Source organism: Molossus molossus, unplaced genomic scaffold (genome assembly GCF_014108415.1).
Source record: "Molossus molossus isolate mMolMol1 unplaced genomic scaffold, mMolMol1.p scaffold_m16_p_4, whole genome shotgun sequence".
Classification (NCBI taxonomy): Eukaryota; Metazoa; Chordata; class Mammalia; order Chiroptera; family Molossidae; genus Molossus; species Molossus molossus.
In genome coordinates, this window is record NW_023425377.1 from 95,124,717 (window position 1) to 95,413,074 (window position 288,358).

General features: G+C 37.3%; 1 protein-coding gene across 2 annotated transcripts; it reads right to left on the reverse strand.

The window, feature by feature from the left end:
- Positions 1-30,117: 30,117 nt before the first annotated feature.
- PDGFC (platelet derived growth factor C) lies at positions 30,118-214,450 on the reverse strand. Of its 2 annotated transcripts, XM_036240300.1 has the most exons (7): positions 213,428-214,450; positions 123,833-123,893; positions 114,473-114,668; positions 84,008-84,188; positions 42,620-42,827; positions 37,717-37,934; positions 30,120-31,721 (listed from the first exon to the last, which is right to left on the reverse strand). In XM_036240300.1, exons 3-7 carry the CDS (start codon positions 114,574-114,576, stop codon positions 31,605-31,607), a joined length of 828 nt encoding a protein of 275 aa, XP_036096193.1. In that variant the 5' UTR covers positions 114,577-114,668; positions 123,833-123,893; positions 213,428-214,450; the 3' UTR covers positions 30,120-31,604. The 2 variants fall into 2 exon arrangements, with proteins under 2 accessions (XP_036096192.1, XP_036096193.1); XM_036240299.1 differs by lacking the exon at positions 123,833-123,893 and having other exon boundaries at positions 30,118-31,721.
- Positions 214,451-288,358: the final 73,908 nt, after the last annotated feature.

Sequence of the window (288,358 nt, forward strand, 5' to 3'; positions counted from 1 at the left end):
TAGACGTGAAAGGGACACATCGAGTGGCTGCCACCCGCACGACCAACCAGGGCCAAGGACAAACTGCAACCGAGGTACGTGCCCTCAGCAGGAACCGAACCCTGGTCTCTCTGGACCGCAGGCCGACGCTCTAACCGCTGAGCAAACCGGCCAGGGCTCGACATTTTTTAATGATACTAATTCTTTATAGTGGACATCAGGATAGGGATACCCAGCTCTCTCTCCCCAAGGTGTGAAGGACCTATTCCCCAGCTCTAGGAGGGAAGCGGGTTTCAGTCCACAGCTGTCAGCCCTCTCTGGAAATTGTCCTCTGCAGCAGCAAACCACACCTACTTCCTGAGGCAGACCACATCCTGTGATCGTGCGATGCAGAAGAATATTAGCCTGGCCCCTCCAGTACCCGGCTTTAAAACTGTTCTCTGAAGAACCACCCTAACTCCAGAGCTCCACCCCGAGCTGTCTGAGGCCTCCGTTGAGATTGCATTGAAGTCCACCATCTCCCTCTGCCCAGTCCCTTCCCCGAAGATGTTGAACCCAAGTACGCTCCTGATAAACCTTCTGCTAGCCTCTATCTCGAAGTCTGCCCTCCAGGAAATCAGACCTACAGAACTATTTCAAACTAAAATAGCAGTAAATGAAGAAATGTGTTGGTAACCTTATCCTGGCTGGAAAAGGTAATATCATTTACAAAAATAGTCACAAAGCCTGTGAAAAGGAAGCGATTTAATCAGAAAAGCAGGCTTATTTACTTTTCCTTATGTAATCAATAGAGTCATAGATTTGACAAATGTAAGAAACTGCTGATCAAAGAGATAATTTAGTTTGTATTACCTCACGTTAAAATTTAAAAATGCCTACAAAAATCTTAATTTTTACATAATATTTTTTTTGGAAAGAATAAACTAGGTTGGTATTTGACAACAAAACCTTGATATTAAACTATTCTTTAAAATAGGATTGTAAAAGAAAGAGATGCCAAATCAATTTTTAAATAAATCCATACTTGGATTCTGTGCTTCAGGGAGAAGCAGGATATGAAATATTACCATGCAAAATGCCAATTTTGTCTTGGATGGTAACTGATTTGTTATCACTGAGGAATAAGATGTGTTCCATGCTTCAGTTTAAACCTGATGCATCTGCAGAATCACAGAAGCAGCATGACCGGGAAGTCTAGTTATGGATGGGAACCAAGTGTGAGCTCACGCATCAAATACATCATTACATGGTTCTCGGTAATGACCAAATCCTTTCTGTTTTCATTTGTCTTGATTGCAGAACACTGCCCTAAGATACAAAGGGGTAAATCAATTTGGAGTTTTGGGGTTTTTTTGCAACAAACACTTTATAGAATTCTTTATTTCTTAAATTTAACTCCCACAAGAGAAATTAATGATAAAGATATGCAGTTCAGTTTTTAAATTCTGATGCAATAGTCTGCAGAATCTTTACTGTTTTCACTGAGATTTCTAAATAGTTGTTCTCAGCACCCATGTAGTCACCTAAGTAAATAAACTCCTATAAAATATTTAGGTCCAGGGAGAGTCCCCTTTTCACTTAACTTTATTTATATATTTTTAAATTCAGTCCAAAATCTATATAGAAAAGCATTTTGCAGTCCCAAAGTAAAAAAGGAAGTTCTTCAGTATTTTCCATCTTACATACACAATTATAAATTAAAATAAGTGTGTGTCAATGAATTAATACTATAAAATGATATTAAGCTCAAAACAATTACTAATTTTAGCAAATATTTCTTCCTTACAAATAATCTTTGTTTTTTTTTTTGTTTTGGTTTTTGTTTATATATATATATATATATATATATATATATATATATCAATTCAAAACCAAGAGAACACCAAGCAAATTGATAAATCATTCTCTGTTTGGATCTTCCCCTTTAAAAAGATAATTTCCCAAAGCATTCAATCACCTTATCATAGATGCAACGACAGGTCTAGGTTTCTGTGAGCATGCTCTCCAGAAACCAAACCAGGGATGACAAAGGAAATGACAGGGTTATTCCTACTCTGTAATGAGACACAACCCAACAAGTACTGTGTGATTTTAGGAGAGTGTAGAAATGGTTTGAAACTAAATATATCATTAAGTATTCCTTTAACTAGTTGAGATTAACTAGAAAAAGTTTCAAAACTCCAATTCCAAATGTAGGACCGAACAGGATCGAATTGCACAAAGGCATAAAGGTGTTCATTTATGTGATGTTATTGGAGGAGCAGAAAAGCTGTCTTTCTCCCCTAAGCTTTAGGTCCCTTATTCGAATGTAAATGTTGTCTGTGTAGATAATAACTCTCATACGAGCTCTGAGGACAAAGAAAAACAAGTTGGCTGATATAGCTGCATTTTCTATGTACTATTTCAAGCAGAAAATTTCATGAACTCATCTTCACCTCCAAATGAAATATCTGGATGAACAATATCATTTGTTAGGTTGCAATGTACCAAATATTGGGCTAATGTTTTGTATCATTTATCTTATTTATTTATTCCTTACCCATCTAAATATGTAGTATTATCATGTACAGATTTGGGAAACTCTGAAATTTAGAAAAGTAAGTATTTTGCTTACGGTCACAGAACCAGTAGAAAAGCAAATAAACTCAACTCCCAAGCCGGTGACAATGTGCTTTACACAAACTGCCTTTCAACATCTTCTCCTGTCTCAGAGGGAAAGAAGTTGACTGTTACCTTTCCCATGGCTATCTCTGCAACCCATTCCACCCATTCTACCCACACCAGGATATTAAAAGAATCTCTTGATTTTTCTCCTCCTTGCCCCATAATGTCTATTTAATACCTCCAGCGAATCATATCGAATACGTTTCTCCTACTTCTTTCCTTTGACAATTTCTCAAATAAGCATTCTCAAATTGCAATCTCCATTTTACCATCTAACAATTTAAGCCATTTACAAATTGGTTTCCAACAGTGATAACAAATGAGGCTTAGAGTCCTTGTTGTTGACTGTTCCTGACCCCTGGCCATTCCTCTTCCTCTCACCTTTCCCACGCGCAGCATTCAGGGAGTACTGTGGCCATCTCCTTCATGATCACTTTTACCCTGTACTTACACTGTCATTAGTAGTCTTGATGGGTTCAACCCGATTTTGCCGTGTTAATCTTTAAGGTATGTGTGTGGCTAGTCTTTTGTTTTCCCAATAGATAGAATAATACGTCTGCAGAATGGAACCTCCTAAAAGAACACTTTGATCTTATGTCTGCATTTCCTCTAAACTCCTCACGCATTCTTGTGGTCTTGGGATTATGTGAAAATTCCTCCACTGAATTCTCAAAGCTGTCAAAGTATGAAATCTGACTCCAAGTCACTTCTCACTTCCTTCCACCATTCTCTTCTTGGAGCATCCTGCCTTCTTAATTTCTATTATCCAGTAGAATCCTTCGCTCTTCTTGGTCTAGTGTTTGCACCCGCGTGTGCTTTGTGCTTTATTGTTTCTTCGGCATGGCTCACACTGCTTCTGTTGCTTCCGTGTCCTCTGCCACCCTCACTTCCTGCTCAGTTCAGTTTCCTCTGAGAAGTTTTACCTGCTTCATCCAGCATGTCTTCCAACATTTGGCAACTGCAATTCATTTTACTTTTTTTAAAAAAAATTTTTGTTATTGATTTTAGAGAGAGAGGAAGGGAGAGGGAGAGACAGATAGAAACATCAATGAGAGAGGACACCGATTGGCTGCCTCCCGCATGCCCCCCACTGGGGATCGGGCCCACAACCTGGGCATGTGCCCTGACTGGGAATCAAACTGGCGACCTCTTGGTTCATGGGTTGATGCTCAACCACTGAGCCATGCCGGCTGGGCTCATTTGACATTTGAAAAATGTACTTTTGTCATCTTTGTCATGAGTGTATATCTTGCCTCTAGATCCAGATTTGTCATTTCTTTGAGAGCAGTGTAGGAAGTTTGGGTCACTTTTTTTTTTATCTCTGCCTTTACCCCACACAGTGTATAATACATTGCTTTGCCTATCATAAGTCTTCATTATGTATTTGTTGAATAAGTGGTAGGTAATATTTTGTTAGAATTTAATACTAATTCACTAAAGAATTGGCAGTTATATTTTAGAGAAACCTGTAGAAAGTAAAATACATTTTTATTACAATACTTTTTAGGATAAAAATTGTTGAGCTGCTCCTACCTTCATGACTCTCACCAAACGTGGTGCATTTCTTCCTCTTCCCACGTATGCACTTTATCAGGAGATCTTCTGGGAACTCATTCTCTGGTAAATAGCTCACTGTTACATTAATAAAAGAAAACATTCAGACTGCTAGAAAATTAAAAGTCTAACTTACCTCAAAGTGGACGCCACTTTGGTAATAAAAATAAAATAAAATGCAAAAATATAAAGTCATTCCATGAAAGCTTATACAAGTACTAGAAAAAATATCCTGAAATGAAGGATGAAGCCAGTTTCTTCAAAAACAGGTTAATACAATTATAAGTCTTTTCCATTTGTTTCTTAAATAATTTTCCATTTCATGCGTCTGGTTGTCCAAGTGCTAACATCACGCTTATCATATCAGTGCCAACTTACTCTTGGAATGGTTACAGCTTAGTTTTTGAAAGACTGCATTTTACATGATCCATTTGTAAGGCAGAATTAGGATACTAAATAAGCACAATATATAATATCTGAAGAAGAATAAGGAGAGGTCTGTTCATTCAAGTGTTGTAATCAATCCATGAGCATCACTTCTCAACTGAATTAAACTGTACCAATGGGTATAATTATGGATGGAGCTCTAGATAAAAAATTAGGAGTTATTTAATTATTTATTTTTGTCCTCACCTGAGGATAGGTTTATTGATTTGAGAGAGAGGGAGGAAGGGAGAGAGAGAGAGAAAGACTGACTGGTTGCTTCCCATCTATGTCCCAACTAGGGATCAAACTCGAAACCTAGGTATGTGCCCTGACTGCTAATGGAACACACAACCTTTTGGTGTACAGGACTACACTCCAACCAACTCTGCCACCCGGCCGGGACAGGAGCGATTTTTTAGATCATCAGCTCGTGGTGAGATGGTATGATGCTAGTTAGATTCCTTGTAAATCACTCTTAGGAGAACTTAAAATAGAGCCAAACATTACCAGAAATAAAGATATGTCAAATGAGACTATTAATTTTTTTTAACCAAGTACATTAAAATTAAATATTAAAGACCAATGGGACCATTGGTTTCTTTGACTGAATGATATATATTGATTATGCAAATTATAACAAATATATTAGATAATATTTATACTGTAATAATTATTGGCATAAAATAAGAAAAATATTAAAGTAATTATGATTAAATAGTTAAGATAGATTATAATTTTAAAAATTTTTTTTCTTTATTGATTTTAAAGAGAGAGGAAGGAAGACAGAAAGAGAGAGAGATGTCAATGAGAATATCGATTGGCTGCCTCCGGCTTGCCACCCACTGGGGATCTGGCCCATAAAATGGGCATGTGCCCTGACTGCGAATCAAACCAGTGACCTCTTGTTGCATGGGTCAATGCTCAACCCCTGAGCCACACTAGCCGAACAATTATAATTTTTATTTACAATTTTTTTCTAGACTTCTTCTGGGAAGATGGAGTACATATAATTTTTCTATTCCTCCCAGCAAGTACAGCCAAGGATCATGGATGTGATATGTAAAACTATTACATATAAAACAAATATACGAATACTCAGAAGGGTGGAGAAAAGAAAGCAAAGTAGATAGGAAGCTTGGGATCTGAAACATGACATAGTAGTGGCTATCCTGGGATTTTTGTTTATTTGTTTGAGGGGATTTGGGGGTGTTTTGGGTTGTTTGATTGCCTAGCATGCCTACACTGGATATATGAGGTCCTGGGGAAGCAGACAACATGAAAATGCCAGAGGGCTGAGAAACCCAGAGAGCTTGCAGAACGTAACCGTCTGTCCAGCCGGTCACCACAGAAAGCACTGTTCCATGCCCATTCCTGTGTCAGGGGGCATTTCGCCATCCACACTCACCAGGATCTCACAAGACATCCTTCCCTTCTTGAGTGGTGTCAGACTAAGCCCGGACTTCCAGCCGACCCCGCAGAGTAACGAAGCACCCTTCCTCACCATCGCTAGGGTGGCTGGTGCACAGGAGGCCTAATGGGGAATGGGGACTTCAGCCACAATGCGGCAGTAATGGAAACGCCCTTCCCAGTGCCAGGGAAGACCAAGTGAAGGGCAGTCATGAGTCATCTTCTGCCTCCCAGACAGGGTGTTCTAAATGGAGGTCTATTGGGAAGCTCCATCCCCACCTCCACCCAGAAGTAACAAGGCACCCTGCTTTCTCGGCTGTCCGTGGAGTCCCAGTGGAGAGCGGAGACTCTCGCTCCCCCAGCAGTGTTGAAGCAGTACTCTCTTACCTCGACAAAGAGGGGTGGATGGAAACCTGCTGAAGCATAAGATTTAAATATGATCCAGAGTCTTATAAAGCCAAAAACGTCAATATTTAAAAAGTACTCTTCATCCCAAGAACCACAGAGATTTCTGTCATAATGAGAAAAGACAATCACTCGGCACCAACACCAAGGGACACGGCTGTGAGAAGTGCCTGACGAGATGTCAAGCACCATCCTAAAAACACCACAAGCAATTCTAAACATGCTCGGAACAAATTCAAAAAATAGAAAATTTGAGCAAAGAAATGGGAGATACAAGGAAGAACCAACCAAACTGAAATTTTAGAATTGGAAAATACAAAAACTGAAATAAAAACCTTCAACAGAACAATAGAAATCACCCAATCTGGGTAACAGAGATCAAATAGGGGGAAAAAAATGTACAGGGACATGTGGGACTATAACAAAAGTCTAACTTTTATATTCTGGAAACAAAAGAAAGAATGTGGGATGAAAAGTATTTAATTGAATAATGGCTGAAATCTTCTCAAATTTGACCTGAGACATATAGCTACAGAATCGAGAATGTGAGCAAATCCTAAATAAGACAAACTAAAAAAAATCCATGCCTAGTCAAAGACAGTGCATAGTCAAACTTTTGAAATCTAAAGAAAAATCTTAAAAATAGTTAGAGAGAAATGATACATTAACTGTAAGGCAAAAGCAATTTGAATGATACAGATTTGTCATCTGAAAACATGGAAACCAGACATACTACGGCATTTTTCAAGTGCTGTAAGAATTGTCCATAGACTATTCAATATCCAGTGACAATATCCTTCAGAAATGAAGAATAAATCAAGACATTCTTGGATGAAGGAAAAATAAGAACTAAAACAATATCTTCAACCCATCATCCTAAAAGAATATCTAAAGAAAATTTTGTAACCATGCCCTGGCCAGTATGGCTCATATTGGAATGTTGTCCCATGCACCAAAGGGTCATAGTTTTGATTTTTGGTCAGGGTACATACCCAGGTTATGGGTTCAATCCCTGGTCAGGTGCCTGTAAGAAATAACCAATTGATGTTTCTCTCTCACTCTCTCTCTTTCTTTCTCTCCCCCTTCCTTTTGCTCTAAAATCAATTTAAAATGGAAAGAAATATTCTAACTAGAAATAAAATAATAAAAGAAATCTTGGAACAGCAAAAAAGGGAAAGAACACCAAAAAGACTGAAAATATGTGTAAATACTATAGATTTTTATTCTTTTGAGTTTTTTAAAATGATATTTGATGGCTACAAAAATTGCAACATTGTTAATGTGGTTCTTAATGGATGTAGAAGAAATATTTAAGATAATTATGATGGAATAAAGAGATATAAAGACAAGTAAGTTGAACTAGTAAAATGTTGATATCAATAGACTATGATAAGTTATGTATACATGATAACCTAGATCAACATAGAACAGAAAAATCAGAACAAGCACACATACACACAAACTATACAAAGAAATGTATTCAGAAACACAGTAGACTTCAAAATGTCAAAATTCTAGAGATGGAGAAGAAATTGTTAGTTGTTACCAGGGTTTGGAGAGATGATGGAGGAGAAGTGATGTGGTTACTATAAAAAGATAACATGAGGGAGATCTTGAAGTGATAGAACAGTCTCTATCTTGATTGTTATAGTGGTTATATGAATCTCCACATGCAATTAAAATGACATCAAACTATTATATACACACATTGTATCAATGCTGGGGGGGGGGTTGAGATAAAAGGAAGAGGAAAAAATGACAATGACTCATAATTGAATTCTATACTTTTATTTTTTAAAATGTTTCTTTATTGTTGAAAGTATTCATTTTTATTTTTCCACTTTTTAAAAATTTCATGTCTAATTTTATAAAACAAAAGAACATTAAACCAATGTTAGTAGAACACAGAATATGTAACAAGAAATACAATATGTTGAAAATATTCATCTGAAATGAATCCACTGAAACAAAAATGTTCCATTTACATAACATGTTTAAGGTTGCAATGATCAGGATACTATTTATCTGAAAAAATATGTGGACAAAACAAATAAATAAAACAGAGCATCATGTTTGCACAGGGGAATATTACATATACTATTGACCTTGGACTTTACATGAAATAGTTGCTCTAACATCACAAATTCAATTAAAAGAACTATCATAGTTAATAACTCAAAATCAGTTAAAAAATAATTTGGTGATCCCCACTGCAGGCTAACTGCAGAGGAAAGACTACAAGAGCAAGCAGCGAAGGCTAGAACAGAGGGCCAATGAACAACCTAATATGTTTTCATTCTACTCTTTTCTACTTAAACTAGTCAAAAAGGACTCTGTGGTTTGCAAGGAAGGCCCTTGACTGACACAGCACCTCTGTGAGATCTCAGACTCCGTGGAGGCCTGACCACTCAATGTGCACGTGGACCACCTTGGATATGTGTGTGGAAGTGTCTCGTACGCTTGTTTCTCTTCCTTTCCTCCTGGGTCAGGAGAATGCAGAAGGCCAGCGCATTGAAAGTGTACCTTCCCAGACATCATTCAAGGGAATCCTTTTGTGTTTACAATCAGTTAAACCTCAGCTACCACATTTAAGACAGGACCCAAACTGCGGCACGATGATTGAGTGTTGTTTTTATAGCTGTGATATGGTAATGCTAGAGCCATAGAGCAAAATATTTATACAATGAGTCTTGTTCATGGCTTTCGTACCAGAAGGAATGCTGCACTTACCTCTTTAAGTGCTATCTTAAAATGATGGTAAAGGGAATTAAAATGTACTTCAAACAAACATTTTGCTTAACATTTTCATAGGGGCAAGCGTATGCATTAGTGTGTTTTAAAGGGGCAAGCAGCAAAGGAATATTTTAAATTAAAGGTCCTTTTCATCTTGGATCAGTAAAGCATGCTTTGACTTACGTGGATTTAACTCAAGTGTGCTGTGACTGTATGATCAGTGTATAAGCTGACTTTGCTCATTATTCCTATTACCTTCATCCTCTAAATTTGCTGAACTTCAGTTAAAGCTCCCTCTGTTATATGCATATAATGACTCCTAAAGTATTTTACAAAATGTCATATGTATTTCCCAAACTACTTTCTGAATTTCCATCAGACCTAATTTCATGGGCCATAGTTTCGCCCTCATTCAAAGAAAGCTCACTTAGACTCGGCTTCTCAGAGATCACCAGTCCACATCCCCTGCTCAGTGTTCTGGTCGTCGTATGTGGGGGGCACCTCAGCGGCCAAGACAAACCTCTAAATGTGGCAGGTGCTTGCCTTTCGCAGCAACATGGAAGCTGCGGACAAAGGTGCACACGACTAGGACAGAGATCTGAGGGGTTCTGAGAGGGACATCAAGAGTGATACTATTTTCCTACTGAAACAAAATACTAGACAGGGTTCTCGGAACTAGAATGCCCACTCTGTTGGTTTAACACACACACACACACACACACACACACACACACACACACACAATGGCCATAAGGTTGCCATTCCTTTGTTGAAAAAAAACTGGAGCTTACTCCCTCCCCTAGGAGCTTGGGCAGGAATTGGGACTTCATTCTAACAAATACAATAAGGCAGAAGGGATGGTTTGCGACATGGGGAATAGTCATAAAAGACAATAAAAGGATTCTCTCTTTCATTCTCTCTCTCTCTCATGGAGAGAGGGCCACCTGGTGAGGCTCAGCGGGCTCCGGGCAGCAGGCATGGGGATGTGCTTGGAAGTGAATCGCCCGAGTCCACTCCCACCTGCAGATGATGCAGCCCCAGCCTCTAGCCTGACTAACCCCCATGAAGACCCTAAGCCCTGGAGCTAAGCCACCCCTGCATTCCGGACCCCCAGCAACATTTTCGCAGTAACAGATGCTGCTTGTTCTAAGGTGCTAAGTTTGGGGGATAATTTGTTATCCAGGAAGAGATAATCAATACAGCTCCATCTCTTGTCGGCTGGCCTGGCTCTCTTTCAGGTGGCAAGGCAATTGCTGGGTCGTTTATTTCCAAATAGGATGCAGCAGAGCCGTGAGAATCCTCAAAACTGCAAAACACTCTGGCTCTACTGAGAGTAGCTGGCGGTCAAGTGGCAACTCCTCCCCCACCTACAGAACCTGTACTAGGTGCCATCGGGATTCAAGTCCTTCCAGGAAGCAGATGGGAAGTACAAGGCAGCAGAGTTACTTCACATGGACAGGAAAACGAGAAGGAACAAGTGAAGTGGATTCTGAGGTAAGGGGCTGTAGGGGACAAAGACAGCTGGAGGAGAAGTGACCACGCCTGTGGTAGGCAGAGGCCCGCCTTGCCACTCAATAAAAATAGTTCGTCTTCTAACTTTCTCCCTCATAAGTAATTACCTCATCTACAAATGAGAGCAAGGAGATAAGTTTACTGGGAGGTTGTGATTATTAGATGGGTCATTGGTTCTCTCGGGAGGCTGAGGGCATTTGGCAAATGTGTGGGGGCAGTTCTGTTTGTTTGTTTGTTTGTTGTAATTTATTTTTGTTACAGATGTTTCTCTCTTCCCCACCCCCTTGCCCCACAGACACCCTCCTCCCTATCCTACTCCCCGCCCAAGTATTGTTGTCTATATCCATTGGTTACTCATACATTTGTTTTCTTTGTTTGTTTGTTTTGTTTTTGTTAATCCTCGCCCAAGGATATTTTTCCATTGATTTTTCAGACAGAGTGGAAGGGAGGGAGGGAAAGAGAGAGAAGCATGGCTATAAAAGAGACGGAAGGGCCGGGGATCAAACCTGCAACCCAGGTTCGTGCCCTTGACCGGAATCAACCTGTGACCCTTTAGTTCGTGGGCCGGTGCTCTAACCACTGAACCAAACCAGCCAGGGCGGTGGTGGCAGTTTTTATTGTCAACATGATTAGGGGAGCCCTGGTGACAATTATGGAAAGATCCAAGAATGAGAGCTGTTCAGGGTTGGGATGAAGAACTGCTCAAGTCCCACGCACTCGCCAACATCTTGTCACTCACCCACCGACAGGAAAAGCCAGCTTGTATTTATCTGACCTTAGAACATTTAACTTTTACATACAATTGCAAAGTTTTTAAAAACTGATTATGAAATACTTAATGTTTCAGGAAAACAGCTATTACAAATATATGTACTTTTTTGAAAGGAATTTTACCAAGAGTTGTTTAGCATTTTGGAAATCATGCCCTTGGGAACACTCCTTAGATATAAGCATAGCCAAGAAAACATACTTATCTGTTTACATTTGTAGCTGGCCCAATCATAGCAGTTCTAACCATAGTGCAAATATTGGATTGCTTCATTGTATCTTCTCGTGGGGTAGAATCTGAATAGTTACATGCTGTTACATGTATTAATTTATTATACATCTCAACTTATTTCTGCTTTATATATTAGGGCATTGCATTGATTGTTGTTTTTTGTTTGTTTGTTTGTTTTTTAATTATTCCTGCAAATAGATTGTTTACCTCTGCTTTATTTAAGGTGTAAAAAGAGAACATTATGAATTATTTATGTGAGAGAAACTGTACTGGTTCTACTGTAATTGAGAAACACTGATTTGGGAGGTGGGGGAAGATTTTTAAACAAAGAGCTATACAAAGAAGCTCTTATAAGTCTATAATCCCTTATCTACAATTTCTAAATTAAAAACAAAACAAAACAAAAAAACAAAAAAACTGAAACCCAGAAGCCTTTTTAAGTTCATTTGACCATAAACCTTGACTTGAACTTAGTTTAGTAGAAACACATAACATGAGCTTACATGACGGTATTTATAGAATTTATGTATTGCATACTTATTGAAACATTTTTGCTACAGAAATTTTAAAATGCTTGAGTCTGGGTGCTGCCCCTGATGCTAATGGGGATGGTATGCAATATCCAGACTATCTCCCACGATTTTGCCTTCCAAAAATCTAAAATATTCTGAATTCCAAGACATATTGAGCTCCTTGTATTTTAGAAAAGAGATTGTAGACTTGCACCGTTATAAGTTCCTAAGCTGCTGCTATTGGAGCCCCAGACTTCTTATGGAGGTTTCCTGCAATGTGATTCTTGGGCCTGGCCGGTTTGGCTCAGCGGTTAGTGTCGGCCTGCGGACAAGAGAGTCCTGGGTTCGGTTCCCGCTAAGGACATGTACCTCAGTTGCAGTTTGTCCCCGGCCCCGGTTGGGGTAGTGTGGGTGGCAACCAGTCAATGTGTCTCTCTCACATCGATGTTTCTCTCTCTCTCTTCTTCCTCCCTCTCTCCCTCTCACTCTATCTGAAGATAAATGCAAAAATGTCCTCTGGTGAGGATTAAAAACAACAACAAAAAAAGATGTGATTCTGGACTTCACTCTATGATTTTTGTCAGAGAATATTTGGAGTATCTTGAACATAGCTCTTCAGCAGCTTCAGGCATGGAACATTTTCAAAAGATACAAAGATAGAAATGACTCAATCGTTAGATATGTTAAGATCATAAATTTAGAAGAGATAGTTTCCGTAATTTAATGAGTAAACCTCAAAGTGTGATCTCAGGATTACTATTATTTTTTTTTTTTTAATATTTCTCACTGTCTATCATGTGCCAGGCCCTGGGGACCAGGCTTTGGGTCTAAGACCCAGAAATTCATTTCAAGAAACTCTGCCTAGACTAAGGGATGCATCATGAGAACAAATAGGTGCCACAGAATGTTCTAGAGGGGAAAATGGGGTCATGTAGATCATGTACTGTTTGAAGAGTGAAAGATCAGGTAAGTTAAAACACATGATTCTCATCTTAAAAAAAAAAAAAAAAATAGACTGCTTTTTCCAATTTGAATCCTTCTTATTTTTGGAAATAAGCCTTTTTGACATTTTCTTTTATGTATCCTAGTTAAAGAAAGTCCCTGTTCCAGAAACCATCTATGTTTCAATACTAGAAAAGTAATAAGATGTAATGTTAAAAGCAGCGATGTTTCAAATGGGTTCTGAGAACACGAATGTTCCCTGGGAAGCCAACCATCGCGTGCCTGGTAATATTACCAGTCCCTGCGTTTCGTAGCCTCTCACATTTCCCCTCCTCCGCGCCCACAGCCAGACACCCTCTCCCCATCCGTTGTCTTGAAACAACTCCCTAAAGCTCTCCAGGGTTCATCTACCCTCTACCTTCCGCCCTCTCAACAAATATGCTGTACCAATAATGTATGCCCCACCGGGCCTCGTTTCTCTCTTCAAATCGCTGCCTTTCTTGTCTTCCTCCAACGTGACCAAACATCTCTGTGGCTACTCGAAACACAAAGCCTCGGAAAATCCTAAAATGAAAATTCAGTTATGTTGAAATTGCGACACCTTTTCTGATCCTGCAGAGATGGGTAAATAGCCTGTGCTAGTCGCTTATCACTTGCAATCAGAAGAAATCCGTTCTAAGGATGCAGAGCAAAGTGGCATCAGCGTTATGGACACCAGGGCCCTAAATCTCGATGAGAATACTCTGCAGTTCACAGTGAGGAGAGCAAGCAATTAAGCAGTCGTGGGAACCTACAGTTCTAAGGGTAAACACCCTAAGGAGATACAACATTAGGTTATCAGGATAAAGACAACAATTTTATTTCATTTAACAATAAAAATAATAAGTAGCTGATATTTAGTGTGTGTATTCAGTGTTCTAAGCACTAGGCTGTTTCTTGTGGATTTTCTCATTGAGTCTTTAAAACATTTGAAAAGGTAGGTGGTGGTGCTCTCTAAACATTTTCATTTTTTAGTTGACGCCTCTGAGACTTAAGTTAAGAAACTTTCCCAAAGTAACATGGATGATAACTGGTGTCCCTGAGATTTAAAGCATTTTTTTTTTTTTTTTTTTTTTACCCTAAAGCCCTTAACTACAAACCACTATGCTTTATTGCCTTTCATAATGCCTCTAAATACTGTCCCAGATCTACCTTCTTGGGTGCAGAAATTACTACAATAAACATATTCTCAGAAATACAATAATGAGATAGTAGTATAGACAGATGCTGTAAGTCAGTTTTATGGCAACCATTAGCCATTAGACGGAAGTAAGCAAGACAGTGAGCTTACTTTATTCATGAAAGTACATTGAGAAGGTAGCTTAATATATGAAATCTAAATTTCAGAGTTGAAAACTATTTAGCAGAGGCTCTTTTTGGCTTCCAAACTTTTGTCAAGGGAAATGAAGCAATCCCACTTCTTGTTTGGGTACAAAGGATAAAAAGTAATGCTTGTAGAAATAAAGTATTAGTAATTTCACTCTCTTCAGTAATGTATAATAATGAACTGCTATAATGGAAAAATATATACATCAGGGTTTCTTAATTAGAAAAGGTCTCTCCACACTAAAAGCACTAAGAAACAAGAATAAGAAAACATGGGTACAAAACTTGATACATTGCTTTTTTAGGTCTTAGAATGAGAACGTGCTTGCAGGATTTAATACAGGATATAAACATATTACAGGAAAGAATGTTCAGTGAAGCGGGAGACAACATGAACAATGCCAAATACATGCATCTGAGATGCAAAGTGTATCTTAATACTTGATCTAATCTGTGTATTTGGTCCAAGGCAAAATTGAGTAATTCCAGATTAAACCAGATTCTAGAGGATTTTGTCAAGGACACATTCAACACGAATGTATTACAGCATTACATTTATTTACTTTAAGTATTTTAAATGTTTTACTTTGTAAACAGTCTTTTTGTAAGTGATATACAAAACTGCACATATTTAATATATACACTAGGAGGGGCTTGGACATATAATTGTATCAGTGATACCATCACCACAATTAAAGTAATAATCATATCCATTAACTCAGGTAGCTTGCTCCTGTCTCTCCACTTTTTTTTTTTTCTTTATTGATTTGAGAGAGAGAGGAAGGGAGAGAGAGAGAGAGAAATAGAAACATCGATGAGAGAGAACATCGACCAGCCGCCTCCTGCATGCCCCCCACTGGGGATTGGCCCACAACCCAGCTATGTGCTGTGCGGGAATTGAACCGGCAACCTCTTGGTGCATGGGAGAGGGTTGGCGCTCAACCACTGAGCCACACTGGCTGGGCAACTTCTCCTCTTTTTAAAAATGGGAATGTTTTAGAGCATTTAATTTATTTTCTTGGTTATTTAAAATTTTAAACTCTCATAATATTTTTGGTGTATGTTAATATTTGATTTACTCAAATGTTTATTCAACCTACCACCAACACATATTCACTGAGTGTTCAGGTGTCAGACACAGTTCGAAAATGTATTTAGTATTTTTAGAAACAATATTCTATATTAAATCCCTTTGTGTACTTCACACTGTGCACATTTTGATGTGGTGTGCACGTGTATGCATGCATGTGTATGTGTGAGAGGGTACACGTTTGTGCATGCATGCTCATGTACGTGTGTGCCTGGTCAGTTTCTATAAGTGGAATGTTAGTAAATCCACAAAGTCATAAAACAGTTTTTCTTCTTCACTGCTGCCTGTGCAAAATACTGAGATTTCCTTGGCATTCAAAACACAACAACTTATGAATCCAAAATTGCCAAGATTTAGAAGAGAATTTTTCACAGCCAGCATCTGTTTCTCATTGTGGTTTAAACCATCATTTTCCTCATTCTCTTTGAGGTTTTACAATTCTTTTCTGTTCAGTTATGATAGCCCCTTTAAGTTTATGTTGAGTCTTCAGTATTACTGGTTATATTAGGTCTATCCGTTGCTACAAAAGCTATATGATCACAGAATTAATTCCTTACATGACATAGAAGAAGAAGAAAGCATCTTCAATAAATTTTAGGGAAAATACAGGTAGTTTTGCTCCTATATTAATGATAAGTATGTAATTACAACTACAGTAGTCCTTCTTATCCATGGTTTTGCTTTCCACGGTTTCAGTTATCCACGGTCAACTACTATCCAAAAATACTAAATGAAAAATTCCAGAAATAAAAAATGCACACGTTTTAAATTGCACGTGATTCTGAGTAGTGTGATAAAACCTTGCACCGCCTTCTCCATTCTGCCTGGCACATGAACACACCCTTTGCCCAGCGTCTTCACACTGTATAACTTTCTGTCTTTAGTAATTTAGCTCAACTGTTGTGTCATCACGGTGCTTGTGGGCCAGTAACCCTTATTTTACTAACTCCATAGTCACCTAACTTTTATTACAGGATATTGTTATGACTGTTCTATTTTACTATTGTCATTGCTGTTAATTTCTCAGTGCCTAATTTATAAATTGAATTTATCCTTAGTATGTATGTATAGGAAAAAATATATATATAGTGTTTGGTATTATCTGTGATTTCAGGCACCAGCGGGGGTCTTGGAACATATCCCCTGTGGATAAAGGGAGCTACTGTGTGTGACAACAATGATATATATCATCAGGCAATTTAATTAACACAATTTTATCCAAGTAGTAATAAAAACATCAAGTTAAAATCCAGCAAAATAAACCTAAAGCTTCATAGGCACCATACTTGAATTAGAGCATTATTATGAGACAAAACAATCATTTATCTGAGCTAACATTCTGCATATGAGAAACATGTGGATTATTCACTTACTAGAACTTTATTTAAAAAATTTACTTTTGATATAGATGGAATCTTTCTCTAATGAAGGCCCTCAAAGAGATCAAACAACTTTTATTGCCTCCCTAATATTGTGTACAATTCAAGCTGTAGGAAAAGGATTTCTGCCCGTAAAGAACATAACCTGAACTGATAAAATATTCAGTAAAATAAGAAACACCTTTTCCTTAAAAAAAAAGTAAACTACCTGCATTATTTGTATTATTATTATTATTACCAACAAATAACGCACATATATTTTACTATAATTTATTTATAACGGACTTAAAATATTATCCAACCACCATTATATTTGTAATGGGAATCAATTAATTCATCAATAAATTCAAAGATGTTCACTTAATAACAAAAAATTGTACATAAAATTTAAATAGAAGACATAACTAAATCATGGTATATCTATTCTTTGGAATATGATAAAACCAATTAAATTATGAAAATTTAGTGACATGGGGAAAATGATCATCATACAACATTAATAACAAAAAGTAAGGTGAAAGTTTTAACTTTATTACACCAAATTTATAAGAGGTATGGGAAATAATTATGTGAAGAATTGATATTGAGGAAGATATTTTATAAAATAAAGTCTAATCAAAACTCTTCTGAAATTTGCACCTCATGATACACTTTATCAAGGGAGATTCTTCTGGCTGTTATAACAAATGCTTCAGATATTGGAAAGTGATGTACCTCATGGAAATTTTGTGTTTGAATGGTTTGAAGGATGTGTGTGTTGTTTGGGGACACATATGAGACCAAATTCTAAGTTAACAAACATAACATCAGGGACACGAGTTACTAAGCAGTTAGAAAACTCTGGAGGTCATGTTCCAGGCAAGAATTCCTTTTCTATTTTATCCTATTTCAAATCTGGACTATGTTGCCAGAGCCATATGGTTTTTCTCTGAGCACATGGTGAGGGTTACTTTCTTAAGGTTTGGAGAGGCTGGAAGGAAAGAGAATCAACATGTAAAAATTAGGTGGTCGCAATGTTGGAGGTGAGTCCAAAATTGACCAGAGGTTAATGTGCTTAAGCTTTTGTTGCTCTCTCTGTCATCTCTCCTATAATTTCATCAAAGCAGGTTCTGTTTTCTTTCTTAGTAATTATCACTGACATACATCTGGCAACTTAATCCATGAGAATCTTCCTGTAGTTCTGTGAGTCAAATTCACCTTCCACCGAAGCATTCTTGAACTTTACGTTTTAAATGGAGTGAGGCTGCTAGCCTGGTTCCCACGGGCTCTGATTTGTAGGGACTGCTTTCACTGGAACTAAAAGTACAAGCTAACAACTGCAGTGCTGATAAAAGAGATGATCTCTAAGGAAAACATCCCGCTTCCCACTGTGTGGCCTTTTCCGAAGTATCGAGTTGACTGTATGCTTTAACCACCGGTCGAGGCTGATTCCTATCGCTGTTCTTCAGAAATTTAGAGTTTTAGTACTTAGAACTCTTGCTCCAAGTGCTCATATCTGTCAACAGATTTCTGTAGTGGAATTTTAGAATAGGGACCCATTTTAATTGAGGGTTATGCTGATTTTCTGAGAACATTCTATAATTGAACTCTGTTTTGCCATTTACAGTGCAGTTTCAGAGATGCCTATCTAACTAGTTTTATGGAAAGATAAAATATAATGATACTCAGACATAAGTATCCCTGAGACTGTAACTTTCCAATATCACATTGTCAATAAACAATAAACCCTGAGACACTAAAAAACCTGTTGAGATACAGGATGGAAAATGTATCTCAGTGGAGAAATTCTCTATGGATTAAAAAAAAAAGATTTTGTTCATTCTTCACCTTGATAGTTCTTAGGAAATCTATCTCAAAATACATCTGGATTTAGATACCTTTTACACGTATTAGAAGGGATCTTGGCAGGTGATTTGCAACACTCTTGAATAGCTGCAATGCGAGAGAGCAGGAGATTTCGTGGAACACTTTGAAAGTATAGGTATGGCCTAGAAAAAACTTCAGTGGAGCAAGTGCCCGGGAACACAATAGCTTTATGGCCAAAATAACTATACATGAATACACAGAATATGCCCAGCAAATAAAACAAGGATTGAAATAGTGAAGGATTGAGAAACAATGTAATGACCATGAACACAGTGAGTACAATAATAATGATGAGGATGCATGGAAATGCAAAGGTACATTTTGTTTAAAGAAGCAAAAAAGAAGGAGAGTACTTGGATAAAGAAGAAAAAGAAGATAAAGATGAAGATAGAGGTGAAGAAGAAGGAGAAGGAGAAGAAGGAGAAGGAGAAGAGGAAGAAGACGATGACAGAGGAGGAGGGGAAGAAGAAAAAGGAGAAGAAGGAGGAGGAGGAGGAGGAAGAGGAGGAGAAGGAGAAGGAGAAGGAGAAGGAGAAGGAGAAGAAGAAGAAGAAGAAGAAGAAGAAGAAGAAGAAGAAGAAGAAGAAGAAGAAAACAGAGGAGGAGGAGAAGACAAAGACAGAGGAGGAGAAGAAAGAGGAGGAGGAGGAGAAGGAGAAAGAGGAGAAGGAGAAGGAGAAGAAGAAGAAGAAGAAGAAAACGGAGGAGGAGGAGAAGACAAAGACAGAGGAGGAGGAGGAGGAGGAGGAGGAGGAGGAGGAGGAGGAGGAAAAGATATCAAGAGGATATCACTGCTGGACCATGCTATAGATGACTGTGCTATCTAAGGGGTCAGGAAATAGTTTCCTTATGTAAATTATAAAGAGGCACTGAGGCAGGATCTGAATTTAACATACATTTACTTAGTGCCTAATCTATGGTAGGATCATTACTACCTGCACATGTTATAGATCCATAAAGCAATACCGGTGCCTCCTTGAGGTTGGCCACAACCTGCTCAGGGGACAATAAGTCTAACGAAATAATTGCAGATACCTACGAGGCACAAATGATTAGTAACCCCTATTGTGTACCAGTCACTTCACTTCACACTTCACTTACATAATCTAACCTCGGTAGTGGTCCTCTGATCTCTGCATTACACTTGAGCAAAGTGGGGAATCAAAATGAATAATAATTAGTGCCAGAACGGAGAGTTGACTCCAAAGTCCTGCAGAACAGCACAACTCTAAGGCCACGGAGGAAGTATATACTTTACAGAAGCATTAAAAATCTATGAAGGCATTACAGAAGTGACATTTGAGCCAGGTCTAGAAGGATAAATGGGTTTTTGCATGAAAAGAAAAGGGGAGATGCAGTATAAGCTGAGGCAATGCATGGTGGAAAAGCACCTGAAGGGGTATGTTCTGTAGAGGGTCAGGACCGGGATCAGTGTAAAACAGTGTGAACTGCATTGCATGATGTGACACGGGAGAGTTCTGAGGAAGGGAGCGATATGTATTTTAGATGCCTCCCTATAGAAATAAGAAGTCTTTTGTTGTTTGGTAGGAGGAGGGGCAATGGTAATGCAGAGAGAGTAGTAATGGGCAATAGGAAAGAACAATGAAGAAACAGATCATTAAGCTTGAGAGGCAATGCTGGTCTGAACAGAGACAGTGAGAGTGAGTGCAGAAAGGGTCAATTCAATAATGAAATTGACAGTGATAAATTGTACAATGGGGTGGGAGACGGAGATTTAGAATCATTCCCAAGTTACTAACTTGGTAGATATCATTAACTAACAGAAGGTGTGAGAGAGGGTGTAGGTAAGGTAAATTCCACTTAACTAGTACTTATAAAACATTCAGGTAGATATTCAGTTGAACTGAGCTGGAACTCAAAAAGAAGAGCAAGCCCTGGCCGGTTTGGCTCAGCGGTTGGAGCGTCGGCCTGTGGACCAGAGAGTCCTGGTTTGGTTCCCACTAGGGGCATGTACCAAAAAGAGAGAGAGAGAGAGAGCAGGCTTGGAGTTGTGGGGTGTAGAACAATCAACATAGGAGTAGTAGTCGAGGTCATGGAGGAACAGTGGTTGAGTCAGGAAAAGCACATTAAGAACCAAGAGTAGGTAGACAGCCCGGCTGGTGTGACTCAGTGGTTGAGCATCAACCCATGAACCAGGAGGTCTCTGGTTTGATTCCCGGTCAGGGCACATGCCCAGGTTGTGGGCCCAATCCCCATTGGGGGGCATGCGGGAGGTGGCCAATTGATGTTCTCTCTCATCAATGTTTCTATATCTCTCTCTAAAATCAATAAAGAAAAAAAAAAGAGTAGGTAGACAGAAGTCAGCACAGGAGACTGACATGCAATGCTCAGATCACGGAAAAGAATTGAAAATCAAGGCACACTTGGTAACAAAAAAAATGAAAGATCTTCGGGAAAGGGTGGCCCGTAGCAGCACACCTGTTTATTGACAGCCATGCAGTGTAATATTGCACATTTCTTTTGCTGTCAGTTTTATCAGCAAGGAACTTTGGTGTTCTGACATGTAAAAGAGTTAGTGGTTGTAACTGACTATAACCTCAATGTACACCAACACTGGTGGCACTCTATTATATCAGCATTTCTCACACTTTAATGTGGACATAACCCATTAGGAGGCGTGATAAATACAGATTCCAATCCAGCTGGTCTGAAATGGGGCCTCAAGTTCTGCACATCTAACAAACTCAGGGGGTGCCATTACTAGTGCGTGAACCTCACTTTGATTATAAGGTGCTAGACCAGCTAATGCAAACATGGGCTGCTTTAATAGGAGCAGCTCACGCAGATCAAAGGAGGCTCTAGTCTCAGGGCTGTCTGTGATGTGCGATACAATTTTAAAAGACGTGGTAGACACAGAATACAATACTCAAGCCCTGGCATACAAGGTTTGGGGTGTGCGCTGGTGAGCTTTGTGTGCAAGAGGCAACACATAAGAGGAACGTTCAGTTGTCTTTTAATATTTATTTATTTATTTTAATTGTTTTTTTTCTTTATTGATTTTAGAGAGAGAGGAAGGGAGGAGAGAGAGACAGAAACATCGATGAGAGGGAACATTGATTGGCCACCTCCTGCATGCCCCCCCTGGTGATCCAGCCCACAACCTGGGCATGTGCCCTGACTGGGAATCAAACCTGCAACCTCTTGGTGCATGGGTTGACGCTCAACCATTGAGCCACACTGGCTGGGCCTGTCTTTTAATATTTAAAGGAGATAATCCTAACTGTTGCACAGGAGAGAACCTGGACTGTTGAATGAAAGTCCTGGGAAGGCAGATTTGTTTTTAGGCTGTTCAACAGAATCCCGACTCAATGAGCAGTGTCTTCCTGCTTTGTGAATGACTTCAAAGCTTTAAAAGTAAGTGCGGAGAGAAACCTCAGGGATCACCTTCACTGGTGTAACAGATGAAGAAAAGAGCTAGCAGCTTCTATGTAGCACACGGGTTATACTGTGAAACTGGTCATTGCATTGAAGACTTGATGACTGCCATTTTTACCTCCAAACATCCTTCACATTCCTAAACCGGAGAAATTACATACAAATCTTAATTCCAGGGGTTAATTTTATGGTCAACTTGTTAAGCAAACAAAAAGGAAATGTAGTGCCTCCCCGCCCCGGGTTGGGGGGAGGGGGTTGTTTCTGGGACATATCAGGAATATGCATCTGTAATAATATCAGGACGTGATCCAGGTAGGTACTGAACCACAGGTTGCAGATGGTTAAATAGCTTCAAATCATTTCACTGGCCAACTGACATCTTCGGACACCTTAGAAAAGCAATTTGGATATTGGCTTAATATTTATTTATTTATGCAAAACTCATTGAGCAACTACTCCATGTGCGATCTTAAGCTGGTTATTGATGGATTTACTTCTATGGGACAACCGTCAAACTGAGACAACCTGCAAAGCTTGAGAGGGAGGGAACCGGGCGGCAAGGTGTAAGCCATTCCTTGTCAGAGTATTTAAGTATCTTTGAAGCTAAAGTTGATCAGTTATAACTGCAAGGTGACAAGTTGACACATTTTCCTCATCGTGCCTGATGGAAATGATGATATTGGGATGGAGGGCAGAGAGTTTCATGACCTATTTTGATTTCAGGATTTGGCTGGGTAACCATGGTCTAGGTTTTCCAAAATAGATATTGAGAAACACCTTTGATACAGTCCAAGATGAAAAATGAGGCCTGCTTTATAGAAAGAACATAGGCTTTGTTTATTCATAGGCTAGTCTTAAAAGTAGTTGCCTGTGCATGAAAAATAATATGCCTTCTCCCTTGAAAAGAAACCAAATATGAACCTCATGATTTTCTTCAAATGTGTGTGATGTTGAGCAATTATTCAGTCATGTCACATTCCCACGTCCTGACTCAGTCTCCATCTGCAAAAATTAAGATTAAAAACTTCCCACAAAAGTAATCATTACAAAGTATTTAAATATCTTTGGGAAAAAAGACAGTTTAAAAACAAATCACTATGATTTATTACCATACCAGTTAAGACTGCAACAAGACTTAAGTCTTGTTAACAACAATTTGTATGCCTTTATTCTACAATGATGACACAATAAGCAGATAAGTCTTATGAAACAGTAAGATTTTGTTTTAGCAAATCATTCACATTAAACCATCAGTAATAGATAACAGTAATCAAAATGCATTCGTTGAATTATTGTGTCTTCCAGAAGAGTTCTAAAGATATTCAACATAAAATTGATCAATTTAAGCCTCTTCATTTTATACTTTTTGCTTAGGATTAGTTTCTTCTCGCAGTGTTCAAGTGCAATAGTCCCTTAGGCTCCAGGGCTTTGATGAGTGAAGCTGAAAGATGTACACTCAGCCCCCCTCCCTGATGCTTGTGTTCAAATTCCGGCAAATCAAGTTTTTAGATCACAGCTTTAGCAGAGAAAACAAAGTAAATCAAACTCTAGGCAATACATTATTCATGTAATTCCTACTCTCTTTTTCACAGATACATATAACATGTAGTTGCTGAGCTGTGAATAATCATTTGAAATTAGGATGCCAGTCTGGAAATTTAGAAAATAACCATTAACACAGGTACTATCTTAAAAAAAAAGAATCTAGATGAGCTGGATAAGGAGATACTGATTTTATTTCTTGTTCAATTTAAATATAAAACAGTAGGAATACATCTTACTATTTTAGAAGTTTGGAAGGGATTGCTTCTCAAAATCTCCTTATTCCTTATTATTAAACATATAGACATTTAGTTCTGTCAGAAGCTAGGTTATTTCAGACAAATGCTATTTTATATACATCTGTCTATCTAAAAATGTCATTGGAGTTGGTTGTCAATCAGTAAGTCCATCAGGAGCTACTTTGAATACCTGTATTGAGCTGCTTGTTTTTTCCATGATCTCTTTTGATGAACAGGAAACTCAAACAGTGTTTCGTGGGCTGTGGTGAAGTGGACTTCTATGGGAGGTATCACTTACAGGAGTGATACTAAGCTCCTTAAACAGAGTTAAATGTTGCACTTCTTAGTAAACTATTTACTTATTAAATGAATTTAAGACCATTAAAAATTTATAATAATTCTGTTTTGTTTTTTTAAACAGGAGATTAAAAAAAAACCCACTCATACAGACTTGTTTTAAATTTAGCTTAAACATTATTGTTCTTTCTACCTGAGTTCTGCGAAAGACCTTATCTCACAAAAAATGAGAACATGGTGAGAGCTAAGCTTTCTCTATAAATGGGCAGAATATCAGCAACCCACTTAGGACTGGATAGTGTTAATAACTTTTTACATTACATCCGTAACAGGATTTAACAAAAGCTTTTATAGGACTGTATAATATTTAGTTTGTAAGTATAAAAATGGAAATAGCTTATTTCAGTAGCAAAAAAATAAAAACGTAAGCAAAATTTAAATTGTCGTTAGAATCATAACAACTTATAATATTGAAATAGTTTTTAATATCAGGATAAAACAGTGAAGGGGAGCTGGATCACAGAAACAAAATTCCAATACGTTGTTCATTTGCCAATAGCATCTAATGGAAGGGACATACTTTACCCTATAAACTATGGAGGATGAGTTTAGGAACACAAGAGTAGTTCAGGGTGAGGCTTAGGGTAATTTCCATACCCCCCTCTCTTTCCAGATATAATACTGGAAGAAAATTCTAAGCCTCCTCACTAATATGGCTGTCAGAAGAGAAGCTGTCAGAAGAGATAACATTATCTTTTCTCTGTTGTGAGCAGAGGGAAAGGGGAAAATGGTTTCTGGGGAAATTCCACTAAAACATGGAAATTGAAAAGTGGGGACTGATGTCCTCAAATGTAAGGATAGCCTCAAGGTCTCACACTGAGCTCTGCGTCAGAGCTGAAATCTATTTTATCTGTCCCCTTTCCCCATTTCATGAAGAGATGCATGCTTCTACCAGAGTGAATCCCAGCAAAAGACAGTTTGCAAGAGAGATGAGCAGAATTCTTTCATCAAAGGTTGAACATTCCTGCAAGTGCTCTCAATCTCCTTCCTCCAAAGAAACAGAAAAACAAACAATATAATGTCTAATCCTTACACCGTAGTTCCCTTTGGCAAACAAGTCTTAGAAACATAAAAAGGGACTCAAGAATTCACCCTTCCCACATCAGAGAAAGCAGTATTCTGGACACAAACCATGCATTATGAAAATGATCAGAGAATAATTAAAGGCATGGAAATTATGCAAATAATCTTATGTTACAAAAAAGAAAAAGGAAGGAAGGGAAGAGGGAAGAGAGAAGAGAGAGACAGAGACAGCCAGAACAAAGTTTGGAAAGAAAAATAACCCAAAGGGCAGAAGAAAATTACCCAATGTACTTCATGTTAAAAAAGAGTTCACTAAAATATAAACAAATTATGTTTATCAAATGTTTATAATGTTTTGTAGTAATTAAATGTTTATTCAAACACAAAAGAAATACTATAATAAACTACATCAAGGATGGTTATTGAAAAGATGGGCTAGATTCAAAGCATATTTCTTCTTTCCTAAAAGTAAATCAATGATGTATAAGTTTCAAGTAAAGTGAAAAGTTTTACTAAGAATAACATGTATGATAGAACCTCACGTTAAATTAAATAATATCTATTAGTACGCCATAGCCAATGATGCTGCTGCATAACAAACACCCTCGAAATCACAGCAGCATACAAGGGGAATCATTCATTTCTCACCCAAGCATCTGTGGGTTGCTTGGACTCAGCAGGACTTGACTCCCTGCCATTATCATGTTCACATTTGTCTACTGGGGCCAGTGAGCATTCTGAAGCATATTCTTCTCATGGTGTTGGCTGGAGGCAAAGAGAGCAAACCCCTCTATGCAAGCACTTTGGAAGCCTTAGCTCATTTTTCAGTTGAGTTAATTACCATTTTATTGCTGAGTTGTAAGAGTTCCTTATATATTCTATATACAAGACCCTAAACAGATAACATGAATTGCGAGTATTTTCTCATTATGTGACTTATCTTTATCATTTTATTGCTAGTGTCCTTGAAGCGCCAAAGTTTTTAATTTTGAGACCGTCCAGTTTATTTTTTTCTTTTGATGTCATATCTGAGAAAAAATTGCCTAAAGTAAGATTCTCAGAATTTTCTTCTACATGTCTTTTAACAGTTCATAGTTTATCTTTTACATTGAAATCTTTGATTTGAGTTAATTGTTGGATATTGTGTGAGGAGGAAAGAGTCCAAATGTATTCTTTTGAATATCCAGGTGTCCTAGCAACATTTGTTGAAAAGAACACTCTTTCCCCATGAGCAAAAATGGAAGGTCTATTTCTGGACGCTTTGTTCCATTTCTCTGTATGTTTAAACTTATTAACCTTACCATGCTATTTCTATAATTTTGTAATAAATTTTGACATTGAGAAGTATAACTCCTCCAGTACTGTAGTTCTTTTTCAAGACGTTTGGGTTATTTTTGGCCCCTTGAATTTCCATATGGATGTTAACATTAGCTTTGCAATTTCTTCATTAAAAGGGCCAACTGGAATCGCACATATAATTTAAATAATAAAAGTTATTGATTGTATGAGATAGACTTCCTCCCGAAATACTGAATCTCTTCCTTACATTTTATATAGATTTATACTGAGTAGATTTACTATCATGGCTCAGAAGTTATGAAGGAGACTGGATTTGGTACAGGTGTCTGTGCCAAGGCTGAGGCGGACTAACAATGCAACAGCCAGGAAAGGAAGTGAAACAGATCAGCGTGGGAACAGTGCCCCATAAAGAGAACACAGCGTGTGCAGACACGGGAGGTGCTGAATGCTCATTGTGTTTTCAGGAAACTAGGAGTATGCACCAGGATTCTCCGTTAGGTTCGATGATGCAAAATGAGTCAGATGAAGAGTTTGTGAATCATCAGTTCCTGATATGTCTGTATGTTTACATTTTTTAAATTTAATTTTTTTTGCACTTATCTTCAGATAGAGTAGGAGGGAGAGAGGGAGGAAGAGAGAAAGAGAGAGAAATATCGATGTGAGAGAGACACATTGAGTGGTTGCCACCCACACGACCCCAACCGGAGCCAAGGACAACCTGCAACTGAGGTACATGCCCTTAGCAGGAACCGAACCCAGGACTCTCTGGTCTGCGGGCCAATGCTCTAACCACTTAACAAACTGGCCAGGGCTGTATGTTTATGTTTGAAAGACTTTTAAATTCTGCCTCAAAAATTGTAATCATACTATGAAATAAGTATCCAAAATGTGAATAATACCTCGACAAATTAATAAATCCCATTGACTTTAAAAAGAAGATACATGTGATAGGGTTGGTAGGAAAATCATTAACTAGAAAACCAAACATTGAGTTTCAAAGCATTGTGAAAGAGGGAAAAATGGCATCACGTCACAAGGAATAGATATTTTTGTCATGTTGGCAGCTGCCCTGACGTAACCAGTAGACTGAACTGATTAGAACTAAAACATGACCAGCTCATGGACTGATTCCTTCATTTCACAGCTCGGTAGCTGAAGTTTAGAGATATGTTGGAACTCCAGGCTTCCTGATGTCATATTCAGTGCTATATTTTTTTTTAAAAAATCATTTATTTCATTAGACTCTAAGTCTATCGAGAAATCAAAATGAGGGCTGGTAATTACACTGCCACATGACAAAGTTTATAGTGAAATATACTTCTGGGAGCATTGGAGAAAGGGGCCCAAGGCTGCTGGTGGGAAGTAAGGAAGAAAAGCTTCACTGAGGAGTGGCCTTTGAGCTGAGGCTTTAGAGGAATTACGGCGTAGGCAGGTGTGGGAACAGGCCCCAAAGAGAACACAGCACACGCTAGACCAGAGACGCTGGTACTTTGAGGAAACACTAAGTATCACCAGAGCCGTATCTTAGGCTTCACGGTGCAAAATAAGCAGAAGAGACATTACAATGGATCTTGAGTTCCACAAAATAACTACATTTTCATCTTGCAGACTTCCATTGTAAAATGTCCACCCAACTGATGTAATTGGATTTGAATGACCTTTTCTGTTAGTAGTGTGGAGCGTGGATCAGAGGGAAGGGAGACTCAGAGGCAGGAAGTCTGGGAAGATTGTTGCAGTAAAATGGGGGTGAGACATGAGGGTCTAAATCAGGACAGCCACAGAAATGGAGAGGTAGACACCCACACAACAGAGACTGAAAAGGCAAATTCAATGGGGCTTGCTGATCAATTACATATGCAGCATGAAAGGAAAACAATGTCGAGCAAATGAGCTATTATATTTTCAATTTTTTTACTCCTTCCTGTGACTGTAAAGGATCGTGATACTTATGAATTTTTAATGTAGTCATAATAAATAATTAAAATGGTTTCCCGTATCACAATGCTTTTGGAGATAAGGGCGTTACATAATATTAGGTGTATGATATGACATGATATTAAGACTTGCATTTTCTGCCATTCCTCCAACTATGTCACAGCATAAAGAAGCGGAGTCATGCCTTCCAGTGGAGACTCTCCTGACTGTGATTTGTACCTTTCCAGAGTGCAGATGATTATCAGACAAGGAAGGGGATAAGATGCAGAAATGAGAAATGTAGACATGAAAGCCTGCCTTATGTCAATTACGCTTCTTTCATTTTATAAAATCACTGGGCAAAACAGTCCATCCCTCGGGGATGAAGGCACACACCACAGATACAAAACTCTTTGGGCTAAATATTGTCAATACTTTCTTGGAATTTTGAGAAATTATGGTCACATGTGCCATCAGTGGGTTGACTTTTTTTTTTTTTTTTTTCACTCAAATGCACTGCAAGAGCTCTGAGTAAGTGCAGTTAGGCCTCACACTCTTCCTACTCACTAGACAATACTGTGCGGGACAGCTACCTTTATAGAGTAATTTTTTCTGACTTTCAACATTGTATAAGTAAACACAAAATTATATATTAAATGAAAGAGAGGAAGATGTTCCATTCCAGGGTTGGAAATACTGGTTTAAACAGTCAAGGGTCATTTACTATGAGGTTTAATGGAGTTTTTACCATGCTAATGAGAGTTGTAATTGCCAAGAGGGAGACACAGGGCATGGTATTTTCAATGGAGCACAGTTAAGGCGTATCCAGTAGGCTTCACAAGGCTGGGGCAAATCTATGAAAAGATACGTCAATAACACAGAACATGGATGTTCATTTTACTCATTTGTTTTTTGTGTGGTTGGGTGCAGGGTAAGACTGTCAGATGGAAAAGTACCCAAAAAAGAGTACCGCTTAGAAGTGGATGAAGATGGCATGGCCCTGGGCCCTCCTGTCCTAGGCAGGTTGGGAGGTGGAGCTAAGACACCAGCTGTGAATAGAAATCTACAGTTGAAGTTGGGGATTCACACCTTGAAGTGTTCTACATAAAATACGTGAATCCTTATGCCAGTCAATTCAGTCTCACCCCATTTAGGATTTGCCATTGAAAACGAAGACACGAGTGGAAAGTTACAAGGTGGTGGTTGTTGTTTTTTTCACTTTTATACTGACATATAATCTATCACTAAGCATTTCCTAAACCACATAACAACTTTCAAGTTATTTGCAATTTCACTGACCAGACATCAGTATCCAGACCAGTGAGAAAAAGAAAACGACTGCTCAGAAGCTTTGGAGACGAGGCAGGAAAGTCTCCACAGAAGCGTTCAGTTTTCTGCTTGTCTTTCAAGCTGACATCCACTTTTGCATAAAGAAAATTCATGGCATCAGGAAACGTGATCGCTTTTCATTTCCGGGGAGTTTCAGAGACAGACCTTGCACACACACACTCTCAGTTTCTCCCCAAAATAGCCACATTCTTTTATTTGGTGATTCAATACATTTTTAATTCAAATAGCCACCACATAACCTAGGCACAATATTTAGCATTTTACAAGCCAAGTATTTTACTGATTTTCTTTTCAATTGCCAAAGAGTACAATAAATGAATCGGTTAAAGGATATACTTCTGTACATTAAAATATCCATGTATTTATACAAGTGTGTAGAACAGAGTTTAAAGATAATAAAACCAGAACATCGCAATAAATAGGATGTGTTCCTACAGGACAGCAGAGCACACTTTAAGGAAGCTGTCAAGTGTTTTTTTTTCAAGGTGCTTTATGTTCTTCTGAGCTAGGCTCACATTGCCCACAGTAAGGGTTAGGGGTAATTATGATGGATCTGAAAGCATATTTCCACATGTCACTTTTTATTTGCATCTCCGATAATAGCAGTGGAGGACATGATAGCTTCCTCACTTTCAAAGGTCTTTGCAACGTACCAAATTCTATTTATTTCCCACCTCAATATTTTGAAATGCAGATTAATCTAAGCTCTAGCACCGCACAAGAATGAAATACATGTATTTTTGTCAGAGCAACAATATTTTATATCATCTTTGTTCCTCCGGCTATAACAAATCTGCTTAGAAAAAATTTACCAAGCTAAAAAATAGTTGATCTAGGTTGTCATAAAAAAAAAAAAAAAAAGAATATTAAATACCTTTGGTAAAAATAGATATATTTAACAAGATTAGAAAAGCAAACAGTTATAATGTCAAAAGGAGAATATAAAAATGTACACAATAAAACAAATAAACCAACTTATAAAGTGAAGATAAAGCCGCTCTCCTTTTCAGGTTTGTGTCTTTCAAACCATGACTGTAGTTCGTGTCTTCTAAATGGTGGACGCTTTTCTAAGAAATATGCAAAATCCAGTCTTTCCTATCAGCATGACACCAGTTTGATTTATAGCAACATCGTTCCTTTTTTGTTAAAAACAAAACAAGTTTGTAGACCAGAGTACACTCTTGTGTATATATATATGTGACTATAAGGAAAACAATTCCAGATTTCTGTGATTTTAGGCCCAGAACATGGAGCTTGAGAGTTAATAAGCAAGGCAATAGAACCAGGTGCTCACCTGCACACACTTCTTTCCTGTCCTGACATTAACCTAAGTCCTATCAAGACAACTGACACAGAGAACACAGCCAGCCAGGAAGTACACGGACTAGCTAGTGATCTACAACATGTGATATTTTTTCCTCGCCCCGGAGACCTTTGCTCCTGGCATCGGGGCCTCCTCTCAAGAGAGCCGTTGCACAAGCTCCCCGTTCCGACGGTGTCTCCTCTTCTAGAACACACTCTAAATCCTGGAGGATGAAAGGTCCCTGAAGCAAACAACTGAGATTATGGATGGCGACAAGGCATCAGTTCGGTAGGTAACAGTCAGCGCGGAGCTGCCCTGCTCCGGGAGAAGGCTGCGTGGGTGATGCGTTATCCGCCCGTGTTCCCTCTGCACACACAGTCACACTCCTCGTGGTGCTCCAGGGCCACGTCAGTGAGAGATTTATGCAATCCTCGGACCCCGATCTTTGGTCTCAACTGAAGGACCTGGAGGGAGCAATGTAAACCGCCATGAAAATCAACCCATGTTCGTAATTGACGATGTCACAGACGAGTCAAGTTTCAGAAAGCACGTGTGGGGCCTCACAAAGTCCTGCAACTTTTCATTGCTTTCTAGTGAAGGCACTACAAACACAATCCCCCACCCTCAACAAAAGGAAAAAAAATGATTGCTTTTTTTCATGAAAGAAAGGATATTTCCATACTGACAATTTGGAAAGACGCTGCCCCGGAATCAAGAACTGTCCTTAAATGGAAAGAGTCCCTTTGCACTCATTTTCCTCTTTGACAATACTAGAGAGAATTTCACCTTGGTGCAGTATTTTGGAGCCACTAGTGAACTATTAACTTTTCTGTTTGTTAGTTTCTTTCACTCATTCATTTATTCACACATGTAACAAACATCTAGGCTGGAAGCAGTACACACGCAAGTGCTGCGGTACTGTGAAGAGAAACATGATCACTCTGCAGCTGAGTTAGCTCAATTATGCCACTCATTAATTTTCTTGGCTCTACTTCAAGTCCTCTATAAACCTGATGAGATGGATTAGATGTACTTCATAGACATCAGCCTCCGTCACAGCTAACTTTCTGTAGCTGGGTCCTACCACGCAGTATACAGAGGTTTGGTGATAACAATAATGGCTCTATTTAACGACGTTACTTGCAGTTTGGACTGCTGAGATTTTTAATAAAATATATAGCAGAACAGACACTGATGCTAGACATACTGCCTTTCAACACCGTGACAGAAAGACATAGCTATGTATTCTCTAAAAGGTGATCTGATATACTTGAAAAGGACTACCTATTCAGTGTGTATTGCATTTTATTCCTTATGATAGACATGATACATTTTTGGAAATTATGTTTGTTTGGATTATAAACAAACTGTAGAGCACATAATAACATGAAGTCGTCTGGTTCCTCTCTGGGTATGGCACAGATAACTTCACAGAGAGCAACTTCTAAAAGTTCCTGGAAATTTTCATTAATCCACAAAGGCACAAGCCAAGTCTTATGACTGTTCTTCTTGAAGATTTAAAAAATAAAGAATGCATACCTCATTTGGAGAATGTGGTCAGACCAAAGGTTAATTAGCTAACATATTTTGAATGCTTATGAGTATAGCCACCATAATAAGGGTTTGACATACTTGAACTCACAAGAATTCTATGAAGTAATTTACAACTATTCCCCCTATTTTACACCATGAGTGAATAGAAGCTTAGAGAGAAAACTGGCATAGACAGTATTTGTACTTTGGCCAAATACAAATTATTAGAGTGATAGATAATAATTATATGAAAACTCAGAATATTACTAGCCATGCATTCTATTTATTCAGTAACTTTCTCTGCAGAAAGATAAACTGCAATATCTTGTAATAACTGTAAGAGATAGTCAACTTTTAAATTAGAATTTCTATTACATTTCATTACGCTAGAATAAAAATTACTAAAAAATGTATTGCTTTGATGTATGTGGGTAGGTAGATAGATAAGTCACAATATTGGCATAGCCAACGTCTTTAATTCCTATCTCCACCTGTGTACATTTTCCCAGTTGGCAGGGAAAAAATTACTATGAAATGTAAAGGTGAGAGAGGCTACTATATGCATTCCTAACAGCCAGTGATGCTCTGCTACAATCCTACAACCCTTCCTTCCTCTCACAGTGCTTATGTCAAGATACACTCACCAAACAAAAGCCCCTTCTCACCCCCCAAGTCTTTGTCCACTGATGTTTGTGGAGATTTATATATAGCAGAAGAATCCCTTAATGCTCTAGTCGTGTATTAGAAATTCTAATACATGGTGGTGGGACCACAATTATTGTTTTTCTTCTTAGCTCTGTTGGAAGGTTCTAACTTGAGAAGAGAAAGATAGACTTGGAATGTGACCAGTAGGTCCCAGATGATATTAAAGGTGCCAATTTGGTTTTTGGGATGTAGTTCATGACACCAGCAAAGAAACCAGGAAGAAGCACATCTCACAAAATTTCAAGGGAGAGGTTCAAATTAAAACTAAAAGCTCATGAAAAAAATAATCCAGGGAAAAGCTAAAACCAGTAGCAAGGAATAGATTAGGTACAAAAGAAACCATCAAGGGATAAATGCACAAGTACCATGGCCCAAAGTGTGCAGAGTACCCTTAAATTTGGGGGTGCCATAGAACCTAGGAGGATGGGACTCATTACTAGAATAAATGAATTGAATGGTATATTTTCTCCCCAAACAAACAAATCTATGTAAAAAATGTAAGACTATACTTTATGTTAAACAGAATAAAATTAAATATATTACTATATAGACAATGTAATCATTAAGTTGATTAAGAGTGACAAAAAGGACTGGCCGGTGTGGCTCAGTGGTTGAGCATCAACCCACGCACCAAGAGGTCGCCAGTTTGATTCCTGGTCAGGGCACATCCCCAGTGGGGACATGCAGGAGGTGGCCAGTCGATGTTCTCTCTCATTGATGTTTCTATATTTTTCTCCCTCTCCCTTCCTCTCTCTCTAAAATCAATAAAGAAAAACATTTTTTAAAAAAAGTGAAAAAAGGATACAAAAAGGTTTATTGTCAGAGTATCCTATAGATCTTTAAACCACAAAGAGAATATCCTTTCTACCTCTGGGCAAAATTTATTAAATCTGCATTGATCATTGACCATAATCAAAGAATAACACTGGGCACAGAGGGAAAAATAAAGATGAGTGAGAAAAAAGCTAGTATATATTAAGGGCTTGAAATGTGCTAGACCTTGTTCTGTGTTTTGTAAATATCACTCCTTGAATCCTCACAAGGAGGATTGAGGATTGGAAGCTCATTTTACAGGAGAGCAAACTGAGGCACAGGGGATTCAGCAATTTGCTCAAAGTCACATTGCTAACAAATGTCATATTGAAACGCTGGAAGTCTGGCTTTTGTATCTATGCTCTTAAGCACTACTCCGTAATGTGATTTTTGTTCTTGCCTAGTTTTCAGTTTGGTAGAAACAAATAAATTGAACAATAATGATGAAATAGTAAATGTTCTCTAACAAAGACATTTTTAAAATCCCACACACGCATAAAGAAGGATGGATTATGTAAACTGGGATTGGCAGGAAACTAAAAAATATTTTAGGAAGAGGTAGTATCTAATTTTATGCAAACACAAAGTTCCTGTCTGGCTTTCCTGAAAAACCCTAATTGCGAGATAGCAAAATTGTTAAGGAAATATATATACATGCTAAAAGATCTGTCAATAAAAAGTATCTAGTGGTTGATACAAAAGCAGTAAAAATCTTATTAATGATAATATTCTGTTCCAACATTGCATTAAAACTTTATAACTAATATCCTCATATTTTAGGAGATTTTTAATTCTACACTTATTTTTAATACAATGGTTGAAAAAGAACAATGGACATGCTAGGGGAAACCAAAAGAGGGAATCATTCCGATATATTTGTACAAACATAACAAATATTTTCAGCTTAGTATTTCGGGAAGCTGGTACGGTAGGGATGGTTGAAGGAGAGAATACTTAGAACTTTTAAGCTCTGTCTTTGCTCTGCCCTCTCCATGAGGTGGAATAATCTTCCAAGTGAAAATGAGAACAATGCTCATCAAAAAGAATGAAAACCCAAGGTGAGCTTTACTTTAAATACCTTAAATCTCTTGATCCAGATTAACGGTATTCAATGACTTAATGCCTTTAGTAATATTTTGTTATGTTAAAATATTTTCATTTATTCAGGAGTAGTGTTAGCACTAAGAACTTACTTCTAAAATATAAGGCTGAGAACAATTCAGGCTTCAAAAATTAGGAATTACACCAAGTTAAAAAAAAACAACAACACTTTTTTATAGGGTGATTTGATCATTAACAAAAAGATGAACACAGAAGAATTAATGATAAAATTTGAGCCATGGTTATTACTGAAGCTACTGGTGATAAATGTGAAGTAACTGTGTAATTATATTTCTACACACACATTAGAGATGTGGGAATCTTATACTAGATGGTCATATAATTACACATGAAAAGGTATATATGTGTGCATGTATATAATACATCTGTAATTGACCCACCCAAAGACTGGAGAGTCATGGATTAAAGTCATTCTGCAAGAATGCCAGTGAAATATAAGCAGTACCCACAGCCTTTAAGTAGATACTACAAAGTCTGTGGCAACTTCCTGCATAACCCTGTAACGAATGTTATTTGAAGAGAAATTTACAAATAGAGGATGGAGGAGGATATGCTTCACCTGAGGATGGGTGTATCTCACCAAAAGCATGGTATGGAATCAGCATGAGAAGCTGGTTTAAGAAAGCTAATACAGCTGTCTGGATTTTATAGCTCTTAGAATGGTGCTTATAAACCCAAGACTTACTGGCTAAATCAGGTCCCCAAATAAACTTTGTTTAGTAAGGACCTGCTTTAGAAAGTTCAAAATTGAATGAGTTGAGGTGGGAAAAGATCACTCAAGTTGGATTCCTATTCTCGTGACATCCTTTTATGTTAGGCTATTCAACTCGAATATTAGCCTAGCTTTAAGGCATGTTAAGTTTAATCTGCTTTAGAACTACTATATTAAGGGTTTCTTCTTGACTAGGTATCTCAGTTCATGGAGTAGCAATGAGGCAGGTCTGTGGGCATCGCCCGGCTGGGGCTCATGGGGCCGCCAAGCTCATGATTGTCTACTTCCTGTAACTGGAGTGGAGACTTTCCCATAACAGGCTCTTTAGAAGAATGCAGAGTAGAAATGAAAGTAGAACATGAGTAATGGCAGTAAACGGTCCCATTTCTAATCCCGGGCTTCTCGTTTTGGATGTTACCTTCTAAAAACTGCAATCTAGTCATTGCTATGGAATAAAATAGCTAGGAAAAAAAGAGAATTCTATTTTACGCTATTTTATTGAGGTTAAGTATCCTGCTGTTGGTTACAAGCTAATGGTAGGTCTAGAATGGAGACGCGGTCCGCTGTCTTCTGGAACCCAATGCTTTTCCCCACTTTATCAGCTGCTGACACAATATTGTCGAAGGGCAGGACAACCATGTAATATGCTGTACCGTTTATGATACTGTCCATGTTTAGATTACCCAACAGATAAAGGTTTCACTGATGTCTTTATGCAAGTGGAAAAAATAATTATTTATTTATTAAGCAAATATTTATTTTTTATTATTCTGTTAGTAGAAAAAAATAAAAATGAATGAAATAAAGCTATATTGAAATTAAGTCAGAAAAGCTGATTTTGGCTTGGTTTAATGTAAAGGTTTGGTAAAAAATCAAAGCTGGCTACAAGATGCTCTTGGAGAGAGTGTGGGATAGAATTCGGAATATTCTAGCGCTAAGGAAAATTTGGAGTGTGTATGATCCAAGGTTTCCAAGGCTCTGAAAAACAATTACTAAGATTTAATATTGGATTTTTCTTGATTCTACAAAGAGATAAAAGGGTGAGGAATCTATAAAAAGCTTAACAGGCAATTTGGGGCAAGATGAAGACTAGGAAGGTGGGTATAATTATGAATATGTCTTCTTGGGATTTATGTGCCCACACTGCCTCAAATGGAAAAGTAAATATCAGAGATCTTCTTTCTCCTAAATAGACAATAATTTATCTCCAAGTTTCTCTTTAAAATATTTCCCTTCAGATTTTGAAAAGTTGAAAGGTTTCACTCATATTTTACCCTGTAAAAGAACACATTTTGTTTTTTGTACAAGAGATAAAAACTTCGCTGACCACCCATGGTTTTCTATCAGAGGATAAGCTTTCAAAATCCTCAATGTCTGTTTTTTTGTTTGTTTGTTTGTTTGTTTAGTTAAAAGTCCTAATTTTAAAAAGAGAACATAAAGTGTTATTTTTGTTTTGTTTTGTTTTTTATGAGTGCTACATCTTACCGAACAAAAATTCATTTCAGATACACTGTTTTGTTATTTTGAAAGCAACAAAATACCCAAAGGAACTGAAAAGAAAATGCTATACCTACCTCATGATATTTTTTAGTAACTTTGCTTGGGACACATTGACATTCATTGCAGTTGTGAAGACAACAGGCACAGTTTCCACCACAGCGTTTAACCAGGAGACAACCTGGCCAGAAAATAGTATCGGTTCTCTTTAGTTCTTCCCTTATGGACACCGAGAAGTTACGAGGTGTGCAGCTGTACAACCTTACCTCCTCTTTCAGAAGGTTCAGATCCCCCACTGCACAGTATAAAAGAAAGAAAAGAAATAGATGTTCATGCTCTGAGCCTGAATGTATTTTATTAAACTCTTTTCAGAAAGAAATCAAACTATTTCATGAACGATCCTCCTAACATTACTTCTTATTTTAGCTAGGTTTGGCGGCTATGCAGCTTGCAAGTTGGACTTTCTGTTTTATAGTAAACAAAGCTTCATTATGACTTCGTGACCAATAAAGAGATGTCATTGTGCGATATTAAGAACAGAGCCAACAAAGCAGTTGAGAGCTATAAATAGGAAACTACCTTTTAACCTTAGTAAAAAAGTAAACAAGGAGACTATTGGAGGGAAGAACGAGTGTAAAATAATGAATACTTTGATTAAAAAATAAATGCAATTCTTAAAAGGATTACAAATGTATGCAATTAATGAACAACTTACAGAAACTTGTCAACAGAAATTCCTATAATCTTTCTGGCAATAAGAAAGGAAATGAAGAAAGTGAAATTCTGAAGACAGCTGAGTGAACCGTGAAATGAAAAAAACGAACAAAGATACATCTTAAAAAAGCAGAGGTTGTCAGAAAGCTCTGGTGCATCGAGAATTTCTGGTCTTTGAAACGGAATTTAACTCCGATTTCCATTCGTCTTCTAAAGGATGGAAGAAATGTCTAATTTATAACCATTGTCTCTATTCTTTGAACAAGTTGGTTAACTATGTTGTGCTTTATTCTTTAAAAGAATACCTATTTGTCAAGACCAAACAAAATATCCTTTCATCATATTGTTGCTGTACATTCTCAAAGAACCACTGTTTTATACTACACCACGATACTGCCTCAGTTAAATTATATAGCATGTCATGTTTAATATTAGTTTATAATGTAACATATCAAGAGTAGTTTATTGTTAGGATAAGTATCTCTAATGTAATTTTAACTTCTGCTTTATAGCTTTGCCTTTTTTTACCCTTAAAAATATTTAAATAAAAACAATTCCAATAAAATTGAAGCGTTTTGGATAATTCATCTAAACATTTTTAATCAAAAATAAAAAGTTTATTAAAATTTAGGAAAATGCTCTAAAACATAATAAATCTAGTTAAATACCTTTGCTAATATCGGAAACATTATAAACAAGAATTAAGAGAAAAAATATATATATTTTCTGGTTAAAGATTGCTTCAAATAATAATCATCAGTATGTAATCCAGTTTTAAAAATTAAGTGCCAATATTTTAAAATAATTTTTAAATGACAAGGTAATTATGAATCAAATGCTTATTATATATGTGATCAAGTTTTTCTAAAATGTCTGAAGGAACTAACAATGTATTTTCAAAAAATGTATTATAAATTATGCATATGCAATCATACATTATAAATACATATAAACTACATGGTTGACCAAAACCTTGGTCAAGTTTAGGAAAACAAGAAGTGTTCATTCAATAGGTTCATTTCAACATCTTATTCAGTTAAGAATTATCTTTTGCAACTCAATAGAAAAATCACTTTTATTTGAGCATTTAAAGATTTCCTTTTCACCTGAAAAAATGGTCTTGTGAAAGTAAAGCTTTTGAATATTTAAGGGGAAATGAGTTCTTTCTTTTGAGTGTTATAAAAAGCCAGTTTACCTCTAATAAAATTAATGAGATAATCAGGTTAAACGATGTCACATATTTTACCTGATTTCATTCTGCTGAACTAATCGTATATGTACATACTGCCTTTCATTGGTAAAGCTATTTATGAGCTTATTTGAATATTTTCTTTAGAAGTTACTATCTGGGTAAAAAGGGAGAAAACCTAAAACATGCACACACATACAAAAGCCGGTTGCCAACATTTGCAACGCTTATTTAAGATTTATACTTCTTTAGAATGTGAATGAAGCTCTTAGCTTTGAAAGGATATTCATCTACCTCAAATAGTTTTAAACACACTATTTCATGAAACTAGAAAATGAGACTGTATATGTTCACTTTAAAATGTTTACTTAACCACAATAAAAGGTTAGATAGATTTCCCAAGTGAACTAAGTTATGATACCTGCTACAATGTGAAAATTTAAACACACTTTCAACTTAGCTTCCACTCATTTATCATGTTTGACACAAAAGTCAAAAGCCCTTTTTAAGTACTAGTTAAGCCCGACTTAGAAAATATGCATTTTTTTTTTTTTTTTTTTCTGTAGTAGCATGGTATGAATGAAAATCCTGAACCAGAGGAAAAAAGGGAAAACAGTGAAACAGAAAATCATTAGTGTTGTCCACTCTGGGCTAAAAATACAATAAAGATTTTAAATTTGGTAATCTTATATGAAAGTTATGCTTCCTATTTCTAAGGCTTGAAATCCATCCAGGCTTCATTAAAATAAGTCCTGTCATTATAAATTGGGACCACAAATTCACTGAACATTGTGCAGAATTTCTAGGCAAAATAATAATAATAATAGGAATAGTAATAATATTAATAACAATGAAAAAAAAGAAATAGGGAGAGAAATGCTCCAAGACATACTATTTTTTAAAATTTAGCTATAATATTATGGAAGTTTTCCTCTACAAAATATTTGTAAAGTAAAACTCAGCCTTCAGATTTCTTATTTCCTTTTCAAAACTACCTCCAAAGACAACACATGCATTGATTTGTCTTTTGAAGAATTAAGATTTTGAGCATGACACCAATGAATGTTATTTCTAATACAAATTTTCTTGTTTAGATTCATCCATATGACAAGTTTTACTAAAAAAGGTAATACTGACAGAAAAAAAAAATTATGCTCACATTTTATATTGTTGGTTGTTCATTCTTTTGAGATATTCAGCCCAAGAATATTCTATTACTGTAATGCAATCTGAGGGTGGTCTTTCTAAGATGAATGTGGTACCATTGTGATATGTTTATTCTGTGGAAAATCTATTTCGATGTCTAATTAGAAGCTTTTAAACGTTTTATTCCTCACTCCTTTGTAGAAAAACTCTTGGGAGGGAAGCGGGTTTTGTCTATATAGATGTTATCCCACACCTGCATTTTAGTTTATGTAAAGTTCCAAAAATATACACTGCTTTTCTCACACGTACTGCATGCTTAAAAAGTTAATAGTTTGGGCCAACTGCAAAGAGCTTCAATTTGGAAAGTGCTAAATGAATATTTGAAAGATCTGGTTCAGTGCTGGATGCTTTTAAATATATGCTAGCCGCTGGCCAAACCCTCATTGATCACCCTGTGGAGAGATACAGGCACAAAGGGAGATTTTACACTAGAATCCTGAGATCAGTCAAAAAAACTAGATCTGAGCTTAGAACCTGGTTTACTCCCTCTGCTTTTCACAGATCAACATGATCATCGACTTCAAATTTGCTAACAAAGGCTCCATTCATGGACGGTTCAGCTAGTCTTGCAGATCTTAATTTTCCTGTTCCGAAGTGGGAGGGAAGGGAAGTATTGTTCATAAGTTATTCATCAAGTTATTCATCAAGATCAAATCTTATAAATATGTAACAGCTTTCAGCATCTGGACAAGATTCGGCTGCCCATGGACTTGAACACCGCTTTCAAATACTGCTGAAAGGAAACCAGGTCTGTTGGCATAGCAAAATACCATGGTTGGGCAAGTCTGAACATGACCTGCTGAGATCAAAGCTGGTCGTTCAGAGGGGCCGCAACTCTTAGCAAGAAAGGGCAGGAAGTGGGCTTCTTTCTGACAAAATTTAGAAGAACAAGTCTGGTGCCATCTGCCCCTGTGAATTGCTCAAATTAACTAAACATTGCTACTTCTGTTTACATTTGCCAAACTGTCATTTCATTTCATTCTCCAAAGTGACGCTGGGTGGATGTCAATGATTCTGACAGACTGCAACGGATTGTTTTTTTTTGAGTGCATTATAATTACTCAGTTATTTCTATTACATTTTCACTTGTGTCTGATATGGATGCTTTCCAGTTCCAATGTGACTAGGAAATTAGCTAACCTCAGAGCAAATTCAGTTAACACGGTTTCCAATTTCTTGGCCCCATGGAATGAAGTTGAATGCTCAACGTTTTTACTCTTGAAGAGAGATAAGCTATGAGGGTGAAAAAATGATCGTTTCAGAAGCAAATTTATTTTATACAGAGAAAAATTATCATGGTGTGGGTTCCTTCTTACTATGCATTCTATCTTGGAAACTACTAGTTCTGTTTTATGGTGAGCCAGTGTTATTTTTCATATTATTTGGAAAAGTTTCTCAGCTTTCGAAACAAAAATGGATACATTCCTGAACCTTGGGGTCAGGGTAGATAATAAACTTGATAAAGCTACTCCTTTTCTAGCTCCAAACCACGTTTCTTAGCAGCTAAAACAATCTCTCTTGAATCTCTAAATCAATATACTCCAAATATTAGGTTTGCATAAGCAATGGTTCTTGTAAAATATAATAGAAGACTTCATCAAAATGATATTTAAAAAACTTTTTAAATGACAAGAATTTTCAGCAAAAGTATCCCTTTTAACCTTCCAAATTCACTGAGCTATAATCAAGCACCTTCTTTTGTAGGTATTTTTATTTAATATGGAAATATGCTCAAATATTATCACAATGGATTATTTAAATATATCATTGATGAATTTTAACCTCGGCTCATTAGAAGCGATGACAGAAGAATCCAAAACACTAGCTGCTAAGAAAATTAAATGAGATTCTAATCTGAAGAGAGAGCTTACCTCTGGATTTTCTTCCAAAAACAAAAGCCTTGCCAAGAAGTTGCCAACTTGGCCTATAGAGATCTTCTAAGTCCAGCTGCCATCTGTCTGGTTCAAGATACCGAATAAGATCTTCCAAGGTACTAAAGGCAGTGACCGCGTTATTAAGCTGGTCCAGTGGCAAAGCTGAAGGGGGTAACACTGAAGGACTCACAGCTTCTGTCAATTGCTGAAAGTAAAAGGAATCCTATGTTAACTGTTTTAAAAGGACAATGTATTCCTTCTGGACTTCTGCAAGAAGTTAGGTAGGCTAAGGTTGCAAACACATGGAAAGTCAAATTGTATCCAACTCCAGGCAGAAGTAATTATTTTGCAAGACTTCATGTAGATGAACTTTGATGGGTTTTTCCCTGGAGTCGGTGAAAAAGACATTAACTTCATTACCATGAACTATGGTGGATGTGCCTACCTGTTGTTGAAATAAAAACAAAAACATCTCCATGGTTCAATTACACTTTCAATGGAAATCATAATTTAATTTACTAAATTTTTGTTTGTTTTTCTCTTTTCTATTTCCTCAGTCTGGAAAATCACTACATAATTATGCAAACGAGTGTCAGATGAATTAAAAATGTCACATAAAATAATTAATTCATAAAGAATTACAATTAAAAAGACTTTGACTTGGAGAACTTCTCAATCAAGATACAAAACACCGAAACTATAAAAGATAACTTTGATGAATTTCCCTAAAATTGTTTTTAATAAACAGGTTTAAAAGATAGATTGTGGGAGAACACCTCGGCAAACTATAGAACTCCCACAGTGTCTAGAGTGTGCAAAAAAAAGACAAACGACTAAATAGAAAATGGGCAAATTCCAGACAAGAAGCCTGAATGGCCAACAGACATAAAAAACATGCTAACCTTCATTAGTTATCAGAGAAAAGCAAAACAAAATGAGATACTATTTCGCATCCATGAGATTAGCAAGTATTTAAAAGGAAGGCTTGCCAAGGATGTGAATTGGAATGTCTCTGCTCTGCTTGCAGAAGTGAGTGTAAATTGCTTTAGTATACATAAGATACTAGATTGGAGATTTATGTTCCAAATCCCTGAAATTCACTTTTAAGGTCTGTATCCTTTCATTTGTGCACATAAAAATATTTGCAATGATATTCATCACCATATTGTTTGAAATAGATAAAAACTGAAAACAACCTAACTGTCTATATATAGAACAATGGATTAAAATATATCATTTTAAATGACAAGCAATAAAATAAGACAATATTTTCAATACATCTTTAATAAGTACCCTTCCTCCCACCTCGAATTCTTAACTCATACTAAGTCTAGGAAGTGATAGATCAGAACTGAAATCAAAAAAGAAAAAATAAATAAATGAACAAATGCTCAACGTAGTTTTTTAATTGATTTATTTTTTTGTGGAGGAGGGGAGGGGAGGAGTATGGAATAAAGCATTGATGTTGATTGATGTTCATTAGAGTAGTATTAATAGTAACAAAAAGTTGGGAAAATTCTAAATTTACAATAGTTAGAATAGTTCATTACACTACTTATGAACTGAAATAGTGTATAGCTATTAAAAATCAAGTCCTCTGGGAATTTTTATTAACAAAAGAAATGCCTACTATGTAGTAAATGCCAAAGATAACAAGCTATATAAACAATGTTAATATACCATAATGTCAACATATGTAAACTGAAATAAAATAAAAAATCATCAGTGCCTAAAATGCCGAGTGTTCATCTATGATTTAAACAAAAATGGGTGATTTTAATCTTCTTATTCATATTTTCAACACCTTCTATAATAAATATGGATTCCTTTTGGAGATCAGGTAAAAATAATAACATTTGTTATAATTAAAAAAAAAAAAAACACAATGAAATGAGTTTTTCCTTTTCATCCCCATTAGATGCTAGGCTAGATATGGAAAACCATGTATTAAATATAACATCCTCTAACTTTGTCTCCTTGCCTTTAATCTTTCCATATTCCTTGTGTTTTATGCTGCATAAACCTGAGTTAATCTACCTAAAATAAGTTATCACTGATCATGTGATGAATTTGGACAAATGCCTAGAGTGGTTTCTCATCTGGAGGATGAAATCGAAATTCCTTACACCGTACTCAGGATCCTTACAATCTGACTTTTGCTGACCTTTCCCATCTAATCCTCTACTGATCAAAGACATGCACACTTTGTTCCAATCAATCTAGTCTCTTCACTAACTACTGCCCGTCTTATTCATCTCAGACTCTGTACTTCTACCCATGCTAAACACTGCTCCCCTTCACCCATACGCAAAACTCTCCCTCCTGTGATCCACATAATAAATCTTTACCATTTATAAAGGCCTTCCTTGAAACCCAATTCATCCATGAAAACTTACTCAATAACAGGGCCATCATTGTCCCATATGTCTCAATTGTGTCAATTTGAAACACATTCCCTCTCTCTCCGTGCTATCCTGTGGGCACATGGCTTGAAAAGCAGAAGCTGATCTTGAAATTAGAAAAAGGAGAATGGTTCTCTTGGGCAGGCGCAGCTCCTGTGGGGGCTCACAGCTTTGTGGGTTTAGGGTCCCATTTGCACACAGAGAGTGGAAGGGTGGATTTTTTTATAAAGAATAATCGGTGGGAATGAATGTGGCAGCCTTGGGATAAGAATGATTTCATTCCTATTTTAAAGATCTAATATCAATAATGTCGAGATTCTTGCTAAAATATTAATACTAAGATGTTTCCAATTAATCTACCTAACTTCTGAGAGTAGAATCCAAATTTAATACATTCCCATTTCCTCCTGGTATTAAATTGTTCAAGAAATTTAAAATTGCTTTAACAGAAAGTATTAAGATCAATAACTATATTATGGGCAGAAATAAACAATTATCTAATAATTTCCATTGTTCATTTAACCAATTTGATTGAATTTAGAGTGTAAAAAGGTTAATGCAAAAGTTTTTCAAATTAAAAATATAAGCCAAGCTTACTTGTTGAACATCAACCCATGCACCAAGAGGTCGTCTGTTCAATTCCCAGTCAGGGTGTATGCCCAGGTTGTGGGCCAAATCCTCAGTGAGGGGCATGCAAAAGGAAGCCAATCAATGTTCTCTCTCATTGATGTTTCTATCTCTCCCTCTCCCTTCCTCTCTGTCTCTAAAATCAATAAAGAAAAATATTTTAAAAAAATAAGCCAAGATATATATGTTTATGTAAAGTGCAAATTAAAGGTCAGTGATACCCAAATAATAATTGAGTATTACTCATGACTATGACAATATAAGACAAACTGAATGTGTCATAATCTGTACACAGAGAGTAAATGTATAGAAAACTAATACAGAAAGTATATGTTATTCACCGAAGTGTCAGAATGCACAGTTATTTGGATACGAAGTTGTTATTTAAGCTATTTTCAAGTCAACCATAATCCATGAATGAGTTGGCTCATTTTGCTTTCCATGTCGGTTGGAGACTCTGCACAGGGCATTCCTTTGGAAGCAATAAAAAGTTGCCACTGAAATCAATATTGCTGGAATAAAGGTTAAACTATTTATACAAAAGAAACCAAAACAATATCAACCTGCAATATTGGACGAACAAAATATGCACACCTTGGGTGCAATGAAGTATCAGAATAGCCTCATGACAAAAGTTGGGAAGAAGCAACTGGGCAGATGTTACTGCATTCATATATTTGTTGGCGGTATAAACCTACAAGCTTTTAAATATTTAAATTAAAAGAAGATAAATTTCAAAAGTAAACACACATGCATAGCAGTTCACGCCCACCCAAAAACAGGAGGGGGAAATCAACTCACTTCCCCTAGATTCAAAGAATCAGCTCGAGGACAGGACAGAGGACGCCTGCTTCAAAGTCAGGGCTTTCTCACAACTGCCACCCCACCCACATTTTCAAGGAACAGCCAGGTCCTCACTTTCAAAGTTCTGCTTTCCTAAGATATCTAAACGGATTTGCAGAGAAAAGGGGAGCAATGGAAAAAAGAAGTCAGAGGGGGAAAAAAAGTCTTTTAAGAACAGATAACTTATTACTAAGTTATGATTTGTTTTAAGACTATTTAGTGGGTGACAATGGTCAGTAATGAAAAGCAGAGTTTCGGGGGTTTTTTAAGAAGTTTTTTTATTTTTATTTATTTTGTTTTGTTGATTTTAGAGAGAGGAATGGAGAGAGAGAGAAACATCAATCTGTTGCCTCCCGCACGGGATCCAACCAGCCACCTGGGTATGTGCCCTGTGCATACTGCCACCACCTTTTGGTGTACGGGACCACACTCCAACCAACTGAGCCACAGTGGCCAGAGTGAAAACCAGAATTTCTTGATGTTCTATAATGCAAACAACTAAATCAACACCCCCATTTTAGTAAACCAGAAAAAAAGCTTTTCTGCTATTACTTGCAGGGTTGCAACGATGACTTGGATGGATCACCTAGTTCTAGACTACGTAGACCCTTTCAGGTACATTACTTTGGAAGGATAGATTGTGAAAGAATAGAAAAGGAATCCGAAATCTCAGTGCAAGAAGTGTCCTGTCAAGCCACGCAATTCTAACTTGTCAGTACCATGTGTTAAAGATATTATACAAAACGAGGTCTTTTAAATTCTTGGGTGAAATGCATTATGAATGACAGCATGATATGAGGAATGAACCCTGATCAGGAGTCAAGGAGCCTGGATTGTGATCCTGGAGCTGCTGGCATTTAGGAAAGAGAATTTGGGCAAACACTGCAACTGATCAGAGCCACAGTTTCCTCCTCTGTTAATCTTGGCTGCTGATGGTTAAGTTTTTTCTAGATTTTAATAACTACGTAATTTTATATAAATTCCAAAGGGTCCATTTTCACCACACCCTCCCCAACACTTGCTAGCTCATTCTCCATGACAGCCACTCCGACAGGTGTGAGGTGGTATCTCACTGTGGTTCTGATTTGCATTTCCCTGATGATTAGTGATGTTGAGCATCCTTTCATCTATTGTTGGCCATTTGGGTGTCTCCTTTGGAAAAATTTCTATTCAGTTCCTCTGGCCATTTGGTAATTATTATTATTATTTTGGTTATTGAGTTGTATGAGTTCTGTATGTGTTTGGACAATTAACTCCTTATCTAATATGCAGTTTGCACTTATTTTTGTCCCATTCCACAGGTTGCCCTTTCATGATGATGATGATTGCTTCTTTTGATGTACAGAAGACTTGTAGTTTGCTTGGGGGGGAGGGAAGCAGGGGGGGCTGTGCTTTTGGTGTCATTTCTGAAAAATGCTTATGCACTGCTGGTGGAAATGTAAATTTGTTCAGCCCCTATAGAAAACAGTATGGGAGTTCTGCAAGAATTTAAAATTAGAACTACCATATGATCCAGCAATCCCGCTCCTGGATATCCATCCAAAGGAAGTGAAAACAGGATATTGAAAAGATATCTGCACGCCCATGTTTAATGAAGCATTATTAACAATAGCCCAAATATGAAAACAACCTAAGTATCCACCACCAGATGAATAAATAAAGAAGATGTGGTCTACTGTACATTATTCAGCCATGAGAACAGGAAAAGACCTTGAGGGCACTATGCTGTGATATAAGTCAGATAGAGAAGACAAGTACCATATGATCTCACTGACATATTGAATCAAAAAAAGCCAAACTCATGAATCAAAAAACGAATGGGGGCACCAAGGCCTGGGTGTGGGAGAATTGGGCAGATGTTGGTCAAGTGATACAAACTTTCCGTCAGAAGGTAAGTTCTGGAGATCTAATACACAGCATTGTGATTATAGTCCACAATACTGTATTCTCTACTTCAGAGTTGCAACAAGAGACTAAATCTCAAATGTTCCCACCACAAAATAGAATTGATCATTAAGTTACAATTATGTGACTTGATAGAGGTGTTAACTGGGGTGGTAATCATAGTGCGATATATAAATGCACATCACGTGTGTACACCTTAATTTTACCTGTTATATATCAATTACATCTTAATTAATAAAAAGGGTCCAAAATGGCTTCAGCAAAATTATCTAGAAAGTTTCAAAAACAAATGTACTACTTAGCAAGACGGTGGGGGGGGGGCCGAGGTCTCTCTTTGTTTCCCCTTTTAAATCTTCCTTGTTGCTTTCGATTATTAGTACATTTGGGGAAACACTGTCCTCTGGTAAAACTAACATAATCCAACACTAACTTTTTTTCCGTCCTAAGAGTGCATGCAAGTTTACCCTGTCATTTCAGAATACCAACATCCCTAGAAACACATATCTAGCTCATGAATGAAAGCTGTGTGGTCTAAAAATCAGTAGAAAATAGGTTCATGCTTAGAGGTGGATTTCAATGTTTCAAATACATATAGATACGTGCCGTGTTTGGGCTGAATTGTGTCCCACTAAAGCTCTATGTTGAAATCCTACCCCCCAAGTATGGCTGAATAAGACTGTATTTGGAGACAGGACCTTTAACGAGGCAATTCTGTTTAAATGAGGTCATAGGATGAGCCCCAATCCAGTCTGACTGGTCCTTATAAGAAGAGGAAATTTGGACACAAAGGAAAGGCCACATAAAGACACAGGGAGAAGACAGGCTTCTACAAGCCATGGAGAAGGGTCTCAGAATAACACCTTGCTGCCTGACTTCTAACCTCCAGCTCTGTGAGCAAATACATTTCTGTTGCTTAAACTACCCAGTCTGTGGTGTGTCTTTTGTAACAACAGCCCTGGCAAACGAATACACGCTGTCGTGGACTTCTCAATTTAAAATCTATGAGAGCAGCGAAGAAAGGTTAATATTACACTACGTCCGTTAAATCATTTAACAAACATTTATTAAAAAGCCTATGCAGTGCACAGAACAGAGGAAAATTACCGCCTCGTGAAGCTAAGCCTCTATAAACCAAGCATTCTGTATCAAAGGAGAGATTATTTCCCTTGCCAAAGCAGAGCTAGACGGAGAGGTTGCTATTATGAATCACATAAGCACCCCAACAAGTATCACACAAATCCCGAGGAGTGTGGACTACAAAATGGGAACATAATATAAAAGAATAACCAAAAGACAAATATACCTCTCTTATTATGGAAACATTAAGTGGCAGCCCATGAGCTCTGACAAAGGAATAAGCATATGAATCAGGGTTACAATCCCCAGGCAGCCAGGGTGGCTGGTAGGAGTCTGTTCCTTGCTGACTTCTGCAGTGTTATTTTGGAAAAATCAACATCTGAGTGTTTTTGTCTGTTCTTATGGGTATTTTAAATGTTTTGCACTTATTACCATCTTTTCCTTTTTTAGAAAAAGACAAGCCAGCTTTCTGCTTGGAATAGTACTCTCTGAACTGCTTGAAATTTGACAATAAATAGTTATCTCTCAAAAACCCACAGCTTGTCTTTTTTTATTAGAATTTTTGTGGTGAGTGCAATTTTAAAAATACAACATTTACAATGAATCTTCCTTGGACAAATACACACATACAAATGTTTACCTTGAGTAGCATAGCAACTGTTACAAAACTTCTCGGGCCTACAGTGATTTATGCTGGAGCTTTGGTGGCCAACTGCATACAGTACATTTCGAACTGATAAGGAGCCTTTCACTCCATTCATACCTAACGGAAGGTTCAGGAATGCAGACTAGGTTTTACTGGTGGAGTTGTTACAAACAAAAGAACACCCCGATAATAATATAGGTGTTGTAAGGAAAGGGACAACAAAAAGGTTTGGGGTTGTGTTGCATCACTTCTTAAAGGTGTCTCCAGTTTCATGTATAGAATGTCAAGCTGATATACTGTCCATAGTTCTGACTTCTAAAGAGCTGAAGCAGCAGACAGGGCATGCAGACAGAAATGCCTGCCAGGAACAACTGACGGGAGGTTCTGTAAAGACACAAGAATGCCCTGGAACAATTCATTTAAACACGCTTCTTTGTCCTTCCCCCTATTCTTATCTGAATTCATCCAAAAAGTTATCTGGGTTATGTTTTTAAATTATGTTTAAGCCAGCAAAGAAAAGCAAATGCTTGCATTCCTACTCAAGAACAGATGTTTTAATACTGTGTGGGTAGTGCGGATTATATATTTAAGTGAGAAATCTTAGGGGAGGTGGCCAGTTGTATTCATATTGAGTCTTACTATTGAGAGGTTCTTGCTGAAAGAGCATAATAATGGAATAAAACTTGATCTCTCTAGACGACCAATCACCGTGACAGCCCAGTAGAAAAAGTGAATGTGTTGATGAAGAAGCCCTTAAAAACAGTAACGCTAAGGCTCAAACCTGAAACTGAACTTCAAATGTCATATGCTTCATGGTGTCAGGCAAAATCCTGAGTAACGGCAGTAGTGTAGCTGGGCCCAAATACCGAAACAGATGACCAGCTTTGCCAGAAATGTCTTCTTAAGAAAAAGTGATCTTGATGTTCACGAGCACAGCTTCTTCCTAGATCAGTGGTGAAGCAGTTGCTACTGGTTCAGTTCTCCTATCAGCAGAGCACCTGAGAACTACTGTAATCTGACCGCATTGATAAATTGTGATATTGCTACACTCACATCCTCCGCACCCAAAGCGTTTAGGGTCTACAATCGTCCCAGGCTGGAAGATCTCAGAGGAAGCCAACCCTTCACCAGGGTGCAGGCTGACTGTGGGCTGCTGAACCAGTCATCACAGACGGTTCCACTTCCCAGGTCAAATTGTGGACTAGAAGTAATAGCTGACGTTGAAACTAAAATTCCATGAGATGACTAAATATCACAGTCTCAAGCACAATTTCCACAATGGCCTCTGTGGGAAGCCAAAATTAAAGGTTTTTGTTTCTACCAAGATTTTTAAAAGTATTCCTCTGGATCCAAAAAAAAAAAAAAAAAAAAATGGCATCATTAAATACCGGAAACAACATCTAGCAGCTGCAAGTAATGACACAAAAGCATCACAAGACTTTTCTCCTAATTTTGTTATATTGAATGCTTGTGGATTTGCTTGGTTACAAGAAATGAGCGATAGTGATGAACTTCACGTGAAGGTCAGTGTAAACTGACTGAAGGAAAACACACCTTCATGTAACACTTCAGTGAATGGGCACCTCAAACCAGAAACCCTAGAGACACTTACAGAAATTTCTTTTATGTAGTTCAATTCAACAGCCATTAATAGAAATCTGTGTAGGGTTTTGTGGGGTTCTAGCTGACCAATGGTGCCTTGATTGATAGGTATTTTTCTATGATGTGTTCAAAAAGTTTAATAACCAGGTAAGACCCTCAACTTCATTTAAATTTTGTTTGTATCAAGGACTTTATTTTGGTAAAGAAACAATGGTTTAGAGTTATTCGAATGGCTTGACAATATACAAAGGGTGGGGGCAAGTAGCTGAAACTGTGGAGAGTAATAAAATTCCCTCAGGAGATTGCCTTGAGGGGAAAAATGAGATAGTCTAATGGAAGTAAGTAGCATGCATGTAAAGTATAAAGGTCACCAATGACCTCCCCACCCCATGGCTGAATGTAATAGTCCATTTTCTCAGTCTGTCTTCTAACTGGTAAGTGGTCTGCAAGTTTTCTCCCAACCTCCATAGGTGCTTCTCCTTAACTCTGCTTTTTGGTTCCTCTTGATCCTCATGCTTCTAGAGGCTGGAATGATCCAAGGTCCATTGCTTGGACCTCTTCCATTTTCTGTCTACAGTCTTTCCTTTGGTGATCTCATCTAGTATCAAAGCATTACATGTAATTTGCATGCTGACTACCATCAAGTTCCTATTTATAACTGAGGCCTTTTGCTATCTTAGTACAGGGCGACACCGTTAGCTGGAATCATCCTTTGTTCATCTCCTTTGCTTGCACCCCACATCCCACATGAAATTATCTTGAGTCTACCTTCAGATGTCAGAATCTGTGATTTTTGTGATTTATATTAAGAAATATGTTTGGTCTTGTCTCCAGGTATTTCCTGAGTGGTGAGGGCAATAAGGCTGTCTTTTGTTTACGAAGTGGCTTTCGGACCCCACCTAAAGATAGTGGTTGGCAGAGAACCAAGCATGTAATTAAAGGTTTACACTCTCAGAGTTCCTCAACCTCCTGGGAGGAGAGAGGAGCAGGAGGATGAATCAACTCCAGAGGTTAATGATGAAGTCAATCATACCTATGTAATGAAGATGCCACACAACCCGCAAAGGACTAGGTCCAGAGAGCTTCCATCAGTGAACAAGTAGAGATTCGGGGAAAACGATGTCCCTGAAGAGGGTATGGAAGCTCTGAGCCCTTTCCCCATGCCTGGCCCTATGCATCCCTTCCATCTGACTGTTCCTGAGTTTTGTCCTCTTACAATAAGTTGGTAATCTAGTAAGTAAAATGTTTCTCTGAGTTCTGTGAGCTGCTCTAGCAAATTAAACCCGGGAGGAGGTTCTGGGGACCTCTGATGTATGGTCAGTCAGTCAGAAGTGCTGGTAATCAGCTGGACTTATGTGTAGCATCCTGAGTTGTGGGGTCATTGGAACCAATTTGTTTCCGGTTAGTCAGACGCCCAGGTAAAAAGTCTGGGCTTGCAACTGGTGTCTGAAGGGGTCATGGAAGGGGCAGTGTCGTGGGGCTGAGCCCTTCGCCTGTGGAATTTGACGCTCTCTCTAAGCAGAAAGTGTCAGAATTGAGTTGAATTATAGGATACCCAGCTGGTGTCCAGAGAACGGCTTATTGTTGGTATGGGAACAGTGCCCCACCCAACTATTGAAGTTGGTTTAAGAACACTGAAAAGAGAACCTGACACCTTTCCACCACCTGCACTGATACTGTACTATAGGCCAAGCCACCATCTGCAACAGTCTTCTAATGGCCTCCCTGTGTTTGCTTTGCCGAATGAATGAAATAATAGAGCTTCACACATTCTATGACAAAGAGTAGAGAGGGTATAATACAAACACCCTTTTTATTTTTCTAGAAATGTGTGTCTGCCTTTAAACATTACACTTTCTTAAAAGGACCTTTATCTTAAACATTCTATAGATTACTCACAGAGGAACCCAGCAGAAGAGGTTTGTGTAGATTTCATACCTCTGTGAAGCCACACACCTGCTGAAATGCACTATTGGTCCTCCCCCGGGGCCCATTGTAGTGGCCAGAAGGCTCTCACTTGCCCCCCTCCAGACTGCAGATGACACAGTGGTGTTCTCTTCAGGGTGGGAGAGCTACGGCCACCAACCAATATAAATTAAGCATTTCTGTAAATTACATGACACACACCTCACTGATGTGTGTGTCTGTAAGAACATACATTTCAAGTAGGAATGACAGCTCCTCCCTTAGAAAATTCATTGAAGGTCTAGTAAAACAGTATACTTGATTCTTTTAATAAACAATTCAGCATTATAAGTACTTAGAAATTTTACACATATTTCATTATCCCCATCATATCAATTTTAGTCAAAGTAAACAATTGGATTTTAAAATTTAGTTCCTGATTTCCGGTGGTTTGTGTAGTCTGGACTGACATTACCTACTTAGTCAGTGTTCACGGATCTCCCCACCCAACATTCTTATAACCCTGGTGTGCAAATCAGAGCTTGTCCTGCCCCATAGGGAAAATCCTTGTTCAAACTTCTCTCTCCGCTAAAACAGATTTATATTCAGGAGCCCTTCTGGGGGGGAGAAGGGAGCATTTCACAGCAAGAAGTTCAGTAAATACAAGTCTAGGTATGTTTATGCCATGAAAGCTCCATGCCGACGAACTTTTAAAAAAAGTATAATAGTATCCTTAGTTCACATCTCTAATTTCAGTTTTCTGAATTCTTATTCTTTGCCTATAGAGTCTTTCTATGAACGGAAACCAATAGAAACCCCACTAGTCCTGCAGGATGGCACCAGCCAGCCTCGTGTGCAACTGTTACGTTAATTATAGTGTATGGAATTGTGTTAAAATAAATTTCTGTAAAGTAACTAGTAAGCACGCGGTGCTCATTTCAATGATGGAGGAAAAGATGAATGACAATTATTTTATCAAGAGCTCAGTCATTTTCTTATCCATTTTCAATCACTTTGTGATATTCCTACGACGCTATAGTATAGGTATTCAGTGCTCGTCAACAAATGTGAATACCTCAAAAGTGTAGACAGTTATATGTCCTTTCATCATGCTTTTTCATGTTGGCTGCGACACTAAAAACGGTGTTAAATGATCAGAATTCTGGGCAGGTCAGAAAAATAACCCAAGGCAAAAAGGAACAGAATTTTTTTGTGAAGATTTGTGGCTGCCATCCACAAACACACCTGAGACGTCCTTTCCTTTTGTTGATATAAGCAAGATATGGCTTGGAAATTGGGGGCAGATAAAAGTAAAATCATTTCATAAGATGCATTATGCTCACGTTCCACGCTCACACTGAGGTGGTGACTGTGAAAAACAGCCACTGTGAGGTTCTTATCTTTTGGTGGACAAACCTGTGTCCCTTGGGTAAGGACGTAACAGTGGTTAAAAATGCAGTGCTCCATCCGGCCAGTGTGGCTCAGTGGTTGAGCATTGACCTATGCACCAAGAGGTCATCGGTTCGATTCCCTGTCAGGGTACATGCCCAGGTTGTGGGCCTGATCTCCAGTAGGGGGCGTGCAGGAGGCGGCCAATCGATGTTTTCTCTCATCAGTGTTTCTATCTGTCTCCCTCTCTCTTCCTCTCTCTCTAACATCAATAAAGAAAAAAAAAATGCAGTGCCAGGATAGCAATAGATTTTGCTAGAAGAATTGGGGGACTTTACAAAGAAGGAGTGAAAAATAATCTAGAATTGAAAAAATACAAAAACACTTACAGAGATTAGAAGAGAGAATCACTTCAGAAACTTCTAAAGAACCTAAATTGGGAACAAGAATGGGCTGGGAGTAGGAGAAGACAGGAGGGGAGGCTGCAGAGACCAATGGGGTCTGCCCAGGAAGCCCTGGTGTGTGCCAGACTATGGAATTTGGACTTCATCACAAAGCAGCAGGAGAGTCAAAAGACATTTTAAGATAGGTGGGATGCAATCAAGTTGTATTTCCTTTTTTGGAGCTTCTTACTTCTCGTTTATATGAGGCGATCTAGATTAGGGGAAAGGGTATGAAAACTCTAGTGGGAGCCATAAATAAGGATTTAGAATGTGAACCTTTGCCTGTGCTCTTTCCTTTTGTCGGCAATTACCTGTACCGCACCTCTTTGTTTAGCTAATCCCTGCTCTTCAGTAAAGATTCAACTTCTCCAGGAGTATTCCACTAACCAGGCTGCTCGCCCCTCTCCATGTGACTATCACTAAGCGAACTGATATTTTCTGAGTCTGTATCACTCTGGTTCAATATCGCGAGCACTACCCTGAGTTGAAATCACTGCACATCTCTCTCCCACTTGCTTATAGGTTCTCTCAAGGCAGAGGATAAGTCTTATGTCCCCTCAATCATTTTTATCACTAGTGGAATTTAGGATCTGGCTGAAAAATATTAAATTAAAAAAAAAAAAAAAGGATTCTTTTTTTATTCTCACCCAAGAACATTTTTGCATTTATCTTTAGATAGCGTGGAAGGCAGAGAGGGAGGAAGAGAGAGAGAAAAATATCGATGTGAGAGAGACACATCAACTGGTTGCCACCCACACGACCCCAACCAGAGCCGGGGGCAAACTGCAACCGAGGTACGTGCCCAAACCTGGGTCTCTCTGGTCCACAGGTGCCCTTAGTGGGAACCGAACCCGGGTTTCTCTGACTGCGGGCCGACACTCTAACCACTGAGCCAAACCAGCCAGGGCTAATAAAGGTATTCTTTATGGTCACCACGATTGAGGAAAACAAAGAATGGTGAGGGTGTCACAGTACTTCACCGTGGGCAGAATCAACAGAAACTGCTGGCTGGTGGAATAGAGAGGAAGGGAGAGAAGAATCCAGCATCACAGTAAATGAGAGAACAAATGGACAGGGACACAGTTATCCAACAAAACAGGTAAGTATGCAAGAAGGAAAAAGTTCAGGTTGGAGTATTTACATAGATGTGTCCAATGGACAAATGCAAATACTTCCCTGGCATTAAATATTGAGGATTAGCTACGGAGAGAGATTGATCATCATTAACATATACGGGGATGGGAAAATGTAGGTTTACAGTTGTGCATATGAAAAAAGATATGCAGGTTATGATTCTTACAGTAGCTTTATTAACTCAAAAGGATGTTACAATGCAACTGTAAACCTGCTTTTGCCCATCCCTGTGTATGTTTTTGGTGCCATAGACCAAGAGCATAAATAACATGAGGAGATGATCAAGCAGAGGAAATTCAGGTTTCCCAATATTTAGACACTTGGCCAAGGCAAAGGACCAGCCCTGATGCCTGAACACAGATCAGTCAAAGTGGCGAGAGGAGGCCCTGCAGGTCCCGGAGGCATTCGTGATTTTTGCTGTCGAAGGAGAGGCGAGTTGAGACATGGAGTGAGACAGGAACATCAAAGTGATGAAAAGGTCAGGAAGAAAGAGGGATACAAACAGGCCACTGTAACCCCTAAAGAGGTGGTCTTCTGTGTCCTTAGATATATACGTTTCACTGAAGTTGATAAGAAAGAGGGCCTTTTAGAAGAGGAAGAATAAATGAAGAAAGTGAGTAGACTTATTTCATTAAGTGTGACAGGGAGAAAAAAAGAAGAGAAAAGACAACTGGGTTAATGAGATGGAAGGTGAGAAGGAGGCTTAATATAAGGAGATGAATCTGTGTATATTTGCAATCAGAAAAGAAGAAGACTAATGAAGAAGAGGAATGTGGAAACAGAGGGAGTGAATAAGCACTGGAGCAAAGATAGAGCAAGAACAGCCTGCTCATCAACTGCGTGGAAGAGAAAATGTTACAGCGTTTTAGATGGATGATTGGACAGTGTTTCCCACAAACATTAAAATGTCCCATTTTCAAAGCTCTTTTAATTTCATATTCAGAATTGTATTCTAAGGAAATAATCAGAGATACAACCCAAGAATATCCATTGTAGCAATATGAATAGAGAAGTGTAAAGTTAAAACAAAAATTTAAATGTTCATAAAAGAAAGATGATTTAAAAAATGATCCAATTGCCCTGGCCAGTTTGGCTCAGCGGTTAGAGCGTTGGCCTGCGGTCCGGAGAGACCCGGGTTCGGTTCCCGCTAAGGGCACGTACTTCGGTTGCAGTTTGTCCCCGGCCCTGGTTGGTCGTGCGGGTGGCAGCCACTCGATGTGTCCCTTCACGTCGATGTTTCTCTCTCTCTCTCCCTTCCTCTCTCTCTCTCCCACTCTATCTGAACAAAAAATGGAAAAATATATCCTCGGGTGAGGATAAATTAAAAAAAAAAAAAAATGATCCAATTGTATGTCTGGACAATGGTTCATTATACTGTCAATAGTTTTCACTCTACATGGGAATAATGTATAAATGAGCCGTAGCAGCTTACAGATATTAAGGCCCCTGAAGCTAAATTATAAAGCAAATAAGATATTTACATTGTGCATAAGAGACTAAAGAACAAGCAGCCTGTAATCTTGTTTGTTGTTCCCTGATTTAAAGTTAATAAACATCTAAAAATATACCCTACAGTCTTCTCTTTGACATTCAGGGTACCTAATGGACTCACAGTCTTGAAAGGGAGCAGCTAGCATTGAGTAAAGGGATGACCGGGCACCTTTCTCAAAACAAGCGAGAGGAACTGGGAGTGTCTAAAAAGTGTAACACTTGCATATTTACAGAAGGTAAAATTCTCCCAACCAGAATCAACAAATTGGATTAGTGGAGCGGTCAGTATTTTCTGCAGGTAGAATCTGAAGTATGGATCAAGGAGGGCTAAAATATTCAGAAGATGCAAAGTCACAATCACGTTTAATAAAGTTCAAGTTTAATTTATAGGGGTCTTCTCACATTTCTTTTTCTCCTCGCTCTTTTTCCTGCCCCTCTACTCTGTCATTCTTTGTTCCAAGAGCCAACCCTCTTTAGTCCTCACTCCTGCCTTGCTCTCTAAAGCTCCTTATGGCTTCATCTGACTTCAGAGAGGGTACCAAGGAGGGGAAAATGTGAAACTGTTACCTTATAGATAGGTAAGTACATCCACACCTAATAGGCTCTTAATTATCCAGAGTCATTTATGTGACATATATTCGTACTGAGAATCTAATATAGGCCAGGCACAGCAGAGAACAGAAACACATATGTCTGCCTTTATGGAATATATATTCTACCAGAGAGAAAAAGACCGTAAACAATATAAGATACACAGAATGTATTCTAGAAGAAAGTAAAGCAGGGAGGGAATAAAAGACACAGAGACCTCAGCAAGAGGTGATAGTCAAGCAAAACCTGCAGAATGTGAGAATGTAAGTCATGGAGTTATCTGAGGAAGATTATCCTAGGTATGCAGAAGAGCAGGGAAAATAATTGGAGGCAAAACGTATGTCTGATACATTCAAGGAACAGCAAGGAAGGATGACTGTGGCAGGATTGGAGGTCGAGCGGGAGGCCAGATAACGTGAGACCTTTCAGGGTCACTGTAAGAATTGGAAACTTACTCTGGGTGTGTTGGGAGCAGAGCTACTAGATAAAATACAGGCTGCCCAGTGACATTTGAATTTTGGATAAACAACAAAAATTTTAGTATAAGTATGGCCCAAAAGATACAAAAACACAAACTGTTTATCTGATGTTAAAATTTAACTGGGCATACTGTCTTTTTATTTGTTCATTCTGGTAACCCTAGTGCGGGACCATTGGAGAGTTTTAAACAAAGACGTGATATCATCTCAGTTAAATTTGAGAAGGGTCATTCTAACTGCCTTGCTGGAAATTGACTGCAGGGAGTCAAAAGTGGGAACAGGGAGGCACTTAGGAGGTACTTGCAATAATACAAATGGAAGGGTTGACGAGCAGTTCTTCGAGTGAAGATTTCAGGTTAGCTGTAGGAGCTGGGTATCTAAATTCAGGAGCCAGTGGCTTATGGATAGCACAAAAAGCCATGAGATCGAGTGAGATCACCAAATGAGTGAATGCTAATTAGGTAGAGGTCAGTACCATGGTTTCCAAGTCTAGATAAAGTGGTCTTGCTTCAAAAAGAGAATGATCCTAGGGATACTCCCATGAATCCAGGTCAGAGGAAGGAAGAAGAACTCAGTAAAGGGGTCTGAGAGGGAGCAGTCAGTGAGGTAGGAGGAAAATGGAGAAATGTGATGATCTGAAAACAAGGAGAAAAAGTGTTCAGGGGGAGGAAATAAAAGATTGATTGTGTCAAATACTATGACAGGTCTGATAGGAAGACTGAGAATTCTTCACTGCATTTAGCAATATGTATTCATGGGACACCACAACAGGAGCAGATTTGGTGAAGGGATGGGGGCTAAAAGCTGGATGAGTATGAATTTAGGAGAGAATAAAAAGAGACCAACTGCACACAGGGGACACAGAAAACTCTTCTGAGGAGTTGCTGCAAAGGAAAGCAGAGAACAGGACTGGTGGTCGGAGGGGGATGTGGGATCAAGGGAAGGATATCTTTTTCTTAAGATGGGAGGAATAACAGCATATTTGTATGTTGAAGGGATCAGACCAATAGAAAGTTAAAAAAAAAAAAGTTATGATGGTGTAGGAGAGAGACAAGAGTATGGAGGCACCAGGTGAGTAGAAATAGACAAGAAGAGGTAGAAGAGATGAAATTCAGCAGGGACTCTAATTCCCCAAGGTTGACTCGAGGTCTCAGGAAGGAAAGTCAAGTGTTCAGGTCAAGATGAAATAGCTGGATAAAGAGCACGGATAAAGAGAATTTATAGATGTCCTTTTCTGATTGCTTGTACTCTTGAAAAACAAGAAGCAAAACGATCCCCCGAGAGTGCAGATGGGAGAAATGATAGTAGAGGTTTGCAGAGAGACAAGAAATTGTAAAATGATAGTCTCAGAGAGTTGGAGAGAAAATGGATAAAGAAACTATAGAATGACTGTCCAGCAGCACCACAGAACATCTGAGTCTAAAATCAATGCAATTTCAGTTAGAATAACAATAGGATTTCATTCGTGGACACCATTCATGGTATGGGGTGTGGTTTTATGGTTGAGTATGTCCAGAATTTTCTCAATTCTGGTGTCCTTGCCAATAATCTCAAGTGGAAAGCCCCATAAAGAAGGGTTCTAAGTAGGCAAACGCTGTGGTGATAGGGGCAAAGAAAACCCCTTTGCAAACCTGGAGCACAGAGGAAGACCAAATGGTCAGCTCAGGGAAAACTATCACTGGATCTATAGTCACGAGGATCTCCAAAGTGTTGAGATCAGGGAGACTTTCAGAATGTTGTTGCTGAGGCCCTTTAAGAACCCAACTATGGGAGGTACAGCAGGAGTCTTTACACATTTATTTTAGAGATTCTGAAAGACAAAGTGATATGCGAAATTTCAAAATCAGAAATTCAGCTAGGCCAAAAATCTTTACTTAAATTGAGCATGTAGCTCATTTAGTCTTCACAGTACATTCAATATGTCTTTTTTTACTCCATAAAAAAAAAAAAGGCTGAAATTAAAACTCTAATTTTAATCATTTTTCTCACTCGCCTCAAAGAAGAATATTTGGTGAAAAGGATTAAGTTCATGAGAAACTTGAAATTTGGAGCATAAGCAGCATAGTTTTAGACAAACGGTAACTTTTTGCTTTTTTTAAAACCCTCACAAGGATATATTTATTGATTTCTTTAGAGAGAGAAGACAGAAGAGAGAGAGAAAAGCATCAATCGGTTGCCTCCCATAGAGCCCCAACTGGAGATAGAACCCAAAACCCAGGTATCTGCCCTGACCAGCGATGAAACTTGCAACCTTTTTGGTGTATGGGACAATACAGACAAATCACAGTTTTAAAGAAGAATATTTAAGTCTGATAATATGAATATTCATGAAATTAATCTGATGCTACTTTTTAAAACTGTTTTTCAGAAATGGTTACTTTAAATTAATTTATCTTCGTCAATGTCTTTGCTATTCACTGCTATGGAAATACTTTCTGGCTTCTGATAATTTTATGCAGAATATATGGAAATAATTATATACTAGTACCAGCACAACTGTGGTTTCATATGCTCTGATCAACTGTGGTTTCAGCTTGTGTTACTGCTTTTTACAGTCTAGGAAGTGGTTGGTGTTGTTTTGGGGTTTAAAGTGCGGAATTATATCGCTGTTGATTCTGGGCTAACCTCTTTCTTTGATATTCAGCACATGTTATAACCCTGTGTCAAAACTGGGTAAAGCAGCTTCTCAGTGAACTTTGCAAATACTTTGGTTTTCCTGAGTCCACAGCTACAACCTGAAAGCATTATTGGTTTTCCCTTTAACCAAATATGGAGTGCACACAGAAAAACTTTTGTTCAACAGTCTTCAACAGCTGCCCAGAAAATAAGTTTTTCTGATTTCACTAAACAGTAATGTGCAAAATAAGGATGAGTCTCACAATTCTTCACTTGGAAAGCATGTACCCTGAAATGGTAAATGATATACACATTTGTTTTTTTAAAATATGTAAATTTTTACATAAGGGAAGATGAAGATAAACCAAAAGTATTTGTTGGAAAGGGTGCAAAGACTGGCTATAATTACAAAATACTCTGTGAATGTAGCCACCAGAGGTTATGAACCATTTCTAAGCTCTGCATGGGCTTATATGAACATGTACACACACACACACACACACACACACACACACCATCTATTACCACTGAAGTTTCTCTTACTGATAATTAGGTCACTTGAGGAATGGTTGACAAAACAAACTGAGGGTATATTATCAAAAACAGTGAAGAATTTCAAGTGGAAAAGGATATATATATATATTTTTTTATCCTCACCCGAGGATATTTTTCCTTTTTTTTTTTTTGTACAGATAGAGTGGGAGGGGGAGAGAGGAAGGGAGAGAGAGAGAGAAACATCGACGTGAAGGGACACATCGAGTGGCTGCCACCCGCACGACCAACCAGGGCCGGGGACAAACTGCAACCGAAGTACGTGCCCTTAGCGGGAACCGAACCCGGGTCTCTCCGGACCGCAGGCCGACGCTCTAATCGCTGAACCAAACTGGTCAGGGCGGAAGAGGATATTTTGAGGCAACATGGTACCACAAAAAGAAAATAAAACTTTGAATCAGAAGATCTGGGTAGGGCCCCTGGATCCTCCAATCATTATTTATATGTGTGATCACTCTCTCTGTTTTAGAGTATTTATCTATAAGACAAAGAAAATAATATATGAGCTACCTAATTTTCAGGGTTGTTTTGAAGTTCAAATCAGATGATGTGTATAAATACATTTTATTTGGTACTGAGTGATTAGTAATGGAAAACAGTCATAAAATTATTGCATGTGGTTTTAAAAGAAGGTCATAAAATGACTGCATGCAGTTTCAAAGGAAAGATTAAGACCAGTAAGAAGGAGTTAAGAGAAGAAAGATTTTTGCATAATAGAAGAAATAAATTTCTAAAAACAATACTGGCTAAATATGAGTTGCCTCAATAGCTAAAAGACAATGAGTTCATAAGTTTTATGCCAAAGTCACAAAGTCATTTTGTCTGAAAAGCATAGGGATTATGAATCAGATGGAAGATATGCAAAACCAATTTAAAGGTTTCTTCCAATTTTGAAATTCTATGAATTCAAATAGAGTAAAACTATTCAATTATTAATAACACAAAGTGAATCTTTGCCCTAAATTGGCCCCCAGGATTCACTGCTTTGTATATTGCAAATTTTACCCACCCCCAATTTTCTACATAAAAATAGTAACTTCAGGAGGTAAACATACATGCCCTGACCGGTGTGACCCAGTGGTTGGAGCACCGACCCACACACAGAAGGGTGAAGGTTGAATTCCCAGTCTTAGGCAAGAACTTGGATTGCAGATTTGAACCCTGGCCTGTGGGGTGCCTGTGGCCGTGTCGGAGGCAACCAGTTGGTGTGTCTCTTTTGAATTGATGTTTCTCTTTCTCTCTCCCCTTCCCTTTTCCTTCCCTTTCACTCTCTCTAAAAATCAATGAAAAAAATATCCTCCGATGAGGATTAACCAAAATAAAATAAAATAAAATAAAAAAAGGTAAATATTGGAATTTGTACCAATTATTTATTGAGTTTTTGTATTTTGTACCATAATTACCAATTAAAATAAACACGATAATGCATGCAAAAGTACGTGTAATTTGAAAAGTATACTACAAATTTAGGCATAGATATTATGGTGTGATACGAAGAAATGGGTGATTAAATTAATTAGTAGGGTAGGAACTTGGATATTTTTTTATTACTTCATATAGCCTGGATTCTTTTTGCCCCTTTTAAACTCTCTAGTTCGTAGGTAAGCATCAATTTCACATTGTGAAGGTGGCGATGATTTCTCAGGCAAACCACCAAGGGTTTTCCCAGGATCACCATTCATGTGGGCACAGGGCTGCTGCTCCCTGGCTTCAGGAACTAGGCCTTCAGTTAACCACACAGAACGCAGAGGCTGGCAATTGTCCAGCCAGTGCTGTTAATGACTGTGCTGCTGGCCGTCGCAGGAGCATCTGTCTGCCACCAGAGCATCCATGAGAGTTATTAGGAGTGTTTACTATGTGCCAGGTACTCCGCGAGGAGGTAAGACTACAACAGTGAATAAGACAGTCTTAACAGCGCAGGGCAGGTAGATGAACTGTAACCATCCCAGCAAAAGACGTATAATCACTATTGTGTGTTCGTGTTCATCAGAAAGGGTAATTTAAAATAAGGCTTGAATTCTGAAGAAGTGATTCACTGGGAAAATTGTTCATGGGGGAAATCAGCTAAATACAAAGCAGGACAAATAAAAGTGTTCTACTAGTTCTACCAGGCTTTCAAAGGAAGTTCTACATATCAGTTATTTAGTGTTATGTATACTCCAACAAAATCATTCTCAAAGTAATAAAATATGTTAGAGCTGCAATACAGAGGCAAGTCTTATAAAATATGAAAACCGTACTCGGCACATGACATATGTCGTAGCAACAATGGAACATTCTGGCTAGAAGGCCTGAAAGCCCAACCTCCATTTGGCCATTAACTTTTCAAATTTATTTTGAGAAGGTCTAGAAACTTTGATATACCTAACGAAAGCCCCCCGTTTATTATTCATGGAGATCAAAAGGGAAATATCAAAAGTAGTTTCACCATGGTTAACATCTGTAAATATTTCCTCTCAATCCCAAGGGTCAAGAAGAAAGCCTAGCACCTTTGTCTATGCTTAAATATGACGACAGACAGACGTTCCTAATGCTCTCAAAAAGAGAGCACTGAAGGTGGGTGGGTGGGGAGAAAATGATTAAATCAATGTTAATATCTCTTAATAAATCTTGACAATGCTTTATAATTTGGAAAAAAGATTTAAAAAGACAGATTTCAGCCCTGGCCAGTTTTTGCTCAGTGGTTAGAGCATCGGCCCATGGACCAATAGATAAGTCGTGGGTTCGATCCTGGTCAAGGGCATGTTCCTCGGTTGTGGTCCATCCCTGGCCCTGGTTGGGTCATGAGGAAGGCAACCAGTTGATGTGGCTCTATCACATCGATGTTTCTCTCTCTCTCTCTGTCTCCCTCCCTCCCACTCTACCTGATGATAAAGAGAAAAATATCTTTGGGTGAGGAAAAAAAAAAAAAGACAAACTGCATTAGAGCCATATCCAAATATTGAAGAAAAATACAATTGTATTAATACAATGTATCCATAATATGAATAAGATGGCAGTGTCTTTGTGGGCCACCCACACTCAATAAAAAATGTTTAGCTTTAATAATTTAGCATTACGTACACCCCAATTTAAGTGCTCTGAAAGTAACAGAACACGTTCGCAGCAGTCACTGTACACAGATGCCCTACAAAGGTGAAATTCACACAGCAGATGTTTAAAAACACAAGCGAACATGACAAGGCCGGCAAACGGGAAGTGCAGGGGAACAGGTGAGCATGCAGGAGTAGAGACATGTTTTGAAACGACAGCATATCCCCAGCAAAATGTCTCAATTGAGTGACAAGTTATTTTTACCAAAAATGTTTTATCTTCAGGCAGAAATGCCATTAATACACAGAGAGCAAATACCACTAAAGGCCCCAGTTCATGTCGTGTGCATAGTTCAGGAAGCCCAGAGACCTGTTCAAACAATGAGAAATTGTGCTTTCCAAAACCTTTAATCTGTGTTTCCATTGATACCGCGGAGAGCACAGAGAACGAATTTGTCACTCCGGCATTTGATAAGCACCACCATGAGACAGCTCTCCATAAACTGTCTAGCCTCTTCTTTGGTTTCACTAAAAACAAAAAGAGAGCTGGAGGGCAGGCAGGAAGCGATCTCCTTCACCTTTGCTTATGGCCATTGGCACCGAACAGTTATGGGGGCAGGTGGAGTCTAGCTGTTGATTCAAATACCTCTAATTGAACCCTAAATTCCTGCACTAAAAGATTGATGAGTTCTTAACGAGATCAGTGGAAAAAGCAAACTGAACCAGTAGCCTTTCATGGCAAACAAGTGGTTCATTTTAACATCCTCGAGTATAGGTAAGCATTCAGTAAATGGTTCTTATGACCATTAATCTGTGTTTCCATTGATACCGCGGAGAGCACAGAGAACAAATTTGTCACTCCGGCATTTGATAAAGCACCAGTACAACTGAGAAAAGGGATCATCAAGGACAAGATCCTAAAAGGAATGAGCTTTGAATAGGCCAATGTAGATAGAAGGTCTTCAATCCAGATTTTCTAAAATCCATTTTAGATTATACAGGTAATAATGAAAAAAATGTGTTTAAATATCAATTTGAGAGATTATTAAGAATAAATTTTTACATATTTTAGTATAATATGATATTTTTCCTCCAGAAAAGCAAGTGAAATGGCCAAAAGGTGCACTCATTCGTTAACAAATGATATAGCTTTCACAATCTAGGTCAGATTTTTACAAACTCAAGTTATAGCATATTTAATGGATTGGGAAATCAATTTAATACATTGTAACTAGCATTCTTTGAAAAAAAAAAAGAAGTGAAAAGGAAATATAACACTGATTTCATATATTAAGTATTATCTCATAATACATACATATGCATATATATCATTTTAAAATGTGATCGTGTGTATGTGCATGTGTGTGTGCACATGCATTAATAATCACACTGTAAAATTTTTCTTATGGTGGGGTTTTGGTCCGAAAGTTTTAAAAATACCAATTTAGGGAGAGAGCACGTTTGGAATCAGAACATGCCAGTAAATCAGACCTTAAAAAAAAAAAAAAAAAAAAAGGTAACATTTTTTTCACCACTGCCTGCCAAGCACTGAGCTAAGCATTTGGGATTTAATCCTCCCAACAGTGTTGTAAGGCAGAAACTTTTGTCATTCACATTCTGTGGTTAGGAAAACTTGCCCAGGGTTGTACAGGTAGATTAGTGGAAGAGTAAAAATTCAGGTCAGATCTATAGCACTCAAGGCCACAAGAACACAAATGAGGCCTCAGTCAAGAATCTTGGTCAAGGTCAATAATCAAAGAGCAGGGGACACCTCAGTAGAGACCAAGATCTTAGAGGAGCAAACACTATTGCTAACATAGAAGGGAGAATTTATATCATAAAACACTGTTATATTCATACCTTCATGACTGTGTGTTAGGTGTGGGTTGTGATAGCTTGTATAGAAAATAACCCAGAGCTCACTTGAAACTATTTCTTCAGTTTGATCAGTTCGCATCATGGGAGGTCGAGGTGGGGGCTGATGCACTGGGGAGGCTCAAGCTGTGTAGCTGGTTATGGCTTACACACTCAACCACCCCTTTTCCTTAGTGCAAGAAGATGGTCAAATCAGAGCATGCCCGATGTTAGAACAGGATGCTGTATATTAGTAGAATACTAACTAGTCATTTTACCTTAAAGAAGAGTTGAAAAACAAAAAAGCAAGGCATTTTCCTAAGTAAACATGGGGTGGTAAAGTATAGACAAAATTCTGAAAATAATACAAATCAGAAAGTAGATTAAGATAAAGGAGCATTTTTTTAAAAAAGAACGAAGAAGGAGGAAGAAGGAAAGGAGGGAGGGAGGGAGGAAGAAAGGAAGGATGGAGGGGGGGGAAAGAGAAGAAAACCCTGTTCCTCCATTACTTAGGTGAATACTAAATATTTTGTATAATCCATTTTGCTCTTTCAATAAGATAAAAATATCTTGTCATACATCTTCATCTGGAGTTCTGTATAAAACTAGGAGTAGAAAACTCACTCTCCCCCAACTCCAAACACCTTAGGTAGCCATGCTTTAGTCTGGAGGGTAGGCAGGAAGCAATTACATAGGAAGAGAACAAAAATGTATTAAATGTTTACACTGCACCAGACACATTGATAGCTACTTTGATACACATATCAAGGCAATTACCAATTACCTTTCTATTGGCCACACACTTATAATTTCCAATTTCCAAAGACACACTATCAGTCAGTATCAATATGAACACTGATCAAAAGGCAACAGTGACTATCTTAACTGACCTTCACTTGACTGAACTCCTGGTTTAGTGACTTTGCTGTAGATGCAAAGCATGCTGACTGATGACACCCACAACTCCCTTCCACCAGTTGAATTTAATATTTAATCAAAAGATAGTTGCGTTTTGCTCCCCAAACTATTTTTATCAGTAGTACTTGTTACTGTAATTTTCCTTATTTAAATATAATGTGATCAAATCGAATATGAGTTGTTGTCGCTTTGAAAACTTAGATGAAGGCCTTGGAAGGACTCCGTACAAAACGAGTTTCTATTATAAAAAACAAAAACAAAAACAAACTGCTGTTCAATAAGGTACGGGAGACAATTAGAAAATATAGGAGAAAAACCCTCATAAAATCCTAGAGGAATTCTGTGCTTAGATTGCTTTGAAATGTATCTTTGAGTTCTCATTTGTACTTAAAGAAACCCAAACCAAGCCCTGACTGGTCTGGCTCAGGGATTGGAGCGTCGGCCTGCAGACCAGAGAGTTCTGGGTTCAGTTCCCGCTAAGGGCACGTACCAAAAATAAATAAATAAATAAAAAGTTGGTTGGATACCTTTAAAAGGATCCCTCACTATTAAAAAAAAGAAGAAGAAGAAAAAAAGAAACCCAAACTAAAAGTCATAGTTTTGGGAAGAAATACAACAGAACTCAGCATATCCCTACTAAAAGTGAAGGTCTTGGCCCTTACTGATAAGCACTGAAATTAACTAAATACTTATAAATTATGTGTATTATTTATGATATTTTTCCACCTGAACTTGTCAACAAATGAACCAGCTATCAGCGCCCAGTGTATTCATGAAGCTGGCGTCCAATGAACTCTTAAAGTAAAAAAAAAACAAAACACACACTTGAAAAAAATCACACATTTACTAACTTTTGCTTTTGAAATAGTTTAACTTTTTCATATTATACAGTTACACTTAATATGTAAATACTCCCACATACCATACCTGTTGGAACCAAATTATATACATTTTGAATGAGGAGATTTAGTAGCACTAAAGTCATCAATCTATTCTGGAGAAACAAAGGGCTTTTTAAGCAATCAGTTCTGAATCTTGACATTGGTTTAAAGCTATAGATTATATCTTGAGCTCTTAGCATCCTAAAACGTCATTAATCTCTGTCTCAGAAGCTGCAAAGCTTTATTCACGGATTTATTTATAGTGACTATTTATGTTTCACACATGCACTATGAATTCCACATCAAGAAAAATGATTTGTTGTATTATTTTTTTTTTATTTTGTAATCTTTAATCTATGATAAATGTTCTATTCTTAGTTGCAAAGATGGTTCTGCACCACACTATGAAAATAATAGATGAAGAAGCTTATGAGGTCACCTAGTTCAGAATAAAAATTTCCATCCTAACCTACATTGATATTCTAAAGTCAAAAGGTCTTTTCATGTAACCCTTTTATTGAATACCGTCTATGATGTTGTGCATTTTTGTTTCTTTAAAAATTTCTTTTTGAGGTTGTTAGATTGTATCAATGTCACTTTCTATGTTGTGATATTGTACTGCATATAGTCATGTAAGATGTCACCACTGGGAATAATAAGGTGAAGGGTATACCGGATATTTCTTACAAATGAATGTCAATGTACTATTATCTCAAAATAAAACATTAAAAAAGTTCTTTTTGAGCCAAAGTTGATTAGTAGATAATGTATATGCTGCTTGAACATGGTTTGACTCTAATTTTTCCTATTTATTTGCTGTGCACCTCAGGCAAGTCCCACTTTTTTCTGAGCATACTTCTTCCTAGGTAAAGTGGGGATAGTTTCTCATAGAGTTATTGTAAAGAACAAACGAGATGACATATATCAAGAACTAAATACAGTAGTAGGTGTTCAAGGAATGGTGTGTACTATTATTATTGATGTAGGTGGGCTGATTTTTTCATCAACTTACAGTTAAAATACAAAATTACATATTATCTCCAAGTCAAATAACTGAATACTTACGAAAGCTAAATTGCATCTTGCCACAATCTTGCAATAATAATCACAAAGTAAAAACCAGATACAAAGGTCACCACAGCAGAAGGTCTAAGATCTTATCGAAAGACTAAATGTCCTTCTAATGATTTAGTTTCCTTAAATTGCTCAGTGACATGGGATTGTGCCAGGCCATTCATGCCAAATAAAGACTATGGCAAGCCAGAGGAAACAGCCAAGCCCTTTTCTGTAGTCAGGAATTCTACTGGAAGAGAAAGCACAACCTTCAGATAAATGAAAAGCATGACCTCAAGATTCGGGAAAATGGACTTAGAAATGCAGGCGGAATGCACACCTTCGAATCAGTACTGTTACAATTACACACTTTAGTCAAATGTGCCCCTTTTGGCATGTAGGCATCAAATACTAAACTTTTGGGAGTTCCAAAAGGTGACTAAGCAACGTGTAAAACGTGAAATTCAGAGAGGTCAGTGCCCGGCTGAAGACCCAGTCTGAAAGGGATCCTGAGCTTAAAACAAAACACTGCATGCCTGGGTTCGGGGCATTCGTTTTATTATTATTACTTTTATCAGTAATGGGATTAGAATGCCTCGAAGCGTCTATCACCATATTCCAAAAAGACAGAAACATATTTGTGTCAGGTTATTTGAAATGACAGCTAACGAATCTCCTCCAAAGGATGTGTCATGATTTAAAAGCTGCTTCGCTCAGGTATTGGAAGTCAAGTTTGGGCATGCATGTCCTTGTCTCTCCCACAAGCCAGTGTCTTCCACATGTCTTTGCCTAGAACAACTAATTACATTTAATGCTATTTCATCAACTTATACCCAGCAGGGAAGTGCCTTTACTCATTTTTTTTTTTACTCTATCAGAATGCTATTCTTCTGGGAAAAGGCATTTCCTCTTTAGCAATGCTATAAAAGTTTAAGAAGCCAAATTTCAGAGCGGGGATTAGACACTGCACAGGCTGACTCGAAGCTACCCACACCTATTTCCATTTCCTATCTCAGATTTTATTTTAGAGTCTTCGATAACTGCCACTTCAATGCTTTCTTATTATTCTTCCAAAGGGGGAAAAAAAAAAAAGAAGTTTTAATATAAACCTTGGCTTTCTTAAGCAAACCTGCTTTGGAAGTACTTAAGATAATTCATATAGTCTTTAAAGGCAAAGACGACAGCTTTAATCCCTCTTCTGAATAACTACTTGCAAGGAAAGGTACTAGGCAGGTATTTCCATAATGGCTGTTATTCACATTTCGACAAAAGCTGACTTTACTTAGCCGGAGTGGAAACACCTAGGCAGATTCAGGACCTTTGCCCTGGAGCCATGACACAAGGACAACCTGGTGCAGGAGGTGCAGCTTTGGTGGCCCACAGGCAGTCTCTCTGCAGACAGCTGTGAAAGGCAGGCCCGGTGCATGTCAGTCCTTAGATTTGTGTTTCCCCTTTCATTCACTTGCAACAGTATCGAGTGCTTACTATGTTTCTGATACTGTGCACAAACGGCATAATTTCAAACTAAAGATGCTAAAGGGACTTTTGTATTTCACAGTGATACATTAGGTATGTGCTTCACAGACTTCCCATATAGTCTTGTTTCCATTTTATTTTCCTATTTCATTGTATACGTTTCTTCAAAGTTTCCTGACACAATCTGAAAAATTCTTTGAAGTTGAAACGATTGCTAGGATACACAAGTAACAGGGTGATTTTTCAATACTGATGGCCTTTGACTGATAAGTGAAATATTGACTCCATGCGAATTCTTACCATTTTAACATTGTGTTTATTTTTATTACAAAAAATTTTCTTGCCCTGGCCAGTTTGGCTCAGCAGTTGAGCGTCAGCCTATGGACCAGAGAGTCCCGGGTTCGGTTCCTGCTAGGGACATGTACCACAAAAAAAAAGAAAAAAAATTTCTTTATTGATTTTAGAGAGAGAGGAAGGGAGAGAAAGATAGAAACATCGATGAGAGAGAACATCGATTTGGCCGCCTCCTGCATGCCCCCCACTGGGGATCAGGCCCACGACCTGTGCATGTGCCCTGACCAGGAATTAAACTGGCGACCTCTTGGTGTATGGGTCGATGCTCAACCACTGAGCCACACAGGCCAGGCAACACTGTTTATTTTGAAAGTGACTTTTGGAGGAACTTATTTCTTGTTTGCATTTTTAAAGTAATTGTGTGAAGGAATTACAATTTAACCGTCAGGATTTATTACCACTATTACTTACTAAAAAAAAAAAAAAAAAAAAAGGCAAATCCTAATTTTGTTCAACAACTTCTCAAAGTTTCTCAAGTATCTATAATATCACAATCAACAGAAATAATACTTAAGTGTTTTAAAAGGGTAAATAAAGATGGTGAGAGACAGTCTTCTATTTGCTTTTCCTTCCCCAATAATCTTTCTGTTATAGTATATGTTGTCTCAAACCAGTCCAGAAGAATCCTGGCTTTGAATAGAATCAGAAAAACACTAATTAATATCCTCACTTCTAATTAGGTGACCTTCTCTGAATTTTAATCTGTAAAATGGTGAGAATGTTTTATTATGGGGGATTAAATGACATAAAAGCACCCACCAGATTAGCATTTCTTTTAATTTATGTTCCTCCTTGTCTACCTGATTCAACCGTTTCCAAATTGATATCATTAACTTTCAAAAATGTTTAGAATATACTCAACTTTCAAAAATTAACCTCTGTGGAAGTACCTAACACTAATTGCACTTACCATTTCCTTTTGTTCTAAGGTTGTCAGAAGATAGAAAAATTGATGGTTATAGATAACATCAGATTCATCGGATTTCAAAGTGATCTTAAATAAACGACAGTGCGAGTATGTCATCTTAGTTAAATGGACTGGCAAAATTTTGAAAACTTTAGTTTTAATGTTCAAAGCATTCAAATAAACTAATAGCATTACTCAATAGATGAATATTTGAAGACTATGTATGAGGATATCATTTTCTCAGATGTGACATGATGGTTGTTTGGTTACAACTAATGTGTGGAATGAATGAATCATGGCTGGTGTCCTAGAGGATACTTCCAGATATGATACCAACACAGAATTCAGGATATGTTCAACAATAATCAATATCCAGTTCTATCTATCTATCTATCTATCTATCTATCTATCTATCTATAAAGAAAACACAGTATTAGCATAATAATGCAAAGCAGCGTCTCTAGGGGCTTATTTTTTCTGGCATAGAAGGATAAGGGAGAATCGTTCCTGAGAGCCCGTCAGACCATAGACAGCAGTTCCCACTTATCAGCAGTTTTCCTTCACGTGGTTTCTGTTACTTTCAATAAACCACCATCCAAAAAACATGAAATGGAAAATTCTAGAGATACACAATTCATAAGTTTTACATTGTGTGCTGTTTTGCCTGGGATGATCTATGCTGTATGTACAATGCAATATTACAAGAAGTGTTATAATTGTTCTGTTTTACTATTAGTTGGTGTTGCTCATCTCTTCTGTGACTAATTTATAAAATTAAACTTTATCACAGATATGTGTGTATCAAAAAATACACAGTATATGATGCTCGGCACTATCTTCGGTTTCAGGCACCCACCGGGAGTCTTGGGAAGTATCTCATGTGGATAAGGGGGACAACTGTACTATGTCCTCAATTACTGTGCAAATTACCTGCATATTTTTTAAACCAATATAAACTCAGTCTTTAATAAGGACACCACTATATGAATAAAGGGGGGGAAAAAATGAAAAGATGGTCATTTGAACTCTGTTCTCTCCCAAAATGATCGATTCTAAATATATATATTTTGAAATGCATCGTCCTTGAAGGCCCAAGAAAATGGGAAGGGAGACAATAGCAATAAAATTTTGGAAAATGAAAAGCAGGTGGATATATAGTCATTGAATCGGTGGCCCTGACAAAGTTCAGCAGAGGGCAAAGCCAAGAAGCAACCTGATTTACATGAAAGAGCAACCCAAAGACTCTAGGATCTGCCTATGCAAATGGCAATGACAATGGGGTTCCCACAGGAAGACTGGTCAACATTATGAAGCGGTCAGACACCCCAAATCTATTTCCCAATGTGGCAAAAGACTGACTTATTCCCTATACAGATTTCTTCCCTGAGCTGAATAAAACTGAGGATTTAAGGACTGGGAACCCCAAGTGAGTGGGGGTGCTGATATTATTCTGAATATGGGTGTATGGAGGAGGTGGAGTCGTATGCTTAGTGCTGAGACTCTCAGTCTTAATCCACTCAGCTCTCATTTTAGAGAACTGGCAGCCAGGACTATACCCTTAGAAAAGAGATTAAGGAAATCGGGTTTGTTTTTTTTTTAAGGAATTGACCCGGTCAGCTCACAATGGAGTAAGACAATGGTCAGCAAGACCCATCTGCATGCACAGAAGGTCCAGTCGCCTTTTAAGTAGCCAGATCAAATTCTAGACTTTGCTAGTATTCATGGATGTTTCAGGGTTAAATACAAGTATTTTTATTTATATAAGGTCACAAAATTGTTTTATCTCTGATGCTCCTTTGTCTCACTCAGTGAGTTTATGGGGATTTTACTCTCTCTCTCCAAACAAGGTAGCAAATGAAGGGAGAGGAAGACTACAAACCCTGCCAACATGGATTGAATGAAAGGGAACTGCACGGGGAATAAAGACTCTGACACTCAGGAAGACAGAGAGGCGTGGATGACAGCGGTGCCTCGGGGCTAAGGGGCAGCCAGTCCACACAAAGTTCACCAGATTGTTTCACCAGAAATTTCTTCCGGAAGGTGAAATTATTAGAAACCCTAATGAGTCTGGCTGTATTGAGAAGCAATTCTCACAACCCTAGGAATGGGGATGAATCAGTGATAAACACATAAAGCAAAGCCAACAACAACAACAACAAAACAGCTCTAGGGAAAACAAATAAAAAAAATAAAAGTCAAGAAAGGAAATGCAGTCACAGTACACGTCATGGCTCAGCTGTGAAAAGTGATCACACGGCCACCATCATGTACACCATAAACTTGGGTCTTAACATAACTGAGGTCTAATAGAGGAGGGGGTGGTGGGCAGTGTCTACCGGTGTGATAGAGACAGGAGGAAGAGAGACAGTGAAAACCTCTCCTTCCAGAGTGTGTGGTGAGTGAAGTTCAGCATTTTAAAACCTAAGAATCGAGAAGTAGCAACAGAAGCACGTTATCGGAAGGTACAGAGGTCAAGTTTGAAAGACTCCGTGAACAGAACGGGAATGGCTTGCCTCCAAGGAGCAGGAAAATAGTTTGGGGAGGGAACAGTAGAGGCAAATGCTATTTCTGTAGGCCTAAGGAATAATGGCCTTTTAAACCACGTGCAATTATAACTCTGAAAAAATTATAATTACAGGTAATAAAAAAGAGTGTGAGGAGCATGAAAGGAGATTTCCTGATGGTTGGAGCTGTCTGGTTTTGCTGACAGTGTCTCATCACAGGGCAGAATGAACGGATACCGAGTCTAGAACTGTGCCTTAGTGCTGGAGCCGCGCCATCTGTGAATTTTCAGACAAGCTGGGCGCTCAGCTAGAAAAGAAGGCAGATTGTCGTTTCCCAGTTCCCTGGGTAACAGACACTGACAGTTGACAAAATTCATAGGCTTTAATATATAGCTCAGAAAAGTCGGTACAATAAATGCAAGTACTAAAAATTGAAATCTATCCATCTGATTCTATGAGAAAGTCCCTCTTTTTGCAATCCTGAAAAATAGAGAACACATGGGCATGTGAGCTGTTAAATATGCACGCAGAGTCTCCAATCTGTTCCATAAAATATTCATGTTTGTTTGAATATGAAAAATATTTCCCCAACATCTTGTAGTAAAACTCTCTGCATTTTGCTCAGTTTATAGTTTAGAGCAAATTCTAATTCAATGTAGGAACGTTCTGTATCAACATCTCCAGGAACGTTTGATGAAGTGCAGATAACTGGGCACTACTCCAGACCCAGAGAATCATAATCTCTGACATCTGATAATATGCATTTTTAATAAGCTCTTGAGAGATTTTTATAATATATTTGATATCAAATGTATACTAGGTAACTCCCATGGCTTTTGTTTGTTTGATTGCTTGTTTTTTCTTTAATCTAAGAGTTATGCTCTCCTCCTGCTCTCGACAATTGCACCGCTTCCTTCTCAAAATCTTTTCAAACCACTTATAAGACACTTACTCAGAGATGGTATTTATATATGCGTTTGTATTTTTTTTTCTCCAAAACAAGGTAAGTTATTAGAGACTCCGCAACACCAAATATGTCTTGGAAGTTTTTCACAACAAACTGGCTCGTTAAATATTCTTCAATAAATGTTAAAAGAATTAACAACAACAAAAATGGATGGGGATATTGAAGAAAAGTTTGATTTTATCATTTCAAATGGCAACAAACTTACTTCTGGAGAACAATTCTCTGCCTTGGTTTTAGGTTGCCATATTACCTCTAAGGTTTTGAATCTTTGTGGATTTAGATAGAAAATATAAATAAATCAAACGTCAAGCTTTCAATTCATTTAAATTCTTATTTACAACGTAGGTGTATATCAACTAAAAATGGTCTGTCTACCTTTTACCATTTCTGTAGTAATACCAACTGCTTTTTTCTCTCTAATAACAAATCATGACATGGGAAATTCTTTGTTAGATAGCCAGGGATTAACTGGAACAAAAAGAATCAAGAGAAATGGGAGGGAGACCATGAACTTTACGTGAAAGAGAGTAATGTGTCCATAGGTTAGAAGTTAGTCGGAAAAATATATTAAACAGCTCTTAGCCAAGTAAGAGTTTTGTTTCTGCAGCAAGTGAATAATTTCTTTGGTGCAATCAAATAATGTCAACTCAAGACTCACTGCATAAATATACAAGTACATTGTATATTTTAATAAAAATCTGATCATTTGAAAAGTGTTTCAGACTATAGTATTGACATATAGTACTTGAAATATTTCTTCTATTCTCTAAATACTACAAAAACTTTCCTAAGAACTAATTTTTGTCTTAATTCTCTTTTAAGGTAAATAAAGAGTTATTTTTAAAGGTTTACACCTGAATTTTCATTAGCTAATATCAGATTAGTATACTAATATAGCAATGCAGTGTAATTTGTTATGAAGATTTACAATACTTTTTAAAACCTTGAGTACATTTTGACACTGATCCCCCCCCCACCCCCCCCACCACGGGAGTAGTGTTTTAATATTGCTCTTGGTATTTTTATTTCAGACATGCCACATTTTTTTCCCTCTAAGAAAATAAACCAATAAATTTGATGCCTTGTGTGAGCATTAGTGGGAATTTTTTTTAAGCTGAACATAAAAGCAAATTTGGCCTTTAGTTAAGAGTTTTCTTCACGTGATATTAACAGTAAAATAATCTGGCAAACGCTAGAAGGGATGGAAAAAATATGTCCCTCCTCCTTTCTCCCCCCAACTTCTGTATTCACTGAGCTGCTTTGTTCTCTGTATCCTGCATAATTAATAACTACTTTGGCAATCAGTCATGCATTCCTTAATGACACCTCAGGCATCCAGTGTCCCTGTCAGCTCCCCCACAGAAACCATACACCTCTCTACAGGGCACAAGGCCTGGGCACTGACTGAACTCTGAACAAGTCATTTACAAAGTCACAATTAAGGAAAACACATACTTGGGGTTATAAAGTAGCTATGATACTTACATAGCATTCTCTAGTATCATTTCATCTCTTTTCAGATTAATATAGAAATAATTTTACTAACAAGAATTAAAAATATGTGATACCCAATCAAATGTCATGGATGATAACATATTTTTAAAAAAATGAGTAAAATTATAAAAACAATAGAACAAATTTGGAAACAATTTTTTAAAAATGAATTTCAATGGATTGTTGTTAGTCTTCAGTTCACTCATTACCCTACTGTCCCCTTTTCGGGTAATAAAGAAAAGATAAAAATATATAGAGTCAATTGGTATAGTAGCTATAACATCTATTGCACTTAATCTAAACCGATCCATTCACTAAATGGAAAATAATAGTAAATAAATTGTTAAAAATATTATGTATTACTTTCGATCAGAGGACTTAGATTAAATCTCTTTCAAATATAATAGTCAATAAATGCATTTTAAAAGAAATTGGTGGTAGTTTAATCATCCTTGGAAAGTTAACCAAGTTGGGAGGAGAAACAGGAAATCCTCAAATTGTATAACCATTTAAAAAGATATATAATTACAAGTAATATTATACTTAAGAATAGTTCTATATACAAATAATAAAACTACTAAAATATTCAGAATTAGATATGTACATTTTATTTTAAAAATAGGCATCACTTTTTGAATTAACTTTTTGACAAAATATATGCAATATTTTTTATATTAAGGCTGAGACTTTTTGAAAAAAATAAAACTTTTAATAAGGTGTTTTGATATTAGAAGAAAAAAAAATATTACTTTTGCAGCCTTTGTAGGTTTCTTAACATTCTTAAATAATGGTGCTTACACTACAGTACACAGAGTAAAACATACATAATCTATTATAAATTACTCCAAAATTAAACAAGAAATTTTCTTTTCTTTCTAAGCAATCTGCTGGGCTCTCACTGTGTGTGGCCTGCAAACAGAAACAAGCTTGCACTGTTTTATTTCAGTTTTGCTTCATTTCTTCCCAAACAATCTCTTACTGCTAATCTACCAGGCCTTTTTCCCCCCTCCCTCTTTCTCTTTTAGCATGAAGAAAAAAAAAATCAAAGACATTTTTAACTCCTTATGCACAATCATAAAAGCTTAGTATATATCATTTGGTACCAATTTACATGGATTTCTTTTTCATTAATGGGGCATGACTGGAGAATATAGATATCTATTTCAATAAGTAATTCTTGAAAATATCATTAAAATGCTAAAATGTTTCATGTATGTAGTAAATCTAGCACTATTTTTTAAGCTACAGAAAACTAGCTATAATTTCATGTAGCCATCTTATGTTAAAGTTTCTTCTAAAATAAAACTTAGCCTATAATATCCAACTAAAATAGTAAAATTGAAGGATACTTTTTATTTATGTCCTATTCAAAGGTACAAGGAAATGATCCTGAAATTATGACATTACAGAGGAAGGTATATCTATACATAAAGTGTATAATCAATATAAGATCAGCAGCACTTTTTTCAAAATAATAAGTAATCCTGTATCTATATGTTATCTCTCATTCATTAGTAAAGGGAAAAAAAGTGAGTAAATCATTTTAAGAAGGTGAACATAATTTTTAGTGGCAACATATGTGGCAAAAACTGTTTCTGAGAATTTTAACTCATGTATGGTAATCAGAACCACAGAGCCTTAAAGGTTGACTAGAATCAAATATCCATTTATGCTCCCCAAGAAGGCTACAAAGTTATCTTCCTTACTTGTAAAATACAAGAAATATCAAAATCAATTTTCTCCATAATTATCCCAGAAAAAAAAAAAAGTGACTAAACTCAAAAGTTTTTTTCTGTGGATGAATACATGTAAAATATTCACTGAGTTAATTATTTAAAGCAGGTAAAGATGATGATGCACATTAATAGTTATAATGTCATCAGTATGCACTAATTTCTTTAAGTAGCCTGATATCTGGATGTTCCATTCCTCATCAAAACAAAACAAAACAAATAAACAAACAACAACAACAACAAAAACAGTTTAGTTCTTTAAGTTAGGGTAAGATTGTGTTCTTAGTAACCCTGCCTAATGCATCAGGACAAGGAGTGATTCTTCGTTTTCTAGTTTATGCATCATCACGATTGCGCAACAGCAACACACCTAACACAGTAAATGAGAAGTTAGTGCAGCTCCGCTTGGGTTTAGACAACGCCAAGAAAAAACAGCTGAATGTCTGTGAGATTATGAGCAGCTGCAACGTCCGGCAACGTACTAGGCATTCGATGACAAACCTAAAAGTAGGAAATTAATGGTCCACTAAAGACTTGTGGTTAATATCATTTTTATCATTACAAAGATAAGAAACTTTGTGGCCAGTGGCCCCTAAGGTCCTATTTTGCCATGGCGGGTTTGCATTGATACCATTGTCTCCAGGGAACTGGGTGTGCTAAGTATTAAGTTCAGCCTTGGCAAAAAAAAAAGATGAGGGATGATGGGTGGAGGGAATGGGCTTGGAGGGGCACGTGCCCCTGAGCAAATGACACAAGAACTTTCAAGTCTCTTCCCCAAAAGGCAAACTTTCATTCATTGATACATAGATAAGACTGATGGATTGCTGCCCTGCTAGTAATAAGGTTGTGGGGGGCGGGGGGCGGATAGGTGGAGAGAAGGATGTCATTTAGCAGTATACAGTGATAACTGAAAACACTGCAAGGCTTAAAGGCAAAATCACTTTTCAAATTTTTGCTTAAGTTATCTTCCTCTTTCTGTGGGCAGTTATTGAGTGTAGAATGACTGTAGCTGTGTAGGAGGAGAGACGGATTTATGCAATCAAGACAAAGGATAGGTGAAAAAATGGCAGATAAATTGCAAAGTGAATTTAAACCCCAAAGAGTGAAAGCTTGTGAGATTGTAAATTTTATGTATCAAAAGCTTTCTGGCAAATTAAAACCACCAAATCACACTTACTAGGCAATGTAGGATCCTACTATCATGTTCTCTGGTTTCTTCCAGTCTAAAGCCTATTGTTTTCTTAAGCATAAGGCCCATTAATATAAAGTCTCCTATGTTTTTCTCCACATATCTCCATGTTGTCTAGCCCATCACAGGTCAACTTAGTTGCCGGGCAAAATAGGGTTCCATAGTTGCTAAGAAAATGTCAATTCTCAGCCTACCAAAGTCCATATTTACAATTTATCTAACTATTTCAGTAACTATTTACAAATGTACTAATTTTCATTTTAATGATGTCATCAGTGATACACGTTCCACCTGAAGTCTCTCAGAGGTAGGCAGTTTCTGGTGTTAATCACAGTAAAATAAATCTCTAGTAACAGGTCAAAGCCAGGTTGCAGGGTTCTTCTTACTCAAAGGATGGGTGGTACTTACCGCAGAGCCTTATGGTTCTTTATCACAACTCACGGCTCATGAATCTGATATACACTTACAGACAAAAGCAGTGTCAGTCATGAATCTTCTGTTAGTTAAGCTGGGGTGAGTGAGCGGTATGATCAACTTAGCATTCCAGCATTTATTGAGAACCTATGTTGTGCCTCGAACTGATCTAGGAACTATAAAATGACTGTTTTTATCTTTAAATATCTACTTAATTCACAAAACTCCTTGGGTTACATACCAGATAACCCATGTGGACATAAAATCAGGAAAGAACCACCTTTAGTGTCAACATATATACATTTTAGTTTTCATGTCTTATTCTGTAACATGCTAATAGATTATTACTGATACATATTTAAATGAATATATTAAGAGGAGAATAGTTCATTTAAAATACAAAAATCTTAATTTCAAGTTTATTTTTGTCACATTTTTGGGATAAATTAAACGTGTTTTGTGTTACAAGACCTACCATTATGTTTTATAGTAAAATTTAATTGTTTTGTATTTAAATATTTAAGGACATTAGATGTACTAAAACCCAAACTGAAAATGTGAACTCTACAACCACAGCGATGGCTCCCAAGGCCATCGCAGATTTTAATAAATCTTCACATAAATTCTGTGAAGCAGGATACTGTGAAAATATTTTAAACATATTATTAGTGGCTTTATTCAAACAAACAATTACATTATTAAAATGTTACCTACAAATATTGTCTTTGTTAAAAAAACTCTTGTCTACTATGACCACTTTTCTAATTGAAATTATTACATTTAAATAAAATATATTTTTAAAAGTTTTGAAAATTAACAAGGCTATGGTAGAAAAATCTATAGGTACTGGAAAAGTATTTCCTAATGGCATAGAAATATGAATATTTTAAATGATCTATATAAGGATATTGATCAAGATTCACAATATAATTATAGCATATGTTTTAGAGATATCTCCCTCAACTAATTGCACACAATAAATGATTCTACTGTTAGTAAATGAATAAATGACCATTTTCAAACTTTAGTTTGAATTTTATTGTTGCTTTTTTTGGCTGTATCTTAAGCAATACCTAAATTTCTTAATCAGTTGCTTAAATAATATTCCAAAAACCTGAGTTTGGGCAATCAAAAGGGGAAATCTCTGCTAACATTTCAATATGAATACAATATATGAAGCTAAACACTGAATCCATATTTTCTGATTTGACTCAGTTTTCATAAACTGGTACCTGGCTGCATGCATAGGTTTTTTTTTTGTTGTTTTTTTTCTTTATTGATTTTTTAGAGAGAGGAAGGGAGAGGGAGAGATAGAAACATCAATAAGAGAGAACATCAATTGGCTGCCTCCTGCATGCCCGGCCCCAATGGGAATCCAGCCCACCTGGGCATGTGTCTTGACCAGGAATCAAACCAGCAACCTCTTGGTGCACAGGTTGATGCTCAACCACCGAGCCACACTGGCCGGACTTTATGCATAGTTTTCATATCCAAGAGTCTACATGTTAATGCCTGTAGCCCATACCATCTTGTGTTCCCCATGCACCTACTAATTTGCTAAAATCATTAAAGATATCAATTTTTATATTATTTCATCACTATTTATCCCCTCTATGCCCTCCCTTGCACCTCCACTCACCCCCTCACCCTCACCTCCATAATCACCACACTATAATTGTCATATTTAAAAATTATACTAGATGATATCATTATGTTTGTTTGTATAAGTACTTCTGTATTACTATTATATGAAAAATGTGATAAAAATACAAAAGGGTTTTCAATATTTCTGTTGCAGTCCACCAAATAGATACACATATTTGAATACATACAATAATGGGTACAAACAATCACGATACAACTAAAAATGCAACAATTATAATCAGAAGAATAAATACATTTCTTAAATTACAGTGAGAATTTTTTGGTGGGGGATACAAAAACCGTAGAAATTATTCAATCAGGATAAATAGAAAAATTGAGCTAAATACTTTTAAAAATCAATTTTACTAAAACACTGATTTGAAAAAAATATATATATAATAAGTTTACCTTGTTCCAGAAAAAATAAAAGAAGTATGTGATGAATATATTTGTAAACAACACAACTAAAATATAAATTTTGGTGGATGTAGAACAGTATCATGCCACCTCAGTGGGAGGAAAAAAGTAAAACATCACATAAGAGATGGACTTTTAGACAATACAGACACAAATTTTATTAAAATGGCATTAATGTGATATAATGCTGGCTTTCTAGCTTTGCTAGAAATACATATATAAATTTACATACATATAATTTGTATTTACACACAAATTTCTATACATATATAAATTTATATATGTATAAATTTAAAAATAAGAACCATCAGAAACTGTAAACTTGAAATCTTACATGTTTAAAGTAAGTAACATTTAGCAAATGCAAAAGATTATATAACAAAGGGTCACAAAAATGCTAGAAAACTGAAATCAAATTTTATTATTTAACAGGACTATATTTAAAAATTCAGGAAGACCTTCTATAATCCAAATTTTGATGGTGATCCCTAAGTGATAAGAGTAATAAATACACAAATTTTCTCTCTTTTTTCCGAGATAAAATTCTGTCTACCCTATGTAATTTCCCATCAACACCGAAATACCACAGTGAGTTGGATGGTAACGGGTTTGTTAAAATCTTCTAAAAGCTGTACAAAACATTTTATTTTATTGATAAGCTATTTAACATGGTTAATGATCTATTGTGATGAAATTCAAGTCGTGATAACTAGAGTGACATTTATGAAAAAAAAAAAATCAAGCTAGAGAAAGGTTTTTGTTTTGCCTGATTGTCCTGCTTAAAGGGGAGAAAAGTAAACACATACCTGACCTAATGAAAGAAGTAGATCTCTAGGTGGTACTTACTGGCATGACAATGTTGTAGTGGATGCAGAACCCCGGTTCAGAAGGGAAATATTCATCTGATACAAATCTTATCCTGATTTGATTTCCTTTAGAAATCTGTTTTCCTGGCACAGTCCCAGAACCACACCAGCGCCCTAATATAGTTCCATCACTGGGGTCCTCAACTTCTACAAAATCATACCTGCAGAGAGAAGAGAAGACAAGAGGAACACAGAGTCACGATCTGTCATTTTGGCAGTGTATGTCTGGGGTGCCGGAAATCTATGAGCCACAGCTATGAGCTCATCCCAGATTTAACTGGGTAAATATAATCAAAGATTCCAAAAAAAACACACCAAACACTGAAAATGTATGCCAACTAAAGAAATATGACTCTTTTATTCTAAGCCCTCTCATTTTATTATTAATGAACTCCAAACTCACTCAATAGCCATCTCAAACCTTAAATGTTTTGTATGGAGCAACCATCTCTGACATCCAATTCATGAATTATTCAATTTAATTTCCATTTGGACATGGCAGCCTTACTCCAATCTTAATTCCTGTTATTACTGCCCATTACTTTCTGACAGCAGGTCTATGCCGGTCAGGATCCTTGGCTCCCCGACTCGCCCGTGATGCAAGTTCCTCCAGAGCCTTCATTATAAACGAGCGATTTCAACCTTCTCCAACTCATGGCACACATAAACGCATTCCTAAAATTCTGCTGCATGCCAAAAAATATATTATTTTGCCAATCTGACAAAAAAAAATAGGTATAATTTTGATTCGTTCACACCAGACAGCTATTGTTATTTTGGCTGTCATCTTTTTTTTAATCCAAGGGAAAGGAGGTCAGTGCCCTGCCTAAATAGTCAGGTGCTACATGTTGTAAAAATGCTTGTGGCACACCGGTTGAAAATCGCTGTTATAAACACATCTTTCAAAGCTCACTTTGTACTGGACTTTCCCTGTGAGACCTTTCTGGGTGTTCTCAGCTCATCACCATCTTTGATAAAAACGTAGTTTCAATATTAGATATATATATATATATATATGCAAGTAATCCATCTCCTTTCTTAGGCTGTTAAATCCTTGAAGAAAGAAATCAGTCCTTACATACGTTTCTCGTATATTGCTCTGCACACAGAATCTTAAACATGAGAAATGAATTATCAATTTCTTTCTGATAGATCTCAGAGGGATGGGGAATGAGAAGAAATAAACCGAAGAACTTATATACTTATATGCACAGCCCAGGTACATAGATCACAGTGTGATGAAGGTCTGGGGGTGGGGGGCAGAGTAGGGCAGAGTGGGGCAAAGCAGGGAAATGTGGGACATCTGTAATACTGTCAACAATTTTATATATATATAAAATAAAAGAAAGATATAATCAATTTTTTAAACAAAGGCTAACCGGTTTGGAAGGTTTAGAGCAGCGGTAATCATCCAGAGCAGTATTGCCCTTTTAGAGAATGTTTCAGAAATGTGTATGAGCATTTTAGGGTGTCTCAGTGATTGGAGGTGAGGAGGGCACATGAAATGCAGTGGGCAAGGTCCACTGATGTTCAACAATGGAAAGTCCTGAAAATCAGCATTTGCCCCACGTCCTCCGTGCTTTTGAAGGAGTTCACTGGACATTCACGTAGATGATGCTTCTGTTATTGTTGCTCTGAGTCTGGAACCTTATATTATCTTACATATAAACACAAATATGTTTTGCGGTTTTAGTTTAAGCCAAATTTCCAGAGATTCAACTATCAAATAAAAAGAAAGTTTCAATACTTTGGAACTTTACCAAGAGTTACTATATTCCAAAAACATCAGTAACAGGTACACTGCTTATACTATTTGCATTACAATTAAAACCATTAAACATATCCATACTAGTCTCTCTCTATATATATTTTATTCTGCAACTGAAGGCTTTTTAAGATTGATTCTAGAAAGAGAAAGGAAGGGAGAGAGAATGAAAGAGAGAAACATCAATGTGAAAGAGAAACATTGATCAGTTGTCTTCTGCATGCCCTACAACCTGGGTATGTGCCCTACCTGGAATCGAACCCACAACCTTTTGGTGTACAGGATGACACTCCAACCAATGGAGTCACCCAGCCAAGGCCATATTGGTCTATATTAATAGTTGTCATTATCACAATGATTCTTCTTAAAAGATGCAGCAATGTGACTACTTCCTTTTGTTGTTTTAGTGTAATTGTGCATGTGTATTTATGTATTTAAATACATTATTTTGATATTATTACTTTGTTGTTATATCAGTTTCTATAGCCTGTAGGCCATTATATATGTATACATATATATAATTTTATTTTATTTTTGTTAAGCCTCATTCAAGGTTATTTTTCATTGATGTTTTAAAAAAATATGTTTTTAGCCCTGGCTGGTTTTGCTCAGTGGTTATAGGGTCAGCCTGCGGTCCTGAGAGACCCAGGTTCTGTTCCCGCTAAGGGCGTGTACCTTGGTTGCAGTTTGTCCCCGGCCCTGGTTGGGTCGTGCGGGAGGCAGCCACTCGATGTGTCCCTTTCACGTCGATGTTTCTCTCTCTCTATCTCTTCCTCTCCCTCCCACTCTATCTGAATATGGAAAAATGTCCTCGGGTGAGAAAAAAAATAAAATAATAAAATAAATAAATAAATAAATAAATAAATAAAATATGTTTTTATTGACTTTTTTTGTTTTTTAGAGAGAGGAAGAAAGAGAGAGATAGAAACATTGATATGAGAGAAACATTGATCAGCTGCCTCCTGCATGCCCCCCACTGGAGATTGAGCCTGCAACCCGGGCATGTGCCCTGACCAGGAATTGAACCAGGACCTCTCAGTCCATGGGATGATGCTCAATTCACTGAGCCACACCGATGGGCTTTCCATGGATTTTTATTGATTTTTTTGAGAGTGGAAGAGAGGGAGGGGTTGGGCAGGGAAGAGAGAGAGAGAAAAAAACATCAATGTGAGAGAAACACATTGATTGGTTGGCTCTTGCATGCACTCCAACTGGGCCAGGGTATCGAACCTGCAACCCAGGTATGTACCCTTTACCAGGAATCAAACCTACAACCCTTCAGTGCATGGGCCAATGCTTTAACCACTGGCCAGGGACATTATATTTATTTTTAAAACCATTGCATACATAAATAGATGATTGCTTACATGAATTGTACTTCAGAATACTAAACAAGACATTGCAAAACTTTTGGTAAAATAGAAGTCTGAAATAATAGAAAACCATTGGTAGATTTTTAAAAAAAAAAAAAAACTAAATTCAGCAGTTACCATACAACTAAAAATAATATATTTTGTGCAGTATTGAATTTACAGAAGACAAATTGTTGAAAAAGAGCAACATATATAATGAACCAATTATACTTAGATCTTTTTCCTACAGAAGTATCCAGAATTATCTTATTGCATGTAAATTCACGTGTTTCAGCCTCATTTTAAATTGAGGACAATGCTACTTAAGTCACAGGGGTGTTTTAAGAAAGGATAAATGGACAATACATGTGTAGTGCCTAAAACATTGCTGACATGCAGTTGCCACTCAATAAAGTCTGCCCTTCATCTCTATCCTACGCTGCCCACACACCACACCAACTTTTAAATATAACCCTGGGAGTCTGAAAGCAATAAATAAGAAAACTCAAATACAAAGAGGAGAGGTTATTTCTGCTATATCGTGTGTCAAGTCTGCAGTTATAAATTGCAAATGCATTAGCCAACAAATATAAGCATTCCTGGAGTTTTGGTATATGTGTGTGGTGGGATCAGGAAGGGGTGGGGCCAGGGGTAAGAGGGGTTTGGTAGAATAGACCTACGTCATTATTTCAGATATACCTGGTACAGAAGTTGACAACTACCAAGATTGTTTACTTGTGAAACAAAGCTTCTATTTGTCAAGAATCTGTTGGTTGAGTGCCTATGTAATGCAGGTTACTACCCCTGCTGGTTTGCAGGAGCCAGATTTCAGGCCTGGTCAATCATTCGACAAGTATTTATGAAGCACTGACTTGGTAAAGTGCTATGCTAGATTCTTAGGATACAAAGATGAAATTATAGCTTCTTTGAGCTCAAGGTCCATAAAACATTTTGGTGAGTGCTCTAATGAGAGAACGTAGGAAATACTGTGGAATATTGGCAGAGTAAGAGAAATTCTATACAGTGAGATTAGGGTCAGTTTACAAAGAAACATTTGGACTGTCAGTAAGTACTGATTGACCAGGGGTGGAGGGGAGGGAAATAGAAATGCCTTCTAGCGAGAAGTACAATACATAAGATGTAACAGAAGAAAGAAGGGGCCAGGCACGGTCAGTTGTGAATAGAAGATGGGAAACAAAGAAGTAGATCAAGCTGGAAAATAGGTGTAGGTAAGAAGGTATTTCAGAGTCAGATTTTCAAATATTATTTTGTAGGTTAATGTTGCAAGCAGGTAAGCACCGTTGAAATAGGAAGCACGTTTCTTTAAAAAACTTAAGTCAACATTTAAAATAGTAAAATTTCACTAAAAAATAAAAATCAGGATTTCTGGCTTATGTTTAAATTTGAAAATCTGGTAATGGTAAATATCATTGGCCCTGGTGTGACCACGAGGGCTCAGATCTCCAGAACTGGAGTCAGCTCCAGGAAAGGAAGTATCTTTGTTTAATTTACTGTCTTATCCCTAGCACCTAGATGCCAGGCACATAATAAACACTGTATCAATGTTTGGTTAATGAAGGAATGAACACTGAGCTGTCATTCTTTCACACCAACTGAGGCTGGGAGCAAGGGGAAATAGCTTTAGATGGGACATGTTCTTTCTAGTTTTTAAAAATCCCCATCTAGCCCAGCCGGTGTGGCACAGTGGACTGGGCATCATCCTGTGGACTGAGAGGTCCTGGCTGGACTCCAGGTCAGGGCACATGCCCAGGTTGTGGCTCGATCCCCAGTAGGGGGCGTGTAGGAGGCAGCCAATCAATGTTTCTCTCTCACGTTAGATGTGTTTCTATCTCTCTCTTTCTAAAACATAAATGAAAGCATAAAAAAAAAAAAAAAAAAAATCCCCATCTATTTTCTATGCTGTTTTTAAAGAAATACTTAGATCTTCATTTATTAGATCTTCATTTATTTACATTAATTGTCCAAATAGGCATCTGCATTTGTCACCCCTGCAGCATGCAAGGGGCAGCCATGAGGTTTCAACAAGGAAGGAGCATAGACAGAATCATCACATGTTTGAGGACTGCCAGCAAACATTTCAAGTGTGGGTGGAAAGCAAAGATCCTTTAATAAAAACATCCTAAACATGAGCAGCCGGGAAACAAGAGAAAAAACACTGTGAGCAATGGCACAGAACTAAGGGAGACTGCTCACCCTAGCAGAGCTGGTCAGTGAAGAAAGATCGCAGATTCGACAAGTATGAAGTCATGTGCAATAAACTGGATGGGCAAGACACATAGCACCAAAAATTATCTCCATACCATTTACAAAGTAATTACTACAATCTTCCTCATAGAAGCATTTAAAGAGAAAAGAATATCATTATGGGGCAAACCTAAATCTAACACTTCACATAACTATTTTACTGGAATAAGTTTAAAAGGAGTTTTTAACCATACATGAAAATATCTGGATTATAAATGTTAAGAATTTATTAAGGAACAAATAAGTCTTAAAGTTGGACTTATCTAACTTATATCCTGATATAAAAATCACTGTTCCATAAATAAGAGGAGAGTGATAGGTACAGTGTTATTTATTCATGGAGATTTTCTCCTGAATTTGATGCCATTAACACACACACATACACACACACTAATCTTTATAACAATTTCTGCATTTGCAGGTAGACAACTGGCAATTAATTCTTACATGCTCATACAAGTCTGGCACATACATTTATCATAGTGCTTTAAAAATCTACATAGTTTTCCATTCCATGAGGTTAAATGAAATGAACATCTAAAAAAGTCCTGTGTAAAAAAATTAAAAATTAAAAAGTCCTGTGTTCTTTGCAGATAAAGCCACAGAATTTAACATACTATTAATTGTTTTATAGTAAATGAGGCATTTAATTTTTTTTTCCAGAAGTGTTATCACATAACAATCACCCAATTATTCAACTATTAATGTTTATGGTTGAATCCAATAATTGTTTAGATGTTATGGAACTGAAAATTATTAATATCATTATTTACAAAGGTTTAGTTTTCCCTCTTAATCAAAACAGCAAATCCTCTTGCGAAAGGATACAGTTCCAAAAATAGCATTTTTTTAACTTCAATCTTATTCAAGAGCGTGTAAAATGGATCAAGTGAAGATCTACCTGGAAAGTATTTGCAAGTCTCATTGTTGCTATCGAGACTTCAAAATAAAAATGAACAAAACAAATACCATTGCCCCTTGATATTATATTTCTTTTTAACGTGTTTGAGAATATATTGTGGTTGGCAAAAGACGAATGCATTAAATTCAGTCTCCTTCCCTAACAATTTGAAGTTTTTCTTTTTTTTCTGACAGAATGCCATTTGCAGAATGTGGGATTCAGTGCAGAAGTCGGGTGGTTGATATGCTATAACACAGTCCAAAACATCAAGAAGGAAACGGAGACAGAAAACAATGACTAAAGATTATCCTATAGGTCTTAGCCAAATGAAAGGAAGATGATAAAACCATTTGACACAAAAAAGTGAAATCACAAAACATAATCATCCTTAAATGCAGAAATCTGCACATGCCCAGATGACTGTACTGGAGACACGGTAATCTTATAAGACACTTTTAAGTATTAATTTCCAACATGCACAATTGCTCACATCAGTATTTAAAGGATTTACTAAACCTATTTTATGAGCCAATCAAACATCACTTTCTCACGGCAACATGATACACAGCACACAGTGCTAAGTGGTTTATAATGATCACTCCCTTTCTCTAACATATCCCTGGGGACCCAGGAGGATTTATGTTCTTTTATGTTTAACAAACAAGTCTGGTATTGTAGACAAAATTTTCATTCTCATGTGGGAATTTAAAAACTGTGAGGCCAGGAGGACTGCTTTCTTACTCCTAAGAATTGTAAGGAGTATACCAAAGAAATAAATTCACTGGTAAACATAATTGTCAGACACCCAGCTCCTTTCAACAAAAATAAACCAACCCTGAAAAACAGGCTGTTTCTAGTTCATACTAAGTAAAAACTCTGTCAATTAAATCTATCCCATGAATTATGGAAGCTGACGGTGGTGTGAAACCCTGCCAACAAGTAGATGGGGATCTCCAAAGGCCTAGCCCTGAAAATGTCAGCTGGAGTCTGCGCTTGTTGGGAAAAGTAACGACATTAATTAGATGACAGTTACTCTACAGCCTGATTGGTGTAGACTTCAGCTTATCAGGAGACCCCTCATATATAGGACAGAAATTTTAGATCTCCTTTTGGACACCAGGGTGTTCACTATGCTTTAACCGACATTGAAAATAAATTTTAAAAAAAAGAACTATATTATTAATCGCTTTTTATACATTAACTCGTTTAATCCCGACAAAATCATAACAAACTGATATTGTGATTGTGCCCATTTTATATTTTATAAAATATAGGAAAGCTAAGTATTTGGCCAAGGTCATAGCAACTAAATGTATAGCCAAGGTTTCCCTTGTGGCAGCTAACTAACTCTAGAGCCCATTTCTTAAGTGCTATTTGATACTGTGTATTACATTTAAAATATGCCTACATGATTATATTCGCTTTATTTTAAGGCCTAACTGCAGAAGGTGTGTGTGTTTTTGCTCAAATTGACCAAATAATCATGCTCAGTGGCTGCAAAAACATTAAGAGCCATTCAAATAAAGACAATCAATAAACTTGGTAATCTGGGCATAGAAATTTCACAGGTATTTATTTTAATTAATTTGGTACTACTGACTTTTAGGCATTCTAAATTCTTTATGGAGAGTTGTAAACCTATGTCGGAAATGTGTAAGTCAAACCAACAAGCACGCTTCACAGGACCGAATGATGACACGATACCGTTATGGGATAAAATACCTCAAATTTATAACCCATAATTCAATCTATAGAGCTATAAAAATTAAACAAAACAAAGGTGAAAATTAACAAAGACAAAACTATGAGATATATTCAAAAACAAAATTAGAATTTAGAATTAAAACCAGAAGCTGGTTCTCTGAAAGGAGCGACAGAGACTATGAATCAAGAATTTACATATAAGGACTGAGAAAGAAGATATAGTCACAGATGAAATGCATTTAAAATTTGTGTTTTATATAACTTATGCCAATAAATCTGAAAAGTATATGAAATGGATGTTACTATAAAAGTAAATTATCGAAGTTGACTAAAAAAGTAGAAAAAGTGAACTAACAACTCTACAAGAAATGGAAAAGACTGTCCAACATTGACAAATAAAAAAGATTCAGTGGTATGGGATTTATAGGAGGGTTCTATTTGACTTTAAGGAACATTTAATTCCAAATTTTATATAAGCAATTTTTAAAAACTTAAAAATGAGAGATATCTACCTAATTAAAAATAAAATAAGCTGGCCTAAATCTTGTGAATGCAGTTAACAATACTGTATTATAGCCTTCAAAGTTGCTAAGAGAGTAGATCTTAAATGTTCTTACCACTCCAAATAAATTGAATCAAATATCACTCATCATTAGATTAAAAGATATAATAATTCATTCTAGAGTATGAACTTAGTTCATGAACGTGAGAATGTAAAAATGACCTTCTAAAATATTAAAAGAAGAAAAACTATATGATCATATTAATAAATGATAATACGACATGATAAAATCAACTAGTTAGATAAAAATTGAGTGAACTGAATAGCAGAAAACAAATCGTGGTAAAAAATTACTTAATAGAAAGTAACTGCAGGTTTTATTTTCAAGTCATTTTCAATAAAATTAGAACAAAGATTGGGTTGGTCATTCTGACCATTATTTTTAAAATGTTTTTTTTTGGGGGGGGTGTTGGGGGGGCTGTAGCTATTTGAATAAAACATGAATAGAGATAAATGTTATAACAGATATAGAAGAGAAAAATGACTCTTATTGATAATAGACTCCCTTGAGAACAGACTGCAGTGGGGTAAGCACAGAGACTGCAAAAGCTTGGAAACAATCATATATGGGAAGGAGTAGCTTGCAGTTTGGTAGGGCAGGTAATGGTTACATGCTGTATGTATATATTTTGAAAGTAGGTCTGAGACAAGTTAATGTGGGGTATGAACAAAAAATGACTCCAAAGTTTTAGACTTTAAAAACCATCTGGAATAAAAAAGAATTGAGTAAAGTGACTAAATATAGGACCAATGTACAAATATCAATTGTTTTTATCACAGCAAAAACAGAAACTAAATAAGGAAAAACGTCTTTTATAGTGGAATTATAAAAATGCACAGTAGTAAATTTTACCAATAAAGTATAAACAGTATATGCGGAAATGCATACAATATTACTGAATGACAAAAGAAGTGTGAATTTACCATAATTTTAAAAGTAAAAATCCCAACAAAGCTGCTGAAATATTTATATAAAATAATTATCATAGTAATAGAGCAAATATTATGAGTGCATACTATATACCAGATACTTTCTAAATATTAACTAATTTAATCTTCAAACACAATTGTCTCCATAGCTACTATTTTTATACATATATTATAGATGGGGAAACTGAGGTACAAGGAAGTGATGTAACAAGGCAAATGTCTTTACAGCTAAGAGTAATAGAGCTGAGGCAGAAATCTTGCTTTAGGATTTAGAGCTCATATTCTTAACCATTACACCATACTGTTAAACAGGACACAACAAAGACTCATTCAACTCAATATGTCACTATTTATAATCCACCATTGAGAATTCTGATTTAAACTCTCCATAGTTTCTTCTTAAAAATGGGAAAAATTTAATTTAACTCACAGAGTTGTTGTGAGGATTAAATGAGAGAATGTATGTAAAGTGTTTAGAATAGTCCTTAACAAGTAAGCTGCACAATACGTGGATGTTTCATTTGCTTTTGAATAATTGCTATCACTGCAACCATCTGTGTAACCCATGGAAGACCCCACCCTCTAAAACAGTGGACCTCAGAGCCCCTCATACAGTGATACATCGCATAGATCACTACTTTTGGCTCATGGCAGACCCCAGCCTTCTTGGTGATTCATCCCTGTGGGAGTATCTCATCTGAATCTAAACTGCCTAGATCAATATAAGCATATACATGATCCTTTCACTGTAGTAGAAGACAGATTCATCAATAGATTGTGAAAATAATAAATACTTAATTCTGTGTCAGTATTTTATATCCTATTAAAAAAGCACAATAACAATATCAACTACAATTTAGTAATTGTTGTGGGGATTATTGAGTTAATATATAGAAACCATTCCCTTATTTTCTCAGCATTTGTTTCCAAGACTGATTAGTCACTGAAATGCAGACCTATTCTCAGTCATTACTGGCTGTGTGTAGATATGCATTTTTATAGAACCACCACCTCATGTCATTGTGCTATTAATGAAGTAAAGCCAAGATTTAGGCAACTAATCTAAGTCAATTCAGAGATTTGAATAGTATTCATGTTCCTCTCTACTCTAAGGACCACTTTTAGTATGCTTCATAGCTGTCTTGTAATTAGTTTTACAAAAAATTCTCATTAACATTTAGGCCTGTCTAGTGTGATGCTTTGTGACATGTGGGTGTTTATTAATGGCATATTATGAGTCACTATTCAATTAGGAATAATTCAGTATCAGTTCATATGAATGATTGACAGTACAGGGGTTGGCAAAAGTAGGTTTACAGTTGCAAAGCAGAATTTATTCCTGAATTATTTATTTATTATTTATTGTTATCATTAAATTCCTTTTGCTCATCCCTGTATACCTTTATTACAAGTGTCAATACCTGAACCACAGTAGCGTTGAAAGAAAGTTGAGGAACTAATTTAAAAAATGAAATTAACATTCTACTAAAGTAAAATTTTTCTCTTGAATTATCTTGTTATTTTCCCTTCTACTTTAAACACATATGGTAAGAATAAAGGGAGAGTGTACCAGGAGAGGTAGGTGGATATAGGGAAAAGCTAAGACCCCTCCCATGCATCCCGACCACTGAACTTAGGATATCTAAGAATACTAAAATGGGAACGTACATATCAAGGTTTACTCTAAGAGCATCAAAACTTAAGAAGAAAGGGTTATGGATATACTCTCTCATCTACCCACCCCCAAAACTCTTCAGGCACAGGAAACCCACAATTAACCACTACCGAAAGGCACCCCACAGGCTGCTCCGATTGTATGATCTTTGAATAGCTGAATGTCATTGCCTAAATATATTTATCAGAGGTCATGGTATCATTCATCAAGACATATTTGAAGGGTTTTGCTACAGGTTAGCTTCTTTTCATTTTTATCTGTGCTATATTCTTGCTACACTTGTAAATACCAAGGTACTCTAGATATGGGTTTGTCTCAGGCTAAGAGAAACATTTAAGAAGTGTGATAATAAAATTTGGACAGGATTCATAAATCATTATCATAACTTCAGGCTTGATTTTCAAAGAAAATATTTAAATAGTTGATCATCAGCATAAGATATTTTATTTAATTTTTAAAAAATTCTCACCCGAGGATACTTTTTTTCCATTTATCTTCAGATAGAGTGGGAGAGACAGAGAGAAACATCAACGTGACAGAGGCACATCGATTAGTTGCCCCCACATGATCCTGACCAGGGCAAGGATGGAACTGCAATCGAGGTCTGTACCCTTGACCGGAATCGAACCTGTGACTCTTTGGTCCACGGGCTGACACTCTAACCCCTAAACCAAACCGGCCAGGGCAGCATAAGACATTTTAAAGAGCTCAAATTTACCTTTTGGTGAGCATGTCTGAGAAAATGATGTAATGAATTTCTTTTAGAACATACCAAAGTGAAATGAAATATTAATCCCTTCAGGATATCAGAGAATTTCAAGTACAGTTCTTGGATATGGGTGTTGAAAACTCTAAGTATTTATTTTTAGCATTTATATTTACTGAATATTTATTTTATAACAGAATAGTTTCTCCTGGATGCATTCTGAAAAAAATTCCTCTCAGATTAAAAAAAAAAATACTAAGAAAACTTTTAGGCAGTCCAGTATAATTCATTATTTAATATTTCGACATCAGTAAGAACAGATTCCAACACCTGTACTTCAACAAACGCAAATAGGTGGACCGAGCATTTCCATCCCAACTGATGACCTGATCATTTTAAGGAAACAGGTGTTCAATATGAAATGGTTCTAGGCTTCGAGTTCCTCTTTGACAACATAAGGGAATGAACTCGTAGTGCAGAAGGTCATTTTCAAAAACTCCTAGCTTTTTTTTTCTGGTTTGAGAACCAAAAGCATTTCCTTTGGTGTGTGTAACTATGTCAAAAAATATGCAGCTTACACACAGAGCATGCTATTAGAACTTGACCCACACCAATATGTCCTAGAAACGTTTATTATTTTCCAAGGTCTATATAGCACTGTTATCACAAAATTATCCTAACTGACTACAGGCAATATCCGTGGAGACCAACTTATAAATTTCAATGTATTATGAAGTGACAGAAACACATATACTAATGAAAGTGTTGAGTGGCTAAGCAAATGCAATACACAGTGCATTGTGCAAGGCTCACCCTCTGACAGGCAGGTCCAAGATTAGGAGAAGCTCAAATCTCATCAAGGGAAGTGACTCCGCTTCTACCTGCAATGTTATAACACCTCCCTCCTAAGTCACTTTCACGAAACTCTTCCAAAGTACCAGCTGGTAGCTGGGGGAGATCTAGAGCTGCCATAGACTCAAGTGCTGTCTTGCAGTACAAAATCCCTTTTATTCACTATGTGGTACAAGGTAAAAGTCTCACCTTCCAAAATCAGCCTTTAGAACACGAAAGCACAATTCAGAATCCATTTGACATAAGTTCCATCTGACTTTTTGGATAAGAAGAGTTAGATATAATACCAATTAGACTGGTTCCAAAAAGTAATAATGGAATGAGATCTGGCATAAAGAAGATGCTTAATAAATGGAAGAAGTTTTTATTATTTAATGAAAATTCTTAGATTTCTAAACTTTCTAGTTTTTTATTCACCTATACTATCTAATTTAAATTATAAGAATGTTTCCAAAAATTAACAGGGATTTTTACTTCTATTTTGTATGCTTTTCTTACTTTTTCTTCAGTGATCACCATACAGAAAATGTGTATTTATATTTACATATATATGGGATACATATTCATGTACATATATACATATACATACATATCTATGTGTGTGTATTTAGGGTATAAATATTAGGAGTATAGGACAGGTATAATAGGTAAAATTATACCAAAATTACTTTCATTTTTTATTACTCCTTAGGTGAGTATATATTTACTTTAAGGATGTTCATTATCAATCTATGCAATTAATCTCTTAGAATACTTCAAAAACATAAAAAAAGTATGCAGACTCCAGAGACAGAATTAGGTAAAGCTGGTATTAATATCTGTATAAAAGAGATTAAATTAAAAATTTAAAAACCTCATAGACACATACAACAGTATGGTGGTTACCGGAGGGTGGGGGGTGGGGTAGAAGAGGGTAAAGGGGGAAATTAATGGTAACAAAAGGAGGCTTGATTTGGGGTGATGAACACACAATACAATGTACAGATGATGTCTTGAAGAACTGTATGCCTGAAACCTATATAATTTTATCAACCAATGTCACCCCAATAAATTAAATTTAAAAAAATGTGTACTTAACATTTTTGAAACAATCACTCTTCGCTAGAGAACCAGAACATTTGGAGACTAAAATAAGCCATTTAATGAAAATTTAGAGAAGTATAGACATTAATAACATCTCTGAGATTTCAAATCTTGACAAAAGAAAAATAATTTAACCTTTTCCGTGGGAATTTTAGAATATCGGAAATTGGAGAAACAAGTCATCCTATTCATACCACATGTTAAAAGTATGAAAACAACTTTTTGACTCTTGTGTTCACTTTTATTTCCTATGACAAAAGATTTATGGGATATATGGGATTCTATTTTCCAGAGAACCTGATTATAGAGTGAAGCAAAAAAAAAGAGAGAGAGAAAAGACTAATTTCTCAAGAAACAAAACAAAAAAACAAAAATCTTCATGTGAAAGGAAACATTTCAGATTGTTAGGTGATTTGATCACTGTAATAAGTCCTGCTAAGGCGATTACTTCATATTTTGCAGCATGAAAAGGGAAATAAGAAATACTAGGCTTAATGCCCACTTGGCTAAATCCACCTTCCTGGGCAATATCCCTAGGCAGGGTTTTTTGGCCTTGGGATTGTTTTATTTTCCTCTTCTCACTTTTAAAATTTTCCTCTTGCTCTGTATTTATTTCTTTCCCTATCCTGTTAAAATTGCCCCTTCAAGGTGCTTTAATAGCCAGGATTCCTACCATAGCTTTTAATAGGTTCCTGCGCTACCAGAAAATGTAGCCGTTTTTAACAGTTTCAAATGTATCACTCACTTCACTTCCTCTTCTGCTCCAGATGTTTTCTCTTAGATTTCTCACTCCTTGACAGAAATAGGATAGCTTTTTTATATGATCTCCTGACTTCTATTCACATATTCGGAAATTTTGATCTACCTACGTATTACCTCAATCTCCCTCTCTGAAAAATGCCAAGAATCAATCCTGCATTTGGCTTCTTAATTGTATTAGTCTTATAGATAAACAAGAATATAATAAAAAGAAAGATAAGCATACCAAATCATTTGGTAATGTGAGAACCGCTGATTAATATTATCAGCAATTTGATAGACCCAAACAGAAACCGACCTCAGTTCAGAAAAGCTGTGTTAATTATCACACAGATAGGCAAATTCGAGGTCCAACAAATAACCACTTGTAGTGATGTATGTATTCTTGTTTACAAAGCTGTTCATATTTTCAACTTAAACTAGAGTTTAAAACATGAAAATACACATTCACGTGGTTTTTAAAATATTGTATATATAGCATAGGGCAATTCTAAAAATAAACTTAGAATATAAGCTCTTTAAAGGCAGGAAGTGTATTTTTTTTTCAATCTGCATGTGTCCAGACTTTATCTCTATGGGCCACTACTACCCATTTTATTTGGTTGATATAAGAACTGAAGTATTTCAAATGATGAAGGAAAATAAAAGGTAAAGCAATTGACCTCTCTCTATGCCTGGGCCCCAAACTCCAGTTCAGAGATCTGATGAAACACAGACAACTTCCCATTCCACTTGTGGGCCTTTGGCAACTGAGTAATTGTGGGCTACTTGGGGCTTTAGTCATTTGCGAACCTCAACCTGGGCGAGACAGCATATTTCACCAGATGGCAAATATGATCACATGTTTTAGTACTGCAACTCCAGCAATAATATTCCTGTCATAGGTCAAGAACGCACTTTATATCACCAAGTTATGACTAATGGGTTCCAAGCACATACCAGTGGTGCATTTCGTTGGATATACTTAGAAATTGCATAATGGCAACTTTTTAAAATATTGAGCATGGGATCCTCTAGAACAAAGGATTCCATGCTCCATATTTAAAACGTTGATTGATTTAAACCTCCTCTTACTATCGATGATATTACTTCCAACAGTCCACTTGGCAGGTCTTCACTTAATCTTCAGATTTGAGCTAAGTGTGACCTCCTCTGAGAAGCTGCTCGCCTCAGTCCCCCAGGCAAAGGCTGCGGCATTCCCCAGCATGGTCCACACCACACCCAGGACGATTTTGAATTATACGTTTCAAATGCTTGTCCCCTTACTCGTCAATGCTCTCCGGGGGCCAGGGGCCCAGCTAATCATCTGTTTAGTCCCCACATTTAGCACAGTTTTTGGTGCACACATAGCAGAGACTAAATGCCTATGTGATGGATGGAGGTTGGGTTGAGTGACTTTACACATATGTAATATGCTAACATGCACACATATATACAAATATAGGTAGACAGAACATGATAGCAAATAGTCATGATTATAAACATGGTGGTGAAGTATTCTTGTATGACTAATATTTATACTCTTGAACAGTTTTTTTGTGTTTTTTTTTTCTCCAATGCTGGCTATTCAAAAACAATCCTGACTAGTTTTTTTTTTTTTTTTTTTTTTTTTTAATGCAAATGGCTTTTTCAGAAGGACATTAGAATGCGTTCAATGTAATAAATTGGACACTATATTTTGAAATTCATTAGAATGTTGTCATCCTTCATCGCTTCACATACTAGCCATTACTACAGTGCACACTTAGACTTTGCTGTGTATACTTGGCAAACTAGCTTAATACTTGTTATGCAATTCGCTGTATTTTAATTATACGGCTTAGGTATCTTACTGGTTCTTTTTCAGATCTGTCTTCTCTAACTAGGGATATTTTCAGATCCCACAGGGAGCTCAGCTAACTGAGGACACAGACCACACCTCATGCACTGAATAAAGGTTAGAAAAGTAGGATTCATTACATAATCTCTAAGAAACTCAAACCTTATTTTTATTAACAATCATTCTCTTTGACTAAACATTGTACCTTCTCCAAGGATGTAACAAGCAGGACTGAAGATGAGTTCTTCTTTCTAATTCTTCCCACCTGTTTTCTTAAACAGGAGGTTAATGACTTACAGAGTGTCCCATGATTAATCCTGCTCCTTGGTCACACAGAGTCCATCCCACACATTGGTAGCCCACCTATCTTTGTTCATTTCAAAATACTTTTGTTTATTTCTTCTTTTCGTACAGAAATCCAGATTATGTCAATAGCCTCCCCTAAAGCCTCTCTTACCACACCTCCCGTCCACTGTCCATGTACCATTTCTCTATACCACCAAAGGCTTCTTACTTTACAAACAGGCCTATTTTTTTTTCTTTATTGATTTTTAGAGAGAGAGGAAGGGAGAGGGAGAGATAGAAATTTTGATGAGAGAGAACATCAACTGGCCACCTCCTGCATGTCCACCACTGGGGATCGGGCCCACAACCTGGGCATGTGTCCTGACTGGGAATCAAACCGGCGACCTCTTGGTGCATGGGTCAATGCTCAACCACTGAGCCACACCAGCCGGACACAAACAGGCCTATTTTAGCATGCCATTTTCATAGAACATACACTGACGCACAGGTCCCATACAAAACCATCAACAGTAATTTGTCAGCTCAGAACCTTGGACATTCTATTTTTCATTTAAATTTAATACTGGGTTATAGGTTGGTATTTTGAGAGTTGGGTTCATATAAGCCTGTTATTGAAAAACAGATCATTGTTCAATGTGCCATTCAAATTAGATTTTGAGTTATCTCAGCTAAAGGCCACATTCCAGTGATGAATTCACGAAGGTAAATATTAACTTTTGATGTTTTTTGGCAGCCATCCTGCTGATGACTTCCCACCCAGCCATTCATTTCTGTTCTGATGTCTATACTTTGCAGATACATTCTAGTCTTCACAATTTAGCATTTAATTTCGAATTACCTTGTTTCCTTCCAGCATAGGCATCTCTGGCTAGTTTAGATGTTCCCTGAGGGCTAGGGTTATGGTAATGCTTCTGCTCAATCGCTCAGGCCTCATTACCCTTGGTGGGTGTTCAATAAGCACATATTAAAAATCTCATTACAGGAGAGTAAAATCACATCACCTAACCATAGAGCAGTAAACGAGAGCATAATTAAACTTGAACTTTGTTCCAATTGTAAAAGTGTTGATGACCACAAATCCCTATTATTAGCAAGCAGTTTGGGGATGGAATTATGTGTTGTAAACCTGTGGTGACTTTATGATCAAAATCATCAAATACGAAGTAAACTGTTCAAGTGATCATGACTTTATTACTTAATGATTTAAACTCTTTTACAAGGTGTTATTTTTATGTAGTTTTATGATGAACAAGGAAGACAGATAATGATGTTTTTCTTGCCTAGCAAATAACCTCACAGCTAATAGAGAGACTGAGAATTCTACTCTTATATAGCCCTACACCTTAGAGCAGAGAGGTGAATGCCATCTCTACCATTTACTACTTTGCATATTTGGATAAATGTATGTCCCCCCTTAGCCTTTATCCTCCTTTGTAAAATAGGGATAATGCCTTCTGTGAAGGATTGCTAGAAGATCAGCGTTCATCTGGGTAACTAACTAGCTCAGGGCTTGGCAGAGAAAAGATGTTCCATAAATAGGAGTCTTTATTACATGGCACCCATCTGCTTGGGTTCTCCACCCAGGCCCTGAGCATCTTGGGAGCATCGGAAAAGGAATGCAGTCTGCAAGTAGCCTGTAACCCTCGGAGGTCATCTTCCCACCCTTCTTCCCTTTCTTCCTCCCTCCCTCCCTCTGTTCTTTCTTTATTCCCTTTTTTCCCTTTTTTTGCATGTTACCTGGAAAACTATCTTCCAAGAAATTCTTCAAACTAAAATGCTTGAGCTATATAAACAAGTAACTGAATTGTGCTAAGCTCAGAAGAGGAGTGTCACAATTTGCAGCATGATGCCTTACTATGAACAGTCACTTATTTGGGAGTTCTTAAACTAGATAAAGAATAGGTAAACTGCCCTGGCCGGTTTGGCTCAGCGGTTGGAGTGTCTGCCTGCGGACAAGAGAGTCCCGGGTTCGGTTCCCGCTAAGGGCACGTATCAAAAAAAGAACAGGTAAACTGATCAGAGACTGTTTTCCCCTCAAAATACCCTTGGATAATATATAGTGCAGGCCTCATTTCCATCAAGTTTAACCCCAATGCCTCAGCAAAAACAGTGCCTACCACAATCCCATGAAATCCTTTTAGAAGCAATAAATTACAACTGGTTCCATTTACACAAATATTTTGATATCGTGAACTAGCTTGCTTGTTCAGACTGAGGGACTGAGATGGGGAGCTGAAGATAGAAAGGTCAAGAAGTAGGTGATGTTTTAAGTTCGTGCATGGGGTTTCTGGGGAGGAGGGCGTAAGGGGTTAAATCAGCTGCCATACTGGTAAAGGTCTGTGTCTCTCGGCAGATGGGAGCAGAGTGTACCTGAGATTTGAAAATGTGATCAAACACTTTCCAAGTGCTTGAAACAGCTATGAGGAATGACTTTTTTTTTTTTTGCTGAACAACAACAACAAAAAAACTCTAGGCAATGAAGTTTCAAAATGTATGTCCTTTACTACATCATAACTATCAGCAGCATATTGAATAAAAAAGGCCTTGTTCCATTACATTTAGGAATTCTTCATGGTCAGTGAAGAGTTTGAAAATGAAAAAAGAAAGAGGTGAGCATCTGATGGATGTCCAAGCAGTGAAAATTTTGTCATATTAAACTTAATTTAAAGGAAGACGCTTCTTGAAGCTTAAAGACACGGGGCTAGGTAAGACACAGGTAACGTCACATTTCTCAGAAGATGTGCTGGACGAGGAAAGAACGAACTGGAAGGACTATGGTATAATAGTGGCATTTCCAGAAAATTGCTTTTATTGCATTGATTGCAATACATAGTGAAGTGATTTTCCCCCCCACAGAAACAGAGAAGTTATACTATCTTACACTTTAATATTTTCAAAGAACCTTTATAAATATATTACCTCCTTAGGTGAAGGCAAAACAAATGTGAGTGTCTCCATGTATTTGTGGATATTCTAGGGAAACACAAACAGTTCAGTGTTGGAAGAGACTTAAATCTTTATGTGGAACCCAACCCCCTGGGTTAAATGACATTTTAAGCATATAATGAGAAAGCAGGCTAAATAATCACACCGAGACCATAGAGCTCGTAGTGAACAACAGCAGTGAGTCTGAAACAGGTTAGGCATTCCAAACCAGCGTTCTTCCTAGTCAATTAAACTTCCTCACATAAGTAAGTTGCCAATTCATCCTACCAAAAAATCTAAGTGACCAGTATGGGACGCGGAACACAGCACAACTGAAAATCCTCATGTCCCAAATTAGCACTGGTTCTCCTCACTGTCCGAAACCTATGGAACCTGTGAAACCTTATGCAAGCTGAAACTGCATAAAGCGAAGACACAACGACCATTAATTCATATGGAAAATTTTTTGAGTGTTCCCAGACCCAAAATTCAATATACACACACAGACTTTATCTTGTTCACCAGGACAGAAACTCTTAATAAGCATAACACCCTTAGGAGTTCTCTTAGGCTTTTTTTGATACCTCAGGACACATCTTGCTAATGGATGCACAAGATAAATCGAGATAAAGCACAGATGCTCACAATCACAGTTCAAAGCTATAGCGGTCTGATGCTAAGATGCTGATGAGGTAGTTTCCAGGGAAGGAGCTTGGAGGTTTGCCACAGCTGCTCAGTTTGCCTGCTGTGTCTGTGACACTTGCTGCAAAACAGACGCTGAGTGCTCTTTTTGGTTTTCCATGAAAGCAAAAATCCTCTTTGGATGAAATGTTAAGTTGAAGAGAGGTTTTTTTCTTAGCGATTTTTAAAAAAATATTTTAAGCCAATGAAATTACTTTCCTTGTTTCTATGAGATCGTCTCTATAGCAGGAGAAAAACCTTTATTCTTTGCTTTGTTTCTATAAGTTTTACTGAATGATAGGAGTTGCTTCTACTTTCACAGAATCAGTCTACTGGGACTCATAGTTATGCTACTTTACCTGTAGTAAGCAGGGAACAGGAGATGATGTTCATATCATTCCTTTTGCTGAAAATGGAGGTAAGGATGAACATCACTGCCAAGAAGCAGACAAGGTGGTCCTTACCTGCCATTCTGTATCCTGACATGTGAATCAGATAAAATGAAATTTTTAAGCTTAACTTGGAAGAGTTTTGTTAAATATATTAACTTAACCTTTGTTTATTACAGAGCAAAACAATAATCCTTTTGTAAAATTTAGATTTTTTGAGTCACTATGGCAAAAACGTTAGAAGAAACATCAAATAATAATTAGAAACAATTTCATCAATCACTGAGAAATAATCCCCAAGTCAGCATCTGCCTGTATCAGAACCACCAGAGGAGGTAGCCTATTTAAAGATCAACTTTTTTAGAAGGTAGGCTGTTCCATAAAGACAGCTGGGATCTGAACAGTCTACCTCTCCAAGATTCAGTGCCAGGTGAATTGAAGAAAGTATATTACTTGAAAGCTCATATAGCAAAATATTATTAACATAATGTAGGAGACATAACCACATAAAACATTGAAGAAGCTGAGAAAAGAAAGACCAATCAGAGATCTAACAGTATATCTAAAATGTGTACAGCCCTGACCGGTTTGGCTCAGCGGTTAGAGCGTCGGCCTGTGGTCCAGAGAGACCTGGGTTCGGTTCCCGCTAAGGGCATGTACCTCGGTTACATTTTGTCCCCGGGTCATGCGGGAGGCAGCCACTCGATGTGTCCCTTTCACGAAGATGCTTCTCTCTCTCTCTTCCTCTCTCTCCCTCCCACTCTATCTGAACAAAAAATGGAAAAATGTCCTTGGGTGAGGATAAAGAAAATAAATAAATAAAATGTGTACATTTATAAGTCCTTTATCATTGATCAGTACTCTGTTGCTCTTGTTTGGTTTTTCTTCTTTTGGTAAAATGATATAAATAGACAACTAGCTAGCTAGTTATATGGATATTTCTTTGGTCCTAGAATTTGTCCATGCTTCAACCATTGTGCCAACTGCACAACCCAGAGAAGAGAGCTCGTCGTGACCCTAGTGAGAACAGGGCAGCCACTCAGAGGAAAGGCCTGACACTGAAAGGCACCACAATATTCCCAAGTTCCTCAAAGAGTGCAAACTGCAAAACTCTTTTTGCATCAACGAGGGAAAGTGATCTCTGGGCAGTAACCAAACAGGGAAGGTAGGAAAAGAAAGGCAAAGAGTAGAGAGCAATATTGGAGGTAGAAGAGGAGAGAAGATGATGCAAGAAAAAAGGTAAAGTCTTCGTGAGAGACAGACCCAGACATGAGTTTTGGGAGTTACAGGATACATTCTTTCTCTACTTGGAATGTTGATTTTGAACATTTCAAAACATAAAACCAAAACATCTCATTAGCCAAGGGCAGAGTCTCTTGATCTCAGACTTGGTCAGATCCCCACCCTTCATTTTAAGCCCTCTTGGGAAGATTTTTTTTTTTTAATTCTATTTTTTTTACATTACAAAGTAATTGCTACAGAGGTCAAAGGATAACAAAACTATAAATTATGTCATTGAGCAAACTACACTAAGAGCTGCTGAAAAGAGTACTGGCAAAATCTTCACTCTAAGAAAACTTTATCTGTGGCCAAAGTGCAGGTAGAAAAATCAGGAAGTGTGAATTTGAAAGCTATACTTCAACTCCTTTTGCTCCTTATCACCAATAGTGGAGATTGTTTTTGGTTTTTTTGTTTTGTTTTGTTGTTTTTTTTTGTTTTTTATCACCAGCACATCTTCTGCATTCTGATGAAAAAAAAAAAACAAAAAACTATAGTAATTTTTTTTTCAGGGACAATTTCTCCACCAATCACAGTCCATTTCTTGGCTTAGGGATGGGCCCATGACCCAAATCTTGATGAGCACAGTAACACATGACCCTGGCCCCCACTACGGTAACTGGTTCGGGAATGGATACTTAGTTCAAAATAGACCAATCAAAACTCTTCCAAGAACTTTTATAGGAACAGTTTCTGTTTCCTTCAAAGATTGCAAGTGCTAAAATTTGGCATTTCTGTGGCTCTCTCTGCCATTTTATGAAGACAGTCTGATTGAGAATGGAGTCAACCGGAGGGAAGGAAGCAAGTCTTTAGAGGCAGAGAAAAGTGACAGAGTTGATAGCTTCATTCAGAACATGGATAAAGACTAATCCTAAAATTTTTAGTAACATAATCCACACATTTTCCTTTTAAGGTTGTTACAGTCACTCGCTAATTATTTTGTGGTCCCTTGAAATGAAGAGTCTTAAAATTATACTTCCTTGTGTAAATCTCACAGTCTTTCAATTTATGCCACTATCTATTAGGGAAATATTTTGTTAAAGCACAGCTGTGGCAGGATTGTAATATTCCTAGACATGTAGACATGACGTAATATTGGTCTGTATCATCTGCTCTTCTCAAAGCTCATGTAAACCTGCACTAACCCTCAGGGAAAAGAGGAAAGCCATCTCTTCTCTATAAAATAATAATCACTTAACATTCCAAGCTATTCCTCGGGTTGTCTAATAGAAATATTTCTAATATTAGAAATATGGAAACTGGTCAATTTGTTTTTTCCATAACTTGTGCCTTGGGGCAAAAAAAGAATGTGGCTTTGAAATGTGTATGTGTGTGTGTGTGTGTATGATTATCTGTACATTTTCTTTGTGCCCACCCATCCACCCTCACCACACACAAAGAGTGTTAAAAACAAAGGGATACTAGATTAATCACAAAAGAATTAGTTAGGCAAGGTGTGAGTCTAAAGGAATATTTACTTGTAAAATTTTATGTTTGAGAAAAATTACAATTCCTTCAACTATTCCAATTGCCTTGAAACTCTCCTCCAATCTATTCTGAATACTTCTATCAGAATTCTCTTCCTAAAATATAGACCATTCTATGACCATGTTTTTAGCTTTTTTTTTTTCTTTCTTTTAACTGTTAGCTACTGACAGAGTAAGAAAGGAAGTCCAAATCCATCAGTTTAGTATTCAAAGTTTTTCCCAATTTGATCCATCCACAGCTTTACCCCTTACCACACTTCCAAGGGGTCTCATGTTCCAGAGAAACTCATCATTTGCAAATTATTTCCTGCTTTTCCACCTCTAGTCTAACTCTGTCTTGAGGACGTATTTCTCTTCAGTCCACCTGTTATTTTATTTTAACTAGCTTATACTGAGAATCCATTAGGTGCCAGACAGGTACTAAACTCTTACCTATTCTTTGAAGCCTAACACACATTGCATTTCCATACGTCCTGAATTATAACCAATCTTTCTCTGCTTCAATACTTACATTGTTTACCTACACAGATACAATGTGCCCTCCCCTTCTTCCTTAAAAGAAGTGGTTTGTTTAGATAACCAACCTTCATGTGCTCCGATACAGATGGGCCCTTAAAAATTTTAGGAGATGCCCTGGCCGGTTTGGCTCAGCGGTTAGAGCATCGGCCTGTAGCCCGGAGAGACCCGGGTTTGATTCCCGCTAAGGGCACGTACCTCGGTTGCAGTTTGTCCCCGGCCCTGGTTGGTCGTGTGGGTGGCAGCCACTCGATGTGTCCCTTTCATGTGGATGTTTCTCTCTCTCTCTCTCTCTCTCTCTCTCTTCCTCTCTCTCCCTCCCACTCTATCTGAACAAAAAATGGAAAAATGTCCTCGGATGAGGATAAAAAAAAAAATTTTAGGGGATGAAAATTAATTCTCTAAGCCAATCTGGTTCCCCTGCCCCTTACCAGTGGTTGAGGTGAGCATATCACCATCCATAACACCAGGCACACCTTCTTGTCTGGTCGTACAACAAGGTTCACAGTGTACTACGAAAAGGTTCCAATGTTTTTTACTTAACCTATCTTTTTCCTGCAATCGTGAACAGGATTAAAATTCTGAATTAAAATCCAATATCCAGCTGCTTATTCTCAGGCCCAGTTTTGCAGATTCAGGCCGGGAACTAATGTGTAAGTAAAGGGCTTCATGGGATATCTTTGGATCTCTCAGGGCTAGAATTTGAGATCACTGATCACTCAGGCCAAACAGTGACTAGTGCTACCTTTTCTTTCCTTTAGTTCTTATAAGGGGCTCATGAAAATATTTTTCTTGGAAAATAAATTCTTATGATGCACTTACGGGTCTCCAAGATCATTATCAGCTAAGTAAACAATATTGTCTTCCTTTATTTCACTTGTATGGTCATGTAACCAAGGAATATTTTTATATAGTTTTCATAAAACAGTTGTTTTTATCACCCATAGCCTAAACTGGCATTGTAAAATTGATGTAAGAAACCTATATTATCCTTGGAAGCTATATATACTCGAGTAAAACACAGGCAATGAATATTTGAATTTCTGAGGTCTGCTTGGCAGGGTAATTCATCCACACACAATTCTCCATAATAAATTAATAACAATTATTTATAGACTGCTACTGGTAAGACACACAGTTATGATATGAGCTAGAAAATGGTCAACAAAGCTGTCTAAATATAATCAGTTACAGTAATAACTGTACTCCATATTTACCATATCCTGGGATTGGTGACATTTTATTTTATTTGCCTGTTTACTTGTGTGTCTGTCTCTTTACCCGGACTGAGCTACACAAGAACATGAGCCATTTCCTACTCATTGCTGGCACCCTAGTACCTACCACAGTGCTCATGCTCAAGAAGTGCTTGTTGAATGTAAGAGTAAATAAATGAGCAAAGACCGATGCCACATTAATTCTGTTATAAACAAAGAAAAACAATTATAAGCAAGAAAAGAGAAAAGTGTCCAAGTTAATTTTAATTTTTAAAAAAACTAAAATTTTTGATTACCTTAAGTTCTGAAGAGTAAAATATCTGTTGATTTCATTTAGTGTATTTAGCACTTAGCATTTCTGTAAATCTTTTTTTTTATTTTAATTGGACTGGTTATAGTATTTTCTTCAACAGAAACGCAGTTTTGGTAAAGAAGAGGCATGATTTTAAACTGGACAGATTGATTAATCCATCCTTTTCAAGTGCTACCACCTATTATCTTTCTTTCTGTAAAATTTTAATATAATATGTAGATTATTTACTTTGAGACCAAAAAAAACAGTCTTTTACCAAAAATGTGCAATCCTAAGACACCATATGTCACTGCCATCAGAATCCTTGGAGAAGACACAATCAGTAAATAACAAGATATATTTGTGTCAAGTGGAGGGCTAGAACACTAATTATACACTCATGCTTGACTTTTTCTCTATTTATTCATCTATTTACATACACACAAAAAACCCAAATAATATCCACTCCTCAGCAATTCCACCAGAGACCAGAGACCTTCCTGAACACGCATGATTCCCACTCATCTTTCCCCATCTAGTTTCACACCACATTGCTTACATATGCTATCATGCGTAGTTCTTTGTAATATCAATTTTTAATAGCATAAACGCACAACTCATTTTATTATTTTCATTATAAAAGACAATTTGAGAAGGCTTTGGAGGAAAAAGTCAAACATGCCCAGCTGATGTGGCTCAGTGGATGAGCATCAATCCATGCACCAAGAGGTTGCCAGTTCGATTCCCGGTCAGGGCACATGCCCAGGTTGTGGGTCTAATCCCCAGTGGGGGCATGCAGGAGGTGGTCAATTGAAGTTCTCTCTCATTGATGTTCTCTCTCATCGATGTTTCTATCTCTCTCCCTCTCTCTTCCTAATCAAAAGAAAAAGAAAGAAAAAGTTAAACATCTTATCTGGGTCTGTGTTTTTCTAAACCTACAACTAAAATAGTGGTTCAGGATTTTTAGTTTCCTATGGTTCAGACTTGAGAAAATATTTTAAATGGGGCAGATTATATTATTCAAATAATTTAAGGAAGAGGAGGAAATACTGGCCTTTTATTTTCATAGCACTCTTTCATAGAAGAGTCAATTTTACCATTTTTTTTTTTTAAAATGTTTTTATTGATTTTTAGAGAGAGAGGAAGGGAGAGTGAAAGAAAGAGAAACTTCTATGTGAGAGCAAAACAGTGATCCACTGCCTCCTGAACACCCCCTACTGAGGACTGAGCCCACAACACAAGCCTGTGCCCATGATCAGGAATTGAACTGGCAACCTTTTGGTGCATGGGACGACATGCAACCAACTGAGCCACACCAGCCAGAGCAATTTTAACACTTTTTAAAAAACAATTTTAAGCTTGAACTTAAGACTACAGGGCTTTGTAAGGAAAACAAACAAACAAACAAACAAAAAAGCTTTATCTTGTTTTACAATGGTCTATATTCCAGCCACATGGTGAACAAAGTTAGGCAGAAAACTCCTCTTGGTACATTGCAACTAAAATTGCTGGATAAGCGATTAAAAGAAAAGCACTGTTTTTAATGCCATTAAATTGTCATGGAAATAAAAGGAATTCTTTGGAGGGCAAATAAGTGCAATAAATCAAGATTTCAGAAGGGGTAAACTTGCTCTGGAGTCTCGGGGGTATCTGCTGAACCTTTGTGCATAAAAGTTGTGGTTTAATGGGCCATACGTGATACAGAAGAAGCCTGGGGCTGGATCTAACCCTGTTCATTCGCTCTTACCCCTGCTACCCACATGTCTCCCTCTGTGAAATGTACCGTTCAGTGGGAAACTACACAGCATGTCAACAATTACTCTGATGACTGACTTCTCAATAAACGTAAGACATGTGAGATGGTATCATCATGGTATTGAGAAAAAAATAAACACAACCTAAAATTTTATATCCAGATTCACTAACTTCTTTTTGAGAATGAAGGTAAAATAAAGCACTTTTCAAATCAATAAGAACTGAGTATTTGTTACCAATAGGCTTTTGTCTGAGAGACTTTTAAAATCTATACGTCAAGAAGAAATGATTAACACAAAAAGTAGACACATAGGTATGTATAGCCATTGATTACACAAAAAATAATAAAAACGTCTTGTATGTGAAGTTAAAAAATACAAAACTAAAACTCAGAGTAATTATCACATACATACTCATGAGAAATGGAGTTTACTATAGTGAGAACCAAACAAGTTTGGACAGTAGGACAAAACCATCTACCAGTGAACTCTTTGCAGTAACATGACATTACTATTGCATTGTCGTTATTATTGCCAAGGCAAATCACCTCCCTCAAAAAACCATTAACTCCTTCAACTGAAAGTATCAACAGTTCACTATCTAACACTGATGAAACTCTTCCCTGAAATTCCTTGCCTTGTTTCCACCAATTTTAAACTATTAAACCCTGATCCTTACCCATCTTACTCAACAATTTTCCACACTGAAAGATCCAAGTTTTGTTTTGTGTTTCCTACCCAGACTCTACTAAACCTGTCAAGGTGGTCTTCTCTGTGACCACCTGTCTTATCAACATAGTGTGGTAGTATCAGGGGAGTTAGCATTCCACAGTAGTTAAAATGTTCTCAGGTAATTTTATATTTTGAGAAGAGGGTAAACATCGACTGGTTTTAGATATTAAATATGCATTTCTAAGGTAGCCATTAGAAACAGACTATTTAATCAATGGTACACTATACATCCAGGTAAACAATTGATCTAAGCTAATCATATAAGCATTAGCTAACTTTGAAAACATCATATTGTTTAGGTTTTCTTGTTTTGAAATGGATATCAAGTCACAAAAGTAAACACTCAGTATTATTCCATTGATATGTATTTCAAAAAAGGGAAAAATTACTTTTTATAGAAGAGTATAAAAAATTACTTTTTATAGGACAGTACATAGGGAAATATGTGCATGTGGTAAAATTATAGAGAAAATTAGGACATAAAACAAAAAAACAAACAAACTTAAGACAATGATTACATTTGCAAGGATAAGAGGGTGTCATCAGGGAAGAATAAAGGGAAGTGACTTCAAAACTATTGGAAGAGTCACTTTTCTTTTTTGTTGTTGTTGGTTTTTTGGTTTTGGTTGTTAATCTTTACCCAAGGATATTTTTCCATTGATTTTTTTCAGATAGACTGAAAGTGAGAGAGGGAGGGGGAAAGAGAGAGAGAGAGAGACATCGACGTGAGAGAGTCACATCTATTGACTGCCTCCCGCATGACCCCAACCAGGGCCAGGGATAGAACAAGCAACCCAGGTACGTGCCCTTTACCAGGAATTGACCCATTACCCTTTGGTCCACGTGCTGATGCTCCAACTGCTGAGCCTAACTGGCCAAGACAAGAGTCACTTTTCTTAAGCTGAGTCTCATACTAAGTGAGTTGAGTCACAACCTACATTAGGTATGCTAAATGATAGTTTAATTTTTACTATTTAATGATTGGCATACATTATATACATACATACATAGCTATGTACATATACACACACTTATAATAGCTCCTCACTCATAACACAATCCACTAGGTGTGCAAGTATCATGTAGGCCTCTTGGCAATGGCCTGTGGGAACTGGAGCTAGGGGAAGAGGCACAGGAAGTGCTAATACTCTGGCTCCTGCTGTTGTTGTAATATAGTCCTTTGTCTCTGACCCAAGAGTCTCCTGTCTTCTATCAGCATCCATGAAATTGTGGTAGGTTAACTTGCTACTTTGAAAGTAGGACAAAATCTTAAACTTTTCACAATTTTTGACAATATTATGAAATCCTACATATGAAAAGAAGACAAGAGATGCAGCTATAACATGGCGAAAATGTATCTCATTTGGGTGGCAGGAAACATAGGTTCTAGCATTGGTTTACTTATAAAACATGAATGATATCTAGGGCAGCTACTTGACTTCTCTGTGTCTGTATAGACAGCTAGAAAGGCTTCTAGTCTCCAGGTCTAAGATTACAGAGGTAAGAAAAAAAAATAACATGAGATGCAATGTTGCAGAATGCAGAAATGTGAAAAAAAATCTAACCATATAAATGTTAAAGGTACAAATTGTGATGACAGCAAGTACAAAGTTTATTTCATCTGTATTCAAATATTTATCTGTAATATACCATAAAATAAAAATTCTCTTTTAACTTGTATATCAAAGAAAAAATAAAGAACCCTGCAAAGAAGCTCAAGGAAAATATTTTTATGATATACAAATGCCACTGAAGTGAAAAATCTTCAATAAGACCACCCAACCTTGACAAGTATATTCACATAGGATTTAAAGAGTAATATTTGTATGACATACAGTAGGTGGTCTTTTGCGTGGATGAAATACTCCAGCTGACTTTGGTTCATGAATGCTTCTAGGAGAACTATGATAAATTTCTGTCAGCCAAACCATAATGTTGGCCTAAATTTCTAATTCTGCTTTCAGAACTGTATTTTTTTTGTGATGAAATATTCAAATTTCTTAGTCTTATGTACATGTATATATTCATCTGTGTACTTATGAATACTGGATACTATGGGTAATATGTACCCATGGAAATAAACTGCTTTTTCTTTTAGTAACTTATTACTTATTTCATTGATTTGATTATTAGGAAACTCAAATGTAAAAGTTTCAGCTCTAATAGTAACAGGTTTTCTGGTACAACTGTATTCCTTCACTTGGCTTTTTATTCTCTATCCCTTAGTTGAGATTGTTTTACTCTATATGCATATTTTACCATAAATTATCTCCAATTATTTTCAGAAGGAGAAGAAACTAATGACTGTATATGTCTATGCATGTGTCTTCTAATTTTAAATGAAACAGCTTAAATATGGTTGTAAATTTCTTGGATCACCGGGAAAACATAACAGAACAAAATATGCTGTTTAAAATCACATAATCAAAATGAAGCAACTTGAAAGACTCCAACAGTTGTTACAATCTGTTGGAATTTCAAGTATGATAACTTACTTGCATATGTCGTCTTCTGGTTCTTCAAGCCCAAATCTTTCATCAAATGTAAGTTGTATCCATACATTTTCCTCTACTGCTACTAATCTCCATACCAAGACCATGTTTCTTGGATAAGCATGAGGAAACTTTGGGCTGTGAATACTTCCATTAGTAGACACAGTAATAATTCTCTCATGCTGTGGAGCTTGCACTCCTAAAACAAAAATATAAGCATAGACTTACATTTAGAAGAGACGTTTAAAAAATTATAGGTTTCAAAATAAATGTTTTGTTTTTTTTTTATCATCCACATTTTACCCCAAACAAGTGTTGGGTATGTTTTATACAATATAAATTAATCTTTCAGAATTTATCCAGAAAAAAAATATGATTTTAACTTTATTGAATAAAAACCTGTGCATAGTTATACTTCAAAGAACATAGTAAGTTAATCTTTTTAGATCAAATTACTAAAATTTCAAACAACCAGTTATTTTGGAGTCCTGAAATCACAATAAAATCAAGACCCTAATCTCCAAGAATTTATCAAATATGAGTCATATCAAAACAAAAAGAAACTTGATATAATACTAATTTCAAAAATATAAATTATGGTTGAAGTCCTCTAATCACAATTAGGTTAGATAACCTTTAAAAAAGCTGGGCCCTTCCTAAACTCAGAGAAATTCAGAGTGTGAGAGAGATTCAACAGGAGGGTGAGTCTTAGTTGCTGGCTTTGAATATGGAGGAGGCAAAGTGTCAAGGGGTGTGGGAAGCTTTCAGAAGCCCAAGGCAGTCTAAGGCTGACCTCTAGCAAGGACATGGGACCTCAGTCCTAAAACCTCAAGGAACCTGGAGGAGCTTGGAAGCAGACTCCTTTGGACAGCCTCCAGAAAAAAATCGAGTCTGGCTGACAACTTGAGTTTAGCCTTGTATAACCCTGAGCAAGGACCTGGTCACAGAGTGACCAGACTTCTGACCTATAGAGCAAAGAATAAATGAAGTAATTTTTAAACTCCTAAGTGTATGATAATTTCTTACATATTATTAGAAAACAAATACATCTATTGGGCACAAAGCTGTTTGGATTGCAAGTTATTTCTTTTTGCCTCGTTCTTCAGCAGCAATTACAATAACAGCAGCAACCTTTCATTTAATATTTGTTAGTCAAAATACATTATTGCACCAATAAAATGCCATTTAAAAACACTGCTGTAAGAAACTTCTTGAATTTAAAAGGCAATGTAAAGGGTCATGTATTAGAAGGATCATGGTTTTTTGTTTTGTTTTGTTTTGTTTTTTGGTACGTGCCCTTAGCGGGAACCAAACCCAGGACTCTGGTCTGCAGGCCAATGCTCCAACTGCTGAACCAAACCATCCAGGGCCAGAAGGGTCATGTTTTTAAGGTTAAAGAATAACCTTTTCGATTGTCACAACACCCAAAATAATTTTAATAAGTTTATTTATTACTCTAAAAGCAGTTTTTTTTTATTTTTATTCTCTTAAACAGTTGTTGTAACTATCACTTTGGTAAGTATTATTTTATATTTTCTAATTTATAATTACGAAGAAAAGTAAAGTCAAATATAATGTTCATTGACTACATCCAGTGCACACTATGGGGAAATTTCTGCCTAAACTTGACCTTAGCAGTGAGTAACTGAGTAACCTATAGAAATACAATCCATTAAACCATAACTAAACTTAATTTATAAACCAAAAATCTAGGCCTTGTTTGTTCATGGTAAAAGAATTGTAAATATCCTAAGTTAAATTGCTACTCCCAAAAATTTATCTCAGAATGCAGTGAGGTTTGCCACCAAACACATATAATTTGTACATAACTGACAAAGTTTGATGTAAATCTCAAACAACTACTTCTATAATCAAAAAAAACAACAAACATTAAGTTTTACAAAATCGAGACTCTGCATTTATAGCTCTGTTGTTCAAAAAAAAAATTACCTTTCCAAATGTATAACTTAACTGGTATTTTAAGGATGAGGTAAGTCTATACTTTGTAACTATTCTATTGAATGCTTGTCCTGTATCCAATAAACAGTACACACAAAGACAGTACCAATGAAGTAAAACAATTGTTTGTAGTTAAATCACTAAAATATTTTCCAACATGTTCCTTTCAATGTACTCTAAATAAGGATAAATTATTCATCATATATGAGTTTAGAAAAATGAAAATGTGGACAAACACTCAATTTTTAAAATTATAAGTATACACCATTTTATATTATCCTGCACAACCCCTCTTAAGGTAGAAGTATCAAAAACTTAAATGAACCAAAAATAGAAAAGAAAAGAGGGAAGAAAAGGAGATTAATAATGCAAAACTGCAAAATTGTTGATTATATATGTACACATGCAATTCAACTACATAGAATCATTCTATATTCATATGTATTCAATAAGTTTAACATTAAAATCAAAATAATTTCCTAACATTTGCCATGCGGTTAGTACCTTTGAAGCTAAAAGAGGATAGGAATAAGAAGATAATGAAAAGCAATAAAAATTATAATAATTTAAAATCTATGTTAATAAAGATGACACTAAAAAGATGTTTCTTGATCATATATGATTCATAGAGACAGATAAATCATCCATTTTCTTCTCTAGTCTAATGTTTTACATTAACTGTCACAGGAAAGACCTGCAATACTAAGAATTAGGTAAAAAGAAATGAGACTCCAACCTTGGTTTAGTTTTAAAATTCTGAAGAATTCTGGCTCCTGTTTCACAAAGGCAAGACTGTAGTTACATGTCACATGTAAACTGGTGGACTTAACAGATGTCCTGTGAAATTTTTGCTGTGTTTATTTTAAAATACATGTTAATTTTAAATGGTGTATAAAAAGGCATACCTGTAATAGTGCACCTATTTTCAAATATTTACTTGATAAATACACATATTCACCAGTCTTATTTGTGCTTTGTTCTGCTCATTGTTTTTTCCCCCATGATAATCCTTCTTTATCTTAATCTTGCTACTTTGTTTATAATAGTCATTTCTGTGTCCACTCTCTTTAAATCTCAATTAACAAATTTCACTAATAACAATAGTTAAAATCATATGACATATATATGTAAAAGTTAGTATTACTGCTTTCATGATTGGCACTTTTTTGCCTGGGAAACCCAGAGTAATCTCATCCTAATCTTCATTGATTCTATAGAGGGAAGATATACTTGAGCTTCACATAGCAAATAAATATCTCTCCATAAATCCCAAATGATATAGAAGTATCCCATTTTCATGATTAATATTTATAATTCTGACTATTAATACAAAAGACTGATATACTGACAGAAAACTCAGACCCCATCAGCTCAATCTACTGTTTGCCATACCGTTAAAGCAACAGCAAAATAAAACAAAGACAATCAACAAAGTTAGTTTTGCTTACCTCAAACTGTTTACAAGTTACATGAATACATGTACATTGTTCATTAAGGAACAATAAAGTAAGGGATTGGTATAGTAAGTAAACCATAAAACAATACATTTAAGCTATGCTCAACTGAGTTTTTTGAATTTATCCCAGAAGATAATCATTTTATTCCTCAAGGGAATGAACAGTCAAAAATCGTATGTTGAGACCTTATTATGTTTCCTGCAGTGTTCCATGTGCTTGGGACATCAGAAACCAAACAAAGCCTTATCTTCTTAATTTGACAACTTCTGGAGTTTAGTTGAGTATCATTACTCAACTAAGTAAACTAAGTAAATAATATTCAACTATCAAAACCCACTTCAGATTACCTCGTTTAGACCATCCCTGATTCTTTTAGGACTTCTTTTTTTTTTTCTTTACTGATTTTTAGAGAGAGAGCAAAGGAGAGAGAAAGAGACATAGAAACATCAGGAGAGAGATTATCAATTGGCCACCTCCTGCATTTCCCCCACTGGGGACTGGGCGCACAACCTGGGCATGTGTCCTGACTGGGATTTGAACCAGTGACTTTTTGGTGCATGGGTCGATGATCAACCATGGAGCCACACTGACCGAGCAGGACTTCATATTTTAATTATAATGTATGGGATGATCTTTCTTTTCTATCCCATTATAAATTCCTAGAAGGCAAAACTAGTTTTATTAAAGTCCATAACCAGTATCTAGCATTGTGCCCAACACAACACTACTTGATGCATATCGATAGAAGAAACTTGGTATCCCAGAACACAGCAGAAAACAATTTTATGTATTATTTAAAAATTGTGTCCTTAATTCCCAAATTTCCAGACTGTACATGTAAAGATAAAGAGATTTTATAATTTATACACCTCATTAATTAAATTCCCTTAATTTGTATTTGATATCTTACTCAAAATTCATCAATTATAATCTACATGTATTTTTCAGCTTAAGGTGATAGGTAGTAGAGTACTCATTATTGAGATTTGCCATTTTCTTTATGTGCTTGCTTATTTTTTAAAATAAAATGTTCTGCAATTTTGATACCTTTTGAGAAAGCTATAATTATAATCATTTTATCTTACCTATGAAATATAAATCAATTGATCAAATTTCATATTTTAGGCAAGACATTTGATATCATTTATTCTTTTATAAACTAGAGATAATCACAAACTGTTTTAGAGTTCAATGAAATAACTGCATAAATTAACTACCTTAATAATTATAAATCTGTATATACATGAAGGAGAAACTTTGTCCATCATAGTCTGTTTAATTTAAATACAATGAGAGAAAAGCTTTGCTAGTACGTATCAAATTTTTCTGAAATCAGTAAACAGGAGATGGCTATGCAAGATAGTGCCAAACTGGCCACATGTATAAGGATTCCAGTTTCATAAAGAACAAATTGATTAAGCAAGAAGCAGTGCTTTTTAGGCAGTGATTTTAGTTTCTGATTTCCTTCTACGGGTTGATTAAAGAAAAAAAAGAGCAACTTCGTTAAAGTAAAAACTTTGCCATTTTCTTTACCCTGAGACTGTCTGCTAAAAAAGCTTTGATTTTTTTTTTTGTATCCACTGAGAAACATAAGAATTCAGCCACTAGCCTCCTATCTATGAGCGCCTGTGTTCGGGAAGTTCAAAGCAAATCTACCACATGCAATGAAAGAAAGTTAGGAGAGTGAGCATCTTCCCAGCATCCTTCATCAGCACCGGGAAACAGCCACAGAATAAAGAAAGGCAGAATTGACCTTACATAGAAGTGTGCCTGGAAACTCAACATAAGTCCATTTCCCTCACTGCCTGGATGGCTCTAATAGGTCCATCAAAGTGAATCCAATGGCACCTCCCTCCCCCCAATAGTTGGGAGTTAGAACATTTTGGGTGTAGAAACAAGATCCAGGACGATACTAGCCATTAAGCCATCATAACAGAATCCAATTTGATGCAAAAGTCAATGCACAGAAGTAGGCAGATACATAGTAATATGGAAAAAAGGAGCTACATCCCATCTCAAATTCATTCCATCTCTGGGCTTCTCAAGTACATGACTAAATCACATTTACTATATTTAAGTTAATTAGACTTTTTTTTTAAATACATACAATCAAAATCATTTTTATAGTGAACATATTTGGGTTTGCCTTGGGTTGCCTTGAGTTAGAACTATTATCCTGGTGTGATTACTATTAGTGTTTCCTTTTCATGCTCTTAGATACTTAAATTGGCACCATAAGAGATACAGCAAATAAGATCCATCAGATTCTTCTGGTACTGAGGCATGAGATACAGAAATGGTTAAGATTTGACTGAATAGTATTTTAGCCTTAAAGTAATGGTAAAAATAATCTATTTTTGTTTTATACAATGGGATATCACATTTTAAATGGAGGCTCAATTATGCAAGACAGACTGACAATAATCTTACCAAGTAAGCTGCAGGATAAATAGCCAAGTTTATAAACATAGAATCTTCTTAAAGCCTTTATCACACACCAATTAGTAATGAATATACTTGTATACACACACAATTACACACACCACTACAGTAAAACATGTTTAGGCAATGCTATTATTTTTTATTCTGTGTTAAATTGTGCATTACTTTAGGTACCACAAAGAGACCAAAATCAGAATGTAGAATAGAGATAAATTAGGAGTAATTCAAGTTACAAAAGAAACATTCACTTTAAAGATTCACTACTGATTCCATGTTTTCAATATTTATTCAGTTGTCTTGTTAAATTAAAACTATGATTCAATGTAGAAAGTTTACATAAAATATTAGGAGTTCTGAAATATATTAAGTAGCAAAATACATTTGTATGAGAGATTATGATGATAATAACTGGCTAATGTCATTAACTACAAATTCACAGTATATAATCTTTAAGCATACAAGTAAGCTTATTTACTAGATCATATATGTTCAGTAAAGAACCTCATCTGTTTTAGAGACTCAACATCTGTCAATTTTTTATCTGCATAGGGCATATAACATACAACACTCAAGTTGAGATTTACCAGCAATTTCAAATATGGAAAGTAGCTACCTATTTCTTTGTGAGCACATAATGTCTAGATACAGTAATGGAAAGATGTTTAAAATTCAGGTAATCATTTCAAACCCACTATTTCAGAGAGAAAAACTACAAATAAGACCACTAGTGTATGCCTTCAATCAATATTTAAACTATGTTTAAAATTTCCTTTTAGGTTAACCTCTGAAATAGGCAAAATAAATAATTCCTAAGATACAAATAAAATAGGAATATATTTATTTCAGTCTTATATATTCAGCAATCATAAGTGCTGAAAATGACTTTATTGCTTCTTGCTTGCATTTAGCATTTTATGTTCAAAGGTGAATATACGTCTAATAAGCCTATGAATTTCTTATAAATAATATTCAAAGATAGGAAAAAGAATTTAGTTGGTCATGTCTATATACATTACGTCCTCCTAACTTATGTTTTAATTGTTATTAAATGCTGTGAATAAGTGATAATTTGCACTTCCATAAGCAATATCTGAGATTTATTTATTTAAAAAAAATTTTTTTCTTTACTGATTTGAGAGAGAGAGAGAAAGGGAGAGGGAGAGAGAGATAGAAACATCAATGAGAGAGAACACTGATTGGCTGCCTCCTACATGTCCCACACTGGGGATTTGGCCCACAACTTGGGTATGAGCCCTGACCAGGAATCAACCGGCGACCTCTTGGTGCACGAGTTGATGCACTCAACCACTGAACCTCACTGGCTGGGCAATCTCTGAGATTTAAAAGTTACCTTTGTACTAAAATGTTTGGCTTCAGTAGTAAATCCACATAATGATATCAGGAATAAATGAAGTGCAATTATCCTGGGACATGATTGTCCTTATAGGTATGATTACGTATAAACATTCTGCCCTGCTGGAAAACATCACCTTCCTTCCACACACTCTGCCCTAAGCAACTCTTGTCAACCTTAATGTGATGTTAAAATATGAATAAAATTTAACTATGAGGCTTTTAAGAGAAATGAAAGCCATAAAATACTAATAAAATACTATTATAATGGGAAAATAGGTTGCTTACATTTTATTTCTCAAAACAAGTGTTTAATAATAATAATAAGGATATTTAATCATGCCAAGCTATTTCATCTCAGTTTACATTATTTTGCCATCTAGCTGGTCTATCATAAAAGAGTGAATAAGCATCAATATGAAGATACTATGTATACTTCTTTCTGGATCTGGTTTGGATATATCCATTAGCAGAATTCTTTAGCAACAGTTAGCTTTAAGAGAGGTCTAAAAAGAAAAGCTGAAACATGGGATGAGACAGATTCAAGAAGATACATACTTTTATTCAAAATAGGGACTGAATTGAACTTTACAAAGTCCACGAGAAGTTTCATTTGTGAGGATTATTGTCTAACAACTCATTATCACTGGTTGCTTCAACATTATTCAAAAGCAACTACTTTGCTATCTCTGATCTCAATGAAGACTTTGAGGATAGGTTTGTCAGACTGGGCATTGTCAGAAGCCACAAGATTTGAGAATGCTTCTGTATGGTATTTGCTCTGTTTATATGATTGTACTCCCTCAGCAAGCAAATGGACCAACTGCATTTGTGGCTTCCAAGTAAGTGAACAGAAGTGTTTGAACAGCACTTCCTTAAAAATTCTTTTCCTTTATTGATATTAGAGAGAGGAAGAGAGAGAGATAGAAACATCGATAAGAGAGACCATTGATTGGCCACTTCCTGCATGCCCCCCACTGGGGATCAGGCCCACAACCTGGGCATGTTCCCTGACCGGGAATTATACCGGCGACCTTTTAGTGCGTGGGTCAATGCCAACCACTGAGCCACACGGGCAGGACTCCTTGAAAATTCTTCCTCATGTAATCCACCTATTGCTCATGAAATGTTCCACTTGTGTTTCCTATAGACCCACTCCTTTCTCTTTGGAAAAAAGTGGAATACTGCCCCCCAAAATGGAACAAAGGTATAATGAAACAAATGACCAAGGGGTGAGAAGGAGCAGGAGAAAACTAACAGGGGAAAAAGTACAAATTAAGTTTATAGATTAAACTTAATTTCAGTAAGTGTAATAATACTAATTATCCTGATAAATGGCAACTACTCTTATTCTCAAGTTGAGGAAAGTCTTTTAAAGGAAAAACATGCACAATATGAGCCTTAAAACAACTATACTAATAATTTAAACTATATGATTAAAATTTATAGCAATTTCTGTACAACACCACAAATCTTCCAAATACTTATTTTAAAGCAGTTATCATACTTCAAATTTGCTTGCAATGTTCTATTCTTGTTAAAAATCAACCAAAACAGATTTGTGGTGAGAAGCAAAATACAAAAAAACAACAACAAAAAAACACCCTGATATAAATATGTATCAAGATTTACTCATTAATCAACAAGAGACTTTTATTCATTATTATATGCCAAAAGGAAATATTGATAAAAAAAAAAAAAAAGACTAGACAAAAAGGCTCAGAAATACCAGAATAATTAATTACACTTTAAGAGACATAATTCTACTCTCTTTACACCATAATAGTCAAAATAATATGCCAGGGAAATTGTCTTAATGTATCAGAGAATATAGAAATAAGACTGGAGATCTTTTACTCAGTGCACTGCAGTTTGAAGATTACTAGGAAAATGAAAATAACACTGAAGTATCGGAACAGCTAAATAGAAATGTAAAGTGTAAACATAGAAAAGACTCCCATTGTGAAAGGAAGACATTCAAGTCTACACTTGTCAACGTTGAAGCATCAGATAAGAATATTATACTACCCAAACAAATCCTCATCTAAAATATGTTTCATGATATCAACCTTAATTATGTGAAATTACATTAGAGTGTATGATAGAAAAAGTTTAAAAATTCAGAGTAAATAAAAATATATGTTGTGCTTACCTTTTAAATGTTCTTTCTCCTCTTTTCTATGCCAGTCCAGATGCTTGGGTATAGTTCCTCCCTGCCAGTAGATGGAGATAGTAAAATTGAGTCTTTTGGTGACCTCAAATCCTAATCTAGGTGGTTCAGAATCTTCAATTTCAGATTTTGGAAGTAAAAAATATTTTTGAATGATTGAAATGACACATAAAGCTTGTAAAAATAATTATCTGAGTCAAATAAACTTTTACTCATGGTCATTGATACCAATTTTTAAGGGAGAGGGTCTTGGCTGGCATAGAAAAAAATAAAAGAAAGAGCATTATTTTGTAGGATATATTCCCTCGTCTCTTCAGTCTTCCCAGATTTCAACAAATATATATTGAGTATCTACTCAAAGTTGTTGGTTACTAGCTAGATGCTTTCATATACACTATCTAGTTAATGTTTTTTAACAACCCCATAAAGTAGTAATTATTATCCCCAAACATTTTGTCCCAGGATCTATATTTTAATAGTTGCACACAGTGAGCTGATGCTTGCTTGTCACGTTTTTGTAGTCCTCCTGGTGTTCAGTTAATGGCTTCTCAAATTTAGGGAGAATTCATTTCTTCTTCCTACTGATAAAGAGACCTTGAATTTGTTGGAAATTCATTTGCTATTGGTAAAACTGGTTTTGTTTAATTTTATTTCAAATTAATACAAGCCTTCTAACAGCTATCCAAGAAGAGATTCAAAAGGGTAAGGGGAAGTCATTCAATACAGATAAACTGGATCATCTGAAATAAAATGGGGTTCAGGAGTACCATTGCATGAAATTGTTTTCCTTTGAGAAATTGAACACTTAAGATCAAATTCACAAGAATAAGCATTAAAATTTGTGATTATTAATAATGGCTTATGAAAATAATAAAATTATGATTTCCAAAGCTAACAGAAGGACATATAAGTACCACTTGAAAATGATAAAAAAAGCAAAGTCTAAGAGCATTCAAAAGTGAATTGAATGTTGATGAATTATGAAATAATTGATTCCATTTTTCTTACTTATTTTAGGAAACCCACTGAAATTTTCATTACATGGAATCTATCTCTTGTCCTTATTACAAATATAGTGCAGATTCCCATATTCCTGGTAGTCATAGCCGATGAGTTGTTTTCAGTAGAACAAATAGGGCGTAGAACTAATTAAACAAAAGTAATATCAATTTGTTCACTAAGGACTAGTTAAAATAAACTATTATTTTTTATTCAGTCACCTTAATTATCCTGGCCAAATAAATACACTAATATGTATACACCTCTCTATAGTTTTTGTAATAATTTTCAGATTACAGAACACTTTCTTACACATGTTTTTCAGGTTGTCACAACAACCTTAAAAATGTATGCCAATTTTATCATTGTGAGTTGGCTGTCACAGTAAGTTGACCATAAAATTTCTTGTCCAAACCAATACACTTTTAAGAATGAAAGAGGGTGGTATTATTTTGTCAGGACAACAGATATCAACCATGACGGTCCCCAGAAAATTTGAACATATGGTTACTTAAATGACAAATGACAATGTTAATCTTCACTTTGGAGTCTAAATCCTATTCTCTTTCCACTATATCGCAGGGCCCCAGGAGGTCTTTCAACCTAGATATGTATGATTAATTCTTAGGTGTATGTATATGTTCTTGTTAGCATCCTTATTCAACTTAGCCCACTGAGTAGAACGTTTTCTTTGGTTTCATAAGTTTGGTAATATCTATTACATTTAGAGTACTTTATTTCAAGATAGGTTAAAACAACAACAGCAGGTACTTACAAAAACAATAATCCTAATAACTTTTTCTGTTTAACTGCTTTTTAATTGGCTATTTGTGAGATGTCTCTTATACTACCATTGAAGCTGCAGAAATGTCTACCAGTTACTACAGATCTGCTAGATTCTGGCTCCATTTCACTGCTTGGAACAATAGGGCTGACATTAATTCTACTTCTGGTTGGAAATATTCTTCCAGAATTTGGCACTCCTTACAAATGATAATCTTCATATTAATTTAGAGAAAAGAAGAGATCACTTCAAATGCACTCAATTATTAGGGTTAACTGATAAAGAAAAATAAAACGTACTGAAAGTAAAAACAGCTTATCTTTCACAACGAATGCAAGACTCACATATATATTCATTTATTTACCTGATTATCTAGTCTTTAAAATATCTGCGTGTAATTTAATTAGCAAATTCTAAATGATTATGCATTCTGTCTAGGTTTTTGTTTTGTTCTGTTTGCTTTTTACTATTGCATCCCTCAAAGCATAACATACATTACCCATAATAAACAATAAATATTTGGCTAAACCACCTAGGAATAAAGCACATGTTTCATCTGCAAACATATCACAAAGAAAATGTAGTAGATAAAAGGGATGACATATGGCTTGTCTCCTGGCCTATTCTTGCTTTCTGAAGATCACTGGCTTAAGAATTGACCAAAATCCCTCACCTTACATACAAAGACACCAGCTACCTATTGTCATGTCATCAAATACGTTTCTATAAAATTAAATTATGTTAAATTCATGTTTGAAGTTACTTCACCACTATCTTCAAGAAGTCAAAAGTCAAGTACAACAGGTCTTCAAATAACATCATTTCAATATAATACTGACAAGAAAAAAAAAAAATTGATTCCCGGCCAGGGCATTATCTGTGTGGAGTTTGTAGATTTATTTTAGTTAGCTTTATGCTTTATTTTTTCTGTGCCAGATGAGAGATATAAAATGTAATTTTTAGAATGGATTAAAATATTATGGATGGCAGAATAATACAGTAGCATTATTATGATAGAGAGCATGTCTGCAGGGTGATCTGGACCGAAGAATATAATCATGTAGGAAGTTTTTGAGACAAAAACAAACCTTGACATGATTTGCTAAATAATGTCCATAACCCCTGTCCCTTTATGATTGCTCCAAGGATAAAACGAGGCTTCAGAATTCCCTAAGTATTTTCAACTTCTGAACCAAGTGTTTAAAAGAAAGAGCTGTGTTTTGATCCTTGTAAACCAATGGCTGGAGAGAGTTTTGAGAAGCTGGTGAAAGGTGTGGGAGCTCAGAGAACATCACCTATCTGAACACACACTCTCATGGCTGTCACACAGCAGCGCACAATTGCGGAGACTCATCCAAGCCACAGAACCTGTCTATGAACCACTTTATTACGAAACCATGGGTAAGGGCAGTTTTTCCAAAAATAACTTGTCCATTATAAAGCAAAACAAAGAGTTTCTCTCTCCATGATCAGATGGTGGACAGGGCCATTTTCATAAAATAACATAGGAATAAAACAGTAAAAAATTTAGCAATCAGGGATTAAAAAAGAAGGGCATTCTATAAGACTAACTTAAATTATGGAGTAAGTTGAAATATATATATATATATGTATATATATATACACACATACACATAAATCTCTATATATAGATTTGTATATATATATGTATATACAATTTGTATATGTGTATATATGTACAAATTTTATATTCATAGTGGATATATAAAGCAATGTAATAGGTACAGCATGATTTCTATGAAAATAATTACAATATTTCACATACTTCTAATGTAACTCTATAATAGTCATATTTTCTGGAAAAAATGTATCTAATATGTATAATTTACAACAACTACAAATTCTTTATATTTACTAAAAATACTGCTATTTTTTCTGGAAAAAAATGTTAAAGATTTGGTATCAAAAACTGTACATAGAACAGAACACAGGAGATAATTCAATTGCTCTCCCATATTTCTACAAGGATGTACTGGTCATATAGTTTTTAAGTGCAAATGACAGAAGCAGTTATCAACTTTTGAGTGCCAATTGTGGGCCAGAAACTACTGGATACTCCAATGAACTAACTTACAGCAGTACTGTGAAGAAGGCTTAGTCATCAGCACTCCACTAAGGAGGAAACTTGCAACTAGATAAGACATCGTGAACAGAGTGAACAACATAACAACGCTCGTGAGCCCACCGACTGCAGGCTTGGAGTGAGCCCCACCGACTGCAGGCTTGGAGTGAGCCCTGGGCAGCTCCCTTCTGTAGCAGCTGTACCCTGAGGTGACTCAGCAGAGCAGGGCGTGTATTTTAAAATGGGCATTGGTTCTCTGGAGCAAGTAAGTGGGTCAAATAGCAGACAATACATCTAATTTGATCCTAGTTCTTTTGTGACTCAATTGATAAGGATTCAGTTTTGGAAGATACTTAATACAACATTGAAAATTTCCCTCTTTTTTTTCACAGCAAAAAAAAAAAAGGTCTTTCCATTGGGCAGAAAAGCAGTAGGAACACAAGGACTGCATATGCTGCTATTTTTGGCTCTTAGAGAATTGGTTAAGATAATTAAAATCCTTCCCCAGACTTTGTATTTCATAAAGAAAATTTAAAAAACATTTTAAAAGATAAGAGTAATCTATATGACTTTGATATGGGTAAATTTTTCTCTCAATAATATTAATTAAAATGTTTTTTTGCATTGTACAGTAAGTAGGCTCTCTCCTTTAATCATTTAGTCTGTATAGTCCAGAAAATTTATAGTAAAACAATGCAGTGAGTACATTTTTAATCATCCTTGTATTCAGGCTCATAGAATGCTTTGGAGTCACGATCACTTCTATACTTGTTACGGAAGAGTGTCAACAGAATAGAGAAGACGGCCAATAACTGCAATCTCCTATTACTTTACATTTACTCCCTCCATAAAAAACACAGTGTAAGAGTATAGTACAAAAAGTCCAATATAATAAAAGTTCTATAAGGGAGTTAAATTATAATTTTTTAAGAAATATTTCTTTACCCACAAAGTTCATCTTTAGTGAAGGATACAATATTTTAGCATGTATATTAAGCTGAAATTTTTAGTAAATCGTGTACAGAACATATTATAAGTAGAACTAGATTTCAGAACGCTGCCTAAATAATGTAGTCAACAAATATTCATCCACTGCGTAGAGTTAGGGGCATGTGAGGTGGAGTCAGGATGCTGCACTGGCGTCCTAGCTCACCTTTACATACTCAAGTTTTAGTAACTTGAACTTCAGATTTCACCAAATGCACCTATTCATGTATGCTTTTAGTACTACACTTTTAAGTGAACAAAACTGAGCAGAAGGCTAGTTCTCACTTACATTTTACTTTTTAAACTTCGTTATTATTTTGGTCACACACATATACATAAAGGTATAAATTTTATTGCCCAATTGTGTCTTCAGTGTCTTATTTAAGAAATTATATTTTACAATGTCAAAAAGGATATTCTTTTATATTTCACCTCTGAATGTTTAAAACTTTTGATTTATGGTATGAGTCATGTTTAATTTTACCTATTGTTCCATATGGATGGCCAATATTCTAAACATCACTTTTATATAGCTCCGACTTTTCTCATTCTCTGTCACATATATCAAACTGCTATATGTATGTGAATCAATTTCTGGTCTTTTTGTTCTTTTCATTGTACTATTTGCCTCCTCTTATATAGAAACACCATTTAATCGCTATGTTTTTATAAAAAGCATAATGCCTTGGTTACTTGTGGGCCCTTTACTTTTCTACATCTGTTTTCAGATTAGTTTACCAAGTTCAATAAACTCTATAAAAATTTCATTAACATTATGTTTAATTTATAAAACTGAGGATACTTTACATAACCATAACATTAAATTCTACCATCAGTAAACATAACATTCCTCTGTTTAGTTATTTATATTTTATGTATTTTTAAGTCTATTTGAACAACTCCAAAGTTAGCTACTGAAAATAAAGGAACCAACATAAAACTTCCCCTGACAACCAATGAGCAATGTCCATCCCATTGGGGCTTTGTCAACAGGAAAATGCCAATATCAGATTTATGACAACTTCCAGTCAAGATGGCAGCGTAGGTAAACATGGTCTTGCCTCCTCCCACAACCACATCAAAATTACAACTAAACTACAATACAACCATTATTCAGAACCGCCTGAAATCAAGCTGAATGAAGTCTTACAACTACGAAATTAAAGAAACCACATCGAGATTGGTAGGAGGGGCGGAGGCACAGACAGGTTGGTCCCACACCCACGTGTAGCAGATAAAAATCAGGAGGACACCTCAGCTGGGAAGGTCCTCCCTGAGGACTGAGGGGTCCCTGTCCCACACCAGGTGCCCAGCTCAGGGTTCCAGTGCCAGGAAGAGAATCCCCATCACTTCTGGCTGGAAAATCCAGTGGGAACTGAGGCTGAGGGAGGCTGAGGCTGCTGCAGCCCCAGGCAGCTCCTCTTAAAGGGTTCACTCGGACTTGCCCCCTCTGAGCTTGGAAGGGAGGCAGACTGACGGGCGCCAGAAACACATGGGGAAGAACTGAGCTGTTTGGCCTCAGGACGAGGTTTGGAGAGGCAGCTTTCTCCTAGACAGACGTGCTGGTGGAGGTGGTTGTTCCTTCGGTGAGCCCTTCCCTGGGGCGGCAGACAGCCATCTGGGACTCCAGCAACCTGGCTCACACTGTTGGCCCCGCCCTGGTGATTCCCTGAGGCCCCGCCCCACCCAACTTTCGGGCCCACCCAAGCTGTTTCCAAGGGCTTTACCACAGGATTGGCCTGTCTTAGATCCTGCTTCAGAGTTTCCTAAAATCTCTCAAACAAGCAGCATCTGGTGTGAGCGACGCCCATACCTCTTGCTAAATGTCCCCATGCCTGGCACTAGAAGCAGCCAGCCTTGGTTCACAACTTGGATTTTCTTTAGTACCTCCAAGACCAGCATAAGAAGCAGCCATCTGCTGATCACTTTGTAGCTTATGCCGGGTGGCCCTGGATAGAACACAGGCAGTGGCTGACTTTGTCCCAGAACCAGCACACCCAATGCACAGCTTTAGACCAAAACACCACCACCCAACCACCACCCAAGTGACACATTCAAGGAGCGGACTCAGTGGGTACCAGAGCCCTGACGAAGTAAGTTTTTCTCTGTGTGTTGGGCCCGTACACAGCTGATCCTCCAAGGTAGTCAGAGGCCAGTGGTTAGTAGGCACAGCCAGTTCTTGTAGCTAATGAGCCTGAGTATATCCCTCCCATTGACATGCCAACAGCAATCAAGACTCAATTACAACAGAAGGGTGTACAGTCCACATGAGGGGTGCACCTCGAGGGCCCAGATGGAGTGATCAGGGAGGCTGTGCCATGATCCTACAGGACACTTACAATAATAGGCCACACTACATAGCCTAGGAGACATAGCAACTCTACCTAATATATAGAAACCATCACAGGGAAGCAGCTAAAATGAGGAGACAAAGAAACATGTCCCAAATGAAAGAAAAGAACAAAACTCCAGGAAAAGAATTAAGCAAAACAGAGATAAGCAATCAATCAGATGCAGAGTTCAAAACACTGGTTATAAGTTTGTTCAAGGAACTTGGTGAGACATTCAAGGAACTTAGTGAGACCTTCAAGGAATTTAAGGAGACCCCCAAAGTACTTAGTGAGAACATCAACAACATAAAAAAGGACCAGTCAGAAATGAAGGATGAACTAACTGAAATAAAGGATAATCTACAGGGAATCAACAGTACAGTAGGTAAAGCTAAGAAGCAAACAATCCATTTGGAATATAAGGAAGCAAAAAACACCCAATCAGAACAGCAAAAAGAAAAAAGAATAAAAAAAAATGAGTATAGTGTAAGGAGCCTCTGGGACAACTTCAAGCGTGCCAACATTCACATCATAGGGATGCCAGAAAGAGGAGAGAGAACAAGAATTTGAAAACCTATTTGAAATAATAATGACAGAAACTTTCCTAACTTGGTGAAGGAAACAGACATACAAGTCCAGGAAGCACAGAAAGTCTCAAACAAGATGAACCCAAAGAGGTCCACACCAAGACACATCAGCATCAAAATGCCAAAGATTAAAAACAAAGAAATCCCTGGCCAGTTTGGCTCAGTGTTTGAGCGTCGGCCTGTGGACCAGAGAGTCCTGGGTTTGGTTCCCGCTAGGGGCACGTACCACAAAAAAACAAAAACAAACAAACAAAACAAACAAACCAAGCAAAACAAAGAGAGAATCTTAAAAGCAGCAAGAGAAAAGCAGTTTGTTACCTACAAAGGAGCTCCCATAAGACTGTCAGCTGATTTCTCAAAAGAAACTTTGCAGGCCAGAAGGCCAGAAGGGAGTGGCAGGAGATTCAAGGTGATAAAGCAACGACCTACAACCAAGATTACTCTATCCTGCAAAGCTCTCATTTAGAATCAATGGACACATCAAGAGCTTCCCAGACAAGAAAAGGCTAAATGAGTGCATCGCCACCAAACCAGTAGTAAATGAAATGTTGAAGGGTCTTTTTGAAGGAAAAGAAGAACAAAAATATAAACAATAAAATGGCAATTAATACATAACTATCAACAATAGAATCTACAAACAAAATGAGCAAGCAGAACAGAAACAGACTCATAGATACGAAGAACTTTTTGTCGCCTCCCAGATAGGCGTGGGGTGGGGGGGTTGGGTGAAAAAGATGAAGGAATTAAGAAGTACCAATTGGTTGTTAGATTAATGAACCTCAAAGGGAAGGGGTAGGGAGGGTGGAATGAGATAAACCAAAGAACTTCTATGCATATATGCATAACCAATGGACACTGACAATGGTGTGGGGAAGGCAGGAGGAGGGGTGGAACTGGGGAGGAGGGGGTCAATGGGGGGAAAAAGGAAGGACATCTGTAATACATTCAACAATAAAGATGAGTTTTAAAAAATCAAAAACATATTTTTATAAACAGAAAAAAAGAACACTGCTATATCCTTTAAAATGTCAAATGTTAACATTTTCTAAATCTTCGTTCCCTCACCCATCAGCAAAAGAATATCTTTTTAGCACTAATCTACTTTAAGTTACATTTATAGCCTTCAACAGTTTGCCACCTACTATTTCAATAACCTTTTAATTACCTTCACAAAGATCTTGTACATCTTTTTGTAGATAAATTAAAAGGTGTCGATTTTGTAGTTGTTATGAATAGTTTTTCATTATATTTACCACAGGTTCTTCATCCCATCATTTAAAGTTTTTCCTCGATACAAGTGACCCTTCAACAACATGGGTTTGAACCATGGAGGCCCACTTATATGTAGATTTTTTTTCCAATAAATACAGTCAGCTCTCCCTATCTTGGGTTTTACATCCACACACTCAAATAGCTACAAACTGAAAACAGTATTTTTCATCCACAGTTGGGAATCTGTAGATGGGGATGACAAATCATATGCATTGTTCTACTTCATTGTATACAGAGCACTTGAGCATACAAGGATTTGGTTATCTGAGGTGGGTGGTCCTGGAACCAATCCCCTACGGATACCAAGGGATGACAGCAGTTAAAGTTTGGGGGAGTCAAAAGTTATATGCAGATATTTGACTGTGCATGAGATTAGTTGCCACAAATCTCTGCATTGTTCAAGGATCAACTGTACTTAGAGCTCTCTGAAATCATCTTATATATGATATGCATTTGGTTTATTGCTCTTCTCTCCTTTCCTGGAGCTAAGTTCCCTGAAAGCAGGGATCTTGTCTGTGCTGTTTATTCTGCATTCCCCACAACTACAACAGCACATTGGCCGTTTGAGGAGTACAATGTATATTTGTTGAATTAGCAAATTAATATTTATCTGATGATATGCTTTAAATGTAATTATATATAGATAGGTTGTCTGCCTCAACTGTTTTATAATTTTGTAATCCAGTTATCCATGAAGAAGATACTGGAAGAACTAGATCATAGCCAGAAGCCAGTAATAAATTAGGATCATCTACTAAACAAAAAGGGTCGACTTCCCCATTTCAGGTCTCTACGTATTTCTTCTTCCTTTCACTTTTTTTCTACACATTAAATCCACATAACCAAGTCTTTCTTTTTCTAATTTTAGCTTAATAGGATTCTATTTTTCCTCTCCTCCCAACTCCTATCCATTTATCTCACCGAAAGGAATTTCATTAGAACAAGTTTGAAATGTTTCTAGAAAGACATTTCATAGAGTTATTAAACCACAAGGCTGAAGTGATCTCAAAGGAATATTTTGTCTTAAGTCTTAAATGAAAAGATGAGCACATGACATATTATCTTCTACTTCTAAGAGAGTTGCAAGTATCCTGTCTCTGCGACTATTCTCCGTAAACTTCCTGAAGAAGGGGTTATCCCTGTTGTATTTATGTTTTTTTTTTTTTTTTTTATCCTCACCCGAGGATATTTTTCCATTTTTTTTTGTACAGATAGAGTGGGAGGGAGAGAGAGGAAGGGAGAGAGAGAGAGAGAAACATCGATGTGAAGAGACACATCGAGTGGCTGCTACCCGCAAGACCAACCAGGGCCGGGGACAAACTGCAACCGAAGTACGTGCCCTTAGCGGGAACCGAACCCGGGTCTCTCCGGACCGCAGGCCGACGCTCTAACCGCTGAGCCAAACCAGCCAGGGCTTATCCCTGTTGTATTTAAATGGCTTTTACCTTATTAACCTATAAATAAATTGATATTATAAAGTTGTTTCCACAAGGCTTATTAAATCAAATTTATTTTTTTTAAAGCAATGTGGAATGAGTGCTTCGAAAGAATGTTCAATCCCTATGCAGTTGACACAAAAACACCATGAAAACAAAAGAAACCCTTTTAATACAGAGTCGTTTTGTAAGGAAAACTAAGAGGCTTTCTTACCTATTCACACAGTATTCCAAAGTTTAACTCAACTTTAATACAACTGATTTGTATATTATATTGTGCTTTAGTTATATGACCAAAAAAAAAAAAAAGTGATGCCTGGTAAAACTATTTAAAATTTTCATTAAAGAAACTGTACAAAAGAAATGGTAAAGGTGAAAAGATATCAGGAAATGTCGAATGCTGAGAAATGTAAAACACTAAAAGTAAATATGAAGGGAAAATCCTATAGGTAAACAGAATGATTATTCATACGCAGGAACTCTTTTGTGTATAGTGTAGGGTGCAAAGAAAACCAATGTGGGAAGGAAATGGCCATAATCCCCAGGCCTCCTTCTTAACTAACCTCTCAGTCTGTAGTAGCAGCTGCAAGTTCTCTTAAGTAGATGCCAACATAGGGGTTTTAATCAGCTTATGATGGCAAGTGCACAGGAAACGCCTTGCAAATATTAGTACTAAAACAAGAGACAAATGGCAGGAACTGGAACAGATCGAGGCAATTTAGTGATGGACTTTCCGAAAAAGGATTTGATTTAAAAATATTTTCCTGGCAAAGACTGGAAATCACAAAAACAAACAAGCAATTCCAACCAGTGAATCTAACCAAAAAATTACTGTGTCATTCTGAGTTCCTGGTTTATAAATGTGACTGGCGATAAGTAATGGTCCAGGTGTAAGAAAAAAATTTAAATGGAGAAATTTACTCTTTTAATGAGCCATGCAAAAGAGACTTCATCAGTTACTAGCCTCAACTATTTGAAAGTTTTTAATTATTTTTTCTCAATATGTACAAATTTATATTTTGTGTACAAACTTAATATAAAGTGTGCTTAAAATATTAACTTCAAATGTGAATGAGTTCAGACAGACCCCAGGAAAATAATTCATTAAATAAAATAAACTGCTTAGAATATACTGCTTAAGTATTTCAGACATGAGCTTAAATAAAAACTATTTTTAAAATCTTATTCTAAATTTAATGGATTCTATGCATTTTTTATGTTATAGACTAGCCTGTTACATATTAGTATTATTAGAGTCCTGATCATATGTTGTACACAGAAAGTTATCACCCAGATGTATTGATTTCACTCCTATAGTTTTGTACAACTGCCTACTATAAAACTCTGAAGGCTATTTCTCAAATAATTTTTAATAAATCCACATATTTTGGGGTTCTCAAAAATTCAAAGTCACATTAAAGGCAAAGTCCAATATATTAAAGAATAAACAACAAAAAACTAACCTAAGATTGCAAAAATAAACCTCTTAAGAAAAACCACCCATAACATCACTAAAAGTCTAATTTACCACTACAGATGAAAAATAATAGTTTTGCCCACTCTGGCTATAAATGAACCACTTTAACACAAGCCACAGCTACTATCATTTACTGTGCTTATTTCATATGTGATAATATAATAATATACTAGAATTCATGACTACATACATACACATACATAAATGTATATGTATACATTCACACACACACACACACACACACACACACACCCCACTTAACTCAAATGTAAAACAGTTATGGGACAGGTGTGAATTTTTGGGTAACCAGAGCAATGAGTCTAGGGCAAAGAAAAAATGCAAACAAGACTAGATCTTTAAATCTAAAAAACTGATTAAGGATTTGTTTTTTAGCACATACGTTAGCAAACGTTATTGGTGGCATCGCTTTGATGCACTCCAATTGCAATACCCTGTTGACTCAAGGCTTCAAAGGACCAGCCGGAATTCGACTGCTCGCGCAAAGCCCCCGACCTGTAGCACACAGTGATCTCATCTTGTCTGCACGCCTCAGGCACATCTGTCGGACTCACACGTCTTGCAGTTGAAGCCTATAGGCCATCACAGTTTTTAAGTGAAGGATATGTTTAAGTTTATATCCAGAACTACACTAGAAATTACTTAAGGCCACAAAATATTTTGTTTTCCCTTTCAATATTCCATGTTAATGCTACCGAATATAGAATTTAAAATTATTTGATCATTGATAAGAAATGCTCTGCCTACAATAAGCATTTAATACACAGGCATTTTAGAATTGCTATGAATTAAAAATTTATTTGTCCTCAGTCTTTTATTTAAAAAAACTCTTACTCTGCAAGTGTGTTATATATCTCTCTATATGTAATGTTAAATGCATAATGGAATTTACAAATACACCAAATATTCGCTATTCATTACAATCCCCCTCCGTGACTTGTTTTTTCCAACTATTTCTTACCGATGAACAATAGTAGCTCACTAGGGTTAAGATAAAGAAGAATGGTTTGACCATTGCCCTTATCAACCCTCACCCCCAACTGCCAACGTGACTATACGAGCCAGCATCCTTCCAGGCTATGCAGCTCAGAACTGTGTTTTGGACCACTATTTCCGAATGTGTGGTAATTTTACCACTAGTTTTCTTAATACAATTTTGGGGGGGAATTTTTTTTCACTACTTATAATTAACTTTAGTAGATATTAAATATAATTAAATATCTAAACAATATAAGTTAGATCGTTTCCATGGGCATTTCTTACCGGTTATTTTTTAAATCTCTTTAAGAAAAAACTTCCTTGGTGGAAAGAAAAATATTTAGTGAATATTAGCACAAGAGAATATGATTTTGGTAAAAACTGTAAAAGTATGCAATGCAATGTCAAGTTTAGAATAAAGGTTACTAGGTTCTAAGGATGAAACCAAGGTTCATGTGTTCATTGTTTCATTTCAAAGCCTAGAACATTCTTTGAATCTATTATGCTGTTAATAAACATTTGCAGAAAGCATATAATGGATAGGTCTTGCAACTTAATTTTTTTTTAAATGAAAAAGAAAAGCTTTGAGCAAAAGACAGTCCTATATGCAAAGTAATTCAAAGAATACTCAAGTGCTCCAAAGATCTTTTGTTACTACTTACCAAGTTGTCTAAAACTATTACAACCCATTTCACTGAAGGTCAAAACACTGAAGATCCAGGCATATATACGAATTATATGTAATCCATACAGTTGAATTACAACTATATGACACATTGTGTTTACTGTTACAAATGCATATATCATTTGCAGTAATAGTTCTCAAGACAGAACTATAAGACTGAAGAAGTTGTGGCAAGGCTTAGTACTAGATATAAAGTAACGTCCATGTAAAAATTAGAATTAACAGCATAACAAGCCTCTGAACATTAGCTCTGACATTACGGGATGTTCACAAAAGGTGATAACAAAGTATAATAAACAAGGGAAAAAATTAATATGTAGAATAAAGATTACCATTTTCAAAAAATTAGAAAAGATATAGACCATTGGCTATGTGTCAACATTTAGTTGAATTTTAAAATATTTTAAAAATAACCAGATTTCAATTTGAACACTTAAACATAGAGTGACTTTAGTTTAAAGTGGTTTCTAAGACAGTCCCTGGAAAATGATGAATACCTAAATATAACTGAGAAGTATGACTAGCAAAACAGATATTACACAATATGGGGAGAATTTCTACAACTGATAAAGTCAGAGCATCTGAAATGAAAACTAAATCTGTAGCTTACCTATGATTTAGCTCAAGAAACAATAAAACCAATCCATCTGAAAAAAGGGAGGAAGATACTATATCTTCCCTTCAGCTGTCTCTGAGTAAAAAAAACTAGAATTATGTCAAACTAAATATTCCTTTCATTTATAGATTATTTTTAAATGGCCAGAACCATTTTATGTGTATCAACAGCTTTTTATGTGTATGGCCCTTCAGAAATTGCAATGATCGGAAAACAATGCAAAAATAATTGATGAGTGTAAGAAGAAAGAGAGATGGTGGGTGTTCAATTGCAGTCCAGAGGGTAAACTGTTAAGAGCAGGGTACTTCCGGAAACATGCCCGGTAGCTGTGCATAGTGGGATTTCTGTATGCCTCACATCCTGTTTGGGATTAGAGTAACAAAATCAGAGGCAATAAAGATTAAAGATAGCCCACCTCACTGGGAATTGGGCTACATCTAAGCATATTAACCTTCCCTCTAGTTACAAAGCTAAAGAGGGACTATGACCAACATTCAAGGAGGTGATGACCCTTTAAAGTCTGCACACCCCATTTTCCAGTATAAACCAGATCTCACCAGATGTCTCTTCAAAGAAGGGAAATCATAAAGTAAATCTGGAGACTGCGAAAAAAATAGACTGAAGCACAAGCAAAAGGTAATATTATTCCGACAAATCAGAGGGAAAAAATGTATCTCAAGTGACTTAGCACAGAATTTTGAAAAAAAATTTAAAACTGTTTTTATTATCAGTGAAATGCTGAGGACACGTTAACCCTGAGAGGAGGGAGAAGTTGGTAGATTGGGAACACAAAGACTACAGCCAACCTGAGAAGGATGGATGCTCCTAAGGAAGAAAATGTAAAAAGGTGGAGCAGAAACAGAATCAAACACAAACACTTTCATGTGCTGGAAAACAAAACAAAATATAAAACAATGCCTTGAACAAGCAGATAAAAAGTTTTGCCATGTCCTTTATAAACTTAAAGAAAGATCTATTCCGAATCATTCTAATCATTTCCTCACCCTATTTTAAATTATAAAAATATTAGCAAAAATCCTCATGTAAACCTCAGATGACTTATTGTCTCCTCTTCCCAAGACACTTAAAATAAGTACATTTAAAATCCCGTTTTATAGATGAAAAAATTCAATCATAGGGAATTATACATAACCTCAGAGGCAGGGTATATAATACGTAGATATGGTGTTAAGGGAATAAAGATTGAGAAAGCCTACAAAATGCTTAGTCATGGTTCACACATGGCTAAGGGTTTTGGTTGCCAGGATTCCTTCTTATTTCTCTGCTTATCTCTTCTCTATATATGAAATTATAATATCAGTTAATTATTCACAACAGGATTGCAGGTGAGAACTTTATACTAGCAAATGCTTAAACTATAAAATCATGTTATATTTCATATTATTTATTTTGTGTTTTCAGAACTTTCTTCTTGATAAAGATAAGGACATCTTTGATGATTTGAGAATTCTTTTTCTCTCTCACAGTATCTTAAAGAAAATTCATGTAGCTGCCTATCTATGCCATTCTTTTCTAAACTATTATTTTAATTTGCTGAACATTTAATTAACAACATGATCATACCTGAGGAATTCTGTGCTCCTTTTCAACTAGCCTTCTTTGGCTAAGAGGATCTGACTTGCATCCATGCATACCCAAAAGGTAGGGGACTCTTTTGGCAAATACTACTCACAAGTCTATCTTGAGGGGAAAGTTATGGATCTCCATTGGCCATGTAGAATTACTCTACCATGAAGAATCAAAGTTATGTATTCTCTTGTGGATCCCTAAGAGTCCCTACCTCCCTCCCTCCCTTCCTTCCTTCCTTCCTTCCTTCCTTCCTTCCTTCCTTCCTTCCTTCCTTCCTTCTTTTCCTTCCCCCCTTCCTTCCTTCTTGGTATGTGCCCCTAGCGGGAACCGAACCCAGGCCTCTCTGGTCCGCAGGCCCATGCTTCAACCACTGAGCCAAACTGGCCAGGGCAAGAAGGAAAGCTAAACAAGACCAGGAGGAAAGCTACGGGAAGGGCACTTCTGATCTCACCTGAATTCCTGCTTTCTCAGCTAGTATAATAAAAATGTGGAAGGCCACCCGCAGGGCTGCTCCCAAGGTAAAAGAGACAAGAAACAGATCCCAAACCCAGGCACTAGTCTAGGCTTGTGGGAAAGGCTTTCTATGGTTTCCAAGTCCTCCTGGGTTGCTTATAAAGAACGTGCCGCTCTCCTGGAGTTTCCTCCTGCTCCCAGATCGCGCAGAGTGCAGCCTGGGAGGCAGTTAGACGCTACGAGATTAGAGGAAAATATGACTCACTCACAGATACGCGTTTCCAGCCACTTCTCTTTCCAACATGCAATACCTAATGTTACATGTTGGCTAACGATAACCAGTGAAAGGAGTATCTGGATTCAAAGAAGTAAAACAACCACTAGATTTTGCCTCTTCATACGTCCTCTTTAACAATACAAAGGTAAAAGTAATGAGAAAGTTTCTTTTGTAATTTTATTTATTTGTCCCCATAAGTATCTTCTAAATGTTTCAATCTGAATATTTGTGTACTGGTTTGTTAATTATTTATAGCAATGAAGTGAAATTTTATATTTAATTGAAAACACTTTGTGGAATTCAATTTGTTAATATCCAAATATACCAGTACCATATACTCATCTAGAAGCTATTTCAATGCAAAACATTCTATCGGATATGCGAACGATTAATCAATATGCAACTATACCGTAATGGACTAAATTTCAACCCTCTTTACAAACAGATTTCGACAATGATAAATACATTATAACATGGCATCTAGTCTATTACAACTTCATTTCTATTTCCATAAAAGCAATAAATTAATCAAATCAATCATTAAAATGGTAAATTCCCCATTTTTCCTTTTCGTTTTCTTTTTTATCAAATAGGTTATATAGTAAATATAACAGTTATTATTTGCAAAGGTAGTTGGCTGATTTTTGTTGGTGTTTTTTTTGTTTGTTTTTTCATTTTTAATCCTATTCTTTTAACTTATAAATTCTTGACTCTAGTCAAAATTCAGTCTGGGTATCATAAAGGAGTACAGATCAAAATTTTTTTATCTATATAAACAACTGCAAAGGAATGAATTTCAGAGTTTAGTGAATACACCCTAGTTCTCGTGTATTTTTTACATTAAAATATATTCAGATTTCATGACACTGTCCCATTCGTTGTTTGATATTAATCAGGAAAAATCAGCTGAAATAATGTATAGTGACATTTGGGAGAATATAAAGAATTTTCCATCCTTATTTTCCCCTTTTTCTTTTATAATAAAAATAGGTCATGAAACCAAAGACTGTTCCAATTATTTAAAACGCATCTACATTTAGCAATATAAAAATGTGCTGTACTATATTTTAATTGGGCTCAAATACTTGTTTCTGAAGCTGATTCAAATATGTACATATATTTTTATGGATACAAGTTTTTAATATCAGAAGTCTGTCATCTATAGAAAGCTTGTGTTTGCATTTAGAAAATGACTATTGTAGATGGCTTTGTTCTGTCTGGACAGCTGAGTTTGCTACATAACATCTACTTCAGATTAATATGAAAGATCCAGTTCTCCCCAAAAAAAAAAAAAAATGAGAGAAAGAACCCACAGATTTAACTGTGAAACGCCACGCTGAGTTAGACAAGCACCTTCATGTAGAGGCTAAAGAGATGCTTATCTGACCCAAACCTTAGAAGCAGGCATGCCAAGGCTCAGCAAACAGGGAACCTACATTCTCCGTAGCAACTATTTTACGCGAAAATGATTTTACATATGTACTTATACAAAATTATTACCTTGCTGTCATAAAACACACTAAATCACCTAATAGATTCTACAAAAGTAGAATCTTATCAATGTTTTCTTAGAAAAGAATGACAGGACATGTAGGCCTCAACTTGCTGGGAGTTCAGGCCTGGCTTAGGCAAACTTTTCATTAAAAGAATCTTTCCCGTCTAGATATGTGTATTGTAAACCTTTAGATGAAAAACCTTTTCATATTACTGGCATTGTTGCTTCAGGTGTTGCATATTTGGAGAGACCATAATGATAGTATTTCTTGAGTTAGACATTTCAGAATGAATGTCCTAAGTGAAGCAGAAATAGAATATGAGAAAATGGACTCATGCGTGCACGTATGTATGTATGTGCACACATATGTACACAGACACATACATAGGTTGCATAAACATTTAATAACTAAATGTTTTACCATCAGTTAGGCTTTATAAATAGATGATATATGTGCTTATTGTATCTTCTCTTTTATTTTAATAGCATCTAATGAAATCCTGCATTCCATATATGTCCTAAAGCAAATATCAGGAATCACTTTTAATAAATAGACCAATGAAAATGTAGTTGCAGACTTTGTAGATTACAATAATCATGTAAAACGCACTTACTGAGGTTTAGAATATTTGTGCACCCTTTAAAAGCAGTACGTGTCTTTTTAAATTTCTAACAATTTAAATATGACTGTCATATAAAAATATCAACTGTCTCCTCTGTTTTAAAACTGCTGCCATTTCATTTTGTGTAATAAGATTTAGGCCTCTATACTCCCAATTTTCATATTCCAATATAGCAAAATAATTTTGGGGATTCTTTTAGGTATCCTAGCACACTTAGACTAATACATAATCTTACATTACAGTTCATAATTCCTGGGTTGATCATTATCACCTAGAATGCTTGAAGTATTAAAATTATGCAATGCAAAGGCTAAGCTATAGCAGGTTGAGCAGGAAATGAGACTTGGGGATGGTTAGCCATGGAATTGGCACTCAGATGGCGATAAAAAGCGACAAAGGTTTAGAAGAAAACACAAGAATAACTTAGAGCAAAGTCTCTTATGTAAAATCATAACTCTTGACCTAAGAATATCTGAGGGGAGCAATTTTTTAGACATCATTTGCCTGTTAGTGAAATGCCAACCTATCTTGAGTAGAGTATTCAAAAAAGACCAAAGATTAACTGCTACTTCATCCTTAATGATAGTTTCCACATGCTTATTTTATCGTTTAGTTGAGACTTGTGTTTTTTAACTGTGTTTTTAGAAAAGTAAGTTCACCCTGGTCAATTTGGCTTAGTGGTTAGAGTGTCAGCCCACAGACTAGAGTCAGACCAAAGAGTCACCGGTTCAATTCTGGCCAAGGGCATGTACCTTGGTTGCGGTTCAGCCCCAGCCCCAGCTGGGGTTGTGTGGGAGGCAGCCAGTCGATGTGTCTCTCTCTCTCTCTCTCTCTCTTTTCTTCCAGTCGATGTGTCTCTCTCTCTCTCTCTCTCTCTTTTCTTCCCTCTCTCCCTCCTGCTCTATCCTTGGGTGAGTATTAAAATAAATAAATAAACAAACAAATAAAAATTAAAAAGTAAGGTCATTTTTATTATGTAGCAGGATATATAAAATATTGCAATTGATATTTGGCAGACGCAACTTTGATAATAACCCGATTGTCATTCGACACTCACTCGACTCTGTTAACAGAACCCTAATTGTCTTCTCCTTCCTCCTCAAGGTAATCAGGTCCTCCAGGGAAGGCTGGAACCTCTCCAGTGAATTATAAATGAACGAACACAATGACTGGTGGTCTCTTTGCCTCTTGGCTAATAACAGTTCAAGGCAGGGTCATGAGACTCAATTCTGGACAATAAAAAAGAAGCTGCACTTGTGTGGGGAAACTTCCTTTTTGTGTCTGGACACGGCTGTGAGGACGACAAGCCTTAGGTGTAAACAAGTCTTTAGGCTGAGGATGAAAGACAGAAATGGTTTAAAGGACCTGGTGATGATGTCACTGAGCACTTGAATTAAGAAAACCTGAAACTGCCCTAACTCCAAATGTCCTGTTAGAAGAGACAATAAACAATATTGAAGCCATGAGTTGAGCCTTCTATTAATTTGCAGCTAGAAATATACTAAATGATGACACTATATTAAAATATCTGTAAGTATATAAAAATAATATGTGTCCTAAAACAAAGCTTCATGACCTACTATTGGGACACTTATTTCTGTATTCATTAGATCACATATTCTTTAAATGTGAGGAAGATCGCCATGAATGTTTTGTAGCATCATAGTTTAGTGTAGGTGTGAAAATCTGACTTAAGAATGCATATATATCGATTATTTATTTAAAAGTCTGTTTATTTGATAGAAAGATTCCCTTTAACTTTGCTACTTAAAACAAGTAAGGCAGAGAAGATACTGAGTTACTCACTTCAAATCTACCGTCACCCTCGTTTGTAATCTGACTTCTTTTTCAGCAATAAGAATAGGTTATGTATGGAATCATTACTTATGAGATTAATATTCTGTCTAAGGTCACGTATTTTAAGGCTTTCTCGGTAATGAGTTAACTGACAATGTCACGAAAGTAATAACATTCTTAAAAAAAAAAATGAACCAACTGTTAAGGAAAATGTTGGGGTCCGTGTCAATGACAGGACAAGAACAGACAAATGTGTGTTCAAGATTGACCTGGTTGAGGGAAAGCAGGAAACAGACAGCCTGGTCAACTCTTACTAGTTCAAAAGCTTTCTTATAGGAATCTCCCTTCCAAATAATACCTTTAAAAAACAAATCTCTTCTTGATAAATATCAACAGGAGATCCAAACATGCTTATCAAGTGCATGTGTACTCTAGATTTAAAAGTTCTATGAGGTTACAGTAGTTTAAATTCATGTCAAAACACAGAGGGACCTATGGAGCGGCCCCTGACTTGGTCAACTGTAGTACTTGTTCTCAGCACTGGAAGTCGGTAATGGAAATGTAGCCCTGATCCGATGGTCCTACGGTGCAGGGTGGGGCCACAGGAAGATTCTAGTTGTAGTATCCAAAACACAGAGTTTATTCTGTCATTATTTATTCATTATCTTATTATTTTTTAAATAATTTTTCTTTATTGATTTGAGAGAGAGAGAAAGGAAGACAAAGAGAGAGAGAGAAATATCGATGAGAGAGGACATCGATTGGCCACCTCCTGCATGCCCCCACTGGGGATCAGGCCCACAACCTGGGCATGTGCCCTGACTGGGAATCAAACTGGGGACCTCTTGGTACATGGGTCGATGCTCAACAACTGAGCCACACCAACAGGGCTTCTTATTATTTTCTATATGAACAACTATAAACGTACTTTGGCTCCACCCTGTATATTTTCTCCTTCAGTATAGATTCATCAGAAACATTGCCCTCCTTCTGGTACTTAGAGATTAGTATTTAAAAAGAAATCAATAGCCCTGGCTGGTCTGGCTCAGCGGTTGGATCGTCGGCCTGTGGTCCAGAGAGACCCGGGTTCGGTTCCCGCTAAGGGCGGGTGCCTGGGTTGCAGTTTGTCCCCGGCCCTGGTTGGTCGTGAGGGTGGCAGCCACCTGATGTGTCCCTTTCACGTTGATGTTTCTCTCTCTCTGTCTCTCTCCCACTTTACCTGAACAAAAAATGGAAAAATGTCCTCGGGTGAGGATAAAAAAAAAAATTAATATTGTGATGTGTTAAAGGCTGCAATTAGTTAATTGGCCCCCACACAGACATTGTTTTAGAAATCAACTTTGTGCACATATTTATACTATCCAAATATTTATAACTTAATTTAGTTTGAGAACTCCCTTAAGAAAACAAGATCCTTTCTGATGACAATGTCCTTCATAAAATTAGGCTTGAGATAAAAATACACACACCATCCATCGCATGATGTTTTTTTTTTCTTCTTCTTGATCCATCACCCAGAAATATTTCCTCAAAAGTCCCCTTCCTGGATATTCTGCCTAACTTTTTATTGACTTCTTTCATGTGTTGCTTTGAGTTCTTCTCACAACACTCAATCTTTTTTGTTTGTTTTTTTTTTCAATTCACATCATTATTTCTGTGTTTTATTTATTTTCCTCCAGCATCCTCCATCTCCCCCCACACAATATATATAGTTGTTATTGGTCAATTCTTACCAACTGGTATATGACTCTTTGGTAGCTACCTATATTAAGTATTCACAGTATGTTGAAAGAAAAAGGGCACATACAACTCTAATATAATCAGAGAGGGAACCATTTATCTAACTACATACTTGAGGAAAAAAAAAAGATTTTTCAAAGTCAACCTGTGGAATGCCTCGGGTCACCCTGTTAGGGGCAGTCAAATGCAGAAGTACACGGTGTGCATTGATTTCTTCGTGCACTTGCCTCAGAACTCTGAGAGAACAAACACATTGTGTGTCTACCACTGTGTGATGAAGGATTCAGACACACGTTATTCTGGATGACTGCAAACCTCTCATTTTTCACTCAAAGCTATTATCTTCAGAAATTTCTTTTTCCTGCCCAGACAGAGGCCTATTCTCCCCTCAGCCATGATTACTTAACTCTATTCATAGTTATTATTTTTTTCTCCTCTTTTCATCTACGCAAATACCCAGCTGTGACTACAAAATTTGACATACGGACCTAGTGGTTTCCCTAAACATCATACCTTTATATTAAACATGCAATTGAATTTATACTTTCTAAGACCTACCCTGTCATCTGATCCTCATAGTGCCCCTGGATTATCGAGAAAAAACAGATATTATTGCCACTCTATATGCAGAAATACTCATGCTTTGTAGAGTTAAGTAACTTGCCCAAGTGTTAAAACTGGGTTTACAACTGGTGAAACTTTTGAGGCCAAAGCTTTTTATTGCCCTACTGCTTATAACATTCATTATCACCTGTGCAGAGGTCTGTGATGCCAATATTATCACTTGGAGTTCACATGTAAAAGTCGAGTCTTTTATTCACTGGCATGATCACTTATGCCAAGAGTGCTCTAGACCACACAGCTCCAAGGAATGAAAGGGACCAGCTTAATATGCCAAACTCTAAAACTAAAAGATCTGAAGCTTACAGATATGATTTTGCTCTCTTTAATCTTGGAGTATGTCCAATTTTCAACAGCAGCAACTGGTCTTCTTTATGAATGAAATCTATTTCAGGTGCACATTTAAATAGTAGACTTGCGAGCTTGATGTATAAAGGTTTAATAAAACTGTATGCAAATAGCTATTTTTTAAATGTTGAATGGTCCAGGAAAAGGTATGTGGCACCTGGAAGTAGGCATGTGAGTTTTCTTGGTTATTTGATTGATTCCCTGATTATTATTTTGACGGATTGATTTTTACCTAAGCAGGTCGTCTCAGTTCATACATGCTGAGTGCTCTATATTTTGTTAGCTTCTAGGATAACTAGGAGGTCGGGCACTGCTCTGCATGCTGCATGTGTCAAGTGAGGTGACTGCAGCATAGAAGGGGTGTCCATTAGAAGTAGTGACCCATGGAGTGGACAAAGACCAGCAGCCAGGAACCTGACTGCAAAGGTAGAGGTGGTGCCTACACACTCATCCAGACACATGAGAGATCAGGCAGGCAGGGGTGCTGACCAGGGCAAGGAACAGCGTGTTCCTCCCAGAGGTCTGAGGCTCTGCTAGTCTGAAAGTGATGATCCACCTCCTGCACCCATCATTCCAACGGAGCCAACTGGGTGCGACCTCCTGGTCTCAGGCCATGCTGCGTCAGCATTTGACACATGCTCCTGCCTCGGTTTGGAATGTCCTTTTTCACCTAACTCATTCCTGTTCACCTTCCAGATCTAGTTCAAGTCTGTTTTCCTATAAGGTCCTGCCGCATTGTCCCCTTGCCCCACCATCGCATGTATTTGTAACTTACAGAGAGTTGACTTCTTCCTCGTGCGACCAAAGCCCAGGCACCAAACTGTCTTTGTCACCAAATTGAGATCTCCTTAATGCAGAGGCAAGGTCTCTCAGCACTCTATCCTCAGTTTATGACACATAGTAAATGCAACCTCTCTGAATGTGTTGACTAAAAGGCTAATGTTAAAAAAAACTTAATAAATTTTATAATGTTGCATGTAAATACTACTAAGGCAACATAAGAGCAAATATAGTTTTAAAGAATGCTTTTTATAAACCCAATATTCCTTAAATGCATTATTTCAATATTTAAATTTTTCCGTAGCCCATATATATTCAATTCTCTGTACCTCCACAAAGATGCATTTGGTAATACATATGCATATATATTGCATTTTTCACTGAGAATTGGCAAAGCTGGGGACATTACCCTCAAAGTCTCATGACATTATCCATCAGAGTCACCATTCCATTAGAAATACTAATTTCCACCTGGCCAGTAACCAAAAACAAATTGAAATGACTTCAGATTAACCTTCCAGCAGAATTTTGTAGTGTTCAGTTAAATAAGTGCAGATTCAGACAAAAAATATAAACCTTTTCCCCTTCTGGAGCACATGGCCTAAGACTTGGTGATGACTAAAGGTACCTGGTTTTACGGCTGAACAATTCACCATTCATTTCTGATCATTTCCCAATAAACATGAATTTTCCATCAGCATCAATGTACATTAAAGATGTTAGTAACAAAAACTTGAACACACACAGAAACTAATACTGTTATTCTAAAAGTCACTATCATGAATGGGGTGTTCTATTTTAATGAGACACAGAGTACTTGCTGGTTGGCTATCAAACCATCATTTAACGGTATGGATTTCAAAGTCTTGTACGAGCTCTGAACACAGTCAAGACTACCAGCTATATAACTAAGAACAATGAAAATCCCTGAACTTGGAGTTCCTTATCCGTAACTGGGGGGAAAGAATATCTACCTCATAAGACAAATAAAAAAAAAAAACCACACACACACATACAACACCAGTAAATGCCAGAAACCACGGAGACATCAATCATGGTAGATATTGTGACAATTGATGATGGTGACTATTTTCAGGTAGATTAGAATCTAGTTGAGGCACAATTAACGAAAGTGATATATACTTCTCAACTCAGTGTAGAAGTCCTGCTAGCAATTAAAATGCAGCACATTTAAAGCAGAATTAATGGTCTCCTGCCTAGAAGCAGTTCTTAAGGTTTATTTTCACTTTTTTTGTGATTGTTTTTTCTTTATTGATATTAGAAAGAGAGAGTTAGAAACATCAATGAGGGAGAATATCGATTGGCCACCTCCTGCCTGCCCCCAACTGGGGATCAGGCCCACAAACTGGGCATGTGCCCTGACCTGGAATCGAACTGGCGACCTCCTGGTGCATGGGTTGACACTCAACCACTGAGCCACACCATACGGGAGTAATTTTTTTTTTTTAGTAGTATTTAATTTTCTCTGATGCCATCATCATTTCTCTTACCACAAGTCTCAAAAATGAAACATAATCATAGGAGAACACTATCCTCATCTGTGATGAATGGTGAACTGGAAGTCGGTCCTAAAAAGGATATAAAAATTCCAAGGAACTATTATGGTAGGGGAAGTTGGAGAAAACTATAAGTAAATAACAACTTGAAGTATGGATGAAAACATAAACATGCCTTTATGACAACAATTCCATAAATGAACTTATTCAACCAAAGGATTTTGGCTGAATTTGTAATTGCTCAGCAGATGATGACTCCGATGACATAAACAGAGCCGCACACACACGCTGGACAAGGGCATTGTTTGCTCACAGAGCACTCCATAGCTCTCACTCAGCATTGACTTCCAGCGGCATCCCTGGTGCAGGGCTCTGGGCTCCCACAGCTATGGACTTGCTAGTGTGTTTGGTGGACTTGACCTTCCTACGAAGGGCCTAGAAACAAAACTCTATAGATATCTGGCACATGCCTGACCAAGAATTTACAACTCGCTCCACCACACAGACGCATTAGGTAACACCAGACAAGTCTTAGAAGGACATTATAACATGCTTTCTCAATATTTTGTATTGCAATACTGTCCATTTGGAAATAGAATAAGAGTATTTGCCATAATTCTTTTAAAACATGTTGCAAGTAAATGAAAGAATTTTAATGGGGGGAAAAAGGTTAAGATAAGAAGAGAGTGTAATTGTGTTAATGTGAAAAGAGCTATTCTGTTCATTACACGCAGTAACGATACACGTTTTAAACTTTAGCCCTGTGATTTATAGTGAGAAGGTCCCTATGGACACCAGGAAAAAAAAAAAAAAGTCTACTACATTTGCTTATGAAATCATTTTTATCAACATTTAAAAAATTCTTGGTGAAGCAATAGTGAGGACAATTCCTATGATCACTGGTCTGTTGGCTTCTAGGCCAAGCAGAACAAGTATAATTTAGAAATGCAAAGTGTTTCAACATCTTAGATAAAAAAATTAAATAAAAAGACATAAGTATTATATTTTAAAGGCATTCATATAAAGCATACTGAAGGTAACGTAATTTTCTCTCTAATAGTTTTAGCTCTCATGAAACTAAATTCTGAGGCCTACACTTAGACTGTATGTTTCCTGAAGTTCACAACTATGTATTATTCACTCTTATTCTTAACATCTTCCAAGGTGCCCTGTGTGCAAAAGGTGTTCAAAAACATCGTTGAACTAGTTAATCATTTATTCACATCTATTATTTCATGGCTAAAAACCATTCATGCCCAAACTTATTACTTGTTGCCATAAATATATTAGCAACCATTTTGGAGCGTTAACTACTTCTTTGCAGTTTTAAAAATTATATTTTACTTTTAGAATTGACATTATTACAGATGTTCCCCATCCTCCCGTATTCCCCCCATTCACCCAGACCCTGTCCTCCCCTCCCCCTGGCCTTCACCACATTGTTGTCTATGTCCATGGGCTACGCATAAAAGTTCTTTAGCTATTCTCTTCCCCTTTATAATTTTGATAAACTATATTTAATTTTCAGAAATAATTTTGACTTTTTTTCTTGAAGACTGTTTTAAAATCTTTTGAGAAATAAGTAGCCTAATAAGACAATGCAAAATCTCATAAATTAGATTACCACTTTAATTTCTTAATTGGGCACCTTAATTATCTATTTCTCCTCCAAAATTCATGCTAAAGCCTAGGATTTAAGACTCTCCATAAAGATGTCATAGAACATTTCAACAGTATAGTTATAGTTCAGCCCATTACAAAAAATCTGCTCTAGCAGGGCTGGTTCAGTCATTACTGTAATGCACACAGTCAGTCGGTCTTTAAACATACATGTAGGAAAAATTCATCAGATAATCAATTAATCTGAGAAAATACATAGAAATAATTCAACCTCCAAAATCTTATATTTGAAACTGATTCTCTAGTTCGGAGGCAGGTTTCAAACAAGAAATCTGTCAAATAGAAGATAAAACAGATAGGCTGATGGTTGTAGAATAATTGGGATTTTATCAGAAAAGAAATTAAAAGGGCTCTGTCATTAACAAGCTAGAAGACAGAGATGTTGTCTGAAAAGTTAACAGAAAAAAATGAATAAAAACCAAACAATAGGGTCTTCACTCTTTTTAGTCCCATCCTTTTAGATTTTGATCCATTCCCATATTTTTAAACCAACCTTCTCTAGTTATTACTATGCTCAGGGATTTTCACAGCATTTTACTAATTCTGCATGCAAACTAGTATAAAATTACATCCAATTATGAATTGTCCACTTTATACCTGTTACACTTGCCTCTGGAAGAAAGGGGGTGTTCTTTGAGTTTAGGTGACATATTTTTCGGTACCCCTCATAGAACCTACTACTATGTGCACCACATAAGGGACTCTCCACAGGATTATCACATAAATTACTGTCCAAACAGAGATCTTTTGCTAGTGAATAAGGACCCTACTATTAATAGGGTGAGACAACAGACCCAACCAGTATGTAGGGTCCACTTAGTTCTAAAAATCTTCTATTTTTAAAACAACACTAAAAAAATTAACACAAAAATACTATAAAATATACAAAAATAAAAATGTTTTTATATCTAATTAGAGATAACAAATCAATGGAAAAAACATGAGTGTCACAAAAGTGATAGATTCTACCTTTATTCCTCAAAGAAATATAAAATCTATCTATATATCTGTGTGCATATAGCACAATATACAGTATAGATAGAATGCCTAAGGTATTTTAAATAAAACCATAGACTAAAACAAGTCACACAGAAATGCAAAAGAAAGTAAACAAGGAAGAATAAAATATTGAAATAGAGAAGTTAGTAAAGAGATGGAAGAGCTGAAAATGTTGACTTACTAGAAAATCAAACATGACTAACACATTAAACATTAAAGTTGCTATAATAATAATTAATCCATTTTCATTGAGTGAACCAAAAGAAAGTAACGTAGGTAAATCTCCACAAAAATTATATGAGATTAGCAATGATTATAGCATCTCAATTACAGATTAAAAAGAAAATGAATAATGATGAAAACCTGATACCAGGATTAAGGAATTCCAGTTAATTAAATATTAACAAAAGCAATTAATACAGCAAACATTTGGTACTTTTTTTTTTTTTTAATCAAATACACAATTGGAAATATATAGGGTATAATCTAATCTGTATTAGCATAATTCAAATATACTTAATATTCTTAGAGCGTCTAAAGATTAGATATGAAAGTCATTGCTATCTCAAAGAAGTTTTTGAGGATCAAAAACTCTCAACCAAAGTTTATGAGGATTTGATCGATGACTGGAAGAGTGACAGATGGTTTCATATATTTTCATTTATTCTCCAAACAAACTGAGAGATGATATCTTCACTTTACAGTTTAGAAATCTAAAGATCTAGCAGCTTTACATGCTCCTTGTCAAAAGAATCTATAGGTTGGGCCATAAAGAGTAATGCCATCGGGCATGAACCCCTCCAGCCCTATCTCATAGCTACCATCTAACATAACCAGACAAACTTTTATCACAATTTTAAATTGGTAAATTTTAATTAATAGATTGATATAACAATGAATATGAATAAATCAAAATATCAGTTACATAGTTGGAAAAATGATACATATAACACTTTAAATGTACATTAAAAGGAGAAAACTATGCAAATTCCTCCATGCTATGTGAACAGCAAGTAACTATAGCAACCAAAGCAGTTAGAAGGCAGAGAGTAATACAATCTTCCAGGTACAAGAAGCTCTCGAAACCAAGGGCAGCCACTGAAACGCTTCATGAGAAAACTGTGCCAACATTAAGTATCACCCAGTACCATATCTGGAAATAGATTATTTTTGGAAGAATAATATTCTATTAAGAATTGAAATTGAGCCAAGAAGACACTAACAATGTGTCTATCGATCATCTGCTAAAATGATGGCATCACTTTGGGCAGAGATGATCTCACTTACTTTATAAGAAGTATAATTTAATATCTACAATAAAGAAACCAAGTCAATATCCCTCTGCAGTAATAAATAAAATCTTTAAATGTACTAGCCTCTATGTGAATTAGGAAGCAGAAGAGAAACTTATTTGGAAATTTAGAGGCAGTGAGGTTAATTTTTTAAGTTTTATTGTAGTGAACAGAAAGGCATTTGATTACAAAATAAAGGGAATATGTTTCCCTTTTATTTAGTTAGTTTTTAGTTACTTGAGAACTACATTTTCTTTAATAATTCCCCAAAGGAAATTGTTTGAATTAATGGTAGTATAGTCAAAATCACTCCTTCAAACTCAACACCCTTTAGATTAGCCTTCTTTTACTTTTCATTCTTCCATCTCTCCCCCTGCACAGACATATACTTTCTGTACAAAATTATTTGCCTATATTAAACTGATGAACGAGTCTCACTTCACCTATCAGAAGGGAACCTAGCTGCCCTGGCCAGTTTGGCTCAGCGGTTAGAGCGTCGGCCTGCGGTCCTGGGAGACCCGGGTTCGGTTCCCGCTAAGGGTGCGTACCTCGGTTGCAGTTTGTCCCCGGCCCTGGTCGGTTGTGCGGGTGGCAACCACTCGATGTGTTCCTTTCACATCGATGTTTCTCTCTCTCTCTCTGTTCCTCTCTCTCCCTCCCACTCTACCTGAACATAAAATGAAAAAATGTCCTCGGGTGAGGATAAAAGAAAAAAAAAAAAGAAGGGAACCTAGCAAGGATGCAAAATTATATAGCCGTTTTCCTACATTAAATGCAAGTTGAAAATATGAAAAAAATATGAGTAATTACAGCTTAATGACCTATAATAGATTTGCAGAAAGCTCACAATCAATAATCACATTAATAAGCATTAGTACTTTTTTAGATACACAATACTTACAGTTGAAGTTATTTCCATTTTTAGAGATTCCTATAAGCAAACTCAATCACCAAACGAAAACAATTCATAACACTCATGAAAATGACTTCTGAAGAGATTTATTTTAACTCTTCATTATGAGCGACTTTTGGTAATTAATGTTGCTTTGTGGCTTTATGATAAAATAAAATTATAAGCATCACATAAAAAAAACTACTACTCTGCATGAGATGGATGAGAAGTAGTTCGATGTTATCTAAATAAACAACTGAAATACACTATTGAAAGTTATCATAACCTACAACTGAAGGTAAGATAAATAAGTTAGGTATAGACAAACCTTCTAGATTCTAGATTCCTTGCTCGCTCTCTTCCACTTCTTCACAAGGATGTTTCCAACTACAGCCTGTGTTTCCTGTTTCCTTTGCACTCCAGAGGGAGAGGCATTTGTCCCCCTACTCAAGTTGAAGTTCCTCTGCTTATGCTCAGGATAATCCACCCTCCCATTCCTCTTGATAGCAATAATAGCTGATCCTTCCTGATTCTGAAGGAATGTTTCATTTTCCAGGAATTTCATCTCTTTGCCATTTACACATAGGGTAGACTTATCACAATTACAAACCAATCCAAACCAGTAAAATACACTGCTGCCTTACTTTCAACTAGCTACTCTAACCTGTATACATACACTTAAGTCTTAATAGAGGGACACACACTCAGTGAGAACAACAGAAGACCACAGTGAAGAAGAAGAAGAAGAAGAAGAGGAGGAGGAAGAGGAAGAAGGAGAAGAAGGAGAAGGAGAAGTAGGAGAAGTGGAAGGGGAAAGGGAAGGAGAAGGAGAAGGAAGAGAAGAAGAAGAAGAGGGAGAAGGAGGAGAAGGAGGAGAAGGAGAAGAAGGAGAAGGAGGAGAAGGAGAAGGAGGAGGAGGAGGAGGAGGAGGAGGAGGAGGAGGAGGAGGAGGAGGAGGAGAAGGAGAAGGAGAAGGAGAAGGAGAAGGAGAAGGAGAAGGAGAAGGAGAAGAAGGAGAAGGAGAAGGAGAAGGAGAAGGAGAAGGAGAAGGAGAAGGAGAAGGAGAAGGAGAAGGAGAAGGGAAGGAGACCAAACTAAGCAAAAGTGATAAAAGAGCTTATTAGAAAAATGTACAATGTTTCCAGATAATAAAATTAAGTACTTCTACATCTACACGTACTACAACTAATACACACTAGCAAGTAAATGTGACAGAAGTTTTTGCCTGTGAACAGTAGAATAATACATCTAAATATAAAACTAAATAACACATTGCAAGTTCAGAATAATAAGAATGAAAGTGACTCAAAAATTAAAAAAAAAAAAAAACAACAACTGAATTTTGCCTGATAAAACTAATTGGATAGACATGGCAATTTAAGACAATACACTTGTCAAATTATCAGTAACAGAAATAAATCCAAGTATGCAAAATTGGGTGCCTTACCAAATCCAGCAAACAGACTCTTAATTTTTAGAAGGAAAATTACTTAGTAAGATCTCTTAACATAATTTCAAGTTTAATTTTAAAATATAGCAAAGTATAGGTAGAGAAAATAAACAATTACATTAGGTTTGGCAGGGAGAGAAAGGAAAGTAAGACTAGACTCCAAGATGATGAAAGTTTTTCTTTAAAGGCAACTTTAATCTCACTAGTGTGATTTAATGTTCAAAGTGAGACCTACCTTTAAGAACTCTGACTCAATCATGCCTTGATAATAATCCAAAACCAGGTAACCAATAAACTTAAAATAACTACCAAAAACGTAATAATCAATTTTGTAAATGAAAGTGAATTTAACTGTCATACTGTTGCAGTGAGATTACATTATATCATTTACATGTAAAACTGAATTCAATTTGAATTTAAATGGGATGGTGAAATTAGAGGAGGATCATTATTCTTTATCTGAAAAAAGAACTGAGTTCCTTATCAACTGACATGTTTTCTTCCCTGCGGTACTTCTAATTTATCATGTGAAGTCATAGATGAAAGCTCATCCAGGGGAAAGAGATCATGATTGAAATCCTTTTCCATCAGCCATTAATAGTGACTTCAGGCAAATTACTTAATTTTACTGAGCTGCTGTAGCCACTAAAAGAGGACTAATTAAACCTTCTTAAACCATTGTGATTATTAAATAAGACAACACATGGAAAGTGCCTTTCCTGTGCCCATAAAAAGCTATCATTTACTTAGTAAAAAGAGCCACCATTTATCCACCTCTCGATTCACTAAGTCCCTCATTTATTAGATCCAAATAAGAATTATTTCTTAACATTTTTGCGTCGCATAAACTTTAGAAGATGTGAGCAAGCTTTAAAGAAACGCCATCTGTGTGCTCAATGTTTTACAGTAATTTCAACTAGCTACTCTAACCTGAAGCTTAAATGTTCTTCCTGGAAAGGACTTTCTTATATAATCAAATAGCACCAGCGAACCAGCATATTTATCTTTCTAACCTGTTACTCTTGCTCTATTTTCCTTTGTAGCATTCCTCACACTCACTTATCTATGCTTAGATGTTTATTGGTTGCTTACCCCCACTGGAATGAGCTCAATGAGAGCATTTATCTGTGTTTTTCCCCACAGAATTGCTAGCATAATAGATGCCCAATATTTCCTGTATAAAAGTATGAATTCAGAAGAAAATCACCTAGAGATAATCTCTTAAAAAGAAAATTATCTTTAAAGCAAACTGAGCATTGGAAGAGGAAAATCATTCTGGCGTTAATTCCACATTTCAGCAGCATGGGGGCCCTGTGGCGCTGGTAGAACTAGATTCTCTGCTACCTTTACTCAAAGTGAAACACAAAAGGATCCAGATGCAAAGTCTAGGAACAGACTTATAACCAGAAATAAGCACAGATTTCAAATGTAACCTTTAAGCTTTATTGAATGAGCTCATCATAATTTCTTAGAAAATAAGAGCATAGCAATCTGAGAGCCCCTGCCGAGTTATAAAGACCCTATTTTGAGTGTCTGCCATATGCCAGACATTGTTTTTAAATTTTATATTGATAATTTCATTGAATCCTCACAAAAACCCTAAGTGGCTCCGGTATCATTCTTGAATTCTGGTGATGTGCCAGACACCTTGCTAAGGAATTTCACACAATCGTTTGTTTATTTTGTTTCTCAAAGATAAGATACCAACCCATAATTTGCTAATGAGTAACTAAAATGTGACTCGAACAGATTAGCAATATTTACCCAAATAACACAGAGGTTCAGGTACCAGAGCCAGGATTCATACTGGAGCCTAAGACATCAAAAGCATCTTATTCTAATATAAAATAATATTGAATGCCAACAGTAATTCAAAACTTTTTTAATTGAATGAGAGAAAAAAGCTTCTTGTTCGTTCTAAAATACTACATTTCTATTCCAAACCTGTATAAAATAGAAAAACAGATCTTCGAAATTATTAAGTGGTTCGACTTTGAATAGAAAACATATATATCTAATTCTCCTCTCTCCATTAGCTATTTAAAAATATTTGCATCCCTCCTCTGATTCATTATCGAAAAAATACTACTTGCCCAGATAGCAAAGGAAATCCATTTCGAGTTTAAAGAGCTCAACATTATTTTAATAACATTAGAAAAGTCTTTCTGTATAACCCAAGGGGCATTCAAATTGTATATTCTATCTCTGAAACAGAATAAAGAAACATAATTGTCCTCAAACATACATCTTTGCTCATCTTGCATATCCATTATGCAAATGTGTCAGTGACCAAAGGTAATACACAAAACTCAGTATTACTGGGAGAAAGATGCCTTCTTTTTTGTCTGCTTGTGTTGTAGGTTGTGTGTGTGCCTGTGTTTGTGTGTAAGTATATATATAACATCCATTTATAATGTACACATATGTATGTATGTCTATATGTATACATGTAATATATACATAAAATACATTTCATGCTAGCACTTCTGGAGTTACAAGTTTACAAGGTCAGAAATCTTAAAAACAAACAAAAGAGCATTTCATACGCTCATTGTACCCAAACAATACAAACACTTCAGAATATTGTCTGCTTAAATTGCTTAATGTTCTAGATTTTAAAAATAGTTAATTGAAGCTTTTTCTGCTCTTCTTTTCATTAAAGTATATCCATTTGTTAAAGATCAGAATTGAAATTCAATGTCAATTTCCTTGCTTAAACTTCTAGAATGTTTATGGTTCGTGGCGAGGGCTGGTTAGGCCTATTCTTTTGTGTAATATAAAGTAGGACTAATCACTTTCTCCCTTTGATTTACTGTACTTTTTATACTCACTTATAAAACATGTGATACAATGGAATGTAAAACAATAATCTTGAGAGTAGACAGATGAGTAATGGGAGTTGACTTCCTGGTTTTTCACTGAGTTGTAATTAAGAATTCTTGGAAGGTAGCTTAGGGGGGCAATTAAAAAAAAGATTTATGATGTACTTTAAAAATATTCTGAGCATGGACAAAAGTTTATCTTTGAAGTTTTGGGGGATATAATTAAAGTGGAAATAGACTTCTGATTCATAATGCTGTTATAATTTCCTCTTTGCAGACAGGTTTCTGACTCTCCTTTGGCTCTGTTCTCAGGGAGTCTCAAGGTGAGGAAAGGGGGTGCACACGGGGCTTTACTCACAGCCCAATGAAACCTGGCAACCGGGAGTTTTTCCCTCAATTATATGTACTTACATGTAATTTTTAAGTAACTATTTTAGAAAAGTTTTAGATTTCCAGAAAAATTGTGAAGACAGTACAGAGTACCAATAAACCCTAGACATTTTTCTCCTCTGAGTAGCATCTTAACATTCCTATGGTACATTTGTCATAATTAATGAACTAATATTGTTACATTATTATTAACTAGTGTTAATATTTGATTCAGTTTTTACCTAAAGTTCTTTTTCTGTTCCAGGATATCACACTTACACTTATTCACGATATTATCTTAGGCTTCTCTATACTGTGAGAATTTCTCAGCCTCTTTCCTTCCTTCCTTCCTTCCTTCCTTCCTTCCTTCCTTCCTTCCTTCCTTCCTTCCTTCCTTCCTTCCCCCTCCCTCCCTCTCTTTTTCTTTTTGATGACCTTGAGAGTTTTGAGGTATTTTGTTGACTGTCCCTCAACAGAGATTTTTGCCTGTTGTTTTTTGCATGATTAGACCAGGGTTAAAATTTTTTAAGACCACAGAAGAAAATTCTATTCTTATAACAGCATATGAAGAATACATATTATCAACATGACGTATTAATGTTGATGTTATTCTTGGTCACCTGGCTAGAATAGCATGTGTTAAATTTCTCCACTGAAAACTTACTCTTTCTTCCCTTTTTACCTTATTCTTTGGAAGAAAGTTATGATGTACAGCTCACACTTAAGGACGGGGGAGTTATGTTCCACTCTTTGAGGGCAAAGTCCCTACATAAATTAGTGAATTTCTTCTACATGAGAAATGTTGTCTGTCCCCTCACTTATTTATTTATTCAATCATTTACTTATATCTATCTATAACAGTATAGACTCATGGATATCATTTTAAATGCTGTTTGATATGTGTTTTTTTAAGTCACTTTTACTTTAGACAATTTTAATCTATTGAGGATTATTCATTTAAAAATACAATAAATACCAACAGCTTTTTATTTTATTTTATTTTAATCCTTACCTGAGGACATTTTTCTATTTTTTTGTTCAGATAGAGTGGGAAGGAGAGAGAGAGAGAGAGAAACATCGACGTGAAAGGGACACATTGAGTTGTTGCCACCCACACAACCCAAGCAGGGCCGGGGACAAACTGCAACCGAGGTACGTGCCCTTAGCGGGAACCGAACCTGGGTCTCCCTGAACCACAGGCTGACGCTCTAACCGCTGCGCCAAACCGGTCAGGGCCCAACAGCTTTTTAATACACATTAAAAACCTGATAGAAAACTTAATTCTAGAAGAAAAAAATAACTCATTAAAGTCTTCTTTTAAAAATAGTCCTATGTAGTTTAAATAAATTTCTAATTTATTATATAAAGACATGTTAATAAGATATAAATAACTATATAGAAATTGATTCAAAATTCTACCATCAATGACTTTTACTTTAATTATTGATCATGGTAGCTACCAAATGAAAAGTCAAGTATTAAAATAGATATAAATACATTTCCACAAGCATTGGAAATCTATAAATTTAAAGTTTTCATCAAATGTGATCATCAAAAAAGAAAAAAAATAAGAAAATAATACTTTATATGCTAACAATCAGAGGAATAAAAACCTTCCCAACTCCCTGAAATGACTGACATACAGCAACATTTATTAGCACTCATAATTATATAACGTTTTCTGATTGTGTCTGCCTGTACACATCACTTAAGGTAACTTTGTTAAGATACATATCAGCAATTCAGTCTAATTCAATGATTTCAAAGTCGAAGCACTGAAAGGCACTTTATTAACATTGAAATAATAGATTAATAGTGTGTGTCCATTTGTATGAAGTTCAAGGAAAGGCAAAAATAATCAATACTTGATAAGGGTCAAAATGATGGTTTACAGTAGGGATATCGACTGACTGGGTGTACACATGTAAAATTCACCTAAATGGAGACATGACATACACTTTCACACTTTATTTCACATATGTATTCTTTTCATTGGAAACAAAGAGTGGTAGTGCACCCCCAAATCCATCAGCATAGCTATCCCAAGATGCATATGAGTCCTCCCAATGGCATGTGACCTGTAAACATCAGGAGCATTCATTGTCTTTGCCACGTATCATATTTTGGCTCAGTTTCAGGGAGCTATATGTTCAGAAACCTATTCTCTTCAATCAGTTGTGACTGAGTGAGGGCCTAAGTTATAGGGAATTTCTCATATGCCTGATTTGCTTCTGGCATCTCCCAATAATCTTACCAGGTTGACTAAACAAACCATATTAGAAACCATGTTTTAGTTGAGGTGGGTAGCATTTTCAGGTAAACCAGTGAGGGGAAAGTAAATGCTTTGATAAAGAAACACCATTTACATGTCTGGTTTTCCATCAAATCTGTAAAAAGCTTATCATCCTACTACTGGGAACTTAATTATCTATATTATCTTCATGTAAAAACAGATGTTGTTGCCCAGCCAGAGTGGCTCAGTTGGTTGAGCATCATCCCGTGTACCAATAGGTTGCCGGTTCGATTCCAGATCAGGGGATATACCTGGGTTTCAGGTTCGATCCCCTATTGGGGCACATATGGAAGGCAACCAGTTGATGTTTCTCTCTTTCTCTCTTCCTCTCTCTAAGCATGCCCTGAGTTGAGAATTTTTTTAAAAAAGATGTTGCTCAAAATCCATTTTCCCTAGTTGGATATTCCTGAGTTTTTGTAATATGTCGGTAAAATTTTGAAAATATTTATTTTAGATAGCATGTATATTCGATTTTAATATAAAATGGGACTTTTATTCATTTATTCATTTATTTTGAATCCTCATCCGAGGATACTTTTTTCCACTTATCTTCAGATAGAGTGGGAAGGAGAGAGAGAAACACTGACATGAGAGACACATTGACTGGTTGCCTCCTGCATGACCCCTACCAGGGCGGGGAAACAAACCTCAGTCAAGGTACATGCCCTTGACAAGACTCTTTGGTCCGAAGGCCAATGCTCTAACCACTGAGCAAAAACAGCCAGGGCCAAAATGGGACTTTTAAAAGCGAATCATGCTTTTCTGTTAATTTCTAAGATAATATCTAACATACTTTAATTTTATATCCACTTTTAAAAAGACCCCGACAGGTAATAGGAGGCCTGCTGTTATGTATTGAATTGTGTCTCCTCCAAAATCCATGCTGAAGCCCCAACCCTCAGTGATGCTATTTGGAGGAGGGACCCTTGGGAAGTAATTAGGTTTAGATGAGGTCATGAGAGTGGGAACATTAGAGGGGAATCAGAGCTCTTTCCGGGCCATGTGAGGACATGGGAGAAGGCAGCTCTCTGAGAGCGTGTAAGAGAGCACTCACCAAGGAACCAGGTTGGATTAATCCTGCTCCCAATTGTAGCCATAAACTACACAATGGCTTCTATATGAGTAAAATTATGTAATACAAAATGCAAGCTAAAGAAGTCCAAGTATATCTAAAACTTACTTTAGGAATCTGCACAGATAAATGAAACATACAGTTTTAGGGGTTTCATACCCTAAACAGGCTGAAATAAGCTGTTTTTTATATTATTATTATTTTGCCTCTTTTAATCTTAATGTCTGAAGACGTTATTCCCTTATATCTCATTTCACAAAACAAAGATTAGCTTTAAGGCAATAACAAAATATTAGTAGAAATAAAATACTAAGATTTATAGTGCGCTGTCATCATAACATTATTCTAATTACTTGAATAGTTGGTGGAATAGATAATATTTCATTGATGGCAATTTACTAAAGAATTTAACTTTCAATTCTCTTCATTCATATAAACATAATTATTTATTTTAATCTAGACATGCCAATTCAGAGTTAATATATAAAGATAGATATAGACGATATAGATGTATAGATGATAGATATAGATATAGATATAGATATAGACATAGACATAGACATAGACATAGACATAGACATAGACATAGACATAGACATAGACATAGATATAGATATAGATATAGATATAGATATAGATATAGATATAGATATGCCATGGGTTTTTTTTGTTTTTTAAGTAATAAAAACAATAAAAATTGATTATCATGGGAAATTGTGATCACAAGAACACTAAACTAAGTAACACATTTTAGTAGTACTGTGATGAAATGCTACCTCTGTGGGCTCTGCAGTACTCTCCCTTAGTCCCTCTCTGGATAATGTCACAGAGAAACCTCCTGCACCTGAAGCAGACGGCAGTCAACTGTGATTTCCCGTCGGCATTTGAATAGGGACCACAAAAGACTAATTTGGACGGTTAGTTGAATAAAGCTCAATTAGAATTTCAAAATATCTTACCTCTCTAAGAACAACTATTCTTATTAACATACAAGCCTATGGTCAACTTCCCTGTTTAAAATTTTTAGTACATATAAGAAATGCATTACATAGGAAAGTAAGGCATTGCCTCAACATTGTCTCATTTAGTTCCCTTAACAATTCTCTGACGTGGATATTATCACCATTTCTGCACGTAGAGACCCAGAAGCTACAGGTCAAATCACTAACAACAGTAGGTAGGGGTTTGAATACAGAACAGTCTGACTCCACATTCTCTCTCTCTCCAAACTTTTGCACTACCTCAAGAAAAATGTCTGTAGTTTCAAAATAATTTTTAAATTAGCTTAAATCAGCAGACTTCCCCAGTTCAAAGAAAAATCAAATGATTTGAGAAAGCGTTTGTATTTTGAAAGAACATAAATTCTGCTTTAAAAACGCTTAATAGGAAGGGAACACACATACACACACACCCTGTAGTTTGTCCTATGGGTGGAGAACAGTTCTGCCTAAGAATTTGCTCTGACCCAACTTAAATGAAAACTATAATTGTAAACCTTTTCCTATTTTTTTCTGGTTCTGAAAGTGTATGGTCTGGTAGATGCATCTTTTGTTTGGGAAAATATAATAAACCCTGTTGTATGTGCCTCCGTCTGCTGTTGGAACTTAGTGGTCTGGTCGGAGACTGAAAGTTAAATTTGTCTGCCTAACAAAATAACAAAAATGTGTAACTTTGGGGAGACAGAAGTCCAGATGGAAGATGGATTCCAACAGAGAAACGACCCTTGAAACAGTGAGAACATGCCTGGAAGTGGGGTCAAAGGAACAAGACAAGCAATGATAGTCTCCATGAGACAAGCAGTCAAGAACTTTCAGATTCCTATGAAACTTTAAGTTCTTTTCTTCCCATACCATAGTGAGTCTGCCTCCCTAATGTATGCCCAAGACTGGAATTAAAGTCTGCACTATGTAACAACAGTGCACAATGAAGAAGAGAGGAACTGTCCCCCGTGTGTGGAGCAAAGCTACAGAATGCAGGAAGAGCAGTGATAAAGAATCCAATAGTCAGGTGCTCAGAGCAACACAGGTGGACAAACGTAGGTTTAAGTTGTGAGGACACAAAACACAGAATCTACTCTTATATTGTTATTTATTTATTACTGTATTTTTTTACAATTATTTTTATTAACCTACTTTTGCCCATGCCTTTGGATAATCAGGGAATAAGTATTCATACCCTAGCCTCAAAAATACTGACAATGGTGCTGAACTTCCCATAAAAAATGGGATGGGGGTGTGTTTGGTTGATAAAGAATGTGATACTAGAAGTCTGGGGAATTATGTGGGTAGGTGTGTATTTCCAAAAAGAGAAGATGGGGAGGGTGGAGAGAAAGGAGGAAGGAAGGAAGGAAGGAAGGAAGGAAGGAAGGAAGGAAGGAAGGAAGGAGGGAGGGAGGGAGGGAGGGAGGGAGGGAGGGAGGGAGGGAGGGAGGGAGGGAGGGAGGGAGGGAGGGAATTAGAAAGATGCTTTCAGTGTGATGCCTAAAATTTTAAATTTACAATGACAATATAAACTGAGTATTTTTACCTCTACAATGATCTTAGATCATGGAATATTAAAGCCAAAGAGTCTTTAGAGTTCATCTAGTTTAATCTTCCCATTATATAAAAGAGGAAAATGGTTTCTGAAGAAATGAAGTACCTGACAATCAATGTCTTAAGCTCTTTCCTGACAATTTCATTGTTCCTATCTCCCTACTACTTACTTTTGGAAGCGAATCATTAAAAAAAAAAATAACTGAGGAAAAAAAGAACCACTCTCACCTTAATGCTTACAAGCCTGTTAGAGAACTCTGTTATTTAAAAAAACACAGATAACCCTGGCCCGATGGTTCAGTTTTTTGGAGCATCCTGCCATATTCCAAAAGGTTGCGAGTTCGATTCCCAGTCAGGGCACATACCTAAATTGCTACTTCTACTGATTTGAGTTTTCTTGGTTGATATTTCTAATTTTTCTGACACATAAGCTATCATGTCAAAATTCTTCCCTCCCCAGCAACTCTCTTCATACTTCTACTGAAATACACACACACACACACACACACACACACACACACCTATCTTTATAGTCCCAGAACAGTGATTATTACAGTTGCTAATTAATGTAACAAACTGTTAATTGTGTTAATAATAGGTTTGGAGACAAACGTGATAAACATAGGGTTTCACTTTCGTGGGGAACCAAAAAATTAAAGTCATTGTAATGAGAGCTATTACAAATGTATTATAAGGGGCCCCAAGAAGAGACACACATTAGGTCACACCCTTCTCCCAAGGATTCAGCCTTCTCCGGGTGGCCTGGAGTGTTGTGTATGTGTATGTTTCTGGTTCCTAGTTCAGTTCCTATACAAGGTATATTTGCAGTTAAATATTGTTCGCAGACACTGAATTTTGAAGGACAGAATCCTTCGTTTCACCCCACCTCTGTTCTGGAAAATGCATTCATTTATTACTTCAGTACCTCACATATCCAAATAATATAGCAGACACTGAGAACACATCGGACAAAATGTACCCAGGCCCATTCTTCTAGAAATGTTAATATCCTTGATATATTAAAAGTAGTGTATAATTATCACATGACGTGATGTGTTATTATGATGGCAAGAAGTCGGCCACAGGCTAGGGTGATGAAATGGTATGAACTTCAAAAGACTGGTGCTTTTCAGTAAGGTAGGGAGTGTCCCTGCGCACTGAGGTGTAAGACTGTGCTCACATCCAGAGGTGTGGGAGAATGAGCTGCAATAGAGATGAGCCAGTTAATGCAAGAAGGGAAAAGGAACATTCATAGAATAGAAAGGGGAGAGGGTCTGAATCCTGGTAAAATGATATTGGGAAGAGGGTGTTCCACATGGACCAGTAAAAAGATCTGGGAGCGCCCTGGCCGGTTTGGCTCAGCGGTTGGAACGTCGGCCTGCGGTCCTGAGAGACCCGGGTTCGGTTCCCGCTAAGGGCATGTACCTCGGTTGCAGTTTATCCCCGGCCCTGGTCGGTTGTGCGGGTGGCAGCCACTCGATGTGTCCTTTCACATCGATGTTTCTCTCTGTCTCTCTCTCTCTCTGTTCCTCTCTCTCCCTCCCACTCTACCTGAACAAAAAATGGGAAAATGTCCTTAAGTGAGGATAAAAAAGAAAAAAAAAGATCCGGGAGCAAAGAAAGCATTAGGAATTTGGGTTAAGAGAGAGAAGGACCAAGAAAATACAGATAAGAGTATGAAGAAGAATGCATCCCAGTCATTCTGGAAGTGAGAGAAATGCCAAGCAATTCCATTCCCCCTGACTACTATGCACGAGCCACCGCCTTTCTTGCCTAAATTACGCAGCAGCATCCTCGCTGCCCACTCTGCTCTCTGTTGTTACTCTTGCCCACCCACTGTCTGTTCTCCACACAGAAGGCAGATCAATTTTTAAAACATGAATCACATCATTTTACTTCACTGTAAAGCATTCTTAGCATATCATCTAAACTCCTGTTCATTGCCTGCAAAGCTGTCCTACGTGATACAGCCCCTTGCTGACCTTCCCGTCGGATCTGTTGGCCCTGAAGTCCCCCAGGCCATCTTGCTGCGCAGGCCAAGTCTCCACTCAGGGCCTTATTCATCTTGTTCTCTGGGCCTGAAAACTCTTGTCATTTCATAATTCACATCTCTAGCTTTAAAGGGGCCTTCTATCAGAACTCGCTGGGATGACAGGAGTATCTGCATTCTCCAGTACCCCTAGCCGTATGTGGCCACCAACTTCCAAGTAACTACAGCAACTGAGAAAATTTGTAATGTTTCATTTAATTTAAGTTTTATTTCAGTTGAATCCATTTAATCTTACATAGCCACCTGTGGCTAGTGGCTACCGTGTTACAACAGTTAGGTGGTAGCTCTAGTCCGACCACTTGTGAGTGGAAGCTGGTATATAAGAAGTGAAGTTGCTACTTTCTCTCCACCAACACTGACATAAGATTTTCCTCCAACACTGATTGACAGTTAAATAGCATATTATCTCTAAAGGGTTAGATAACCAACGTTATTACGAGTGTCCCTTTATTCTATTCAGAAATGCATTTGCTGTTTCAATAATTATTTTAATTTCTCTGGATCTCAGCTGCCTTGACAGTAAAATAAATAATTGTGCACTAGTCAGCCATTTGATACTGTAAGGTATTTTCCATCTCAAGACTGAAATCATTCTACTTCACTTTTAAAAGGGTTATTCTTTATATATAATTAATGTGCCCAAGGTCTCATTGACCTTAAGATGTATCACAGATTTAATAACAGCTTTGAAAGAAAAAGAAATTAAGATATCAAGTGTATTCCAATTCTATGGCATAATACAATTTTGGCAATGGGAACTGTAAAAAAATATGCATCTTAGAATCAAGGACCTAAAAATGTTCAATAGAGGGATCATAAAGTATGACAATGCCATCAATCAGTTTTATTTCAGTTACCTTAATAAGATGGTGCTCTTATAATGAAGAAGTACAGAAATACCCTTTTAATACCATGCCAACAGTGCCCAGCAAAAGTAACAAGTATTGTACACAATCAATGTAAAAAAGGTAACTGGTACTGACTCCCAGAGCAAGGCCTACCATTTCACTTTTCTTAATAATGTGACTTTTGTTAATGAGACAATGTTTAACCCAGCTTTGACTTTTCTAGCATTTTACATACAAAAGCCCCTGAAGGTAACATGGTACATCAGACATGAAATTCCAGGCCATTGTCGTTTTGACTTTGTAAAACCTTTGTTTAAAATAGCCCAAAATATGTTTACTTTGTCAATTTTTTGAAATAAGTTATATGACCAAAAGAATGACAGAGTAATTAATTTCTTCCTTATGCAAAATTTAAATATGGGGAAAATTAACCTATGTTCTTAAAGATATAATTACTAATTCATTCTGTCTACATCTCACATTCTCCTTCAATTATAGTATATTATTAACAAGGCTAGACCTACTTATATACCAGCTAGACCTAAATAAAGATTGCTTTAAATCTATAAATCAAACTTCATGTTCTGAGCCTTTAAAAAAAATAGCTAAGAAAACTAGCTGAAAAACAATATAGAGAAAATAACACACTATTCTATTTCATTCATTGAATAGACTTAGAAAATCAGGACTGGGGGTGGTTACTAATTATTTTTAAATCCTTTTCATTACTAGCACTGAAGAGAAATGCTGCCGAAAGCAATTAATTTGTAAATAAACAAAGAAGTCGTTTCAAAAGCCATTTTCTTCAAGCCATCTTTTTAAAGGAAATATAAAAGCAAAGATTCTTTTTCTGAATTCCATTCAATGTCACTATAATGACCAACAATTGTTACTGGTTTCTTTTAAAATAACCTACATCATCTTGAAAAAAGGACCATGCAACATAAACCCACACTCCACCAGACAGAACATGTAATCAGTCAGCAAATATTTATTCATCATTTACTAACGCATGCAAGAAGCAGGAAACAAAGACATTTTAAAAAAAATCAGTTCCTGCAATTCTACAGCTCCTAGTCTGGAGAAAGATACAAGACAGAAAGGCATCAAACAGGGATGTGAGGAAGAGTCAGACAACAACTGGAAGACAGAGTGCTGCCAGTCAGGAGGGAAAATTAAAGAAAAGATGCATAATTGGGAATTGCTGAAATTGCTGATGCTATTTGTGTAAAAAGAAAAAAGTGTTGTACACCCCCATGCCTAGGTACATCAGTTGAAATATCAGTCGTTTAAAGACCTGCTTAATACACCACCCCAGCCAAGCAGCCTAGCCTAAAATGCACAGAAGAGCCACTCAATAAATGTTGGCCAAACGAATAGCCATTTATTCTCTCTGCAAAGCTGGTTCATATAAAAGTGTGCATTTTATTGCACACTTTATTAGTGTGTGGTCAAGTGTCTATTCATGAGCAGCTGAACAATGTTAAACTGCAATTTGCATTCTTGAAATCGGAGCCTTTTTTTCTGTGTAAAATCATTACTCACTTCTTCATCAGTCATTCATTCATTCATTCATTCAGTACCTGTGATGCAGAAGACATTCATTTAGTTGCTGGTCTACTGATGTGAGAAAAATACCCTCGTTTTCCCAGTTCTTAAATTACCATGGGAGAACAAATTATTTACTAATTTTTAATTAGCAAGAAAAATACAGCTAGTGATATGTGCTAGGCAGAGAATTAAAATGATGAGATGCAATAGAGACAGGGTGGATCCTTTGGTGATCACAGAATGTGTCTTAGTTTTGATTCCCCCAGAAGTAGACTTTTGGATAAGAATTTAGGGGCAAAAAGTTTATTTGGGAGGTGGAAGAAAAATCAGTGGGAGGGTGGGAAAACTGAGACAAGGAAATCAAGTAACCCCCCTGGGTAAACCTGGGACCCAGTGAACATACACATGCTTCTGAGTTTCCCATCTGAGGGGCTGGGATCTGGGTAACTTATATATCAAATCCTATCAGCCACTGGTTGAGGGAGAAAGAATCAATTCCCAAATATAGTCGCCCCTTGGTATCCACAGGGGATTGACTCCGTGAATACCAAAATCCATGCATGCTGAAGTCTCTGATATAAAATGGTGTGGTCCTTGTATATAATCTATATACATCCTTTTAAATCATCTCTAGATTACTTATAATACCTAATACAATGTAAAGGCTATGTAAATAGTTGTTATACTGTATTGTTTAGGGAATAAGAAGAATAAAAATGTCTATATATTTTCAGTACAGATGCAACCATCGCAAGCCTAACTACATGATATGTTTGCAACTATGTAACATTTTTGTTCAAATATTTTTGATCTGTCATTGGTTGAACCTGCTGATGAGGAATCGCATACAAAGGTCCACTTTATGGGGTAGCAAAGGGGGGCTCACTGGGAAGAGACAGCACCAGACAATGGAATGTAGGTGCTGCAGCTGTGCCGTGGAGTAGGCAGAGCAGAGCACTGGTGGACCAGCAGGGAGCCTCGTGGAGGAGACATTTATGCTGGACTCTAAATGGAAAAAAGGATCCAGGGTAAAAATTTTCCAGCCAGAAGAAATTGCTGAAATAGGATCGAATTTGATGTACGTATTAAAAGTCATCTGGATAGACTCTATGGAATGAAGAGAAAGACTAGTATAAAATCAAGTCACAAAGGGCTCTGGAATAAAATGCCTGGAATTTATTCTAATTGTACTAGGATGACGTAGGTGGGAAGCACAAACTTAACACAATCTCATTTGCATATTTTTTAAAAAGTACTCTGTTGGGCCCTCGGCCAGATTGGTTCAGTGGTTAGAGCATCGGCATGTGGACCAGGGAGTCGTGGGTTCAATTCCCTGTCAGGGGCAAGTACGTGGGTTGTGGGTTCGATCCAGGGCCCTGGTTGGGGTCCTGTGGAGGGGAAACAATCAATATTTTTTTCTCTCATCAATGTTCCTCTCTCTCTCTCTCTCTCTCTCTCTCTCTCTCTCTCTCTCTCTCTCTCTCTCTCCTTCCCATTCTCTATGAAAATCAATGGAGGAATGTCCTCAGGTGAGGATTAACAACAAAAAAAGGACCCTGTTGGACACAAAGGAATAGTGAGGTCATGAGTGTAAACAAGAACTCTAGTACATCGCTGCACTGGAGTTGGGTGGTGGTAGTAGATACGGAGAAAGCTGACCTGCTGAGGAACTGGTTGTGCAAAAAGGGTGGGAAGAAGTGGGATCAAGAATCCTACTACTATCTTCACTAGCAACTCTGTCTACGGTAGTGGCAGCGGTATCTTTTACTAAGAACGAAGAAGAGGGGAGAAATATATTAGTGAAAAAAATCAAGTTTGTTTTAGTCATGTTAAAGTTAAGATGCCTGTTAGATAGCTGCAGGTAGATGAATACACAAGTTTGGAATCAGAGAAACATCAGAACTCGAGTTAGATATAAGGGTGTCATCTACATATGAAGCCTCTGAAGGCAAGCGACAGATTAGATGACATGACCTAAAGGCAGTATTATACATAAGGAAGAAATGAGTCTGAGGACAGACTTCCTTATTGCAAATAATAAATGAATGCCATTACTCTTTTACTGTATCACAGTAAAATGTGCCTTGGTAATCACAGTCAACTCATTCTTTCCTTAATTCCTTCAATATTTATTTAATATAGAATAGACTTATAGAAATATGCTGAGAACTATAGGAAATTCAAGATATATCATATAGTAATCCTCATTTTTAAGGGTTAAGGGCCTACAAACCCTTAAAGATTAAAGATCGGTAACTGTCCTACGAGAGATACAGAAAAAGGACCATGGAAACTCAGAGGAGAAAGAGATTATTTCCAAACTGGCAAAAGCACAAAAGGTTTTGAGTGGAAAATATCATTTAAGTTGGGGCTTAAAGCCTTTTCAAATTTGTAGAACTTGCCCTGCAAACACTTAGGACATGGATGCATTTCAAGAGTGAGAGACTTAAAACACAAAACCACAGAGACGAGACCCTGGAATGAGTATGGAGTTCATTTAAAAAGTTTAATTTGCTAGGTGATAAAATATATGAATGGGAGAGGTGGCAAATATTTCTAGATCCATTAAATACATCTTGAAAGTACTCCACATAAGAAAATAATTCAATTCCTATGGTGCCAAATATATATTTGGTTGGGCTTAAGAAAAAAAAAATGTGAAAGCCATAATTTCATTTCAATTGCATTTTATAAAATATTATTTTCCATTGGATTAATTTACCAAGAGCAATCATTGTGCACTTAGAAATCCACTCCTTACTTATCTTGTCCATTTGGGTTCTATTTTGCCACATTGTAGATTCTTTTATAACATCTGTTCCATCTATCAATCCGGTTTTTCCTTTAAAGACTGAAAACTCATGATTTACCATTGGCTCTGTGAAGTGGGAACTAGTTACCAGTCAGTATAAAGGAAAAGGAACAGCCCTGGCCGGTTTGGCTCAGCGGTTAGAGCATCGGCCTGCGGTCCTGAGAGACCCAGGTTCGGTTCCCGCTAAGGGCACGTACCTCGGTTGCAGTTTGTCCCCGGCCCTGGTCGGTTGTGCGGGTGGCAGCCACTCGATGTGTCCCTTTCACATCGATGTTTCTCTCTCTCTCTCTCTGTTCCTCTCTCCCCCCCCCCCCCACTCTACCTGAACAAAAATGGAAAAATGTCCTCGGGTGAGGAAAAAATAAATAAATAAATAAAGGAAAAGGAACAGCCCTGGGCTGGATAAGAAGATGAAATACAGATTCAGAACAGTCAGGTACCAGGGGGCAGGCTGGTAAGAAGATTGACTAGGGCCCGAAGACCACAGTAAGGAACAGGCAAACGCATGGATTGTAAAGAAGTATTTCACCCCGTTCTATACTCTACACTCATCTCTTTGGACAGTTTTCATTTTAAATCCATCAGTTCCATTTCTTTTCTGCCATTTTTTTAAGAGACTATGAGAAACATCCTTTTATGGTAGCCTTTAAGGACTTCTTATTACACAGCACTTAAAAAGCACAATTTACCCATATTTGAAAAACACTGCACAGCAAAGACTCCCCTTTTTGTCATATTGCTTGTCATAGAATAAAGTTTATCATTACTGAAGGACCAAGTGTTTATCTCCATGGTGGTTCTCAAGAGCACTGGCACGCTAAGAAGATGTGATTACATGTACAAGAAACCAAACAAAGGAACACAAAGAAAACACAACAGGCAAAGAAACGATCAACTTAAAGAATGTGCATGAACTCTTTCAGAAAGAAAAAATTAGGAGAAATAATTGTAACGCATGAATCGATGATGGGAAATTGAGGGTCAGCGGGGAGCAGGAGGAAGGGAAGCAGCATCCTGCTTGCATGGAATAAGTACTACGGACCCTCAACAACTTGGAAACCCTCAGTTTAAAAAATGTGCAAAATGGCCCTGGCCAGTTTGGCTCAGCGGTTAGAGTGTCGGCCTGCGGTCCGGAGAGACCCGGGTTCGGTTCCCGCTAAGGGCACGTACTTCGGTTGCAGTTTGTCCCCGGCCCTGGTCGGTCGTGCGGGTGGCAGCCACTCAACGTGTCCCTTCACATCGATGTTTCTCTCTCTCTCTCCCTTCCTCTCTCTTCCTCCCACTCTATCTGTACAAAAAATGGAAAAAATATCCTCGGGTGAGGATAAAAAAAAAAAAAAATGTGCAAAATGACAACCAACAAGAAAATACAACATACAAATCAGTTAACCCTTTGGAAAACGACTGAAGAGTAATCAAAATGCTACATAAATAATGTGTTAATCCAATGTCTAAGTACCCGTGTATTTCCAAGAAAGTTTTATCACTGTCTGTTCAAAATTAAGAAATTATGAAAATATAATACATTCTACATCCTCTCCAGGTGAGATACCAGTTGGGAGAGGAAAGGGAAGATTAAGGAAATAACATGGATAAAATGTATCATATCTTATAAAAAAAATTTTATAGTTCATACAATCCATTTTTCATAGCAAAAACAAAAACAAAACAAAGCAATAAATTATAGAACTACTCTCCAGTTGGAAAAACAAAACTGATTTTGCCCCATGTCACCTGAACATATAATTCCTCTTCTTTCAGCCCTTCCGGAAAGCATCGAAACACAAAAGAATTATCCAAAGAGACACAATCTTTCCTCTTCCCCCTTTTCTTCCTTTAATGAATGATTTACTGTTCACTAAGGGTTAACTCAGGTCACTTAAAACAAAAACAAAAAACACAGGAGCTAGTGTTCTCCCTTTATGCAGAGCACAGCAGAATGGAAAATATTCCGGGGTTACTTATTCTTCTGGTACTTAGGGATATTGGGAAGAGTTGATAACATTTTTAAATACTTGATTTCTCATCAAGTTACCTCTCCTGCTTTCAAATGGCCTTTTCAAGACGTCTGTGTTGACAGGCCAGAACGTGCAGTGTCCTGAGAAGTACGCGCCCCTGCTCAGGAGGCCCACACAAGTAGAAATGATGAAAAATCCTCAGCTCACAGGCAATAGTATACCAGATGCCAGAACATCAAATGCTTGTCATTGGATTTCGGATTGCAACAAAATGAACTGGGTTATGAACGGAATTCATTTTTTCTTAGACTCATATTTCTAACCCCCTCAAAAGTACACTTTAAGTTTGACCTCACCTGTATGCTGTGGTGCATATATTGGGCAACATGCATAATTTGTATGCAAATGTTTCTTAAAATTGCATTTCAAGAAATAACCTTGTTCAAATGCAGCTTAAACTAAAAACATTCTAGATAGTTCACCCTTGTTGCAGGATGACTTTTCTGGGTAGAAACATGGAAGAAGAATTTTGGGCAATGAGAAAGTCATGTACAAAATCACACAACAATCAAATCTGGGGAACTGAAAGGGTTTCAGAAGAGCTGAGACTCCAGATACCTGTGTTGGATGGATGAGAGCAATAAGACATTTAAGCTTAATCAATGAAGGATTGGCAGGCTAGAAAATTCTATTATTAGTTTTCCTGGGGAGGCAGGCAATGTATAGAATGAATTGTTTACTTAACTAAAAAGACATTTTATTTAAATAAGGCATTACCTCCATAGTCATATAACTGTAAACAAAAACAAAATCCCATTATAAAGCCGAGATGCCCTGTAATAATAACCACAATGAAGAACCTACATTTATACTTTTATTATATATGAAATTCAGCCTCGCTTCTTTTTTCTTATCTCCCTATTATGGTTCTAAAGTCCTTGTTCAGTGATCCCACAGTGGATTTTAACTTTCCTCCCCTACAACCTACAGAAGGGGGGTGGGCAGCAAAGTGTGGAATGCAGCGAAGTCACTCTGAATAGAAAAAATTGACAAGAACTGTGAAAGCAAAGGATGTGACAGCCTCAGAATTCCGACCTTTCGAACTTGAAACCAGATGTATGACTCAGCTCCCCAGTACATATGAATTCTTTTTTATGATGGGTAAAATGGCAAACATTTCCTGTTAGTAAAACATTTTTGGATTACCTCCCAAGAGTAATGCAGAGCTTCTGAAAAGATAACTACACAGTGACAATAAAAAGATTGTTAAGTGTGCCTTGAAGCGACGGGGCAAAGGGTATTACGTTACCACTGAGAAGAACACTTAAATTATAGACAAAGATCCATGAAGGCTTAAGTTGCCCAGCCTCACATTAACCTCTTTGGTTAGTGCAAACGCTTCAGGACACATGACAGTCACAGGGCTGGCTTGCTATGCGGGAGGAGGGTCAGCAATGGTTCTTTTATTACCGTCCAGGAAAAACGGTCCAGGGTGATACTGAAGCACATGGAATCCTACCTGTTTATTACAGCTGGCAAAACTAGGCCATGACAATAGACAAATGCAAAGCTGTCAGTATGAGAAAGAAGCTGCTGACCCTTTTTCTAGAAATCCTGAGTCCCATGAAACCTTGGACCACCCAGAGAGTCGCTACGATGACTGTCCTCTTAAACTGAAGTGGAGATATTTATTCAGAATTATGGTTTACACTTACTGTGGAACATATCTTGGTATGAATTTTGAGCATTACATTTTATAGTTTTTTTAGACTACATCTGTTGAACAGAAATTCTCAGGTAGTGGAGTGTGCTTTAATTTTATTTTCAAATTGTCCTGTCCTTGAAAATTATTCCATACATTCTTCATTAAAAGTGAATTACAGCAACATTTTAAAAAGTGACTACAATACCTGGTTATGATGTACGTTTATATTACATGATTTGGCTTAAAATAGCTCAGTTTTAGGAAATGTATAAATAAAAGGAGTGAGAGGGCATTTACTTAACTAACGTAATGGTCCCTTAATCTATTATTAGAAACTTCTAATTTGCCAAAGAGTCTGTTTTGATCAGGAGTCTGACCGTGTTAAACTCCTCCTCACATTTGCTACAATTTACATTTCGAAGGGCAACATCTTAAAGAATTTTATAAATCAATGCACTTAGGTTTAGCTTTCAGATATCCAGGCCAGCCTAATATTTACTTTATCGAGTTAAGGGAAGTAAACCCAGAAATGGCTCACTATATCGGTACTCAAGAGTAAAGGGAAAAGTGTGGAATGAGAGTTAATGTTGATTCATGACCATCACCTGGTGGAGTCAGACGGGCCTGTTGAGAATCCGAACCCTGCCTCTTCCCACCCAATTGTAAGACTCTGGACAGGTTTCGTAACTTCTGGGACTCTGACTTGCCTCACCTGTGTAAGAAAGTCAGCTCACACATAGGTTTGCTTGAAGATCTAAATGAAAGAAAGCTAATAAAATGGGGCCCGCAGTTGACATCACTGGACATTAGCTGCATATCCTTATAAAATGAAGTGTGACTCAAGTATTTAATAAAATACCCAAACCAACGAGAGCAGATTCTCATTATTGGTGCACTCCATATTGGCCAATTTGCCGACTGGCTAAAACGTATTTGCATCATCAAACTCAATGCGCAGCACCTTCGTGGCCATCCAGGGACACGCGCACGTGCAGAACCTTTGGGTCATCCCAGAGGCACGTTCCCAGCTGGTGTGGACAAGGCCTTCCAGTTTCAGCTCTCAACCTGCAAACAACTGACCTTTCTGCAGTGTATTTAGTGGCACACATTTCACATTTCTTCTGCTTTTTGGTGGTGATTTCATCATTTTCAGCCGGTTGCCGAAGTGCTTTCTAGTGTCCTAAGGGCAAGAGGTCTGTGCGGTGCCTCACAGAATATATGCGTGTGAGATAAGCTTCCTTCGGGCATGAATTACAGTGTCCTTGGCCACAAGCTCACTGTTCGTGAATCAGCAGTATAAATTAAATACGGTGTCATTAAACAGAAACATACATAAAAGCAGGTGACGCATGAATCGTGTGATGAAAATGTTCCTTGCAGGAACCTGACTGCATATTTCCCCAAGAGCAATGGTTCAGTATTCTCTGCTTCAGTGTTTGCATTGACGTCACGGAACGTCACTCCCACAAACAACCAGAACTGACTGCACATGCCACACACTGTGTTTTGTTTCATTTTTTTAATCCTCACCGGAGGACATTTTTGCATTTATCTTCAGATAGAGCAGGAGGGAGAAAGGAGGAAGAGAGAGAGAAACATCGATGTGAGAAAGGCACATTGACTGGTTGCCACCCACACCCAACCGGGGCTGGGGACAAACTGCAACAGAGGTACTTGCCCTTAGCGAGAACCAAACTCAGGACTCTCTGGTTCATGGGCCGATGCTCTAACCACTTAGCAACTGGCCAGGGTTACATACTGTGTTAAACAACAGGAATACACAACTTAAAAACACAGGTCCTTGCCCTGACCAGTTTGGCTCAGCGGTTGGAGTGTCGGCCTGCGGACCAGAGAGTCCCGGGTTTGGTTCCCACTAAGAGCAGGTTCCTCTGTTGCAGCTTGTCCCGGCCCCAACTGGGGCCATGTGGGTGGCAACCAGTTGATGTGTCTCTCACATGGATGTTTCTCTCTCTCTTTTGCTCCCTCTCTCCCTCCTGCTCTGTCTGAAGATAAATGGAAAAATGTCCTCCGGTGAGGATTCAATAAAATTAAAATAAAAACACAGGTCCACAGGTCCTTGCTCACAAGGAAATTAAAGTGTCAAGTACACACTTCGTAATACATGAAACTATGAAACAATAATTTGTATCTTTCCTTTCCTGATTATGTGAAATACATACACATCAAGTCATTGGGAGTTAATATGAAAATATAAATTACCACTTCTTTTGACTAGAGTGAGATAACATTAAAAATGCCTGGCTCATTTGCCAGCTCTCTAACTTTCTGTCACAGGCTATTAGTTATAAACCCATATATGCCTACCATCTCCATCGACTGAGTTTCATAAAGTTTCTGTGTTTCGTTTGCCCGGGATATGAACAGTTTTCCTTGAAAGTAGGCTTCAAGCTTTGACTGCATCTCAAGAACAATTCAGCATCTGAGGAAATAGACCCTTAGAAGACAATTTCCACCACACTCAGGTCTCTTTCTTCCTCACAACCTCCACCACATCCCCAACTATTAAATCGATGTCAAAACCAACACAGAATACACTGCCTTAGGATCTGGGATTTGTGATTCGGTACTGCCCACGAAGATACCCAAACCATATAAGGCCTTCTCTCTTGGCCTTTGGATGAATAAAGTCTAGACCTGCATCATTAATTAGTCAAAGATCCTTTAATGTTTAATTTACATAGCATTGTTCTTTAAGCTCACAGGGATGCCAAACCACACAACCTATTCCAAGTTCAACTGTAGTTACCACATCACTACTTTGAAGTGATTTTTTTTTTTCTGGTTCCAAATATGATCTCGCATTATATTATACAACAACATGTGTGTAAACTTGTAATGCTGACATCATGAACAGCATGAATTCACTAGAAAAATAACTCAGTGAGTCAGATATAGAAACAAGAAATAACAAGCAAGTTCAACCCTACATGAAAGAAAATCCTATAATCAGCAAGGCCTTCTCTCACTTACTGCATTTTCTCTCATAAACCTAAAAAATAAAATTAGACTCATAAAAGAGGGCAGGAAAAGATGAATTTACACAGATCTCATATGTAGGAAAACACATTTTGTCATTTAAATGGCAATGAAGAATTCACTTCAGAATTGTTCTCTGAGCCAAATAAAATATATGAAGACAACGTTTTTATCCTTGTATATTTAAATCTTAGTTTGTTTAAATAAAATACAAAACATGTTATTACATCAATATATCTTCAGAAAAATTAACATATCAGATTACATACCCTTCTAGGAAATATTAATTCTAAGCACTTATATAATAATCTTGATTCCTAACTGCTCCTTGTTCTACAAACTTCATATCTTGATATCATCCATATGATACAAAACTGTCTACATTAATGCCAGTTTCCTGTTGACAGAAAGCAGAAGAAAGATGGATCTATATGTACTAGGATTTACAACATATAAAACTGTTAGTGGTTTATTGGAAAGAAAGTGAAGAAAATTGGTAAACAATTGCAGATTATCTACAACTTTGCTTTCTAAAACCAAAGTTTCCTACTCAAATCCCATGCAAAGTAAAAAGAACTGGTTTTCTCATTTCCTCAAGATGTCTGAAATAATTAACAGTAATTCAGATAGATTCCTCACATATGAAAGGCCTTTATAATGCTGAATGGTGTGAGTTACTTACTACAAATACAAATTTAAAGAATAAAACTACTGATTTGCAAGCAATTAAAAGGAAAACAGCAAAGCGATTATATTCCTATTTGAAGATATAATTTCCTTTCTACGTACTTTGGTATATATTTCCAAGTATCCTGAAAAAGTTCAAAAAGTATAACAATCCAGAGAGATTAAAGCCAGTCTTCTCTAGGATTTTGGAAGTCTATATTAGCAGAGTGAATGCCATAATATAGAATTAGAAAATATATATCCAACACTCTTAGTGGTTGATTTTATTTATCCACTCAATAGATGTTTATAATGTAAACCAGAAAAATAAACCAATGAGTGAGAATAAAAATCAAGGAGTTTCTTCCTTTTTGGAGACTCTACTGTTGTGGGAGAGTTGAAATTATTTATTAAGAAAGAAAAGTACAAAGTACAATGAGAATAAATATCAAGGCCAGAAATCAGAAAGGCCAGTACTGATGTCTCACTGAGCAGAGTTCTATACCCATGGCCTGGCACAGGGGTTCTCAAAGTGTGCTTTGGAAATTCTGGGGGAGTCTGTGAGGTCAAAGCTATTTCTCCACCAGTGTGCAATCAAGCTCTCCTGAGATTACCTAATGTGTGACATCACAGTAGACAAAGGGTAGAAGCAGATATGAGAATTCATCTGTCTCCCACAAAGCCAGACACTGAAGAGATTTTCAAAAAATGCAAAACTATGCCACTGTTCTTACCAATTGTTTTTGCTTTGACAATATTTTTTTCATAAAATATGTCAATGTTATTAAGTTTGTCACTGTTATTTCTAAATAAAATAATAAATACGTTTGAAATTCTTTAGTTTTCATTTCTAATATGACAAATATCCATGGATATAATCCACACAAGCAAGAGCTCTTTGGCATTGTCAATAGTCCTCATAAGGGCAAAAGGATCTTGAGACCACGAAGATTGAGAACTAGGAACCTAGCATATAGTTAGTGCTCAATAAGTACAGTGTTTAAAAATAAATAAAGAAGGCCATACAAAAGCAGTAATTATTGACCCGAGATCTGAAGGGATGGGTGTAATAAGTGAAAGATGAAGGGTGGGGAGAGAGAACTTTTCTTTAATAATGTACACAGTTTATAAATAGTGTTATTTAAAATATTTTCCAAGCAGTTGAGCAACTTGTCAAAAATGATTAAAAATGAAGTATTCCCTCCCAAGTGAGAAACTGAACAGACTGAGGGGCCAACAGCCATGGAAAATTAATGCCTCTCAACAGACTCTATTCCATAGTACTAGAGAAAGTCCTGGATTTAGAGCTAAACATCCAGCCATCTTTCACAGGAATACTGGGCTGCGGGGAAAGAGAGAGTTTATCATTAGGTTTATAATTTTCTAGAGTGCATCAGTTTTAAAATAATGTTATTATGATCAATTTTAATATTATTTGCTATTTAAAATGTCAACTCAAAAGAAAACATCAACTAGGTGTTTGCTCAACGATGTTTTCTGCAATTACTTACCCATTAGTGTTCTTGCAACTTTCATTTTGGTTAATAATGTCTTTGGATATATGAATGCATGAGACTCTTCATCGAAGACAAATTTCGAAGTTACTTTAATAATAAAATAAGATACCAAATATTCCACGAGAGAACACTAGCAATTCTGAACATAACAAGGTATGAGCAGAATAATAAGGTGACTTTGCCTATTTTGCAAGCAGAACCTATAACAAAACTAAGAACTGAGCCTGAACAAAGGTAACTTTGAATACATAAACTTTGACATTTTACATAAAACCCTTCCAAAGTTCCTGGATTACCTATTAGTGAATTTAAAAAAAAAAAAGGTAGGTAGAACAAAACAACTTCTGAGGTTTCATAAAAGGGAACAGCTTGTGAAACCATTTCTATGAACAGTATCAAAAACACACTCTTGAGCACCTAGCCCTGTGGCCTGCCTAAAGGCCAGAGGGAAAACCCCTTGTTGACCATAAAAGGGCTGCCTGCATGTTCTCAGTGGAAAGTATACAGGATCTTATTTACACAAGTATAAATACATGCCATTCCTTTGTGCTCACAGGCACTCCTGAAGGCTGGCCAGAAGAGGAGGGTCCCAGGGCTCTAGGCAAACTGGATTCAAAAAGTCTGTGACATTTTTCCAACATCAAATGGACTTTCTTCTTCTAGCTTATCTTCTTTCACGGTAAAAATATCTACAAAGCATAAGATCACTATAATTGAACAGGTGGCAGCTCTAGAAGTATTTGAAAATAAGCCTTTAAGATTCAGTAGGAGGAGAGAAAGCACATTTCCCATAAATAGGCACGTTTTTTTCTAGTAATGTTACAGCTGTGTGAAAACTGAGGAATAAAGAAGAATGTATTTGTGGTCAATAACAATGCCCTATCCGTTTATACTTCTTAATAAGTTAGAAGACTAAACTTTGAAAGCTTCTGAGAAACAATAAGTGCGCGTATTGTGACCTAAAACAGAACCCCGCCCCCAAACCCACACACACAAAATGTAGCAATAAATGAAACAGCACGACGTAGGTACATAGTATTTGGCATGCTTGTGTGTGTATGTGTGAATAATTACACTACTGTGATCAGAGAGCAAACAAGTAGATATGACTATGAATACAATGCATAGTTTCTATTTAAAACTCTTAGGAAATTCTGAGATTTCAGCTTGGCAGTATGTGTTCAAGAGTCACCATGTAGATCTCAAATTATCACTCAGCTAGAGTTGGCATTTGACTTAAAGACCCACTGTAATGTTAACAAGAACATTAGCAGTCATCTAATATGATTATCTTCTCAGTGAGTGAATTGCCTATAAAACATCGGTACTTAGTGATCTCACAATCCAGACAGACTCAAACTCTTTTCCCCAGGAACCTGCACAACCAATAATGCTTAAAAACTCTACCACTTCTATTTAAGGTTAACGGGGACCAATGAGCAAGATAAAATGCAAATCTGGCTCAACCTCCAGAGTATCACATGTATTAGAAGAGATCAGCAGTGACTGAAATACACTTTCTATAGGGAATAAACACCTATGAAGCAGCTCACTTTATCTTTGAGAAGCCCTGATAAAATGTTTCACTGATACTGAGCTGAACATTAATAACTATCACGTCTCATGGTACTTCCTCAATCTATTCTGATACATCATTCATTGCTAGTCACAGTATGGTCCACAGGCCTGCAGCATCAGCATCACATCTGCTTGTAAGAAATGCAGAATCTCAGGCTCTTTCCCCCCAGCTACTGAAGTAGAATCTGTATTTTGACAAGATCCCAGAGGGCTCAAATGAACATTCAAGTCTGACAAGCCCTGATGTAAGTAAATGCACACAGATTATTTATTTAATGTCCTTCTGTAGAGTTACCCAGGATGGTTTTGCTAGCCTCCCTTCATCAAGCTTTTTCATTTTCTTTCTATCCAGTTTGTTCTTAGAAATCTTTGTTCATTTTCAGACCATTGAGCCAGGAAGATGGATGAGAAAGTCAAATGTATTAAGCAGACCAGACATTTTGCTAGTTTTCATCAATGATAGTCTGCAAGGTACTTCTTAATTTTAGAACTCTACAAATTATAGACGTAGGCACTCAGAAAGATAAACTGACCAAGATCACGTAACTGACAAGTCAGTAAACCAGGATTTAACTCAGTTTCAAGCTTCACTAAGTCATAGTTTCCCACTCTGCTTTCTCTTTCATTAGGGATTCTTATCCCAAATGTCCAAGCTTTTCCTTAACACAAATATGTGATGTTGGCGAGAGGACACTCCCAGATATTTAGAACACTCATTGACTTCTCTGCACTTAAGACGTGATATAAACTAAGTCTGCTCAGCTCCTAACCAGATGAGAGCTTCAGTTCTAACAAATTAGAGTGGACTTCAGAGGAAGGATAATGTCATGATTCAGGGCATGTACCTTGGAATCAGACTAGACTGCCTTTGTTGGAATCCTTGCTCAGCCACTTGACCTTGGTCAAGTGGTTTACATTCTCCTTAAATTGGAAATAATACTAGTAATTGCCCTCATAGATTTTCTGTAAGGATTAAAGGAATTAGTATACCCAAATTAATGAATGTCTGGTATATAGTCGGCACTCCATAAGTGTTAACTACATTTATTATTGTATGGAATTTCTTATTCCAGTACCACCTGCCTCTGTTAAAAAAAAAAAAAAAAAAAGCCAGTCTTCCACTTAGCTAAGTGGTTGGTAATATTCTTCTGAATCAAAAAAACATTTGCTTCTTTCTCTTTTATTGATCTTAAACTCACATACATTGATTACTTATCAGTATTAAAAATGAATAAAATCTATCACCAACTTGTATCTTTCGCATCGTTTTGCTGTCACAATTAATTCACGTGTCTACTGGTACTCAGAGCAATTAACAAGCAGCCTGAAGAGTTAAAAGACAAACAGCAGGTCAAACCCCAAGATACATGTCCAGACCAGGCCTGCACCTTATGATCCATTCGCAGCTCCCCATTTCCAGTCTCCCAGCAACTCTAACAGCTCTAATTTCAGATTATCCAAAATAGGACGGCTTTCCTATTTCATTCTGGTCTAACCCTGTATGATGACATTTCTTCCCTTTCTCCCCGACAGTGTCCTCTCAACCCAGCAGAAATCGTAATCCCTATAAAATGCATCAACTCGCCTCTCACCACACTCAAGCTATCCCCCCTGCTGCTCAGTCCTGCCAGGCACTGTCATCTAAGGGTGTGTCTATCCTGCTGGCCCTGCCTATAACGCCTCCCATCTCTCTTTAATTAATTAATTTATTTTTGTTATAGATGTTTCTCCTTTTCCCCCCACTGTTTCCCCCTCCCTCTCCCTCCCCGCCCTGTCCCCAGCTTTGTTGTCCATGTCCATTGTTCGTGCAGACATGCATATAAGTTCTGTGGTTTATCTCTCTCCCACCACCCCCTCTTCTGGGGATTGTCAGTCTGTACCCCACTTCTACATCTCTGGGACTACCCCATTCCTCAGACTGTTGTTATGTTCATTATATTCCACAGATAAGTGAGATCATATGATACTGTCTTTCTCTGTTTGGCTTGTTTTGCTTAGGATAATACTTTCCAGGTCCCTCCATGTAGTGTCAAAGGATAAGAGATCTTTCTTTCTTACAGCTGCATTGTACTCCATTGTGTATATGTACCACTGCTTTTTTATCCATTCGTCTACTGGTGGATATTTGGGCTGTTTCCAGATCTTAGCTATTGTAAATAGTGCTGCTACGAACATGGGGGTACATATATTCTCCCATTTCTTTTGATCTACGCTCAGTCACATTGGTGACGCGCCCCATGACATACTATAAACTACCACGTTCTGTCACATCACACCTGCTGTCTCTCCCAGTATGTGGAGCTGAACATGCTCCATTATCCCAGCAGTTTACTTGTGTGGGCTGTCCTTGCTCTCTCCTCACTGGAATGCAAACTCCATGAGGTCAGAGGTTTTGTACGTTCTGTTCCTTGCTGTACCAGCTGTGTCTAGTATCTTTCTACACATGTAATACATGCTCAGTGAATATTTGTTGAAAGAATAAATAAATAAGGGCATCTATTCACATCCTACTCATCCCTAGGCTAATGAGTAGTCTACACATCTGGTATTTCAACACAGAAATATATGTCGGTAAACATATATACATTGCAGTAGGGAAAACATAAGACAGTGTGATATGCTTTCTTCTGAACAAAACTCTAAATCAATAACCAAAGGTTTAAAAGAAATCTCTTTCTTCAAAGCAGGAGGAAAACAGTGATCAATTTATGAGTTTGTGAATTAAAGAGATCACCCCTTTCTGCTAAAGAGGCCATTCACTTAATGGTGACAGTTTAGCTCAGGAAGTGGACGCAGTGACCTTGTACAAATGAAACTGCAGGGCCCGACTGACAGAGCAATTATTCATTTGGCCAGCATGCTGGCTAACAACACATAATCTTGCAAAAAGCACCTTGGGAATTTTAATGACTACATAGACTCAGCAGTTTAGTTTCAATTCTAATCTGAAAAATATCCAATACTGTACCACTCTCTATGATGAGATCCCCTCATGGGTTCAACAGGGCTTCAATTCACCTGGCTCATTATCAGGAGGATATCTACCACAAGCTAATAGTGTCTTGTCTGAATCAACGTCTGAGAACTGAGAAATTAGAGTGCATATTCCGTCTTCTCATATTTAGTTGAGTAATATCTATCATTCTAACAATGGGATGCTTTGCCCTCAATATTTCTTCTTGTAAACTATAGAGCTTTAATTATATTCATGAAAAAAATGGGTAAAAGGTTCTGTTCTACCACCTACAAAAATAGCCTACCGAATATGCAAAAAGGAGTACTATGATTCTGAAGGAAAGTACTACTTTTTTTTCCTTTATTGATTTTACAGATGGAGAGAGAGAGAGAGAAACATCAATGAGAGAGAACATTGAATGGCCGCCTCCTACATGGCCCCCCCCACTGGGAATCGGGCCCACAACCTGGGCATGTGTCCTGACCAGGAATCGAACTGGCAACCTCTTGGTGCATGGGTCGACGCTCAACCACTGAGCCACACTGGCCAGATGGAAAGTACTACTTATTATTCACATCTGACAGAGAAGATATAGAGAAAAGAGTTTTAAAAATCAAGAAATGTGAGGTGAAATTCTAAAAGGTCTCCTTATCTACCACCTAGAACATGGAATATAAATACATTCAAATTGAGGTCCAAGTATAATTCTGGTTTCACAGCCTATGGTTAAAAAAAACAAATGAGGAATATAAAATGTATAAATCAGAAAAAGAAACCAACCCATATTAAAGTCTATCATATAACATTTCACCAAGGATGACTTCATTTACCTTTCAATGAAAATTATAAACAAGGATGTCAGAGGAAGGTGTTTTCCTGTTTTGAAAAATGGCCTTAGTATTACTTCTTCATTTAATAAGCATGGTATTTCTTTACCAAGGCAGCAGTGAGCTCAAATTTAAGGTCACTGAAGAAGAGCTTCTGCCTTTTCTCAAGAGCTCACCATTTATCAGACAATCCAACCGAAAGGCCAGTCATGACCAGGCCGACAGAGCTCAGCTGCCAGGGCTGGACTTGTGTGTGAGTCCTTCTGCCCAGACCTCCGTGACTCAGCAAATGACTTCACCACTTAGAAAACAAGATGAGGGTGGCTGACGAGACCATACCTACATCACTCCCAAGACATGTTCTGGGATTTCTAGGACCAGAATAGCTTTGCTTTCAGTGCTGAGAAGGCTGAACTGTTCAGACACTCTAGAAGCACTGTGGTTATGAGTCAACATCACCAATCTTAGCCAGACCAGGGACGGAGGTCAGCAGAACGGACAAACGGAATCATCCTCTGATCTCTTACAATTCTTGCAGTTAGGACGTAAACAGGATGGGAGACCCAAGAGGGGGAAAAATAGCAGGAATGTATACAATCCAATGACTAGGGATCTCTTTTTAAGAATTTGTGTATATACACAGCTGCATACCCTCTGCCATGGCTGTTTCCCCCTCCACAGTTTACATAGAGGATGGCTTGAGCACTTGCTTCCCTACGAAAAAAAAAACAACTCAAAATTTACTTTCCTACTCAAAATTCCCTTTTAATTCAGAGTTTTCCCCAAGAAGGCCTGTCTCACAGGTCAAGTGCACTTTGGGGTGTTCCAGACTCTGCAGACAGAAGTTCCCATTTAAAAATGTGGAACCAGCCCGGCCAGTGTGGCTCAGTGGTTGAGGACTGACCCATGCACCAAGAGGTCACAGGTTCAATTCCTGGTCAGGGCACATACCCAGGTTGTGGGCCAAATCTCCACTGGGGAGCATGCAGGAGGCAGTCAAGCGATGTTCTCTCTCATGGATAGTTCTCTCCCTCTCCCTTCCTCTCTCTCTGAAATCAATAAAAAATATATATATATTGAAAGAATAAATAAGTAAATTAAAATAAAATGTGGAACCATAGCCCTGGCGGGTTTGGCTTAGAGGTTAAAGCGTCGTCCTCAGGCCAAAGAGTCACGGGTCGATTCCGGTCAGGGGCACATACCTCAGTTGTGGTTCATCCCCGGCCCCTGGTCAAGGTTGTGCGGGAGGCTACTAGTCGATGTGCCTCTCTCATGTTGATGTTTCTCTCACACTGATGTTTCTCTCTCACATTGATGTTTCTCTTTCTCTCTCCTTCCCTCTCTATCTGAAGATAAATGGAAAAATATCCTCAGATGAGGATTTTTTTTTTTAATTAAAAAATGTGGAACCACAATAATTAACCATAATAATGGCATGACAATACAGGATAAAAGAACCACGAGAAAATGAGATTCAGGAAACAAAACATTTGCGTAGTTTTTTGCTTTGTTTTGTTTTCTTTAAATTTGTTACTTATTTCATCACTTATGTATTAGCTAAGCTGATGAGGAGTGATATCCCAAGACAAGTGCCTTAGTCGGGTATACTCTCAATCACAGGCACAGAAACAAAGTCACGGCTATCAGTCTTCCTTCTCCATTCCCGGAACAGAAACTTGAGTGTCATAAATACAAACTGGAGTGTCTCTTTCAAAAAACCGAATAAAATTCTCGTAGAATAACTTTGTGCACGCTTTACACCTGGAGTTTGAATCATTGTTATTCTTGGTTTTCTAAGTCCTACAACAGATGAGCTTCTGTCCTGCAACGGGAGGGAGAGGCAGCCTCAGGGCCAACACAGCACTGGCAAAAGCAGCCTGCTTTCCATGATGGGCCAGGTGCTGGGCGGTCTGAGGATGTTCCGCACTTACGCACTAAGGGACACTTTCCTTTTTTTTTAATCAAACGTAGATGTATCTTTTACATTCAATATTATTTTGTACTGGTTTCAGGTGTACAGACTAGTGGTTAGGCAATCACACACTTTACAAAGTGTTCCCCCTGATATTTCCAGTGCCCACCTGGCACCATGCACGGTTATTACAATGTCATTGACTATATTCCCTGTGCCAGTAATAGACAGTTTCTTACTCTACCCGTCTCAATAAATGTGATGAGCAGGAGTCTGTATGGTCAATACAGATCTTGGATCACCATGTGCTATAAAAATGCAGCTGCAAAGAAAGGCGAAGGGGATTTGTTTTTTTGTTTTTGTTTGTTTTTTCATGGTTTATATCACACACTTGTCTGTAAACAAATCACGAAAGCCCGTGGTGTGCAACCTAATGGCATGCTCCAGATGTTCCCAACAAGTGTACACACAAAAAAAAAGGAAAAAAGAAAATCCCACAATAGTTGCTTGATCTTTAAGGCTTAAGAGCAGGATGTACAGACTACACACTAAGTTAAAAAAAAAAAAAAAAAAAAAAAAGGAGCAGAAAACCCCATATGGTGCCAAATGTTGGCAGCTCTCTTCTTTCTTCCCAGACAAAACTTGTAGGTCTGGTGGAAACAACATTTCTTGGAAAGTGCCAAAAGCAACACAGATAATTGTTGTGATGGCTCTCCCTTGCCCACTGCCACAACAGCCTTACTGCTTGGACTGTATCCACATTATCCACATCGATGCGCTGGGATAAAACTCAGAGCCCGCTTTAAACCTGAACCCCCAAGAGCCACCTTTAGGAGTGTTATCTCCTAGGATTCTGAGAACAGTCTTGCATTTTAGGTGCTTTCCTTTAATAGAGAAGAAAACACTGTTCTCTGTGTTTGCCCCCTACCCTTCCCCACTGTTCAAATGAGGTTTAAAACGTTAGCAAGCTCTGTTTCTGCTTTGGTAGTCATGTGAGTTCATTATAGAACATATACAAAATACTAAGTGCATTTTGGGAAGTAAAACATCAACAGCCTCACTGATTCCCTCTAGCCCTTGTAGATAAAATACTAGTAATGTTTTAGTATCTTTCATTCTGGTCCATCTACCTAGAAGAAAAATGTATGTGGGCGGACATAAAACTATTTTAAATCCTATTTTTGCTGTACTTTCTCACTTAACATTATCGTGTGAGCATTTTCCCGTGAGGGTATGGCATTTTGATCACTACCCCGTATCCCATGAGTAATGACCATTCTGTATAATCGACAGCATTTCTCATGGGAGGTTTATTGCTCTGCTAGCCACCATGGGACCAGTGCGAAATTCACTGATGGCATGTGTAGGTGAAATATGAGAAAGGTGAGAACGAATTACAGTGAGACTAGTGGAAGCCCAAAGGCCCATCTCCAAACACATCCAATTCCTGGGTGATTTCTTTAAGACCAGAGAGAGAGAATCACTTTTGTTATGAACCTAAAAAAGACACATGTATTCTCGAGTATTCAAAGAAGACTTTGAAAAACTCATGATTATTTCTTTAAATACTCAAGCCATTTAAATGTGTGTACAATATGGAAAACAGACTATTTAATTTGAATAATGAAGAGAAGTTAAAATGCCTTCATTCCTTTCTGCCTAAGGGTGTGATCTCTTTGATTAACATGCAAACTAATGGGGAAGGAATCTAATCCTTACTTGTTTTTTCCTTCAGAGCATTAATAACATTTGAGTTGGTCATTAAGGAGTAATCACACACACACACACACACACACACACACACACGCATGCACACACACTGTCTGTGCTGCAATGTTTCTTCATAACAAACCAACCTCAGGAAATTATTAATGAGGGGTTAGGAGGTTACACAGCAGCTAAGCCCAGAAGAATGTCTGTGCAAAGAGAAAACTACCTATTCAAGGGAGGAGAAGTGTTGGGGAGGACTGGCAGTTTGAAAAGAAATTCCTTCTTAGCCAAGAAATTTTCTACACTGTGCACAGCCAAAATAAAATGAGTCAGAATACTTCACATTTCCCAACTGAGTATTACTAGAATGACATCTGATTTTCTACGGAAATCAAGAATGGCACAAATGAGGTGCACACCTGCCCCCTGCCCCTCCCCATGCCGTGTTTGAGGAAATGCATGAGATGGTTTAGATTCAGTCTTGGTGTGAGCAATTAAAAACTGGGTGCCATATTATTTATAACTTTCAATTTTGCCTACAGGAAGAGGAGTGGACCAGAAAATAAGCATGGCGTTACTCAGAGGTACACAGGCACCAGCACCCCCAATCACCACCAGCACCACCTATGATACTTTCTCTAGGCTACATGTACTATTAGAAAAAGGCAAATGTTGTAACCAATGTTATGGAGGGATCCAGGATAAGCCACCCCAAAATATGCCACTTTGGCATAAGGATTATATTGAGCTGGAGGCAACTGAGAATCAACAGATGCAGGAAAAGTTCTCTGTCCTTCCCTTTATCTGCCTCAAAGCAGAGCATAAATTTCCATTTGTGAAGGTGGCATAAATATCTCCCCTTTTCCAGTACCAGGATGAGGAGAGCTACCCATATCACTGGAGACAGAGAGCAGACAGCAAGATGAGTATATTCAAACAGACCTTACTGAAATAACCCTTATCATCCATTAGTTCCCCCCATATCGTTCCTAGTCACTTTTCCACAGTTTATAGCCCTTTGTTAAAATGGTATATCCGCTGCAGAGTCTAATTGCTTCTTTGGGCTGTTCACTAATTTCTGTGAAGCCCCTGTGTAAATGAAATTTAAAATATTAACAAAATTTGTATTCCTTTTCTCCTTTTTTTTTTTTTATCTGTTTTTGTCAGTTTAATTCACACGCAGTGGTAAATGAACCTAAAAAGTTAGAGAAAGAGTTCAATAGGAGATTTGAAACGTAGTGTTGAGTTGGAAAAACTTATTTACGCTCAAAAGTCGTAGAGCTATGAAATGTTTATAATTGCTAAGTGACTTTAAAAATGTGTGAAGTGCAACATTGTAAAACTGATAAAAATTGGCAAAAATGTCAAAATGAAAATGCCAGGTTCTATGTCATTGTAACAAATAAAATCAGCAGCTCCCATTTTTGCAATTTTAAAAATTCACTTGTTAGCTCTCTCGATTCCTGAATGCCTGCCACAATCAATATAGGCAAATAGTTTAAAGGGAATGTGCAATCCACATGTTTCTGTATTTATACACGGTTGCTTGTGACTAGGCCAACATCTTATTATTTTAATTTTGAAGTCACCATTAACCACGCAAGTTGTGATTACTGAATGTGGGGTTCTCAATGTTTTCATTTCTGACTGAACAACCTTTTGAAAAGGCAGTTTTCTTCTGAGACTGTCTCACAGGACAGAAGTTAACCAGGACTCCTGAGTGGTTTCACATTCAAAGTCCTGATGCTAATCTGTCAAATGCAATTCAAATGGTACATGACAATGGAAAGAAGGCAACCGCTGCCTCTATTCCGCAGCCTGCCTTAGTTTTATTATTTTAATCTAGCTGGAGACAGATGTTTCTCAATTTAGCCAAAATCTTAGCCCTGATAACTACACTCTATCTAGTTGGAAAGGTAAAAAATCCTTGCTTTTTATTGCGAACTCATTGCACGAGGAGTAAAATACGTCATTGCTAAGTCCACAAATGCAGTCGGGCCCCTAAAATGCTCCCTATTTAAATGCTTTGAGCCATTTCTAGCATAAAGTTTAGTAGCAAAGAGACTGCCAATGAAATATCTGAACTGGGAGAGAAAAAACCAAATCCTTCCCCAGAAATATTCTTCCACTTTGGAATTCCTCCCCACAAAATAGCGAAATGACAAGTGTTGGTCACATTATATAATTGACAGCATAACCTCTTTTAATATGTACACTAAAACAAAACAAAACAAAAATGCTCTGTTTATAATATGAGACACAATGTATTTAGGCAAAGGATTATTCTGCTGGATTTTAAAATACTGGGTATTTCAAATAAGAAAAAATTTTTTTAGAGCTTTTACTATCTACCTGCTTTTATCAACACTCTTTATACACTTAAGTAAATAAGGTATTTCTATATAAAATAGAAGTCATGAAACCGTCAGAAATAAAAAATTTCAAGTCACAAAATAATGATAAATTTAGGCTATATAAATTAGTTATCTCTAACAGACATGCAGTATACTGCCTAGTTTCTTAGGAAATGTAATAACTATTTGTCAATTATCACAGAGGTAAATATCAATACTTATTACTATGTACAAAATCAAATAAAAATCTTCAAGAACATTTCAATAAAAGTGTATTTTTGACTATTCATTAAAATTATTGACAGTACTGGAACTTCACCTATGAATGTTTTAAGAGACAAACTATTCTTTAATCTGGTATCTATTCCAGTACAAAGACCTAAATCACATACAAATGGGAAAATCAATTTTGGCAGCTAGATGAGAATGTAAATAGTATGGGCCAATTCTCCTCAATGCCTAAGAAATCACTGATGAGATAATCTAACACAAAACATTCAGTAAATTGACCTGCTAATAAACTGCAACAGCCAGTGATCTTCCTCAACCTTCTGATATACAACCAAGAAAATTCCCTTGGCATTTTTTTTTAAATTAATCTGCACAAGATTTAAACACCCAGAGTAATCTGCATCGCTTTTTTTTTTTTTTTTTTTTTTTATAACACCAAAATAAGACATAAGAACATCAGTAAATCTGTGATCATTTTAAAATTCTTGGGCATAAAACAACTGAATAATTAGTCTAAAAAAAATAAGTAAAGTTTGTTTTCTGTTTCGTCTATGTTCGAGAGGAGTAGTTATAAAGAAAACATGCTGAATTTTGTCTTTTTAAGGAGACATCAAAGGAAATCTTAATAATAAATGTTTGGAGTACCTAAAAAGAGCCTAAACACAATGTTTAAATTACTGAACTAAAGAAATAAAATAACTTCTTAAATACCTTGGATTCTATCCCATCGTAAAAGAAAGATTTACATCGTCAAGCTTCATTTGCTCACATGGGAGTTACTCTTGAAATTTTTCTTTTATCCTATAAATGAGAAAACCTCCCCTCTTGCACAAAAGATTGCATCACCAATTGTGAAAAACTTTCAGTTGACACTAAGTTATCTCTCTCTCAAAGAGCCAAATTGTCAACCTATTAATGATGTAGATAAATCTGGTTCTTGCTCAGGTTGTTTTCTAGATGACAGAGTCAGGTAATGTAGAATCAGAAGGAATCTATGAAGCATCTAGTACTCTCAAAGAGATCATTAAAAATGCATTCACGTTCAGATGTCATATCCACAAGCAAATGTGATATGCTAGCTTCTCCAAAACCTATTTCCAATAAAACCTCTATAGTTTTGGTCCTTTCTTTGTCACTTACTTTGCTATACAAGTGCATAGTAGTGTTATTTATTCTAGTTTAAATTACTAGATTTCTTTGTCTTATAAAAGTAGGGAAATAAGATGTACTTCCAAAAAGGCTTCTGAAATTCTTTGGTTCTTAAAATTTTACCAGATGGTTATACTGTCAAAGTTTCCATAAAATATGTCCTTACCCAAAGTAAGTGTGTCTATTTTCAAAACAGGTTCTCTCATAGCATGAGCAAGACACTATATATAAAAGATTGAGAATTACCCATCTAAGAAGCAGTACATGTTCACGCTTAGTAGCCAATACATTTAACTCTCCCCAACACAGGCACTATGAGTACTAGGATGCAACTGCCTGAAGACATTGCATATGGAAACACAAAGCCAGTCTTCACCCTGGCTCAACACCATGCCTTCAAGTATGAGTATATGTGAAGAACAATTCACTCTCCCTCATAGAGTGGAATAAAATGAATGTGAAATAAATAGTCTGGTCTCTAAGAGTCCTGCACATTCGTATTGTTTTACATCTACTGAGAAACATGGGCAGAAATTTGTGTAGTCTGGGTATTGTACTTATGTAAATAGCAGAGGGGATGGTTTTAATTTGGTTGTGACACCGTAAATACTGGCATAGAACATCTGCTTACGGCCATGAATTTTGAATTCTCTCTCTCCAGGGTCTGCTTCTGTTCTGTCCACATGCCAGAACTATAGACTACTTGCCCACAATCTATGACCAGAGCTGAGAAAATTAACTTTATTTACAACAACAACAACAACAACATATTCTTTGAGTAATTTTTGAAATAATGACTTTTTTAAGATATTTGCTTTCCAGGGGAAAGATCACAGTTGTCAATCTTAAAACCCCACAGCAAAAAAAAAAAAAAAAAAAAAAAGGAAAAACAAACTAAAATAAGAATGTGTCTTACATTAACCAGAAAGAAGAGAAGGGACAAATAACAAAATACCATTGAAAATGGACTTTGGATGGCCATGCTCTTCTTATGAAAAATTGATTTCAATAAACATCATCACAAAGTCCCCTGCTTAAATATAATTTTCCTGGAAATGATACATTTTTTTTTTCTTGGTGAGGAAATAGCATTCTAAGCAGTCATCATTATAATTTTGCCAATGAGGTTCTTTGTACATTCATTTTACCCAGTCTAAGCAGAAAGATTGCGAGGCCCTCCAGTGTGTCCCCTTTTAGTTCCTCAAAATGAAGCCAGACATTGGTTGCACCCCTCAGTTGTGAAACAAGGCACATGACTTCTTTAGAGCCCATCCATGATGACCTTGGAGGGCAAATGCCGACAGCAACAGAACAGGCCGCCGCCGTAGGTCACAGTAGGCTATTTTCACTTCACTGAAAAGACCTACCAGCCCTTGGGACACTGAGCTAGAGACTACTCAACACTTTACTTTCTGACACTTGAAAATTATGGGAAGTGAGGCACAAATATAATTAGAATTTAAGGTAGAGAGTGCTAAATTCTGCACTATGCTGGGAGTTTAGACAAGGTCGACATTCCAGACTGAGAGAAGCAGGAAGGCTTTATGGAGGGGGCACCGGTCAGGCTGGGCCTTAAAAACATGGCTTTGGAAATGCAGAGAAAAGGAGAGATGGTGGTTACCCTTCCTTTCTCCCCACAGGCAGTAGTAACTGGTTCATTTTTTCATCATCTGGTAGCTGAATTGCTGCAAATGCCTTCAAATGGGCATCCCTGTCTTTAGCTTCTCTGTCCTTTATAATCATCCTCACGTACCTTAGTTTTGGAAAGCAAAAAACAAAACAAAAAATTCAAATTGGATTATTCAATGAATAGTTACTGATCTGTTATAGGCACAAAAATGTGAAAATGGAGGAAAATATCCTTACCAATAGGTCCTTACCATTAGGAACAAGTGCGGAAGACATACAGCCTTCTCACTCGGACCTCTATGATGATATCTAAAGACACTTCTTAGTGTGTCAGATAGAGTCCTTCATAATGAATGAATATTTTTTTGATCTTATTTCCCACCAAACAGAGCTGATTTTTTCTTCACAGACTTTTTTCTGTCTCACAAGTCTACAACGTCTTAGAACTCTCTTTCTTATCTAGTTAATTCTCCTTATCCTTCAAGACCTAACTTAAATAATGGCCTCATGAGAGGCCTGTCATGACTAGGAAATGGAACATCTTTGGGCTCCATCAGTATTTTAAGTCTATCCCTAGAGTATCACAAGCCACACTGATTGTCAACATCAAGTACTCAAAGAATTGCATTTGAATGATCTCTTTTCAGGATGAGACATGGTATTCAGAACACATGGCACTTAATGTTTATTGGCTGGGAGTGACTTCTTGGTTAAAAGAATTGCAAGAGCAAAAGTACAGAGTCCTGTCTGTGATGAACAGAGATCAGCTTTGTGCAGTCTTTTTATTAGAAAGACTAAGGTGAAATCACCTTAAGAACACCAGAGCAGCCTCTTTTTACTCAAAGTGTGGTCCTCCATCCAGCAGCATCAGCGGTATCTGGGAGCTTGTTATACTGCAAATTCTCTGGCACCACCAGGGACCTATGAAATCTAAATCTGCATTTTAATAAGGTCCCCCATGTGATCTGTATGCATATTGAAGTTTGAGAAGAACTGATCCAAGCCTGAAGGAAGTAAACACAACCAAAACTCGACTCTAGGAAGATTACCTGGCATCCACCTCCTATATATGATTTATTGGGGGTGCGATGGCATGAGAAAATCCCTATGTAGAAAAAAGAATAAGGACACTTTGGGCACAGTTTAGGTAACCAGTACCTGGCTGGGGGTAATGACGGTGAGAATGCAGAAATTACAAACACTAATATAATTACTTAAAAATAGAAATGTAATATTCATTCATTAGATTGACAACAATTCTGTGCTTGTTTAATCTTTTTATTATTCATTAAAAAATTTTTTCTTTATTGATTTTAGAAAGAAAGGGAGAGAGAGATAGAAACATTGATGAGATGGAACATTGATTGGCCACCTCCTGCATGCCCCCACACTGGGGATTTGGCCCACAACCTGGGCATGTGCCCTCACTGGGAATAGAATCGGTGACCTCTTGGTGCGTGGGTTGATGCTCAACTCCTGAGCCACACCAGCTGGGCACGTGTTTAAATTTTTTTTTTAAGGAATGATATTTAAATAGAACAATAACTATGTTTTAAGCTACATACTCATACTTAAAGGTCTGGAAGCAAGTCCGACAATGAGAAATAAGGAGTACTCTAAACACGTGTCATTAGATGCTAGAATGGGACTGAGGGTACAAACAAGTAGGTACCGGGCCCTGGCAAGGTGGCTCAGTTGGTTGGAGCATCATCTGGTACACTAAAAGGTTGCAGGTTCAATTCCTGCTCAGGGAAAATACCTAGGTTACGGGTTTGATTCCCAGTCAGGGTGCATACAGGAGGCAACCAATCAATGTTTCTCACATCAATCTTCCTCTCTCTCTCTTTCTCTCTCTCTCTTTCTCTTTCTCTAAAAATCAATTTAAAAAGAACATATCCCGCCCTGGCTGGTTTGGCTGAGCAGTTAGAGCATCAGCCCATGGACTGAAGGGTTGAGGGTTTGATTCCCAGTCAAGGGCATGTACCTGGGCTGTAGGTTCAATCCCAGACCCCCAGTCAGGGTCATACAGGAGGCAACCAATCGATGTGTCTCTCTCACATCAATGTCTGTCTCCTCCTCTCCTCTCCCTCTCCCTCTCCCTCTCCCTCTCCCTCTCCCTCTCCCTCTCCCTCTCCCTCTCCCTCTCCCTCTCCTTCTCCCTCTCACTCTCCCTTTGACTCTATCTAAAACTCAATAGAAAGATATCTTCAGGAGAGGATTAACAAAAAAATTTAAAAATAAAAAATTATATCCTCAGGTGAAGATTTTAAAAAAAAAGATAGGTACCGGACACCAAAGTGGCAGGCAATGAAAGCTACTCCATGAATGTCGAATCTCTCCGACACATCAAGGCTCCTTCCGGCCCCCTCCACCCCACCTCCTTTCCCAGAGAACGACTGCTCCCACTCAGAAGCAGGTTTGGGTGGGGAATGAAGAGCTCCCCAGCTGGCACAGTTGGAGTCTTAATTATCTCAAAAGACTGGGCAATCATTTCTAAATCACTAGGGCATTTATATTTGAAGTTACTCTAGAACCCTGTATCTCTTGAGTGAGCTGAAAAAACACGTTCTTGCAAACATATTCAGCCTGGGATAGGGAAAGGTTTGCCCCCTGCTTTGTAAAATTCAGGAGCAACAAAAGTATGAGTTGTATTTTGATCAAGACCCAAAGGTCATGGTTATTCAATATACCAGTTCCATGTACATGTTGCCAGTGATTGTAGAAACATAAAGAAGGATCTCCCTTGATAGGAGAACACATAATCCCTACTCTGCAAATGTACACAGAACACAGCCCTCTTCGAAGAGAGTGGAAAATGCATAACAAGATATATTTTCTTCTTGAGCAAACCTTTGCTATAACCTGAACCCGTCCCCAACAAATTTCTCTGTGGCTTTAATGGATGCTAAAAATAAACAACAACAAAACAAACACTGTGTCCTGCTTGCAACAGATGCTGGAGCTCCAGAGCAGAGAATCCAGGGGCTTGTAGTGGTTTTCCCGACCTTTTATGATTTCTAAGGGCACACTTTTAAAGGCATCAGCATGAGAAAGATAAAGGGACATTAAAGTAGTCTTTTACTTTGAATTTCTGTGGTTCTTTTCTAAATCTCTGCAACTTTTTCATAGGTTACATTTCTCCCTAATTCTAGTTTAGATGTGTCTTTTCCCCACACATTTTCCACACATCACTTTCTCCCCTGTAACTACTGTGTGCAACATGATTCCAAATCGTGCCCCTGCATCTGGGAATCTTCTTTGCCTACCAACCCCTCTCTGTCTTCCATATCCCCTAACTTATCAACTCGCGATCTCTTTACATGAACTGACCAAGCAAAAGCATCCATTCTTGTTATCTTTTCTCTCATATTGTTTATACTTCTACTTTAGACCCTAGGCTGGATGAAAATATCCAACACCATGACAAGGGAACCATTGCTAAAATGTCTCCTTCATCTTCTCTCGCTCTCTCATGTGTTAAAATTTGTCTCCGGGCTCACTTCCTCCAAAACGTAATTCCTATTTCTCTACAGGTATGCTCCATCATCCGTATTGCAACAACCTGGTGTGCTGCCTAACGTTCTGCTGTCGTTGGCCCGTGTTACATCAGCAACTGTCCAGGAATTTTCCAGACCACAAGTGTTATCTCGTGTTACATATTTAACCTTTTCCTATCCCCTGATCTCTCCCAAACTCACCAAACAAGTCACCAAAGAAATAGAACATGCTTCTTTGTTCTCCTTTGCTCCATTCTGGGACCACTTCAGTATCTCCTTCCTTTGATCATTAAAACTTTCCCAAAAATCTGAAACACTGTGTCTAACTTCATCTTACTGCTTGACCATTCTTCCTCCGGCTTCTATACCCTCCTCACATCAGAGTTTGTGTGTGTGTGTGTGTGTGGGGGGTGGGTGTGTGTGTTTCTGTCACCACTGAAATGGCACAGGCTGTTAATTCATTGGTCTTCATTTTCTTTAATCTGTTGTATTTTATACTCTAAGCCAATTTCCTTGACTTTTCTCTTTCCTCCCTTGACAGCCTTCTCCACCTCTCTCTCTCCTCTCTTCCCTCCCCCCTGTCCTCTCCTTCTTTTTCTCTATTTTTTTTTCTTTCTTTCCTTCACTGCCTCCTCTTCTTGGTTCTGTGCTCACAAATATGGAATGTATTACTCCTTCTAACGTAATTCTTCACTTTTCAGCAATCTTCGTTCTGTCCCTATTTGCTACACCTCATGAGGAATCAAATTTAATGCCTAACTCGTAGGCCCGAATAGCTGGGTGAGCGGGGAGAGGCCAGGAGCAGAGTGCACACCAAAGCCTGAGGAACCGTCCTCACGATTATCCACACCTAAGTCACACAGCGTGCTCCTCTTTGGTGCTTCCTATTTCTAGTAACTGCCCACTGAATCCGTTGCTGAGGTCTCGGTCAAGACAAACTACCCATTAGACTGCATGGATTTCCCATGCTTCTTTATTTTGCATATTTACCCATCAGTTCCCAGCTCCCAAATTCCACTCTACCCTCCCCTTGATTCTGAATGCACACATAGTGCTCATCTTTCTAGGTCCCTCTCCTCTGACAACTTTTCTAAGCCTTTTCTAATGGCTCTGCTGTAAATAATCTTGCCTTTCTTTGAATTCCTGCCAAACAATGTGACTTATTAAGTATTACAGGTAATTTCATGTTATGTCCCCTTTTCACTACATGAAGCAGCAACTAAGTCTAAATCGACTTTGTGCCTTCCACAAGGCCTCGCGGTGTCAGGGGCGTACTCGTATCTTGTGGTACACACCTGTTTAGAGAGTTTTATTAGATAGTATACAACTATGCAGAACTCTGTGCTATATAAAAGAGGCAAATGGGTAACTATGCAAAAAGATGTGAATTGTTATTTTTAAGATCACAGGGAATCCAATTTAAAGGCAGATCTCAGGCTTTTCATAGATTTAAAGCCTTCTAGCCCAAAGTTGCTCATTAAAGGGGGAAAAAAAAAAGAAAATAACAAGTCACACATTACACAGAAACTATAATATCCACCATTGTCCGTTGTTTTGTAGGCTTGTGGAGTTGGAGCAGTTATTTCCGCTGCCAAACTTCCAGCAGTAACACTTAAAAGTTGCCAGTATGGTATGATGCCATCAGTTTTTAAAACTTAGAAAGGCTCATTGATTTTTACTGAGGTTTCTTACACAATCCACTTCCTTGAAGGCCAACTGAGCCAACCCTGATCTAGAGAAATTACAGAATGAATAAATGTTATGGTATCAACATAGAAATTATTTTGTTTCCTTTCCTCAATCCAATTCCCCAATTTATTTTCGGCCTCCATGGCCGCCAGTCATCAGCCCCAATGCTCACTGCCACACAGCCTTACAGACCCACCCACCTCCTCCCCTTCATTGGAAAATTCTGATACACCAGCGGACCAGTTTCAGAGGAGGCAAATTAATAACCCAATGCAATAAAACAGATTTCTAAAGCAAGACAACCTGGAATAAGACTTTTTACCATGTCTCAAGTAAGACAAATGAATGTCACAATAGATTGGTTAAAATAGCAGTTTTATTACAAGACTGGCAGAGTTACAGTGACTGTAAATTATAACTGTTGTTGGATTTCTATTTTACATAGTTGTAGTTATGAGTATACTCTTGTAAGCCAGAACAATTATTTTACAATTAGTTTAGACATGTCTGAGCCCAGAAGGAAAATTTCAATTTCAATCATTTTATTTCCCTTGAACAGAACCCAGTGCTACCAAAAACCAGGTCAATTCGATTCTTCACACATGGGTTTGTAACCATTGTCCAAAGCTGAACAAATATAAATGTAAATGATCAACAATTTAAGTATGTTTCCAAACTGCAGTATAAAATAGCAATAATGGGCTTTCATGCACTAAACAAAAACAAATAACAAACAAACAAAAAATGAGCTAGTAACTTCATTGTCAAGATAGAACATGATCAGAGTCGTATAAAACATAATACACACCCCTGAATTTGGACTGCAAATCTATCACTTAAACATCTAGTAAATGACCCAATTTGTTTACATGGCCCTGTACCTTTTTATGGCCTTTCTATAAAGAAGTTATTACATCCAATCCCTTTATTTTGTTTAAGAGTGTTTGAATGAGCCCCAGAACCACAAGCCCGTTAAACAAGCTCTCCTTAGATGGACATGGTCTCATATAATTCACCACTGCCGGGGAAACTTTCAAAACAATGTTTGTAGTTTGGAAACACCACACATTCCCACACACCAAAAGTATTTCCTGTTCTTTATACAGTTTTAAATGTAAGGCAGATATATTAAATAAGTCCTATTTTTCCATTTTTCCAAGTAAAAGTGTGGCATTTGCACTTCGTCCAGAAGATTTGCACCTCTGAGTGTTTTGTTATGGTAGGTTGACCATTCAGAAATGACTGCAAACAAAGATTGCAAGGAAATGTGAAATCCAGACACCCTAATTGATTTCCTAGGATGTAAATGTTAGTTCTAAAAGGAAATCATTTTAAAGCAGTTAGTTTAATGGGGTGGCCAACTGATGCCTATTAAAAGTTATCGGTATAGATTAAAGATAAATTTTCTACCATGAAGAAAAAGCATTTTAAAATAAGCATGCAGAATATTTAATTTCCAATTTTATATTCTTAATAATGCCTATAAACTTCGAGCTTGTTAATATTCTCAAAAAAACAAAGATTACAACCACTTCTTCTAGGGTTAGCATTTATCAATTAAGCGTCCAGACTCTCTCAACATCCAATGTCTTGGCCAGATTTTGACCTGGGAACCACCTGCTATTTTTAGATTGTTGATTTTTCCAGAAGCAATCAGACAGTTTTGTGATACAAAATAAATATATGGTTGAGCACATTCATACTACATATCTATAATATATAAGGCTGGATGTGAAACTATAAAAACGCTAGTGTGCTATGAGGTCTCGTCTCTTGCCTTATAGAGGCAATCCAGTTTCGTGTAGGCCTTCAAAAATAGTATATTTTTGTGTATAAATAAAAATGAAGCCAATAACAAAATGCATACTTATTTAATAGGAAGCATGCCCCAATACCTTTTATTACCTACACACAAACATATTTTCAGCATAAGGGATCTGTCTCTCACACACTCCATCTCTGGCTCTGGAGGTGCAAATCTATGCTTTTCATACTAGCACTATCTAGAGTTTATCTTTATTTTTATAGCGTTCACATATTTGTCCTTTGAATGGATGGTATTGTTATTGGTAGGAAGAGGTCCTAGTCCCCACCTGTTGCTAGTAGGAGTAAAATTCTTGTGCTAACCTAAGAAAATGAATTTTTTGAGACTCACGAAGGAGATCAAGTGAATTTTACTTGCGTGGAATTAAATCCCTGAGTTTCCAAGGCCCCATTTCCCTTGTCTGGCCAATAAAGAATGTAGCTGTGGCTTCAGTAGGGCTAGAATCAGAGCCAGTGTCCAGAGCTTCCCTTCCATGTGGGGACAGTACAATTCAGCATGAGGCTAGTTTAGCTTGTGTTCCCCAGTGCAGTCCATCAGTCCATTGCGTGTGGGGTCTGCAGGGCCACATGGCTGTGGAGGAAACACAGGCGAATGCAAGGAAGCAGGAACAAGAGAGTCCCGCAAGCCAAGAGCAACAAGAAAGTGAATTCCTTCATTGGGGAGTAAGTATTCCCAAATTTTCATGGGCTGGCAGTGGCCATGCCCGTTCTGGCCAAAGATCTCAGTTCCCAGGTATGACTGACAGGCAACTTCGCCAGTCACCCCAACTTCATGCACATGTGTCTATCTTCCCTTTGTGGGACCCCTTCCCCCAGTGTTTTGCAGGGAATGGACTGGTGGTTTCCTGAGTGGGGGAGGAGTGAAATTGCAGCTTCCCAGTGAAGCTGCCCAAATGACATGCCTACAATGTCTGGCCCTTGCTTTGCTCCTTTCCTATCATTAGTAACTAGCTAATCACAGTATCAGTACGATAGCAAATCACACTTTAGTAACAAGTAGTCTTCAGCATATTTCCACAGAACATATTGAAAAATCTGTAAGTTATTTTCTGTGTTCTTAAATAATTTGCACCCTACCGGTATGTCACCATGTCTCGGGTTGAAAATATGATAAATCAGAAATGAACTCTGAAGGTTCCCCTTTCTCCAAACCCAGTTAGAAATTTCTAGTATGCAATTGGATATTTCTTTCTTCCCATTTGTTCACATTATAAGCAAATGTTCCTTCCTAGTACATTGATTTTAAACACTGCCTGCTGCAATACAAAAAAAAAAATTATAACGCTTTACTGATTCCCAATTTGCATTTCTAATCACCTCACACTATGAATGTCTGTGGCAGTATGAGATACAGACTGTGATTTATTCCTCAGTGAAGCAAAAAAATAGATAAATAATAAGACTTCCAAAGACAGATGTCTTTATAAACACTCAACAAAATTAACTGCCAGAAACAACATGAGATAAGTACCACAGAAGTCCAACTTCTGTTGTTCAGAGCGTCTGATTGCTGAAGGGACTCAAAAGGCAGGTGCATGGGCCAGCTGGGCATGTTTAAGTACAGAAGCATGTCTCCATCTTGCGAATAATGAAAAGCTTAAAATAGTATCCACTCATGAACAAGGCTTTCCTAGAATGCACAGAACATAGCTTCAAAGAAAAAAGCAGGACATTAGGATATCTAGATAACACACTGCCAAGAGAATCCATTTATTTCCGATCCTTAAATACCACAAAATATTTCTAGCCTTGTAGACAAGAGACCAGCATGAACCTCACTAGGAAAAGGATGCAGTTACTCTATGTAGAGGAATTAATTTTCCACAAAACTTGACATTCTTTCCCTTAAAAGTGTTAAGGCTCCTTTCTTTGTTTCTTGCAATGTAATAGCTTCATTACACTAATTCAATGCGCTGGAAGCTGCCTCCCTTTTATCACAATCTCCTGATCCCTCAGCCAGGCTCACTCTGCATGCCATCCATTTTGTGAATGAAGTGTGAAAATAGCTCTTTGTTTACATAAAGAAGGCAATAGAGAGTAGTGTGGACACAGGCTTAGCTTCTTTGAGTGTAACTGAGGCTCTGCAGCCTGCCCTTCTAACCAGTGCAGAACTTCCAAACACGCCTAATGACTGGGAGAAAATTCCAACAATAAGCAGTTAACTACACACACCAAAGGGGAACTCTGCTACTATCTGCCTGCTTCGAAAATAAAGGGTTTTGACTGAATCTGAAACACGAAGGCAACATTTCCTTTTATTCTGTTTGTTAACAGCAAATTCTGCAGGAAGAATGCCCTGCAAACAGCATCAGGGCCTTTGAACACACACTCCCCAGACACTTTGTAACTTGGTTCCTGCTTTCACTCACACTCAGCACTGGACTCCTCTTGTCTCTCACACATGATAGGCCTTTCATGCTTCTGTTCTTTTGCAAGCTGTTCCTCCCGCCTAGAATGCTTTCCTCTTTTTCCCTCGCAGACCCACTTCAAAATAAGTCACCTCCTCTGTGGGAACTTTACTCCTTGCGCTTCTTTTCCAGGCAGACTCAACCATTTAGTCAATCAGTAGAGGATTTTTGAACTGAACTAAAGCAACTGTGTTCCCATAGCACTTGGAGCGCAGAACTAATAGACCATGAGATTAAAAAAACAGCCTCTGCCATCTCTCTTGGACAGAACTTCTCAAGGGCAGGGACTGAATCTCATTCTTCATGGCCCCAGCACCTAGGGCAGAGCTTAGCCAAGAGCAGATGCTCGTAAATATTTGCTGAATAAAAAACAATGTTCTAATAAAACATTAGACCATTTAACTCACGAAGGAAGAGGCACGTGGCTCTGAGTCCTGGCTTGGAATCAGACCGAAGTCCAAACGTTTACCAGCTGTGGGACCTTGGCTAAGCCACCGAGCCAGGGAAGACTTGCTGTTTCTCCTAATAACTCATGAGGAGGTTATAAAGATAAACTGCATACTGTCTGCGCACACTGAGCACAATGTGGCACCTAGCAGGCACTCCTGGGGAGTCACTGTTTTAAGCATTATAAAACCAGAGGCTCACCCAGAGCTCCTCAGACCCATTCCACTCTCCCTCCAAGAATGCATCCAAATCCTGCCTCCTTTGCGTCTTTCCTGGGAGCTCTTACCGATTTCTTATCGGTACACAGTATACGTGACAGCAATGCAGATCTATATCCTTGTACTTACCATGAACATGCCTTGTCCTGCTTAGAGATGTTGTTGGTTTTCCTCAAGAAAGCGGCATCCACTTTGCCTCTGTCCCCCAACACCCAGCATCACCCCAATATACCTCATTTGATTGAGAAATGGCTCAGGTGCTTTTCAGTGGGGAAAAAGTCAAGTACCAAAAATAAATAATAAATAAATAATAGCCGACTTTGAAAATAAAAGCAGAATTAAGCCTGACACCAAGAAAGCAAAGTTATTGAAGCCATGCTGGCAGAGATGGTTCAGTTTAGAAACCAGGCAAAAGTGCAGGGAGGAAGCTGCTCGGTCACCAGGGCACTGGGAATAACTGCTTAGAGGTAGCACGTGAGGTCTCATGTGCAGTTGGATAGCTGATCAGATCGGCTAAACCCAACCTAAAATGTATGCTCTGGAAATAAAAGACAAAATAAACTAATGCTACCAAGAGATATCACTCGTAATAAGTTGGCTATAGTGATCAATGTAATTGGTTTAGCTCCTCTTTATAATTGTTTAGCTCCTTTGCCCTCAATTTTAGGAACTTGACAAACAAATATTTTATTTTTTTAAATATGTTTTCATTGATTTTTTTTTTTTTTAGAGAGAGAAGGGCGAAAGATACATGGATCGAGCCTGAAACCGCCCTGACCAGGAATCAAAACAGGACCTCTCAGTCCACGGGCTGACGCTCAATCCACTGAGCCACACTGGTCACAAACAAACATTTTTAAAAGGTAAATTAATCCTGTTTTAGGCAATTTTTTCAAGTCCACAGCTATGAATTTCTTTCCTGATGCTTTGGACTTTGAAGAGACATTTGTATAGATTATCCTATACAATTTAGTGTAAATAAAACTAAAGGTCACTCATTAAATCTATTCAAAAGAATAATGGGCCTTGCTTTCTGGGCCTTGTTTTCTTATTCATTCTGCTTAATCCAATGTTCAAAGTATATATTTTTTAAAACCCTCCTATATGGAACCATGCATTCCAAGGTCAATCATCTTCTTTATCATCATCAATCAATTAAAAAACCAAAATGTTAAAATAAACATCATTCATCCATGGACTTGGTACCCCTACTTAAAATAATGAATGCCCCAATGTATAATAATAGCAATTCCAAAGGCAGTCTTTCAACTCATTTACCAACCTGTCAGATTTCTACCTCAATAGAAATATTATAATATACAGTAGTCAGATTATCTGTTCTATTTAATTAATGTGATTATTTTGAAATTGTTTTCTTTAGTGTTCTTGTAAAGAATGTTTCAGAATCAAGGGAATCTCACCTCTTTTCACACCCTGCAGAGCATGCAACACCCTAAAATAATAAAGAAATGCTTCGATAGGAAGCACTAGAATTTTAAAACTAGAATTCTATTTGCCTAATTCATTCTCACACAAGGAAAACTATGTCACCACATTAGCAGTTTAGCACTGTTGTATTCAACAGTGGCCTTGACCAGTCACTTCAGCCGTCTAGGCCTCATTTTATACATGGGTGAGGACAGGCTCCTGAGGACCCTTCCAGTCCTAACTTTCCACACACCATGTTTAGGAAACCTACACACTTACTTGGTATATACTCACCAAGTAACATAAGTAACATTACATATACATATATATGTTTGACCCTTGAACAATGCAGAGGTGTTAGGGGAGCTGATCTCCCCACAGTAAAAATCCAAGCATAATTGCGACTCTCCCAAATTTAATTAACTACAGTTGGCTCTTGGCATCTGCAAATTCAAAACACAGCATTTTCAATCCATAGCCGGGAAACCACTGTTGGGAATGTGAAAATATTTTCTATCTGTGGTTGGTTGAATCTGCAAATGCTGAAACCTACCTGGGATATGAAGGGTCTATTGTATTTTTTTTTTTTTTTTTAAAAAAGCCCATGTAGAAATGGATCTACGCAGCTTAAATCCATGTTGCTCAAGTCAGCTGCATTGAATAAGATGATAAAGTAGTACTCTGATTGGCATATCTTATCACAAGCAATAAATAAACAAATTTATCTTCCTATGAAAAAGGTAGAACAAAGTATAAGTTCCAAGACCAAAACGAGAACTTCAAAGATGGCCTGTCGTTCGAGTCCACGCTACACTCTTACTCTAATAAGGCACTACATCCAGAACCACTTAGCAAATATTTATTGGGCGCCTACCATGTACGACTGCCTGTTCTGGGTTCTGGAGCTACCATACAGGGCCAGTCAGACAAGGTGCACACTCTCAGGAAACTGACTTTCTATGGGGATGGTCACTGAGGCAGGTTCACAATTAATTAATTAATTAACAAATAGAAGAATATCAAAGAATGATAAGTGCTATGTAGTTAATTAACCATGATGTGATAGTGAGGGCTGACTGATTTAGACTAAGTGGTCATAATAAAGACCTCTCCACAAAGGTGATTCATCTAACCCAAGATGATAGGAAGGTACTACCCATGCAAAGGCAGCAGATCTGTGTTGGAAGAACAACCACCTGAGGGTTGCCATCCTATGCCAAGTGCGCCATGTCCCCTCTTCTCATCTCACATCCCAGGCCCCAACCCTAGAGAAGCTAGAACCAAAGAAGCTACAAGAAGACTTGAAAGAGGCTATACCCTTCCTTACTCTGTGTCCTTGAAGCCATGGGCTGGGCCTGAGCTGCCTAGCAGGGGGAAGAAGAGACAGGAGTTTGAAGTCCAATGTGAACTAAATTATCTGGAGCTAAAAGTGTCAAAATGTTTAACAATCAATACTGCAGGCACACTGATCAGGAAGAAAGCTAGCAAGGTTGGGGTGGTGTCCTAGAGGTTCTGAGCTGTGCCAGGCATGAACTCTGTAGTTTCTGGTTCATAGATAATCCGTTTGTCCAGGAAGAGTATCACTGGCTCCTGCCCAACCCAGGGAGAATATTTCAATATTTTAACAATCTGTCAGGTAGTAATGGTGCATACCAACTGAAAATCAACCACAGAGGTGTCCTTAGGCAACAGGAAAGAGAAGTCTGAAAAAAAATCGGTTGAAGGCATGGTGGAAAAATAATACACAGAGATTGTTTAATAAATGACTTACATGGAAATTATATAGTTACATAGAAATATTCTAGCTATGTATAAGGCTTCCAAATAAAATAAAATCAGAAACACCAAAATCAGACTTAATTAAATGAAGAGAGTGTTATTATGACTTCCACCATTTGGGTTGATGCACATAGAAACCTATGACACAAAATTTACCAGCCTTAAAAACATTTACCAGGCTGAGGGTGGGAATGTGGACATTATGAATCCACTGGTTCCATTATAATTTCTTTAGCACATATCACATTATCATTAGAATTCTGTTTCTACAAAAACTGTGCAAGTTGGTAGATAAAATGGAATTTTAGCAGTACAAACAGAGAAAAAAACATCAAATAGAAGAGAATGTAAAGATCTGCAAGAAATAAGTTTCATGAGGATGAAGTAAGAATAGTCAAAACAAAGACTTTGGTGCCTGAGACAGAACTCTACAAAATAGCATGTTTGGGAAAGTTCCGGGCGGAATGCTAGAGTCTGTCTACAACTATTTAATAAATTATATTCTTAGTCCCTGAAGCTTCTTCCAGACCTTGTACTTTCTGATTACCTTGTAGAGGTAAATACAACGTATATCAGATTAAATGTAAAAGATAACAGTTGCTAGGGAAGGAAAAGTTACAATAAACTGGAACGGGGCTTTTTTGTCACCTACTGTGAAAAAAAATATTCATCATTACATAATGACACTCCTTCTTCAACTTCCTCAACTATCTTAAACTGAGCAGAGAACCAAGAGGAAGTTGCTTTTTCAAAAAAATAAAATAAAAAGCCTCTAACAACAAAAATAAATGTCACAAAGGTCACACGCCACAACTTATAGACTAACTGCCAGGAAAGTCCCTTAGTCCTCAGCAGAGCCTCTTTACTCTTGAATGCCACTCTAGGAATTGTGATCATGTGATTTCCAGTGAAATAAGGCTTGGGAGCTGCCACCTTCAAAGGGTTGGGGAGTGGGCACAATTTTGTCAGATACAGATACACAAGCAGGAGGGAAAAGCTGTCACTGAAAAAAACAAAAAGAGAGAGAGAGAGAGAGAGAGAGAGAGAGAGAGACAGAAAAGCCATAAACACAAGATACATGTCCTCAGATAGGCATCACTCGGGGAACATTGGTCTCTGAAGTAAATGGGAGGCGGGCAGGCCACAAAGGCGTGAAGGAAAAGAGCACACACAGTATTTAGAAGGATAACCCTAACTAACAGAGGGGAATTCCAAATCTTCACTCAAAATGGTTAAAGAATGTGAGAACACTAATAAGCATGTTTCCAGTTTATGGAAGTAAAATCACTCGCCAATAGCATAAGGTAGATAAGGCCTTACTCTATCAACCACTTTGTGATGGTGTGTATTTGGACGATATGCAATAGATAAAGTCAGCCTTGTTTCATTTAGTTTACTGAGGTATGGGATTCTTTCTGCTGCGACTCAGACTGCCATCCTAGAACTCACTGGTTTCATGGTAGGCATTCTCCTCTCAAATGAATGCACACAGATAACAGTAAATTTTCCCACAGTCATACAGAAAGTATAGATCAGAAACTCTATGTGAGTCAGTGTTCTTGTTTATCTCCCTCTTTAAGCTAAATCTGGAGACCTCTGGTGTATATGTGAGACTTCAGGATTGGAATTAATGTTAAGAATGAATGACACACAGACAACTTATAATACTAGAGGACAAAGAAATTTTTACAGTAAAGTGACAGGAATTGCAATAGTGTTACATCATAACCCAGGTAACTAATAATAGAATAAATAACACTGACCCCTCAACACTAAATTGGAAGCACCCTCCACACGTTCCAGTCTAAATCCAAATACCTAACATTGGCTATAGCAGTCAATTTCTATTTATAACACTTTTTTTTTCTTTCTGTATTATTAGTTTCAGGTGTACAGCATAGTGGTTAGATAATCATTCACTTTATAAAGTGTTCCCCCTGATATTTCCAGTACCCACCTGGCACCATGCATAGTTATTACAATATTACCGACTATATCTCCTATGTTGTGCTTTACAACTCCATAAATATTCTCTTACTACTGATCTGTACTCTGTCTCCTCACCTTTGTTACCCAGTCCCCCAGCCCCCCACCCCCTCCACTGGCAACCATCAGTCTGTTCTCTGTATCTATGAGTCTGTTTCTGTTTTCTTTGTTCATTTATATTGTATAACACCTCTTGAGATACCAAGTTAATATTGAAACTGAGCATGCCTGGGGATTTGATTGAGTCAACATCATTTGAGACTTTGGAATGCTCCCAGAAAGAGAGTATCATTGGGGCGGAGTCCTTGAAAGCAGGAATGAACTATAGTCACAACAGATCAATGTGGACATTTCATATTTAGCATTAGAAGACCTTTCACAAAATCAAGCAATGCACAAACTAGGCTATTAGCGTTATTTTATATGACACCCTCAGGTGGGTGTGTACTTAGAGATTTAGATAATAATCTAAATTGAGAAGAGCAATAGTTCAATCAAAAATCAATCGTAATTATGAGGGAAAAAAAATACACACGTAAAGGAATGGAAAATTTGAAAGCCACAAAAAAGAAGAAAAAGAAGGAGGAGGAGGAGAAGGAGAAGAAGAAGAAGAAGAAGAAGAAGAAGAAGAAGAAGAAGAAGAAGAAGAAGAAGAAGAATTATTATTATTATTATTATTATCATTATCATTAGAGGTTCTAGAAATTTTGTTCATATGCCAGGGGGATCTTCTTTAGCACCAACCTGCTATCCTCAAATCTTGGAACCTTGAGGGATAAAAATCAACCTGAGCATGTGCAGGAAAATAGCTCTATATTGCCCCCTAGTGCTGGGCTGTCCCAGTTCTCCTTAGGCTAAAAACTACAAGGTGAGTAGTTCGTCTACTTCCAGTTACTTCCTGCTGCCAGCCTCCTAAGAGCTAAACATAGCCCAATCCTGTGCCCACAGATTAGGAAACAACTAAGCTATTTTTAGCATCATGCATCTTAGGAATGGCAATGGCCCAGTCTCTGATGGCAACAGAATGTGTGTGGCCTGGCTTAATGATCTCACCTCTCCGAAGGGTGTGAATCTACTCCATAAAGTGGTCAGTGACTCCTTGAGAGTTCTGGGGCCTATTACAAAGTGATCATGGTATGTGGATCACAAGAAATAATGACATGGAAAGGACAATGAGAGGTACAAGTAGCAAAAGGAATCAGGAAGATGACAGATACCAGGACAGGCTTGATAAGTCAGAACAGTAGGAGACATGATATAGGACAGGAACAATAAAAAATAGAAGTCAGAAGCCAGGAATGTTGGGCATTGTCATTGTGGAGACGCTTGTCTAGTAGTAAGAAGCAATATTTTGAACTGGACATTTATTTTACATGAGAAAGAACAAAGGTTGGTCTGATCTGTTTCCTGCTAGGGTACAGCTGGTGCTGTGGCTCCTTTGATCACTTTCTCCCAGTCCTCTGCAGCTCCTGTGATTAGAGTTAGATCCCTTGGCTGCCCTTTGATCAGCAACTCAAGCAGCCGCAGGTGCCATGTGCCATCATATTAACAAGTTGTAAGAAGCAACCACATTAACATTGGCTGATAAATGTGATACCAGCGATTGCTGCACATCCAACAAATACAAATAATGTGAACAAACGTCCCAGGAATCCTTATTTAATCTGTTTCTGTACTCTAGAACTTCCCGTGCTTTCTTAAAGATGAACACTTTATAGAGAGTTTAAATTCAAAGTTGAAGCTTGGAAACATCCCAACACCTAAAGAAAAAGTTGCTGTGACTTAAAAATACAGTACACACCATTCTGATTTTCTGGGTATGCTGTTTGTATTCATTTCGCCTCGTTAATGAAGTGACAGCACTCTTGCATTCGGAATGAATGACATACAAAGCACTAAACACATGTACATTTCTTTTCAAATAACATTAAGAGCCACCACTTGTAAACAGGGTGTTCAATATTCTAATTTTAGACAGCCTACATTAACATTGCGGTTTCATGTGCAGTATAAAATTTCTATTTACAAAGTATTCTCAAAAATGACTTCATAATGGTAGATCAAGAGAAAAAAGAGTTTAGAAATTGAATGATGTAAATCATATGGGGTTCAGAGGCTAAGCAAATTACACACCCTGAAGCTGCCCTTGGCTTTATGAAAGGAGCCTTTCTCCAGCTCTGTGCAATCCCAGCCCAAGGGAACTTGCATCTGAGAGTTTTCTAAACATTTCAGGTACACTTGAAAGCTGAAAGTAATTCTCATTTCCTATGCAGGATTAAGTCGTTTCCCGCACACACAAAATAGCAGTCATTCACCAACACATACAAATACACACCACCAGAAAGGTAAGGACTTCAGAGTACACACAAAGGCACATTAAAAAAACGGGGGGGGGGGGGGGACAAGAAAAATACATTTTTTTAATTCACCCTAAAAGCGTCCTCTGGGCCTCTTGACCTCTATATTTCCTGTCTGCTTACTTGATTAATTGATGCCTTTCCACTTAAAAGTGCTTCAATTAATGCAGCTGATACATTTCCTGAAACAGCCCCCTCCCGAATAAAAAAAAAAAAAAAATCTGAGTAAAGTTACACATGCCCAAACTCATTCATTTTGGATTCGTTGTTAGAGGCAGTTCTTGAACTTATAACTGGCAACGAGAGGTGCTGCAATGTGCATCTGAACTGACTTCCACGCTCGCTTGCAGAAAGTCCTCTCTCCAGCTGGGGCTACGGTGGCACTCCTGTCGCCCAGTTAGAGCCTGGTGGCAGCTCCCGAAGTTGCAAACTGCACGTTAGCCTCCGAAAGCCCATGCCCATGAACGCACAGCGTATTTGCATGGAGACGGAACGCTCAGACCCTCGCCGGCTGGTGTACATCACACAGCAACGCACAATGCCAACGTAACACACACAGCGGGACCCGGCAGGGGGGAGAGTCGGGGGAAAGACTCACCGTTCTGTTCCTTGTTGCTGGACAACTGGAATTTACTACTCAGGCTGGACTCAGCCTGAGTCCGCTGTCTCTGGCCGGCCAGGGCAGATGTCAGCAGGAGAAGCCCGAAGAGGAGCATTTGGCTGACTGGGGTGAGAGCTCGCTCACGCCGGGCACTTGGGAAGCAGCGAGTCCCGAGTCTCTTTCACCGCCGCCAGGGGAAGGCTGCGCTGGGGTGGAAGCTCCGAGCCTGCTCTGGCAGCAGAGAATCGCAGGGTAGTTTCCACATAATCCCATCCAAAACTTTTTCCTAGAGCCCTCTTCTGTGTCTCCAGTTTTTGAAAAGGATCAAAGCAAAACCTGGACCTGAACCAGTTTCCCAAGGTTTAAACAAATCCTGAGCTGTGCCGAAGTGGTGGGGGTGGGGGTGAAGGCGAGGGAGGAAAGAGGGGGGTGGGGACGCGGGGGAGCCGGGGGAGCGCGGAGAAGTCACCAGCAAGTTGCTGGGAGCACCTGTCAGTTTGGGGGACAAGACAGGGGCGAAAAACTCAAGGGTCGCGCGAAGCCAGCCTCGAAGCCAAGTTGGCGGCGAGCACTTTCTGATCAATCACAAAGCTGCCAATAGATGAGGCTCTCCCGGCGCCCCTCTTCCCCGCCCCACCCCCACCCCCGAAGGGGGAGGGGGAAGAAACAAGGCGAGGGCGCCGCGGCGGATCCCCGGGGCGGAGGAGCCGCAGCGGGGCCGGGGGCTCCGGGCCGCGGCCGCCCCGGGAGCGGGCGGAGGGAGGCCGCGGGGTCCCGCTCCCCAGCCCGGCGCGCAGCCTGCGCCGGGTCCCAACCGCTGCAGCACAGATCCCGGCACCTGGCTTGAGTTTTCCGCGATCAAAGTTCACCTTGTTTGGGGTGCGTCCCCTGCTCCTCAAAGCCCAGGGCAACTCGGCAGCTCGGGGTCACCGCGGGGCTCCGGTCGTTCCTGGTGCTCTCCCCCCAGGCTTCGGGCTCCGCGCAAACCTTGGGGCTCGGTGCGGCGTCTCAGCACCGGGTAGAGAGAGAAGGCCGGGCGGGCCAAGGCTCCAGTTTGTCCCCTCCCCTTCTCTACCTTCCCCCTGCCGGCGGAGTCGGGAGGAGGGGGCCGTGGGCCTAGCCCGGGCGGAGTGAGCGGCCGGCGAGCGCCGAGGCTGAGTCGCTCCCCGGCTGGCGGCCGAAGGGGAAGGGCGGGGGTCGCCGTCTACGGGAGGGCACCCCCGGGTCGCGTCCTCTCGCACTGGCTGGAGCCGCCAAGTGGCTGTCCAACAGGTGCTGGCACAGTCGGGGTTACTGCGGGGCTCCTACAGACGCGACCCAAAGGGCCAGGGCGGGAGGGGAATACAGTCAGAGCAGTGGCCCCTGGCTTGCTCTCCACTGGACGCCCTTAACCCCCAATAAAGAGCAGGCTGAGTGGTGAAGGGTGCAACAAAAGCAAAAAGAAGTGAGAAAGAACTTTCTGCAACTCTCCCTCTGCCCCCGCCCCCTGTGGCCATGACTTGTCATTAAATTCCAAGGGGATCCCCATCCCCAAAGGGCTTGGCCAGAGTTTCTGGGCCAAAGGAAGAATGGAAATTGGAATTCAAAGATTTCCCTCTAGTGTCCAGCTCTCTGAAGTCAGGTGGATAAAGCAAAAGTAAAGACAAACGGCCAAAACAATAACATTCATTCGTTTAACACACACTGTGTTTATTGAATGCCTACTTTGTCAGACCCTGCTCTAGGAGCTGGGACTGGAGTAGGGAAAACACAAAGCCTTTGTCCTCTGAAGGTGCATTCGAGTTGGGCTACATTCAATTAGCATCAAGCAAATCGGAAATAATCACCCAAACCCTGGGTAAGTCAATGAAAACAATTCCACCTGGAATGGTGCTCCAGAAGGGATCGGAAGGAAGGATATAGCTTTAAGGTATAGGCTGATCTAGGGATGACTCTCCAAGAAAGTTCTTTTTTAAGGAGTTGCCCTTCCTGACCTTACCAGATCATTTACTGAGTACTGAGGAGAGCTACCCTGAAAAAGGATCCAAGGGATGCTTAGTCAGAGACCTACTCCTACTGCACCAAACCAGGAGCTTCCTCAGTCTTGCTGAAAAAGACAAACCTTCTTCCTGTATTTACTCACTGAGACCAGCCAACCTGACCTCTCTGCTTGTAGTTTCCTAGGGCCTCTTCTTTTCTTTCTCTTCTTAGAACTCTACTAAGCTCAGCTTCAGTTCGGAACCTTACTCGTCTATGGCATTCACTCATTCTTACTATTTTACCACTTCCATCTTGACAGAGCACAGGATATCAAAGCAAATAAATAAGGCCTAGTCTTTGACTTTAAAAACTTACAGTTGAGAGGACAAAGCCTTGCTATTTTATTCACTTTTGCAACTCATCAGCATCCATGTGAATCCATATCCGCACAATAAATATGTTCCAAAAATGTTTTGTAGGTTTGTGAGGGAGAATGGGAGTGATTCCAATTTTAACAGCATAATTCGACTTGTTATATAAAAGACATGCTTCGAGAATGCATTTTAATCTGTAGTCATGTGCCCATTAACAACAGGATGCATTCTGAGAAATCAGTCATTAGGCGATTTCATTATGGTGCCAACATCATGGAGTACACGTAAGCAAACCTCGACTGTGAAGCTGAGCTGACGACACACCTAGGCTGCCTGGTACGACCTGCAAGCCTGTACAGCACGTTACTGTACAAAACAACCGAGATTAAATCGAACACAAGAGAAAATGATGCAATCAAGAGATGCAGTAAACAGGAGAGTTATGAGGCTGCTGCTCTCATAGCACAACATTCTATTTTACAGTGAACTTTGCTTTTGTTTCCTTGTGGGTTTTGTTTGTTTGTTTTACTGTTTTTATTGGGTTTTTAGAGAGATAGGAAGGGGGAGGGAGAGAAAGAAATATCAATAAGAAAAAAAAAACATCAACAATGATTGGCCGCCTCCTACATGCTCCCTACTGGGGATCAAGCCACAACCTGGGCATGTGCCCTGACAGAATCCAACCAGTGCCTCTTGGTGCATAGGTTGACGCTCAACCACTGAGCCACACTGGCCCAGTCAAACTTTGTTTTTGTAACTAGAAAGAGTACACAATAAAATACTGATACAAGTGTAGTATGGTAAATATGTAAATCAGTAACATAGCTGTTTATTGTCATCATCAAGTGTATGTACTGAACATAATAGTATTTGCTATACTTTAACATGAATGGCAGTAGGTTTGTTTACACCAGCATCACCACAACTGATAATTGCATTTTCATACAATGTTACAATAGTAGCTGTGTCACTAGGTGACAGGAATCTTTAGTGCCATCATAATCATATAGGACCACTGTTGTGTATTCAGTCCATCTATCCCAAATATCTTTATTTAGTGCACGCCTGCATTTACAATAAAACTATTTATTTCCCAGATTTTTTAAGTTTGTAAGTTTGATTTTTTAATCAGGATTTTTCTAAATGAGGCTTTTGAATGCCCATATACTTGAGTTTCTTGACCACCCACATAGAGAGAGAGAGAGTGTGTGTGTGTGTGTGTGTGTCTGCAGATTAAATCCATTTGCTCTCACAAGATTATAAGGATGCTTACTCTTTATTTTGTATCATTTCATATTGGCTAGAACAGTGCCTGGCCCAGGGGGGGATAATAAATAAACACTCTTGACTGACTGACAGGTTTCTTTATTGGAGTCACTTACATGCTCCCTGGAATTTCAGCATGAAGGTTGTATTTGAAAAGTTACAGATGATCAAGAATAATACTCTATCTCTGCATTTCACCTCATCCACATTCTACAGATTGATTTGACAATCCCCTTACACAGAAAGCCAGCCATGACCCCCAGACAAAATCATGTCCACATTGCCTGGTTTCCTCTCCACGTACTTGCCTTGTTGTTTCTTAAACTGCTCTTGCCTTTGGCATAGCTGATTTCTTTCAACACTTTATCCTCTGCCCGTCTTGCTGCTCTATTTTGCTTATAAACCTTTCCTAGGACAGGAGAACCCTTGAAGTGAAAATAATTTTATATAACCTGGAGTCTGCACAATTACTAAACAGTATATTTTAAATGAATATGGCTTTGTGTTGGCCTAAAGCATTTACCTGGAAAAAAGGCCTCTGTTCTGTCAACCAAGAAAAAATAATTGTGAACATTCTTTATGGTTTTCATAACTCCTAGTAAGGAGTACCCACTCCAGCTGAATGCCTGAAGACTGTACCTGCAAATTTCTGTTGAAGAACATGGTAGAAAGTACTTCGTTCTTAACAATAATGAGTTTGAAAAAAGTGGGTCGGTGTCACTGCTAATTTGTTTTTAAGTGAAATAAAATGTAAAGCAAATTACCCATTTAGCTAGTCGTTTAACACCCAGGAAGTCAGGAACACCAAGGTGTATTTTTGCCTCAGAAAGTGAGATATTACAAGTTTTCTGCCTCTCTCTTTTTCTGATTTAATCTCAACACACACACACACACACACACGTATACATGAAAATTATTTTAAGACTCTTCCTAGACTTTCCAGTATCTTTTTTTTTTTATCCTCACCCGAGGACATTTTTGCATTTATCTTCAGATAGAGTGGGAGGGAGAGAGGGAGGAAGAGAGAGAGAGAAACATCGATGTGAGAGAGACACATCGACTGATTGTCACCCACACGACCCCAATTGGGGCTACGGACAAGCAGCAACCGAGGCACGCGCCCTTAGCGGACACTGAACCCAGGTCTCTCAGGTCTGCGGGCCGATGCTCTAACCGCTGAGTCAAACCGGCCAGGCAACTTTCCAGTATTCTGTGGCAGATAATTAAGCACCCGTTTCTGAAGTTCAGACAGCTCTGATCTACCTAAATGTACACCACATTTCCAGAATGCCTAATAAAGGACACTTATACACACATTTAAATGAGGTAGGGGGCTGGAGGTATCATTACTAAGTAAATTAAGTGTCCAGGGATCACAGAGAGAATAAAGACTGTTCCAGAAAAAAAGAAAGAAAGGAGTAGTCTCTCTAAGAGTTTTCTTTTTCTCTCTCCACTTTTCCAACTACCCCATCTTGAGAAACATATTACATTGCTATCTTCATATCTAGATATATTAATACTCTTTTCATCCTACCTAAAAATAATAAAATACTCTTTTTGTGTGTGTTTTATTTTTTTAAATCAGACATCTCTACCTTCCGGTGTAACAGCTCCTAATCTGGAAAAGGCTTACTTTCTGTGGCAAATGATAGAGGACTGTGCTAAGGCCCTGCTCTCAAAGGAGCAGATGTACTTTTTTTCACTTTGACTTTTTGGAGGCGTTGGGAGGTGGGAAGTTGGAAGTGTGACGCCAGGTGAAATGGGTGACAAGGACTCGCCTTTGTGTGACCCTCTGGTTCTCCTCATTGAAGCTGCGCGTTCTTTGAAATCATGGTTGAGTGTGCAATTTTTTTTTTTTTTCAGAATCTCAGAAGTGCTTGTCTGAGTCAGAATTCAGATGGAGTAAGTAGTCAGAAAGAGCCTCAAAGAGGAGCCCTGGTAACCTTTGAACCATCCCCACAACAAAAGAGCATTTCACTGGGAGATGGGAGACCAGGGATTTGGTCTGGCTTTACTACTAACAACAACTCCAACCTTGATCTGAAAATCTCTGCCCCTTTCTTTTCATGAGCAATGCCCTGGATTTGGGCTCAGTCCTCTTACTGCTATGGAATTATTTGATGCTCTGAACTATTATAGATAGCGATGACAATCGTTTTTCAACACAATTGTGATTCTGTGATAATACAGGACTAGAACAGCAATTTCTGCCCTCAGTTCAAAGGTATGTTGGTGACTGGAAAAGATGATGAATAGTTGCTTCCCTCTAAACTTGTCCAATCAAGGTAGTCTTTTATCTGTTACTATTATGGTTTGCAAAGACAAGTGCTACTAATAAGTTTTTTTTTTTCTCCCCAAAAAGAAGGGGAGAAAAAAAACAAGTTTTGAAATTGCTGATGAGGACAAGTATCAAGAACTTTACTGAATTCAAGAAAACGAAATAAGCTATGTGTGGGTATCCACATTTTAATTTTTAATATTTGTTTGGTATCATGGTAACAACATCAAAAGAGGCAAAATGTGGTCTCAAGGTAAGGAAAAATAGCTATAAGCGAATTCTAAAGAATAAGGAAATAATATTGCTATTAACCAAGAACAGAAAGCCTATCTCCTACTGTTCTATAGAATCACACAGGAGGAATGTGAAACAATCCTAAGAGCAAAGGACATCCCTAAAAACATGGACAGCAACCAGACACTATGTTTGGTCATATCCTCCAGTCACTAAGATGTCATTTCTCTCTCCCTTGAAATCATGTACAGGATATAAAAGCTGTGGTCCACATTTTGACAAATCACAGCAAAGAGGTCATGGCACAGCTACAGATCTGCCTTTCTCAGAGAGTGACCCTCTTATTTCCAAGGTCATGGGAGAAGGACCCTTGCACTTTGTGGTCATTGTTTCAAATGCAGTCCTTCCCGTGGCACTAGCCTTTGTAACAGAGGTGCACAGCCTCAGTACTCTACTTAATGAGCATTTCAAAAGTGTTGTTGGTTAGCAAAAATAAAGATATTGTTTAACAAGTCTAACACTAAAGGCATTCTCAACTGTTCTTCACGTTCCAGAAGAGTTCAACGTCTTTTCATACCCCTTTCTAGAATTATTACTACTGCTATTTGCTGTCTTTACCATCTTTAGCATAAGAAAGGTGCATGCTCTGTTTTATTCTAAAACAGCATTGCAACATGTTCAGGCATCATTTTATTTTCCCAAATTTTATCTTTATCATCTCAATTTTCTCTGTTGTTTTCCTCTTCTCTCTGTATTATTTTCTCCTTTCTCATCATCTGAGTCTCCTTTCACTGACCTCCAAGAAATTAGGAAGATAAAAACCCTTGTTTTCCTCTTGCAGACAACTCAAAATGATTTATAGTTAAACAAAAGCCAACTGAGGAAAATTAAAATGTGGGGAGAATTGTTCATGTTCAAATGTACTTTTTGAAGCACCTACCATGCTACAGGAAATGTTAGCTCCCTTAAGATATATCTTCTTAATCTCCTCACCAATGCTTCGAGGGAGGTCAGAGTTTTCCCCATTTATATCAGCAAAACTAAAGCTCAAGAAGGAAAATGAGTTTTCCCAAGACTATTAATGACAGGCAGTGTTAATGGTTGACTACAGGTCTTCCCCGTCTACTCCTGTGCTTTTAATTTGACACTTTCAGGCCCCAGATTTTAGACAAAAGCATTCTTATTTGAAGCTTTCTTATATAGTTTCTCCTCAAACTTTTCTTCTCAATGACTGTCTTCCCTTATTCTTAATTTGAGAGATACACTGGGATACACATATGGAATTTTCCATATGTTCTAGAACATAAATACAAGACTAGACCTCTATGTTCCTAGAATAGCTGAGATAAAATATTTGGGCCATAGTGAATATGGGCTACTTGAGACAGTGGTGGTGACTAAGGCATTGGAAAGCTGGCCATGAGGCTACACACCACCCGAAGCGTGGGCTATCTTGATTATGCTGTTAATGCTGGCCAAAGTTAGTCATCCACTGATGCCTAGCCTAGACCATCTGGGGGCAGTTATTTCAAACATTCTCTCTTCTTGTCTTGAGGACAAAGGGAATGAATTATCATTTCTCCTTTCTTACTCATGATCGCTACTGAATGAAAGCATCAGGGCTAGAAAGAAAGAGACTGTTCTCCCAGTGGCTCCCTTTGAAGAATCAATTTATGATTAACTTTAGATGTCAGAGTCTAGGCCTCTCGTATCTATACAATTCTGTTACACATGAATTCCACATGTTTCTGACTTAGCATTCCTGGTCTATGGGTTTATATTTGCATCTTCATTGATGATTTTACAAAGGTATTTTTAGATCAGTTGGAGTTATTCAGAGCACAGACTGCTACATGAACTAACTAGTGACTTTTTAAACCCTCAGGCAAGCAAAAGTCTTCAACTGAAATTCTAAATCGTTCGATAAATTTCCTTTGTGTCTGAAGGGGATCCACCAAAGGGAAAGACTCCAGTGTATCGTGTGTGTTCCACTGGACAGGAAGTGGAAAAATGTTTTCTTTCTTTTTTTCATGAATGACTTTTTAAAAAATGATTTTTATTGTTGAGAGTATTACAGATGTCCCCCCTTTTCCCCCTGACTGACCTCCTCTACTCTCCCCTGCCCCCCACCCAGACCTTCACGACACTATTGTCTGTGTCCATTGGTTGTACCTATTTGCAAATAAATTTTTATATGCAGATAAATCTCTCCCCGCCCCTTTCCCTGTGAGGTGTGTCAGTCAATGGCTTTTTAAACCCACATACAACTAAGAAAAATGTGAAGCAGCTAATTATTATAGCTATTATCATTCATATTTATTAAGGCAAATGATTATGAGACAGCATAGGGATTTGGGCCCAAGGGCCAAAGGAATGCCAGATGGCCCGAAGGAACACCAGATGAGCTCAGTACCCCTCCACTCCCTACAAAAAAATGTACAAGTAGTTTTCTTATCTTCCTTGTAACTGCGTACCTCCTTGCAGATGTCAAAACCACTGTTCTGCATGAGCAGTTGATGAAGGTTTAACCACTGTAGGACCTTCCTGGGTGGCGGTAGTGAGCAATGGGCAACCTTGACCATCAAGTTGCAGGTGAAGATAGTCTGTAGCACCTTGACAGAAGGCGGAAGTAGCCCAACCCTCACTTGGAAAATTCCACTCCCTGAACCCTTCAGAAGCCCCCTTTTCTCACAAGCCCACTCATGCAAGCCTGCCCTGTCTCCAGCTTATGCAATCAACCCAACAAAGTGTCTCAGGGAATCAGTCCCACGGACCTCCCTTCCCTCCACGCTGCCTCCCCTGTGCTCCAGCATAGGTTTAATAAAATTGGTTTGGACATTTTCCGATGGTTATTCTTGATTTCCAGCTTGAGGAACCTAAGGACTCTAATGCCGATAGCAATTATACAGTGCATTTGTTAAAAAAAAAAAAAAAAACAGCATATTAAGAATTCAAGCACTTCCTAATATCTTGTTTTCTTCCTATTTAGATATTTTCCCCCAAAGATTATTGTCATTGTATACACCCACATTCAGCATCCTAAGCCCTCCTTAGAAAGAGACATTTCTCATTCCTCATTCCTCAGAATCTATTTAGTCGGGCATTCAGATCAACTGTGAACTCCAGTCGACTTCTTGCTTTCGTTTTATATCATATGGAGCTGGTATCACATGACTAAATTCTTTTTTAAAAATTAATTAATTAATTTTAGTTACAGATGTTTCTTCTTTTTCCTAAATTCTTAATCAAAATGTTCACAAGGAACTATCCCACAACAGCAGATTCTCTATTGCTACTAAACCATTGTTAAGTTAATGAACTACAACTCTATGAGTAAATATTAGTAGAAGCCTCCTTTTAAAGATGAGAAATTAAACCCCAGAAAAGTTTTGTAACTTGCTCAAGGTCACACCATTTATAAGTATTACAGCTGGAATGTGAATGCAGGTAGTTGGTTCCATCGCTGGCCCTTTTATTTTTTTAATCCTCACCCGAGGACATTTTTCCATTTTTTGTTCAGATAGAGTGGGAGGGAGAGAGAGGAAGAGAGAGAGAGAGAAACAAATGACGTGAAAGGGACACATAGAGTGCCACCCGCATGACCAACCAGGGCCAGGGACAAACTGCAATAGAGGTACGCGCCCTTAGTGGGAACCGAACCCGGGTCTCTCTGAACCACAGGTCGATGCTCTAACCGCTGAGCCAAACCGGCCAGGGCCATAGCTGGCACTGTTAACGACCATGTTTTCTTTTCTCCACATCATCTAGCACAGTGCTAAGTATGTGGTGACTAAAGAGATACCTTTCAAACTTTTAAAACATACATTTATATTAAGCATTTGGTGTTTATTTTATACCTTCTAGTCATACATATGTAACTTAAAATGCTATTGCCAACAACTAACAGTAAATCATTCTGATTTTGTCTGACATCGAAAGGACCGTGCCCCAAGCATACAGGAATTAGGAGCTTAGTCAAGGAAAACATCACTGAGTCTTAGCTTGAATACACTATTCAGTGGCTATAAAAGTGAAAAATGGATCTGCTGAAACCATAGAAAGGAAACAGGATCAGTTGCTCTTATTTTTAGCAATAAAACCTCGCCATAAAAATCACCATCATCATGTTGCTGGTTCTGATAACCTATGATGAAGAAAAGACATAATGTGTATTCAAATAAGTTTCTGAAGGACAATAGTAGAAAACAACAGAGTCAGTGAGATGACTTATTATCCTCTTGATGAAGGAGAAAGTTAAAAGTAGGAGACAGAGCCTGGCCAGTGTGGCTCAATGGATTGAGTGTCGTCCTATGGACTGAGAGGCCGTGGCCTGGTTAGATTCCAGGTGAGGGCACATGCCTGGGTTGCAGGCTCCATCCTGAGTTGGGGGATATGCAGGAGGCAACCGATCAATGTTTCTCTCTCATCCGTGTTTCTAGCTCTCTCCTTTCCTTTCTCTCTAAAAAATAAATAAAAACATATATATATATATATATTAGGAGACAGAGTGTCTGTTACCACTAACTTTGAGATTATCATGGACTTTATCAAAGCAGCAATCTGTTGGGACGGTTAATGCAAGATGCAGGGTCCAAGAAGTTACAAGGTAAGTAAAAGTACGCCACTGCTGCCCTCAAGGAGTTCCCCCTTTTTTTGCACACCCAATCAATCTTCATTTGCATTTGTTTCCACTTCCCACTTGGAATATAACCCCCTCTTCTTGTATTATCTACTCTGTACACAAAGGCCTTCTGGCTCTTCTCTGCCTACTCTACTTTTATGTTCCTCCAAACTGTCCTCAGACTGCCAACTCGATCCATTCAACACGCAAATCTGATCACAATCCCATGTCCCATTCTAAAAGTTTCAGCTTTCCTGCCTGCAGGATAAAACCTATACTCCTACAGGGATGATCTATTTTCCTCCACATGCTCAGGTCTCACACTGAGTGTCTGGTAGTGTCTGGCACACCACAGTTTATGTGCTTCTACTTACTGCCTTTGCTTCTTTCCTTATGCTCCCTCTACCATGACACATAACTCAATATAGAACTCATTCTATTCAACTTCTCATATTTTTCACAGCACTTAACATATTGTACTTAATAAACAGTAGGTAACTATTTTATAAACTTTATGCATATTTATTCTTTCATTCTTGCAAAAGAAAAAAATATGTGATTGTTATATTGCATGGATTTTACAGAGGAGCGAAGTAAGATACAGAGAGGCTAAGCAGCTTCCTAAGACCATGCCGGTGGTAAGTGGCAGAGCTGGGTTTTGAACTCAACTAGTCTAGCTCTAGAGTCCAGTCCCTTGACCATCACTCTGCCTCTGACAGAGGATGTTCAGCCAACGCTGGAGACAGTGTAGATGCCCAGTCATGATCCAAGCACTGAAGTCAGAGATACAAGCTAACCTCTTAGTCACTTACCAGTTGAAGAAACATACAGGGTGGAGCAAAAGTAGGTTTACAGTTGTGAGTACACAAAACACAGTTTATTGTTTTATTACTCATTAATTATTGTGTTATTTTCTAGATGAACAACTGTAAACTACGTTTTCCCCACCCTGTGTACCAACTGTCTGATAGTCACAGAATTAGATTCCCCATTACTATAAACGATAGTAATAGAATCTACCACAGAAATCTGTGGCAATTAAATGAGACAAAGTGTGTACAGCCTTTGGCATAAAGCCCTGCATGTTTTAAACATGCAGTATATGTAATCAAATGTGTAATTGCATTTTCTGAATTATAAAATAAACTTTGCTTTTGTATTGAACATTTCTGACATATCTTCTTACATTCACTGTCAAAAGAAATCTAGCAGCTATTTTTTTTTTCTCTTCAAAAGGTTATTATTATTTCAATGGGAGGAATTTCATAGCCAATGGTATCTAAAAATGCAAGTAACAGTAAATACTTTTTTTTATTAAATTAAAAAGACTATCCCTGTCTTTTCTCCGTTTCTCACCATCACTAACTACAACATCAGAATAAGGCTCTCATCCTTCCAAAAACTTTCTAGGACAAATCCTAAACCTCACTGACAACGTGAGTGGTTATGGTCTCTAGTTTTGTTGATATAGCCTCCATGCAATTGATTATAAACTCTTTGATGGCAGAAATTTTGCTTTCTTATTTTTATAATCTGCTAACCATCCCGCCCTGCCTCCCCACTGCGGTAGCCAACAGTGTGTGTGGAGTTGCATGTTTAACACATCTTTTAATAGATGTTGAGTGAAATTAACAAAATGTGAAGTCGCTAAATGCAGATATATCCATGATAAATCTTCATGGAAGAAAAATAGAAGGAAGAACAGCTCCTCTGACATAATTAGGGTGACTGGAGCCATGTGGAGTTCATTTTCTTGTTTGGCTCTCACTCAAAGTTGAGATCTTGTAAAAGGAAACACTAAATTATGAAAAACAGCAGTCAAGCTGCACTAATCTCTAAGCTCACACCTAAGTGACAATTACTCATATAAATTTTTCTATTTGATGAGCTGAAAAGAAGGCTAGGTAGGCACTTTCCAAAATGGAAGAAATGCAGAAGCTGTCTTTTCAAAAATACTGAGACAACAATTATTCCAATATCACAAGATTACGTATTGCTAAGGCCTGGCAGGCAGCCCATGCTCATATTGCCTCACTGGTTTAAATAGGGTTAACTTTTCTTTTATGGAGAAATCTTACATAGCAGATGGTTAACAAGTCTTTGTCCATTTCATACTCCCTTATCCACAAGATGTCATCATTTTGGAAAGTAACTTATATAAAAGCATGTTCTTCATATTTTGAACATGCAGATCTTTTTTTTCTTTTAAATTCTAAAATGTATATGTTACAGTTAAAAATATGTATGTGTGTGAATGCATGTGGTTGTGAAATAATAATTGCCAACTGCTGCTGCCTGGGTAGAAGAAATTTTAAGAGCCACCAAGCTAAAATGCGATATGAGGTGTCACTGTTTTATGCAGATTCAGATGCAAAGTAAATTGATGAAATGAGAATTCATTTTGCAGCTCATGTGCTTGTGCAATTAATGTTACTATGGAATCTTGAACTTCAGCTCTCAGTTACTATCTTAAAACATGAACAAAACATGACACATTGTTGTTGTTGTTGTTTCCTCCTATCTGGTACCGATTCATTACTTTAAAAAGAGGATATATGCTTAGATTTTATTCCAAGAAATAAATTAACTGGTAACATAGCAGTAACAAACTTCTTTAATGATCTCAGATAAAATATGTATTAGTACTTTAATAACTGTTCAAGCTCATAGAAATTGATTCTACATATTATGATATGAAAATGCTGTTTATGATGATATTTTCTTCATCCCTTACATATCATACGCTGAAATGCATTTGCCCGTGACATGGTATGAAGTTTGCAACCACCATTTAAACGGCCCTCATGAAACTGACCAGGCACAACGTTTCATAGGAGAAAGCTAACACATATTTCTGAAACTAGAAGTGAGTCTTCATTACTAATTTAATTTTGAAGATTTTAAACATGTTTTTCAAATATACCAATTGTTGGTCCAGGATTAAATTTACTGAAGGACATCATGGTACAAATGGTGAGAACTCACAATCAGAAAGTCTAAGTACTACCATGATTAGATATGTGACTTCAATGGTCAACTTTTCTCATTCTCACTTATTGTAACTGGAAAAAATGAAAGCTTGCCTGGTTGATTTTAAGATTTTTCCATTTTGGACATTTTCTGGTTCAATATTCAATTGTTTTATGTTCTACAGGAATATACACACCACACACACACACACACACACACACACACACATTCTTTCTTATGGGGCCAGAATTGTTTCTTAAAGAATCTTTTTGTTTTAGAGGAAACAGTTTCAGCCCAGAGAGCTTTCATTTAGCTGGATAGACCATCAAAGTAGTCATTTTTTTTAAAAAAGACACTTCTACCCAGCTCTTAAAGACATTTTTGACTAGAGACAAAGTAGAGATGTTGATAAAAATATTTTAAAATGTTTGAAACAAAGAAACAAATAAACTTAGGAGGGAGGAAAAAATGTGGAATCTAAGAAAGAGAAGAAGGAAGCTTGGTAGGTAGGAAGACAAAGATCTCATCATCAAAATTTCCATTTGGTTACAAAAATCTATTATCCAAATTATTTTTCAAATGTTTAACAATTTAAGATTTGTATGTTGCCTCTGGTCATGAACTTTTTATGTAAATATGAGTTCCAAAATGACAATGGCCAATTTTGGTTTGGGCCTGGGCTGGTCACTCTGTAATAGCAAGACTCTGTAGTTTGAACTCTGCAGAGTACTGTAAAAGGATGATGATCGATGGCCCTGTCTACTCTCTACTCATATGCAAATATTACTATTCGTATTTTCTAGACATAAAAGGAAATATTTCCTTTATCATTGCATAATGATATAATAATGAATATTAATAATTCTATGTTTAAATACAAGTTTAAAACACTACAATTAAAACTTATCTCATAATGTTCTGCTGTGGATTTTGTTCTTTACGTTTCTATGACTATAAAGTGTTGTTATTCACACTGATAACATCAGGAGGCACATACAGGAGACTGAATCTGTTACTATGGTGACTGTTAGACATTTTAAAAGGAGAGCACCCATCATGTATACATAAATTTAAAATATAACTCTCTACCTTTTTTATAATTGTTGAGAATTACACATCAAATTTTAAAAACTAAAGTCATATATGCTTCTTATTTTTGTTCTTCTTATTTTTGTTCTCAAGGAAAATATAGCTAGTTTCAACAATACAGACAAAAGCTGAGGTTCTATGGATAATAAATCACCATTTTTGTTTTTCTCTAAAAATACTCACGTCATTATTAAGGATTTAAGCTCCGGAGACAGCCTGATCTGGCTCAAATATAGCTCTGCCAGGTTTTTTTTTTTTTATTGATTTTAGAGAGAGGACGGGAGAGGGAGAGAGAGATAAAAACATTGATGAGAGAGAACATCGATTGGCCGCCTCCTGCATGCCCCTCACTGGGGATTTGGCCCACAACCTGGGCATGTGCACTGATTGGGAAACAAACCTGCAACCTCTTGGTACATGGGTCAGTGCTCAACCACTGAGCTGCACTGGCCAGTCTGCCACTTTTCTGATATTTATTTTCATCTTAACATGAAAGGAATCATAAAGAGGATTTGCAATATAAAATGGATATATTTTATTTGCGTATGCTGACCAAAATAATTTTTAGAATGAAGGGATATAGAAGTAAATTTATCTTGTAGTATTTACATGATTTAAAGTGGCATTATTAACATCTTAGAAAGATATTCCTTTCCAGATCATAAATTATAATACTGTACAGATACAGATGTATTCTGAGCTTGTATTTTATTTATTCCTTTTTTTCTAACAAATATTAACAACTATCAGGTACTGTGCTACATCCTGGGGAGCCATAATAGATCCAGAAAGGAAGAGAAACCAAGATGAAGCCTCGAGAACCTCTAATATGTAAACTTGGGGTAGAAAAGACTGTTTTGGGATTAAGAAGAGACAGCCTTGTGAGGTAAAATAAAAATAGCAGAAGTTGTCAGGAGAAAAAAGTATATTTTCAGTGGCCACAGACATGGAATGCATTGCTATACCTTTCTTACTTATGTATTCACTTATTTATGGACTTTTTTGGATGCTTTTAGTTTCTTTTCTTTTTGGGGAGAGGGAGACTATTATAAATAGAGCTACCATGGAATATTTATGTAAAACTCTTTGTGAGGTCATACATGTTCATTTCTATTGGGCAAATACCTTTGAGTGGAATTGCTAGATTGCAAAATAGATGTGTTTTTTAATTTTTAAGAAATTGTCAGTTTTTCAGAGAGGTTGTACCGTTTTGTAATTATACCAACTGTATATGACAGTTCCAATCGCCATACAATTGGTATTGTCAATATTTTTAATTTTAGGCATTTTAATAAGTATAGTGATAACTTAATGTGGTTTTAAAATTCACTTCTTTAATGACCGATGATTTGATTGGCCATTTATAACTATTATTTTCTGAAATATCTGTATAAGTATTATAAGTTGAATTTTTCCACCCCCTCCTCCAAATTTACATGTTGAAATCCTAACTGTACTTGGAGCTAGACCTTTAAAGGGGTGATTAAATTAAAAGGTCTTTCGGGCAGTCTCTAATCCTGTGTGACTGGTGTCCTTATAAGATCAGAAACCCTGGACACAGTTTGAGACATTAGAAACATGCACAGGGGGATAACCATGTGAGCACACACAGCAAAAAGGCTGCCATCTGCAAGCCAAGGAGACAGACCTCAAAGGAAACCAAACTGCCCACTCTTTGATATGAGACTTCTAATATTCAGAATTGTGAGAAAAGGAATTTCTGTTGTTTAAGCCACACAGTCTGGGAGGGTTTGTTTTGTTTTGTGTTTTAGCTCTTTGCTAGGGTTTTGGCAGCCCTAGCAAACTGATCCTATCCCCTTGGGCTGTTTGTCTATTACACTGTAAGAGTTCACTATATATTCTAGATGTAAGTCTTTTGTTAGAAACACTGAAAACAGTTTCTTTCGTTGTTTGGCTTTTTAGTTGCTCAGTTATATCTTTTAAAAAAAATGTTTTAAGTTTTGATAAAGTCTGATTTATCTTTTTTTTTTTTTCAGGGTTTGTGGAATTTTTTTACATCATCTTAATGAGATCAACTGGGGAAAATTGACATCTTAATAATATTAAGTCTTCCATTCCATGAGCATATGATGTCTTTCCATCTATTTAGGTCTTTAGTTACTCTCAGCAATGATTAGTAGTTTTCAGTCTAAAGGTTTTACACATATTTTGTAAAATTTGCCACTAAATATTTAAGTGCTATTATAAATTGAATTATATTTTTTATTTCTTTTTTTTTTTTTTTTTTTTTTTAACCTCACCTGAGGACATTTTTCCATTTTTTGTTCAGATAGAGTGGGAAGGAGAGAGAGGAACAGAGAGAGAGAGAGAGAAACATCGATGTGAAAGGGACACATCGAGTGGCTGCCACCCGCACGACCAACCAGGGCCGGGGACAAACTGCAACCGAGGTACGTGCCCTTAGCGGGAACCGAACCCGGGTCTCTCAGGACCTCAGGCCGACGCTCTAACCGCTGAGCCAAACCGGCCAGGGCTATATTTTTTATTTCTTTTTCCAATTGTGTGTTCTTAGTAAATAAAAATAATATCAATTTTTGTTATTGATCTTGTTAAATTCACTTCTTAATTCTAATTTCTTACTAATTTCATTTCTCTTTAAGTTTGAAATGGGTTTTCTATCTCTTGTTCAATAATTTCTATATCTTGTTCAATAATAACCTCCTCTCTCCTTCATAGCTCAGATACTGTCAATTTGATTTTTTCAATATTTATTCAATTCATCCTCTCCCTTCTAGTCCTACTATTATTGTTCTATTTAAGGCCTTCATTATCTTTGCCTCAGCTGTTTTAGCTGTCTCTTAATTGGTCTTACTGTTTCTGGTCTTATCTTGCTCAAATTCACACTTCTTTCCAAGTCTGACCATGCCATTCCTTCTTAAAATTCTTCAACTCTTTCCCATCACTACAGAATAATATGGCATCATCTTCATGATCAGATTGTCTAGCTCTTTTCCTGCATCTCTTAACACTGCCTCTTTGGCATTAGGTTCCCGCAATATCAATCTGCAAGTCTTTTCTCCCACACAGCAGGTTCTTTCTTGCCTTCCTTCTTGTACTTACAATTTTCTTCTCTGGCTCATGTCTATAAACCCTCATGTTGAGTTAGAGGACTTTGCTTTGTGATCCCGTAAGAGTTTGACAACTTTTCCATCACTTCAATGACCACATTATGTTATGTTTATCTGTTTATATGTCTTTCCCACCCAACCTAATCCCCAGATTCTCGAGACAGGGGTTGTCTCACAAAGTAAGGACCATTGCAGATGGTCATTAAATTTTTGCTTAGTAAATAAATAAATAAATAAATAAATAAATACATGTGAGCTAATATCCAAATATAATGTGTTTTAACACACATATCATATGCTTTAAAAAGTATGTTTTGAGCCCTGGCTGGTTTGACTCAGTGGTTGGAGCGTTGACCTGTGGACCAAAGAGTCTCAGGTTCTGAAGATAAATTGAAAAATATCCTTAGGTGAGGATTTTAAAAAAATAAGTATGTCTTGAGCAATGAACACTCAGCCTTATTGGTATACATGACTGATATCCAAAAGACTGTGTATAACAAAATCCTTTTGGATAGATGTTTGTTAAAAACAAAATTAGCCATATTAAGTTATAGTCATAGTTGTATTAGAAGTATAAATTTAAAATTAGCATTATATCATGAAACTACTACAATAGCATTTCTTGGAAGTACAAGTAAGAAGTATGCAAATAGGAGCTTCTCATGTTTTATTACCTCCTTCATCCCCATGTAGACAATGCAAAAAGTGCCACGGATGTTTTTGATCAAAGAACAATTTTTCAACAACTGGTAGGCTCCACTCATATGAACAAGAAAAGATTTAAAATATGTTTGTCTTTTTTTAAACTCATGGCATCAAGTCAAATGTTAACAGGCCAAATTCTATAAATGCATCCAAACTCTAATAGATTCCAAATAGGAAATGCATGTCATTGAGCCATCATGCTCCCGTTACCAGATGCATGGTAATGTAGTGAGAACAATACTACTATTTAAAATTCTGATTGTAATCTTATTTTGTTTTAAAATGTGTATTAACCTGCTCACAAAAATTAAAAATTTTTTCTTGTTCAATACTAATAAAGAATTGTTATTGCTCATCAGACATATGTTAACAGATTTTTTAAAAAACATTTTAAAGTATATTAATAAATTATTTCCCACATTTTTTTACTTCTCATTAATAAAAAAGTATACAAAAGATAACATATAGCTACTATCATATCATAAGATTAATAGACCAAAATTTAATTCTCACCTTATATATTTTGCAGAGCTGGTTCATAACCAGTTTTTTTTTTATTTATTTATTTTTTTTATCCTCACCCGAGGATATTTTTCCATTTTTTGTACAGATAGAGTGGGAGGGAGAGAGAGGAAGGGGAGAGAGAGAGAAACATCGACGTGAAGGGACACATCGAGTGGCTGCCACCCACACGACCAACCAGGGCCGGGGACAAACTGCAACCGAAGTACGTGCCCTTAGCGGGAACCGAACCCAGGTCTCTCTGTACCGCAGGCCGACGCTCTAACCGCTGAGCCAAACTGGCCAGGGCTCATAACCAGTTTTTATCAAAATAAAAACATGTACTGATATCAATTAACCACTAGAGGGATCACTTTTCTGAAAGGATTTTTTTCATGTAAAGGTTCCCTAAACATTAGCAAGCACTTATTGAATGCCTACTATGTAAATAACCCAAAACAATGAAACCTGGAGAGAAGGGACTCATTCGGGCAAGGGTGTGTCTGTGAAAGCCAAACGTCTGTTCTATAATAAAGTAGGTTTTCCGAATGACTATGTTCAAAAATGGATAAACCAGTTTACCTGTTTTTACATGTTTGTGTAATTAAAATTATGTGTGAAAAGTTTAATTTCACAGAAAAGGTTTCTATATGCATTACTGTAATTTTAAGTTTATGCTGAATAGGTGTAATAAATGCATCATTAACCAGACACCGCAGGCAAGGAATGCACACGGCTGGGGCAGCTCATCGCACGCACACCTTACAACCCGGCAAAAGTCAAGCCTTGAACAACAGAACCACTTACCGCTCCCAGTGCGGTGAGATCAGTTGCTAATCATTCCACAAACATTGTTTACAAGTGTGGAAAACTGACACTGATTCTGTTTTAGAAGGACAAGAACCGCACATCTTGATTTTAGTTTCAACAGTCAAGTAGCGATACCGTGACTTACATGTTTGGTCTCTATCCACAGTGCCCAGTTCCCAGCTACAAAAAACCTGGAATTTCTTCAGTGTTGAGAGAAATAAATATCTTCTGTTATTTTAATGAGATGACTCTTAGGAAGCTCCTAAGGATGGGAGATAGTTTCCAGAACACCCAACTGATAATTAGGAGGTTGAACAATCCCTCCCCTTGACCTCCTGGGAAGAGGAGGAGCTGGAAGGTTTGAATCAATGACCAATTGCCAGTGATTTTGTCAATCATACCTATGCAATGAAGACTCCATAAAAACCCAAAGGACAGGGTTTGAAGAGCTTCGTGGTTGGTTGCCACATGGGCGACGAACACACCTGGTTGGGCATGGAAGCATTGCCTGCATACCTTGCCCTGTGCATCTCTTTCCTCTGGCTGTTCCTGAGCTACATACTTTTGCAAGAAATCATTAATCTAGGAAGTAACATGTTTCTCTGGGTTCTGTGAGCCACTCTAGCAAATTAATGGAATCCAAGGAGGGGGTTGGGAGAACCTCTGATTTATAGCCTCTCAGTCAGAATCTGGATTTTGCACTGGAGTCTGAAGTCCAAGGACAGGGTCCTCAGAACCTCCAATCTGTGTCTGTTCTGTCAGAAGCACAGTTAACAGCCTGGGATTGTAACTTGCCCCGGAAGGGTGTGTGTGTGGGGGGGGAAGTGGGGCTCAGTCTTGAAGGATTGAAGTCTCTGACATCCTGCTTGTGTCCAAGAATTGTTGGTTGGTGTGGGGAGAACCCATTTCCCTGTTGAAACTGGCATCCAGAAACCCAATTTACAAATGTTGTGCCTTTTAGTAAACCTTAATATCCCATCATTTACTGATAATATTTTGAGTGTCTAGTAAGTGCCAGGCATGTGCTAAATACTGTGGGAGTTCAGAACAAGTTACCCTAAGGTGTGCCTCTGTGAGATGCTGATCGTTTTTAGCGAAAGGCAACTTTAGTCAAAGGTTGAAGAGAAACTGCCTCTCCCTTAACTACCTGTAAGAACTTGAATTAGTGGTTTTCCCCATAACAAGCAATTATCAGAGATAACCTCCTCTGACCTACCCATAGGGCAGGACAAGCTTCTATTTACTAAGCATTTGCTTTTTTAAATTAATTTTTTAAATCCTTACCAGAGGATATTTTCCCATTTATCTTCAGATAGAGTGTGAGGGAGGGGGAGAGAAAAAGAGAGAGAGAAACATTGATTTGAGAAAGACACATTGATTGGTTGCCTCCTGCATGACTCCAACCAAGGCCCAGGGCTGGGGACGAAACTGCAACTGAGGTATGTGCCCTTGACCAGAATCGAACCCAAGACTCTTTGTGGACCAATGCTCTAACCACAGAGCAAAACAGGCCAGGGTTAGCATTTGCTATCATCATCATCCTGTAATGACCCTTTGAAGCCTCGAGGCATCTGACCTCATCTCTAGCTCAGAATATCTTGTATATCTATGTTCTCTTTCTGCCTCTGACCCTCTCCTGCATGTGGGGTGTCTGACTCTCATGTATGTGGCGTTCCCATTCATATGCATGTATTATATTTGTTTTTTTTTCTCTTGCTACTTTGTCTCATGTCTATTTGATTATTAGACAAGCCAGAAGAACCTTGAGGGCAAAAGAAGGTTTGCTCCTCCCCCACAGTGCTAAGGAACAACCAGTGACATTAAAGCTACCTGCTCTTGTTCCTGAAAAGGGCATCTGACCAGACAGGTCTGCCGGCCTGGAGTGTGTGGATTCTTGACTTCGTGCAGGAAAGATTTCACAGAGTGACTCCAGGTGATTTTGAGGGTATGTTTATTAAAGCTGGAGACAATGAGACAAGGAAGGGCTTAGGATAGAAGAACCAACAGGAGAGCCAAGGCAGGGCTGATTTGCTCGCTAGAAATGTTATAGGAAAGATGTTAGCCTGCCAGGGCTGCTATGGCTCACTGGAAGCCAGAGAAAAGGGGGCCTTGGAGACAAGTGCAGGGGTGAGACGAGGATGAGCTGCCACTACCCATTGCTCCCCTGGTTGCAAGTCTCCTGGGGTCCCTTAGAGTTTGGGAGATGCACGCCCGTGCGGGAAGAAGACAGGGAAGGCAAAGACATAGGTGTGCGTACAGCTGTGTTGGGTCCTTCAGCTTGAGGGTTTTAAAGGCTGGGGCTTAGGAGGATCTCAATAGAATATTCATCAGTTTTCTGGGTGTGCCCTTTCAGGGTAGTGGTCTCCACTGATTGGCCAGTGCCAGGGCACGGGGTTGTTAGTCATTGCAGCTGGTCCTGGCATCACCGCTTGGTTTTGCTGCTTTTCTGGGTCTGGAGCTGAAATACAGCTGAGGCCAGATGTTTTCTTTAGGGAGAACAGATCAGCGGAGGGTTTGAACTTTATGACCAGTGATATGCTAGAGGAGGAAAAGCCACTCTGGGGGTGAGGTTCGGCACCAGTTTCGCTCAGTGCTAGGCACATGGGCCTTTCTGGCCTGGTGACCTTCTGTACTGGCTGTAAATTGCTCAGCCAGTTTGTTCAGCTGTCTCAGTTTTCCTCTTCCACTGGCCAAGGAATTTTCTTAGCTTCTTGCTATCCTGCCTCACTTTACAGAGCTTGGGGCAAATGGATGACCCAGACACTTTAGCACAAGGTAACAGCTTGTGTTAGAGAAAAGAAGCTTCATAGATCAAAGAAAGGAAACTTAACCTAGGTTGGAGGGTAGGGATGGCTTTCCCAGTGGAAGGTACCCCTAAGCCAATGTATCAAGAATTAACAGGAGGTAAATAATAAATATGGGGTGATAAAAGAATTCTAATCAGAAAAATAAATTATGTGTTAGGCCCTGGAGGCAAGAGAGACCCTGGCTTTTGGAGGGTGCCGAGAATTATTGGTTCCTGAGGAAGGTCAGCAGGGTTTCCATGTCCAATCTAGTATTTGAGGAGTAGGAAGAATGACTTGAGTTGGATGGTATTTGGGAAGATATGCCGGTTGCAGTATGGAGACTGAATTAGAGAAGGGTTGATAGGGCAAAAGGTAGATGTTTTGAACCATACACACCATCCAAAACGGCAGAGATTTCTTGAGTGCTCCGGTTTCTTTCCACATTGTGCCTCGTTGAGTGTTCAGACATGGGGCCTTGGTTCTAGGGGTGCAATCTATAGTAAATACTTCCCTGAGCCTCCCACCCTTTCCCCAAGTCTCCCAGTTCCTTGATAGGCAGTGCTGCCAGCCTCCAGTCACCTCTTCTGCTCTCTGCCCCACCTCCCTCCCAGCTTGGTGGAGGCCGAGGGGAAGGAGGGGGAGGAGGCATTAGAACCTAGAATTTCCAAATCATCTAGCCTGGCCCGGCCAGTGTGGCTCAGTGGTTGAGCGTCGACCCATACACCAAGAGGTTGCCTGTTCAATTCCCCATCAGGGCACATGCCCCGGTTGTGGGCCAAATCCCCAGTGTGGGGCGTGGAGGAGGCAGCCAATTGATGTTCTCCCTCACTGATGTTTCTATCTCTCTCTTCCTCTCTCTCTAAAATCAATAAAGAAAAAAATAATTTAAAAAAAATCATGTAGCCTGAGGACTATTTCCAAGAAAAAGAAATTTTAAAAGTAAAATTGAACCTCTGGCTAGAATACCTTCTATAATGTATGGTTCCAGTATTATGCTAAACAAGTGTTCCTTCCTCCACCTTCGATTTACTTTTTAAAATATCCTTTTTATAATATTAATTTGTTTCTTCCCTACTCCTTATTTGTTTCCTAGGCTAAAAGTAGACAGGGAGTGGGGTGTCATTGGTGAAAGATATGGTCGAGGAGAAAAAAAAATTCCTCCAGCCACACATCAACGTATGAGATGAACTAATGTTTTCAAATAATGTCCAAAATGTATTACACTTTCTATTTCAAAAGACAACGACAGAAAAAGAGAGAAAACTTGCATATCTTACTAAGCCACGAAAAAAAGTTTCTTCAACAATGTAAAAAAGGTGTGAGTTCTGTGTTAACCGAACAACATAAAATTTAAATCATAGAATAGACCGTTTTATCACCAGATCTAAACAAACTGTGAAGAGTGACCAGGAATGAGCAGCTTATGTCTGGAAATGTGACTGTGACAACTGAAACAGGTTCATGGAATGAGCCACGTTTGGTGGGGTGCAGGCTGAAAACACCTCTTTTTCCCTCTCACCTCAGCTCTAGAGACCCGCTCTTTGGACTTCTGTCTCCTGCTTTTGTACAATACATCGGGCAAAGGCCCAGCCTTCCAGGGCCTTTTAGAATATTGGTACAATCTCATTTTTTAGTTATTATAATGCTACTCCAATCTAATATCATAATTTCAATCTCTCCAGGCTTCTCCCTGTCCCAGTTAGACCCAGCCCACAAAGTCTACGATTTAGCTCGGGGGTGAGTAGGTTGCCCCAGAGGAGCAGTTGCTGTTGGAATGTTCTTTGCGATGACTCATACCTGGCTACCTTCCAGGCTATTGCCTCTAGCATTGGGAAATATTACACTTCTTTTGCCCACCAGTTTCTTTAAGAATTGGCCACTCCCCTGGCAGCCACAATCTTTGCTCTGATTTTCAAGTAACTCCAACCCTGGACTTTGACTCTCCCAGGGAAGAATCAATCATCACTGTCGCAACCGACTTCTCACCCCCAAAGCCCCAGGGATCACAAACTCCCAAGTACTTTGCCACTGTGTTTGGAGAGAGGACCAGAGTTTCTGTGGCTTCGTGAGCATTCAGCTGGGTACAGAGATGTATTTCTGTTTCTGGCAAGCTGACAAGCACTCCATTCTCTACAAGTGACTGTCTTAATTCCCCCACAGCAAGAGTTCTTATGCTTTGTCCTTAGCTTTGGGGCCAGAGCCAAAACTCCCAGACAATTTGAAAAGCCTCATCTTAACATCTGGCTACAAAAAGAAGTCTTACAGTAACTTTAGAAGAGCATATTTGGGATGGTGCTAGTGTTTCAGGAGCTCCAATCCACATACACAACCAGAATGGATTTGAATTATGAAATAGTAACTCTGCGTTGCAATCTTCCACGGGCAACTAGTCCAACGTGCAGTTAACAATTTAATCAGCAGTAAAAGAGTCTTTATGAGATTTTGTCCAAACTCTCCTTGAATACCCCTGGAGACAATGAAACCCCTGTATCTCAAAGCTGACAAAACGATTTCTGCATAATTCCAATTGTTGGCAAGTTTGAATTTACAGTGAGCCCCAATTGACCTCTTGGTAAATTTCACCCAATTTTTAAAACATTTATCTGCTGAAAACTCACAAAACCTGACCAGCCACTTGTCCACATGGTAGTCCTTTAGGTTTTTTGAAAACAATGATCATTTCGCTTTTATTTTATTTTTAATTTTTTTTATCCTCACTCGAGGACATCTTTCCATTTTTTGTTCAGATAGAGCGGGAGGGAGAGAGAGGAAGAGAGAGAGAGAGAGAAACATCGACTTGAAGGGACACATCGAATGGCTGCCACCCGCACAACCAACCAGGGCCGGGGACAAACTGCAACCTAGGTACGTGCCCTTAGCGGGAACCAAACCCGGGCCTCTCAGGACCGCAGGCCGACGCTCCAACCGCTGAGCCAAACCAGCCAGGGCGATCATTTCGCTTTTAGATTCCTCTTCTCTAACCCAAATTTCCTTCAGTTTTTCAAGTGATCATTGTATGGCATTTTGCTGTTTCTTTACTATTTTGATGCCTCTTCTCTTGTTATTTCCAGTTTTTCTAATGTCTACTAACAGTATGCTAGCCAGAATTTATAACAATATTGGGAAGAATAAACACAGGCATGCATTTCTATTAAAAGTTAATTTTCAAACAAGGGTAAAATCACGACTCTCATAGAGATATAACAATGAATACATGTGCAAGATTCGCCACTGAGGGAAACAGGCAGCTATTGTGACTGGTTCAAAAGAAAATGCAGCCCGGCTGGTATGGCTCAGTGGTTGAGCATCGATCCATGCACCAAGAGGTCGCCCGTTCAATTCCTGGTCAGGGCACATGCCCAGATTGTGGGCCAGATCCCCAGTGAAGGGCATGCAGTAGGCGGCCGATCAGTGTTCTCTCTCATTGGTGTTTCCATCTCTCTCTCCCTCTTCCTTCTTCTCTCTCTAAAAATTTAAAAAAGAAGAAGAAATGCAAAGAATGGACACATTTATTAGATCAGGAATATTGAAATGATTGTGCAAATGGAGGAAAACTTGTTTCTTCCATGATGGTGGAGGGTTATCAATTGAACCTCTGCTGGACAGGATACAGTTTGCATGTATAAAGACAAAAACTATTTGGCATTGTAATCAGTCATCTTAATTTATGGAGTTGTAAAATAACTTTCATAATACTCATGGAATCGGAATCTTATAATCCAAAGAATGTTCTCTAGTTTTCACAAAAGCACAGATTTTTCCTTACACTTATATTGCTCTAGTTCCTATTTTTCTTTGAATTCAGCAAAACAATGATAAATACAGAACCAAACCCTGGTATAATCATAAAATTGCCATTGAACATTTTTTAAAGTTTCTTTATATTTACAAGGATTAATAGGATATCTCAGTGAACACTTAACTTACTTAAGAAAAAAAAAAGAGGTAAGCATTGGATAGATGATTACCTTCTGTGGGTGTACCTTAAATGAGAATGACGTCAGTGGTTGGCTAATTTTCCCATCTCCTTCACCCCTACCTCCACCAAGTTTTCAACATTACATAGTCTTTGAAAATATCAGTTCCAAATCAGTTGACAAATTCAAGTTAATTCAACAAATGCCAACTTAATTCACAAATATGCTATATGCATGAAAAATGAGAAGTAAAAATATAGAATTTTTTGCAAAGAAATTATAGTCTAGTCGAACAGGGCAGGGGGAACACATGTATAGGTGCATTACAAGGCAAACATAACTCATTTAAAGGTAAGTAAGCTATTGAATTTTTTAAACTGGTTAACATTTTAGATTGGAAGAATAAGATATAAATTAATGGAGATATTACATTTCCAAAAATTGTAGCAAAGTATAGAATATTTATAGGAGGTAAAACAAAATGAATAAATCTTAGGTTAGAATAGTTAGAAATATTGCTGGGTCATTCAAGGATCTTGAATGTCAAGCTGAAGAATTTTTATTTAATTTACAAGCAAAGAAATAGGAATGGACGAGGGAGACAAAGAAAGATGATTTCAAGTTTTCTAGTTTAGGTAAAACTGTGTGTTTTAGTTTTCTAGGGCTGCTCTAACAAATTACCACAAACTTGTTGGGCTAAAACAACCGAAATTTATTCTCTCACTGTTCGAGAGATCAGAAGTCCTAAATCAAGGTGTCAGCAGGTCCATGCTCCCTCTGAAGGCTCTAGAGAAAAACACTAGCTTCTTTTTGGATTCAGCTGGCTCTTGGTAATCCTTGGTGCTCCATGACTTATAGATGCATCACCCCAATCTCTGCCTCCGTCTTCACATTATCTTCTTTGTTTTTCCTCTATCTCCTTCTCTTCTTAGAATGACAAAAGTCATTGGATTTTAGGATCCATCTTAACCCAGTTTGATCTCTCCCTGATCTTTAACTATCTGCAAAAAAAACTGATTTCTAAATAAGATAACATTCTAACGTTCGACATGTTCAAACCACTACAGATAACTGGAAGACGTGTGGAATCATTAATGCAAATTAGTGGCTTGCTCTAGCCTCTTGGAAGAGCAGTTATCTGGGAAAGCAGATTCAAGCTGGAGTTCTGAGAGGCAGATTTGTGAATGGTGGAGACTGGAGGAGCCTGACTCTGGGCTCCAAAGTATAGAGCCAAAGGTGATGAGGATAAAAATAAAAATAGATGAAATCAGCAGTGACAATAAAATTATTAAAAAAGAAAACAGTTTTAAATGAAGACTTATTCTAAATTAGTGAGGCAAAGAGACAGAGTTGAGATAAGAAGTAGTTTTCTGGCAATATTACCAACAGGACCTATCGGTAAGGCAAGGCTGTGCTTATTGCTTACTGTGTAAGGAAGAGCCCCACCTCCCAGACCTTTGGAAATGTCTAGAAGCAGAAAGTAAGATCAGGGTTTATTGCCAATGGGAAGTTGGTTTAAGGTGTAGCTTTTAAGTCGGGGTCTTGATTAGGATTGGGTAAGAATCATAAAAGTCCAGGACTCCTGGAAACAGCAAAGTAAGGATTTTGAGGAGAGAAATTCAGAGAATCTTAGGTCTCAAACAATTGATGCTTTCCATTGACAAAGTGATGGGTCTTCCAGAAAGTTCTTGCAATGAACCAGAAGATTATGTGCCTGGGTAAGAGTCTCCAGGGAAAGGAGAGTAAGGCTAATAAAGACAGCACACTAGCAAATTATGTTAATATAGAGTGTGGTTTCTATTGTCAGTGTCCTTTCTGAATATGAGGGTAGCTAGCTTCAGTTCTCCATGGCAACGAGAGATTAACAAATCATAGCCAGTAGGTTTAGAACTAGGTATTCGGAAAAGGAAACTAGACAGATTCTATGAGGTGTGAACCACAGAAGCCAAGGTAATGTTCTGTTTTTGTTCTTTTAAAAACATGCCTCCAATCTTGGTCAAAGGTTAAAAAAGAGTGCTGAGTGTATCCCAATATGGAAACATAACTAATGCAGGAAGAAAATTGTAATAAAATTAAGAAATAGAAGGCATTAGCGAAGTACTGTTATATTTAAAAATAACCAGGTCGGTTTCAATGAAGTGGTATGGTAAACATTACAAAAGCTTCCCAAATAGCCAATTCTTTGCTTTCTGCATTGTGGAACACTATACTTACCAAATCTTTTGCAGAAAGGCAAAGCCATGTACAGAAGCTAGTTAAGACCAGTGAACTCTGAGCAGAAATGACTTCCGTGTGTTACTTTTGGGTTGAGGCAATAAAAATCTGTGGCGTGGTCCTCCAGCTCACTCCACTCCCAACGTTGTGATTGTGGTGGCTGTATATGGCGGCTCAAGTTGGAACCTGTCTAGGTTCTCCTGGGTCACTTGAAGGGAGTTAGTCTGGAGAGCCACTGGACATACAGCAGACCTTTGCAGGCAAAAAATACACTGTGTGTGTGTGTGTGATTGTGTGTGTGTGTCGGGGGGGGGGGCAGAGAGATAGAGAAAGCGAGAGAGAAAGAAAATCCATTATAGTTTAGAAAATTATTTATTTCTGCAGCAAAGCTTGTCCTACTGTAGCTAATACTTGTAGTGATACAATATGCCAAATTGTAAGAGTGACAAAAATTAATGTCATAATAAAATGAGTGAAAAAATTATACAGTATTGTTTGAGAGACTTTGATGATGAAGAAAAGGAGAGAAATAGGGGAGTTTTCAAGGTCCTAAAAGGGAAAGCACATTTGTGATATTCTATTTCATTTTCTAAAATTTAGATAATAGAGCAGGTTTAAGAAATTCCAAATGAACATTTTCAGAGTTTTAGATCATAAAAGTGATCCCCTTTTAGCAGATGATGTCACTCTTTACCTTCCGAAGTGGTTGGAAAGGCCTATCAGAATTCACGCATTGGTGATTCGCCAAGAATTACACCTCACTGAAACAAAGGCCTCCATTAAGTCACTTTATTCTTTCTAAAAGTATTCTCTGCCACTGTATCCTCTAGATTATTGAAATATGGTTAGGTAACATTTGATGTAAAAACACTTTAAATTGTTTTAAATTTATCATCCACTATTTTCTTGGGGGATTGTTTTTATCCTTCTTCCACCAATTGCCAGTTGAGTACAATGTGTTCTCATAATTCCAGGAAGTCGTGTTATGGCTGTCAAAAATGATGTGTTGCATAATCAGTAACAGTAAATAGGCTAATTCTTTGAAGCTATTCCTGCTGGAAGGTGTATAAGACTATCCACTGGAAAGTGCCAAAGTATACCTGCCAACAACTGAAACCTAGGAGTTGAAAGAGTTAGGGTGATAAATAAGGAAATGTGCTGTAGCTGTCTTGAAATATTGAAATATTAGACTGGGAAGCATTGTGAAAGTACACAGTGATCCCTTGTTTTATGGGGCAAAGTGTTCTGGTGGGAAAAACCTAGTATTAACCCACTGTTGCTGCTGCATCCTGAGAGTGTGTTTTGTAAATTTATGGCAATATGGAGGAAAACATACTCCCTGCTATTCAATGCCTGGCACATGGTCGATACTCAATACATTTTTTGGTAATAAAGCAATGCAAGATTAAATTAATGCAGACACTGAACAATTGTTTTTAAAAATAAAAACCTATTTTTTGGCATAAAATTTCTAAAAGGCTTGAGAAATTAGGGTTCTAGTTCACATTGTGATCGTTTAGACTACCAGTGGATAATCTCTCCTCCTGGAAAAATAAAGGGAGCCAGAGTAGTAGGTTCAGGCTTGAGTAGTAACTGACTTAGGTTTGGAAATGAGGGACAGAATCACTTGACGATAGGCTTCCGTGGCTGAGCCAAGATGAGGCTCTGATTTGAGTGGCAGTCTTGTGAAAAAGCCAAATCAGAAGTAAGGCAGATGTCCAAAAGAATCACCAGAAGTTTCTTATTGAAACAAACAAAAAATCAGGTTAAGATAATGGAGCAGAGACCAGGAAGAAACTGGAGGGTCAGGAACTGAACAAATTCTGGCAAAATAAAAGGGTAATAATAGCAAAAACTTCTTAGAAGCTAGGGTGAACATGCTGTTGCAGAGATTGCTAGCGGTATCTAGTATCTATTCTTCCATCCTTCCTTAGTAATAACAACCTTGACATTTGATGACACATTGCAGTCCAGGAAAAAGCCTGGCCATTTTCCAACCTTCCAACTAGTTATGGCCAAGTGATTACATTTGGCCATATATATATATATATATGATCTACTTTAAAAGGATCTTGATATACCCTTTCTGGATTTTCCTCCTTCCTGCTGTGTGAAATGCAAATGTCATGGCTAGGACTCTACTGGCCATTTTGGGCCATTTGGATATGATTGTAATTTTGTAATTACACCTTCTATAGAGAGAATAATAAAGAATTTGTTTTTTTCCCATGTCCTGGTGGGTCAACATTTATTTCTTATTATTAATGTTTTAGAAACGATCGTTTTAGATGTTCCCCTTGTTTTAGGAAATATGTTGTGCTTTTTAGGATTTTACTCATATTTTAGAAAACCTTTATCCAATTTATTTTAAATGTGAGCTCTCTGATTTTTAGGATATTTCAAGTTTTCTTGTACCATGACTAATCTTATCTAGAGTGTCGATGTCATTTATGATAGTGTCAGTGCCCACACTGTAGTGGCATAATATGAATTTGATATGTCTGTTATTTTATTAATGTTAGTGATTCATGTTCAATCAGCAAAATTTTAATAAAATCCTGAATAGTTATGACATGGGTAAGCTCATTTCGGGCCAAGGACAGCGTGTTAACAACGGCATGGTCTGGCAATAGTAAGGCACCCAATTAGACGAGCAGGTAGTTTAGAGCAGAACATCATTAAGTGATTTGATCAGAAAAGGGTGTTGGAGCCAGGTAGGATCAACTGCTGGTAAGTCATTTGTGAATAGACTGTATTGCTTATAGGTTAAGTAATTAAAGGCCTGTTAATACATCACAAAGACAGCATAAGATAATATAATGCCCTCTTAAGAGTATGAGAAAGTGAAAAACAGCTCTGCTGGCCCCCAGTCCATTATGTTCCAGACTCATGTAAACAATGCATAGACTAGAAAACTGGACTCTGCTGCCATCAAAGGGACTACACAGGCCCTCTCCTCACTCACAGGGGAGATGGCTGTTTCTTTACAACAGTTCTAGCCCCACTTTCATCCTCTTGCTTCCTAGATAAAAAGAATGAGGATGCCTGTGACATCCATGATGGGACAGCACTCAGACGTCCGCGCTGCAGGGACAACAGGTCACCGATGGCCTCCAGCTGCCCCATCTTTGGGTTACATTCATGTGAAATTTGGAATGTGGCTCTATGATAGAAGCCACTTTCTTGCTGCTATGTTAACTAGAAAGAAAACCACAGAAATGTTAGTGTAAAGATAGCTAGACTTAATATTCCAGTGTCTCGTGGATCTAAAGGCAGTCGGAGTAACTTCAGGAACCAGATCAGCATACCTGGGTCTAGTTATCAGCATCAAGTGTGTCTTTGAACTCAACAGTCCAGTAGCAAACCCACTGTCTCCTTCTCTTCCAGCCTTTTCATCATTTCGTAAGCTTTTTAATTTCCTGTGTTAAATCCCTTTTTGCTTAAAATATCTGTTTACTACGTTAAACTCTGGCTGATACAGCATGTTCAAAGGCAAAGAGACAGGGAAAAAATGCTTGTGGTTTTGCAAAGATTGTAAAGAGTTTTTAAGTTTTGTTTCTCCCAAATTTGGCATCTAGTAGATTTTCATTAAATATTGGTTGTATGAAATTGTATTTAAAATCTTTAGAGTTTGGTCATTGTCTCATAGATAGTGAAGCCAGTGGTATTGAAGACTTTTTATTTTATTTTATTTTATTTTTATTTTTTGTATCCTCACCTGAGGACATTTTTCCATTTTTTTGTTCAGATAGAGCGGGAGGGAGAGAGAGGAAGAGAGAGAGAGAGAAACATCGATGTGAAGGGACACATCGAGTGGCTGCCACCCGCACAACCAACCAGGGCTGGGGACAAACTGCAACCGAGGTACGTGCCCTTAGCGGGAACCGAACCCGGGTCTCTCTGGACCACAGTCCGACGCTCCAACCGCTGAGCCAAACTGGCCAGGGCTGAAGACTTTTTCTTAAAGAAATAACACGATGAGATGTGTGCTTCTCATTTATAATTCTCTGTGAATAATGTAGGGAAGGACTTAGAAGTAGCTAAGCATAGAAAAGTTGTCACAGACTGGTCTGTAGCTTATAAGACTACTAACCAGTTCATAAAGTTGGTCACATTTTATGCAAAGTTTACTATGTGATGTTAAATAGTTAAAATATTAATAATGTCATACTTTGAGATATTGAAAATCTGTAAAAATTAAAAATAATGATCAAGATCACATACTTTTAAAGCTCTCAGGCAGAGGAAATTGTTAACTGTGTTAACATTCTTACAATAGGGTGGCACCAGTTTGGCTGGGAAATAGAAAAGCCTTCCATCCATATTCAGTCAGGATCACATGTGAATTTTTTAAGGCCTATGGGTGATTTTATGATATGAGGCTATCTTTGATCACATACTATTATGTAGGATATTTTTACCATTTTTAATGGTGTCATCTGGGGGTCATTTGAGGTGGCGGCATTATTGCATTTGCTGAATAACACGTCTCCAAACTTTGGAATAAAAATTAAATGTGAGGAAATGTCAAGAATGTTAAACACCATATGACACATCTGGCTAATTCATTTAAAAGGGGAGACTTTAAAATATTGGACCTCGGTTGAAAAAATGAAAGGAAGCATCAAGCAAAAAGGTGCTAGAATAGTTGGGAGAGTTACAATATCGAGAACATACCTCCTCTAACTTACATTCATTTTTATGTGAAAATGAGTTGAGTTGTGCCAGTTTTAAATGAAAGTCTTTGGAAACTTCCTGATTGATTAAAATATAACTGCTCGCACATATCTCTGCCGTATCACTTACCACACCATATTATAAATATTTTCCTGTAAGTCCATGTGACAGAGAAAACACTGTGTTCTTTATCAAACCACTTCATCTCATCTCGGCCAAATAGAAAGATTTTATTTAGAGTTAGACTGGGACTGTATCATGCATATAACTAGTAGGCTTGGCTATAAAACCCTTATACATTCTTGTATAGTCTTTCTTTTTCCCATTTATGGCAATTTTTAAGACCACATGTGAAGTCGATGGAGCCACTAGATAGAAAGAGCCTGAATTTCTGAATCACTGCATGAAACACCAGTCCCCTTAAGAACTTCTACCCCCTACCACACACACCAATCCACATTAGCTATGGCATAGACTGACAATTAACTTTCACTGTGTTCAGCTGCTGAGCTTTTGACATTGTTTATTATGGAATTAACCCCATTTTATCTCCTTAGACTGTATATGCTCCTTGAGCTCAGAGGTCTTGTTTCATTTATCTTCATCCCTTGTTCCAGCAAAACATCTGGGACAATGCCTCGCATAGAGTAAGTACTCAGTGTATGTTGAATAAGTGAATGTGTATTCTAGGCAAGAGATACTAGGTACCTTTAACTAAGGCAATGGCAGAATGCAGTATGAGTCAATATTAAAATATATCTTGAAACTAAACTAATTTTTAAAGCATACTTACTTTTTAAAATGTATAGTTCTTTAGAGAACAAACTATTTTTAAAATACACAGCTTTTAAACACAGCTGTATCGTCTTGCATTCTCATCAGAGTGAATGAGAGTTCCTATTGTCCTACATCTTTGTCAATATTTAGTACTGTCAGTGTTTTGGATTTTAGCCATTATTAATTTTTTAAATTTTGTGTCAGTATTCACACTGCTAACCTTTTTGCTGAATATATCTGGGATTGAGATGAAATAAAAAGTAATGTATAATGAAATTTATTATCATTTTTAATGTGGAATCAGTTCAATTAATTTTAACTCACAATGCCATATGTTTTAACCTAATTAATATTCTGCATAGCTCTGTCTTCTTAAATTAATTTTTTTTAATTAATGGACTTCGATTTTTTGAGCAGTTTTAAGTTTACGGAAAAATTTAATATAAAGTACAGTTTGGATCAACCTCTCCCTTCCCCACAATTTACCCTATTATTAACATCTTAACATTAGTGTGCAACATGTTATAGTGTGCAATTATTTATTATAATTGATGAGCCAATATTGATACATTATTACCAACTAAACTTCACAGATTATATATGGTGCATTCCTTTTGTTGTGTTGTAAATCTATCCACTATTACAGTGTCGTGCGAAAGAATTTCACCGATCTAAAATTTCTGCCTGCTCTGTCTATTTATCCCCCATCCCTACTTTCTTCTGAAACCCTGACAAGCACTGATCTTTGCACTGTCACCATAGTTTTACCTTTTCCATTTGTCATATAGTTGGAATAATACAATACGTACCCTTTTCAGATTGGCTCCTTTCACTTAGCAATGTGTATTTAAGATTCCTCCATGTCTTTTCATGGTTTAATAGCTAAATTCTTCTTCTTATTGAATAACATTCCCTTGTATGAATGTACCACAGTTTATTAGTCCATTCACTTATTAAAAGACATATTGGTTGCCTCCCCATTTTGGCCATTACAAATAAATATCCATGTGCAGATTTCTGTGTGGACATGTGTTATCATGTCATTTAGGTAAATGCCAAGTCACAAGATTGCTGGATCACATGGCATGAGTTTAGTTTTGTAAGACACTGCCAAACTGTCTTTCAAAGCAGCTGTATCGTCTTGCATTCTCATCAGAGTGAATGAGAGTTCCTATTGTCCTACATCTTTGTCAATATTTAGTACTGTCAGTGTTTTGGATTTTAGCCATTCTTAATTTTTTTAATTTATGGTACTTAATGCTGTCATTTATTTTCAGACAAAAGCCATTTGTCTTTAGATAAAAGCTCTCCTTCTTACATATGAAAAGTGGAAGAAAATAGTATTGGCCTTGACTTCTGACAATCCAGGCTTAATTTATTTGGGTCTTAGATTCAACTTTGATTGATGAACAAAAAGAGACTTCAGGTGAAGAATATGCCTCTAAGAATTAAAATTTTGTGCAATTTCCTTCCTTCTTCACTATTTTTGGCTTACGTCCAAGTTCAGGTCAACCCACTGTGATGAGTGAATGAAATGACCCTGTATCCCTGAAGAACCGAGGAGTCGGTCCTAACCCTGGAACTAATGGCCCGACTCTTTGCTTGGAAAATATTTATACATACCTCTCCTTATACATTTGAGCTTCTTATAAAGTGAACAGGTGGGAAACTGACATCAGCAGCTGGTATAAAATTCCTTTAGAAGCACTGAATCTTTTACTTTTACCGCCGCAGTTATGGGATCTGACAGATGGATAACATAATGGTCATACAATGGCTGAATGCGAGGACACAAGTACAAGGCTAATGGCACAGATACAGTTGCTTCTTGCCCAGCGCCAGAGATCTGTTAACATTCTGAAATGACTATCAGGTGCTGAGTGAGATTTTTAAAGGTGCCGAGAATGGATAAGCTAAATTCCTCTCGTCAGAGAAGCACATTCTGCCCTGATTCACACTTCCCTTTTGGCAGTGAGTTTCAGGATGACTGTTCTAAGTTTGACCCTTGTATGTAAATATTATTTGAAGCATAGAGGCTAAAAATTTATATAATTAAAAAAAAATTCCAGACTCCCCACTACTGACGCTGGGAGGAGAGGTTGGAGGGTGGGTAGTGGTCATGTTACAGAAAAACTTGTTTTTCTTAGTTTTCAAGTGGAAAGCCAGGGTAAACCTCGTTGACAGGCAGCCTGATAATATTATGGTGGGTAAAAGCCAACTTATTTGCTAAATATAGTTCAGTGCAGCACTCTGGTGATTTAATGATATTGAAATTTGTTCAAAAGGGTGATAAATTCACTTTTATATGTTTTGACATTTGACATCAAGAAAGTGCTCTCTCTCCTCACTGATATCTTAATCATAAATAACACATAACTTGTGCTATACCGGACATAAATGTCATCATTGCATGCTTATTGACTTCAGGATAGGTACAGTAGAAACGTTACTATGCTATTTTAATGACATTTGTAGACAGTAGATATGTTTCAGCTTGGTTTCAAAATAATAGCTAGTATATTTAAACTATTCCATAAAAAATCAGAAACAGAAAATAGTTTAGCATCTAATTATTAGTTACGTCGTATGGATGCTTCTATGTCATCCTTTCATTGAGTCACATCTTCCTAAGGACAATCGATTTTAGTGGCTGTGGTCAACTGTATTATTTTTAAACAAATGTTTAATGTCCTCTCTTGCTACTGAGAGAAGTGCACTTTTCTGTGCTACATTGATGCTGGGCTTGGTCATGTAACTTGCTTTAGCTAATGGGCTGTGGCAGGAGCAACATTTTAACAACTGTGAACTTTAAAAGACATTACAGTTTTCTGCCAACTGGTTAAGGACACATATCTAATGTACAGCTGCAGCACACAACCTACAGCCAACAAACGATGTGAGTAAGATGTATTTGTAATGCAAGTTTCTAAGATTTTTAAGGTCTTTCTTTCTTTCTTTCTTTCTCTCTTTCTTTCTTTCTTTCTTTCGCACTAGAGCACAATGTACTTAATGCTGACAAATATCGATACATAGAAGTGAAGTGTTCCTCACAATAACAATAAAGAAATGGTTAATTCTGGCAATGGCTTGGGTCTGGTTGGTATGTAGCAAAGAATCTTACAGGAGTCTGGAAAAATGGCAGCTCATGCTATGCAATAAGAAAGTATTTGGCTAAACTTTTGAATGAAAATAGTTGGGAGGCTGAGAATGTACTTAATGTATTTGGTGTTTCAGGTTGGTTGTCATTTGATATATTTGTAAAGCTAATACAAGAAAGAACAAGTTCAGAAAAGACCTATACTGCTTGCAAGGGAGAGTAGAGAGTCTAAGGACATCTGGAAGATTGGAAAATAAAATGGTTTCTCATTTCTAGTTAGTCAAAGATAAAATTGAGAAATCCCTTGAACCACAAATGCTGATTAATGCCCATGACCCAGCCTCAGAACAAAAAAAATCAAGGTCGTGACAATCACAGATGTTTTTAAGATTTCCAATTTGATTCCTCTGGCCTCCAATTCCTTTTCTTTGGATAAAATGGCCAAGGAACAGCGACAAAGGATTTTGTCCCAGGGAGGGCTGATAAGCACCAAGTACTTGTAACTAAGTCTAGGGAGAGAGACAGGGCTCAGAAGAAATTCGAGCATGGCTATAGCCCCATCATGAAAATATGAACCAACACACTTTCTGAAAGGGCTGTATTACTCCTGGTACAAGTCTAATGCCATGTGTAGTCAGTGGTCAAGACTACTTCTCAAAGGAAAGAGGGACAAAGCGTTTGCACTGTGGCCATCTCTCACCCATCATACCCCTCTTTATAGCACGTGCTTTCACTCACTCACATCAATTAACACCCGCATTAAAATGTACTTATACACTAAAATCCTTGTAGCAGCAGCTCTGCCTTATCTCCACCAGTGTCTTTTTCTGAGATTTGGCCCATTGTGTATGCTCAGTAGTAACCAGTGAATAAATTCGTAAATGACATGTATATATCTTGGAATTTTTCCCAAGGTCCTCTTCGGTGCCTGGTTTTTAGATGCTCAATACATTTATTTCGAATAAATGAAAGAGACATATATATCCGTATAAAAAGTCATACTGAAAGCTCACCAAATGAAAGTAAAATGTAAATAGGTAAGTACATTTTTTGTTTGAGTAAAAGACTTTCAAATGAGATACAGTGAAGAAAATAGTTGGAAGCTCCAGTTTGATCTGTCAGTTTTCATACACTCTTTGGGCCAAAATAGAGACTGACTTGAGTCAATAGTGTTTCTTACAAAGGGTAGAAAGTACCAGACATTTCAACACTTTAACAACATGCCTTAAAGAAAAGATGGTCTACCAATACTTTTTCTCGAGCGGAGCCAGAAGTACAGAAGAAAAGAAGATCTCTTCAGAAAATTCTTGAGAAAAGCTATTATGGTTACCGTTATTGAGAGTCTAGGAATTCTTTTCTCCCCAAGTTTAGCTGGTTTGTGAATATATTGGCTTACTCTTCTGAGTTTGCTTCAGTTAAAAACTCAGGGGATGTGAAATAGAATTGCCAATATCGTGTCTACGTATTCATGCAAACCAAATGAGACTTGAGTCATAATTTGTAACAGGGCTAAAGGAAACTGAACGTGTTTCTCCCCTTCTGCCCCTGTCACCGGGACACAAGCATCTGTAGAATGACCAGGAAGAACTTAAGCCTTCTAAACTAAATTCGAGGCATCTTAGAAATGCCTTCGCTTTGTATTAATTACATATTGTACTTTAATGCTATGTCCTGGATGTGGTCTCATGCAAGAGTCTGAAGATGTTAAAATCCAAAGTAGTCTTTAGAATTCTATCCAGACGTGTCCTGGACTGTGTGGCTCAATGGGTTGAAGTGTCGTTCCCCAGCCCTTATCCAGGGAGGCAACCGATTGCTGTTTCTCTCTCTCCCCGCCCCCAAAAATCAATAATTGTGTGTCCTCTGGTGAGGACACACAATTTTAAAGCAATAATTCTATAAAGAAGAGAAAATTCTGTTAGAAATGACACTTATAAAAATATATATAAAAAACAATTTGTTTTCAATTTAAAATAATGGGAAAAAATTAAAACACTTTAAAATACTACAAGTGTGTCTTTTTTTTTTTTTATCCTCACCTGAGGACATTTTTCCATTTTTTGTTCAGGGAGAGTGGGAGGGAGAGAGAGGAACAGAGAGAGAGAGAGAAACATCGATGTGAAAGGAACACATCGAGTGGCTGCCACCCGCACAACCGACCAGGGCCAGGGACAAACTGCAACCGAGGTACGCGCCCTTAGCGGGAACCGAACCTGGGTCTCTCAGGACCGCAGGCCAACGCTCTAACCGCTGAGCCAAACCTGCCGGGGCTAGAAGTGTGTCTTTTTAATACACAGTTCAACATCCCTTTCATTGTTATTCATGAATTTTATTACAAAATTCCTTGGCTTTACATGTACTAGTTTTACCAGTTTTTTCCTGGACCTGTGTGAAAAATTAACGATTTCTCTGTTATTTTACTGATTATAATTTATTATGACAAAGCATTATCTCCATTTTGTGTGTTTATTTGTATAAATTCATTTATATTTAAAATATAGATCAAAATCTTCTTAATTTACAGGGAAATTAACTGTTTACTTATATAATATTTGAGATATTTAAGTTATTTTAGAATTCAAAAAAGTTCAACATTCTTTTTGAATGACTCAGTAAAAATGCTTTCAAAATTAAAATACAATCTTAATCAAAATTCCTATTTTAACAAAGAGACAGCAGAGAGAGAGAGAAAATTTCTAGTAAAAATAAAATTTTCTGCCAGTAGTTTAATATATTTTCTTTTTTTTTAATTGATTTCACATAGAGAGGAAGGGAGAGAAAGAAACATTGCATGCCCCCACTGGGGATGAGGTCCACAACCTGGACATGTGCCCTGACTGGGAATTGAACTGGTGACCTCCTGGTCCATGGGTTGATGCTCAACCACTGAGATACACTGGCTGGGCACTAGTAGTTTAAATAATTAATGAATTAAAGTATTTTTGCTGGAAGCTATCAAATTAGAAACATTTTTTAAATTTAGAGAATCACATCCAACTTTATAAAATCCCAATTTCTAAAATTGTAAATATGTCATATTTAAATGCATCTTAAAAGATTTGATTGTAGAACTTTCCCGCAGACATAGCTTAGTGGTTGAGCATCAACCTATGCACCAAGACGTCACTGGTTCAATTCCTAGTCAGGGCACGTGCCCAGGTTGTGTGCCTGATCCCCAGTGGAGGGCATGCAGGAGGCAGCCAACCAATATTCTCTCTAATTGATGTTTCTCTCTCTCTCTCTCTCTCTCTCTCTCTCTCCCTTCTTCTCTCTCTAAAATCAATAAAGAAAAAAAAAAGATCTGGTTGTAAAGTTGATAACTGCCTTTAATTTTTTTAATTTGAGAAGGAGTATGTCACATTTATCAATTAATAAATACATACATAATGAAATAATAAGACATTTGTGTCAACATTCCAAGAAAGAGCAATGGGAAGAAGACATGAGGAAGAAAAATTATGTAAGACTGCAGAAGGCATTTTATGTGCCCTGTGGTGTATGGACATCTGTAAGTGCAAGAAGAATAGTGGGAGGGAGGAATATATGAATAATTGTCTGATATTTCCCCAAAAGACTGTAGGCAGAGTCTTCTGGTGTCTAACACATTTGTATTTTTTAAGTGTTTAGTGCAGATGGCATTCTTGTATATATCTGTTATGAACTTTGTAGTGATAGGAAAGGATATTATAATGTCCCTCAGTTTCTAAACTTTAAAAGGAAAGCAGAATAAATTTAAACAAACACATTTAGACAATTACATAATATCCACAATGTTAAATAAAGTGTTGTACATTCTTTAGTTATATCTTCTCAGAAGTTTTTATTTTGTTTATTGATTTTAGAGAGAGGAAGGGAGAGGGAGAAAAAGATTGAAACATCAATGAGAGAGAACATCAATTGGCCGCCTCCTGCATGCCCCTCACTGGGGATTTTGCCCACTACCTGGGCATGTGCCCTGACTGGGAATCAAACTGGTGATCTCTTGGTGCATGGGTCAGGGCTCAACCATTGAGCCACACCGGCAGGACTCTTCTCAGAAGTTTTATAAAATTAATACTGTACAATTAGCTTTTAAAAGCAAGATTTAGAAATCGGCCACTGATCAGAATATTGTCTAATGATCAATTTCCATCTTTTTAATTCCAGAAAACAAAATCTGAAGTCTCAAAACAGTTAGCTAAAATTGAATAATAAACAAAATGAAAGAATGGAACAATTCCACCTGCCAAAAAGTGAACCACATAAAAAGGCCAGAGATGTTTAGTAATTATGAGGTTCTTTTCCTTCTACATTACCTTGTTAACACCTCCTCTTCTGTATCCAGCTGGCACCATCTTTAGGCCCTGAATATTGTAACATTGTATGTATTGCAGTAGTAGTGCTCTTCTGAAAAAAACTTACTCATGAGAGTTTAAGTGATGGACTGACTGCTGTTACTAATTTGTAGAGATTTGTGTCCTAAACATTTGCCACAGTTTGTGGCACCCATTGTTTGCAGATGGTCTTCCTAAATTTGGGGAGGCAGTCCCATGTTAGAATGTGAGGCTGTCCCTAGCTGCATCCCCTTCAAGCATGATTCTCTGTGTATTCAGTTGTTACAACCAAGGATACTGTTTGTTCTCCATCTCTCTCTCTCTAACACGCACAAGCATCTGAAAATTAGGGGAACACTCCAGCAGACGTGAATTTATTTATTTATTTATTTATTTATTTATTTTTTATCCTCATTCGAGGACATTTTTCCATTTTTTGTGTTCAGGTAGAGTGGGAGGGAGAGAGAGGAAGAGAGAGAGAGAGAGAGAAACATCGACGTGAAAGGGACACATCGAGTGGCTGCCACCCGCACAACCGACCAGGGCCGGAGACAAACTGCAACCGAGGTACGCGCCCCTCGCGGGAACCGAACCCGGGTCTCTTAGGACTGCAGGCCAACGCTTTAACCGCTGAGCCAAACTGGCCAGGGCCAGACGTGAATTTATTTAAACACATAATCATTGCATATTTTTCTAGCATTTTCAAAAACACATAAGAAAAATGTCTTGAGTAGAAAAATATTATAAATAAAAAGTATGTCACCATTCATCATCCTTCACTCATTTTTGCTTCATGGGCTAGGCAGTGGAACTTGATAATGGGAATAAAAAGAATTATGTCAATGGTGAGGCCACTATGCAAAATTTTTTCTCATAATGCTTAATATACTTATCAAATAGCAAACCAGATTAATTAAACCCCATTGTATTCCTTTGCCTCACACGCTCATTGCAGAGTCATTTCTGACATTATGGAGAGCAGCAGCTGCGCTGAAAAACGAGTTACATGTTTTCTGCAACAGAGCCGGTCAACGTGCAGGATTCGCAGAGCGGTCTGTGCAGCATTTACGACGGAACCACTCAGGGTGCACATCTCAGACCTACGAAGTAAAAACCGTGAAGGCCTGGAGCTCAGAGATTTTTATTTATAATATTCACTCTCTGGATGGTGCTGATGCACATTAGTCAAAATTTAAGGGTAAAGTACAAATTTCTTCTCACAGAAAACTTAACTCTGAACATGAAAAGAGTTAAATATGAGGCAAATCATATGCTTTGCATCATATTTAGCGCATTCAACTTTGCAGTTGCTACATGTTTAATGCACCATCTCATATGCTGAGTTTAGGATGACAACATCCCCCTCAACCAGCAGAGAAGAAAACCATGGCAAATATAAATTGTTTCAAATAAGAGGAGCCCCGATATTAGGATTAGAGTATAATGCTCCTAAAATTCTAGTTATGTGCATCATCTAATTCCTATTTAGATCATTAAAGCTTCTTTTTTGTTGTTCTTCTTCTTTTTTTAGCAACACCATTATGTCAAGCTTCCACAGTGAGGCACAGAACTGGGGCAAGTATTTATGAGACCAGTGTACTCCACAGCCTCAAAGTGTCTCAATGTTCTATTTAATTTGACTATGACAACTAACCCAGCTATAAAATTTCAACAAAATGTCAATAGTCACTCAGAAGCACACTTTGGAGTATCTCAATCCAATTGTAGCATGGAAAGAAATACTCAAAAGTGCACTTTATTATACCTGCTTTGGATAGGTTATACATATACATCAGTCACTCAGACTTTCTCACAAGTCTGACTTTTGCCATACTGTTTTTCCCGATTGAGAATTGCCATTTCCCAGTGTTAAGTTCTACTTTATCTTATTGAGAAATACCTATGTCTTCTAATTCTTAACTTGCTACAGAGCATAATCAGTATTAACCAGCATTAGAGTTACAGTCTAATCAGGTAGACCAATTTACAACATTTTTCTTTTGGGTAATGCTACTTAGAACTATTGTGTACTCTGCATGCAGAATCACAACCTGTATAAAGGAATTAAATAGTGTTAGAATGCTCTGAGGATTCAATGGAATGATTTTGGGTTTAAAGTCTTAGAGATCAGGGGAAATCCTCCATTCTGGCTTGGTAATGTATATTCACTGGGATCATGTCCAAATCTCTCCTCAGAAGAGGCGATTGTAGCACCAACTCTTAACCTGTGTTTTGTTTATTCAGAATGTTGATAGGTGACATCCTTTAGAATAGTCATGCAATGCACTGACAACATTGAACGCATTCATTCTTTTGAGTATTTTTTTCCCAACTACATCTAGTCTTTGAAGGTGATCATTTTTGTTGGCTCATTAATTCAATTTTCCTTTGTTCAATAAAATCCCCAAATTCTGATGTTGAATTGCCCGGAATAAGAATACTGATGATAGAAATGGCACCAGATAAATCATTGCTATTCTTGGCCACAGACATTTCCAGTCTGAACAATAGCTGTTTTCTTCATAGCTTTCACCAATGTCATATTGTAAGCAAGGATTTTGTGAGCTCACACATGAATGGAAAAGGCTGCAAAATACGTTGCAGAAATCTTTCACAGGTAGGCAGGAAATTTGGAATAGATTATCAGAACAGGAAAGTTATAAAGAAATTTCTAGGTCAAAAGACAAAGTAAAACTGCTGAAGTGTGCTTTTAAGTGCAGTGTGATTCAGTCAGCAGCTTAACTACTATTTTCCCAGCTGACATTGAACCCTTTGCTCCATGAAGAATAAAAGAACAGAGGTCAGAAGACTGGGCTATTTGAAGATTTTAAAAATATTAGGAATGCAAGATTCATAAGAATAGAACTATCTAAAGGCATTTTATTTTGTAAGTCAATATAATAAAGTTCTTGTATTTTTTAATGATAATTACTTTAATCTAATTTTCACAGGTTGCAATAGCCAAATAGAAAATCAATTCTAGATTTTGATGGACATGGATGATAAAGAATTAGAGAGAATAGAAGGAACATGCTCATATTCTAGCTATCTGCCTTTCTTAAATGGGAGGTAAGACATGCAGGAAAAAAGAAAAAGAAAAAAAACCTATATCTAACTGTAAAAATAAAAATGCAGAGTAATAACTTTTATGGAAAAATACCCAAGATCTAGGGAAATTTCCTAAGTTTATTTAAATCGCCTTTATCTTTCCTTTTTCTCTCCAGAGCCCTCAATATTCCCTTTTAATCTTATAAATCTTTCTCTTGTTTTTTACACTGTTTTTTCCCCTTTGCTCTTTAGTAATTTCTTTATTATATGAATTAAGATCATGTTTCCTAGACTTTTTCTTTAGATCACTCCATTATGTCTAGCAATCAGAAGGTACAAGTAAAAATCATTATTATTAGATGATAATAGCAGACGTGGCTGGTGTGGGGAAAGCAGAAAGAGAGATTATGCTTTCTTTTTATTTCAATATATAAATAAAAACTTTCCGGCCTAATATTTCTAGCTCTCAAGATTCTTATCTTTTTTTTTGTGGAACTTGCCCCTAGTGGAAACTGAACCCGGGACTTTCTGGTCCGCAGGCCAACGCTCTAACCACTGAGCCAAACCGGCCAGCACAAGACTCTTAAACATAGACCAAACTGAAATATGTCTGTTGTTCTCCTACTTGTGTGAAAGTGTTCCTCCTTTTTAATTTAATACGATATATGTCTTTACCCATGATAACTGCTGAATAAATATGCATTGGAATGGATTTCACACTATGAGACAAAAATACTAAAACTGGATATGAGATTTGTGTTTAAATAAAAATGTATCTGAATGAAACATCTATAGTATACCAGTGAATTATACACTTCATAAATCATAAAATGTGATATAAAACTCCTCTATTATTTGAATTTAGCCTTTTTTTCTATGTGTTAGGCAAACAAATTCTTCTACTTTGGATATGACTATTTCTAATAATACATTTGATAATACAGAAAACAGAGTCAGTTTTTATAAAAAAGTTTTTGAGAACAAAAGAAAGAAATATGTAATATAAATAAGCTAAGGTATATAATAAACAAATATAACAACACATTTCACTTCTGCTGGAATAAATACTATATTAAAGGAACAGGATCATGTTGATAAAGTCAATCTGATAAATGTATTAGTTGGGAAAGCCACTAATCTGTGAATCTCATATATGGCCTTTTCCATGAGAAAAACAAAGTCCTAGAGATGCATCAGCCCTATAGATGTCTCATTGTACATCTACCCTCAACTCACTGCCTCTCATTGTTGTCATAGACTGTCATTTCCTGAAGTCCATGTTCACAAAAGCCAATTATTAACCATTGTTAGATATTTTGTGACCGTGTTGTTAAACAGAGCTATTGGCAAAAACTAATTTATATAAACTTACAATTAAATACGTTATATTAACATCAAATGCAATAAATAATTATAACTCATCACTTTTTAATTATTTTACTGCATGGTACCATTATTTTTTCTGTTTGAGGTAATTTATGTCTTTTGTGTCTGTATGGTGGAACTACAATAGAATTTGGTGATACTGTACATGTCTTCCCAATTCCATAATCAAAGTGTAATGTCAGACATATAATGGGACTATTTTATGCAAACTAGCAAATGCTATAATTCGGGAATGTTCTCCCTTAGAGAGCTTGTTGTTAAGCATTTACTAGCACACCTCTAACTGTAGATCACCATTGCTATCAGATGTCCCTAAGAACATGATGACAATGATCTGCGTAGAATAAGTCACATCCTCTCCTATTTCAGAAATAATTCTTCCGCAGGGCCATAGTTAGGAAAATATCATTGAACAGGCTATCCAAGTACAGAGAAGCAACAGAGGTTTCCATATGCCTTTTGCTGATGCATAAGAGCATTGCTACTTGTCATAGGGCCACACTGACTTCAAATTCTAGTTCACCGATATTTCAAGTTTAGGTTTCCTCCGCATGCGAGTCTTGCTAAGCGTGACTTTGCTTGCACAGGTGGAGCGTGTAGGCCTCAATTTGGTGATGACACAAAATCCAAATTTCTAACAGGAGGTGAGCATCTTAGTACTGCACATTGCTTCTCACGTACATTTAAGTGTCAAAAAATTGCAACTGACTTTTAATTTTATTGTCAATATATCTTGTGACATTTTTCGAAAGTCTACACTAATTAAATATTCTTCTTGTTCCCATTACCTTTTGATTCTGGAAATTTTATTAAAGAAATCAAGTCCCACTTAGAATAAGTATCCTCCTAAAAGGGTCAGAAATTGAAATTATTAGGTAAGTGATTTGAAGACTTGTGAGATGAATTAATGGATTCAAATAAAGGTACAATTTACCTTGATTCTTACTTTAGACTTCTTTCTCAATCTTTTTAAGATATTGTCTTTCTAAGGAGAAAAATAAAATTCAATATAATTTCTTACTAATAAGAGAAACTGAACACTAAGAAATAAGACGTTTTTAGGTAAGGTCGAACTCTGGGGCCACAAGCCATTGTCACATCTAAATGTTATCTTTTCCTCACCCCAAAAGCCAATTTTCATCTTACTGAAGGCAGTATCTTCCCTGTTAGAATGCACATGTATAAACTTCATCCTGAGAGTTTACCTGGAAATGCCAATTCATTTCCCTAGTTTAGAAAATATGATTCTTATTAGAGAAAGCTGACTATTCAGAGACACCACATATATTAGCTTCTCTCAGTTTTCAGGCACTAAGTTAGATGTCCAGGGTTTTCATGTGAAGTTTAAAATTTTTTCTTTATTGATTTTAGAGAGAGGAAAGGGGGAGAGAGAGAGAGAGAGAGAGCGCGCGCGCATCGATGAGAGAAAACATCAATTGGCTGCCATTTTGCACTCCTCCCACTGGGGATTTGGCCCACAATCTGGGCATGTGCCCTGACTGGGAATCAAACTGGTGACCTCTTGGTGCATGGGTCGATGCTCAACCGCTGAGCCACACCAGTGGACTCATGTTAAGTTTTAGGAAGTCTACAGCAACAGTAGTGAATAAGATAGTCACTCGATGTGGCGATTTATATTTAATTTACATTGACTAAAATTAAAAATTCAGTCTCACTTGATCACATTTCAAGTGCTTATTTGCCAACTATGCCTTGTGTTTATCATACTGGAAAGCACAGATACACAACATTTTTCTCACTGCAGAAAGTTCTATTGGTAACTGTTGTAGAGCCTCCTACCCAAATTGTGTTCCATGAACTGGCCATGTCAGCTTCATAGAGGAGTTTATTTTTAAAAAGTAGATCCTGGCCCGGCTGGCATGGTTCAGTGGATTAAGTGTCATCCCATGGACTAAGGGGTCCTGGTTCGATTCCTGGTCAGGGCACATGCCCAAGTTGCAGGCTCGATCCCCAGTGTGGGGCATGCAGGAGGCAGCTGATTGATGTTTCTCTCTCACATCGATGTTTCTACCCCTCCCCATCTAAAAATTCAGTAAAAATATATTAAATAAAAAGCAGATCCTGGGCTCAACTCCTGACCTACTGAATCATAATATGCCCTTTTTACAAGATACCTGAGTTTTCACATGAGGGCACATCAGGGCCTCAAAGGAGTCATTTTTGAGTCTGCCTTTTAATATTAATTTCTTTGCAGATACATCATATAAAAATGTGTCTAACAGCCCTGGTTGGTTTTGCTCAGTGGTTAGAGCGTCGTCCTGGGGTCCAGAGAGACCCGGGTTTGGTTCCCACTAAGGGCACGTACCTCGGTTACAGTTTGTTCCTGGCCCTGGTTTGTCGTGTGGGTGGTATCCACTTGATGTGTCCCTTTCACGTCGATGTTTCTCTCTCTCTCTTTCTTCCTCTCTCTCCCTCCCACTCTGTCTGAACAAAAAATGGAAATGTCCTCAGATGAGGATAAAAAAAAATGTGCCTAACAAAAAATTTATTTTTATAAAATTTATTGAGGTGAGATCGGTTACAATGTGTCTAACTTTTGAGATGTAGAAGTCAGCACTCTGAGCTTTTACTTTGTATTCAATGCCAGAACAACAGTTGTCATTACATGTTTATTTTAAGAAAAGGATAATTCATATTATGTTTATGGTTTTCCAAATTGTGTTATTTTATTAAACAAGTTAACCATTTGCTATAATCGTCTGAACACACATCCTTTAAACTTGAAAACCATGCTTATTTCATTGGAACCCTCAGAAAAGGAAAGAATGCAGCAAAAGGAAATCACAGGCAAAGTGCTGCTCATCCAGATGGGCCACTTTTTTGAATCATAAAAATACTCTGGTCAACACCTCACAAAGGCAGCTCTCTGGGAGTGGAATCAGGTATCCACACTTATAATGGCAAAATATAATGGGGTTGACCCAATTCTAAAAACAAAGATAAGCATTAATCTGTATCCACCATTCCATATACAAACCCAAAGATATTTAATATTTTTATGAAATTAAAAAAAAAAAGTTCAGCTCTCCAAATTGCAGAATCACTCATTGTGGCCTCCTTTAAAATGAGAAAACCTTGCTTTCTATATATTATATGATAGTTCATCACTCTTTACATTAATAGTACATTGTTTTATGGCAATAAAAATTCTTAACATGTCAAATATTAAAATTATTACTGTGAGTCTTCTTAGGTAGATTATTGAATATAATTATGTTCTACATATTTATTCTTGAAGAGGAAAATCCATTTCTTTACGAAAAGCCAAGATTCTAAGATAAGCAGTCCTCGTAAAGATATATAGGGCTTAGTTCAAGCTCTGAAGATAATTAGAAAGTTTCACAAATGGGCTGGCCCTGAATTCCAGCTCTTGAGATAACCAGGGATCCAAATAAAATAAGCTAATCTGGCTCAAGTTTTATAAAATCATGCCAAAATTCCATCTTTAACTGGTTAAAAATACAATATAGTTTGTGGTGGCCAAACAAAAAAATAATCACATTATTTTACAGTGAAGACTATCGGCCATGTCTTTCTTTGAAGTGAGATTAAATTTATTATTTTTATCTGGCTCAGCTTCCTTGCTTAAAAGATGACATTTGGTATACCTGAATTATTAAAGAAATTGTTCAAAGTGGAATAAAAAATTTTCAAACTCTAAGCTCATAGGCCCTCATGGAGATCTTTCACTCTCTCTCACAGAGGTCTCTTCCCTCTCGCTATATCTGATACGACTTTTCAAAGCTGCAAGGCAGGATATTAAAAAGCATATGTATATATGATAAAAACTCAACGTCCCCCTTTCTTCTTGCCAACTGATTCTCAACTGGCATGCTGCACTAACTAAAATTTTACCGTTAGGAATTTATTACTTTATCCCAAATAACATCATCTCTAAACATCAATTTTTATGTTGCAAAATCTTGGGGTAGTTTCCATTTATATTCTACTGTATGAATTCTTTTATCAGATGACTTGCTTCCAGCTGTGACAGGCTGCTTGAGTTTTAAATGATGTGACTGGGGATCAATGGGATAGAAGGATAATGCTAGAGCCTAGAGCACTACCTGTGGATGACAGGGATGGCCAGGTACTAAGAAAATAGACTGAGCTGCCTGGTTCTCTGAGATGCCCTGATGAAAAGCAATGTAATAGAGAGAAGGTGAGAGAATAGGCTGAAATTTTATCTATGTCTCATTTTGCTCAGGACTGTAATATTGGGAGACTATCAGTTGCGTTAGAACGTCTTAATTCAATTAAAGACCAAATATTTAAAGTCTGAAGCTTAGCCTGGCCGGTGTGGCTCAGTGGTTGAACATTGACCCATGCACCAAGAGGTCGCTGGTTTGACTCCCAGTCAGGGCACATGCCCAGGATGTGGGCCAAATCTTAGTGGGGGGCATGCAGGAATGGCCAACTGATGTTCTCTCTCATCAATGTTTCTATCTCTCTCTCCTCCCTTCCTCTCTCTAAAAATCAATAAAGAAAAAAAAATTTTTTTAATAAAATAAAGTCTGGAGCTTTGTGAATTTTTAGGACTAAGCTTATTAATTACGCACATGACCTTTTAATTCAGAGGTTATGCCAAGTAAAGTGCACAAAGCAACAAGGACATTTTACATGCCAATAGGGATAATTCAAATAACCACTCTATGAATTTTCTATTTTGGATATATGTGAGAAAAGAATTTCTGGTGTGAATTATCTGCTGATAATTCTCTCAAATATCCACTTCATTGTAACTAAGCTTGTGGCCCAAGATAGAAGTGGATTATAATTCACATACTTCCGGGACATAATAGAATAGTCACTGTAGTCTCACCAGTGAAAATAGCACAGTGAACCACTTTAATAAGAAAATTAAATCAAGGAAAGAAATATATTTTAGAAAATAAAGGTTATAAATTTATGCAGTTCTGATATGTTAATCATTTTTCGAGTCATTTTGTATAAATAAAAAACCATTTGCTATAATTCTTTATGCTATTAGTTCAGAAAATTAGTTTTTCTAAAATCTTAGAGAGTAAGATGCACAAATAAATGCATAAAGAATAACACGATTGTCCCGGCTGGTTTGGCTCAGCAGTTAGAATGTTGGCCCATAGACTGAAGGGTCCTGGGTTCGAGTCCAGTCAAAGGAACATACCTGGGTTGCAAGTTTCATCCTCAGCCCCGGTCAGGGTTGTGCAGGAGGCAACCAATTGATGTGTCTCTCTCACATCGATGTTCCTCTCTCTCTCTCTTTCTCTCTCCCCTTTTTCCCTTTTCACTTTCTTCAAAAAATATCCTTGGGTGAGGATTAACAAAAAAGAATAACATAATTGAATAAACATATAAAAAGCAGAACTGGTAGTGATATAAATTCTAAGAGAAAATAAAATAGTTTATAAAATTATTAATAAAGTTACATTTATATGAATCACAAAAATTCACCTGGATAAAATTTAAACGTGTGTGTGTGTGTTTACTATATAATACTATTATGTGTATCATCATACTTAAGACTATATAGAAAGATTCCTATCTATAAAACCTTGCACTTAAAAAGCCCAAATTCTCTGTATATTTATGATATAATGCATCAATATGATAACTACCTTTTGCAAAAAGTTACTAACAACAGCTTTGAAAGTAGAAGTGTTTTTATAAGTAGTTCCAGAGTGGTGTTGCATACTGTTTGTAAATTAATAGAAAAGCATAAACATTTATTATATTCACTGTGGTTATTAAATTCTGGGAATTCTTACAAAATATGCTGTAGGAAGTACATTATTCATTTCTAATTAGCACAAAAACTTGTATGCTTATGTAAGCATTTTAAAAGTGTCGTATTTATAGATAACTAAAACTTGGCTAGTTAACATTATACTTCTTGGATTCTAAAACTATTTCCTAGGGAACAATGATATTTTCATTTTTATAATTGTATACTTTAAAATTAAAAACCATATACAAAAATTTATTTAAAGTATATTTTGCATGGGTACTATTAAAATACACTGCATTATATACACATTTTGTATAAATATTTTAAATGCAGTACTTTACACAAAATTTGATGTGATATACTAATGAACTATTAAGAACTTTTCAAGCATAATTTGATTGGACCTTATTTCTGTTTTACATGCTACTTTAGAATCTAATTCTGACATAAGATATGTTATTTTCACAATTTGTAACAAATTTTATTCCAAGGAATATAGAAATTTGGACATTAAATCTTCTAATTATCTCTCTCTCTCTCTTTCTCACTCTCTCTAGTGGTAGAGAATTTTGAATTTTATCTGAATAATTAGGAAAAATAAATGTCAGGTCTTTTTGATGTAGGCAGCTTCATCCGTCAAGGTTCAGGAGGTTTTAAATAGGAGAGATTTAATCTAGGAAATTAGCTACCCAGGTGTTGGAGGGTTTAGGAACAAAGGGAAGCACTTGAGAAAAACAAAACAAAAAAACCTGCATGACTAGGAGAAGGAAGTAGCCATGACCCTAGAGCTGAGGATCAAAGGGAAGAAAGTAGGGTAACCAAATCTCAGGCAGACCTCCGAGGAGAGAGCACTGGCGTTGGCTGATATCTCTTAGCCGGAACAGAGAAGCTGAAAACTCTGAACGCTGAAACCAATTGCTACTCCTGGGGTGATGGTGACAGACACAGCAAGCAAACAGAAATAAAGAAGTCCCTCCAGTCCAGCTCCCATCTCCTAATCTCCCTCTAGTCCTCCTTCTCACAGAAACTAATGAGAAGTTGCTGGTGAACAAGTCTGTGAAGTATAATCTTCTGAGTTCCAGCTACAGCTTGACAGTGCTCACTACAAAAAGACAGATTTGGAACTGATATAAAAAAACCAGCCCAACTATCAAGTAGTAGTTGACAATGCTTATTTATTACATTTTGAAATATGCCCATCAAAGTTAATTTAGCTCTAATTACAAATAATATTTACAACAAACTAATAAATACTAATAAAGTATTATTTTTCTGCTATAACACTGTAACTCTGCTACTTAAGTTAGACTCACATTCATAGACTGAAAACCTGTATATATTATTTATGTTTAACTCTATATTTCATTAAGAATTATTGAAATAGCAAATTCAGAACATGGTGTTATATTGAAAAAATACCTTAGATTTTACATCAGAAAAACTGTTTTCTAATTCAGTTTCAATCATTAATTGATTTTGGACAAATCTGTTAAGTTGCTTAGACCTCATATTCCTCATTGTGAGAACTTATTTGATGATTTCTAAAGTCATTTCAAGATTTACCAATTGGAGAATATTTGATTTAATAAATTATCTGAGAACAATACAATACGATTTGTTGATTTCTGCACAATGTGATGATGTGCTCTAGAATTTACATGCATGACCTCACATAAAATAATCATGCTATAAAGATTATGAAGAAATTGTTTGGCCTACTTATTTACTTCCAATATATAAGCTGCCTTGGCATACAAAACTAAACAAAAAGATTCACTTCAGAGATAGTACATTGTTGAAAGAAGTGTAATAGATATGGTTATTTGTTTTGTACAAAATTCTTGCATTATTGCTAAAGTCAGAGAAAATGCAATCAAATTTTCCCAGAATCAGAAAGCTATTTTTAGTTATTGTATAAATTGCGCTTTTCTGAGAGATCCAAGATGGCAGCAGAGGAGGTGGAAGGTACACTTACCTCCTCCCAGGACCAAACTGGAATTGCAACTAAATTATAGAACAATCACATTGAACAACCAACTGAAGAAAAGTCTTATAACCAAGGACTTATGGAAGAAGCCACATCAAGACTGGCAGGAAGGGTGGAGACATGAAAAGGGCTGTCTCACACAAGGCAGCTGAGGCTCTGGAAGGATAGCTTGACGAGACTACAGTTATGTGAGGAGAGTCTGGGGTTTGTGGCTCTGGAAGAGGGCTAAAGGGACAATTGCCAATATCTCTATACTGAGTCATTCTCCCACATAGCAGACGCCATCTCTCTTGGGTAGAGCATTTCCTTACATAAAACATCAGCCTGGGAGAAAGCAATAGACCAGTCATCTGAATTCCCATGTGCCCCACCCTATGGAGCTTATACCCTGCTGAGGAGTCAGCTGCCTTGGCTGGGATGTAGAGGTCTGGGCAGACTCAGGGGGTGTCAGTGATTGAGTTCAGGGCCATTCACCCCATTTTCCAGTGAACCTGACTGGTGTCTCCCCATCATGGGAGATCTGGTAGCTCCACCTTCAGGGCTCCCAGTGGCCTACCCTCCTGACAGCTGGTGGTTACACCCTGCTGAGAACTGGGAAATCCAAGACAGACTGAATTGTGTGGCTCTGGGGTGGTGGTCACATCCCTATCTTTCTCTCACCAGAGATCCAATAGCCCCATTCTCTCAACTCTTGGAGGCCCCACCCTGCTGTTCATGGGCTCCTCCTGGAAGAATCTGGGCTCTCAGACAGGAGCCATTTTTCCCTCTCACACCAAACAGTATAGCGACCTCCCTTCACATGACTGCATTTTAGTCTAGTTGGGCCTGATAACCTCTGCTGGCCACACCCTGATGACTCCCTGAGACCTTGCCCCACCACAAATGTGTGTGAGCACCAGCTGGTGGCAGTTATATTTAGTATACCCAGGGGCTTTTGCTGAGTGGCCTCAGACACAGCACTGCCACAGAGTTTGAACTTGTATCAATCTGATGAACACCACTTGTCTCTACCTAGTGACTCAATGAGAACCCACACCATGCAACTTGGGTACTGCCAGAGGCTTTCAGTGACTGAACATAACAGGCAGCCAGCAGGCAGAGACAGGTGAAGGTGGATCATGGGGTTCTTTGGGACTTTTGCTGACCTGACCCCCGGGCCCTGAACAGTTTGCCTACAACCAGTCACAGGCAGTGTCTAACATTGGCCTGTACCAAAGTCTCTCCCAAGAGGCCCCAGAACCAACACTCCCCGTGGACAGCTTCAGACAACACCAGAGCAGGATCCAAAGAGCTTCACAAACAGCACTTACGACCCTGCTAAAGTGAAACTCACATGTCATGGTTGGGGTTGAGCTTCATTAGTCAGCCAGCCCGAGGCTCAATCCCATGCAAAAACAGGCCAGTAGAAATCAAAACTCAAGTACAACAGGGGATCCCACATGACCAACAGAAGGGACTTTTCTGGGACACCTAGTTCAGGTGATCAAAGAGACTGCACCACCTGATTGCACAGAACACTTACTGCATAAGGCTGCCTTACCCAGACTGAAAATTAGAGCAGATTGACTTAATACATAGAAACAAACAAAAAGAAGCAGCCAAAATGGGAAGACAAAGAAACATGCCCCAAATGAACAAACAGGATAAATCTCCACAAAAATAGCTAAATAAAATGGAGACAAGCAACTTATCAGATATAGAATTTTAAAAAAAGTTTATGAAGCTGTTAAAAAAACATAGTGAGAACTAAAACAGTATAAAAAAGACACAGAAACCACAGAAAAGAACCAGTTGAAAATGAAGAATACAATATCTAAAATAAATAATACACAAGAAATAAACAGTAGGTTGTATTAAGCAGAAGATCAAATCAGTGATTTAGAAGAAAAGGTAGAGACAAACACCCAATCAGAGCAGGAAAAAAAATAGAATTTAAAAAATTAGAATAGTTTAAGGGACCTTTGGAATAACATGAAGCAAAACATCTGCATCATAGTGGTACCAGAAGAAGAAGAGATAGAGAAACCTATCAAAACCTATTTGAAGAAATAGTGACTGAAAACTTTCCTAACTTGGTGAAAAGGACACACAAGTCCAGCAAGCACAAAGAGTCCCTAAGAAGATAAATCCAAGAGGACCATACAGAGACATATCACAATTAAAATAGCAAAGATTAAAGAAGAGAGAATCTTAAAAGCAGCAAGAGAATGAGAAGTAGTTATCTATCTACAAGGGAGCTCCCATAAGACTGTCAGCTGATTTCTCAGCAGAAACATTTCAGGCCAAAAGAGACTGGCATGAAATTTCCAAAGTGATAGAAAGCAAGGACCTACAACAACGACTACTTTACCCAGAAAGGCTATTATTTAATATTGAATAAAAAGTAAAGAGCATCCCAAACAAGAAAAAGCTAAAGAAGTTTGTTACCATCAAATTAGTATTTTAACAAATGTTAAAGGGCCTTCCTTAAGAAGGAGGAGGAGGAGGAGGAGGAGGAGGAGGAGGAGGAGGGACAAAAACCAGAAGAATATAGTTAAAAGAATAAAATGGAAATAAATATAAACCTATCAAAAATCACTTTAAATATAAATTGCTTAAATATTCCAATCAAAAGATATAGGGTAGCTGAATGTATAAGAAAACAAGACCCACGTATTTTCTGCCTACAAGAGACCCACCTCAGAACAAAAGATACACATAGACTAAAAAGAAAAGAATGAAGAAAGATATTTCATGCAAATTAAAAGAAAAAATAGCTGGGATAGCAATACTTATATCTAAAAAAAATCGACTTTAAAACAAAGGCTGTAATAAGAGACAAAACAGAACACTACATGATAAAAGAAACAATCTATCAAGAGGATATAACTCTGGTTAACATTTATGCCCCCTACATAGGAGCACCTAAATATGTAAAGCAAATCTTGATAGATGTAAAGAGGGAGATTGACAGTAATACAGTCGTAATAGGAGATTTTAACACTCCATTGACATCGATGGATAGAGCTTCTAGACAGAAAATCAACAAGAAAATGGTGGCCTTAAATAACATACTAGATTGGATGGATTTAATTGATATTTTCAGAACATTTCACCCCAAAGCACTAGAATATACATTCTTTTCAAGTGTACATGAAATATTTTCTAGGATAGACCAAATGTTAGAACACAAAAGTTTCAGTAAATTTAAGAAGAATAAAATCTTATTAAGCATCTTCTCTGACCATAATGATATGACACTAGAAATCAATCACAAGAAAAGAACTAAAAAAACACACAAAGACATGGAGGCTAAATAACATGTTATTAAACAATAAATGAGATCAAGGAAGAGATAAAAAAGACACCTTGAAACAAATGAAAATGAGAACACAACAACCCAAAATCTATGAGACACAGCAAAAGCAGTCCTAAGAGAGAAATTCGTAGTATTACGAGCCTATCTCAAGAAACAAGAGAAATCTGAAATAAGCAATCCAACTTTACACTTAAAGAAATTTGAAAAAGAACAACAAACTCTAAAGTGAATAGAAGAAAGGAAATAATAAAGATCAAGGCAGAAATAAATACAATAGAGTCTAAACAAACAAACAAAACATCAAGAGCTGGTTCTTTGAAAAGATAAACAAGATTGACAAACCTTTAACAAGACTCATCAAGAAAAAAAGAGAGAGGACTCAAAGTTAGAAAAGAAAATGAAGAAGTAACAACTGACACCAAAGAAATACAAAGGATTGTAAGAAAATACTACAAACAACTATATGCCAACAAATTCAATAATCTGGATGAAAGGGATCAATTCCTAGAAACATATAATCTTCCAATATTGAATCAGGAAGAATCAGAGAATCTGAATAGACAGATTACAACTAGTGAAATTGAAGCAGCAATCTAAAATTTCACAACAAACAAAAGTCCTGGACTGGATGGCTTCACAGGTGAATTTCACCAAACATTGAAGAACTAACACCTATCCTTCTCAAACTATTACAAAAAAATTCAAAATGAGCGAGGAAAGACTCCCAAGCTCATTTAATGAGGTCAGCATTATCCTAATTCCAAAACTAGATAATGGCACTGCAAAGAACAATTATTGGCCAATATCCCTGATGAACATACATGCTAAAACCTTCAACAAAATATTAGCAATCTGAGTCCAGCAATACATTAAGAAGATCATACACCATGATCAAGTGGGACTTATTTTAGAGACGCAACGTTGGTATAATATCCACAAATCAATAAACATGATTCACTACATAAACAATATGGAGAATAAAAACCACATGATCAGATAAATAGATGTAGAAGAAGCACTTGATAAAATCCAGCACCCATTTATGATAAAAACTCTCAACGAAGTGGGAATAAAGGAAATATACCTCAATGTAATAAAGACCATATATGACAGACCCACAGCCAACATAATATCATATTCAATGGGCAAAAGCTAAATGTGTTTCCCTTTGAATTGGGAACAAGACAAGGATGTCTGCTTTCACCAATGTTATTCAACATAGTATTGGAAGTCCTAGTCACAGCAATCAGACAAAAAAAAAAGAGAGAGAAATGAAAGAAATCCAAATTAGAATGAAGGAAGTAAAACTGTCATTATTTAATAGCATGATACTTTATATAGAGACTCTAACAATTCCACCAAAAATCTATTAAAACTGATAAATAAATGTATTAAAGTAACAAGATACAAAATAAATATTCAGAAATTGATTGCATATCTATACACCAATAGTGAGCTATAGATAGGAAAACTAAGAAAACAATCCAATTCACAATTGCTTAAAAAATACCTAGGAATGACTTAAACTAAGGATGTAAAAGACCTGCACTTAAATAAACTTAAAATGGGTTAAAGATGTAAATGTTAGAATTGGAACTATAAAAATCCTAGTAGAAAACACAGGCAGTGAAATCTCAGACATTCCTCGTAGCAATATTTTTTCTGATATATCACCTCGGGCAAGGGAAACAAAAGAAAGAATAAACAAATGGGACTACATCCCACCAACAAAATGAAAACACAACCCACTGAATGGGAGAACATATTCACCAAAGTTTATAAAAGATCTGAATTAATCTTTTTATGTCCTCCAAAAGATGACATACAGGTGGCCAATAGACATATAAAAAGATGCTCAATGTCACTAATCATCAGAGAAATGAAAAATAAAACCACAATGAGATATCACCTCACACTTGTCAGGATGTCTATCATCAATGAATCAACAAACAAGTGTTGGTGAAGATGTGGAGAAAAGAAAACCCTTCTGCACTGTTGGTGGGAATGCAGACTGGTTCAGCCACTGTGGAAAACAGCATAGAGTTTCCTCAAAAAATTAAAAATAAAACTGCCTTAAGATCCAGTGATTCCACATCTAGAAATATATCCTAAAACTCCCCAAACACGAATTAGATAGAATATATCACCCTATGTTCATTGCAGCATTATTTACAATAGCTAAGATTTGGAAGTGGCCCAAAGTGTCCATCAGTAGATGACTGGATAAAAAGGCTGTGGTACATTTAAACAATGGAATACCTCTTGGCGGTAAAAAAAGAAAATCTTACCCTTTGTGACAGCATGAATGAACCTGGAGAGTATTATGCTAAATAAAATAAGCCAGTCAGAGAAAGACAAATACCATATGATTTCACTCATGTGGAATTTAATGAACAAAATAAAGTGACAAACAAAATAGAAACAGACTCATAGATAGAGAACAGACTGACAACTATCAGAGGAGAGGGATTTTGTGGTTCTGGGTGAAAAAGGTGAGGGATTAAGAAAAAACAACAACAACAAAACCCTCTTACAGACACAGACAATAGCATGGTGATTATTACCAGAGGGGTACGGGGGTGGGGGAGGTAGAAGGTAAAGGGGAATAAATGGTGATGGAAGAAACTTGACTTGGGGTGGTGAACACACAATACAATATACAAGTGATGGATATAGAATTGTACACCTGCAACCTATATAATTTTATTAACTATTGTCACCCCAATACAGTCAATAAAAAATAAATACATAACATACAAAAATAAAAATCTAAACAAATCAAATAAATTGTGCTTTTCTTCATAAATGTTATGATATTGGGAGGGATAACCATTAGTTATTTAAAAAGTCAATAAACAGAAATTACTGAATAAGCAATTTAGTGCATATAAAGATTGAGATTTGAAATGGCATTTGAAAATCTTGTCATTTTTCTGAAATGCTAAAATAATTATCAAAGTGACATTAACACAAATATTGGTTTCTAAGACAAGATAAAATGTACTATAAATAAATGAACCAACTAGACAAACACACAAAAGAAAAACCTGGAGTTTCGATGCTGAACTCAAGCCATTAGGACTCTGGAATTTATTAAAAGGAATAATTCATGGGACATTTGGAAGTAATCTTTCTGCTATATTATGCATTCATGAGCTCCTTATTAGGATATTGTGGCTACTTTTGGTCACTACACTTTTTAAAAGATGTGGACAAACTGGAAAAGATCAGGAAGGAATGAGGAAAATGTATAAAGGGATAGAAAATAGTAACCCGAGGAAATGTTTGAACAATTGTGTTGCTTATAATAGAGAAGAAAAGCCCACGGGCAGTCTGATTGTTGTAATTAGATACATGAGGTATTTCCACAAGATTATAACTGATTATTATTATTATTATTTTCTCCACAGGAATGTTAGCAAGAACAAAAGAAAGGTGTGTAATTAAAGAGCATTTTATTGGATATATAATCCCCCCAATTAAACTTGTGTTTATTTTTCCATTTCTTTGATCTAGTGAGAGAAGTTCTGGAAAGCTACCTCAGTAATCCTTAGCAAGATACATTTCCTTTGAGATGTGAAAATAGGTCTCTCTTTCTTCCTGAGAAAAGCAAGTCGCTTCGTTGGTCTAGGAAAAGAGCTATTCAGGCCCTTTCTATGTTTGAGATGTTCTTGGCCCATGGCTTTTAGTCCGACAATCCTTAGGACTGTGAGAGGGTGAACTGGAGAGAAAGGGGCCCTTTGAGTTTTGAAAGTTACCAAGGGAAGGCTCTGGGCATGTTCAGAACTGCCAAGACAGTTACTGGAAAAAAAAAAAAAAAAAAAAATTGAAGTGGTAATGGCTGATATGGTTGAGAAAAATGAGCACAGTGGCTGGGTTATGCCAATCCAAGGGGTGAAGATCCTTGCTCCATTTAATTCTCTTACAGTAGAATCCTTCCTTGGGAATTCATGGACTCCACCAGTTATCAACAGAGACACCATGTGGCAGGGAGAAGCAATGGCAGTAAGAGAATAACGTGAAACCCAGCTTTCCCACTGAAGTCTGGAGAGGAGGAGCCCCCACCCACTAAGGAAAACTGGGCTTTCCTTCTAATAGGGATGCCCTGCAGATGACTGTGTTTACAGCCCACCTTGGAGAAGTAGCTATGTAGAGGAGCAGGTAATTCACAGAATATTTTTAGAGATGAAATAAATTATTAAAATGTATAAAAATACGTTGAAAACATTTGTTTACAAATATTATTTTCTTGTGAAAGTTGTTCCTAATATGCTGAGATGAGATCAAATCTTTCCATAACCAACTCTTAATCCAAGATTGAAATTTTATATATACTTTATTGACTTTTAGAGAGAGAGGAAGGGAGAGGGAGAGAGAGATAGAAACATCTATGAGAGACAGTATCAAATGGCTGCCTCCTTCATGCCCTCCACCGGGGATTGGGCCCACAACCTGGGCATGTGCCCTGACCAGGAATCGAACTGGTGACCTCTTGGTGCATGGGTCAACACTCAACCACTGAGCCATACCTGCCAGGCCAGAAATTTTATATTTATTACTATATTGTTGACAAAATTTTATCTACCTTTTTAGAATATACATTCCACCTCGCCTTTAGGCTCACAGGATCACCCCTGTATTCTCAACCTCCATCACAATGGTGCACAGCATACATTCAGTACATAACCTGGTAGATAACATACATTCCATAAATAAAGACTGAATATCATTCTTTAGTAGTTTAAAAGTTAAAAGGGAATACATTATTATAAAAACCCTTCTCACAGTATAAATTCCAGGCTCAGAAAGGATGTATCACTGGTATGTCTTTCCAAACATTTAAAAAAGAAATGTAAATAAGAAATGACACAGGTCAGATAAAAATTATTCCAGGAAATAGAAAAAGGGAATCATCCCTTTGTCTACTTAAAAGAATAAAATTCAACCCTTGATTCAAAACACTATCAAGAAAATTACAAGAAAGAAACATTACAGACCAATCATGAACATTGGTGCAAAAATCCTTAGTAAAATATCAGCAACTAGAATTTAGTATATTGATATATATTTATATATAGATGTAGACACATACATCAATACCACCTGGGGGGTTTCTATATGTAAATTTAGTTTAACACTTAAAAAAAGTAATCAGTATAATTTACCACACTAAACAAACTAAAGTGGAGAAGGGGAGAAAAAACCCCTAATTATTTTTATAGATTTGGAAAAAAATCATTTGACAAAATTCAACACTTACTCATGATAAAAACTCTGAAAATACTAGAAATAGAGGAACAATACTTTATAAGTAACTTACAAGAATGTTTTAAAAACCTCACACAAACATCTTGTACAATGGTGAAATATTAAAAAGCTTTTCAAAAAAATTTTTTTGAAATTAAAATGAAACTTGGATTTTACTATCAATATTTTATTCAACATTGTGCTGGAAGTTTAGCCAGTAAATAGGGAAAGAAAGGAAAAACATACTAATTGGAAAAGAAGAAATAAAATGATCGTTATTTATAGACATATGATAATTTGTGCCTAGAAATTATAAAAAGCTTACAATTAGAATTAATAAGTGAATTTAGCAAGCTTATTGCATGCATCCAATTTAGAAAATTTGTTTGCATTCCAGCAACAAAACAACAAAGAATGAAACAGAAATAATAATATCATAACAATAGCTTCAATAAATGTCAAATATCTATGAATGAATTTATCGAAAAATGTTCAAAGCCCCTACACTAGAAACTAACATTCTCTTTAAAATCAAAGAAGACTGAATAAATTAAAGGATAATTTATGTTCTTGGAAAGTACTGTATTAGAAAGCACAGTAGTAAAGATATTAATTTTCCTCAAAGTATAGATTCAATGCAATCACGAGCCAAATCCCAGCAGGTTTTGTTAAATAAAAAATGATTGGCTTATTCTAAAATGTATACAGAAAGGATCAATAATACCAATAGTGAAGAGAAAAAACCATGCTAGGCACTACCAAATATCAAAACCTACATTAAAGCTATAGTAATTAAAACAATCCGATATTTGTACGAGGATAGAGAAATTGAATAACAGAAAGGACTAGAAAGCCCAGAAATGGCCTCCATATTCTGTCATCTTACTGAGGTGGATGCTTTGATGTGCAGCTCATGTTAACTTTAATAAATGAAAGAAATATTTTTAGCTGCTGGGAATGGTTGGTTCCCAACTATCAGCCTTTGGTAAGAATTGGCCTTGACCAAAAAAAAGTGGCTCACTCAAGGTCACACCTATTTCTGGGGTTAGTCTGTATCAGTGATTGATCAGCATTGGGGCAATAAGGCCCAGCCTCCTCTCTCTAAATCAGGACAACTTTGAAAGCCCATTCCAGCTCCAGAACTCTCGATGAAACTCACAGAAGCTTTTGTCGGGACAGCATTACATCTCAACTTCTCTCTCTGTCTAATCCTGTTTCCTTTCTCTCTTTTCTATAGTTGTGGGTTCCCAAGAGTACGCCTTCACGAATGTCTGGCAGGCTAATTTTTAATTTAGAGTCAGCTTCATAGGGAGGCCAAATTGCAACAGTTCATGCCAGGAATGTTCAAAAAAGCAGATGCTATTGTGCAATTTCAGAGCTGGATCACCTGCCTGACTGAAGGATGACAGCAGTGACGGCAAAGTCAACCAAGTAGTAGTCCAAGTTGCAGCTGCTGGGCCAGATGTGATTATCTTTGCTAGAATAGAATATCAGGTGCATGGTGTATGGCCATCGATATAATAAATGTATTCTTTTCCATTTTTATCTGAAATAAGAATCATAAGGAGTTTAAATTTACTTGGAATAGATAAGATGTTTGTAAATGTTTAGAGCTTTGTCCTACGTCTAAGTTAACTCTCTTGTGCTATTCCACAATGTGGACCAAAGAGATCTATATGCTCTAGATATCCCACAGAACATCACATTACTCCGCTAGATTGATGCCATTATGGTAATTGGACTGGATGAGCCAGAAGTGGTTAGTAGATTGAAAGCCTTTATAAGACCCATATGTTCCAAATAAAACCCACCAAGAGGTAGGGATCTATCACAGCAGTAAAAGTTTTAGGGGTCCAGTGGTCCTTTACTCTTCAAACTAAAGGATAGATTATTATATTTGTACTACTAAGAAGGAAGGACAACGTTGGGTAGGCTCATTTGTGTTATGGAGGCACCAGATGGCACATTTGGGAATACTGCTGTGACTTTTGTACCAGTAATGCAAGAGCCAGCCACCTTTCAATAGGGCACTTGTTGATATCTTGAGGTTGTCCCCCTGAAATGTCACCATTCTTTTTTCCTTGTTTTAAACAAATAAAAATAATAATGAAGGAATTAAAAATGAAAGCCAAAATGAAAACATCTAAACTTGAGGATGTAACTTGAGAGAACCAAATAGGTCTACTACCTAAATTGAGGAATTTGGCAAACAACCTACCCAGTCACAGGTGCTGATAGACTGTCTGCAATTTACTCTGAACAATGATGGCTTTCTTCTAAGTGTCCACTGTTATATATCTCAAGTGATTTTTTTTTTCTCATTGGTAGACTCTAACCCAGAACCATACTGGTAAGTAGATTCTGAAAAATACAATGCCAGGCTTCTCCTCTGAAATACAGAGGAGACCTTAGAAAACAGTGGCAATGATCTGAATCAACATTAAACAGGGGCTCTGGGGCCAATTTCATAGTGTCACCTGAATTTCTTTCTTTCTTTTTTTTTTTTAAATACAGCCACACCCAGAATTGTCTATAACTGCTTTCATGCTGTAACGACAGAACTCCGTATTTGCAACAGAGATAGTGTTGCTTGGCAAAGTCTCCAATATTCATTTACAGCTAATTTTTAGTTTCTTGAATTGTAGCTTGAAAAGAAATGAAACCTCTATAAATTAATTTTTCTGGAATTAGATAAATTATTCATTGCAGCCTTATAAGTAGCCATTATCTACTATTGCAGGAACAAAGAAGTTGGGTTTTGGATAAGATCACTTGTGGATTTTATTTTTTTTCCTTTTATTAATTATAAAATTGTATCTATATTAGATCAGTCGTGTTAACTGAGTCATTCAAATTCTATCCTCGGCATCATTGGTCCCAAACCAGACAGAGACGGGAAATGAAGACAGGAGAGACCGCAGGGAGACACAATTGAGGTGGTTACTCTATATTTCAGTCACCACAGCCCTGCTCAGGGGCAAAGACAATCATATATCTTGTTAATGAAAGAAAAAGAAGGAAAAAATAAACAAGCAAACAAATTCTATATCTTTCACTTTTTTCCCCCACTTGATCTGACAGTTTTGGAAAGAGGCGTGTTAAACACCTGCCACCATCATGACTGAACCGTGTACTTCTCTTTCCGTTAGTAGAACTTTTGCTGTACATGTGGTAGTTCTAGCATACAAGGCACGCAAGTCAGGGAGGAGTCTGACCTCTGATTGTCCTAATTGATGATTTGTTTTTAGCACTCTATTTTTAAATTTACTGTATTAACTTTTTTACAGACAAAAAACATGTTGTTATTTAAAAATTTTTAAACCTCCTTTTTGTTCTATAATAACGTCTTTGAAATGTCTCCTTGACTAATCTTAAGAATTCATTATTATTTCCTATTTATTTATTTTTTTTATATTTATTGATTTTAGAGGGAAAGGAGAAGGAGAGAGAGAGAAACATCAATGAGAGAGAACATCAGTTGGCCGCCTCCTGCATGCCCCCCACTGGGGATCGGGCCCACAACCTGGACATGTGCCCTGACCGGGAATTGAACTGGTGACCTCTTGGTGCATGGGATGATGCTCAACCACTGAGCCACACCAGCCGGGCTACTTCCTTTTTTATACCTGAGGAATACCCTACCAGGTAGTGAGAGGTTAAAAATTAATTCTGTCATTCGTTGGCCAGGTGCCAAAGGATTGGCAAACTGTGACCCATGGGTTGAGTGACCACGTTTGGTAGGCTCCACCTTGGTAAGCTCTTATGGAGTTAGTTTTCCTGACTTCCCATTCCCCTGGCACAGTCCTTTTATTAAGGGGACACAAGAGATAGGAACATTATGCTTTTTCTCATACTGTGATCACAACAAAGCCCATAAGGACGATTCCGCCATAAAAGCCAAGGCATGGAACGTCATCACTCCAATTTCTCCTTTCACAAGGCAGGCTCTCCTTTCACGGTGCCTGGTCCAGCACGACACAGCTCCTTGCAGAGCCCTCTTGTAAAAGAGACCCTTCTACAGACTGTTCGATTCCAACTTCTCCCTAAGCTGTAACCCCTGGCCCCAGCCTCTCAGCTGAAGTTCTACACACACACACACACACACACACACACACACACACCAGAAGAGGTAATTTTTTTCTAAAAAGTGGATTCGAAAGTAACAAAGGAAGCCATCTTTGCAGAATCTCCTGTTATTAACTTTTTCTGTCTTCTCTAACAAAAATTAGACAAAGTAACTCCTTTATATTGAAGTTTGTTTAAATACAGAAATGTATGTCTAAAGAAGGTTGCAGAATTTTTTTTTTTTTTTTTTATTCTCAGCCGAGGACATTTTTCCATATTTTATTCAGATAGAGTGGGAAGGAAAGAGAGGAAGAGAGAGAGAAAAACATATATGTGAAAGGTACACATCAAGTGGCTGCCTCCCACACGACCCACCAGGGTCACGACCCAACCAGGGCTGGGGACAAACTGCAACCCTTGATACGTGCCCTTAGTGGGAACTGAACCCAGGTCTCTCTGGACCGCAGGCCGACACTCTAACTGCTGAGCCAAACCCGCCAGGGCAGAAGGTTGAAGAATTTTTGTATTTTGTCTTTTATAAATAAAAGAGATCCTAACATTTGAATTAGCTGAAGGAAAGAAATACATCTATATCTGTGCATTAGAAAAACTCTACAATTATTTTGTGTTTGGCCAAGCTACAGCCCTCAAATCAATAATGCCCTATTTTTTCACAAACTAATGTTACCCTGATAAATTGTGGAAACGAGGAGGCCTATTTCTTGAAATAATTTTTGCCTACGTGTCAATGTGGAGATAATAAAATGCATTGCTTCAAAAATGATGGAAATAATATTAAATTACTGAGCTTTATTCACGTTAACTTTCCAGTTTCTTTTGACCTTCTTAAATTTTGGCATACTTCCTCCTTCTCGGCCTTTTCCATCTTCTTCCAGATCAATTCCCATTTGGATCTACAAATTTGTTAAAAGCAGCATTTAAGTGTTCATAATGAAATCAGTGAAACTGCCCTAAAGTGCCATCTATTGTAAATTTTAAAAGATATTCTTTCACTGGCCTAATAAAACTGCTGTTGCTAGTAGCTATTCCATCAATAACACTGTACCTAATTTGACATCTGGTTGAGGCATCTTCTGTCTTGGTTTGCAAATGGAAACAATTAACTCAATCAATTGCACATAAGATAGCTTCCCTAGGAATTACACTAAGCAAAATAGAAGGATGATAAAAGATTATTTTAGGAAATTCCTATATTTCTTTTTTTAATTATTTCTTGTTAATCCTCACCCGGGGATATTTTTTCATTAATTTTTAGATAGAGTGGAAGAGAGGAGGAGGAGGTGAAAGAGAGAAACAACCATGTGAGAGAGACAGATCGATTGGTTGCCTCCTGGACAACCCCAAACGGGTGGGGATGGAACTTGCAACCCAGGTATGTGCCCTTGACCGGGAATTGAACCCATGACCCTTTGATCCACAGGCCAACACTAACCGCTGAGCCAAACCAACCAGGGCAACTCTTATATTTCTTTTGACAACATACTAAAACACAAGAAAAAACCCATAATTTTTTAAGAGGCACAGACTCAACTATCATATTTACTTCATTTTATATGTTTGTTTTCTTAAATATGTATCATTATATTCTATATTAGAAAAAAGTAATTATTTATTATTCTTATTACTTTTAAATATGTGATTCATCTGGAATTTTCCAGAATCCGTGGACAGAGATTTAAATAGTTAGCAATTCTGACCTTATGTTCTTATAGATTTCTTCAAAAATTAGGTAGATGAAATCTTGAATTCATATATTGAGTGGAAAATTTTCCCTGGTGATACTTCAAATCTCCAACCTCAGATATAAGAGACTCTTTTCCTCCCTTTTAAATATTCCCAGTATAAGCCTGTCTATTACATGCAAATGTGCAAACTCCTTCCTTTAGTACACTCGCCTTCTGTTCTTGAACGAAACTTCTAGTGGCTTAGCAATCCAAGGTCACCTTTACAGCAGTAAGTAGAGGTGGAAGTTCCTTGAATAACACTGATTTGTGTTAGAGCAGCGATTCTTGCCAGTACCATTTTTATTGTTATATTTTAGGTACAAAATTATCTAACAAACTCCACTTGGATACAGCCAGTTATCAATTAGGATATAGACTGATTGACACTCAAATTTTGTACAGAATTCATTAATGGAGCAATTTAAATTGTTTTATAAATGGCTGTTTAAATCAGTTTTCCAGCTATTTAATAAAAACATCAAGAAGGAATTAATACAGCACAAAATTGAAATAACAAGTGTGTATTATTTGGGAATCACAATATGTTACTTTGAAAGAGATTTTTTCTCAGGACAAATTCATTGCATTGTTTGTTTATTATAATGACATTCTTTAGTATGTGGCAATAATTCAAAATCAACATGTTCTTTTGGTAATCACACTTTTTACATGTAAATCTGGTCATGCTTTATGTCCTACTTAAAATTCTTCAGTGGCTCTCATAGTCTTCAGAATAAAGTAATACTAAGCTCTTAGCATGGTATTAAATGTTCTTTATTACCTGATTGTATTTACCTCTCTGGTTATATCTTCTTCCATATTCCTACAATGTTCTAGCCATACTGTAGTTATGAATACCCAGTGGCTCACATTAAATTCAAATGCCCATACACATCCTGGTTTGTTTGTTTAGAAAATATCTGCACCAGAAGGACTTTCATTTATTTAATCTCTAATTATTTTACAAGATTCATCCCAGTCATCTCCTTTGGGAAAGCTTCATGATTGCCCCAGAGTGTTATGGGATTCCAGAGTACTCTGTAGTTACCTACATGATAACACTTAACCACACAATTTAAAATTTTTTTTCTTTATTGACCTTTACATAGAACAGATGGGAGAGGGAGAGAGAGACAGAAACATTGATTAACGAGAACATCGATTGGCCACCTCCTGCATGGCCCCCACTGGGGATCAGGCCCACAACCTGGGCATGTGCCCTGACCAGGAATCAAACCGGTGAACCCTTGGTGCATGGGTCGATGCTCAACCACTGAGCCACACTGGCCGGGCTTAACCACACAATTTTTAAACATCTACCTATTTCTCCTATTTTGGATCACTTTAGTGTAGGTACCATTTCTTATTTCTTTTTATATTTCTGTTGCCTATACTAAGTTTAGCCCATATATATCCAAAACATGTTTCTACTCAAAGAAAAATAATAATGAGCTATGTTATATTCCTTCAATCTCAACGAATAGTTGTTTTTTTACTTAAAGAATACTGTCTAATGTTATTGTTCTAGCTCTCTACAATTTCCACCTTCCTAAACTTTCAATTACCACATCATAGGTTTCATTAATTTACAAAGAAACTATAGGAAATTGAGTTGATTGATTAGAATTTATAAATTTTTAATATTAAACCCAAGAATAAAAGATAAATATTTATCAAAAAATTCAAGAAGCTATTTTTGTCTTGAGATAAAAACTTTTCAGTTGGGACTATCAATTTGACTAATGAACCTCATACACACTATGGAAGTCTCATATTGGTACTTGATGACCTACAAATGATGTTGAAAAATGTTAAACTTTACTTTTTATCAATGTTTTTAGAGAATAGCTATCATTCTACTCTCCCTTAGGAACTCTTTTGACTTTCCATATGTTCCCTTTAAAGTTCTATGCAGATAATGTAAATCATTAGCCAAAAATAAGATATAAAAATGAAAAGGTCAAAGTTTTTTTGTTTTATTTAAATTTTTTTCTTCTTCATTGATTTTAGAGAAAGAGAAAGTGAGAGGAGGAGAGAGAGAGAAACATCTATGAGAGAGAACGTTGACTGGCTGCCTCCTCTATGCCCCCCACTGGGGATCAGGCCCACAACCTGGGCATGTGTCTGACTGGGAATCGAACAGGCGACCTCTTGATGCATGGGTCGACACTCAACCACTGAGCCACACCGTCTGGAGGAAAAGGTCAAAGTTTTAATCCTCTTTCTAATACACAGGAAAAGAATGAGATATGATACCTACCTAGAGTATTAGAGACACTGTACATAAAGTTTCTGGTAAAAGGTAACTGACACTTGGTTTTGGCCATTTTCCTATGAAACCCCATCTTACTCATTGAACTTGACACATTGTAGCCTTTGACTCCATCAATTATTCTTTTGTTTTCAAACTCTCTCTTTTATTCATTCCATAAATTTTATTTTCTGATCTATTTTAATAATTCATCCATCTTTCTTCCTCTAACTATAAGCATCTCCAAAGATACAGCTGATTTTTTCCCCTTGTATTTTCATTTTGTATAGGCAGGTATTTTGCTTTGTATTACATCTCAATTCCTGATGTTCTCCTAAGTATACGTTTTTCATTTCTTACAGTCTGCTAGACATCACTATTTGGTGCTATAATGTCAATGCAGCTGAAATAGAATTCTTCACATTTCTTTCCACAATTACACTTCTTCTTCTGTTTCATATTTCTACAAATATTTCATTAGCTACCTACTTATCAAGTTCAAAACTCTGACTTATCTTTGAGTATTCTCTCACAGTTCTGGAGGCTAGAAGTCTACCACCAAGGGGCAGGTAGGGCTGGTTTCCTCTGCGACCTCTCTCCTTGGTTTGTAGACGGCTACCCTCTTGCTTCCTCTTCATGCACTCACATCCCGGTTGCCCCTTTCTCTTTTTCTATGATACCATTCTTATTGGATTAGGACTTCTCCTTACCAACCTCATTTTAACTCAGTCACCTCTGTAAAGACCTTATCTCCAAATATGGTTGCATTCTGAACTGTGAAAAAATAAATTTCTGTTGTTTAAGCACCCAGTCTGCAAAATTTTGTGATGGCAGCCTGAGCAAACTGATACAGTATTGAATTTGGGTCAAGTACTTTCCAATTCACAGGCAACTTAATGTGGTTCCTCCTATATATGATACAACTGATCATGCAAGGAGAAAGAAAATACTGGCCGAAGGAACAAGCATAAATGTAGATGCAGAGCTTCAGAGTCAGAATGCTTTTTACCTACCATTTTATTTTTCTTTAATATTAAAAATTATTGTAGATTAACCTCTCTAAATAAGGTTTCTATTTTTAAATGTTGGGAAGCCTCTGTGTTTAATAACAGAGTCGGTAGAAAGGGTGAAGAGGGTAAAGGAAAGGGAGAGGAGGACTGATGGACTTCAGTTCTTGAGTACCATACATGACAGGTGGTAAGATTTAAAGCACAGGTGAAGGAATCCATCTTGGACAGAAGAAGAAACATAGGAGAAAAAATATTTTATTTTAACTCAGAGGAAGGAGAAAAGAAAACTCCTTATCATAAATAGATTTGTCAAATGGCCCTTGTGGAGATTGGAGGAGAGTGGAAAATGTATAAAATAACTATGGACAACAAGAGCAAACATAATAAGACTGCTGAGCATATAAAGGGCTTATCTGTTATAAATGTTTAAGCTATTCTGTTAAGGAATTCACCTGTTCACTCTCTCTTGGTGAAAGCAGGTTGCTGGCTTCCCCCAGAATTGGAGTTTTGTCAAGGGAATGTAGCAGAAGGACAATGAAACAATGTAGTTCAGGAAATTAATAAGAAAGTTATTCCTTGAAACTGCCTAACCACAATTATATCCCCTTTTCAGCAATTGAACTGAAATAAAACAAAATACTCAAGTTAAAAGTAGCCACCCAATTGTTCATGTTTCTTTGGCCATCTACATACTTGATTCTGCCATCACCACTTATTGTGTGCCAGTGTGCATTTCTCAATATCCAATCATCCCAATCCTCGATTTTTTCTTCGTTGATATTTCTTACATTCTCTGGCCTTTTAAAAAAAAATCCCTAGAGTCTACCTTTGTTCAGTCCCATATTACTTTGTATGGACTTTTACAACTTCCTCGGTTTTGTCTCTCTCATCATTGGCCCCAAATGGCTATTCAAGTAATCATTCTACAAAATAAATCTGATCATATAATTCCCTTTTCTTAAGACCTTTTGCTGACTCATTGCAGCCTTTTAAGTGAACATCACTGTAAATGAGGCTCTTCATAATCTGGTCTGTGCTGACTTTTGCAGCCTCATTTTCTGTCACGCTCTTTTCTTCACTTCACTAAATAAAATTCTCAGAAATATGAACGTACCATGTATTCTATATCTATGTCTTCACACATGTTTTTATGATTGTTAGAAATTCCTTTTTGTCTTTGGCCAATCCGGCATATTCATTATACAAAACCCAATTCAGACCTCATCTCAATGAGAAATGGCATCCCCCCTCCTCACCCTGCTCCAAGTCCGTTAATAACTCACTCTTCAGAAAGCCAGGACTACCTTGTACACAAATCTCTTGTTGTAATAAAAATACTGTAGTGTTACCCTAACTAGGGAATGATATACTTGAGTGTGGAGATAGTGTTATGTTTGACTCATTTTAGGATTAATAAATGGTTATGACATTCATTAGTATGGCCCCTAGAGACTAGCATATCTTCTTACTCACTGTTAGTGAAAACAATTTATTTTTTTAAAACTCAAGTCTTGAAGTCATTGTGGTAGTTTTCTTCTATTTTATCTCACACCAAGTCCTCATTCTTCTCTTTGCTAGAAACACGTTTTTCTATTCTTGTTCTTGGAAAATTATGTAAGGCACTAAACGTACTGTAACACAAATGAAGATTTCCTTGCTAACTCTTGTTGATTATTAATTCAGCTTACCATAAATACTCTGATGATTTAATGCTAAATGTTGAACCTTCTCATGTTGTTTGCAGTTTTCCATATCTATTGTTTGCTGTCTCTCCATCAGAATATCCATTTCATTAAGCATAGTCACCATGTTTTATAATTTCTAGTGCATCTGCATAAACCATTTCTGATTGAAGAGTTGTTGATTATCTCTCCAATATGACTCTAAGATTTGATCATTTCTATTTACTTCTATGACCTTCATTTAATCTAATTATTTTTTGTTTATTTTTATTGATTTTAGAGAGAGAAGAAGTGAGACGAAGAGAGAGATAGAAACATCGATGAGAGAGAACATTGATTGGCTGTCTCCTACATGCCCCCCACTGGGGATCAGGCCCACAACCTGGGCATGTGTTCTGACCCAGAATTGAACTGGCGACCTCTTGATGCATGGGTTGATGCTCAACCACTGAGCACACAGGCCAGACTAATTTAGTTTTTTACCTTATGCCCTGATTACTCCAAGATGCTTCTAGCCAAGCACTAGTTTCTCAAATTAGCTAATATTCTGTTCTTATAAAAAGAAAAAAAAAACAAAAAACAGAAATTATTGCTTTCATCATTTCTTTAACCTACCAGGAGCCTGTTCAGATATTACTTTTGCACAGAGCAGCATTTTTGAATTATATTTTTGGAATCCCTACATCTGTGGAATATTTATAGATATAGCTTTAAAAATTTTCCTGGTCTAACATGTTTTGGAGATACGAAGCTAAATAAGGTTGAAATGTTTATCAATGACATACCAAAATATTTAATATACTAAAACAATTTACAGATCTTAGAAAAAAATATGATAGACAAAATTTCCCATTTACTAAAGTATATTGAAGGCTACTACTGTGTTGGACATGCTTTAAGAAATGCAAACCAGACAGCATTTTATTCTGGTGCCATTTTTATCTAACCCAACCTAATGCTCTATTAATTTTCTTCTCAGCTTTTTTTCCCCTTAGCCACGCCAACCTTAGAATTGGATTCTTATTTATGAGCCCTCACTTCCTCTGATGGTGCTACTACCCTAGCACAATGTTCTCCTGAACCAGTATACAGGATGGAGCAAAAGTAGGTTTACAGCTGTGAGTATGTGAAGCACAGAGTTTATTCTTGCACTATTATTTATTAATTATTATTGTATTATTTTCCATATAAACTATAAACCTACTTTTCCCCTGCCCTGTATATAAGTTTTATTGCTAAAGTAAGTTTTAAAAATTAGGTTAGAGATATCACAAAAAGATTTAATATCACAGAAAGATTAAGAAGTTACTTAATGATGAACCTAATTTGCTTTGTGGGCTTGATTTTAAGGTCTTATATGACAACCATAAGAATTTAATAAATACCATGGTTTTATTTCTAGAACTTATTTTTAATATTTGTAGAACCACTATCCAGCCATTTGCTTATTATACAAAATTGTTTAAAGTAGAATAATGTTTTTATTCATTATCTCTAATGCCTTGCACATAAATTATAAATGGAGTTTATTGGTATGATCAATATGAAACATTTCCCATAAAGACATAGATTTAGAATTCATAATCTGCATGTTTGGAATTTTCAGTTGATCTAGCTTGATATTATTAGAAACACTAAAGGAATACATTTTTAATATTGTCCATAGATACTACATCTCCAATATTGTTTACCTAGGTCTTAGAAAAAAAGAGAGATTTAAAAAATCACCATTGGCATTGTTCGAAATGTTTTAAAAGAAAGATTTTTGGACTGCTTTTTAGACTGATATTACATATCTGCTTTGAAC

Excerpts from the sequence above, each read along its gene's own strand:
- PDGFC (XM_036240299.1), bottom strand. The coding sequence starts at position 213,545 with ATGCTCCTCTTCGGGCTTCTCCTGCTGACATCTGCCCTGGCCGGCCAG. Across the intron at positions 84,189-114,472 it reads CCAGAAGACGACATATGCAA|GTATGATTTTGTAGAAGTTG; the intron begins GTAAGTTATCAT and ends TTCTCTCTGCAG. Across the intron at positions 42,828-84,007 it reads ACTACAACATTGTCATGCCA|CAATTGACAGAAGCTGTGAG; the intron begins GTAAGTACCACC and ends TTTTACTTTCAG.